This window comes from Myodes glareolus, chromosome 10 (assembly GCF_982192425.1).
Source record: "Myodes glareolus chromosome 10, mMyoGla1.1, whole genome shotgun sequence".
Taxonomy (NCBI): domain Eukaryota; kingdom Metazoa; phylum Chordata; class Mammalia; order Rodentia; family Cricetidae; genus Myodes; species Myodes glareolus.
In genome coordinates, this window is record NC_142035.1 from 66338273 (window position 1) to 66606804 (window position 268532).

Below are 268532 nucleotides of genomic sequence, written 5' to 3' on the forward strand. Positions count from 1 at the left end.
CAATGCACTTCCTGTTTACTTAGGTAAAATCCTTTTGGAGTCTTTAATGGAGTTGAAGACAGATAGTTATAATTACATTTTTTCTTAGTTATGATAAATGATATATTAGATATAAAATTTTAGACTCACAAAGATAGGTTAGATGATAAGAGTATTTTCCTTAATTTGCCAAATAATAAATGGACTAAATACTGTATTTATAATCCTTGCATGATTACTATTTTGTCATATATAATTTTACTATGTTAAATTTAAAACCTTTCTATTTAGAAAGAAAAGGAGATGATATGGGATTCCCCTCTGTACACTATGAATATGTTTTATTACCATGGTTAATAAAGAAGCTGCTTCGGCTTATAGCAGGGCAGAATATAGCTAGGCTGGAAGAGATCTAGAGAGAAAATAGGTGGAGTCAGAGAGACACCATGTAGCTGCTGAAGGAGAAAGACATGAAAATAGAACCTTACCCAGTAAGCCACAGTCTCATGGCAATACACAGATTAATAGAAATGTGTTAAGATGTAATAGTTAATAAGAAGCCTGATCTTACAGGCCAAAATGTGTTGTAATTAATATAGTTTCTCTGTGATTATTTGGGTCTGTGTGGCCAGGAAACGAAAAAGCAGCCTCCTTCTACAGGCAGGTACATTGATAGACTGGCTTTATGTAATTTATACACACACCCCTCTATGAAAGATGACATCAAAAATACAAAGGAGAAGTTGGTTGGAGAGTTCTTACAGAGGATCTGAGTCCAGTTCCCAACAGTCATGTTCATTGGCTCACAACCCTGTAACTCCAGAGGATTTAATGCCCTTCTCCAGCCTCCAAAGGCGTATGTACTCATGTGTACCTTTCACAGACACACACTCCTGCACATATAAACTTTAAAGAAAATATGAAGCAACTTTATAGTTTTCTTGCTATATATAATGTAAAATTTCCCCAAAAGAGCCAAAAATAGCAATTAGGAAAAATATTACTGCCACAATTTAGGAAAAAGTGGGAGAAAAAAAATTAATCAATTTAGAATTTACCAAGTAATTTACTTAGTAGGATTCAAGGTGTGTAGTCCAACAGGCTTACTATCATGTATATTAAACAGGACAATGATTTTTATAGAATATAGAATAAAATTTAAAAGAACCACAAAAGAGGGGGAAACAATTTTTAAAATTTTGTTAGCAATTTCTCTCCTGAAATGGGCAAACAGGTCTTTATTTCAGTATAATTCATAATGGCACAATACTAAAGAACATCGGCACTAGGAAGTTCTGAAATCCTTAGCTCAAACAAGAAAAGATATTCTCGGAATGACGTAATAAAATGTGCAAGAAGTTCTCACCAGGGAACCTTCCTGGAACTCACACTCTGCAAAGATGCAGGGAACAAGTAAGGAGCAAAAAGTACAGAGCCTACTGGAAATCACAGTGGATAATATAATATGTACATTGTATACATCTAGCTCATTTACATATTATGCGGTATTGGGACTTAAATTCAGAGCTTTGCACATGGTTGGTCAAGTGCTTGGCCACTGAGCTATAGCCACAATCCTCTCATATACCATAAAAATGAACAGAATGTCAATGATATATCAAACTTACTATTAAAACAAATTATCACAAACGTTCTGATTACAAAAGGCTTGAGATACCTACTAATAAAAGGGCAAACCACTTCCCTCTTCTAGTTAAAAAAAAAAGCTGAGCTGGATGTGTGGCCCATTACTATAATCCCAGCAGCTGGGATGATGTGGCAAGAAGCTCAAAAATTTGACCCTGCCTACAAAACCCCAAACAAAGAAAAACAAGAAGAAAAAAAATCAAAACAAACCCTGGTTTTAACGCAGTGCACTTCTTTTACATTTGAGTACAAAACTGTTTAGTTTTGAATCTTCACAAGAGTGAAGGTTAAAATGTAAGACTTCCAAAGCACGATTTTAGAACTATACTGCACTTACAACTTTCTGAGGTAGAGAATAATTTACCCTTTGCGCTGCGTGTCAATACACAGCAAGGAATTGGTACCTTATGGCAGCCTCATCTTCATCCAATTGGTACCTGACAACCTGGCAGTTCGATGCCTGTGCTGCATGCCCATGGCACATAGAGAATGCTACTGTACTTTTGACTTAGCTCGAATGTGGGCTCAAAACCATCTTAATTCTCTAATAAAAAGTCTGGGGGGATCTAAAGTATGCCTTTAGAGAACTGAATCAGAATTAATGAAAAAGAAGTTTCTATTAGTTTAACTGGAAAAAAATTCCAGCGTCTACTCAGATTTTGAGACTATATTCTTATACTGAACCTACTGTGAGGTAAACCAAGCATTTCATTGCTATCGCTAGCACTTCTTGCAACAGCTGCATATGGACATTCATAAGCTTAATTCTATAGTCCTCAGACCACTGCTAATAAACATTACTGCAATGGCCCAAGGAAGTTTTCTCTTTCTATGCAGTCAGCTGTGGCTTTATTCTCAGAAGATAGTACAGGAGATTATTTTAAGAGATAGCAAGTATCGACTAGAAACTTAAGCCACACGTGATATGACAAATGGGAGTGCCAGCTGCTGCAAAGGCTCATGGAAACTGTATATTTTATAAATACCCTTTGATTAAAGTATTTGATTTCAAAGATATATTAGTTTGTTGTATCACACTAGACAGCAGCTGCATTAACATTTAAAGGTACCACGTGACATGTCAATCAAAGAGGAAATCTGCAATTCCCTATCAACTTATATCTTCAAAGAGTTACTGAGTTCTTTTCCCTCCCTAGCTCTACCCCCCTTTGCTGAGATCTGGAGGCAAGCACCACCACAGACAGCTTTTATGTAGGTGTTGGTGACCAGAATTTAGGTCCTCAAGCTTGAACAGCAGTTTAATGAGTCATCAACCCAGTCTCTTTTATGTCATTAAAAGACTAACAAATTTGTTTCAATTGCTATACTTACATGCAGAGCTAGTTACTTTTAACGAGTGAATTTTACCTTTAAAAAGCTTTTCATAAAAGACAAAACCAAAAATACAAAGTATTTTAAAAGTATTAAATTTCTGCTGGTGTTTTGTTATTTGTTGGCTTAAGTGTTAAGTCAGAAACCCTGAATCTAGAGGCCAGTGAGACTGCTCAGTAGGCAAAGGGACTTGCTGTCTGATAGTGTAAGCTGGTCCACCTGACTGAGAAAGTGGGAGGAGAGAAACAAATCTAGAGCTGTTCTCTGACTGCCACCTATGTGCCATGACATTCATGCCCATACACATCACAGAGTGAATTTTAAAAAATTAAATCTTTACTAAAAATAATAAAATCACAAATCTACTGGATCTTTCAGTTGGTGTTTACTGAAACAGGGTCTCTGCAACCCAGGCTGGCCTTGAACTTGAGTCTCTCAAAGACACCAGATAGATGTGTGCCAATAATATTGTGCTAAAAAAAAAAAACCTTGAATTTGTACTAGGCTAAGATGATCAGTAACTGTATGAGTAATATGCAGAACTTATGCTAATTCTTTAAAACATTTAAATGTATCTTTTAAAAAAGCAAGCTAATATAAAAAGCGATTTCAGAGTTGACAAAGGCTTAACAATTCTACCTATGTAATAGTATAAACCGTTAATAAGCTAGGAACAACAGTGATAAGTCAAATGCACATCTGTCTATTAAAAAATCCTACTCCTTTGCTTCCATGAGAAGACAAGAACCTTTCTGGCCAGTTGTAGTAACTATGTAAGCACAGGGTAATACTGAGATTTTTGTTGTTGCTGCTATTATCAACAGGACCTCAGTAGTTATCTTTTGTGAACTGAACTTGCTATGAATATTGGGCTTAAACTTCTCACTCTCCTGCCTCAGTTTCCTGAATATGGGGATTTCAGGTATGAGCCACCATGTCTTGTCTACACACACCTCCCCCAAACACATAAATATACATGTTATCTTAGTTCTTATTAACTTACTATCTAGTTCTGATTATTAACTTTTATCTACTTCTAGACCAAAACCAATTTCCCCCAAGACAGAATATAATGATTACTGTTAAACTAAGAATACAGACTCTGTGGACTGGGGTGGGGGGTATGTTACTGTTCATAGGTAGAGTATTTGCCTAGCATGCAAAAGGCCCTATACCTTTTTACCACCAAAAGAACAACATTTAGGCAGCAATTTGTTAACTGTTGTTAGAAGTACTTTATTAAACTCTTGGTAGAAAATATTTTGAGAGTAAAGATATCAGGAATTGATCTTTAGAAAATTGATCTTCAAAATGAACTCTTAATTCTACACTGACCTAATAGTTATAGCATTGTTTCATACTTAAAGAGAATGGGGTACCACCTAGAAAACTGTTTCCTAGCTTAAGGACACCTACCTCACATCTCTGATTGCAGTACTCAGGAGGCCTCGGCAGGGGAATCTAGAGCTCAAGAGGAGTCTGGACTATACAACAAGACACCATCTTAAAAATAAAAGCATGACATGACATGATAAATCACATTTGTTCCCATTTAGTTATTTACCTAGTGTGTGCATGCACATATGCCAAGGTACATGTACGTGGATCAGAAGACAACATGTGAGAGTTGGTTCTCTTCTTCCACGATGTGAATCCCAGGGATGGAACTCAGGTTGTAAGACTTGGCAGCCAAGTGCATTTAACTGCTAAACCGTCTTACTAGCCCTGTACTGTTTCTCATTGTAAGACAACTTTCTGACATTAAAAAAGTTGATTAGCAATGGTCAAAAGAGCAGAATCATATACTAAGACTGCTTTAAAGGTAATTCTCTAGCTGGGCATAGTGACACAGGTTTATAATCCTTGGATTTAGTAGGCTAAAGCAGGATTATGAGTGAAAACCAGTCTGCAAGCACTACGTAGTGAGAAGCTGTCTCAAAACGAACAAACAAAACCCCAAACAAACCCTCACTATTTTTAACCTCTTCCAAAGAAGTTTTTTTTTAAAGATTTATTTATTATGAATACAGTATTCTGTCTGCAGGCCAGAAAAGGGCACCCGAACTCATTACAGATGGTTGTGAGCCGCCATGTGGTTGTTGGAAATTGAACTCAAGATCTCTAGGAAAGCAGTCAGTGCTCTTAACCTCTGACCATCTTTCCAGCCCTCTCTTCCAAAGAAGTTAAGTTACTGCTCAGAACATAAATAGTTCTGATAAACAACCACTAGCACGGTGGCAGGGCATACTTATAACGCCAGGACTTGGGAGACAGAAGCAGAAGAACTGATTTCCTGCTTGCACACCACACTGTGAAATTAAGGCTTGCAATACATAGTGGAGCCCTTTTTTCACCTCAAATTCCTGCAATTAAAGAAAAAAAGCTTTCCAGTTACCTTCAATCTTTTTTAGTAAGGAAAGTAGGAAACCATATACCATATGTCAGCATGTAGAGTACAAATTAACTTAGATTAAAAATATACATTCAGCTGGATGGAGGTAGCAGCACATATGCCTTTAATCCTAGCACTTATTAGGCAAAGGCAGGTGAATTTCCAAGTTCAAGGCCAACCTAATCAACATTTTAAGTTCCAGGACAGCCAGGGTTACACAGAAAAAACCCTTCTCAAAAAATCAAAGATAAGTGCATGCACTCAGCACTTACGTGGTATGGGAAGTTCTGTAGAACCCGGTAAGTCACAGCCACATGGCTGTATGCAGATTAATGGAGATGGGTTAGTTCAGGATATAAGAGTTAGCTAGAAATACACTTAAGCTATTGACCAAGCAGTGATTCAAATAATATAGGTTCTGAGTGGTTGAGTCTGGGCAGCTGGGAAAGAACAAGTGGCCTCCTACTACACATACACACACACGACACACACACACACGAGAGAGAGAGAGAGAGAGAGAGAGAGAGAGAGAGAGAGAGAGAGAAAGAGAGAGAGAGAGAGAGGAGTACATGAATGTACACATACATACTTGAATGCATGCATGTACACACAGGGGAAAATCTGTAAGAAAAGGGCCAGGTAGTTTGCCACGGGACAGATTAATCCATGTTTAATTTGGGGGAAATATTTTGTGACTTTAAAAATAAATTTAAAACCACTCTAATGATTCTCAATTATTTCTAGATAAAAGTGGAAAACCCAGGGGACACTCTTCAATTATGAAAATTTACATATTTCACACATTCTATTAAAATACCCATTTTATTTTATAAGTGGCTCATTTGTATGGATTTGTATGGGATACAGGTAGCATACAGCAGAGAAGACAAGCATCACAACCTTTAACAGCCACACACTTCAGGTGATTTTATTTTGTTGCAGCACAAATATTCATAACCCAATATCCTAAAGCAAAAGGAGAAAATAAGATTATTTTTATCCCAGAACTATTCATTTTATCTGCTATGCTATCAGAAATAACACTGGAATACTAAATTACTTCTTTATACAATTTAGGTCCAAAGACCCTACAATTTTGCTTAATTCTGTAAGAAATAAAAATTCCAATTGCTTCCTGGGTTTTGTGGTAAGAACTACGGGCTGAGTCTCATGGACCTAGCCAGGAACACAGCCAACCACAGAACACTGATAAGTTGGGGTAAGAAAACAGAGCTAATGAGACTGTCTGGTAGAGGTCTGTACTACCCAGAGGCTATAGAGGTTTCCCACAGAACCATGAAGGCCAAGAAAGTGATTAACTGAGTGAATCTGGGGCAGAGTGCAGGAGAACAAAGCATTTTCAGAAGAAGCACAGCATACCCCCAAATTGAACCAAGTGCTTTCTCTCCTTTAGTTCATATGCTTGTCCATTTACTCAACCAAAATACAGTTTCTCTTCTATTCCTCCCCCGAAATGAGAACAATTAATGCAGATGCCAGGAACAAATGGGGCTTTTCAAGAAAATGGTAATGAGCATAGAAGGGATCTTAAGGGTGTGAGCCAGGAACTTGAACAGCAATGTCTAGAGTAAGTCTGGAAGCACACAGCTCTGGTGGTTCAGCATATTCTGGGACTCAATTTTCTTTTCTTTATTTTTTTTTCTTTTGGTTTTTCTCTGTGTAGCTTTGGTGCCTGTCAGCTTGTCATGGAACTTGCTCTGTAGACTAGACTGGCCTCAAACTCACAGAGATTCTCCTGCCACTGCCTCCTGAGTGCTGGGATAAAAGGTGTGCAACACTATCGCTTGGCTCTCACGTTTCTTTCTTATCTGGACAAAGCATTAACTGTTCCTGGAGCTTTGGTGTAAATAAAAAATTTACACCACTCTTCAATGAAAATATAATACTTTATAGGATTAGAGTTGGGCGGTGCGGGCACAAGACTTCAGTCCCAGCACCCAGAAGGCAGAGGCAGGCATATCTTTATGAGTGAGGCCAGGCTGGTCTGATCTACAGTGCAAGTTCCAGAACAGTCAGAACTACACAAAGAAACCCTGTCTAGAAAAAAAAAAAAAGGAGTGTGTGTGTGTGAGAGAGAGAGAGAGAGACAGAGAGAGAACGCTTATGTAGACCTTGGAAATTCTCACCCGAAAAACTGTTTATAAAATAAAAAATTTTGTAATATCAAAACAATAGTTCATGACAGATTTAGAAAAAAATAGTGGTTGTGGTGTTGCTTTTACTAGAACTACAGGTAAAGAGCAATGGTATTATTTTGTTCTGTGATTAATTACCATCTTCAAGGGAGAACATGGTGATCTAATGATCTGTATGTAGTTGTACTTGCTTTTTAATAAAGTTTGGCTTTTAGAAGATATTGCTAGCTTAATGGCTTGACCCAGAGAAAATTATGAAGACAGTATTTCAATATACTGACTTTTAAACTATGTCAAATATAGTATTGGAAAATGTACCCAGCATACTAGACACACAATGTGCAACATTCATGTCTATTGCTATAGTGTTGTTAGTGACTCAATACAGATATATTACAAATTAGAAACATGTGTCGGGTGGTGGTGGCACACACCTTTAATCCCAGCACTCGGGAGGCAGAGACCAGCCTGGTCTACAAGGGCTAGTTCCAGGACAGGCTCCAAAGCAACAAAGTGAAACCTTGTCTCAAAAAACAAAAACAAACAAACAAACAAACAAAAAGAAACATGTAATATTTAGGGATAATTTTTTGTCTACTTTCTTTTTGAAACAGGGTCTCACTCTGAAGCTCTAGCTGGCCTGAACCTGCTATGTAGATCAGGCTGACCGCAAGGAGTCAGAAATGACCTGCCTCTGACTCCCAAGCGATGAGATTATAGGCCTGTGCCACCATGGCAGGCTTAGGTACGAACTTTTTATGGTATGCTCCTGCCACAAAATATAAAAGGGAAAGAGAAGAATATTGAAAATAATTTTTTTTACAATTCTATGCCTAGAAAAATTAAAAAAACACATATATCAGCAACAACCTATCAATACATGACACTCTCTATCTGACAGAACACATATATCAGCAACAACCTATTAATACACAACACTCTCCATCTGAAAGAATCCAGAAAATAACTCTGTGCTAGAAGTCATGTTATAAGTTCACTCTGCATGAGTCAGATTTATGGTTCTTACTCTTCTTCAGTGGACAGCGGCCAACTGACATAACCATCTTAGTAAGCAGGACGATAACTATGAGCACGTGAGGAAATATTAGTTTAAATACTGCTTTTTCAAACACCTTCACTAAGTAACCAAACACTTAAATATGATTTCTATTATTAGTATTTAAGAGCCAAGGATCCTTCCAATTAATTATGGCTAATGTTAATCATATTAATTTCAGAGATCAATTTAATGGCTAGAAATATAGCAGTGGAGCCAGATAAGCACATTGAAGGCTCCGACATGGCACGTATCAAACTTGTTTTGAGTCATTAGCATTTAATTTCTTTTTTTTTTAATATTTATTTATTAATTATGTATACAATGTTCTGTGTGTGTGCCTGAAGGTCAGAAGAGGGCACTAGACCTCATTACAGATGGTTGTGAGCCACCATGTGGTTGCTGGGAATTGAACTCAGGACCTTTGGAAGAGCAGGCAATGCTCTTAACCACTGAGCCATCTCTCCAGCCCATTAGCATTTAATTTCTTAGCAGACCTTAGAGTTTAGTTCTAGGACTATAATGCCTCAGATATTTACATCAAATTCCCACATTTTAGGATTTATACATAAAACTGATACCAATCATTTTTTAAATTGCTGCCAAAAAATATTTTAAAAGCTATTTGCTAATAACTGCTTCCTAATTTTAAGTCTTACTCTGACCATGATCACGTATTACAAAAATCTGTTTATTGTACCAGTAGTGGGTACAAATTATTTGATAATGATCCTCTATCACCTCAATAATCTAGCTGCCCCTAACCCTGGAAAACTGCCAAAGTACAGAAATCTTAAGGCAGAAAAGCTCAAAGGGTAGAGAACTCAGGCAGTTTCTCTTTGGTATTTTATTTAGCAGTACAGACACAAAAAGGCAACTGAATATAGTAACTGTCCTACTTGAACTAGGACAGTACACCAAGTGACCCTACTGTGTTCTTTGGCTCTTTGGTGGAGATAATTCTATCCCAAATAAAATGTAGTATGAAAAGACTTTAGCAGTAATAAAAATGTCGAAAAATACTTATTTCACACACCTGTTGTTCGAGGTCACAACTTAGCTGCTAAGGTGCAAAGGTCAAGAACAGAACTGAAGTGTATGCTATGGAATAACATTTGTAAGATAAGGCTGCTGCTGCTGTTTCTTTTTAAAATTTACTTATGTATACAGTGTATGCCAGTATGCATGCCTGCGTGCCAGAAGAGGGAACCAGATCTAATTATAGATGGTTGTGAGCCACCATGTGGTTGCTGGGAATTGAACTCAGGACATCTGGAAGAGCAGCCAGTGCTCTTAACCACTGAGCCATCTCTCCAGCCTGGAAAGCTGCTTCTTTCATTGTTCAGAGCATACAAAATAGAGCATGCCATCTTACTCAATGTCAGCAAACACATTTAGGGATAAGCATTCTGTTAAAACAATAGCATTGTTTCTTACTAAATTTTTATTGATACTTCATTTAATTGAGCTTTGATTTTTTTTTAAAAAAGACACTATTTAGTCAATAATCTGGTCCATATTATTTAATACTGTGCAACTAAAAATTACAAAGCATGTGAGATCTTATTTTAAATATGTTCTTCTCAAAACTGGAAATCTATACTAACATACAAATCAATCATTCCATTTCTCTCTGAGAAGTAGGCCATGAAAGCAAACTATGCACACCACATCCTCTGTGATCACACATGACATTTATTAGATGGATGCCAAGGGAGAGTGCAATCTGAAGCCATGGGATTATTTCATGCATGTGAAAAGTTAATGAACTTAAAAGGATCAGACTCAAATCCTTAGTCTCATGAGCATCACACGACACCATGTTAACCTGCCCAGATGGTCGATAAGACCATGGAAAGAAAAGCACTAAGAAGAAAGACAGCCTGTATTTCCTGTCTTAAGGTTTCAGAGATGATGCAGGTTATGAAATTCTCACATCCTGAAAAAGGACTTCTTACATACCTCATCTCTTAATCACAAAACTGCAGTCATCTGGAGTGAGGACATAACAATCAATTACTATAAGCAATGTCCATTCTGTGGAGTTCATAGCTATCTGGAATGACAGCTATACAAAACCAGAATTCAGTGAAAAGTAACACTTTAAACATGTTCACAGCAAGAAAAGATGCTGGGGAGGCCTCTTAGTAGTCATTGTTAAGTATTAAAATGTTAAAGACGTACATTGGAATATGAGGAGAAATTTGATTATCTCTTCTGGAAGTTTGCAAGCCTTATTAAAGAAAGATGATGAATGGATCAGGAGTGATATTCAAAAGCAATTCTAAGACAGGTACAATTCAGAACTGTTAAGGTATTCCAGAACTGAGTACACTAATGCTAAAAATGGTTAAAACAAAACAAAATAAAACAAAAACCACTTGCATATAGTTTGCTGGGATTTCATACTAACCATTAGAGGAGGTAGTGATGCAATGTGTTGGAACTTAAAGTACAATGTCAGCATTAATTGTAAACAATTCTGAAACATGTATAGAACTTTTCAGAACACATGTAGTGAAAAAGAATTAGATTTCATATAAAATTAGATTTGAAAAAGCAAAAAATAGAAATATTTAGTAAATTTACTCAAATGAAGTTTAAATGTTACAGAAATGAAAAATATTAGAAATTATACACAATAAAAAGTGAATATAAATTAGCCAACTCCAAGAACATTTCCAGTTAAACATTCATACAAATACATATTCACCTTTTTTTCTTTGTATATGAGTAACACATTCATACAAACATATCATGAAGATTCTGGCAAAAAAAAATTCAGAGATGCTAAAAATTTCTCAAGTTTAAAAAATGGTGTAGGATATATTTCAACAATAACATTCTATGTGAATGTAAACCCCTGATTTAATTCCATGATTTTATCATGCCAGAAGCATGGTTGTTTTTAATTTTTTAAGAGATATTGGTATTATAACACATTGGCTTATCAATAATTAAGGCATTTGTACACAGTATCAGTGTGGACAAAAAATTTTAATATTACTTATTATAATGTTTTAAACTTTTGAAGTCTTTTCAACAGAAGAAATAGCTGCACACATTTAAGTGTTTCTTCATAAAACACAACAAAAATTAATGATTGGTCTTTGTAGTTCCTGGTAAAAGTCCTGTCTTGTTTTGAATACTATAAATGATATTCTTATGCAGGAATGAGTTAAGACCCAGAAGTTCTTGAACAACCCTACCAAACGGCCATAATGGTTCTGTGTGCAGCAGGGCGAACAGTCTTCATAGTGCACTTTCACCTCATTGAAGTTGAAGTTGCTCCTTCCGGATATTTCCACTTCAATGTGAAGTACATTGTTAGGATTTCATTAGTGGCTTTATTATGTGGCTTTTTAAAAGAAAAAAAAATGTTTTTATTTCTTCCACAGTTCACAGTTCTCAGGAGAGACCTACTTTTGGAAATCATATAATCCAGCGCTGTTTGAACAGCCAAATACTCTTTAGAAGATGAAATCTCTCAATGCAACTGCAATAAATAAGCATCTACATCCTTAAAGGATAAAACAAAAACATTCCATTAGTTAATAAAGCAAACATAAGCACACATAACCCTCTTTCTTTTCTGTTTTTGTTTCTTAATTTGCCCTAGATCCCTTTGTAACCTTTAAAAATAAGGAAGAAATCTTATTCAAAAATTTTATCTGCATTTGTTTATTGCAGGGCCTGGCATATAGTGCGTGTTCAAAAATGCTGAGTAAATACTAAGTGAATGTTTGATTCCTGTGCTCAAACAATTCTGCTTCGCAGTTAACATTTGCAGCAATTCTGTAACGGCTATATAAATCAAAACTTGAAGAATATATAGTTTGACAATATCATTTCTCTAATTTTTAAATATGATCTATTTTTATTTCATTTTATTTTTTTTTATTTTTTAGGTTTTTCTAGACAAGGTATCTCTGTGTAGCTCCCTGGAACTCACTCTGTAGACCAGGCTGGCCTTGAACTCAGAGAGATCTGCCTGGGCATGTGCCACCACCACCCTGCTTATTTTTATTTTATGTGTATGAGTGTTTGTTTGCATGCTTGTATGTATGTGCACCATATGTACACATAGTGCCAAAAGAAGCAGAAAAGGTCACTGAATCCCTTGGAACTGAAGTTACAGAAAGCTTTGAGCTGCAATGTGTGTACTAAAAAGAGAACCTATGTCCTCTGTAAAAACAAAATGTATTCCTACTCACTGAGCCAGCCACCTCTCCAGATCCACTCCCCACCCTACAATCATCTGTTCACATTTTTAACCTGAAACAAACCTGAAAAAAAAAAAGACACAGTAAAGCAGTCAAGGACTGCTGTGGTGCTGTGGGAAAGGAGGCCACTGTCATACCCCAGTGGATAGCTCATAACATAAAAACAAAACCAAGGTAAAATAATATAAAAGGACTTAGAAGAGGCAGGGTGATTGGAGGTGGTGGGAGGATACGATTAGTACCAGAATGTACTATACACATGTATGAAACTGTCAAAGAAAACATTTACTTTTAAAATGATATATTAGGAACAGATATTGTAATGAAGACTTGATTATCGATCTCACATTGAAATTAATTACTTAACAATTTTCAGTATTACTATAGTATCTTAAGGCCATGTTTATAAGAAAGTTTTTTGTTTTTTGTTTTTTGTTTTTTAATAAAAAGAGAACTGAAGATAGTCAGGCTTGGTAGCATATTCCTCTGATCCCAGCACATAAGGGCTGCAGCAAGAAGATGGTAATTTCAACATCAGTGTGGGCCTCATAGTGACTTAAGGAGAGCCCCAACTGCACAGACCTTGCCTTAGCAATCATTAACATAAAAAAGTGAAGTTCTAAGGAAACATGTTTTCAGCTCTACTACGGTCTTCAGAGTAATGCATTTTGTATACCTTAAAAACACTAAACAAACAACTTCAGGGAAATAGAGTTCTGTTTATAAGACTTTCATCATTATAGATTCTGAAGGGTACTAGAAAAGATGAATTTGAATAAAGCATGACTATACACAAAACATTAAAGAAAAACACACTGAGTCAATAATCAAGAGGAAAAAGCAGTGAATTAAAGAATTCTAAGGCATGGTGGCACAAGCCTTTAATTCCAGAACTTGAGAGGCTGAGACAGGTAGATCCCTGAGTTTGTGGCCAGTCAGGTCTACAGAGTGAGTTCCAGAATAGCCATGACTATACAGTGAAATCCTGTCTCCAAACAAACAAACAAAAAGCATTCTTGCCAGCCATGGTAATATACATTTTTAATCCCACCACTGGGGAGGCAGAGGCAGGAAGACTTCTGTGAGTTTGAGGCCTGTTTGGTCTACATAGTTTCAGGCCAGCCAGGGCTTCATAGTCAAACACAGTATCAGAGAAACAGACAGAAAGGTGAGGCAGAGGAGGAGCAAATGGATTAGGGAGGAATCTGCTGAGTATAATCACAGAGAGTGACACATTTAATGCTTGGTGTCATTTATTCCTTTTTATATAGGTATCCAAGGAATGTTTCATGAGTCAATGATATAAAGATTTCCTTAATTCATTCAATGCTCTTATTTCCTGGTAAATACCTACTCATAACAGCAAATGCCCAGCAGTAGGTGGAAATATTTTTTACCACTAATTCTTTCTGTAATTATACTATCAATGTCCTCTAGGAGTTTAAACATTAAAATCCAACTAGCAATGTATTGTATCTTTTTCCTGTAAGAGATAAGCATATTAATACATATCAATATTAGATTCATGTCTAGTTTTTAAATTACGAATATAGATTACCTTAGCTATATTACCAGTATATCCTGGAACCAAAGTAAGATGGCTTTCCTGTTCCCATAATCCATTCAATTGTTGCTTTAAAATTTTAATATTTCTAAGAGTAAAAAAAAAGAAAAGAAAAATGAGAAAGCAAATAGTACGTTTTTAATTTATACATCAGTAAAAAAAAATACACTAATTCAAGCAACTTCTTAAAGTTGTACATGCCAGGCATGGAAATTCAAGCATATTTAATTACAAAAGTAGATAAGACAATAAATAAGCAGGTATTTGTAGCATGTGAACAATCTTCTTGGATATGACAGAAAATTCTGTGAGTCTACAAAGATTATAGAATTTAAGAGGTGGTTAGGGAAGAGAAAGTGTGTGTTTTCAAGACTGTCTTTTTGTTTCTTTTAATTGTTCCACTATGCCTAGCTTGAATCCAACTCATCTGTTTACAATCCTCATATTTTTAAGCTAAGACAATACTCAAATCATGATGATTCTAACAATTTTCAGAGAGATCAGGCAGGATACTTCCATTTCCTACTGCACCAAAGGCAACTCCTTCCTTCTCCCTTATTGGTACAGGGCACGTGAAGGTTAAACTACTGCTGGGTTGCTTTCCTTCTTGAGGGAATGGCTGAGGTAGGTATGCTGTCTTACACTCTGCACTAAGGAAGGTGGCTGAAGACTGCTGAGTTTGAAGGCAAGTCTTGGCTACACAATGAAAAGCCACAAAATAAAACAAACAAAAAGATAAAAGACAAGGTTCTGGCAGAAGAGATATAGGGAGTTTAAAGGTTCTGTGTGGTTTTTCATAAATAAAAAGTACCTCAGTTTAATATTCCTCTAAAAATGAAGAGAATAAAATTACACAATGATGATCATGGAATAAACTCACTATGTTATTTAATTAAGATACTTTCCCATAGAAATTTCAGCATGAATTATCTTTAAAGCTATACGTACCCATCACTTATAATTTCTGATTTAGATGAGAGTTCTGACCACCACCTCTTTATTACTGCTTGAAGCCAGTTTAGGCCAACTATTACATATCTGAAATGAAATATTTGGACAGAATTTGTTTTCATATAACAAGCCTTTAGAAAAGATGACACTCTCCCACCTAAAAGTTACCACATATACACATACTTCTCCCTTAAGAAAAACATATTTCAATACTTTTATGATCTTCACAAAACCATAGAACTTACACAGCTGTTCTTAGATGCTTTTGTAACTATCCTTTATTATCTACATTTCTTTCCTAATCGGACTATAAACTCCTTGGAAATAGGAACAACAGGGCTGGAGACCGAGGACTCAGTGGGTGAAAGCACCTGACACAAAACCTAACAGCCCAGTTAATCTCTGCAATTAACATAGTGAAAGAGAATCAACTCCGACAAGTTGTTCTGTCCCCCGTCTGTATATAGCCAGGTTATCATATATGTCCCATGTAGCCCAGTCTCCTTCTATGTATTCACAAAACACAGGATCAAGAATGTTGAAAGAGAAAAAGGGGGATTTAGAGTAGTACTACTTACTCTTCAAATTTGCTTTGAAGTAAAGACTTTACTAAAGGCAGTAAGTCTACACAGCAGCCAAGTGAGATATATTGCTTTTCTTCCTGTAAACTAAAGGAAATTCTAAGTTATAAAATATGAGCTGATTACAATTTTGTTTTTCCTTAAAGTTTACTTTTTTTTCTGAAAAAAAAATACTGTTTTTCTGTTTTTACCTATTGGTTAGAACAGGAAGGCAATCTACCACAACTCCAAGGTCTTCTATCCTGCAAGTACAAGACAAGACACCATTGCTTATATTCATGTACAATTTCCACCCTTCTTTGGAGGCATTCAACATTTAACAAACAACTTCAGAATTCATCGTGAGTCCAGGACTGAGGATATATATATACACACACACACACACACACACAGAGAGAGAGAGAGAGAGAGAGAGAGAGAGAGAGAGAGAAAACGGAGACAGAGCTTGCTTTCCAATGCCTGAGTAGGAGGTGGCAATGGAACAAAGGGACAAACAAGTAAAATACATAGAGCAGGACACTAATGGTAAACACTACAGAGGAGAAGAAAACAGAAAGAGGTGGAAAAGGATGAATTACATCTTTTAAAGAAAGTACTCAATGAGGTATCAGTTAAGTATCAGGAAGGGAGTATTTGAGAGACTTAAATAAAATGAGGAGGTGATGCTTAAAATTCGGAAAGGCTTTGGTTTTTCTTTTCAAACGGTAAGTTTTCTACAATTAGTTTTACAGTTAAGAAAAGAAAAAGTAGCAGCTTTTTTCAATCTGATATGAGATTTCTGTATTCTCATTAAATTTAAATTGGTGATGAATGTAATTTAAACTATATTGACTCTCTGGATGCTAAATACAATGGTTTAAATTTTTAACGAATAAAAACTTTTTAAAAGAGTCACTTTTTATATCTTATTAAAATTATTTATGTTAAATAAAGACCAAAAAAAAAATCACACTCACCTCACTAAATAAGCTACAAGCTCACTTATACTTCTCTTTCTCCAGAAAGTCAAAGCTACATTCAATCTCAAATTCCTGCTGAACAGAACTTGGGCCATTGTCTCGTGGTCCTGAGACACCTGAAAGGCAATCAATCAAGTAATCATCTAATGTGTTAAATCATAATGAAACATGACACAGCCTTTTTTTAAAAAAAAAAAAAAGAAAACAGTCTGGTAGACACAGCTTTAAATTATATAAGGGGAACTCCTTATTCTGGTCCTCAGAAAGAAATATAACAGTTTGCAGGGTTGAAGAGAAAATGAATGACGTGAACAAATTTAGGACTTTTTCTCGCCTCCCCCTTGCAACCAATATTCAAAAATCTGAGTAAGTTATTTCTAGCTGACCCATAAACCCAAGTCTTAATTTTATGCATGTGAATACAGAAAAAGGCAAGGATATAAAAGGGTTATTATCAAATGAGCAGCATGAGAAAGGAAGTACAAACCTGAGTTATGTCTTGTTAGAAAAGTTGGAAATGTACCATGTAAATGAATTTTTAAACAAAGTAATATATGGTATTCAAGACAAAAAAATGAATACTCTACTGGCAAAACTGTGTGACATCATTCTCCAGAAACAATTACAGCTACTAAACTGGAATGTGCCCTCTAAATCATGCTTTAGACAATAAAAAGTACATATATCAAAAGTTAAAAAATTATATTTTTAAAAGCTTTTTCTTTTGACTATACATGAACATATGAAATCTACGAACATTTTCAATGCTAAAATACATATTAGCTTCAGTTAACAAAAAAAAATAATAGCATAGTTTACTCTATTTTTGGGTTTTTTTATTAATACTGTTTCTGTGAATTTCATGATGTGTGTAAATATATGCATCTGTACAATTACTTTCCTAAGAGCTCATCTCACAGCTAGAGGAGATCGTGGCAGGTTTGCTGAATGAGGTCCCCACCAGGCAGTTCTAAGAACCCAGCAAAATGTGACTGGATAACAGCCTTCAGTGATCTACTTTTTAAGACAAAATGTCTTTTCCCCCTTTAAGTTTTTCCTTGCCAACTTGTCATTTTGAGTATTTACAGTAGCCTGTCAGGCATTTGACTTTACTGGGGGTTAATCTGTACAACTGTCTTAGGGATGATTTCAATGGGTGACTGATAAGAGAATAACACAAGGGGGCAAAGAAAGCAAGAACTTCAAACCAAACCAAAGCAACCTAGTATACTGTACATATGAATAAAATTAAGCTATAATGACTTACCTCAGAAAAGAAGCCACTATACTTTGATGACGGGCTTTCTGTCTGTGAAGAACCAGGATCACTGGTGTTAACTACAAATGTTCGACTATCATGGCGTAAATTTTCGGGCAGATGGCCTGCACAAGCCAGTTCATTTTCTTTATTTGCCATGTCACAGCCCCCGCTTTTAGGGGACTGCTTAGCTCTGTAACAAGGATCTGGAAAGGGATGACGAACTAACTTTCTGTGATAGAGCACCTTCCGCAGTCTATCTGGATTTTTCACAGCTTGTCCAACTGTTCTGTAAAAAGAATTTATTTCTTAAATGAAAAAAAGGAAAAGGCACAAAAAAAATTTTAAATGTGAATTTTAATTGTGTACATTTTGCAATTGCAATTCACTAAAATTAGAAGATAATAATCTAAAAAGTCAACTCTTATTTTGAAGAGGAAAATAAAAGTTACAAACTAACTGGACGGCAATGAAAAGAAAGTGCCAAGTTACAGGAAATGAAAACAGAAAAGGGCAAGAGGTGCTGTTTTTAAATTGAAAATTTAAAGACAATTATGGGAACAAGAAAATAAGAACATTTTTGAGACATCTAAGCTTTTTCTAAACAACTGAAATTTATTTTCCAGCAAATAAAAATTATTCACATTTGAATATTTTAAATTTATGTATTTTAAGCTGAATCATGCGTAATTTTGTGTATGAAAGAACACAACAGAGAAAAATCTCAGAGTACAAAAGTTTCCAGATCCTTTGGGATCATTATCATTTTTTCTTCTTTGCTTTCTCTCTCACCATGATAAACTGCCTCATCACAGCCCTGAAGGCAACAAGTCATAGACTGAAGTTCTGAAACCATGAGCCAAAGGTTTCTCACTATGTGGCTTGGGCAAAATCTGCATTCATAAAATCCTGTTGCAAGTAGTAGGAATCAAGGCATACACAACCACAACACCCCCCCACACACACACACAGTTTCTTCCCTATAAAAAGTCACAGTACTGGGAAGTTAACTAAAAAAACACGCTACTATAGAATATTTTACCAAAAGAAACATGCTTTCCAGAACAAACAGAAAAATTATGAAAATAGCCGTTTCACAATTTTATCAATTTCTGATTCTCAGTTTAACAGAAGACTGTTTATTTTCATTTCTGTCTCCATTTGTTCTCTTGTATTTAATTTTATGCTATTTCTGAATAACTCATTCTGTACACTTGTAAAAGAGTAGAAATGGACAGGGTGAACAAGGACTTCAAACACTCCCTGTAAGGGCCTCAGAGAGTCCCAGGTCCTCGGGTCACACCTTGGATACAAGGTGTTTTTGGCAACTCTGGAATGCATGCCATTTTTACTACTTTCTGGCTACACAACCTGAGCAAATCACTTATTTCCTGTGACTATTAGTATTCTCTTCACTGTTTAGGAATAACGGCATCTATAGAAGAGTCTGGCACAGAAAAACTGTCTGACAACAAGTTAACTACAATTATAATAAAAAGAACAGTTATTTATGTCTTTATCTCTAATCACTTTCAAAAATTTCCTCCAAACTTTAAAGAAGCTCTTACCGACTTATGTAAGCAGCCAACTGTTTTGGAGATTTCTTAACCTAAAAATCAAAGCAAATAGTGGTATCACATTCAGTTCTTTAATAGAGTTATGAAAACTTTATGACTGATGTCAATAATGCAACGTAAAATTCAATAGGTTATTTTCAGGTCAATGTTTTCTCTGTCCTAATACCATGGTTTCAACCACAAGGTACACTACTGCATTTTGTATATATGGAAAAGCAACATATCTACCACCCCCTTTTCACAATACTTGTATTGAATTTAAAAGGTGCTAAATGAGTCAGTTCAAATTTAATGTGACTTAAAGCAAATTATTTCAGTGCCATTAAACCTCTCAATGAACAAAATGGATCACTGAATTCCTTGTCACTAAAACATTTATATTACAGCTTATAAAAACAGCAGACTTGGCTAGGTTGTGGTGGTGCAAGTCATTAATCCCAGCACTGAGGAGGCAGAGGAAGGCGGATCTATGTGAGTTCAAGGCCAGCCTGGTCTACAGAGTGAGTTCTAGGACAGACTCCAAAGTTACACAAAGGAACTGTCTCAACAATAAAATAAAATAGCATGCTTGATAAAATCTTCTTATAACTTTAGGAATAATAGTCATGCATCATTAATTCTATTTTATCTAAGAAATTAAACAGATCTGGTAGTTTAAACGTCTTACTTACCTCCTTCATGTTCTTACTAGTGAAATTAGAGATCCTCTTTCTAGGAAGATCAATAGGATGATCCTCAATACTATTAGAAAAGTTCCGTTTTTTAACATGGTGGGTGTCAGATGCCATAATCTCTTAAGTGCCTAGGAAAATAAAAATAATAAATAGAAAATTTAAAAAGCAAAGAACATGATCTTTTGTGCTTTTTGCATGTATGTACATACATCAACAGCACTCGGTGGTGGTGGCGCACGCCTTTAATCCCAGCACCCAGGAGGCAGAGGCAGGTGGATCTCTGTGAGTTCGAGGCCAGCCTGGTCTACAAGAGCTAGTTTCCAGGACAGGCTCCAAAGTGACAGAGAAACCCTGTCTTGAAAAACCAAAAAAGAAAAGAATAGAAAAGAACCAACATGGGCTTTACTGTTTGCTTGCTTCCTTCTGAGAAAAGGCCTTGATTTGTAGCCCAGGCTGGCTTCGTATTCCAGAGCCTCCTGGCATCCTGATTGTTGGGGTTAGTATGTGCCAGGACTACAATTCTATTCTATGAAAAGCATAAACCCAGGTTCTTAGAATAATATCAGGTATAAATGCAGTTGAAAGAACATATTCTAAACAAGAGTCATATAAGAGTTTATATGCTAAATTTTGAAACCTTCTTTCTTTCACTTGGCTCACCACGGCTTGCAATCAAGCTCATTCTCCAAGGAGATCAAAAGATGATTCTTTGGAACACTGACCGGTCCCACAGTAAATCATACATACAAATAAACCTATGAGCACACACATATACATATCCCTTAAAGATACAGATATAATGGTAGTAAAAGTTGCCAAAGAAGTTTCTGTATCTAGTTTACAGTGGTGCTTATCTATCAGAGATAACAAAACCAATCATGAGACCCAGTCTGAAAAAACAAGGCAATGAAATATTGCTAGAAATTTAAAAATAGGATATATTAAGACTAAAACAAATACACAAAGAAAAAGAAAAAACTCAAATATGTAGGGACATAGAGATGGCTCACCAGTTGAGAACACTGGTTACTCTTCCAGATAACCTGGATTCAATTTCCAGCACCCACATGGTAGTTCACAAGGTCTGCAATTCTAGTTACAGGGGATCTGACATCCTCTTCTAGACTCAGTGGGCACTGAATGCATGTGGTGCACAGACATACATGCAGGCAAAGCACCCATACACACTAAAAAATTAAGACAATCCAAAACAAAAACCTTAACAGAAGTTGAAAGAGAAATTTGAAGTTATCTTCTAGAACATATGGACAAATGATAAAAAGAATCAGAAGATAGGCTCAGAGGGCCCATCCAAACAAAAGAAGTACAAGGAAGAATAAAGAGAGACCAATTAGAAATCAATGACAAAATTTAAGAAAACTATACGAAACTAAAGGTCACAAATTTTCAGAGGAAAATGGCTCAAGCCAAGTCACAACAATAATGAATGAAAGCAAACCTAGATGGTACATCTTCAAATTTCACAGAATTAAAAATACAAAAAAGAAACAACAAAAACAAACAACAACAACAACAAACCCTAGAGAAAGTAGTATGACTCTGATTAAAGAAGCTCAATTAAAAAAAATGGCCAGGTGTGGTGGCATACACTTTTAATCCCAGGACCTGGAGACCAGAGGCAGGAGAGCTCTGTGAGTTAAGAGGCCAGCTTGGTCTACACAGTGAATTCCAAGCCAGCAAGCATTATAGAGAGAACCTTTAACAAAACAAAACAAAACAAAACAAAAGCCCCAAATTCAGGCAACAACTTCCTTTAGTCAAATGTGAGGGGCAGCAATCATTCAAAGTTCAAAACAAATTCCTTTCCAGTAGCAAGAATGACAAGATAAAATCTAAAAGGATAAATGAATTCTAAAATGAAGTCTAACACTCTAACAGTGTAGATTTTCTGATCTATACTGGAACAGGTTATAAACCTTAGAAGAGCCAGGTGGTGGCAGCACAAGCCTTTAATCCCAGCATTTGAGAGGCAGAGGCAGACTGATCTCTGTGAGTTCTAGGCCAGCCTGGTCTATAGAGCAAGTTCCAGGACAATCAAAGCTACACAGAAAAACCCATCTCAGGGGGGTGGAGAGATGAAATGAGTTTTAAATAAAAACTGGGCCACACTTGGTGGCACAGAACTTTAATCACAGCACTCTGAAGGCAGAGGCAGGTGGATCTGAGTTCAAGGTCAGCCTGGTCTACAGAATGAGTTCAAGACAGCCAGGGATACACAGAAAAACGCTGTATGAAAAGACATAAACAAACAAACAAACAAATAGACAGACAGACAGACAAACAAACAAAGTGCTGAATACCCATTAAAGGAAAGAGAGAGAAAGAGAATTAGAGCCAGAAGGAAATGGCATACTTTAAAGTGATATAACAAAGAATCCTCCTTGCCAACCCAGACTTCTGTAAGAAACAATATTCATCAGGAATGAAGGGGGAATGATGACATTCTCATATGAAAGAAAATTAAGATAATTCATTACCAGCCTACAAAAATGACAAAAGGGCTGCGGGGGTAGCTCAGTGGTTAAGAACACACACTGCTCTTGGAGAGGACCTGAGTTTGGTTCCCAGCACCCATGTCAGGTTGCTCACAGCCACCTGTAATTTTGGTTCCAAGGAAATTTGATGTTGGCACCCTCAGGCACCTGTACTCATGTGCACAGATACATACACTCACATAATTTTAAAAGAGTCTTTAAAAATGAAATGGACATTTGTTCTTGCGGTTTTTTTTAAAAAAAAACTACTTTCTTTTTTTAATATTTATTTATTTATTATGTATACAACATTCTGTCTGCGTGTATGCCTGATGGCCAGAAGAGGGCACCAGACCTAATTACAGATGGTTGTAAGCCACCATGTGGTTGCCGGGAATTGAACTCAGGACCTTTAGAAGAGCAGGCAATGCTCTTAACCACTGAGCCATCTCTCCAGCCCGTTTTTGCATTTTCAAAATTATTTTTGGTGGTTGAAACATTTTGCAACACTACATAAACATGGTTCAAAATATACACAAAGGGAGAGTATTTACAATAACTGAAAATATTTACAAATATTTACAAAAACTGTAACAGTGGGTAAAAGGAAACTAAGACGTAAGGTTTCTACATAATTTCACTGAAACTCATAAACTGTCAACACCAGTAAAAGGCTATATTAAGAATCATACTTTAAGCCAGGCAGTGGTGGCACACGCCTTAAATCCTAGCATTCAGGAGGCAGAGGCAGGTGGATGGCTGTGAGTCAGAAGTCAGCCTGGCTTACAAGAGCTAGTTCCAGGACAGGCTCCAAAGTTACAGAGGAACTCTGTCTTAAAAAAAACAAAACAAAACAAAACTCTAAAAAATTGTAGCTAAAATAGAATATTCAAGCAATTCATAGAAAAGATAAAATAAATAAAAAAGAACAAAAACCAAAAATGACAGACTTAAGCCTAAAACACAGCAATTTACCTTATATGCATTTAAAAAATTATTATTATTAGTGTGTATAAGTACACACACGTGTGTGTGTGTGTGTGTGTGTGTGTGTGTGTGTGTGTATACCATAGTGTGCTTGCGGGAGGACAACTCTGGAGTTGATTCTCTCTTCTGCCATTACATATGTTCTAAGGATTAAACTCAGGTTCTGTGGTTTGTGTAGCAAGTACTTTCCCTATGGAGTAGTCTGAACAGCTCTTACGTTATTCAGTGGTCTAGACACGCTAGCTAAAACACAGATATTGGCAGAGTAGACTAAGAAACATGACCTAATTATATGCTGTCTATTTTACATTGCTCAGTTTTTCTTTTTGTTTTAGAAAGGGTTCCACCATGTAGCCCTGGCCGTCTTCAAACTCAGAGATCCACCTGCCTCTGCCTCGCGAGTACTGGGATTAAAGGTGTGTTCCACTTTGACCGGTTATATAGCGCTGAGTATCATACATGCTAGTCAAACACTCTCCCAACTGAGCTACATTCCAACCACACACAACATTTTTAAAATGAAAGACATTAATCATTAGAAAAACAGAATCAAAACCACATGAAATACTACTTTATGCCCACTAGATGGCCATGCAATAAAGACAAAAATAAGTGCTGAGAAAGATGTGGAGAACCAACGACCTTCAGGCATCACTATGCAAAGTCTTCTTTACACACTGTCTCCTTCCCTCTGTCAGTACTGGGGATGAACATCTAGAGTGACATGTATATGAGGCAAGTGCTTTCCCAATGAGCTAAAATCCCAACCATGTCAATTTCTTACTATTAAATACAAATTTACAATAAGAATCAGCAATTTCACTCTTTCATATTTACTGAAGGGGAAGGAAAACATGTTTACAAAAAATTTGTATGCAAAAAATGAGCATAGTCAGAAGACAAACATTTTGAATGTTTATCAACTGATTAGCAAATAAAATGTGTCCTATCTATCTATATAGACTAGCAGCAAAAACGAACTAAGTACTCATAAATCTGTGTACGCGTTGAGCAGTATAGTAAGTAAAAGACATGCCATGTGACAGAATTCTATTTATATGAAAAATGTACAGATAGAAAACAGACTGTTGGTTGCTTCAAGCTGGAGTAGGAATGGAAGTAACTGCCCAAGGGCAAGAAGCTTTTCACAATGACAGAAATGCTCTAAACATCTATTAGGAGAATGTTCCATTCTGTACTTAAATTAGTGAATTGTACATTTAAAACAGGTGAGTTTCATGGTATATATACTTTGCATCACAATAAAGATTTATAAGGGGAATTACCAAAATTGTAAGACAAAGACTCTGTAAGCTACACATTCTGTTTTACCCATGCCTCGTGCATTAAACAACACCTTTCTTGAGCAATAACACAGCATTGTCCTTCTTCCCCAAAGGCACTGAGCAATGCTACTACTGGAACTAGTTTCGAGTCCTCTGTGCTTTTGAAGTTCTATTTGATAAAATACAAAAAAAGAGAAGAGTCTGATGAGGGAATGAAGACTCATAAAAACTGGAAAGGATACTTTTTTTTAACAAGCAAAGAACAAAATAAGTAGGACCCTTAAAGAACAAAAGCAAAGAGAAAGAGATGGAAAAGGGAACAATATTCTAATATTATTTTACATCTAAACATCAGATGTATAGCTTGTAGTTTTCTTACAATAAGGCAATGCTTACAATCAGTAGCTTGTTTGAGAAAAACAACAGTGTAAAAATGGAGCTCACAGGATGATTTCTCTTTATATAGTAACTATCTCCTACCAGGAAGATAAAAAGGGATCTATTCATATACTCTACTACAATGGCTGCCTAATCAAGTAATTAAACACTCAAAGTGTTCGGATACTCTCTGTCTCCTCGCAACAAGGAAAGCTCATTACACAGGAATGAAACATGTCTGGACAGTTCAAGACCAAGTTAGCTTTCTCTTTACATAAATACTCTATACTATATTAACTATCTGTATTGTATTTAACTTTGTCATTCCACTAGGCAATTTCTCTACGAAACAAAACACAGCTGTTGATAAACTTTTTAAGTTCATTCTTTTTATTTGTTTTTTTGTTTTTATTGCACCATATGTTTTTCTCTGGTTGCCTCTCTTCTTCCCCCTTCTCCTTCTATCCTCTTCCATGATCCCCATGCTCCCAATTTACTCAGGAGATCTTGTCTTTTTCTATTTCCCATGTAGATTAGATCTATGTATGTCTCTCTTTGTTGTCTAGGTTCTCTGGGGTTGTGAATTGTAGGCTGGTTTTTCTTTGCTTTGTGTCTAAAAGCCACTTGTGAGTGAGATAAAGACATTCTACTTACTATACGAATTTCTTCTATATCTTCTAAGAGTCATAAAGATGAAAACAGTTTTTAGCCACTATTTCTTTCCTTCTACCTTCCCTCCTCCCGCTCTCCTTCCTGGATAAATCTTAGTTGGAGCTTAAAAAAAAATCACTACCTTATAGTAATAAAATGCATAAATAAGCAATAAATTCAGCAGTGCGATGTCTTAACCACTTGGTCACTTTGTCATATAATCCCAGGACTCAGGAGACAGAAGGGTCCATCCTTTGCTATACAGAGAGAGACCCTCTCTCAGGGGGGAAAAACAGACAAAACCAAATCACTTCCGAAGAATGTCCTGAACAGTTAAAGTTTTAAAAATTGGTATTTTAAAGCATAGGGTACTGGAGGGAATAGTGTGCTTGCCAAGTATGCATAGAACCCTGGGTTTGACTCTCTAGACTCACAACACTTAACGACAACAACAACAAAAACCAAACCTATTAAAACGGGATACAAAGCAATGTACTGTATAATCCTGGTGTGATGGTTAATCTTGGTTGTCAAGTTGACTATATCTGTAATCAATTAAAATCCAAGCAGCTGGACATGTTTGTTGAGGGAGTTTCTTGATTGGATCAATACGTGGAGAAGACTCACCCTAAATGTGGGCCATACTTTCAGGTGGCAGCCTATATAAAATGACATAAAGGAAGCTTTCTTCTTTTTGCCTGCTTGTCCTCACTCTATCCTGTTCCTGACACATTCCTTCACTGGTATTGGAACCTACTTCTTAGGAATTCCAAGGGAGACTGAAGACTGACAGACAGCCTCTAGTACTCTAGCAGACTGCGACAGATGATAAACCCAGTCTTGAGGACTAAACAACAACCAGATCCATTGCCTTTCCTTCTGGAGACATCCATAGTTGGATTACTCAGACTACAGCCTATAAACTACTCTAATAAATCCTTTATTGTATTCATTCGATCAGTGCTGTTCTTTTGGAGAACCATGATTAATATATCTGTTTTTAAAGGTCCTATTAATCTTACCAAGGACACAAGGACAAAAAAAGGCAAATAAGATCACATCAAATTAAAAAGCTTCCGTACAAAAGAAACATTAATTAGAAAAAAAACTAAAGAATGGAAAAAATATTTGCAAATTATACAATCTGACAAAGAGCTAATATCCAGAATAATACAGGAGCTCAAAACCTGCGACAGCAAAAAAGAAAGAAAAGAAAAGTAAAGCAGCTCGATTAAAAATGGGCAATGAACCTTATTACAGTGTGGATCTGGAATGTTCCTGAAAGTCTTCTTGTTGAAGGAGGTAAGACCTAGTGTGGAGTCTAGGAGAAGTAGGTCACTGGCAGCATACTTATCTCTTAGCCCCTGGTCCCTCCTCTGCATTCTTTCTCCTTGGTCACAGTGAAATAAACAATTTTGCTCTACAAGACTCTACATATAGTAATTTCCTGTCTTGCCACAGCAATGGGATCAAATGAACTAACCTCTGAAACTGTGAGCAAAAATAAATCTTTGCTCTTCTCAAGTAGTTTTCTCAGGTATTGTCAAATCAATAGTAAGTTAACATAACCTAAATAGACATTTCTCAAAGATAGACAAACCAACAGTCAATGGAAACATAAGTGCTAGCTAGTTAATATCACTATCATCAGAGAAATTCAAATCAAGTCACAATGAATTATTACCATACTCCATGAGGAATGCCTATTATCAGAAAGGACAGAAAATAAGTGCTGGTAAGGATATATAGAAAAGGGAACCCCTTGGGCTGGTGAGATGGCTCAAGTGTCCTCTGATCTATACACGCACACCAGGGCTCACATGTACTCTACCCACACCCCTCCGCAAATCATACATACACACAATAATTAAAAAGTTTACCAACAAAAAGATTCCTACACACCAATGACAGGAATGAATATTAGTATAGTCATTACAAAAAACAGTACAGAAAATTTTCTTCTGTGTTTGCTATAACACTATTCACAATAACCAGGAAATGGAAATAATCTGCTTACTAGTAAATGATGAATAAAGAAACTGTGGTAAATAAATATAAACAACAGAATACTACAAAGGATGAACTCTGTCTGGAAATACAGATTACGTAAGTGAAATAAATCAAGGGCAAAAAGACAACTCATACTCTCCTACATGGAATCTAACACGGCGGAAGTTGAGAACAGAAGAATGACCTAGGTTGGTCAACAGGCTCTAGTTATAGGCAGATATGAGTAAGAAGTTCTGGGATGTTGAAGCACATCAGAGTGACTGCAGGGAACAATTACGTACTGTGTATTTCAAAAGTCCAGCAGGAGGGATTTTTAGAATATTTGAACCCTAAGAGAATGGTTAAGTGTTGGAGGAGATAGACATGTGTAACCTGACATGTAACAACACAAAATGTATACATGCATCAAAATATCACCTGTGCCCTATAGATTTTAATGTCACGAATTTGTTTAGAGGTATAGTTTTTTTGTTATTTTTTTTTCCAAGACAGGGTTTCTCTGTAGCTTTGGAAACTGTCATGAAACTCACCCTGTAGACCAGGCTGGCCTCGAACTCACAGATATCTGCCTGCCACTGCCTCCCAAGTGATGGGATTAAAAGCGTGTGTCACCATCATGCAACTCTTAGAAATTCACTTAATTAATTAAAAACCTAAAAAAGAAACTACCAAACTTAGGTTGGGGATGGGAACTCAATGGTGGAGTGCTTGCCTAGCATGCTTGGGGCCCCAAATTTAATCCCAAGCACTGTAAAACAACAAAGCAAACTTTAATTAATTAAAGTTATCGCTGATGGGATTATAGTCATTTCCTCAATCACGTCCAGGTTTTTCTATTTTCTAAAAATATGAATTATTTTTATTTAAAGAGACCAAAATTGTTTTAACTTTTCTAAAATTAGGACAACCTAATCTAATTTTCTTACTTCAGCCCACTAGCTTCAATGATTTTCTTTTAATTCTTCCCTTAGAACTGATTCCTCTCTGTCTGCTTTCAAGCATGCTCCAGTTTCTCCTATCAACTCCTATACTCTTTCTTGTTTTCCTTTCCTGCCAAATTTCTACAATGAGTGCTTTTTAGCTTCCAATCAGTTCTTAACCCTTTACAATTTTACCTTATTCTGTTCTCTTATGTGAAAAAGTCTACCAATGTTGCTGCCTGTCACTGAAAATTATATGGCAGCCAGGCATGGTGACAGTCTGGGCTGAAGCACCCTGGAGGTTAAAACAAGAGACTGTGAGTTCAAAGCTAGTCTGGACTACATAATGAGACTTTGGCCAAAAAAGGCAAGAAAAAGAGAGAAAGAGAGAGAGAGCGAGAGAGAAGGGGGTAGAGAGGGAGGGAGGAGAGGGAAAGAAAAAGAGAGAGAGAAGAAAAAGGGGAAAAACAAACACCTTTTCTCAGAAAGTTTTTAGTACTTGATGCTCATGGAGAGCAACCAGGCCAATGTTAAACACCGCTCCTTCTTCATCATTAGCCAGCTATTATTTCATCATCTCATGGTCCATCTCGATTTTTGACACAACTCTGCCAACTTTCCTTGTTCGTTTCTCATCTCTGGGTTACTTTAAAAGTAACAAACAACTCTTTTCTCTACATATGAACATTGCGGGTATATGCTGCTACAGCTTCAGCTACTTTTCTAGACCTAGGCTCTCTTCTAACTTTTTCTGTAGTTGGCTTCCACATCCACCACTAGTTTCTAATCAACATGTTTAAAACAAATCTCTTCAATTGTCAGTCCAATAATGGCACTTACTAACTACCACATCTGAATTAATAATACCCAAATTCTCTCAGACTTATTATTATTAGTGGTTATTTTTATTCTTCTTTCCTTCCATCAAGTTATTAACTAGTCTTGAACCTTCCATCAAAATATTTCCTGGCTCCACTCTGACCTTCCCTTTTCTATTGTCAGAAAAAGCCTCATCACTTCGAGCCTAAATTACTGTAAGAATTACTAGGTCTTTTTTCTGTTACAGGTCTTCTCCTGGTCCCTATAAATCATCCTGCATATAGTGTTCACAGAAAAATACTAATACAGAATTTCCCAAGTTATGTTTAAATTACGTAAATCTTAAGGATGCTTTACTCTAGTCAAGTAAGTTTGGCTACACTGCATGTTAAACTACTTATTGGAAATCTATACCTAAAAATGCTGAGACTTCATTCAATTAATGTTATTTAATTCTGTGAGACCCCTTTTTGGGTACCATAGTTTTGGGGATTAATTTATATATGTATATTAAACTATCTAAGCATTGAACAACTCTTGTTATTGGGCACCAAGCTGTTATGGGATTTTCATTTTTAAGAGTGAGAAGTCAGGAACAGTGGTTCAGACCTATAATCCTAGGACTTAAGAGGCAGCAGCAGGAAGATCAGGAGTTCAAGGTCATTTTTTACTATAGAACAAGTTTAAGACTAGCTTAGGTTATAAGATGACCCCCTCAAAAAGAGAGAGAGAGAGAGAGAGAGAGAGAGAGAGAGAGAGAGAGAGAGAGAGAAAGAGAAAGAAAAATGAGAAATCTCAGCTACTTTTTAATGGGGGAGGAGGAGAACTGGGAAGGAAGTGATCCACTTCGATGGATGTCAAATAATAGTAAGTGTATACATAACCTTATTAAAAATCTGTATTTCTTCTCCCTATGCCCACACACTTACACAAAACACATACATTTGTACTTTTAATATAGACGAGAAACAAACTTGACCTAAAATCAACAACAAAAATGCAAACAATGAGGGCTGGATTCTAGGCATTCTCCTGTCTATAATCTTAACCAATGCACTATACTGCTTCCCAATTAACAGGAAATACATTCATAGATAATGCATATTCTTTGGAATAAACAGACCTTCTAGCTAATAATTTTTGGTGGACCTTCTATCATTTTCTCAAATGTAAAATAGAAATATTACTGTGAAGATTAGAGTGAGATTACAAACATTATTGCTATTAACACTCTGTATTTACATAAAACATAAATGCATGATTTAGTGCTTTGGAAAGCAAACTGAACAGCAGAAAGCATATTAAGTATAACCACATCTTGTGCCAAGTTCAGATTGATTAAATAATTTACCATCTAAACCAAGACACTGTTGAAAGTGAGAAGAGGAATTATGAAAAATGATGTCAGGACAAAGGGAATACACTAGGGCTGTGCCACGCGAGCAGGATATAGTATTTGACCTCAGTTCTAATGTTTACTGTCCTACAACTATTTTTTCAGTAATTTCTTTCTATAAAAATTATCAACTACTCACCTATAAAATGAATAAACTAGCCAGGTGGTTGTGGCACACACCTTTAATCCCAGCACTGACCAGCCTGGTCTACAGAGCTAGTTCCAGGACAGCTAAGACTGCTATACAGAGAAGCCCTGTCTTGAAACCCCCCACCTCAAAAAAAAAAAAGAAAAAAAGAAAAAGAAAAATAGAAAAAGAAAGAATAAACTATACATATACAACATGAATAAACTTAACCATATTGTGCTAAGTGAAGGAAGCTAAAAGTAAAAGGATATTTTTAGGACATTCTAAACAGCAAAAATATAAGTGTGGAAAGAAACTTATCAATAAAACCCAGAGACTGCAGGCAGAGAAAAGTTTACTCCACAGAAATAAGGGAACTTTAGAGGTAGAGAGGTGTTATATACTTTAGTATAGTAACGATGTGCCATTATGTGCAAGTGACAACTCATAGAAACAGTGCTCAATACTTCATTTTTAAGGAAATTGGGGAATAAGAGAGGAGTGTAGTTTAGCAGTAGACAATATGCAAGGATTTAGATTCAATCCCCAGAACAAGGGGAAAAGTAGGGAAAAAAGTCTTTTCACCAGGCACTTGCTTGACAGAAGCAAGAAACGATGGGCTCATTCCCATTTTCTTCCCTTTAGGAAACTAATCTATTCTGGAGTCCTCAAAGTTTCAGAAGCATTCCTTAAAACACCTACAATATACATGTGTTCTGACTGGAAATAACCAAAGCCAGCCCAACTGGTTCTAGTACTCAACTGTGTGGGTTGGATCTGACCTTACTGAAGATGCCCTCAGTGCCCTTTTTATGCAAAGGCATGTGGGAGTTTTAAAAGCTGAATTAGCAGAGGCTGCTGGGCTCTTTCCACGCTCTCCCAACACTCTGGGACCCTTAGTGCTCACTGTGCAGTAGTATGTACTACAGCTTACTAAGTAAAAACTCAAGACTCTCTTCAAACTTAAAGATCAGAATAGGTTAAAGATTAGGTTCAAAAGAACCAGCTTTCCCCTTTTAACTACTCATGTAACTCTAGAAACAAACTATTTTAGTTTCTTCATTAATAAAATTAAGATGTTTATTTATGTAATTTGCCTTGACTTACTCCAAAAGAAAGAAAAAAAAACCTTACAAATGACAAAAAAGGGAAAAAAATTTGGAATAAAGAGAAACAAGAGTAAATAAACATTAAGCTACAGAAGTTTAATCTTAAAGAGAAAAATTTTTCTTTAAGACAGAGTCTCACTATTCAGTCACTGACCTGGAACTTGCATTAAGGCTGGCATATGGGTCCTGAGGACAGAATTCAGGTCACTGGGCTTGGTAGTAAGTGCATTTACCCACTGATAGATCTCTTCAGTCACAATTTACTTTAAAATTATTATTGCTCTTGGTGGTGTTGGTGGTAGTGGTGGGGGGGGGTGCGCGCCCATGCGCTGATATGGAGATCAGAGGACAACTCTATGCAGTTGGTTCTCCTCTTCAGACCAAGCTCATATGATTACACTTATGCAGTCAAGTACTCTTACCTACTGAGCAAGCTCAAAGGCTCCCACCCTTAAATTCCTGATCTTCTATTCCTGGCTCCCATTTTTTTGGGGCCACAGATACATACTACCATGTCTGGCTTAAGAAGAGAATATTTTGAGGATTGGTCAAAGCTGATTTCAAAGTATCAAGCAATTTGTAAAAGACTAATTATTAAACACTACAAAAGGAAAAGATGGGTGGTGGTGGTGACATGAGACCAGACACGGGGACAGAACATGGAAAACCCTGAGGACATTAAACCTGTTTTACAAAGGGAAAGGATAGGGACCTCTAACTATTGTAAGCATTCTTGGATACAGAAAGCATAACATTAAGTATCATTTCCCAAGCTTTTGCAATAAACACTGTTTGTCTCTGTTAGTGTTGCCTATTTTGTTGAAACAAATGTTTCTTATCCAGGAACTATTCCCTTCCTCCTTTGTGCTTTATCACAGCCTCTCATATCCTAAGACTGAGTTGGAAATCTCCTTTTCCAAAGCATTTCTTGATTCTGGTCTTGGTTCAAGTCTTCCTATACCACCTCTTGGAATACTCAGCTTAATATTGCACAGTTTAGACCTTTGGCAAATAACAAATACACGAGGGCTTAAACCTAAGAAATGTCTGAGCACTAGCTGATTTTGGTCTGTCTCCTTCTGCCAATCACACTGCAAAATTTTTTAAAACATTAAAAATTTTTCTTAAATTAAAAAAAATTCTTAAATTTTCTGTGTTATGTGCACATGAATGTTACTCTGTGTGTAGAGGTCAAGAGGACAACTTGTCAAAGTTTGCCCTCTCTCTACTATGTAGGTCACAGAGTTGAATTCAGGCTGTCAGGCTTGGCATCTTTACCTAGTGAGCCATCCCCAGACTATAAAACTTCTGACAGGCAAGGTTTGAATACATTAACACATACTACCCAAAATGCAATTTCACAATTACTAGTTAATATACTATACACAGGCATGCGTGTGTGTGTGTGCGCGCACACACACACACACACACACACACACACACACCCCTTTCAGTGAGCAAATATGTATACTCACAAAAACTGGTAATTTTGAGGCTTACTTTTAAGTGATAAAACAACATTTTTTTTTTCTACAATCTTGGTGCCTACAGAGGCCTGCTAGGAAGAGGATTTCTAAAAGGCAAATTATATCTAGAAGGCTGTGGTACAAGGTCACTTTTGTTGACTAGAAGCAAGGTTTCTGGCACAAAGAGAGCACAGAGCTCTTCTTAAAGAGCTGAGGTATTTATGACTGAGATGAGACTGGCTTCTCCTTAAGCAAGAGATATGCTTATACATATAAACAAAGAACACAGTGACTACTGGAAGCAAACCAAACCAAACCAGAGTAATCTAGGGAAAGGTGACTTGGGTCCATGGAAACAGTGACATGGTTCATGCCAAATTCCAAAGCAACCTTCCTGCAAAGGCCACTGGACACAGAATTTGTGTGACGCTGTATCATTCTCAGATTTAAACTCTAAAAAGTAAATAAACAAAAGTAAAAACAGCATATTCCACATTTAATTTACTATCTACTATACTTCAAAATATAAATAAGTCTTAATTTCTAAGAAGAATGACAAAAAAAGTCAATAAAATTAATTATTTAAAAAGGCATGGTCAGTATTGGTTATTAGAAGCCAGAAGCAGTATATCTCTCAGAGCACTAAGTACTTAGGATATATCCCAGGTCACCTTAGACCTGAGTCTTGATGGCAAACAGGAAATTTTTAAGGTGAAATAAAAGGGGGCTAGAGAGATGGTTCAGTGGTTAAGTTCTTCCAGAGGATCCAAGTTCAATTCCCAGCACCCACAACAGGTAACTCACCACCACCTGTAACTCCAACCCACACATCCATATAATTCAAAATAATAAAAAGTAAATTTAAAAATGATATAAAAGATTGTGATCTCTAAGACAATAACAATAAAAGTCTTATGCATTCAAATATCAGAATCTAGGGCTTACTTATTTTCAACCTTCTAAAAAATTAGCTGATCAATTTGAGAATAAATAGAAAATGAAAAGAGTGATAGTGATCTTTACCAGAAAAAGATCAAGTTCACAACATCTGTCCCAGTGACCAACCAGAGCATCACAGAAGACAAAGATGGAGATATGCTTTCTGTGAAACAACAGGAAACGCTTTACAACACTACTAAGTATTTTTGCAACACAATCTAATGATCACTTTCTACCAGTGATGAGTTTAAAAGAAATAATAATACAGGAGGAATTTGTTCCCCCCCCCAGGTATTATCAGTTATTTTTCTCAGTGTTATGACAAAATATCCGACAAAAAGCAAACTTTAAAGTATAGTTCACCATGCTGTGGAAATTATGGTGGCAAAGCTTGAGAAGCTGGTCACACTGCATCTAAAGGGAGAAAGCAGGAAGGAACAAGATCTGCTGCTCACCTTTTGATTCAGTACCAGACCCTAGATCGAAAAACAGTGCCACCCACATTGAGGTTGGATCTTTCTATCTCAGTTAACATAATCTAGATAATCCCTCAATAGGCGTGCCCAAAGACCTGTCTCCTAAGAGATCCTAGATCTTTTCAAGTTGGTAACTAATACTATTATAAGGAGCAACTACAAAAATTTGAAAATGGAAGTATGTGGAGATAGAACTTACTTTTTTGAATAGATACTTTGCAAAGAAAGAAGTCTTATTGCTTTAATTTTTCTAATCAATACCTAATAAAGAAGTGTTTAAGCCATTTGCTCTCAAACAGACTGTGCAACACATTTGTCCTGGGTAAGCTTTCTGTCGCAATGATAAACTCCATGATCAAAAGCAACTTGGGAAGAAAGGATTTACTTCATCTTCCACTTTACAGTCCATCATTATGGGAAGCCAAGGAATGAACTTGAGGCAGAAACCACCAAAGAATATTGTTTACTGGCTCCTTCCCAAGCTCAGTCAGCCACCTTTCTTATAAAGTTCAGGCCCAACTGCCTAAGAACAGTGCTGCCTACAGGCCCATCTGAAGGAGACAATTCCTCAACTGAGGCTCCCACTTCCCAGATGACTAGGTTTGTGTTAACTAAAAGTAGCCAAATAACATTCCAGTAATTTTCATAAAAATAATACCTACTTGTTCATACTGGGAACTGAACCTAAGGCCTTGTATATACCAGGCAATTAAGTGTTCCACCTCTGAACTTTAGTACCAGTTTTCTGGGGTGTTTTTTTTTTCCATTTGAGACAGACCTGCAATCTGTATTCCTCTTGTCATCCCCTCCAGCAAAGCTGGGATTACGGGCCTCTGTGCCTCCCTGTCCTGTTTTATAAACAGCAACTCCTATTTTAAATGATTACATTTACTAAATTCATAACAAAATAAAGTTGGCAAATATGCAGGGATGGACAGTTGTCCCTACGAAGACTATTCTAAATCAGGATCCTGTAGGAAAAGTGCAAACTGACTACTATCTGCATCTTTAATAAAATATAGTATGTGGGGCCCTGCATATTAGGCAAGTGCTCAACGCTGAGCTACACCCCTTTAAAACATGATTCTGTATTAGTAGTCTTTCAATCTTCAAAAACTGACATAAATAAAAAAATTTTAATTTAATCCAAGACTAAGTAGGGGGCAGGCTCAAAGTGCTTGCTGTCAAACCTGACTACTTGAGTAGGAAGAGAACCAACTCTTGCAAGTTGTCCTCTGAACTACAGGTGCATCATGGCATGCACACATGGGCACAAACACACACAAACTGCAAAAAAAAAAAATTAGTGAAGTTATAATTTTCTTGTTATTAAGCTAAAAAGAAAAGGCAATATGGTGCAACAGGGAAATAAAAACTAAGGGCATTTCAGAAAAGTGTAATCTCCACAAAGAGAGGGCTGAGGTTGTAGGAATTTGTTCATAAAACAAAACAAGGAAACAAAAAAACTGCAAAGTCAGAGTTACTGAGTTTGAATTCTATTACAATCTTTGTTGTTGTTGTTATTTTGTTTTTTGGGGACAGTGTTTCTGTGTGTAGCCCTGGCTGTCTGGGAACTCGTTTTGTAGACCAGGTTGGCCTAGAACTCACAGAGATCTGCCTGCCTCTGCCCCCAGCCCCCAGTGCTGGAACTAAAGACATATACTACCACACCCAGTACTAAAGACATTTATTAGGTGTGTGAACTTACTTGTTATTTTCACAGTAGGGACTAAATAAAATCACACACTTGGTCATGGTATTTCTCACAATAAAAAATAAATCATGTGGAGGAATACAAAGTAATTATAAAAAGCTGGGTGAATTGGCACATGTCTTTGATTCTAGTACTTGGGAGGCAGAGGCAGGTGGATCTCTGTGAGTTCGAAGTCAGCCTGGTCTATACAGTGAATTCCGGACAGCCAGAGCTACATAATGAGACCCTGTTTTGTAAAAACAAAACCAATTAAAAAAAGAAAATTATGAAGCCATTGTAGGAAGAATTTTTGGTGTTATATATAGTGTTCCCTTACCTCCTCACAGCAACTAGCAGTTTCTCACCTCATTGCTGGTCATAGCTTTAGTTTCCCAACATTTCGGGTTATGAGATTCTGTCATGCCAAAGTTTATAGCATGAAGAACAGACAAACAAGCAAGTATAATGCACTATGTTAAGTTTGATGCCTATTCTTGGTTGTCAACTTGACTATATCTGAAATGAACTACAATCCAGAAATGGAGAGCACCCTTGTGATCCAGATCTTGAGGCAGGAAGGTACACCTTTAATCTGGGCCACAACTGCTGGAAATGTAAGGACAGGAACTGCTTGTCCTGCCTTCATCTGCTTGCCCTCGCCTTATCAGCACATCCATTCCTTGGCTGGCTTTGGGGCAACTTCTTCATGATCCTGGCACATACAGAAGACTGAGCAACTACTAGATTCTTAAACTTTCCATTCACAGTTAGCCGTTGTTGGACTGCTGCCTGTAAGTCATTTCCATAAATGTGCTTTATATGGAGAGAGGGATATTCATTCTCTAAGTTGTGTGATCCTAGAGAACCTGAATACAGATTTTGGTACCAGAAGTGCAGTATCACTGTGACAGACCTGACCATGTTTTTGGAAGGACTTTGGAATTTTGGACTAAAAGAGTCTTATCCATAAGAATGTTAAGATCAGAACAAAGGATTAAGTCCTGACATGTGAAGTTTCAGAGGGAAGTTTAAAGACACTATCAGGACCATCTGTTATTTTGAATTAAGGTCCTGTGGTTCTGGTCAGCTGGGGCTGAAGAATCAGCTATGAGCTGAGATACTCCATGCTAGTCAGCTGGAACTGACTAGCTAGAATTAGTGGTGATGAAGAAGAGACCAGCAGCACTGAGGTGAAATCTTCTGAGAGGTGTTTCCTAAGAGCACAGAGAAGCTGTGTTCCAGAAGTGGCCAAGCTCAACCTCATGCTTGCAACCAGACTTGGTAATGTGTAAGAGTCACCCAAGTGATACTGGTTTTGAAGGCATGAAGGGGTCATGGAGAGCAGCTGAGGCTTGGCACTGTGAGAAGCCAAGAGAGACCATTGGTGAAGCTGAAGCCTCAGTAATGGGTGAAGGCCCAGGACCGAAGGAGTCATGCAAAGAATTTGAAGCTTAACACCGTAAAGAGAGCCTGTTAAAATATATTAGTGAAAGTGCAGCTCAGTTGCAGCAAAAGACCCCAGTGTTTTGGAGATGCCAGTAACATGGAATGACCACCACGAACAAAGGTAGCAGTGGAGTGGAACCAGCTGGAACCTAGAAGACAAACTGTGTGCTGCAGAGGACAGAGCCAGAGAGGTGACTCAAGCCCATTGGAGGAGTCCAGAAGATCATGAATGAATCCCAGAATGCTGGACATTGAGTTATTTATATTGTTGGAGTTCAGTTTTGCTTGGTTCAGATTTTTAAAGTGCCCTGATTCTTCCCTCTTGAAGAAGGTATTTAATTCTGATCAGCTCACAGATGAAAGACTTGAAATTTTAAAAGAGATTTGATATTTTAAAGACTGGAATTTGAATGTGTTTGAATTTGTAAAGACTGTGGGACTTCTAAAATTACTTGTCAGATCTTAGGGGTAAATACGAAATAAAGGGTTGTGGCTTAATAGTGATGTGTTTGTGGGTCAAGCTGAAAAGGAGTCAACTGTACTGGCTAGTTTTATGTATCAATTTGACACAAGCTAGAATCTTAAGAGAGGAAGGACCCTGTTGAGGCAATGCCTCAATGATATCCAGAAATAGGGCATTTTCTCCATTAGTGATTAATGGCAGGGGGTGCGGGACACGGTAGGTGGCATCATCCCTGGGCTGCTGGCCCTAGGTTTTGTAAGAAAGGTGCCCTGAGCAAGCAATGGGCATCAGTCAGTAAGCAGCACCCCTCCGTGGCCTCTGTACCAGCTTCTGTCTCCAGGACCCTGCTCTGTTTGAATTCCTGTCCTGACTTCCTTCAGTGATGAAGAGCAATGTAAAGTATAAACCAAATAAACCCTTTCCTCCCCAATTTGCTTTCTGGTCATGGTATTTCATCACAGCAGTAGAAACCCTAAGATATTAAGCATGGTGATATTACTGAAGATCTATCCAAAAGCTTGGCAAGAAAAGTGCCTTTTGTGTTTGTTGCTTGTTTTTGTTTTTATTTTATGTGTGTCTTTTTGTTTTTGTTCTTTTAGACAGTGCATCTCTATATAGCCTTGGTTGTTCTGAACTTCCCATGTAGACCAGGCTGGCCTGGAATTCACAGAAATCTGTTTCTGCCTCCTGAATGCAGGGATTAAAGGTGTGACCAACATACATGGATAAAACTGTTCCTTAAATTATGCAACTGAAAATGGGGTTGGAGAGATGGTTTAGTGATTAAGAACACTAGCAGCATTCTTAGAGGACATTGGTTCAATTCCTAGCTCCCATATGACAGCTCACAACCATTTGTAACTCTAGTCCCAGGGAATTCAAAGCCCTCTTCTGTGGCCACCTCTGTGGTCGCCAGCAATACCCATACACATAAAATAAATATCCTGAAATTACTTTTTAAAAAGAAATAGAAAATAAGTTTAAAGCAAGTTACTTACAAGCTTGTCTTTTAAAAACTTTTGAATTAAACTATAATTATACCATTTCCCCCTTCCCTTTCTTTTTTTCCATATCAGTACCTCTCAAATTCCTGGCCTCTTTTTGTTATTGTTTTACATGCACATATACAAGCAAGCACACACATATATAACAACAACCTGCTTAGTCTGATTAGTGTTACTTGTAGTATATGATTTCAAAGTTAACTACTTTTTACCAGATAATCAATTAGGGGACTCACCCCTGGGAACACTATATTTCCTAACTCTCAGTATTCCTTAGTTACTTACAGATCATTTTACAGTTAACACAGCTTCTATCCAACAGGATTTGCACTCTATTTCTCAGTGAGTGTTTCACTAAATTCTAATCACTGTGTAAAGTTTACTTTCATAATTATTAAAGTTTCAAAACAGATCAGACATATGCATACAAGTTCAGGGCAGCAAAATTTATTCTAAAAACAAAAAACTCTCTGTAGTCTAATACTAAGTTAGATCCAAAAGGACTGCACTAGTCTCTAAATTTGACAATCCTTTTTTGGAAATATTTAGTCACACGTCAGTAGGAAGTAGGCTGCTCACAGGGACAGTACACTCATAAAATGACCAGTGATCAGAAAGGAAAGACTAATAATAAAATTCAAAGACATTTGGATATGTAAAATTATGAATGTACAATTATGATAAGCCCTAAACTGTGCCATGTAAAGTTAGTTTTTCTTTCATATAAATGATAGGTTAGCATATTATCCTTTTTTGGAGGGTTGTTTTGGGGGACAGGGTCTCCGGTAGCCCAGAATGGCCACCAAATCACTATGGAGCCAAAGAGGATCTTGTCCTGTCTCCACCTCTCTGGTGCGGGAGAATTATCTGTATTCTGTCAATCATGTATTTTAATAAAACGCTGATTGGTCAGGCAGGAAGTATAGGCAGGTCAACCAGACAGGAAGTAGAGGCGGAGTAATGAGAATAGGATAAGGCTAGGGAGGAGGAAGGTTCCTCAGCCATTCCTGCGCAGACCACCGAAGAGACAGCATGTAACCTGCCCAGCTGAAAAAGGTACGGAGCCATTATGGCTAACATAGATGAGAATAATGGGTTAATATAAGTTATAAGAGTTAACAAGAAGCCTGACCTAATGAGCCAATCAGTTTATAACCTGATGTAGACTCTGTGTGATTTTCCTTGGGACTTGCTGGCTTGTTGGGGTACGGGGCGGGACAGAAACCCCAACAAGCTGGCCCTCATGTTACACCTCTCAAGTGCCAAGTATTACCAGGCATGGGTTTTCTCATCTTGAAGTTAGATATGGTCATGTGGCTCTGAACAATGAAATGTTTTTAAAAGGCTTTTTCTTTTTCTTTTTTCTAAAGACAGTCTCATATCACACATCACGCTAGCACTATAACTCACTCTAGACTAGGCTAGCCTTAAACTCACTCAGTCCTGCTTCAACCTACCAAGTGCTGGGATTACAGAAATCAAATTACCACAGCCCACTTTAAAGAAACAGCTAGTGTGTGATTTCTATCAATTTCACCACTGTCATGAAAGCCAGTCATAGGTAAGAAAATTACAACTCTGCAAACACACATTCCTAAGCAAGGCCACCACAGAACAAAGCCCACAGACAAATGTGCATCCCATATCAAGGAGAAACAAAGCACTGTTGTTTAATGGGAGACGTGGGGACTCTTTGCTACTTAGGGACTGTTTGTTACTGCAAAATAATTTAGTTCTTCCATACTGATAAGCCATACAAGTAAAACTGTGCACAGAGAATGATTTAATCAGTCCCAATAAAAGAGCTGTAAATTGATGCTCCCAAAGAGACATAATTTCCTTCTAAATATTACTTAAGTTTCTAAACAGGTCTGTCAACAAGGTTAAAAAGTATTTATATGTAGTATATCAGTAAACAGATAACTCAATGAACGTCGCCCCATAAAGGTTGAGAAATGGTCTGTCAACCTCTTTTCATCTCAAAGCATACTTTCTTGGTGAGAACCACTCCATTTTCCAAGTCAGCCACTAGGAAATTATTAGGCCTAGAGTACGGATCACATAAAAGATAAATATTTTTTTTTCTTTTTTATAATTTTGATTATTAGCCTAGCCTTTAACGGCTGAGCCACCCTCCAGCCTCTTTTTTTCTTTTTTAAAGAGACAGGGTGTCACTGTGCAGCCTTGGCTGTTCTGGAACTTGCTACATAAACCAGGCTGGCCTCAAACTCACAGAGATCCATTTACCTCTGCCTGAGTGCTAGGGTTGAAGGAGAACTATTCTTCAATACCATTTATTATTTGAGAACCAGGGTGTCTGAAACAAAAGGCCAGGGATATTAGTTTTCAGCTACTATGTCATGAATCCTCCATGGACAAAATGCCAAATTTGGTCAATACATAAGATTTATTCTTACAATAGTATACTCTGTTGATGATGATAGTAAGTGGTGTAGGGAATAGGCAGGGGTACAGGTTTTCTAGTGATGAACAGACAGGAAAGTATTCCAGAGCTCAGAAAGGCAGCCCCAGATTTTTGCTGCTCCACTACCATTGCACAGCACTTCTTCACTGTAGGGCTGTATTCTGTTGGCCTGTACTCTGAATTCTTCCCAGGTACTTGGAAGATGTGAACATTCATACAAACTTGCTTTCCTTGACAATCACCCATTCCTTCATTTCTTCATTCACTAAACAGCAAATATCAAATGCTCATACTGAATTAATGACCACTGTAGAACCTAGGGAAATCCATGTGCTGAGTTAATAATCACTGTTACCCTAGAGTAGACCCCAATCCTATGGGGGTAGGCGGTGGCATATACAGATAACCTCAGAAGAAATCCTTCTAATCAATTCACACTAAGATGTGAAAAATTATTTCTTCTTTCCCTCCTCTCCAAAAGTCTTCCCTTGAAAAAAATCAGAGATCTTACAAATTCAGTTTCTCTAAATTGGAAAGACCCTGGAGACAACTTCAGTTTACAGATGAGATTAAATGACTTGAATCCCAGAAACACTAAATTGATGAGATTAAATGACTCGAATCCCAGAAACACTAAATTGCTAATAGGAGAGCCTGGTTTAGAGCTATGACGTCAACTAAGAACGCCACTAATGAAGTTGCAAACAGAGTCTCAAGAGTAATGAGAGAAGAATCATATGCAGGTCATGGATATCTGGGAAACTAGCTCAAGGCAAAAGAATTTGAGGTAACGAATAACACTTAAAGAGAGGAGTCATGGGAAAGAGAGTCAAACAAGACCTTACAGAACAGTCTTCATCTCTACACTCAAAATGAGCCAAAAGCAAGGATAATAGATTTAACAAAAACATTTCCAAAGAAAATACCTAGATAAGAAACAGTAAATGCAGCATTTGAACCTGCTAAGGAAAATCCAAATTAGATCCTATCCAATCACCAAAGCATGCTCCTAGCTTAAGGTAAGTCTCTAAAATCTGCTTTCGAAGATTTGGTGATGGGTCCACATGATGGTGGGTAAAGTGTGTGTCATGCAAGTCTCAAGAACTGAACTTGATATCCAATACCAACTGGAATATGCTGGAGATGTGGCTTTCCAACTGGAAAGCCCCTGGTCTCAGTGAGAGACCCTATATCAAAAAACAAGGGTGGACGGTTCCTAGGAACTTCCGAGGCTGACTTCTGCCCTCCATATATACATCTGGGATGCTCAAAGATTGTCGTGGTTACAAGCCAGTCTATACCACAAAAATAAAGCCTTATTAATAAAACAAACAGAAACAAGAAAGCAAGCAGTCTTTTAATGGTTTTATATAGAGACTGGGAAATCCAGGCCACATCTAGTGAGGGCGTTCTTCTACAATAACATGGTAGAAGGCAACACCAGGGCAGAGTGTGGGTGGTATGAATGAGAAAGTGGAAAAGGATAAGTAAAAGAGGGTAGAGCACAGTTGGAACAGTCAGATTTACTGATCTGTAAATCAGAACATCAGAATTACTGATGCAATGGCATTAATCTATTCATCAGCATAGAGCATATGACCTAAACGCCTCCCACTAGGCCACAACTCTTACACTGTCAATGGTACCTACATAGCCATGTATTAAAGCCTTGAGCCCGGCTGGTTGTGCTATTTTGGAAGGTGCTGAAAACTTTAGGTGGTGGGCTGAAGCTGGGGGAAGCAGGTCATTCACCAGGGCACTTATCATCTTACACCACATCTTGTCCCCAGCCCCTTCTTGACTTTGTCACTGTGTATGTTTTCTGTCTTCCCCCACTCACTGCCACATTATTTTGCCTTGCCTCAGGCCCAAGCTATGAACGCAGCCAATCTTGAGTAGAAACCTCTGAAATCTAGAACCAAAATAAAACCTTTCTCTTCTTAAATTGTTTTAGGTATTTGTCACAGCTACCAAAGAACAGTTACAATGACAAATTAGTTTGAAGGGGTCATTTACACAACAGCAATCAAGTAACATGATTGGTAAGAAACACTAATATTATTTGGTATATTTTATGACATTCTGTATGGACCATATTTTTTTTTTAGATTTATTTATTATGTATACAGTATTCTGCCTGCATGTGTATACCTGCACCCCAGAAGAGGGCACCAGATTTCATTATAGATGGTTGTGAGCCACCATGTGGTTGCTGGGAATTGAACTCAGAACCTCCGGAAGAAGAGTCAGTGCTCTTAACTGCTGAGCCATCTCTCCAGCCCCTGGACCATATATTTTTAAAGGTAATTTCCCGCTCCCCTGGGGAGAAGTGAGGGGAGAAGTTATAATCAGTTTATAAAATTGTGTAATTGGTACATTAAAAAACAAAAACTTTCTGGGCAGTGGTGGTGCATACCTTAAATCCCAGCATCGGAAGGCAAAGACAGGTAAATATCTGTGAGTTCGAGGCCAGCCTGATCTACAGAGTTCCAGGATAGCCAAGGCCATTACAGAGAAACCCTGTCTCAAAAATCCAAGAGTTAAGCTTTTAAAAACAAAAACTCAACATTATTCCCTTAAACTCTCTGCTTCATGACCGACAGATTTAAGTCTAATCTAGTAACAAAAAACTGAAATCTTTTTGAAAACAGGGTGAAGCAGAAAGCTTGCTCTCTGAAATGTAAACTTAGTATTTAAAAAAAAAAAAACATGATTAATCTTAGGAGTTTGGACAAAGATTAAGATGACAGAGAGTATGGGCCAAGGGCCAACGCATGTGTGTGTATACACTTGTGCATGCGTGCGTGTGCAAAATACCTGAAAATGTGGCGGAATCTTTTTCTACTATGCACAGGGTCCTAAGCTGGATACTCAGCACTGCAAAACAAGAATTATTTGGCTGGGCACTACATAGATAAAACTTTCTGACTTTAACCCCAGCTCTGAGGAGGCAAAGGCAAGTGGCTTTCTGAGTTTAAGACTAGCCTGCTCTACATAGTGAGTTTAGTGAGACCTTGTAAAAAAAAAAAATAATAATAATAAAAATTAAAAATCAGAATTAGTATCTCCAGGGCTTTATGTTTGAGAAGCTAATAACAACAGAAACACTGGAATAAGCTGTATGCTTATAATTTTCATTCAGGAATACGAACTGTAATTCACATAGACAACAAGAGATTTAATGGAGACCCATACTCTCTGTCACCTTAATCTTTGCCCAAATTCCTAAAATTAATCATGCTGCATTCAGAAAAAACAATTCAAAGGAAGAAGCACTGGAACACTAATTCAACACACACACACCACACACATTTTTGTCTGAATGTAATGCAAAATTCCTAATTTCAAAGCAATATATGTGTACATGCAGGCACACATACAAATACTATGAATATGAGAGTATTTTTTAACTTTTAATTTCTTTCAGGTTTACTTTATGTTTATGATTGTTTTGCTTGCAAGCATGTATATGCACCACGTGTGCTGATATCCAGAGAGAATGTTGATACCTGGAACTGAACTCAGGGCCTCTGCAAAAGCAAGTGCTTTTCACTGATCAGCCATCTTTTCAGTCCCCTAGGGAAATTTGTTTAAAGAATAGAAAGATGTGCTAAGCTAAAAACAATAAAACTCAAATGAAGGAAAATGTATAATCTCAGGTTTTTAAAATGTATTTATTTTATTTAAGTGTGTGTGTGAGGTGTCCTGAATGTATCTATGTGTACCATATACATGTATGTGCAGATACCCTCAGAGACCAGAAGAGGACTTCGGATCCCCTGGAACTGGAGTTAGAACATCATAAGGCACCTGATGTTTGTGCTGGAAACTGAACCTGGGTCCTTTGCAAGAGCAGAGTGTTCTTAACTGCTGTATCTCTGGTCCATAATCACAGTTTTATAAAAAGTAGCTATCAGCGCTAAAAGCTTCAAGAGAAGCTAGGAGGCGGTGGTGCACACCCTTAATTCTAGCACTTGGGAAGCAGAAGCAGGGAGATCTCTAAATTCTAGGACAGCCTGGACTACAAAGCAAGTTCTAGGTCAGCCAGGGCCTTACACAGAGAAACCCTGTCTTGAAAAACAAAACAAAACAAAAAGAGCTTTAAAAAAAAAAGCCACACATCCTTTAATTCCAGCATCCCAGCATTCACTGAGGAAGGTAGAGGCAGGCGAGTCTTTGTGAGTTCGAGGCCAGTCTGGTATACAGAGCTAGTTCTAGAACAACAGCCAGGGTTACACACAGAAAACCTGTCCAAAGAAAACAAACAAACAAACAAACAATTAACAGTTGTTCTATTCAGGGCAAGTGTTTATAAGTGATCTATTTAAACTTTAAAAAATTGATTTAAAGTTATTTATTAAATATTTGTGTGCACACATGCAAAAGTATGAACAGAGTATCACTTTAGGGAGTTGCTTTTCTCCTTCTCCCTTGTAGGGGAAGGGTCTCTTGTTTTTGCCATGCTGCAATACTAACAGGCTAGGTGGCCCTCGGGCTTCTGGGGGATTCCATTTCCCATTTCTCCACTGCTTCCCATCTTATGGTAGGAGTGCTTGACTGGGATTATAGAGGTGACACCTCACCTCCTTTTGGGGGCTCATTTTGTTTATTAAATGTGGGTTCCAGGATCAAACTCAGGTTTGCATCCTACACTGACATTTGGAGTAATTGTTTCTTATGGGGGGTCTGTCTGATGGTAGGATGTTTATATGTACTCCAGCCTGTGCTCAGTAGATTGACAGTATCACCCCCTCCTCAAGAATTTCACATCCCTGCCCGGTGGTACTTCAAGGCTAGCCTGGTGAGTTCCAGGACAGTCAGGGCTACACAAAGAAACTGTCTCGGAAAAACAAAACAAAACAACAACAACAAAAAAGTTCCACATCTCCAAATGTCCTATGGAGGGGAAAAATGCAATGTACCCAGTTGAAACTCACCGACACAAATGTTTACAAACTCCCAAACCCTTGTGTGCTCGAGAGCTCTGTGAATGTGTATGTGTGTGCATACCAGACCTCTCTGACACATCTCATTTATAACATTCCCCAGTCTTGCTTCATATAATATTAACCAACAAGAACTTTCAAAAGACCAGGCCTACAGCTCCCAATAAAAGTAATTTTTTTTTCTGGATTCTCAGTCTTTGGAAAATTTCCTCGATCCTCCACTTCCAGTAAATGTCTTATCAGCAGTTAGCTCCACAGCAGCTTTACTCAGTTCCGATTATCACTCAGATAGCCGCCGCACCAGTGAAAAAGAGTATCACATACCGGTTCTGTTACTAAGTTCACACCAAATTAACTTGGTATTTGTTGCCTGTCACATTTCTTGCATATAGCTGACTAGAGTCACAACAGTGCTGAACAGTGAGGCAATCAAACCCCGGTCACCAATGAAAATAAGCATGAACTGCTGACCACTCGTGAAGGGGTTTGCTTTGGGGCTGCATTTCTTTTCGTGGAGTCATTAAGTCCATCCATTTCAAATACAAAACAGGGCACCATAGTTTTAAAGGAACGTATGTTTCCAGCTGTACTCCATGATCCCTAAAAATATGAACCTCAACTATGAATTCTATTTATCTTAGAAACAATTTAGCGGAAGGGGCTCGGGCCCCAAACTCAAGTGTGGTCACCATGAGCAGAGAACTCATTGGTGTGTGGATTGATTTATGAGTACACAAAGGTATACTCACATAAATATCTCCGAGGCTGAAGTAAACAAATAGACAACACTTTGTACATGAGCAAGAGCGAAGCAAAGGTAGCCTCCAAGGGTTCCAACTGTATCAGCTGTGTAAGCTTGACTTCCCGGAGACTGTTTCCTTGTCAGAAAGATGATAATAACACTATACTTACTCCAAAGCAACGCTCTTAACTCAGCACACAGAAAACTAAATAAATATCACTCCTTAAAGTTTATTACAAGGTCAGCTTCTGGCCAGATAAAAGCCTCCGTGCATAAACTTCGCACTCAAAGAAGCTGATTTAAAAGAAGGAAGAAAAATCCTGATTTTTTTACACAAGTAGCAGGTATTAGGGGACTAGTGTCTCAGAGCGCTTTAAAGTACGAAACTGGCGACAATCACAGAACCAATTTCTCTTCCAATTACTTTTTTTCTCCAAATCTGCAAAGAAACTGATACAGATATGTTTTCAAGGAACTTTATAAGCCACTAGACAACAAGTCAACTCTTTGTTATCTCCACACGTAAGCCCAGTTAAGCCCCTAGGTACAATTACAGAATAACTTTACAGAAAGTACAACGAGGTTTTAAAAGCGGCGGTCAACAATTTCTGGGCAGCTATGTCAAATTTCTGTCCTGAGAAACAAAAGCCGATCTGCCTGGGAATCAAAAATTCCTGAGAAAGATGAGGAAATGCCTCAGCCGGGCCTAGGCAGCTCTCGCGAAAACCTGTCCCCTCCTCGCACAGCAAACCCCTCGCGCGTCCCGTCCTTCCCCGTGGGGCGTAGATGTCGACTCCACCCGAGGATAAAGAAGCGATGACAGCAGGTTGGGTCCACGCCTCTCCCGCCAGGACCCCTGAGGCCCGCAGCCCCAACCTCCCTGCCGGGGCCCGCCCGTGGGCTCCGCTGGAGACCGGCGGCCCCACCCGCCTGCGCCCCGCCCCCGCCGCCCTGCCCGGGAAAGGCCGCCGCCGCGGGGCCTGCAGGTGGGCCCGGCCAGTCGCTCGAGCAGCCGGCGCACGAGCGAGCGGCAGCGGGCGTCCCAACTCGGTCCGGCCGTCACTTACCGGCGCCTCATGGTAGCGCAGCGCCTCAGCCCAGCCACCGTGCTGACGAACCGCGCCCGGCAGCTCGGAGCGTCCCTCGGAGCCCCAGCCGGGCCCCACTCACAGCCATTCAAACGCCGCCGCGCGCGGCCCGCCGGGATAGCAACCCCGTGGGCAGCCCGCGGACCCCGCCCAGTGCAGGCTCCGCCCCCTCGGATGCCGGCAGGAGGGGGGAGCAGAGCGCGTGGCAGCGCCGCCCCCTAGTGGCCGCAGCTGCTCACGGATGCTCTGCGGTGCCGGTGCAAAAGAATTGCTGCTCTACGGGACGCAGGCCGCTAGGATAGAAAGACCCCGAGGGATAGGGATAATATGGTAAGGGACCACACCCGGGGCAGACAATCTGCTGTTAAAATACCGTTCAAGGGAAGATGAGCGCTCATTCTCATTCAAACGACCAGGATATAGTGGTTAAAAGCTTAAACTCTGGAACTATGCAACCTTGGACAAATCACATAAAGTGTGTGTGTGTGTGTGTGTGTGTGTGTGTGTGTGTACGTGTTTGGCTTCCTCGTCTGTAAAATGGGAACGATAACAGCGTATCTGCCTCTTAACCTCAAATGGGTTAATACATACAAAATTATTTGGAGAGTACCCGGCTCCTGGTAAGCTCTATATAATTCCTGACTATCTTGTTTTGTTTCCTGTTATGTGTCAGACTTCGAGAATATCTTTAACTATTCTTATAAACTTTATTATTTAAAAATAACTTGCAACTCCCAGCCTCCCAAACCCACAGAATACTGCAAAAAACTTCAGATGATAAGGCCCTCCTCAGGAAGCAGGTTTGGTTTCGTTGGGATGGGAACACTTGACTTTGAGATTACGATTGGTTCTGTCCCTGACATGTTTTTAATTACTGAAGACAATTCTCTCAATCAGAGACTAGTCAGGGCAAGTCTCTGGTCAGGGTTACCAAAACGGAGACAGTAAGTTTGTCTGCTGTGGCTGTCTTCCCCTGGGCAGAAGCAAGCAAGAAGGGCATTTGATGGAAGTCTTTCTCAGTCAGACTACACATCCCGTGGCTCACTCTTTTAAGAACTTTTAGGGACTAAGGAAAGGGTTGCTTAAATTAGGTCCAACATATTTAAAAACTTCCTCTGTGCCTAGGAGGCACATCTCCAGGTGCTGGGGACAACAGGAAGTGCCTGTCGATGACTTGGAAAGTCAGAGAGCGACAGTCCCAATACACCGCACTGAGTGAAGTCATGAAAGGTATATTCTAAATGCTGTGGGCATTCAGAGCACTAATTGGGGCTGAGGGGCCATTAGGTGACTATAATGTAATGTATTTCCTTCTGCAGTATCGGGGCTCCTACTTAATCCAAAAAAAAATGTAATGATGAAAATTTGAAGCAACCAGTTATGGCAATGGGAAAATATTTTTCGCATGCTTTGTGTGAGCAATGTCTTTGAGCGTTTCTCAGATGATGCCAAGCACAAGCAGGCACATGCCTCCGTGTGTGGCCACACCTGTCAGCTCCAGCTGGCTGGGTGAGTGAAAGGAACCGGGGCAAGGCAGGCTGCTTCCTAAGCATGGCTGCTACGAGGTAGGTGGTGGTGGTTTAAAGTTTAACACACCTGAAGTCACTTTCCCTCAAGGTATTTCTTCACCGTCACGAGCACGAATTTCTCGATGGCCCACTATGCAATAAAGAGCTTTGCCGGTCCCTCAGCGGAGGAGACTAAAGAGTTAAGACCTGTTCCTAACCTCAAGAGCGGCTAGGTGGTGTGGCAGCAAATAGCAGAGACCCAAGACCGCTTCATTAACAGAAACATCTCATCAAAAATAAGCAGTCCCGGTGCCTAAAGACCAGAAAAGAACGTCAATGTTCTCATTTACGGAACCTGTTAAAATACAGAGTCTCAAATGGGTTCTTTTTCGAGACCCAGACTCTAAGGTATACACCAGCAATGAGCTGCCCTGGTTTCCCAACTCTCATATTTTAGCACAAAGATGAAAGAAAACTGCGTGGTATTGAAACCTTTGAAATACATATGAATTGTACTATGCTGATCCTGAAAGCACCAATACTTTTCCCATCAATAAAGTTGATCTTTTTTCTTGGTACCCAATAAAGTTTGATTCTTTTAATGAAAGAAGCATAGCATGGGTCCGGGGAAATATCTTGTTGGTGTATAGAGCTTGCCTTGCAAGCGCAGGGACCTGAGTGCAATCCTCAGAATCCATATTTTAAAAGCTAGGAGTGACGGCTCATGATTATAATCCTTGTAATGAGGAGGTGGAGACAGGTAGACAGACACCTGGGCTTGGTAGACTACTCTAAAAATAAGAGGAGGGAGATTGTGGTGTGCAGGGGTACTTGCTTTTAAATTCCCGCACTCAGGGGTATGGAGACCCAGGAAAGAGGCAAGCAGATCTCTGAGGTCTGGAGCCTGGTCTACAGAGTGAGTTTCAGGGCAACCAAGGTTACACAGAGAAACCCTGTTTCAAAAAAACAAAAGGAGGGGGCAGCAAGATGGCTCAGTGGATAAGGGCACTTTGCTGACTTGGGTTTGAGATCCAGCACTAATGGAACCCACATAAAGGTAGATGGAGAGAACCAACTAACTACACACACACACACACACACACACACACACACACACACAACACTCGTGCACCATATTTTTTTTTTAAAAAAGACAGTGCCAGGAGTGTTGATTGTTTTCTGTCCTGCCCAGTCCTTGTTCTGCCCAGTTCCCACAGTCATTTTGTCTGAGACTTCTGACCTGCTTGGTTTCTGTCCTCTCACTAGGTCCCATAGCCATTTAGCCCCAAAGAAATCACACAGAGTTCTATATTGTATAAATTGATTGGTCCATTAACTCAAGCTTCTTATTAACTCTCATAATTTACATTAACCAATTATTCTTATCTATGTTAGCCACATGGCTCAGTACCTTTTTCAGCAAGACAGGTCACATCTTCCTTCTGCTGTGTCTGAGAAGGACTGGGGAAGGAGCTTCCTGATTCCCAGAATTCTGTTCTCATTGACCAGCCTCTACTTCCTGTCTGGTAGTCCTGCCTCTACTTCCTGCCCGGCTACTGGCCAATCAGCGTTTATTTAAAACATAATTGACAGAATTCAGAATTGTCCCACACCACCAGGAGTGGGAAGAGGAGGATCAGAAGTTTGAGGCTAGCCTGGGCTAGACATTTTTCTCTTCCCCTTGGTCAGTATTCAGAAAACCATCTCCAAACACAAACCAACAGAAATACATACCCTGCAAACTTCATTGCCAACACACCACCCTTCCCCCACCCCCTGCAAAATGACCAGGTGTGGTGGCACACTACTTCAATCCCAGGACTTAGGAGGCAGGGGTAGGCAGATATCTGGAAGTTTAAAGTTAGCATAGCTTATGTACTGAGTTCCAGAGCAGCCAAGGCTGTGTAGTAGGAACCTATCTCAAAACAAAGAGACAAACAAAATGTAGACAATGGTGCCTTTAGGAATGACACCTGAGGTTATCCTCTGGAGTCTACATGCACACACATGCACACACACAGACATGTACCTGCAATCACGTGAGCATAAGTAAGAATAACCCATGTATTCTTTTTATACCCCAACATGAATATTTATAAACAAATGGTGGCTAGTTCCAGATGGCAGCGGGCCGGCTGCAAGGGATTCTGCTCCTTATCTTTTCCTTGCAAGCGAACAGGCAGCTGAGTTGGTCTTCCTGCCTCATTTGCAGAGAATTGCAGAAGAGTGTGAGACCACTCGGTGGCAATGTGTCAAGAAACCCATATCCACAGACAACCGTAGGTAATGAAGTCTATGTGAAGATCTCTGTACACCACCTCTTAGTGGAGTTAGGGGTGAGGGGGTGAAAGAGGGTTTGAACTGGGCCTGACATGCTGGTCAGGATTCTGACCGCTCTGCTGTTCTAGAGAGAGAACAGGAAGTAGGCACTAAGTGCAAGGATCGCTGTCTGCCCTATGTGAGCAGAGTGAAGACCGCTTCGGAGACTGGTGGGCATGAAGACCGAAACCTACACAGCAACCCAGAATATTGTAAGCACCTGGGTTTATCAAAGACGGTGGTTGGAGGTGCTTGAGAATTCAGCAGAAACTGCTAAGCAGGGTAGTGATGGTTACTTCATTCTTCTGAGGACTGACCCATCACCAGGGTGCCGAATGACCTGGGAAGGGCAAGGAGGGCTGGCAGCAACCATAGGTATGAAGATTTGGATTGGAGGTTTAGGGAACTGAAGTAATGATGGCCTTGTAGGTGGTGTTCATCCACTTGAACTGACACTAAGATACAGTGCCCACAGCAACAGATCATCTGTTCCACGAGCAGCTTCCACTGCTCTGCTTCAAGCACCTCTGGGAAGTTCCAGCCAGTTAACTTTGGCAAAGTCAATCCCCATCTTCCTGTGCAGGCTGTGGAAGGAAGTAGCAGCAGCGCCAGATAAGGCAGCTTCTGGCTTAGCGGACTCGTGATTGTCTCAAGCATTGTAATGCCAACACCCTGCTTTGTGCTAGTAATAACAGCTTTGTTTGTTTCCGGTGGATAGGCGAGGGAAGAATTAAAGGACTTGGGGGCTCTCTCGAGAGGACAACGTATCTCTGATGCATCTACAACTCTCTTATAGCCAGGAAGCAGTGCATTTTAGAGAAGACATTTGAACCTATCAACAGCTCAAATCCTAAGTGCACGATTCTCTTACAAAATTGTACCCAAGAATGTTCACAACAACGTGTGTGTGTGTGTGTGTGTGTGTGTGTGTGATAGTGAAAGATGGGAACAATCTCAATGTTCATCAGTTGGAGATTGACAAAGTTTGAATGCACCCATGCCACATAGATTTTGCATCCTCAGCACACAATCACCTAGATCTAGATCTGAATAACAGACATGGAAGACATCCAAGCAGATTAAATAAAAAAGAGTAAGCTAATAGAGTTTAGTATGTTCCTATTAATGTAATTAGTAAATCAAATACTCCATCCGTAAATGTATTTTTATTGTCATTTATTTGTGTCTGTAGGTCAGTTTTCTTTTTCCATCATGTGGATCCCAGAGATCAAGCTCAGGCTGTCAGGCGATTTTATTCACTGAGCCTCTCTCCAGCTCCCCATACATGCGTTTTAAGGAATGATTATCTTTTGAAGCATTAAAAGTTACTGAGTTCTGCTTCCCCCTCTGATTAGTTCCTTGGGCTGATCTAGTAAAGTATGAGTGACTTAGATGTCAGAAACTTAAGTTCTTACTATTCTGCAAGCTGGGAAGCTCAAGATCAATGTGTGGGTTAGTTCAGTCCCGAGGTTAGGGCTCTCTTCGTGGTTTGCAGATGGCTGCTTTCTTGCTGAATTCTCACTCGGCAGGGATGGGGAGAAGGCTGTTTTCAGTATTTTCTCTCTTCTTCCAGGGTTACTAATGCAATTATGACAACTCCGCCCTTATGACTTCATTCAATCCTAAATGCTTCTCAAAGCCCTATCTCAAAAAAATATCACACTAGGGATTAGGATTTCAACATAAGACATCTGTGAGAGACCCAGACATTAATTAGTCCATCACAGTCCTTCAGAAATCTAAGGTTGTAAACAGCGCTTTGTATTTGAACTGATTGCTGTTTTAAAAATGGACACAACGGGATTTTTTTCTAAAGGTCTTGGCTTGGTCATTCTGATTTAGACACACTTTAGTCCACGTTCAAGAGGCTTAAATCACTCACTGGGATGAATGGATGCAGCCAGAGTAACGAAACTTGGAGAGACCGGCTAGGCCATCATGTTATATCATTATGACTCATGCTACGGTTGTAGTCATTCTCATCCTTTAATGGGTTCTGTGGGAATGGCAACCCTCCCAGCTTCCTCAGCAAGTGCTGGAGGAAAGCATACTATAATGAGAATTTGTTAAGATGTGAATTGCACAACACCACTCTTGAAATGAAGAAAAGGTAATGGCCAAGAATGGTATGACTAAATCAACATCATTTCAGAACACCGCTCTACCAGTCTGTTTCACCTTGGCAGGAGCATCTCATGTCATTGCAATCATAAACAAGAAAAGGAAACTTCTAAAAATTAGAATCCCTGTAGCTATTAAGTGGCCATCCAAGAGTAATTAGTAAGGTATGGTCTCCCAGCCCCCCAACATGATTTGAAAACCCAAACAGACAAAACGGAGGGTGAAAGTTTCCATTTAAGACCCTATTACTAACAGAAAAAAAAAATGCATCATGAAAGGAGGTCTTTGAGAGTCAATAATGATAACAGAGTCAAAATAGCAAGGATTTGCAAAGACGACCCATTTATTGACACAGCAAAGAGGTTCAGGGGCTGTTAGAGCATGCTGGGCTAACTGGTTGGACAAGAAAGGGTAGTCAAATAGGATTATAGAGATACTGCCAGACACTCCAAAAGAAAACTGATGACGTATCTCTAAAAGATCTCTCTCTAGAGGTATCCTTCCTTGCAAACCTGTCTGATTAAAAAGTTTCCCCATTCAGGTTTTAACCCAAATGCAACTAGCTGGAGACGAATGGCAAGAAACAATTTTTCTGACACCTAGGAGGAATCAAGGATGAACTACAGAAACCAACACAAGAGAGGCTTGAGGGTTTCAGCTCCACAATACAACAACCGTCTAGTGTGTATCAGGCCCTGGGCTTGATCCCCAGCCCTGTAAGATACATACAAACGTGCAAGTATCACACATTATAATAGTCAAACAAAATAACCCACGAGCTACCAAACTGAGTTTTGTGTTTTGTATAATAAAATAATGGTTGCTCAAAAATACAAAGTAAGAGAAATTTGATGTTTATTTTGCAGTTTCAGTATCTCAATTTTCCTGAGTTTCCCAATTCACTTCTGGTCCACTCAGAGGTACACAAAGAGGCTCTCAAAAAAAAAAAAAAGCCTCTCAAAGAGGCTTGAATTCAGTTGTAACAACTAAAACTTTATCATTTTAGAGTAATAAAAGGCTTTTGTTCAGTGATTTTTAAGTCTTTCTGTACAGTACTATCAAAAGAACCACAAGAAATGCTGATGCCCAGAGCCCACCCTTAGAGATGCTCAGAATCTTGGGAAGCAGTGCCCAGGCACAAGTCATTCTCCTGAAGGGTTCCAAGGTAAGTTACTGTTTTCTGTTTCTGGTGTGTCATACTTTATGAATACATGTTTCTTTACTCAGCATCACCTGTGTGTTGACTTTGAAACAATTCTTGGATGAGGAGACCAACTGCCATGATTACTGATCTTGCCCTTTAGGATGACTCTGCCTACAGGGGGCAGGTTCCACTCTATTCCAATTTGAGTTGCTGTATCTGCCCATACCGCAGTACAGACAATGCTCCCAGTCACTGATACAGCACACAGAACTACAGAATTGGAAAATAGAGCGGAGGTGGGACTCTTTGCGTGTATATCACCACACTCTTAGGTGGCCAAGGAGGTTTTTTCAGCCTTATACTCAGCCACACTGTCAGTACACTCCCTTCGTCGAAACAGCAGCCATAACAAATTACTTGCAAATACTATAAATAAAACTAAGTAAAATAAATAAACTACTGTTTTTTTAAACTTAAAAGTGGGCATTTAAAACAACTCTTCTAAAATGTACATTCTCTCCGATCTAACAGTTCCATCCCTAGTACGATAACTGAAGGGAATAGACGTACTAGGTGATCTTCACACTAAAATTCAATTAAAAAAGGAGAGCGCGGAAACAATTTTCCAATAATAGGCCAAATTACAATACAGACAAGCTATCGAATAGACTCCATTTTCCAGGAATGCTAATGAATACTTAATAAAAAAAATGGTCGTAGGTTACAGATCCTATTTAATCCCACAATAGAACTTCAAAGTAGGCGATCTTTCCATTTTTGCACGACGCAGGTGGAACAATGGATTTGGCGGAGTTGAGCTGACACAGCAAGTCTTAAAAGGAGACTTAAAAGGAGACCAGTTAGATCCTGAGCCCACGTATCTTCACGCTCCCAGTGTCAGCCTCATTGGGTTGGTTGGCGAAGGAAGTGGAAAAACAAACAAACAAATAAAAACCCAAATGTGTAGCTCTTGCAACACGTGAACACGTAGTAGCCAGAGGCTGAATAACTCGCTCAAAGTCACACAATTCCGGGTAACCTTAGCTTTAAAACAGGATTTCAGTTGTGTGCTTGTCTTGGCTTCAATTCCGGTCATTTCGGACTTCACTCCGGCTCGGAGACTAAGAAACCGGAGCACGAGCGACAGGTCTACTCGCAGGGAGGTCTCAAGAGCGGGCCTTCTGGAGCGCCTTCCTTTCCGTCTTTCCGGACACTTTAGCGCGAATTTCCGGGGAGCGCGTGACGTACATGTTATGCACCGGAAGTGCGCTGTGGCGTAAGAGAGCCGGTCGGAGTGCCAACGGTCACCATCTCTGATTCCTCGGAGCGGAGTGCAGCAGCGGGAGGGATCCACGCAGCTTTAGCCTGCGGCTGCTGTCATGACGACCCAGGGGGGCCTGGTGGCCAACCGAGGCCGGCGGTTCAAGTGGGCCATTGAGCTGAGCACGTCTGGAGGAGGCAGCAGGTGAGACTCTTGAGCGAAGCTCGGTGTCCCAGCCTTTCTCTAGAAGAGCCCGAAATCCAGCGGACCTGGATTACAAATTTCCCACACGGGTGGATGGCGCGCAAACTTCTGAGACGGTTTTGTGCTGAGGAAGTTATTTTACCGTAAGGATCTTTACCTTAAGGAACGCACGAGAGGGTCTAATTTGGGTAGCGACTCCTGAGGATCTTTGTTTTTGTGATTGATAGAACTGGAAATGCGGGCTTGGAAAGAAGCAGTCTTAGTCTCTTGATTTGGTTTGGTTCTTTAGGGGCCGAAGTGACCGGGGCAGTGGACAGGGAGACTCACTCTATCCTGTCGGTTACTTGGACAAGCAAGTGCCTGATACCAGCGTGCAAGAGACAGACCGGATCCTGGTGGAGAAGGTACAGAGGTATTAGATGTCACTGTAGCATTTGGGCCAGCCCTTTCTCACCTTGCTCTCAGGAGAGGTAAAGATAGCCATTGCCTGAGTGTTTGGGAGCTAAACTGCTTTAGATTCATATTACATTATCTTACATATAAGATCCAAAAGTAGTTAGTTGAAAAAATATGTCTGTGAAATAGGTTGAAAAGGCATTGTAGCAACACCTTCCCCCTGAAGTCATAGTTTTCTACTGTAGTTCACTGAAACCATACTTTCAGTCTGTTAGGATATTGTGTTATTTTTCTAAAAATTAATTTAACTTTATTTTATGTGAATTGGTGTGAAGGTGTCAGATCACCTGGAACTGGAGTTACAGACAGGCGTGAGCTCCCATGTGGGTGCTGGGAATTGAACCCTCTGGAAGAACAGCCGGTGTTATTAACTTCTGAGCCATCTCTCCATCCCAGTGTTACTTACTTGTACTTTTAAAAGCAAAATCCCAGGGGCTGGAGAAATGGCTCAGCGGTTAAGAGCACTGACTGCTCTTCCAGAGGACCCGGGTTCAATTCCCAGCACCCACATGGCAGCTCACAACTGTCTGAAAATCCAGTTCCAGGGGATCTGACACCTTCACACCAGTGCACATAAAATAAAGATAAATAAATCATACAAATTAAAAGAAGAAAAAAGTTGGCCATGGCTAGGAATGGTGGCTAGCCTTAAAAAAAAAACAAAAAAAAAACCCAAAATCCCAATCCTGCTATCATTTCTTACTGCTTATACCGTTACGTCATTCCAACCCTAGCCACCACCTTGCACCTAGATTTTTGCAGTAGACTAATCACCAACTGCCTTTCTGTCCCTCTATTTCTCTCTCTCTCTCTCTCTCTCTCTCTCTCTCTCTCTCTCTCTCTCTCATCTGTCTGTCTCTCTGTCTGTCTGTCTATCTATCTATCTATCTATCTATCTATCTATCTATCTATCTATCTATCTCGAGACAGTTTTTCAGTAGCTTTGGAGCCTTGTCCTGGAACTTGCAGTGTAGATCAGGCTGGTCTGTCTGTCTGTCTGTCTAATCTATCTATCTATCTGTCCGTCTATCTATCTATCTATCTATCTATCTATCTATCTATCTATCTATCTATCTCGAGACAGAGTTTTTCAGTAGCTTTGGAGCCTTGTCCTGGAACTTGCAGTGTAGATCAGGCTGGTCTGTCTGTCTGTCTGTCTGTCTAATCTATCTATCTATCTATCTATCTATCTATCTATCTATCTATCTCGAGACAGAGTATCTATCTATCTATCTATCTATCATCTGTCTGTCTGTCTGTCTGTCTATCTATCTATCTATCTCGAGACAGAGTTTTCCAGTAGCTTTGGAGCCTTATCCTGGAACTCGCAGTGTAGATCAGGCTGGTCTGTCTGTCTGTCTGTCTGTCTATCTATCATCTATCTATCTATCTATCTATCTATCTATCTATCTATCTATCTATCTATCTATCTATCTATATCTATCTCGAGACAGAGTTTCCCAGTAGCTTTAGAGCCTTATCCTGGAACTCGCAGTGTAGGTCAGGCTGGTCTCAAACTCACAGAGATCTGCCTGTCTCTGCTTCTCGAGTGCTGGGAATAAAGGTGTGGGCCACTACTGCCCAGCCCCTCCCTCCATTTATAATAAAGCATGGTTTCTCAACCTCAGCACTATTTTTTTTGGAGGGGCTAAGTACTTTTTTTGTTGTGGGAACTTGTACTGGGTACTGTTTAGTACTCTTGACCTCTACATATTAGGAACCATTATTTCTTTCCATAATTGTGTGAACCAAAGATGTTTTCCAGGAGCCAAATTGTCCTTGCTTGGGACCCTCTAATCTAAAAGGATACAATTTGATGATATACAACTGTGTATACCCTCAATGAAACCATCATCGTTTTGAAAGAGAACCTATATTCAAGTCTCCCCCTTCTCAGATTCCCAGTATCCCTTTCTGTGTAGAGTTCTAACTGGTCTTGCTGCTTCTGCCTTGTCCCCCTGTAGTCTCTAAGCACAACCATCAAAATGATCCCTTTGAAACATGCCAGATCATCCCGTCTCAAAATCAGTCTATAATTCCATGTTCATCCAGCACACAACCCAAAATCTTTTTAGTATTATACATAACTGCATGCACCAGTCAAACTCCTTGTAGCATCTTTAGCTTTATCTCCTATCATTTTTGCATTTGTTTACTCTGGTCATAATGGTTTCCTTGCTGCTTTTTAAGGATTCCAGACAAGTTTCCATTCCCTGCTTTTTGTGTTTGTTCTCTATTCTTAGAATGCATTTCCTCTGGCTTCCTTTATAACTAGCTTGCTTGCTCTTTTCCTTTAGGTTCTCTGAACTGTTACATAGTTTAAGCCTTTCTCTATGGTACTCTGTATCCTTTGTGTTTTTCTCTGTCTTTTATATATGTTAAAAAAATATATCACATGGCAATTGTTATTCATCATCTGTCTTATCCCTCTTGTAAAGCTATATTAGCAGGAATTTTACAATAGAACTGTGTCCCAAGTGTTTAGAGTGGTGCTTGAGATGTTCTTTCGTTCTTATATTTCCCTTACAGCCTTAATATTGCTGAATACATGATTTTTATTTCAAGGAATGCACACATTCAGTTGTTTTTTATATATATATAAAGCTAGACATTTATTACTTAAAAAGGGAGATATAGACAAACAGAAAACAAAGACATACACACACACACACACACACACACACACACACCAGAGAGAGAGAGAGAGAGAGAGAGAGAGCCACATTCAGTTTTTATAATATGAAAATGACAGAGCCATTAATTTTTTATAAGTATTACCTCATAATTTTTCATCTTGGCACATCATAGTATAATATGATTACATTATAGTAAATTATTAAATGACATTTTTAAAAGGCAGATATAAAATACATTTATATCAATTCTGTGTTCTATGAATGGTCTATAGGAAATTATTTACAAATAAGGCTTTATAAATGTGAATAAACAAAATAGTTATTGTTATTTTTATATAGATTTACTTTGCTAATACTGTCAGAATTAAGTTTATTTTTTAGCTTTATTTTATATATATATATATATATATATATATATATGTTAGTGTTTTACCTTCATATACATAATGTGTATTGTGTATGCCTGGTGCTTTCAGAGGTCAGATCCACTACTGGAGTTATAGATACGGGTGCTAGGATCCAAACATCGGTTCCCCTGCAGTAGCAACAAATACTTTTTTTTTAATATTTATTCACTTATTATGTATACAATATTCTTTCTATGTGTATGCCTGCAGGCCAGAAGAGGGCACCAGACTACATTACAGATGGTTGTGAGCCACCATGTGGTTGCCGGGAATTGAACTCAGGACCTTTGGAAGAGCAGGCAATGCTCTTAACCACTGAGCCATTTCTCCATCCCCCAGCAACAAATACTTTTAAACATTGAGCCAATTTCTCCAGTGCCATTGTCAGGATTTTTGCATTTAGATTCATTCATGAGTAAGATTTATTTATTTACACACACATATACACACACTTCTCATAATGGTATTTTAAAGTCTGGGTATTTATGGGTTTTGAGTTGTAGAATTTTTAGTTTTGTTTCCTTCCAAAAGAGTTTAAGACTTGATTTTATTTTTAACTTGTAATGATCAGAATTTGCTAAGAGAAGCCATCTGGGCTTAGTTACAGGGTCAGCTTTGTTAACTGCCGTGGGACTATGTTTGTTTCTTTTTTTCTTATGTCATTTGTATAAGCCATGTTTCTAGGAATTTATCCATTTCCTAAAATTTCAAATAAATAGTCTCTAATGTGGCCAGTGTAACATCTGCAGGATCCCCTTTTCCTTCAGGATATGAAAGAGTTGTCTTCTCTCCTTTCCAGTTACTCACTTACCAGAATTGAATTTATAATCTTTGCAAAAAGCCAACTTTACCTTTGATGATTTTATTCATTAACAAATTTCTCTCATTTTTGTTTTCTTCTCAGACTTCTTTAGTGTGTTCTTTGTCTCCTTTCATGAACTAGATTCTGAAACTTCTCACACATTATTTTTTGCTTTTCTGTTTGTTTGTTTGTTTGGTTGGTTTTTTCGAGATAGGGTTTCTCTGTGAAACAATCCTGGCTGTCCTGGAACTTGCTTTGTAGATCAGGCTTGCCTCAAAGTCAGAGATATGCCTGCCTCTGCCTACTGAGTGCTGTACTTTAAGATTATGAATTTCTAGTTGGATGTGGTGGTGCCTATCTACAATCCTATCAGTTGAGATGATGCAAAACAAACAAACAAACCCAAAAAACCCTCAAGTTGGAGGTCAATCTGGACATAACAAAATGTGGTCTCAAGGAACAAAGATTATAAATTTCTCAAAACGTGCTGGGCAGTGGTGGCACATGCTTTTAATCCCAGCACCTAGGAGGCAGAGGCAGGCAGATTTCTGAATTACAAGAAGCCAGGCCTACACAGAAAACCCATTCTGAAAAACCAAACAAAAAGAACCCCTGGAAAGCTTGTATAGGGAAGAGCGTGGCAGTAGAGGAACTTGTAGTAACCTGAAGTGGTGATGGAGCTGAAAAGCCAGCACAGACAAGCAGAGACCTGAAACTTCTGCTCATTTGACTGAAGCATCAATCATACGGCAAATGTGAGACCAAAGCGTACTGATGAGAGATTTAAACCGTGTGTTTGTTTTAGCGCTGCTGGGACATCGCCCTGGGTCCCCTCAAACAGATTCCTATGAACCTCTTCATAATGTACATGGCAGGCAATACCATCTCCATCTTCCCTACTATGATGGTGTGTATGATGGCCTGGCGACCCATTCAAGCACTGATGGCCATTTCAGCCAGTAAGTATTCATAAAATAACCACCCTTCAATGGGTGCTAAAGATTGAAGGCAAATTCTGTGGTATGTTTTTGACTAGAGGGTACACAGGGTGGTAATGATAGTGGTGGCATGAAAAGGAGATGGTGTGTAGTTTTCTGTTTACTTGGAGTGGTACTATTTACAATCTTGTGTATGTATGTATAAATTCATAGTTGCTTTCATTCATATTGGGAGACAAAAGGTTTTTGACAATATCTATTATCCTAACAGCTTTCAAGATGCTGGAGAGTTCAAGTCAGAAGTTCCTTCAAGGATTGGTCTATCTCATTGGGAACCTGATGGGTTTGGCATTGGCTGTTTACAAGTGCCAGTCCATGGGACTGTTGCCTACACACGCATCAGATTGGCTAGCCTTTATTGAACCTCCTGAGGTAAGGTTAATGTTTCAGGCAAATGGGATGTATGGATCATTTGATGGTAGAATTAGAGTTGGTGTTGAGAGTTCACTTAATTTTTTTTAAAGCTTTATTTTTATATTTACGTGTTTATTTCATGCCTCTGTGTGTTGTGGGGGTTAGAGAACAACTTGCAGGAGTTGGTTTTCTCCTTCTATTAATTGGTTTTGAGAACTGAATTCAGGTTATCAGGCTTGGCAACAAGTGCCTTTACCCTCTGAGCCCTCTAGCTGGCCCAAGAGTTCATTTCTTAAGTAATAAAAAAGCATTAGGAGTTTGTAAGTTAGTGTCGTGTATGGCAGGGCGTGTGATTAAGTAACTGAGTAAGTTATGCATCATTCACCTCTTTGCTGTTTTCTTTTTTTAGAGAATGGAGTTCAGTGGTGGAGGCTTACTTTTGTGAACCAGTAAGGACCTGGTGTCTGTGTATAAGCCTTGTTTGCATGGGCCTCATTTGCACTCTGCTTAAGCTCACAGGTCCTAAGTATGCTCACTTAGAATAACCACACATGTTGAGAAGAACCAAAATGTCTGCAATTCTTCCATGGTGAGAGACAGATTCTACGAGGACAATGTGCAGCGTGTTACAGCAGAAAAGAAACTATAACACAACTTCTGACTGAAAATAATGTAGAAAACTTTATTTATGTTCTCAGCACAGAGAAAAACAAACAAAACCAGACTCTATGTAAACAAAAGAATAGCAGCCGCTGAGTAGCAGCATCTCCTTTCAATAAATTAAACGATTGAGAACAATGCTTTAAGTTTCTCAAGTTCCCTTATATCTGTGTTAATATTTTATTTCTATATCGCATAAGCAGAGACAAAGATTCTATATCAGACATTTTTTGGAAGATGTGAGAAACTTCTCCTGGATTCAAATTTTACATGAGGAAAAGAAAAATAAACCAGAAAAAAGAGCATGTAAATATGCTTACAGTGTAACTTATTTTAATATCCACAATAAGAAGTTTTTTAACATTTGGGGGAATGAGGATTGATGGGATCCTTTGGGCCACAAGAACAGGGTGCGACGGAAGAGGAAGAGCAGTGCCTTCCTCTGCCACGAGGAACTGGCACTTGTCAAGCAGGCCCTGCAGTTCAAACTCCAGCTTTTAAGATAGCTATGAAAGGCTGGGGGCCAGCTCGGGGACAATGAATGTTACAGCCTGCCTGCTAACTCATAGATAAGACACAGAAGCTGGGTCTTCGAAGAAGGCAGGAGAAGGTCTTTCTCTTCCCTCTAGAAACATTTGGCCCCTTCCCCTAAGGTGCATTTTCTCTTAAGTTTTCAGTATTGCTTTATTTGCAGTGATTAAAAGAGATAAAGACACTTTGCAGACAGACAACATAAGCAACACATAGACATGAAATGCTCTAGACAGAGATGAGTATAAATCTGGCCTAATAACCATTTTTCCATGTAACAGTGATCTTATGCTTTAGGGACTGAAGTAATAGCTATATTAATAGCTACTAATTTTCTTACCCTTTAAAAGATTCTTACACAGCTCTAACCACAGCCTTTCTAAAAGTTAACTTTATTGTCTGCCCATATTTGATATCTAAAAAGGTGGTATCACTTTGGTCAGGGGTAGATGTGTTAGGCAGTTCCTGGGCAGGCTGGCTTTTACAGAATGGGTGTTTAATACCTTGGAGCCTAGGGGACTATACTCAACTATACAATCGAGTGTTGGAAAGGGAACTGTTGACATTTTCTACCTCTGCAGGGAGGAGCAGGAAAAATTTTAGATCTTCTCTGCTACGTACGCTGAGTGGGTGGGTGGGGAGGGATTAAGAACAAATGACTCAGCTTCTTAGGCCATATTTGAGGGTCTTTTGTCTCTGGGGTTGAATTTTGGGTGTTCCATGTTCTACAGGGTATGGACTGTGGCAAATTTACCATAAGGGGAATTTAAAAGCAGTCATGTATGTAAGCAGGAAGACAGTCTCTTAACTATCTTGTAAAGAATATGAAGGTTTCACCTACTTGAAATTACTGCTCAGCCACAAAGACTTCCTATGCTGGTAAGCCAGGTGTTCATGATCGATAAATTAGAACAATAAGAAGCTGAGCTTACACGAGTATTTCCTTGGCACATTTAGAGATTTCTGAAAACAAAACTGACAGCAGATCATTGGCTTAGGGAACCACTTGGTTCAGAGCCAAGTTTCTGGAGTCAGAGTGAAGAATAACATTGACGGGGGGGCTAGTTCAGCGTTGGGCATGGAGGCGAGCGCCTCAAGTCTTCACTATGGCTTTGCTGAAGAGGCCACAGATTGATTTCATGTGAAAGAAAAGCTGCTTATGTCAGGCCAATGCGAACCTGTCTGCCACTTTAGACAGGTAATTTTGGCACCGTGTAAAGGGTATGGCTCTCTCATGCCCAGTTCCACTGCTGAACCCCTCTAAAGCCAGGAGCCCTCGGAGGTAACAGTACACAGTCCTATTGTCTCTTGTCTCTTCCTTACAGCTTTTCTTTTTCTTTTTTCTTTTTTTTTAAAAGCCAGTGCCTACTAAAGATAGAAGAAGAGACCCTCCTGGTTAAGCTGCTTAACAACCTCCAAGTCTTAAGATAATACATTGTGTGCTTTGTGTTGCAGAGCTAACCATAGACTCTCTTTCTGCACATTTTAATAGTACTCTCTGGAATCCTGTCTAGCCATTTGAAAACCAGAAAAACATCTTACTTTTCAAAACCCTTTTTCCATAGTAACACTATCTGCATTACAACCACAGCATGGGTTTTAAAAGAAACACCGTTGAAATATACAGTGGCACAGCACAGACAGTAAAACTCAGTCTGGGGGATCTGATTTTTGAATAAGAAGTAGAAGCTGCAGCTATTTTTCAGGTTTTGTATATTAGTATCCTAAATTTTCACTTGGTTTGCCGCAGGCTATCTCCAACAATGGTAATATTTACTTGGCCGCTCATTTTTGCTAAGGTGAGACTGACTGGCTGTCACCTCCCTGGTGTCATCATAAAACCGTGTCTTCTGAGACTCATCCTGGATGTTGGATTTTAACTTGTTTTTTGCTTTTAGTTTAGTTTTTAGCATACGTTTTACTAACTCACTACCTTCAGCAGTGCCAAAAGGTTCCCTGTGGCTTAGCGTGTTAATTTTGGCTTGCCCTCTCCTGCCATAGAAATAGCTTTTAGGACTTGGCCGTTCTGATAGTAAGGGAATGTTTGCCTCTGCTGGACGGCAGATCATCTTGTCCAAGAGCACAGTTGGGGCTCAGCTCCGCAAGAGAGGAGTAGGAGTGGTAGGAAGGAGCTGTCATCTCCACGGGCGATGAGTCTTAGGGAAGGTGAGACCACGCAGAATCTTCACAAGCTGACTATGAGTAAATGGTGATTACTTCACTGCCACCACCCCGGACAAGGAGGACTCGCTCTAATCCCTCGGTGAGTACTTCTAGGAATTCCATGTCTTCAGAAGTTGTCAAGGAAACAGGCAGATGAATAGTACACTTTATAACCTGGCATCAGTAATCTAAGTTTCTTTGATCACAGAGCTGCAAACTCAGCATACTCCTTTCATAATTATATATTCAGGATAGGAAAAGCCTGACCTTTGGACTCAACATCCATCTGTACATTCACCACCCATCGTCTCAGCAGTGCTATGCATGAAAACAGGGGTCTTGTGCATGCTAGGCAAACACCCTATTATGTGCAACTGTTTCACCTGCTCCAATTTTAATTTTTTAAAATTCAGGAAACAGGGTCTTACTAAATTGCCCAGGCCAGTGTTAACTCTTTATGGCACCTGGGCAGACCTCTAGTTTTTCCTTCCTTTTCTAAGTAGCTCAGATTACATGCTTGCGCCACCAAGCCTGGAATTAGATTCAGTTTTAAATTTATGAAATAATCCTGGGATCTAGACCCTTTGCATATTTAATACAAGATATTCTCATTTGTTTCCACTAGGACCTGAACCACGAGTCTCATGCATGTCAGGCAAACGTTCCACCACTGAATAAGCCCCAGCCCTTATTTGGTATCTTCTAAATGTGATTTAAAACTGTGCAAACAGTGAATGGCTCAGCTACTGAAAGAATTTGTACAAGCCTGACATCTTGAGTTCAATTCTTTGTAATGAGTGGGGAGAACACATAAATACTTCGGAGGTAGACTCTCACTGTGTAACACTAGCTGGCCTGAAACGCAGTGATCTGCCTGCCTCTGCCTCCTGAATGCTGGGATTAAGGGTGCATCACAATGCCTGGCATAAATAAAAAGTTTTAAGTGGCTGGAGAGATGTCTCAGTGACATCTAGGTCACTAGCAGATGCTAGGTCACTAGTGCTAGGTCCTAAGCAGAGGACCTAGGTATGAGTTCCCAGCATGCATGTGTTGGCCCATGACCATCTGTAACTCAGTTCCAGGAACTCCAACACCCTCTTCAGAATTCCATGAGCACCAACCAAATATGCATAAGCATACATGCATGCAACAGACACATGAAAAAAAGGACTTAAAGTGGGGGCAGATAAAACTGTAGAAACCTGATTAGCTGAGTCTATGGTGCATGTACATTCATGTGCCTGTACACATGTGTATGTATACACGAACTGAAAACTAGAACTGAAAGTATGTTTTTTTCTTTTGAAAAAAAATGCCAAAATATAAGAAAAGGGCTAAAAATAATACCAGCTCAAAAGATTTCTAGCAAACCCACAGAATTTCTAAGTGGAGCTGCGTGAGTCAGATTTTCATACCATTTTTTTCATTAATAAACCATCCCCCTTTCCTCAATGGTGCTGCTAGGAATGGACCAGTCTCATTGCAGGGCTAGAAGGTTCCCATAAACATAACCCTGGATGAAGAAGCAGCCTTAGGCCTTTTCCTCAGTTAAGAAGTTCTATCTCAAATGCTTCTCCCCTAAATCCATCCAAAAGACGGCTTTGCAGAGGATCCCGAAAGGAGAATGGATGTGGGTTCTGTGTCTAGGTTTATGGCTGAAAATGGTATACATGGGATTCAGAGAGAACACAGTAACTCCCTGCCCTCTCTGCCTGAGAGGAAATCAGTTTATCTCACAACTTTGGAAGCAACCCCACCTATAGCATTTAGCTCTTCCTCAGAGGGAAAGTGGGGACAGACTGACTTTAACCATTGCCTTGTCTCATAGCAAACATAGATTTCTTTCCTGTTGGCACCTTCACAGGAAGGATACAGTTTTCGTCACCTTCAGGGTTCCGGGGTGGTCCTGGCATATTCAGCAAAACCAATTTGGCTTCGTGGGACTTGTTAACTATGACTTCATTAAGCTTCACTGCTGTGTGCATACGTCTCACATTGGACTGGTCCCTGGTGGGAAGAAGTGAGAGAGCTAAGGCAGGAGGAAAGCCAGTTATAAGTGCTCTTTATTTGTGTGTGTGTGTGTGTGTGTGTGTGTGTGTGTGTGTGTGTGTGTAGGAGGGCAGCTTTTTGGGAGTTGGTTTTCCTTCCACCAACTTTTGGGAGATCAGTCCTGGTGCTCACAATCAGGTCCTAAGGTTTGGCAACAAGCCATTTTTTTGCTGGCCTGGTCTTCTCATTCTGCTTTCTTATTTTTAATAATAGACAAATAATACAGAAATGAGCAATGTGGAGGAGAAAAGGATGGTTAGTTTGCACAGGTAAAGTCACATGTACCACTGTATAGAATACGGTATTGTTACAGGATAAGCTTGTGAGTGGAAACACTTACGGACGCATATTAAGTAGGTCCTGGAATCCTTCCACTGACTTGACCTTTTGCCCCCGGGTTGCCATGTACTTATCCTTGGTCCAAGTCATGTGTACCTTCTCCTGGTAAGTTTCTGTCTCTTCATCCTCATCAGAACCAATGCTAGTTAAACGTAGCATTGAGTTTCTATCTTTCACCAGCTGTGCCTAGGGAAGGTCAAACAGTTATTCTCCCTGTTCTTTTCTTCAGCTTTAGCTGTTTTGAAAGGACTATACTGGAATAACTGAAAAAATGAGAAGAAATCATTTCACATCACCGTCAGACCTCACAGACCAGGCCAGGTCAATTCAGCAAGCTCTTTCTTACCTCTCTGTCTCGTTCTGTTTTAGACAGTCGCATGTGCCGGAGCATCTGGGACCTCTGCTCCATCATCAAGGTGCGCTCATATGTATAGGCAGAAATGTCACTGTCATGCTGCCACAGACAGCACACAAAGTAGGCACAAAGAAAAAGAAGGGTTAGCCAATATTTGTATTTCTGCACACTGACCTAATTCAGAAAAACTGTCACCACATCAACCTTTCACTCCGATTTCGTTCAGTCTTGAGTTATAAGGACACGATTTCAGGGATGTAGATTAAATAGTCACTTAGTATTTTCCATGATTTGCTCATATTTGTTGCCTTGAAACAAAATACTGCAGCTTGTATTTTCCGTACAAAGCTAGTGTGATTTTAACATGAATTAAATATTAATAAATATATTAAGCAGCTAAGAGTTTGATATATATACATATGTTATCAAACATTAATATATAACCTATGTATATATGTATGTATGTATGTTTGAGCTGTGTAATAAATAACAAAGAAAAAGCAACCCCAGGGGCAGTAAGATGACTCAGTGGATAAAGACATTTGCTGCCCAGTCTGATGCCATGAATTTGGGTCCGGAGACTCACTTTATAGAAGCAAAGAAGAGAACCCTGTAAGTTGTCCTCTGACTCTGACACACACACACACACACACACACACACACACACAGAGAGAGAGAGAGAGAGAGAGAGAAAGAGAGAGAGAGAGAAATAAAAATATAGATAACTTAAAAATGAAAGCAAATAAAAACTCCCAAACATTTATATATCCTACTTACTTGGGTCAATAAATTAGGGGTTTTTTTGGGGGGGGGGACTAGGGGGTTAAACCACACATTTATAGCTGATTAATATCCCAGACTAGATTCTAGAAGAGAGCTGGAGTTGAGGGAGTGGTGTTCTCTATTTCAAGTTCCACTTCCTCACCATCTCCACCACTTCCACTTCTGCCTCAATGCGCAGATGGTACAGGAAGGTGGCCAGATCTTTCTTCATCTGGATACTGTTGTCTTCGAGTTGGGCCACTGTGAAGATCCTTATGCTGCATTTTCTCCATACCTGATGAAATGCCATGTGTACATGGGAAGTTAGGTGCAAGAAGGGAAAAAAAACGATTCCCTAAAATGAGACATTTGTGCCTAGGATGACCTTGCTGTAGTATCAAGTATTTGTTCCTTGCTTCCTGCTTGATTCATTTTTGTAGTAGTGTAAAATGATGTGAGTTGCCTCTCTGTATGCAGTGAATATGTTTTGTTACTATTGGTTAATAAAGAAGCTGATTTGGTCAATAGCCAGGCAGAATAGAGCCAGGTGAGAAATCCAAGCAAAGATAAAGGGAGAAAGAAGGTGGAGTCAGAGACACACCAGCAGCTCCCGAAGGAGTAAGATGCCAGAGCATTACTGGTAAGCCACGGGGCATGTGGCAATATACAGATTATTAGAAATGGGTTTATTTATATGTAGAGCTAGTCAGTAAGAAGCCTGAGTTGTTAGTCAAACGTTTTATAATTTATATTATATTATATTATATTAATATTATATTAATTATAATAATATTATATTAAGTCTCAGAATGGTTATTCTGGAACTTGTGGGCTGGAGGTTTGACTAAGCAACACATTAAATCCAATCTAAGTTAACACAATAGTTCAGGCTGGCCTTGAACTTTGATCTTCCCACCTTGGCCTCCTGAGTGGTGGGATCTACCAGCATCCTTCACCATTGGTGGTTCTAAGTTCTTAATTCTGTTACAAGAAAAAATTTGCTCATGTAGTATTGTGAAAATGATGTTTGTCCCTGACTCCTGGCATTAATTTGTAAAATCCTTGGAAGGACAGAGCGGCTGACAATGGGCTGACACCAATGGTCAATGGTTTAAGGCAGAAGCAGGGTAGAACAGTACTTGCAGTCTGCATCCGTAGGATGCAGGAAGGCAGTGTGTAAGACTCAATCTGTGGGATAGAATGCGACCTCCAGATAATAAAGTCAGAACTGATTCAGCAACAAGTTGCTGCCTACTGCAGGAACAGCTGCTGGCTTCATATGGGGAGGGTAAAACACATCTACATAGCCCCATCCAAGATACACCAAGAGTGCTTTATTCAGACAGCCTAACAATGACACCATACAAACATATCGTAGGATGAGCATATATGGGTATGGCAGGCACAACATGTACATACTTACCCCTGAAACTGATGTGTTCCTGTTGTTTTTGTTTGTTTGTTTCAAACACTCATATGGAATTTTAGTAAACTTGTTGGATTACACTTAAGGTAGATTGGTAATATACAACAACAACAACAACAACAACAACAACAACAAAATAAAATTAAAAAAAAAACCCTAAACCCACTCTACTTCTAATAATGTTGAAGCTGGGATTATGGGACAGCCCAGAATAAGCCCCATCTCTTCAGATTTTAAGTTCCACCATTACACAGTTAAATAATAATAATGCATGTAGTGAGCTAGGACAGCAAGAGGGAATGCTTGGAAAGAGAGTGTCCAGAGTACCTTGTGCTGTTTCAGTAGGAAGGGCAGCAGCATGAGCATGCCCCCATCATGCACAATCCACCACACATCAATGTTGCCCTCAGAAAATGGCTCCACATTGCTGGGAAAGAAGGAGACATTTTTAGCCACCAGCAGGGCTAGATGGGCAGCAGTTGTCACTCGAACTGTGCCTATGGAGAGAAGAGAGTATTGGGATATACAAACAAGAATCGCTGGACTTTGTTTGCTTCCCACCATCTCAGGACAGGAAGGGAATGCTGACATTTCTTGGAATAATGTGTCCTATTGACACCACACATCAAACTTTACGAAGAGACAGAGGTCACTGAGGGAAGTCTAGAGCACTAGTAATGAATGCAGAAACATGGTTTAGGAAACTAGGGATACTGCATATTTAAAGTAGGAATTTGGGAGAGTCTGATGAAAGACAATCTTTCCAGTTCTTGTGAGGACATCAAAATGAAAATGACAAACAAAATGACAATAGATGAGACTTGACATAGGTAAGTAATTTGTGAACATAAACATAAAGCTGGACAGGGCAGGTAACAGGTTAGTAGGAGTTTTTAAGTGGCCTTCTAACAGCATGTTTCAACACAGCACAGTCTCTACTTTATAAGAGTTAGGGTGACAGATTTAACTTGATCCCCCTCTGGGCCCTCAGGTCAGTACAGGAAACAATTTTGTACCAATGAAAGTCTTCCAAGCGCGAGCATCTTCACTCTGACGCCAGCCATTGGGCCAGCCCATCACCACTGTGTTGTGCTTCATGCCTCCAAGGCCACAGGACTGGATGAGGTGTGAGATACCCTCTTTCAGCTTGGCAGCCACCACCAGCTGGCAGAATCCTTTTACCTTTTCTGCCTCCATTAGGTGCTTAATGGTCTGAAAAAGATACAAAACTTCAACTGTGTTGTCTGATTTCTGTCCTGCACACTGCTTCGCCCTGAACCTTTTAGCTCATCATTCCTTCTCGTTATTGTATTCCCATCTTTCTCTAAATTCAATGAAATACTGTAATATAAGATGTAACAACATAATGTAATATAATAGACAAGTCCAAAGACTTCAATGTGCTTCATTGAAGTGTCATCTTTGTCTTGGTTTTGTTTCGTCTGTTTTACTTTGGAAGTGCTTACTGCCTATTTGTGTACCTGGAGCTGGTGCTCCGTATGTAGCTCCTCTTCCCTTTCCTCTATTCTGCTTGCTTCGTTTTCAGGTGAAGCATTGTGCACAGCACTGCCCAAAAAGTGAATAGTGGACATAGTTTCTTGATTGACAAGGCAAATTCACTAGTGTCAACACCACACTCTTGTTAATCCCAGGCATCCCTTAATCTTTCATGAAACCTAATCTGATGATCCCTGAAGTTCACTTGAGAATTTTCTCAGGTAAGGTTTCCCTTTCCCCTTCTCTTTTTCTTATATTCATTCTGACATTTGAATAGTGACTGAGAACACCTACATTTAATTTATTAGTGCTGCATTTAGTCAAGTTAACATAAAGGTGGTATCACATGCCTATTTATTTTTATCCAACCCCTCTGTTGGAAAGGGAATGGGAATAATGATATATAAAATAGATATGATTTTCTCAAAGACACAAGTTAAATTAGTGGTTATCTAGGGTAAAGATATTGATTTGCAGCCATATGCTTTTTATTTTTTTATATTTATCTATTTACTTTGTATACAATATTCTGTTTGTGTGTATGCTGCAGGCCAGAAGAGGGCACCAGACCTCATTACAGATGGTTGTGAGCCACCATGTGGTTGCCGGAAATTGAACTCAGGACCTTTGGAAGAGCAGGCAATGCTCTTAACCGCTGAGCCATCTCTCCAGCCCAGCCATATGCTTTTTAAAAATTAACTTTTGTCATCTGGGTGAATATTTCCCAGAATTTCTAATTAAAAAAAAGGATTAATTTTAAAAATTAATTGTGTATGTACGTGCTGGGAACCAAACTTAAGTTCTCTGTGAGCGCACTATGTACTCTGAACTATGCTGCCATCAGATTCGGGGACATTATCATAGTTGAACATAAATGCTCACATGATTTCTCTTCCTTTCAGATCAGCGTTTAGAGTCTAACTGGAAATAATGTTTATTATAATCTCACAGGAAATGCTTTAAGTGGGGAGAGTAGACATCTACTCTGGCTCTTTCTGTCTGGGGTTATGGCTGTTCAAAAGGCAGCACTGAGTTGGAAGCCTAGGTCACACAGAAAAAGGTATATCTCAGAAACCTGAGGACTTCCTTCTAATCTGAACTTAGCTTACAGATGTCACAAAAAGTTGATAAGTCTTTTAAAATTATTACTGAACCTTATGTTCAAAGTTGGTCAAACTTATGCAAAAACATTCTTTTAAACTGATTTTTTTTACGTCTGTTATACCATTCAAATGCTTTATGTCCTCCATGATTTCCTCAGCAATCTCTCTCTCTCCCTCTCCCTACCCCCCCTCTCTTTTTACATATAGAAAGGCTTTTGGTTTTGGTTTTATGAAACAGGATCCTGGCACTCACTGTGAAGACCAGGTTGGCCTTGAACTCACGAAGATCCACCTGCCTCTGCATCTTTTTTTTTTTTTTTTTTTATATCCAAAATGTGTTTATTGGGATGGTTCCCACTCATCTCGAATCAGGTGCTTTTCAGTGCTGCTTCCTCCTGAAGGAGCATCCTTCTGTCAGTCTTGCTTTCCCGCCTGTAGGCTGACACAGGACAGTGGAGCAGCCAACACACAAGACTACCGTCTGTGCATGGCTAAAGACCGTGGTGATTTTATAGCATCCTGGGCACTTCACATCCATAAAGTAGGAATTGGGGCTCTGCACCAGGCGCTTTTTCTTGTGTTTCCTCTTTTCCTCCTCTGGAGAGGGATGAAGGAGATCCTTTGCGAGAGGCATGTTCTCGTAGGGAGGTCGTCACCGCCGGAAAGCCTGCCTCTGCATCTTAAGTGCTGGGATTTTAAAGGCATGCACTACCATGCCAGGCTCAGAAACATATTTTTAAATAATTAGGAATAGAAGCATTTCCCAGCTTTATTATATGCTAACATAAAAGGTTTACCATTTGGGGAGAGAACCCCACGCTTCTCTGCAAACAGTGCTGGCCTTCTTGTAGGCCATTAAAGCACAAAGCACTTGAGGAATGTAGGTCAGTGGACTACGTTCCTTACCTGCTCTGCAGCCAGAGCTTCCCCATAGTTCTCCAGGAAGTTCCCCACGATGACAGAGCCCACAATAGTGAGTCCCTTTCCTGCCTTGAGCTGGGAGGCAAAGGTGAGGAGGCGGGGGTGCTTGACGTGTAAGTCTTCATCCAGCTTCAGCAATACAAGCAACTGAGGCCTGTGCAGAGGTGAGGAAGCAGACACTTAGGTGTGGGAAACAGATGGCAACTTCATCCCTTCTTTCAGGAGGTCTTTACAAAACATTGGACTTGAAAGAAGGATGGAATAAGAGGAATGGTAAATGATAGTTCTGAGTTATTTCAAATGTTCTCAGAGTTCTGAGTTATTTGAAATGTTCTCAGTATTGTCTAAAATTGACCAGTCTTCAAAGAATAACAACATACAATAAATGCATACAATAAGTAAGGCAGCCATGTTTTCGGATAGTTCAAAACTTGAAACCAGTTCCTTTGAGCCACATAGTTTCTTAATCTGGTGATCAAGAGAGCACTGTTGTGTGCTTTAGCTATGTGCAAACACCACTAAGCTCTGCTGATTGCTTTACCTCCAGTTCTTAGTGTGAGGAGGTCCTTCCTCTAGGCGGAGCAAAGCAAAGCGAGCGGCACTGAGGGACAGCCCACGGATGCCATCGCCCCATTCTTTTTCAGCCCTGGGGGAGGAGAGGGGAGGAGCAGTCACTTTATACTACAGTGAGAAGAAGTTCAGAGGAATAAAACCCAGGCTTTTCTGAATCTCACAGTAAAATACGTACAAGGTAGAAGACTAAAATTCATGGTTGTGCTTTATCTACTGTCCCTTATCAGCATGAGGAACCCACTGCGAGACTGACCATCTTAAGCCACAGATGGTCCACAACACAGGCTGGCAGGGTCACCCCCCACCATGTATCTATTCAAAAGCAACTATGTGGAATATAAATTCAGATGAAGAAATTACTTGTAATTGTGATTTTGAAAATAATGGAAAGTCCAAAGTAATCTGCTGAGTCAGGATATAATTTATTCCCATGTTTGGCGGTTGTATGGAGTTTTGGTTGCTTGGATGTTATTCAGGATTAATTGCATTTCAGACTATCCCTTGCTTGAAAAGTTTAGCTAAGATGTTTACATTTGTTCTGTACTTTTAACAGTTTATTTATGTGTACACATCTTTGTATAGAAATGCTCATGAATGTTCAGGTGTCTCTGGAGGCCAAATCAGTGTTGAATCCTCTGGGGCTGGACTAGCAGGTAGTTGTGAGCTGCCTGGTGGGTTCTTGAAATCAAACTCTTTTAACCACTGAGCCATCAATATCTCAGGCTCTGCATCACTTTTTTGTTTGTTTTTTTGTTGAGAGAATCTTGATATGTAGCTCAGGTTGGCTTTGAATTTCCAATCTTCCTGCCTCAGCTTCCTGAGTACTGTGACTACAGGTGTGTGCCACCATGCATGGACAAACCAGTCCTTCTTAACCTTCTCAGCAGTCATCAAGGTAAAATTTATACTTACCCTTGGTACTCAATGTACTTGTAGATCATGCCAGCAATTACCATAGCTACAATGGCATAATACCAGGAAGAAATGAACATCAGAGCCAGACAGATACTCATTCCCATGAAAGAGAGGGCCCTAGAGAATGAAAACAAAAATACAGATCAACAAGTATCTTTCTAAGTAGTAAGAAAAGATAACAGGTCTAGGAAATGCTTCCTATACTGTGGTGGGGATTTTTTTAAAATTTCCAGTCAATTATAGACAGAACTTCTGTTAAATACAATGAAAATAATTATTGGGAAAAACCATCATATCCATAGTCTCTTTTCTTCTTTCTGGTGCTGTGACTCAAACCCAATGCCTTGCACATGTAGGCAGGCCATCTATCACTGAGCCTTCACACCCAGCCCATACGGGTGCTTCCTGCTGCTGGACGCTAATAAACATAAAGAGGGGAGCCACAGTGTTATCAGCCACAAGGACAATTAATACATATTTGGAAAAGTGGGGATCGAACACAGTCAAGAATCTGAAACGTGATGTTAAATTTTTCTCATATAAGTACTCCTAACATTTTTTATGGGCATTTAATTCCCCGTAAGTGCAGAGTCCACTGATGAGAAGCTGCTGTTGGCTTTTTATAGAGAGTGGCTGATTTGGGCAGATAAATTATGCAGACAGTGTATCACTGAAGCCCTTTCGTGTGCAGAGTCACATTCTAACCCTGTGATGAATGCTAAAGTGTCAACAGAAGAACAGTTAATTTGGAGATTAAGATATAACACCAAAACTGCTCAGCACAAACTTTTAACTAATGTTAAAGCAAGGAGGATGGGAGGTGCTAAGCCCAGTTGGGATGTGCATTCTTGCTACATAAATGTCACACCACTGGCCATTACTGGTAAGTGAAGCCAGAGGAGTAAGGAAAGTTAGAAAACAGGAACATAGCAACAGGCACATCTGAACATAAAACCCCACATGATCATATGATCACAGGAAAGACATGAAATAGTGGCCAAAGCCCTTGGATGGTTCCTTTAGGACCGGCAAGACTTTACTGTGGTACCACAGCTTTTCACTGAGAGCTATACTGTGTCACAGCACTGCACTTTAGATGCATTACTCCCTGTCATGAATTAGTAAAATGAGATTTCATGAGGCTATATGCGCTCATGCATATTACAGGGCTCAAAAGGATCAAGGTGAACTGAGGACTTGGGTGCCCCAACTATACAGTTCATATTCTTAATTACTAAATGAAATTCTGATAACTGTGAGAATGAAAACTGATGAGAATATAAAAGTAGAGATAAGGGACGAAATCCAGTGCTCAGCTAGAGAAAATAGGAGAGCAGATGTGCAAAGGGAAGTTTTGAACCTTAGAAATGAAGCAGACTGTAAGTAAGAACTTAATAGTTCTGTGGATCTTGTCAGTTATTATAAAGTGATATAGACAGTTATGAAAGAATAGGAAAGAAGAAATTCAAGTGATAACTGAACATTAACATAGTATGGAATGGCTGAAAAATATAAAGATTTTATTGAGAACCCAGAATATCCTAGATTTCTAGAAAGATGAGGAACACGATGAGGACTCACCAGTGATAGTAGCGGAATCGGGGCCTCCAGTTGGGGGTTCGGAGTAATGTTTGCAAGGCACATGCCAAGTTCACAAAGAGGTAACACATGAGAAAAAACCTTGGATAAGAACAGTGAGAAGAACTGTTTTAAAGTGATTTTTTTTTTTAGGATGACTTTAAATAATTGGAGGCCTCTGTGCTACTAAATCCTGTTTACAGAACACCAACCATTTATCAAACAGGAAGTAAAGAAACCTAAAACATTTAGTGGCAAATCTGTTCATCTTCCTATCCTCTCTTTGGGCTGATGACCAAAAATCATTTTTTTTTAAATTAATGTGTATGGTTGTTTTTCTGTATCTATCTCTGTGTACCATGTGTGTGCTTCTAGTATATAGAGGACAAAAGAGGGTGCTAGGTCCCCTGGAACTGGAATTACAGAAAACTGTGAGAAGCCACGTAGGTGCTGGGAATTGAACCCAGGTCCTCTGGAAGAGCAGTCAGTGATCTTAACCAGTGAACCATCTCTCCAGTTTGGTATAACCATTATTTACCCAGATGTTCAGGGGCAAATCCATATTTCTGCTTCCTTATTAATTTTCCCTCCAAATTCACCTATCAAGTTCTAGGATTCTGCCTATTTCAAACTCCCTGAACTTCTTTATTTTCTTTTTTAGTACTTTCACCCTAGTGCAGGATTTCACTTTTTTTTTCCATTTCCAGCTCAACATTATCCTCTTTTAGTCCCCCACACACCACCTTTTATTTTATATTAGTTTTTGAAACAGAGTTTCATTTATGCAACACTGGCTGTCCTAAAACTCACTGTCTAGATATATAGACCAGACTGGCATCAAACTCCCAGAGATCTCTCTGTCTCTGCTTCCTGAGCTGGAATTAAAAGGTGTGTACCATGATACTGAGTAGGGGTTCATTTATTTTTATGGGGATGCTGTCTTTCCTGAGATATGTGCAGCACACTGTGCTTAGTGACTGCAGAGGCCAGAAGAGGGCACTGAATCTCTGTAACTGCAGACTAAGAAAGAGCCGCCTTTGCTTCACAAATAACCAGATAGCCTTCAAGACACAGGAATCCTCTCTGTTCAGGTGCCCTCTTGGCACCCAGCGCTGACCTTTGCATTCTCCATTCATTGCACTATGTGGGGGAATTCTTGTTTTCCTTATCTACCATCAGATCCTTGAACACATTGTTATATTCCCAGTTTATTACAGTGTCAGGCAGACAGCTAGTCATCAGAATGTCACAGGTAAACAAAGAGAAGCCAACAGCAAAATCAACTACTAATGATTCATAAGATAAAGGCAGGGGCTGGATGATGCACTTCATAGAAAGATGTATAGTGTAGAGAGTATGCCTGGTACAAACAAAGCCCTGGGTTCAAAGGCCAACATTTAAAAAAGAAAATAAAAGAAACAAAAGGAAAAGGAGACGGATACAAGTAACTTTAGAAGTTATATAGGTAGGAACACCCCCCCCCCCATTAAATTAACAGTCAATTATAAAAGTTAGCCTTATAAATGAAAGTTCTCAGGAGTATGCTTTCTTTCTTTGCTTTCTCTCTCTCCCTCCCTCCCTTCTTCCCTCTCTCTGTCTGTCTGTCTGTCTTTCCTTTTTTGGGGTGAGGGAGTGGTTTGCGATAGGATTTCTGTGTAGACCAGGCTGTCCTCGAACTCACAGAGACACACCTGCCTCTGCCTCCGAGTGCTGGGATTAAAAGTGTGTGCCATCACTGGCCAACTAATATTCTTTTAAGAATTTAAGTGTGTGTGTGTGTGTACATATGAGTGCCCACAAAGGTCAGAGGTATCAGGTCCCCTAGAGCTAGACTTACAGGAGGTTGTGAACGATCTACATGGGGGCTGGGAACTGAACTTAGGTCTTCTGGAAGACATGGTACGTACTGTTAACCAATTAGCCATTTCTCCAGCCCCATCTCAGGAATAATTTCGGAAGGGAAGTGAAGTCTTGTGTTTCATCAACTCTGTCATTATCACTACTTTTACATGACTAATGGAAATCAAGCTACATATCACTAAACAACCATAGCTGAGGAGAGGAAGTGGCTCTTACATTGAAAGAATTGGGGCAACGAGATCCAGGGAGGCAATGAGAATTCCCAGCTCTGCTATGGCAGCAGTTAGAAGTAAGGCCCAGGTTGGTTCCCCATTGGCTTTGCTGTGACCAAAAACCTGTACAGATGAGGGAAAACATCAGGCACGGGGCAGTGACCCAGTGTGCCAGTTTCAGACATCTGAAAAATAAGAACAACTTCACAGCGATCACATATAAACACATACAAAGGATTCTGAGGACCTCGTACTAAAATTCTAAATCTCTCAACATTTATGATCTCCCACTTGTTAAGCTGAAAACGATAACATTTTTTACAAAACCTGGGAAAAAGGAGGGCACAACAAAGTGTCACTCACCCTAAGGAACGGTATGATGTTATCCTTGGCAATAGCCTGTAGCAGCCTAGGTGCACCTGTGAGGCTCTGAAGTCCAGCCCCACATGTTGAAAAGAAGGAGCCAATAACGATCACCCATGGGGATGGCCAAGATAAGGTGCCAACAACCAAATTGCCTTTCACGGCATCCCCAAATCTGGGAAAGAAATAAACAGTGGAGAAATTCTATCTGAAAACAACTTCAGATTGAAAAAAATGGATGATAATCATGAGTGAATATTTCAGGCTTATAATTTTTATAGACGCAAACTGAGGTAAACATGATACTAGCAAACCCTGTCTAAAAAGAAATTACTGGAAGCTGAGTGGCGGTGGTGCACGCCTTTAATTCCAGCACTCAGGAGACAGAAGCAGGTGGATCTCTGAGTTCAAGGCAAGCCTGGTCTACAAAAGCTAGTTTCCAGGACAGGCTCCAAAGCTACAGAGAAACCTTGTCTTGAAAAAATAAACAAAATGTTACTGGGCTGCGGGTATAGCTATTACAACACATCATTTGCTTGACCTATTTCTGATGCCCTGGGTTCAATGCTTTGCAGCACTGGAGTGGGGGGGGGTAATAATCTGTATTTAAAAAAAAAACAAAAACCCAGTACAGTACAGTAAGAAAACAAGCCAAGTTTCACTTACAGATTTTTTTCTTACTGGCAGTGAATCTGCTTTGGGATGGAAATTGGAAGACTGCAGAAAAACACACCAGGGAGGAGGTCCACAAAAATTTAAAAATATTTATTAATTTTCATTTTGTCTGCATGAATGTTTGTATACCGTGCATGTGCCAGATGCCTGCAGAGGCTAGAAAAGGATGTCAAAAGTCCTGGAACTGGAGTTACAGATAGTTGTGAGTAGCCATGTAGGTGCTGGGAACTGAACTTGGGTCCGGCAGACCACTAAGCCATCTCTACCACCTCAAGAGGTCCATAATCTTAACTTGTTAGTTAGCATTATGCATACTTTGGATATTTCCATCTATTTATAACATTTTTACATTACACTATTGATATTCTATTATATGAAATACTATAATCAATATATCTTTTTTTTTTTTTTTTGGTTTTTCGAGACAGGCTTTGGAGCCTTTCCTGGAACTAGCTCTTGTAGACCAGGCTGGTCTCTAACTCACAGAGATCTGCCTGCCTCTGCCTCCCGAGTGCTGGGATTAAAGGCGAGTGCCACCACCGCCCAGCCCTATAATCAATATCTTTATGAATATATATAAATATTGACACATAATATATTTTTCATAGAAGCAGATTCCTAAGAGCAAGTAACTGCAAAAATTAATATATTAAAATATTTAAGATCACTGATGTGTTTTATTATATAAAACTATACAGAATCTGAGGAGATGTCTCAGGGTAAGTGCATTGAGTTAAAATTCTCAGAGCCCACATAAAAAGCTAGTATAAAATAGATGTGTGTACAGCTGTAACTCCGGAGTTCTGTCACAGTTTTCTGGCTGCCAATTCAGGTCGGGTAAGTGAGGGATCCTGTTTCAAGGAAATAAGGTAGAGAATGAGAGGGCAGGGCACCCAACATTCTCCTTAGGCAGGTGTGCTACAGTTGCGTGGCACACAGACACACACACACAAACATACACACACTTCCCCCCAGAAAAAAAAAGAAATAGGTAAAACAGCATAGTATTAAAACTCATACCAGTGTGTGCTTCAGAGAAATAAAGACTAATATGTGGGAATAGAAATAAATTTATGTATGGCTGGATGAGGTGGCACACACCCTTAATCCCAGCACTTTGGAGGCAGAGGCAAGTGGATTTCAGTGAATAAAAGGCCAGCGTGGTTTACAAAGTGAGTTTCAGGACAGCCAGGACTGTTACACAGAGAAACCCTGTTTCCAAAACAAAAACAAAAGTAAAAAACAAAAGCAAAACAAAGTAAGAAATTTATATATGCTAGTAATATTCTGAGACACATACATACATTTTGTGTTTGATTTCTCAGAACTGCAAAATTTTTGTGTGCTTCATGTACTCCCACAGCTTCATGGCTGACAACTGGATTAATATATAATTTATGCATTCTACTTCTAATGAATATTTGGATTCCTTTTATTTGAACCATTTAAAAATATTACCACTATGATTCTTAATGCATATGCACAAACATTTCTGATGAATATACCCAGAAATGAAACTGCCAAGACAGGTATGAACATATGCAATGTTAGGAGATAGTGGCCAGTAATTCTTCAAACTAAAACTGAGTAATTTCTATATATGTATAAATTCACCACTGTTCCCATTCAATAAAACAGTAGAGTGAAACACTACACCTTGTACACACACACACACACACAAACACACACAATAGTCTGTGCTTGGATTTCTGCCAATCAGGAATCCTAGAGCTCAATCGGGGGAACATAATATGAAAATAGTAATTGCAATTCAGTATGGTAAGAGCAACACCATAGTATGTTCAAATATTGAGGACAGACAAAAGGAGGAGTGGTTCTGTTTTGGGGTGAAGATGGAAAACTACAGGAGAGAAGACCCTTCACTTGGTCTTGAGGTGGGGTGAGTCTTCCCAGTAGGAATAACCAACTGAAGTGAGGAAACAACATAGACAAAGGTATACAGAAGGAGCATCGTGGCGGCATTACGGAAGAAGATGGTAAAACTCAAAGGGAAATTATTATGTGATTATAAAGGGAGAAAAAGACCCTGAAGCCCAGTACTGAGTGATGGAACCACTGAAAGTGAGAAGTGGACAGCATTCACAGGGCTTAAGAAAGACTTGGAGGATGGATGAAAAGGAGGGAAGACTCCTAGGCTAGGACGATATCTAGAGTCCACTGTAACAGAGAGTGGGGTGAGGATGTGAGCCAAGATGTGGACAACACAACATTTATCAAGTTTCAGGGAGAGAACTGACAAACATCTCACAAAACATATCTGAGAGAAAAGAAACAGTAAATACTAAGGCATCTTCACGAAGGAAATCGGTGTCCCACTTCCATTTAGAACGCCAAGTGGGAGTGGACAAAGCCTCCCTATAAAGGGAGGCTGGAGACACCACACAGTTCCGCTCGCCCTGCTGTTATGCTCAGCGTTCTAGCAGTTCTTGGTATACAGGAAAGTACTTAGTATTTAGTCAACACGGCTTTTGGGGGGAAGAGTTATATTAGTAAAATCTTATAAAATAGCATTGGTCCTCATTATTTACTAATTATTTACTGCCTGAGGCAGGTGGACTGCTTAATCCCATAAATTTGAGGTTAGCTTGTGGGAACATTGCAAAAGAAAAAAAAATCACAAAATATTTTTTCATAGGCTAAATTATGCACATATATCTTAATTTCTTTTTTAAACCTTGCTTTTTGTATTGCTGGGATCAAACCTAGAATATTGTTTGTGCTACACAAGCTCAGTGATATATATTCCTCTGTCTGACACACACACATACACACACCCTCCTTTGTATGTCTGTATGTCATATATAGACACAGATATAGATATATCACTTTCATATATACACGAGACATATATATATACATATATACATTTTCTATTTTATTAGTTATGATTCACACCTTGGCCTGGTTTGAGAGTACATCTGTGTTGACACTATGATGAGTGACCAGATGCCATGGAAGACAGACACATGGTTTTATACTTACTTGTCTCTGAGAACAACTCCTTCAATACATGCGCCAAAAAGGACAACATTGCTTAAATCTGTTATGCTGACAGTCAAGGAAATTGTTGTTATCCCTCACCTTTATACAGTAACTACCCTCAGGATGATCCCTTGTCACATACTGAGTTGCTATTCACTAATCCTAGAAAATCCTTCTTTAATGATGCTTATGAAGCAGGGCAACTATCTGGCTAGTGGCAGTAGTCAGAGCATTATTATTATTAGGTAAAAATACTTATCTCAATTCTACTGCATGATCCCACCACGACTCAAAGGATACACACAAAGGATGTGGTCAGGATGGCAAGGATGGTTCCAATGGGAATGGACTTCTGAGCATCTTTCAGATCTCCAGATCTGTTTGACCCAGCCATGATACCTAGTGAGGGGAAACACCAAGTTAGCCTATGGGCGAACTTAGAACACTGAGGATATGTCTATCTCCTATGGCTGATGGCTTCTAAAACCTAACACCACTGCTTACCTGTGACAGAAGGGAAGAAGATCCCCACCAGCAGAGTGAAGGAGGTGGTGATGTCAGCAAGGACGTACTCATGGTTTAAGTTGCCCAAGACGTCAGAGGACTTGGCTGATGGCTTTTCAATGATCTCATCCTTTGGTAAATAATTACTCCAAAGGTTTTCTGCAAAGGTGTGAGAGGTGGGAGTGGGAAAAGAGGAAGAAAGAGGATATAAAGATATAAACAACATGGAAGTAATATAAGTACATGATTTCTTACCCAAGCAACATTCAATCAGAAGCCCCGATAGTTCTTGTTATAAGTACTGTCCTGGAGACTGACCCAAGAGCTTTTTACATGCTAGGCAAGTACTGTACCTACATCCACTCCAGCCCCTTAGGATAGTTTTTAAAGTCATTGTTCTTCAACGTGAACACATGTTAAATACAATTGAATAAAACCAATGCTATTTCTCATTTGTTCTAATATAATTTTATACAAGGCTTTGGTATAATAAATGCAGTTAAATTTCTAATACAAATTTGTGAAAGTTAAACAGACTAAAATTAAATGCCCCCAAAAACCTATTTTTAAATTAGTTATAAAATATAAAGTCTACTTTTAAAAGTTAATATCAAAGAAGTTTTTAACCTCTTAGTATGAACTTGCTTAATGGGCAAAGAAATTGGTGGACAACATTTAAGAGGACGCCATTTAAGGAATAAATTCCAGGAATTTAGCTGAACTAGGAAAACATGTGTGTCTGGTGACATTAAAACAGTTCTATTTTAGCTATCACTGCGGGAAGATCACTGGCAATTTTTCAAGAATACATTGAGTCAGACACGAAGGCAAATCCTTATGGTCCCAGCTTGTCAGGAGCCTGAAGCAGAAAGACTTTTTAAGCCCAGGAGTTAGACATTAGCTTGAAGAACATTGCAAAATAAAAATATTCACAAAATATTTTATCTTACCCTACGCTAAAAAGTCATTTGTCTCCCTCTATTCTCAAAAGAAGGCAAATTGTAGCAGATGCACTCTGTAATGGAGCTCTAAATACAGAAAATTTCCCTGAGAGAAAAGCAGAAATATGCTAGGTATGGTGGTGCATGCCTATAATCTCCCAGTACTCAGGAGGCTGAGGCACAGGGACTAATACACAGGGACCCCTGCCAAGTCCAACAGAAGAGTCTTAGACAGTGGGCTGGGTGCGGCTCAGTGGTACAGCACGTGGAGCTTGTCAAAAATAGTCCCTGGGTTCAGTCCTTACCACTGCAATCATAATCATCACCACTTAGGTCCAGGTCATTGTCCTAGCGGGGAAGCTACTGTCTATGTTTGCTAATAGACATGCTGTGCTTGTCAAATTGCCTTCTAAACTATGTGTAGCTTATATGTTAGTGCTGCTATCAGCTTTGGTCAGGGAATTTTATTTTTACAGTGGGCAATGAATGGTAACTGTGGAGGTTCATTAATAACTGGCGAAAGTGATAAGAATAACTGACTAATGTTTAGTCATAAAAACAGCTGTATCATCCCCTTCAAGGCTCAGGGTACATTGTAGGCAGGGGACTGGAAGAATGGAAAATCCAGAGGAAGGGATGGAATGAACCAGAATGCTGATTCCTTATGTGGCCCTTGCATGCTTGAACTCACAGCTGCTCTGATCACCTGCACAAGATCTTCACAAGGTTGGCTCTATCAATATCCTGTCACATGAGGAAGGGGGCACTCACACTACCCCACCCATCCCTGAGGCTTTATACCCAGCTAATGGTTGACATGGGTGGGAGAGACATTTTCTTCAGTCCTGTAGCCACTGTAAGAGGCCCATGCTGCTATAAACAACACGACACTCATGAATCTATGAGCAATCCTAAACAAATGAGAGAATGGGGGTATGTGTTGGTATGATCAAAATACATAATATACATGTATAAAATAAGATAATAAACTTGTTGTTATGCATAATTAATATAATAAAATTAGGGGCAAAAAACCCTCCTAAGATGGGAAAGCCTATTTCCCTTACTGTCCTTAAAGAAGGAACAACAAGAAACAAAATGAGTCTAATTAAACTCTAACTTACCAGTAATGATACCACTAGCCAGCCCAGGAATGCCTTGGATTGAGGTGACATTATTGTGAACAAAGTACTCATCACAAGTGGCATTAAAAAACTGACTTGAGTTACAGAAGAATCCCCACAGCTTTGATGGCATTGTCATGTTGTTAACATCCTTGGTCTTAGAGCAAACGTCAAGGTGTCTTGATGAAAGGGTGCGGTTGCCCAGCATGCAGACCCTAAAGCAAAACAAACAGGGAAGAGAAAGATCAAGAAGGGGGAAAAAGAACAGAGAAAACTAAGTTTTAAAGAGGAAAAGCAGGTTAGTAAAGGGAAAGAAAAATCTCATTTCTGAGAGATTCTCCTGCCATAGGTAGGAAAGGACAAGGAATAATGATCACAGTGACTTGCATTTTCTGCCAGTATAATCCTCATGGATCTCACAATATTTTAACATTTATCTTCTGTGGTCAGAGGCACTAAGGTTTACAGACATTCAATATTCTGCCCAAGATCAAGGTCATATACAAATGGCAGATGTAGGTGATATTCAAACACAGGAACTGTACAAAGAAACTATACTGAATTATGGTCTAAACGTATTTGGCTATTCATCCATTTTCAGGCCAGAAAGAATCCTGGCGGGGCTAGGATGATGGCTCAGTGGTGTCCAGTGTTTGCTATGGAAGCATGCAGTCCTGAGTTCAGATCTCTAGCACACAGGCAAGCGGCCTGGTGTGCTTACACATGCCAGTGATTTCAGCCCTGGGGATAGGAGCAGGTAAGGACAGACAGAAAGGCTGTGTCCAACCAACTAAACAATGACAACAGTGGTGAGCTTCAAGTTTAGGGAGTCTCAGGGAGTAAGACAGAGAGCAACAGAGGAGGATACCTGATACAGTCTGGTTTCCACACAGGCACACAAGTGATCCTCCCCCCCACCTCCCCCACCCACTCTGCCTTCATCAACAACAGCAAAACCACAGAGGGCTTATGCTGATCTTTTTTTTAAAGTTCCAATGATCACATTTTCATTTGTTTGTTTCCTTTCGAGTCGGGGGTGGGGGGGGTGGGTGGTAAGAAGGAGAGAAAGAAAAAAGGTCTGAAATGAAAGAAGGGGCTTTACACTCCTAAGAGCCTTTGGAACTGCCTGTTCTGCTGAACCTTCTGGCTATTGTTGTAGAACAGCTTGACTAGATTTGAAAAGCACGTCCCTCTATGGCCCAAGAGAAAACTGTTTTTTTGACCTTAAGCCTAGACACAGTAGTAATGGGAAAATTTAAGGACAATACAAATATTAACCGCAGATTCATTTTTTTCTTTTACACAGAGATATAAACAAGGATGGAGTAACAGACCCATAGTAAAATACTCCTGAGGGGAAGAAAACAAGGTTCGGAATCTGCAGAGTGTGTTCATACATGCATAATGAACCGCATTCTATTACTTGACAATCCCAAGCTCTGCCTCATGGATCCTCTAGTTTTGTTTTGTTTTTTAAAACATATTATGCTAGAATTTAAAAAAAAAACAAACAAAATAACATGCACTGTTTCTTTTTCCCCCAACCAAATAGAGGTGGAGAAGCCCCAGAGGGGAACCTGAAACAAAATGGAGTTTCCCAAGTTGAGACACAGCTAAAATGCTGCATCTAAAACTTTTATAACTTTGAAAAGAATCTTTAATTGTTTTATGGCCCCTAAGTAAGCAAAATGAAAGTGTATGATGAATATATAACTGACATCACATAGAAAAAATGCCAAATACCAGTAAGGAAATCACAAAGGTCCTGTTCTTGCCCCACTACTTTCATCTGCACTGGATTTGTGGGTTTTATTCATCGTGAAAAAAATATTTGTTTTTTTTCTGCAACCTGTTTAAATCAACATAGTACCAATAAATTTGATTCCCAGCTGAATTCAAAAGCAACTTCTGTAACAAGATTACAAATAACTGAGTGCCCGGCCTGAAGAGTGCACCAGGCCAGATCCCCTGGAACTATAGCTACAGACAGTGAGCCACCATGTGGGTGCTAGAAATTGAACCCAGATTCTGTGGAAGGTCATCCAGGGCTCTTAGCTACAGAGTCCTCCCTCCAGACTGCTACTGTAGAATTCTTTTGTACTGGTTTTTATTTTAAAAGGCAACTGAACATTGAAATGCCCCATAAAGGTTGCTGGTAATGACTATGACTACAAAGTCCTTCAGAGACAGTTCACATAAACACAATCATTATGGGGTAAAGGGGGCACCAAAATAGATAAACCTAATGATGGCTGCAGTCGCTAGGTCTACACTTCAGAAGTGAGGAAGGGGTCAACAGGACAGTTTGTCAGGAAGCTTCCTGCTGGGAAACTGGGTCACTAGGGAAATCACCCCATGAAATTCTGATGGAAATGCTCACATCACCAGATACGGCACTGACTACCCAACAATGACTCGGTGGAAACATGGGCACGTACGGGAAGTGTGGTGGAGCAAAGGAAGACTTGATGGCACCAGCGTAGATAGCCAAAATGGACACAATCACACAGGCCAGGAAAAGTGAGGCAAACTTATTCACATAGCGTACGCCAATGAACACCACCAAGACCATGAGGATCAAGAAGGCTGTGCCATAGACACGCATGTTATTTAGCATGGCTGCTGATTCCTTGAGTGCATCATCACTGCGGAAGATGGCAGCTCGAGGGACAATATATACCTGTTAGGAGAAAAAAAAGAAGCAGAAAAGAAACGCAGTCATTTAGAAACAATCAAGTAGAGGGACTATAACAGCTTATATTACTTTTACAAAGGAAAAGAAAGCTGAAATAAGAAATTATTAAAAACATTATTCCTTAAAATCCTTTCTTCTTTTTATTCATTTGTTTTTAAACAGGGTCTCAATATGTAGCCCTGTTTGGTCTGGAATGCAAAGAGACCCACTTGTCTCTGTCTCCCAAGTGCTGGAATTAAAGTTATGTACACACTGGGCTGCCAATTAACCAAATTTTTATTTGGCTCTAGAATGTCTATAGAAATGTTATCTCATGGATTATTTTTGTCTTCTCATTGCTGTTTTGAATATCTACATTTGCAAGTGGGAAAAAGAAAAAAAATGATTCTATTTAAAAGGCTTTAGAGAAGATTTATAGTATGAGTAGAGAAATGAAAACTCATTCATTGGGATAAAGTTATCAAAAAGAGAAGCTGGCGATACAGCTCAGTCAGTGATGTGCTTTGTTGCACAAGAATTAGTACTTGAGTTTGATCCCCAGGACTTATGTAAAAAGCCAGGCACAGTGGCATGTGCTTGTGATCTTAGCATTGGGAAGGTAAAGACATGTGGACCCCTAGGGCTGACTGGTAAGCTAGCCAGGTGGTGAGCCTCTGGTCCCAGTGAAAGACCCCACCTCATAAAACAAACTGGATGGTTCTTGAGGAACAACAACAGGGAGGAACCAGGTTGATCTCTGGCCTCTACACACATGTATTCAACACACTAGAACACATACATGTACAATATTAGCAAATGAGATTTATTTTACTTTTCTACACTGGCACAAGTCTTCTAGGTTGCTATGAGCTCCCTGGTTGAGGGAATAGACTTGGGAACAATCGGAGAGCGGTTTCGGAAAGGATGGCAGGTGAAGGACACCTCAACCTTTCTGCCTCAGAGTCACAGTAAGAGCACAGTCACAGCAGCCAACATCTGACTGGCTGCCACACCTGATCTCAGAAACTTTAATATCTAAGAAAACAAACCCACAGAGCTTCTAGATTGTAGACGCAACTAATTCGTTACTTACCAGAAAAATTTCGATGGCACCAAGAATATACATGGCTGCTGCAAATGTGGTGCCCAGATAAAAGCAGAGGCCAACAGCCCCACCAAACTCTGGGCCCAGGGCCCGGGAAATCATGAAGTATGAGCCCCCAGCTACAAGACAAAATAAAAGGAGGCTATCACTAAGAGGATTGTAGGCAAGTCTAAGTAATAATTCAAAAATATGCACAAAAGATGTTTGGGAAACTCTGAATGTAACAGTAGATTTATTAATGGGAGTATGATGTGCACAATACATTTTATTACTATTAGGAAAAATTAGATTATTTCCTACAGGAATATGAGAGTATAGTAAAATGTGTTCTATAAGCTAAGTATGTGACTGAAATTAAAGCACTGTACTCTAGAAATAATGAGATTTCAAAGATAGCATCATTAAGCCAAACAGTATTTGTCCCTGGCTTCTAGAAGGTGACACTGTTACAGTACACTATGAACAACAGAATAAACACAAAAGTTTCTTTGGAGTTCACACTTCCAGCTTTACAGCATAGACACAGTGATTAATCAAGAATAATCCCTGAAATTCAAGCTTGGGCTACTGACCTGGCACCACTCCATTAGTGGCAATGGCACTCATGGAGATGGCAGTCAACATTGTCTGTAGAGAGAGAAAAGAGAATTTAACTACTGGGTAGAGCTAACATTTCAGTACTACTTTCCCACATCAAGACTTCAGAGCATTTACAAATATTTAATTCTATCTACTTTTACAAAGAGTTACTGCGTAGCATATTTTAAAGGACTAGCTAGGGAGACAGCACTGGAAAGTAGGCTAGACTCTAACTACAGACTGGCTACAATGCCAAAAACAATATGTGGCAAGAAAGAGACCACCAGGCCAAATTTAAAACATTATCTAGTAACACAGCAGATAAAGGTCTTCGAAGAGGGAGTAGCTGGAGGCACAGTGACTAGCCAGTAGGCTGCTGTTGTATAAGTGAGAGGTATCATCTACAGTGAGATAGTGGGCATGCATATGAAGTATCTCAGAGAGAACAGACCGCTGTGATGAATGGCAACCAAGGAGTCAAATAGGGCCTTGAAGTTTCAAGCTTGAGAAACTGGGAGTGGACAAAGCAGTGCCATTAAGTTATTAATGACATAGGTTAGGTTTGCTTAACTTGCGTGGTTAGCACTCAGCTGAGCATAATGCATACGGAGGATACAATGGTTACTAAAACAAAGGGGGCACTAGATTGATGGATGGGGATGGGATATATAAAAATGAGCAGTTTAAATGAAAGGAAAACCAGAATGGGCTGAGTAGGAGAGAAGAGCCGGAAACAACTGAGGAATTTCTGGGGAAGGCATACGAGAGGAGACTTCAAAGTGAACCAAACTGAACGCGGATTCACCTCACCCTTCCCAGGCACTGTCAATTTTATTTTTCAGAACATTTAAAAATAGCATATACATCACAACATTAGTGCTTTCAAGTCCAAATTACCCAGATTTTGAATTATTTGAAGACTTGCATTTTGTTTATTTCCAAAAATCTAGGACACCATATACACCATATACTACATAGGAAATAATGGATAATAGGTGCTGAATGAAAATCCTTAACATTTTAAGGTCGAATTCTCTCTCTCCTGTTGGGATCGTGAGTCTCTATGTATTTTCTGTTCCTGCTCCCCAGGAGGTCAAGTGCATAACTGCAACAGGAAATGCTGCAGGTGAGTTCTAGGGGCCGGCGCAGGACTTACACAGCAGCAGCAGATAAGGACAATCGCAAAGGCCTGCAGGACTCCAGCTGTGCCCACTACCCAGGTAAGACGCAGGAAGAGGATCACTCCAAAAATATTTTGTAGACATGGGAGGTAGACACCCATAAAAGTCCCCATTTGGGGGCTCTGGAAATAAAAATATAAGACAGAAAGAAACATATAGTTAGCCATAAAAGATGCTGAGATTTACCACAGATGGAAAGTTTATGCATTATTTTCAACAGCTCTCAGTGAAGTTCATCACTATACTTCCATTATCAGTATACATTTGTAATTTAGATAAGTTCCCATGTTTTTATTATTCCTAAGCAATGGACCACTCAACAATCTAAAAATGTCTATTCTTCAAGGTTGTTAAAGTTTTATTCTCATTTTAAAACAGAACAACTTGTGGAAATTCTTGAGAATTAAGTACAAATTTTAAACAATAGTTGGTAAATGAAACAGTCTGGGAAAGTATGAACTTGAGGGCCACTAGCCCCTTTGCAAAGAGCTGAACTATGTTTAATGGCATAATTTTATTGTAAGAAAAACAGTAGTAGTAGAAAAGTCCAACTACTGGGAATCATTATCATGGTTGATGCCTATGATCCTGGCACCTGGGCGGCTAAGGCAGGAGGACTCTGAGTCCAAGGCTAGCCTGTGTTATATGTGAAACACTATCTCAAAAAGCAAAACCAAAACCAACCAACCAAACAAACAAAAACCATTGTATCAGGCAGATGGCACCAGAGGCTGGGTAGAGATATCCCTCCCCACCGATGTGCTAACACTTCTGCTAACACGCTAACTTCCTTACTAGGACAGTTTCTGTGCAAATCCACCATGTCAGTGGGCTCTCTGACCTACCGAGTTTCTGTGGCTTAGGGACTGGCTTCCCATGAGAAGCTATAGTACTGTACATTCTGTCTGGGCCATGGTGCCAACGATCAGAATGGGTACTGGGTATAGCAAGCATTTAATACAGTTTCTTAGTACAGACTGGTGCCCTGGGCATGCCTTCAGCTCTCATGTATGGGGCTGTTTTTATCTGCCCTGCATCCTGAGGCCTCACCTTGGTAGGCTTCTTCTTCCCTTCAGTGATGTTCTCCGCCTCTTCATGCTCCTTTGCTCCCTGTGTCAGGTTAGTATAGTTGGCCATGCGGTTGAGGAGAGATGACACCTTCGGTCTGGTGTCCATTTCTTCCTATAAAGTCAGAAATAATTTATGAAGGATACTGGAATTCAGCAACAAAATAAACTTCCTGCCAGGAAACAGCAAAATAAATGATAAACTCTTTCCCGGGAAAACACATGAAGAAAATTCTTCAGTGAGCCTTGTCCCTGACATGTGAGAGACGACAGGGAGCTGAGAGTACACGCATGAGGTCCTGGGGCTGATCCCCAGCCCTGAGACGGCAAAAAGGACTACACTTAACTAGGGTAGCAAGTTAAGGTAAGATACAAAGTACTGGGTTTCATTAAGGTTTCTTTCATACAAATATGTAATTATTCTTTTGTTCTAAAGTGTTCCCCTCCCCCTCTGCCTGCCCACATTCCTTCTGACCCTCCTACAGCCCAGATCCTCCTGCCCTCTTTAGTCTCCTCTGCTTTCACATTACAGACATTCTATTACCCTGTCTCCACTTCTCTGCCCCCCTAGCACCTCTCCTCCATTCTCAGTTTGCCTTCTGCACGCGTGCTCTCTCTCTCTCTTTGCCTCTCTCTGTCTCTGTCTGTCTGTCTCTCTCTCTCACACACACAGGAGAAAAATGCACTATTCAGCAATTGTCTTACTTTGCTTAAAATAATAATTTTCATTTTCAAACATTTTTCTGCAAATGTGATGGTTTCATATTTCCTGTATATGCGTGATGAGATTTCCATTTTGTGGGCTGAAGAGAATGCTCAGTGGGTAAGAGCACTTGCTACTTTACCAGAGACCAAAGTTCAGTTCCCAGCATCTATGTTGGGAGGCTCACAACTACCAGGGAAATATGATGCCCTCTTCTACTCCCCCACAGACACATACATAATTAAAATATTACCTCAAAGAGTGCCAGATTTTTATCAAAATACTCGTCTCCTTCTTCATAGTTGGAATTGTTGAGATAAGCATTTCGAGCTTTCTTATGTCCATCATCTGAAAAAGAAAGGCAAAATTTGGGTTTTCATTGGGTTCTGAGCCACCAGCACCTATAACTATGTTGCCTCTGTGGTAACAGAGACCAGTTCAGATTCAGGCTCAGTCTGATTGGTAGACTTCAGTTAGCACTGCTTGGAGAATGTGGTGTTTTTCTAGCAGGAACAAAAGCAAATAGGGAAACCAAGGAAATCAACATGAAGAATTCCCTTTCTTAGTACAGAGATCTCTGGAGACAACTGAGTGCCTAACCTTAAACTTACCCATAAATAAATAAACAAAACACACAGTACTTTTTTCTTGGCGTGTTATACTACTCTGGACATGGGCTACTTTACAAACTGTTGTTGTTGATAATGGGCCTTCTGACATTAAAAATTTATTGTGTGTGTGTGTGTGTGCGTGCGCGTATTATGTACGCATGTGTCATGTGTACATGTAGAGGTCAGATGACAACTTGTACATTTGGTTCTCTCCTCCTACCCTTACTAGGCTTCAAGGCATGAAACTCAGGTTGCCAGGCTTGCATACCAAGTGCCTGCTGAGCTATCTTGCTGACCTCGTCGTTTCTGATGCCATCAATTATAACAGGTGATTAAATCTATGATGATGATTACTTTTCAAAATTCTTGAGAACTGCATACAATGTATTTTGAATATATTCAAGATCCCAATCCCCTCACTTCCGCCTCAACCCTCTCATTGTTTCCAACCGAACTTGGACACTCCTGCTGCTTCTTCTTTTTGTTTTAATTTGACCTTCTTTCCCCATCAGGTCTAGTTTGTGCTGCTCAGCTAGTTTGGGGTTGAGGTCTGCTCTGGTATGTGATCACAATTATCAAGGTCATCATCATTAAACAATGACCTGAATCTTCCTTTCCCAGACATCACTAAATGCTAATAGCTCCTCAGTTGGCGCTGGGATTACATATTCCCAACTATGCATGAATTCTGTTTGGCTGGAGCTTGTGTAAGTCTTGTGCACACTGTCAAAATCACTAAGTTCATATATGCTTCTGTCTGGGAAACATTGCTTTCTTTACCCTTTAGCTCTTACAATCTTTCTGCCCCCTCCTCCAAAAAGATCCCTCAGCCTTGAGATAATATATGATTGTCCAAACTGGAGCTAAGCACTCTACAGTCTTTTGTTTTTTGCACACCAAGCAATTGAAGGTCAGTAGTAGTTTTTGAAAAAATTTCACTATGAGGCCCAGACTGGTCTCAAACTCTTAAATATCCCTCCTTAGCCCCAAATTATTAGATTATAGGTGTGTATCTTCATGGAAGCATCCAATATATTTTTGTATGAACACTTCCATATTATTTTTATGTTGAGAGAGGTACTTAACTGGAATCTGATGAATTAGTTGCAAATCAACAAAGAAACAGACTTTCTGAGATAGCGAAGTTTGTGTTATATGAATACTTCCTAATCTTTAGCTTTTAAAATTGTGCTTAAGTTACATGATTGCCCAGTCTGGCAGGAGAGAAGAGAAAAAAAAATCGTAAATACGATTTAAAACTAAGGTTTCCATTATTGAAGAACATACTAATATAAAAAGGAAAGAACATTAAAGTAACATACATTACTTTAAATATGGAAGATGAGTCTGGCAAAAAAAATCCAGAAAACTACTGAAATGAGCCGGTCATCTGGAAGGCCATGAGTTCTTGATGGTCATGATGGGAAGACAGAACACACGAGATATTCGAAATAATACATGTTTTTGTTTGTTTTTCAAGACAGGGTTTCTCTGTAGCTTTGGAGTTTGTCCTGGAAATTAGCTCTTGTAGACCAGGCTGGTACTGAACTCACAGAGATCCACCTGTCTCTGCCTCCCGTGTGCTGGGATTAAAGGCATGGGCCACTACTGCCCAACTCGAAATAATATTTTTAAAAAGTTAATTATGCAAAGTTTTAAGGAAACAAAATACAACTCTGAAAAATAGTTGAAGAATCAACTGTGCTGCCTGTTTTGAGGACAATTATATAGCTAAACACTATTTTTTTTTTACAGCACATTGTAGTTAATTTGTGATTCGTGGAACAGTACATAGGAAATCCCTGCCAACTTGCAAACCCTGGTGAAAATAACACATCTAGGCAATCTTCACCAAGGGCTGTGAAAGCCATCAATAAAGAACTGAGGCATAACCTTCGAGTGGGCAAATGCAGATGACCATGAGCCTGTTGACTAACAAATATGAAGTTAAGACACTGTTCATCCTATGTATTCTTAGCAAAAGAATGGACGCTCAGTCTAATGAAGCCTCTCAGGATCGCAGACAATACAAAGGAGGAACATGGTAAGCATACACAAAGACACAACCACCAAAGTCAGAATGTGGAATAACTTAATTTCCTCAGCAAATCACAAGCTAAATAAGTAAACTTTCACAGATTAAAATTCAAGCTACGACTGAAATCTAAGATAGGATTTTCGTTAGACTCCTCAAACAAATGTGAAGAGAATTTTTTCTTCAAGTTTTTGAGACAGGGTTTCTCTGTGTACCTTTGGAGCCTGTCCTGAATCTCTGTAGACTAGGTTGGCCTTGATCTCAGAGAGATCAGCCTGCCTTTGCTTCCCAAGTGCTGGGATAAAAGACGCGTGCCACCACAGCCCGGCTGTGAAGAGATATTTCTAGAACAATGAAATGTTGGGCTGGAGATAGCTCAGCTGTTCTTTCAGAAGACCTGGGTTCAAGTTCTAGCACACACACAGCAGCTCACCTACCTGTAACTACAGTGTCAGGGCATCCAACATCCTTTTCTGGCCCATGGGCAGCAGGCACACACGTGGGGCACAGGCACATATGTAGACAAAGTACTCTCATACACATAAAGTACTTTTTTTAAAAATTTAAAAACAGGGAAATGTAAATATATGCTAATTTTAAAATTTGCATTTATTTACCTCAGGCTTCTGCAGGGCCAGAAACCACTGCGGGCCTAGTTCCCTGGGTCTCCTGGGGTTTGAGAGCACTGAACTAGCCTTCAGTCCCAGTGGTCTCACAGGACAGTGGGGGCCTGAGCTTCAGCTTTTAGTGTCTGCTAAGAAACTGGGCTTTGTCTTCAGTGTCTTTAAGATTAGTGGGGGTGTGGGGTTTTGAAGTCTAAGGTTCCTGTGGTCACTGCAGGACCCCGGAGTCTATACTACTGTGGTCCCCCAGAGGTTACTTAAAGTCTACCACTTTAGTCACAGGACATAGACAGCACCCAGACTTTAGTGGGGCTGACATTTGCTATTCTGGTCCCCAGCGGATCCACATGATCCAGGCAATGACTGAGGTTCTGACCCCATCTGCCTGCCTTGTTTCTCCATGCACCATTCCAGCCTTGGTCCTGTTGGCACATAGCTATGATAGGAGTACCTCAGTGACTACACTTAACAACACTAAATTTCTCCAGTCCACATAGCTAAATTTCATGCAGATAACCCTCTAGGGAGAATTACAGAAAACAAAACAGAATATATTCCAAAGATGGGAAAGTCAAAACTGAATGTCAAACACACTCTAAGAGATGCACAAACTACAACCAACACAAAGCATATGACACAGCCACCTTCCATGGCCCATCCCAACCAACCACTCCCTTAGGAAGGAATTGAAACCACTGAGAAAGATGAATGTCTAAGAATTCAGAGTGCTGTGGAATAATCCTTTTGTACACTGTAAAGATTTGTCACTCAAATTGGTCTAATAATATGCTGCCTGACCAACAGCCAGGCAGGAAGAACAGGCGGACAACCAAACTAAGGATGCTGGGACGAAAAAGGGCAGAGTCAGGGAGATGCCAGCAGACGCAGAGAAAACAGGACTTGTAGAAAATAAGGGAGCAAGCCATGAGCCATGTGACGGATAGTAGATAAGAAACATGGGCTAAAGTTTAAGAGTTAGCTAGTAACAAGCCTGAGCTATTGGCAGAGCATTTACAATCAGTTCCTGAGTGGTTATTTGGGCTTGGCTGCCAGAACAGGAAAACTCTGCCCACCTTCAGAGTCTTACTTTTTTGAAAGAATCAGTGGCCATATAGAAGATTCAAACAAACAGATGGACAACAAGACAGTCACAAAAGTGAATCAAACAGTAAATTGGAGGTAAAAGTCCAAAATATCAAGGAAAAATTCAGCAAGAATACTGAAACATTAAAAACAAAACAGAACAAAACACTTGAGGAAAATGAGATGTCAATCAAAAGACAAAAGCAGAAGAACAGATTTTAGGATGGAAGAAAAAGACAATACAATCATGCACACATATATTTCTTGTGGTGGCAGATGCATGAAAATGAGATTGATAATTAAAATGTACAACACTAAGAAGCCCTGGAGTCAGAAAAACTATTCTAACAGCACAGCAGTTTGAGATGTATAGGGTCTGATGGGCATGCTAATATAGCTACAAGATGATTTTGTGTATTTATTATAATAACCTTTTTCTTCTGAGACAGGGTTTCACTGTGTAGCTCTAGCTGTCCTAGAACTCACAATGTAGACAAAGTTGGCCTCAAATTCACAGATCCACCTGCCTCTGCCTTCTGAGTGCTGGTATTAAAAGTGTGTACTACACTTCTGGTCCAATAAAGTAATTTTTAAAATTACAATAATTTACTTTTGTTGGTGTACATTTGGTCACATGTGCCACCTGCCATGTATGTGATGTTCAAAGGACAACTTGTGGGAATTGGTTCTCTCCTTCTACCATGTGAGGCCCTGGGATTGAACTCTGGTCATCAGGCTTGGCAGCAAGCGCCTGTATCCGCTGAGCCCTTGCTAACTAGTGCCAGTTTTGTAAATGGTAAAACAAACAAAAACCCATACGGAATGTGAAAGTTTCTTTAAAATATTCTAGGAAACTATCAAAGAATAATAAATAAATTCTTTCGTTTTTGTTGTTTTTAAATCTGGCATTAGGAGCTGCTCTCTGTTCAGATACCTCAGTCTTAAGTCCCAGGTGAATCACCTTATCAGCCAAATCTAGTTCTGGCTGGTCCTGTGCTAGCTTCTATTGGCTGACTACTTAACTGTTTTGGAAAACAGAACAATTTCCATGGAGACCTGGCATCATAGAAGACAATGATACCTACAAGACCTACTTGTCCTATCTCTCCTGAATCGGGACAATCATGAAAATTAGAGGTTTTCCACAGAGGGAAGAGAGTTCTTGCCGGATTCGGTTATAGAGAAAAACATGAAACTAGAAATAATTTTACCAAAAGGCATCAATTACTTCTCAGCAAGAATATGGTGGCTGGCAACCAGTCACAGTGTGGCCTTTTCTGTAGTCGGGGTTACAGAGGACTGCCACAGACAGTGGAAATTCTAAATTTTCCAAATAAAAATCTTTCTTGGCATGAACTCAGAACAAGCACATATCCCAGGACTCTCGAAGAGTACACAGAATCTGGGCTGGAGAGTTGTCTTGGTGTTAGCAGCACTTATTGCTCTTGCGGAAGAGCTGACTTGGGTTCCCAGTACGCTTATCAGAAAGCTCACTTTTGTCCAGTTCCAGGGGATTGAATGCCCTCTCCTGACCTCCATGGGCATCAGGCACACACATGTGGTACACATAACTCATGCAGACATTCACACATTTATATAAATTATTAAAAAAATCTTTAAAAGTGGATTATACAAAACCAAGAGAAGATAGCTTTGTAAGATAGCCACTGGGCTGCAGTCCTGGCCCTGGCAGTGACCGGATTTCAGCCATGGCATGAAAACGGCATGGCTGTCACGTTTCTTTTCTCTCATTTTACTATCCACACATCATGGATTCTATGAGAAAGCTGCCATTGCTTCATGGTGCAATTAAAGAGAAAACTGACAGAACCACTCTTTCTTCTGAAAAATTTGTTTCTGCTTTTCATGACACATCTATGTCCTTACATAACTTGCTTTGTTGTTCCTTTCAGTGTGTGCTAGGGACTGAACCATGGCTTTGAGCACACCATCAATAAACTATGCTCTCTCCCTTTTCTCTGTAAACAGAAAAAGTGTATAAACTAATATCTCGATGTTGAAAGATCTTTATTGTTTGATTCTATTCTATCTACAGTGTTGAAAATTACCACTTACAGTGTATTTTAGAACCAAGATATATTATAGAAATTGCCCCTTAACGTCCAGCACTTGCCAAATGGTCCTTGCTGGCTCCACCTAGACAGAGATGGAGCATTAAGAATACTTAATTTCCTCTGGCACACATCTGTGTTTGAACCACATCAACAAGAACAGGGAAAAAAATGCCAGGTGGCGGTGGTGGTGGTGCACACCTTTAATCCCAGCACTAGGGAGGCAGAAGCAGGCAGATCTCTGAGTTCGAGACCAGCTTGTTCTACAGAGTGAGTTTCAGGACAGCAAGAGATACACAAAGAAACCCTATCTCAAAAACCAAAGCAAACAAACAAAAACAAGAAGAGTTGTCTCAGTGCTGTTTAAAAAAATCACTTTTTTAAGTGAATGAGAAATGAGAAACGTGAGATTTTCTGACAAGTATGTTGAAGTGGAAGTACGTTAAGTATTCTGAGAAATGCACAGATATAGTTATAAGTAGTGAGAAGGAGAAGGCTGAAGATAGGTCTTTCTACCTTTTTCCTAGAAGGGATGCAAAAGTTCACGGGCTGGTGCGTCTGCAGCCACACTGAGTTACCCACTGCAGCCTTAAGCTCCGCTTCTCATCTATATTGCTTGACTCATCAGTCCGACAGGAGACGCTACGACTGGCCGTTGTATTTCTTCAGCTACACTTTCTTCTCTTCGAGAAATTATGTGGTATGTCCTAGATTTCCTGAGGGATTGGACTTTGATGATGACATGGATGTGATGCTGTGTGACATTCTGTTGACAGCCGAATACACTGAATCACATCACATCTGTTATTCTTAGGGGCGAGAAAAAGCTGCTGCATGATGGCACTGTGGCACTCGACAGCCTCTGGCTACCGTCCTTTCTGAGATATTAACAACTCTACGGCCTCTGGCTACCGTCCTTTCTGAGATATTAACAACTCTACGGCCTCTGGCTACCGTCCTTTCTGAGATATTAACAACTCTACGGCCTCTGGCTACCGTCCTTTCTGAGAGTTAACAACTGTCGATGATTAATGCCTAGGTCCACTGACTTATGAGGGTAAAATGTGATGCTATTTTCATTCTCTTAGTCTTTATTAGTTCAATAACTTCATGCAGGAGACATTCTTTTTAACCTACTACTTGGCTCTCAAGTGGTATGTTAAATATAAAACAGATTATTAACTAATTATTAGTTATTATTAATCTATTATTCCCCTTCATTGAGCAATTAATGAGTAGGCTAACAAGAACATTCCAGTTATGAACAATAAGTTTTTAATATGTTAATATTGGTATGTTTCCTATCAAATGCTTCACTTACCTATATTAAAATGATTATATGTGTCTTTAATACTAACACAGTAAGTACATAAATTTTGTATTTACTTATTTTTGAGGTAGGGGTCAGCCTAGCCTCAAGCTCATGTCCCACATGCCTCATCTTCCTAAGTATTGGGATGACAGGTACGAACCACCAGGTCATGGGTGCAAATTTATTTTTGATACAAAGCCTGTCATGTATTTTTAGCTACCATAATAGTATTTCTTTATTTTTGAGGCTTTGGGGAATGAACCCAAGGTCTTATGCATGGTAGGTAAACATTCTAACATGGACCCTACAGAGATAATCTTTAAACATGCTACATGCAAGAAGACCCGCAGAAGATCAGTCTGGCCAACATTCCAACGAGGAAGAGGGAGAAGCTCACAAGCCCCAACCCCTTGCTGAATAGCTACTGACAGATAATGCTTCTGGGAGAGGGAAGAATACCTCTGAAGGGTGTGGACTCTGGTCGGTCCGTCACACCCCACTGAATGGCTCAGCATCCATGAATGGGCAGCACAAATGGGACTCAGTAGGTTGTAAAAAAAAAAAAGGCAGGAACTTTGGGGGATGTAGATGACCTGGAGAAGGCCAGGAGAGTTGCATTAATGCATAAAATTCTCAAAAAAGTGATAAAAATATTATATTTAAATTAAAATAAAAATACTTCATAATTCAAATTACAGATACTTTGGGTTGGACAATGATTTTTTTCATATTGTCACTGTGAATGTTTGGTATCAAGGCTAAGAATGACTCAGACTGACTTAACAGTGTTTATTTGGTTTTCTATTCTATGAGATTGTACAAGACTGGAATTTTTTTTTAATCTGTGAATGTTTAATAAAATTTGTAAACTTGCCATGACTCACTGATGTTTGCCTTCTTACTTTCAAAATTTTTTGAACTTGAAAGTTATACACATGCACACATAGGGAAAAGTTCATAAATGGTAAAGTCCAGACTTTGATTCATTATCACAAAAGCAGTTTCACCTCCCATACATTACCTCAGTCTGACCCTGAGTTTTGCAAGAGAGCTGATGAGTCAGTGGGAACAGTAAATACATTAAAATCACTGAGGCCTGTTGGCAGCAGCAGTATCAGCAGGTCTGGAAGATGCTGTTTTAAATCCCATTTGGCAGGAATGGTCTGAAAGATGTTATTATAAACTGAATTCAGCAAGCGAGACAATTGAGCCAGTGTTCCCCACAGGTGCCTCTTAGAAACACCGGGGGTGTGTTGGAGGCATTGGGAGTTTGTTTTTTGAGGTGCTGGGATTTGTTTATTGAGGTGCTGGGGTTGAACCCAGGGTATGGTGCTTGGCAAGTTAACACTGTATCACTAAATTACATCCCCAGTCCTGAAAGGTGGGGCAACTGCATTTTTTTTTTTTTTTTTTTTACAAAATACAGTCTTTCTCTGCTTCAATGCAGTTTGAGTTGTGAACGGTTCAAAATCTTACCCGTCCATTTTACTTGTGAAGACCTCCACACCTCTACTGCATATATGTTCCTGCTCAGATAATAAACTAGTCTCAGAGTTCTGAGCTTATCTTGGCAATTTCACAATTCAGGGGAGGAAAATAAATTGAGACAAGGTTATGCAGCCCAGGCTAGCCTTGTAAACTTCCATCTCCTTCCCTCTGTTTATCACATGTTGGGATTACATGAATATGAGAGAGGGAGAGAGAGAGAGAGAGAGAGAGAGAGGAGAGAGAGAGAGAGAGAGAGAGAGAGAGAGAGAGAGAGAGAGAGAACACGAGTGCAGTTTCTTCAATACTCTGGAATTTTTCCTTAAGCAAACAAGTCATATCAAGTTCTTTCCCTACTGTGGACTTCCTGATAACACATTTTCCACAGCTGCTACTGTATATTCTAACAGCTAAAAGCTCAGCAGTGTACAAACCCAGACATGCACACCACCATACAACATAACTCTTAGTATATAGTAACTTTTGATTCTCACCCATAATTAAAGAATACAAACCAGAAATGGCATTCTACCTATTAGTAAATGTAAAAAATACAGACTCATAAAATCAGTTTGGATTGGATAGCTGGTTCACCAAGTAAAGAAAGAATTTGCTGCCAAGCCTGACAACATGAGTTCAATGTCCACGACACAGAGAGGTAGGGAAGAATGGATATCTCAAAGTAATCTTCTGACCTCCAAACACAAGCGATGGCATGCACATCACTTCTCTTATAAAATAAGTAAGTAAATATAACTTTAAAAATAACGTCAGGTTTTGTGACTGAGAGCCAAGCCTTCCTTCGTATCTAGACCAGTGGGAACATTTATGGTGATTTATCTTGTTGAGAATGTACAAACGGTGTGAGGAAGCCTTGCCTACAAATGTGCTGACTGCAAAGATACAAGTACAAGATGCTTATTGCAAAGTAATTTCTTTTTTTAAAAAATGTATATGTATGGGTGTTTTGCTTACATGTGTGTCCATGTGCCCCACGCTTACACACAGTGCTTACACCGGCCTGAAGAGGGCGCTGGATTCCCTAGAGCAGCAGTTATAGATAGCTACATGCTACAATGCGGATGCTTGGAATTGAACCCACGTCCTCTGGAAGAGCAGTCAGTGCTGTTAACTGCTGAGCCATCTCTCTATGCCCTCCTACATAATTTCTTTAACAGTGTTTTAGAAATAACCTCAATGCTCATGAAGCGGGGAACTGGCGGAGTAAAATTGCGGTGAACAACACAATCCTACTGCATTCTAAACAGGAATGAGGTAGAGCTTCACTCATGGATATGCGATACCCAGACAAAATGTTAGCTGACAAAAGGCCATTGAATAATACAATGTCACTGACATAAAAAGGAAGAAAATAGTCAGATGTAGTATGACCATTTATAAAAGTCAAAAATAAGTAGTTGGGGAGGCAGAGTTAAGGTGGTGGGAGATGAGACCTTGGAAGGACTAGCTTTCTTTATGCTGATCTGTGCTGCTCGGATTCCCCATTGCAGTGTTTGTAGGAAGGAGTCCAAGCTGCAAGTGTATGTTTAGAAAATCTGCAAGTTTTCTGAGAACTTATCGAATTCTTGCCAAATTACAGCTTTCCTACAATAAACAATACCTAGAGAAAATTGATGCACTTCTATAACTTGTTTCATAGGTAAGAAACTGGAATACCCATTTTATAGGTTATTAAAGTCCATATTGTCTATGAAGACTTTTGGTAAATACATTTTTATTAATTTTATTCATCTGTTTGCATGTGTGGTGATGGTGTGTGGGTGCACACACGCCATAGTATGCTGTGAAGGAATAAGGTCTTTCCTTCTTCCAGGTGGGTCCCAGGACTCAGCCTCAGGCTGTCAGGAAAGGGCTTTACCTGGTGAACACCTTACAACTGAATGGCTTCCAGCAATGAAAATGTGTTCAAGATATTATATTATCTTATTTATTATTGTAAAGGGTGTGTGTGTTCATGTGCCACATTGTAAGAGTGGAAGTCAGCAACACTTGGTGGAGTTAGTGCTCTCCTTCTCCTTCCCCTGTACATGGATCCTGGGAACCAAACTCAGGTCACTAGACTTGCATAGCAAGCACCTTTGCTTGATGATCCATTTTAATCTAACTTTGTAAATAACTGTGTGTGGACATGATGTATGTGGGGGTAAACCTGCCACAGCACATGTGTAGGAGATACTTTTTTTCAATACAATCCTAGAAAAAGAAGTTCTAAGATTCTTTTAACTACAGACTATGCAAAATCACTTTTAAAATGTAATGAAGCTGAGTTTTAGTAACTAATTACAAAGACAGCTTCCTATAGCTTATCAAGTTAGAAATAAACAGAGAAGACTTGAGAAGTGAAAAGTAAAGTGAAGAATCCAAAGCAGCAACAGATCTGGGAGTAAGTAAGTCCGTTAGTAAAACAAGCTCGGGAGACTTAAGAGAGTCACTTCCCAGAGCAATACTATACCTAACAGCTGGCTGTGCTCCCCTGTGATGGAGTTCTGACTCGGGTCTAAAAAACAAACAATTGAAAAGGATAAAAAAAATGAATGACCAAAATAAACAACTATTTAAAACTCAAACAACTAAAGTCAAACAAGGTATTAAGCAAAAACTTAAAAAAAAAAAACCCAACCCAAAACGATAAAGAAAGGGTTAAAAAAAGAAAGAAAAAAATTCAACCAGAATGAACTACTAGGAAATAATTATCACATTCTTTAATACATTAAACACTGAATTACTACATGAAACAATCTCACGTGTATCCCCCGAAACACCTGAAAGTGAGGATTCAGATACATATATTATCAAGTATCCGGTGGCATTATTCACAAGAGTCAAAGACAAAAACAGTCCAAGTTGTACTTCAGCAGATGAGTACCTGAAATGTGGTACCCAAATGGGACGGAGTATTATGTGGCTATGAAAAGAATGGGATTCTGATCCATGCTCTGTTAAAACATAGATGAAACTTTAAAACACTATGCTAATGGGGGGCAGACACAAAGGATATGTGTTATATGATTACATTTATATGACATACTGTCACAAGCAAATTTATAGGGACAAAAAAATAAGTGGTCAATGGGATTGGCTGAATGAAGAATGAATATTATTGCTAAATGATCAGAGGTGCTGTTTGGGGGTGATGTGAAATTTGGAAACTTAGGAGTAAGGGCAGGGAAGCACTGGAGATAACAACTGCTGAGAAATACACACACAAAACTGACTAAAAAGGTAAACCGTGGGTTGCAAATGTATTAAACAATAAAAAGTAACTAAAAGTCATCACACAGATCTTATCAGGCAATGGCAGTTCATAAAGGTGTAACCTGTCAGGACCTGTGACACAGTCACGTTCTCTGTGACAACTCAAAGGCAAGGCATGACCACAGTGTTCATTACTAACAGAATACTCCAATGTGAACTGAAGATGAAGTGACTAAGTAATCTGATTGTGGGGACAATAATCCAGATTCCTAATGCAGGAGAGATTGACAGTCACTACTTAACCATCAACCACTTGCTTATTTTAAGGTCTTGAAAAGCATTAAGAGCTAAATATGGAAACGGCCCTAAGCTCCACTTTCCTCATAGGCTAAGTCTCCTGAGATGCTGAAAATTGCATCTGGTTTCTTGCAAGGATCTGAAGAATAAAAATAAATTTAGAACATGGTTCTGTGAACAATGAGAAAAAATTACATCTTTAATTTTACTACTTTCTAAGTGAGGATTTTATTTTCTCCAATTATTGTGTCAGCAATAAGCGCTACAGAAGCAGCAGTGGGTTCTGACCATAAGAATCCCATTTTAAAAATATCGTATTGTTAATATTTTTACACAAAATTCAAGTAATATTCTCCAAGCTTCATAAACATGCCATATATAATTAAATATAACACTTTAAAGTAAAGATCCCAGGGGTAGGGACATAGCTAGTGGTAGAGAGTGGGTTGGCTCTCCAGTACTACAGTAAGCAATAATAAAAAACATCTCCAAGGAGTTCTGGGCTCTCATCTACACTACAATATCCCTATACGCTGTCATCAAGAAAGACAAAGTAGGCACCTTATTTCTACAATTAAAGTTTTAAATGCTAAATGGTCATTTTTATTTTAGCTACATTTTCAGAGAATTTTCTTCCTTAATTTGATTTTGGAAAAGAGAAATTTCAGGTTTGCCAGTTCAATGACAAATGGGCCAACCCATCAGCAAGTCAATCTTTAGTGTTTCAAAAATGGATCTTCTCATCTAAATAAAACATGCACAAGACCTGTACAAATTTCACTCAGACAGAATTACAGCAATGAGAAGGGGAGGTGGGACCTACAACTGACACATGCTGGGAGAGGAAAAATCAGTGTCCTCCAATGGAGTGACACTAGGTAGAGCAACGAAACTCCCGGGCAGGCCTCATGCTCAGCAGTAGCCCACCAACACTAATCAGACTCCATATTTTGTTTTGTGTGTCGATGCATACATATGTGGTTTTTGGTTTTGCATGTTTTGTCTTTTGGGGGTTTTCTTTTTTTTGAGAGAAGAAGGGATGGAGAGGAGGGAGAAAAAACATAAATAGGTACAGAAGATCTGGAAGGACTTGGAAAAGAAAATATGATCAAAATATATTATATAAAAGTATAAAAAAGAAATCTAAAAAGATGAGAATTTAATCTGTCATGCACCGTTAACAGCAGAGAGAAAAATGCCCATGGGCAGTACTCATTTCTACAGTTTTTTCCTTCTGAGGAGACCTTACTACTTTATTATTACCATGCAATTATTATTTTTTAATTTTCTGTCAAGAATTTCTTTACTACCAGTTATAAGCTGAGAACAGAATGATCATGGCTGGTTCCAGACCACAGTAATAAAGTAAGTCATATAATTTTTATTTTTGGTTCCCTAGTGTCTATGAAACCTGTGTTTATAACACACTGTAGATTCTATGAAATGTGCAGTTGCATTATATTCTTCCTTAAACAATATACATGCTTGAATTACAAAATACTCTATTGCTAAAGAACACTAATGATCATCTGAGCCTTTCAGGAGCTACAATCTCTCACTGGTGGAAGACCTTGCCAGTGTTGATGGCTGCCATTTTTCAGGGTGCCACAGGCAGGGTGGAGTGTGATGGCAGCTGTCAAAAGCAAGACACAAGCAATCTGTGATGACTTATCCTTCACAAAAGGCCTCTGGAGCATGTGATGCTTTTTGGGGAAACAAAGTCTCACTTGGTAGCCAACAGAGGTCTCAAACTCAGAATACTTCCTCATTCTCATATTCCAAAGTGCTGCTAATATAACTATGCTACCACAGATGGTGATTATTTGCTAGCATTTAATTTGTAGAACTTTCCAAATTGGAGTCAATACTCTCAAAGACCGTCAGTGCCTTATTTTTCAATCTTTTCAGTAGTGTTTATTATTTATAGAAAATATGTTTTCTCACGTGTGTGGTATTTATTTGGTCACATTCTCCCATGATCAAACTCATACATGTGTACGGTATTTATTTGATCACATTCTCCCATGATCAATGTTCTTCCTTCACCCCTGCCCCCCATTGGCTCTTTAATTACTGGTCCCAGTAATCCACTTCCTACTTCATGTCTTAAAAAAAAAAATCTAGATCCCATGCGGTGATATTTTATTTGTATTCCAACAAATAAAGCTTGCCTAAAGATCAGAGAGAGGGTGGAGCTAACTACTAGTTAACCATAGAGGCCAGGCAGTGGAGGCACAAACTCAATCCCAGCACTTGGAAGGTGGAAGCAGGAAGATCAGGAGTTCAAGGTCACACTGGGCTATAGGACATTTAATCAGTTTAAATTACAAAACAGAGTTTACACCTTTAATCCCAGCACTAAAAGGTGGAGGTAAGAAGTGTTGTGGGAGCTCCTTCCATTCCTTCAGTCAATAGCCTTTAAGATCCAAGCCCACTTGGGCGTGGTCTCTTATATTATAAATGCAGCTGTAAAGCCTGCACTTGCTCTCTTGCTTCCAGCTCTCACTGACAACTGCAGACTGACTGGTTTTTCTTCCCCAAATTCTCATTTCCCCACCTCTACTTCCTGCCTGGTTGCCCCATCTATACTTCCTGCCTGGCTACTGGCCAATCAGGGTTTATTTAAAATATAAATGACAGGGTAAAGACTATTTTCGTGGACAACTGCATCCACATAAAACCTAAGAGAGCTTGGGAAGAGATACTAGACATAAAATAATAGAGTTAAGCACAGCTTCCTGATAGCAGTGCTTTCTTGGTTAGGCTCTGCTTGCTAGAGGCAAGTGCCCTCATTCAAGAGAGGCTTCCTGACTCAGCTTCAGCTGCAAAACTTTGCAACTCTTTTAAGTGATCTTGCCATAAAACACTTAAATGGTGTTGATGAAAAGCTGACCACATGCCTTTTGGTGGTGGCAGGGACCTTGAAATGCCATAGAGTTGTGGCAATAAACATGGCTCCAGCCAGTACCTCTGTCATGAGGCTAGACTCTCAGAAAAAAGCTAAGGAATGGGCTGGCCATCAAAGTCATGTCTTTAATCGTAGCCATATGGCTTAACAAATTAAAGACTCATGTGGTCAGAGAGAGAGATATAGTAAAGATAGCTTCAGACAAAAAAGCCTCTAAACAATTTACAGTATGTTTAAAAATATATGTAGAAAAGAAAAATAATAAAGTCCTCAAAGAAAGAAAGAAAGAAAGAAAGAGAAAGGAAGGAAGGAGTAGGGTGTGGTGGTACACACCTTTAATCCCAACACTTGGCAGACAGAGGCAGGTGTATCTCTATGAGTTCAAGGACAACCTAGTCTACAGAGTGAATTCCAGGACAGCCAAATATACACAGAGAGACTCAAAAAGCCAAAAATTAAAAATAAAAAAAAGCCACATAAAAATGAAAAATACACAGAGAGTCTGGATACTGTATGTCATTGTGTTGTTGTTAAATTGATGCCTGAGGAAGAAGCAAAAGCTGCTAAAAAAATTTGATTATAAATGTTGCTGGATATATATATATATATATATATATATATATACATATATAATGCTTTGACTTTAAAATTTAAGTCAAAAATATGTTGCTTTGGAGAAGAGGTTTTGTTTTTGTTTCCATAGGAACTGAGAGGCTGTGGATTCATTCTGGGCTAAGAAAAATCAGGTTTGATCAAGAAAGACCCCCTGAAGAATCTCTGGTAGGAGCAAATGGTCCAGATGTCTGAGTTCTACACTCAGAAGAGATTCAAGACTGCTGCCTGAGATGATCAAGCCTCAAAGAATACTCCAGTCAGGATTTGATCATAATTCTAAATTTTCTTTAGGTCCTCATAAGATTATCAGCACCACCAATCAGCAGATAGTATCCTGGAAAACTACGCCCACATTCCCAAAAAATGGATTATGGATGTTTGCCATTGTTTAGAATGTTAGTTACAAGTTGTTATGGATAATGGTCAGGAGAAAATCTAAACAAAGGAGATTTGATTCAGAGTTGTTGTTTGTTTTTTAAGATTTATTTGTTTATTATGTATACAGTATTCTGCCTACATATATCCTATAGGCCAGTAGAGGGCATCAGATCTCATTACAGATGGTTGTGAGCCATCATGTGGTTGTTGGGAATTGAACTCAGGACCTTTGGAAGAGCAGTCAGTGCTCTTAACCTCTGAGCCACCTCTTCAGCCTCCAGAGTTCTTGTTTTTGTTCTTGTTTTTGTTTTTAAAAAAGGGAGGGAGGGGGAGTGCTGTGGACTGTGGGACAATGGTCTGTACCCTGTCACTTGTATTTTAAATAAATGCTGATTGGTCAGCAGCCAGGCAGGAAGTATAGGTGGGGTGACCTGGAAGGAAGTAGAGGCAGGGCAACAGGAATTTAGGGAAGAAGAATCAGTCTGCAGTTGTCAGTGAGAGCTGGAATCAAGACAGCGAGCAAGTGCAGGCTTTACAGCTACATTTATAATATAAGAGACCACACCCAAGTAGGCTGGTATCTTAAAGGCTATTGGCTGAAGGAACGGAAGAAGCTCCCACAGCAAGAAAGTGATATGGCTGGGCGGGGAGAAGACAGGAGCTCAGCCCTTTTCGCTCTGAGGATTTCATAGAGGTAAAAACTTAAGTGGATGGCTGCTCTGCTTCTTTGATCTTTCAGCTTTCAGGCCCTAATACTTGATTCCATGTTTTTGTTATTAAGGCCAATCTGAATTCATGCTACAGTCCTACATACGGGAGAGAAACTGTACTATTTGTCTAAGTCTGGCTTATTCAGATTAACAAGATGATCTCCAGTTATACCCATTTTCTGCAAATGGTATAATCTAGTTCTTCACTGTGGCTGAATAAAAGTCCATTGTGTGTCATATATACCACATTTTCCTTATTCTCATTTGCTGACAGGTATGTAGGCTGACTCTAGAGCTTGGCCACTGTGACCAATGCTACAATAACACAGATGCCTTACCACTGCTCTGCTATATTTGTGGTATATTTATCTGTCATTATTTGAACAGTGTTCAAATTATGAGTGGGTATTATTTCAAGAAACCACTCTTGCTTACCCGTAAGAAAGCAATCCATTATTCATTAACGTTTTATCAAACAGACATGTTCTCTGACTCTACTTCTAATCCTTACTTTCTTTCTGTTTCCATAACTGACTTAGGTTTCAAACCTCAAACATGAGGGCAAGAACCAACAACTACTTTCAACTCTCCTGTTAGTGATGATAGATTGATCCCCCATGGACCATAAATATTCTGAAAAGGGTTTCTATTTACCTTGCTCAGAAGTCTCACAAAAATCACTCTGCACAATCATTATCATGGTAAGAAATGTATTTCTTAAGAAGACTCGAAAGTCAGTTATTCTTTGATCTATAAGCGGCAAAATGGATATTGTATTAAGTAGGTATGAAACCTATTTTAATCTTGACCATCTCCTTCAGCGTTCTTAGGTGTACAGTAACATAACAGCTTCTTTCTGTAAAATACACCAATGACTTCTTCTGTACCTTCCTTTCCTCTTTTAGTTAAGGTAGGGCCTTTTTGAAAAAACAATCTATGCTGACAAGTAAAACCTTGCCCTATCAACAACAAGGTTATTTTCTTTTATTATCATTTATGTCACAAGAGTTCATTTCCTGTAAGAAATTCTCTTTTAAATTTGCCACTTGCCTAAATGGTGCAAAAGGCCTACCTCCCAAAAAAATAAAAAGTTCCTGTCCTCATGCACATATGTGGAGAGAAATAAAAGAAAATTAATAATTTAGATACTTTCAGTTCAATCCTCAGCACTGAAAAAGAAAGTTTATAATTTTAGCGTGTAAGTGTTATGTAAAGAAGGGTAACTAGAGAGGCTATGCTGAGTTAACTGGGCAAGCCTTTCTGAGGATGTAACCATTAAGGTAAGACCTGGCACAGGGGGCAAAAGGGAATTATGAAACAGGAAGGGAAGAAAGTAGAGGATAGGAGAGAGGAGGTTAGAAGAGGGAGTAGGGAAAGGATATACAACACTAAGGACCTTTCAAAAAAGTCATACGGAAACCTACTACAGTAGAAACTTCCTAAAATATATCTAGACACATATATAAAATGAGTTAAAAATTGAGTTACCCTGTAACTGGACAACAATGCCACACAAATAAAAGTCCAGTCTCAGGAAGTTACTTCCTTTGGAGTTACTTCCTTTGGAGTTTCTGACTAGTAGAGTGCCATAAATCCCCCAACAGAGCCCGGAGAGACGGCTCAGGGGGCAGAGCACCTGACCGCTCCGCCAAAGGACCTGAGCTCGATTCCCGGTCCAGCACCGCAAGTAGTTCCGTTACCGTCTGTCAGCGCCCCCCCCGCCCCCCCCCCCCCCCCCCCCCGCGGACCTGCAGAACAACCCACAATCTTCCACCGTCCACTGTAAATCCCCCAACAGTACAGGCTATTTATATTTACTCTGTTTTTGGTTACCCTCCAGAACTTGAGTCAGACAGTATTACTGAATATATTGCCATATTTGAGTCATAGAACATGGGGAAATCAAAATCAAGCTGGTAGAAACTTCATCCCTCTGGCTAGTTCTCATAGTGCCAGGAGGTACCATGCATGCTACCAGGGAAGAAAGGTAATCATCGATCATAACCCAGTGTGAATCCTGGCTGTTAAAATAAGGACAGGTCTGGCAGGAAATGTCCACTGATACAATAGTGGCGTGAGCATCATGGGGTTAACCAACCCCATTCTGACTAGTTCTAAGGCAGCTCTCCAAGATGAATCCTACACCTGACACCATTATTGAACCAAGAACCCATGTCTAGACAGGTCATAGACCACAGAAGTTACTATTATTATTTTGTTAAATGGACACAGCATTAAACCAGCTCCTAATGACTTAAGATTATAACCATAGATCCATGCATTTCTCAGCTCTTAACTGAGAAACTTCTATCTGCAGTAGATCATCAGTGACTAGCAAAGGGTGACTAACTAGGCAAGGTTTATACAATAAGATACATAATTAAAATAATAAAACTAAAATCTTTAAAAATGATTGTTTGAAATAGAGGAATGGCTGCAGAAAGGCCTTATAAGATGGGAATAAGCAGCAGGGCAGCGATGGCACACGCCTTTAATCCCAGCACCCGAGGGGCAGAGACAGGCCGATTTCTGTCAGTTTGAGGCCAGCCTGGTCTACAAGAGCTAGTTCCAGGACAGGCTCCAAAGCTACAGAGAAACCCTGTCTCAATAAACAAACAACAACAACAAAAAAAGAGATGGGAATATGCTTGATACCTATGGGAACTTGTAATGTGCTAAGTGTAGTGAGCGGCATAGTGTTAAAAAAAAAAAAAAAGGTCAGAAAATTCAGAGGCAGCCATACCCAAGTTCAAGAAGACCATGATGATGCTACTTTTATTCTAAACACGATCTGGAGAAACTGGAAGGTTTTAAGAGGTCTCACAACATGCACGATTGGCAGTTGGATTGTAAAGGGAATAAGGACAGAAATAGAGGGTTGGAGAGATGTCTCAGATGTTAAGGGTGCTTGCTGCTCTTACAAAGGACCTGGGTTCAGATCTTAGCATCCATAATGGTAGGCTCACAACTGCCTATCACTCTGGTTCCAGGGGATCTGACATCATCTTCTAGCAAAAAGAAAAGAAAGAAAATACTACAGATAGAGAGAATGCTTAGAACAAAGGTGTGAGCTGTCCTGTTCAGTGAACAAGTAAATCAGGTTATCAGCAGAATAGGCAGGGAGTGACAGCGTGGTAGAAGAGACGAGTGTAGGCAGTGAAGAAAGAGCATGGCCCACATGAGGTCTTCTAGGACACAGTCAGGACTTCTGGGTTACTTTGAGTACGACAGGAAGCCACTGGAAGGCTTATTGTCTCCACAGGATGCTATCGAAAACAGACTGAATCATAAGTATGGAGGCATAGGAAGTAATGGTTAGAAGGCTATGATGAACCAAGAAAAGAAAATGGCACCCTGAATCAGGTCAGAAAGTAGTGAGGATGATGAGTATCACACCATCATCAGAGCCGGATATGAGGACCACAGAAGACCAGAAAAGGGCAAGTGACCTAGCTCAAGAGGCCAGTCTTCAGTCATTTCCCAGGGCAGCGAGGTAGGGGAGTCTATGCAATGAAAGGTTAGTGGCATGGATCTCTTGTTAGGTGTGAGCTAAAAAAAAATACTTTTAAAAACTAAAAAATAGTTTAAAAAATAGTTTTAGCGACTACTAAAACATTAAGAATTCATTTAATGAGAAGCAATTCAAATGTCCATTGCTGAATGTATAAACTAAATGTATTATATATGTACAATTAAATATTTGGTCTTGAAACAGAAGGTAATGTGGATACAAACTTGTTGAATATTCCATTACACTGTGAGCCCCAAGTTTTCGCTTGTGTTAATTAAATAAAACTAATCTTCAGTCAGGAGGTCGAGTTAACAACTAGTAATCATAGTACCTCAGAGGGCATCCAGGAGAGACAGAGTCACAGGAAATAATAGGGCGGGGTTTGGAGTGGCGCAGCCTTTTCTGGTTTGGTGAAGCAAAAGCACAGGTCTTCCATAGAGGCCAGCAAGGAGAAGAGTTAGGTAGTTGCTCCTCAGCCTCTCTGAGCTCAGAGGTTCTCACCCCAGCCTTTGAATCTTAAGTCTTATTCATAGTTAGAATGACAGAGATTTAAAGCTACCTTTAGTGGCAGCAACAGGGCCGGTGCCTGCGGAATCAGAATTCTCTCCAGGCTGTGGTCTAAGTGGACAGGCTGCTGCTAAAGAAACAGGTCTGTAACCTCAGAGTCGCAATTGGCTGACTGAGACAGCAGTAGATTAAGGTGCAGCCACTGTGCTGAAGTTAACACGAACTACAGAATAGATGAATCTTACAATGTGCTAAATGGAATACGTCCGTCACGTGAACACAAAAGGCAAGCGCTGTATGAGTCCACTTGTCTCAAGATCTGAAGCACTCACTCAGAAACAGGAATGATGGTTACTCAGGGCTGAGGGAAGGAGAGTGGAAAGTGTACAGTGACTCATACAATGCAAGCATTTCTAAGCTCTTTTGTAGAAAAATGCAAATACACTTAATACAATTGAACTGTACATTTAAAAACCGAGCTGGGCGTGGCAGACTATATGCCTATAATTCTAGAATCTGAGGAAGGAGAATCTCAAGACTGAAGAAGCTTGGGCTACACATGATGAGAGTCTGCATCAGAAAGACAAAAATAAATAAATGTAAAAGTGGAATAAGATTCTATGTTACACGTTATCACAATTCAAAAAGTAATAGATGATGGTGACAATTTTTGTTTGGGGTGTTCTTTGGTGATAGTGGGGATTGGTGCGACAGGATAGAGACAGACACTCACTATGAAGCCCAGGCTTGCCTTACAGTCTCCTGCATCAGCCTCCTGAGTGGTAGGATCACCTTAGAGTTTGATAAACAGATTGTGGTCTTCATTCACAGCATTCACAAGTCTAAAATAAGGGCTCAGTTTTGTTATATTTTGTAATATTTTCTGTGTTCATGAGTCTTTCAGCAGCCCTGTTCCCCAGTCACCAGACAGTATGAGCTCACAACACACTTCAGAGATGACGGCTCATGCAGTTTAAATAGAAAGCCACCAAAGCAGCTACAGACATTGCTAATGCTATTCCAGTGTTTCTGGAAAAAAGCTGAAGGACCAAACTTGAAAACTACCCAATGTAAGACTTTGATTAACTTGGAGAATTCTGGCATATGGTTTTAAGGAGAGTTTCTGTTTTAAGGTAAAACCTTAAAAACTGTGAAAAAAATAAGACTTCCATCCATTTCTATCAGGACTGATATTTAAGTTAAGAAGCTGTGAAAGCCGAGACTGTAAAAAACTATTTACAGGGCTGGTGAGATGATCCAGTGGGTTAAGGTAATTGCTGTCAAGCATGAAGACCTAAGTTTATTCCTGGAACCCACATAGAGGTGGTTGTCCTCTGACTTCCCCAATTACAGCATGTGCTTGTACACAAACAGTTCGAGTGTATAAACTTACAAATGTTTACTATTCATCAATCATTTGACAGAAGCCATACAACTTTGCTGATTGAATTTACTATCATTTTTTCTTACCTGAATCATAACTATTAGGCAGGCATATGCCTATCATTTCCAATTTTCATTGATGGCACCAGTGGAACAATATTTGTATCCTTTTAAAACTTCATAACATTACCCCTCTCTGTCATAGATCTCTCATTTACTGTTAATCTAAATAAATTTTTGCTGACTTGTCTAAGTAATTCATGTTAGCTTTCAGAGAGATGTGATATTATCTCCTTAGGTACCATATCAATTTGTGTAATGTCTAATCAGCCTATTCACTTATGATATAAATATATATGTCACGGCAGTTTTGGAATAAAATACAACAAACTTTTGAAGAGAAATAACAGCAACGGTTACCCTTAGCAATTATTAGAATATGTATATGATAAGACAGCAAAACTCAGCATAAGAAACTGAAAACAGTGGTAGTGTTTTATATTAAATAATAACATTCACTTGAAAACTGTTTTCATATATTTTCTTTGGTTCTCATAATGATCCTGTCATATCAGTAGGGAATACATAAAGAAGCCAAAGCTAAGCTGGGTTCAGTGGTCTGGCTAACACGTACAGAACATAAAACTTCAAAAACTAGTTTGATAACAGAACAAGAAAGAAACAATACTAATCACAACAGCCTTTAAAAATATCCTGGAATAAATCTAACCAAGAAAGAAAAAGATTTGAATAATGAAAACATTGAAGACACTGAAAAAAGAAACTGACACTACCAGAAGACGGCAAGACCTCCCATCTCCATGGATTTGATGGAGATTGTGAACATGGCCATCCTTTCAAAAGCAATCTTTTGATTGCAATCCCCACCAAAAATGCAGTGCAATCCCCACCAAAAATTCCAATACAATTCTCTACAGAAATTGAAAAAGCATTCTTTTTTGGGGGGGGGGTGGAGTTGAGACAGGGTTTCTCTGTAGCTTTGGAACCTGTCCTGAAACTAGCTCTTGTAGACCAGGCTGGCCTCGAACTCACTATCGAGTGCTGGGATTAAGGGTGTGTGCCACCACTGCCTGGCTTGAAAATGCATCCTTAAATTTCATATAGAAATAAAAAAGGACAGCCAAAACAACAGCAACGGACTAATGGAGGTGTCACCATCCCAGATTCCAAGTGGATTACAGAGCTGTAGAAAAATAGCATGGTAGTGGTATAACAACAGCCATTTGACCAATGAGACAGAACTGAGAACCCACATATAAGCCCACATGCCTACAGCTACCTACTTTTTTTTGGTTTTGGTTTTTTTTTTTTTTTTTAACAAGGAAGTCAACAGTACACACTGGAAAGAGAAAAGCATCTTCAACAAATGGTGCTTCTCAAACTGGTTTGCTCATCCTGCAAAGAACTCAATTCCAAATGGATCAAGGACCTCAACATAAGACCTGATACCCTGAATCTGATAGACAGAAAAACAGGAAATACTTTATGACTGATTGAGGTAGGAAAGGACTTTCTGAACATCTCAATATTGCAGCCAGTAAGACCAACAATTAATGCATGGGACTTCATGAAGCTAAAACGTTCCTGTACAGCAAAGGACACCATCATCTGAGAGAAAAGGAAGCCTACAGTGTAGTATGAGGGGGCCGGCTTATTGGGGTTTCCGTCCCACCTGGTACCCCACAACCGGCATACCCCAAGGAAAAATCACACACAGGACTCCATAAGATTATAAACTGATTGGCCCATTAGGTTAGGCTTCTTGTTAACTCTTATAACTTATGTTACCCCATTATCCTTATCTACATTAGCCACACAACTCACTACCTTTCTCAGCTGGGCAGTTTACATCTTGCCTCTTCGGTGGTCTGCGCAGGAATGGCAGAGGGACCTTCCTCCTTCATAGCCTTATTCTATTCTCATTGTCCCACCTCTACTTCCTGTCTGGTTGACCCGCCTATACTGCTTGCCTGGCCAATCAGCGTTTTATTAAAATATGATTGATAGAATACAGACAATTCTCCCACATCATTTCCCTCTTTTTTTTTTTTAAACAAAGGAAAATACCCATAGTCCATTTGTTGGGAATGTGGGCGTAGTATTTCAGGCTACTTCCTGCTGGTTAGGGGCACTGATAATCTTATGGGGACCTAAAGAAAATTTAGAATTATCATCAAGTCCTGACTGGAGTATCCTGTGAGTCTTGATCATCTCAGGCAGCAGTCTTGAATCTGTTCTGGATGTAGAATTCAGACATCCAGGCCATCTGTTCCTACCGGAGATTGCTCAGGTGGTCTCCCTTAATCAAAGATGATTTTTCTTAACTGAATAAATCCAGAGCCTCTCATTTTCTGTGGAAAAAAAAGCAAAATCTCTTCTCCAAAGTAGCATACCTTTTGACTTCAGTTTTGAAGTCAAGGTATTTTCAAAATACCTATCTTGAGTTAGTTCAGCAGTATTTATAAACAACAGTCCTTTAGCAGCTGTTGCTCCTTCCTCAGCATTCAATCAAAAAGAGCATAATAGCATACAGTATCAAGATTCTCTGTATAAAAAAAAGATTCTCTGTATATTTTCCATCTTTATGCGGCTTTATTTCAACATCTATTTCTTTTATTTTTACTTTTACTTTTCGAGACAGGTTCTCTGTATATCTTTGTCCTGGAATAACTCTGTAGACCAGGCTGTCCTTGAACTCACAGAGATTCCTCTGTCTCTGCCTCCCCAGTGTTGGGATTAAAGGTGTGTGCTACCACACCTTGAACTCACAGAGATCTGTCTGTCTCTGTCTCCCAGGCATTGGGATTAAAGGCGTGTGCTACCACACCTTGAAGTCACAGAGGTCAATCTCTACCTCTGTCCTTTGAAGTCACAGAGGTCAATATGCCTCTGCCTCCCAGGCATTGGGATTAAAGGTGTGTACCACCACACCCTATATCTCCCTTTCTTTTTTATTTTTATTAACTTTAATCTTTTAGCCTGCATATATTTTTAACACACTGTAAACCATTTAGAGGTTTTCTTCGTCTTTGAATCTCTCTTTACTGTATATCTCTCTTTTTCTGACCACATGAGTCTTTAAGGAGAGGACTAAACTGTGGCTTTTACGGCTGGAATTAGCCCATTCCTTAGCTTTCCAGCTTCATGGCTGAGGTACTGACTGCAGCCATTTTTATTGCCACAACTCTATGGCGTTTCAAGGTCCCTGCCAGCAAGCAAGCTGCAGCATTCTACTCACAGACCACACTCAGTTGGACTGCCTGCCTGAAAGAGTCAGAGATTGCCCTGGCAAGACAGCCCAGGAAGCCGGCATTTTAAAACAGCGCAGCTTTTTTTCCTGCTATGGCTGAAAACCAAAAAGCATGCATTCAGTTTTTCATCAGCACAGTTTAAGTGTTTCGTGGCAGGACCTCTTAAAAGAGCTGCAAGGTTTTGCAGCTAAAGTTGAGTCGGGAAGCTTCACTTAGATGAGGGCATTTGCTTGCCTCTAACAAGCAGAGCAGACCTGAGAAATTGCTGCTACCAAGAAAACATGCTTTACTCTACTCTTTCCCAAGCTTTCTCAGGCTTTCTGTGGATTCAGTTATCCACGTCTGGGTGCTGCGGGAGTATCTTCCGCTGCTTCAGCCAATAGTCGCTGAAGCACGAGCCCACGGTGCTGTGGGAGCGCCTTCTGCTCCGTCAGCCAATAGCCGCTGAAATACCAGCCCATTGGGGCATGGTATGTTTCTCTTTTAAAAAGAGCCACAGAGCTCAGCTCGGCCCTCTTGGTTCCGGCGCTTGGTCCCGGCTCCTGCTCCCGGCTCCTGCTCCAGCGACTAGGCTCCCTTCCTGATGGTTTATGGTGTATGTAAGTTTTACCCCCCAAAATAAATAACCCCTTAAAACATAACTGGTGTGAGATTGATTCGCCGTTACTACAGGATGCAGAAAAGGTCTTTAATAGCTATACATAAAACAGAGGGTTAGTATCTAGAATGTATTTCAAGAACTCAAAAATTAAACAACACAATTAAAATTGGGGTGTGGTACTAAACAGAAAATTCTCAAAAGAGGAAAAATAAGTGACTAACGTGTTTTAAAATTTAAAAAAGATGATGACAAATGCTACTATGGATATGGGGAAAGGGAACTTACTCACTGAGAGGAGTGAAAACTAGCGAAGGAACTATGGAAGTCAAGCTGGAGGTTCCTCAAAAGAACTGAATCTAGATCTACCACATGACCCTGGCACACCACTCTTGGGCACATACCGAAAGGATTCTATCTACGGCAGAGACACTTGCTCACTCACAATGGTCAGGGAATAGAAATAGTCCAGACCAACTAATGGATAATGAAAATGTGGCATACATATACAGTAGAATATTTACATCTATTAACAAAAATGACATTATGAAATTCACAGATAATTAGATGGAGCTAAAAGAAATTATTCTGAAAGAGGTACCCCAGGTACAGAAAGACAAATGTCACGTATTTTCTCTCATTTGTGGATATTAACTTTGAACCGTCAGATATGTGTGTTTCATTTTGAAAACACCCAGAAAGGTCAGGAAATTACTAACAGAGAGAGATTTTCAAGAGAGAGAGGAGAGAGAATGCATTGGTACAAAGGGTTATAAGGGAATTATGGAACAAAAAGGAATAAATTGGTGGAGGAAAAAGGATACTGGGAGGGAGAAATAACACCAAAGACTTTTCAAAAGAGTTGTAATGAAACCTACCACTGTATCTTAAAATATATCTAGACACATAAAAAGAGTTAGCCATAAAATAGAACAGTATTCTTACTACATACCAGAGACTAACAAATAAAAAGTACTGTCTCAGGAGTGGATTGCTTCTTTTGGAGTTGCTGGTCATTGAAATCCCACCCTCATATATAACAGGATATTGCTCATGTTCTTGGTTATCCTCACGAGTTTGGCGGTAAGACACTATTGCCAAAGACATCACATGTATGAGTCATACAGAATATAGAGAGATCAAGCTAGTACTGACTTGGAAGTTTCATCACTGTAATGGTCTGTCCTGTCTCTTTAAGAGACAAGCCACGCCCACTCCCTCCCCTGTCCACTGAGGCAGGCAGATCTTCCTTCCTGCTAGCAGCCTGAGTCTCTTCCTTTTCCGTCTCCCTTCTGAAGAGGCAGCTTCCATCATCTCTCCCTTCTCTCTTCCTCCCTACCTTTCTCCCTCCTTCCCTCCCTCCCTCTCTCTCTTTCTCTGCCTCTCTGCTCTTCTCCCTTCCCCCTCCATAACCCACTAAATAAATGTCCAATCTCACTCTGTATGGCGTGCCTATCTATCTGTCTCTTGCCTGCCACTGCCACGTCGCTTGCTGCCAGGGACCAGCCGCCTTCAAAGACCTGCTTGGCGTGGTCTCGTGTGCTGTCCCTGCCTAGGGCTGGTTGCTCTCAGGACCCGCTGCCCCCTGCCTGCCACCACATGGCCCGCTGCCTGCTGCAGCTAGGGGACCTGCAGGGTATCTGCCACTGCAGTTACTCAGGGATCTGCACCATTTTTTATTAATCCATTTCAATCACTACCAGCTAGTTCACAGTGCCAGGAGGTGCCATGCATGCTACCAGAAGAGAAAAGCAATCATCACTCATACCCAGATATGAACCCTGTCAGTTACAAGTATGACTGGCCTGGCAAGAAATGCCCACTGGTACAATAGTGGCATGAATGTCATAGGAGTAACTAACCACTTTCTGACTAGATCTAAGACCATTCCACAACATGAAGCCTACCCCTGACACTATTATTTGACCAAGAATCTGTGGCTAGACAGACCATAGATCATAGAAGCTACCATTATTCTGCTAAATGGACACAGTATTAAACCAGCTTAAGATTATACCTATATCAACGTATTTCTCAACCCTCATCTCAGAAGCTTCTATTTTCAGTAGATGGTGACTAACAGAGAGACCCACAATTGGCCAAGGTGCAGAGAATAAGAGATTGTATAATGTTCAGCCCTAAATAGAACAGACATACTGCACGCTCCTCTCCAAAAGCTCAGGGATAATTTTGGAGTTGGGAAGAATGTGAGAACCAGAGGCTGTAGATGACAAGAAAACAGTGTCTTCTGGCCACAGCAGGGCAGCTGATCTTATGGACTCACAGTGTTAGGGCAGGATGCACACGATCTGCACAAGCCCAAACCAGTATGGAGAGAGGAGGTGGGCACATAGCAGAGTAGGAATGGGCTGGGAGAGGAAGTTTTCTCTAATAGTGCAGTCCCTGGTTAGTTGACCTTACCCTAGTAGAAGAACACACATCCAAGACTATTAGGGCAGCACAAAATGAGCTTGACAGGGAAGAAAAGAGATATAAAGTTGGGTGGGAAGGGAAGAGGAGTCGGATCTGGGAAGAGTTGGAAGAGGGTGGTTGAATCAAAACATGTGAAATTCTCAAACAACTAATAAAATATTTTCAAATAGCCATATTATAAAATAATAACAATATTATCAGCCCCTGGATTATGACTTTCCTATTACATTATGCTAGTTATAAATTTTGATATAGGAATGAATTATTATTAAAAGTAACTTCCATTACTAAAAGATGAAATAACTAAGGGTAAAGGATGTCATATGAAGCAGTGATAAATAATATTACATGTCATAAAAGAAGCTACCTAATGTGGTATGGGAAGACCATATGGTACCCACTGTAACCACGTTCAGACACACTTTGTACTCAGATAAGAGGGCCTCAGCCCCTATCCAAAGAGCATGGCCAAACATGGGAAGCGAAAACTCCCAGTCACAGAATCCAATCCAGATCCAGGAGGATAGAGAAATTAGGAAGACACACACAAATGCATAGAGGAAAACGATCCTGTGCACTCTCCAAGCTATTTTACCTGTGTTAATACTTCTGATTACTAACACAAAGTTCACAAATATTTACTAATGTAAATATGAAGAAACAGTTAAAATATTTGATATTATTTATTAAGTTCATTTTTATATTAGACATCATGATAATTTTTAACTGTAATTTTTTAAGCTTCAGGATGTGATTCTACCTTCTTGCCCCCATCTTGACATTTATAGTAGTATATTATTTATTTTAATAAATAAAGTTTGCCTGAAGAGCAGAGGGCAAAGCAGTCATACCAGTCAGCCATACAGGCCAGGGAGTGGTGGCACACACCTTTAATCCCAGAACTCAGAAGACAGAGGCAGACTCTGTGAGTTCAAGGCTACCCTGGGCTCTGAATCTGTCTAAAGGAGGAATAGAGTTCACACAAAGGTGATCCCGGCCCTTGGAATCATAGGCCTTTAATACCAGCACTAGGTAGGTGGAGACAGGAACAATATAGCTGGGTGGAGAGAGAAAGATAAAGGGGAAAGAGACAGGAGCTCAGAGCGTGGAGTCTGAAGATTCATGGAGACAGGATCGCATCCTTTCAGTCTGAAGATTTGGTAGAGGTAAAAGGTCTCTCTAGTGGTTGGCTGCTTTGCTCTTTTCTGATCTTCAGGTTGAGTCCCAATATGTGTCTCTGAGTTTTTATTATTTGTGCTACAGATATTATTGTGATCAATACACTCAGAGTTGAAATACTATATCAAACATAATTTTAATGGGTTGAAATTATCTTTAAATATCTTTTAGAACTCGCTAGTCCTTTCTTAGAGCCTATGGTTGGCAACCGTATCTAACAAGATCAGTAATACTTGTACTGTATCTGCTTTTAATTTTTACTGTACTCATGGCACACAAGCTGATACTTAACTTCATGACAAATCTTCTTTGTTAAAAGTGACTCAAAGTAAAAATAAATAAAATGTGAAGATGATTCATAAAGTTAGGATCATAAATGAATAAACGTCTCTAAATGACTGAATCTAGGGAAATTTTTTTACTATCATCATATCAAATCAGCACAACACTCCCATGAGGAAAAATTATTGCCATGTTCCTAAGAAGCTAGTTCTGAGATAGATAAACGAATATGATCAGGGTGGTGCAGCCAATGAAGCTAAGACAACAGTGCAGGGTCAGGCCTCAGCCATGGACTTTCCACCACCTCTTCTGTGGCCAGGGTTTGTGCAAAGGTCCAGGTAAAGAAGGATGGGCTGAGGCAATGTCAACTGTAGATAGAATTTTTTTTAAAAAACCTTTTTGTTTGTTTGTTTTTTATTTTTTGAGACAGGGCTTCTCTGTAGCTTTGGAGCCTGTCCTGGAACTAGCTCTTGTAGGTCAGACTGGCCTCACAGAGATCTGCCTGCCTCTGCCTCCCGAGCGCTGGGATTAAAGTCGTGCGCCACCACCCCGGCTGATTTTTTTTAAAATCTTGAAAACAATTAGGGATTCAAAACCAGAGAGAAAAAAGCAAGCATGACACGTCCAGGCAGTTTGGGAAGTTTGGATAACATTAGGAAACATCTTCACACAAAGAGAAAATGAGAAACAACTGAAAAATTCTAAGTAAAGCTGGAAAAATGAAAGCAGATTTTTACGGAACAAATAAAATATGAAAAGTAGATGAACACTAGATTTATTAGAGACAGGCAGGATCATCACACTTCTTTTGGGTCCTTGTAATTTGTCCATGCTAACAACAGCATCTCTGTTGGGTGGTGGTGGCACATGCCAGGAACAAGCAAACAACAACAGACCCAGCATCTCTAAGGTATTCTCCAGGACAGCAGTAAGAGTTATTGTGAGACTAGGTTTTACTGTGCTGCCCAGGCTGGTATTAAACTCTTGAACACAACTGATAATACCACCTCACCCTGCATAGTGGCATAGATTACCCAGAACACAGATACTACTGACTCAACAAGCAGCTGGGAACACAGAGGTGTCTTAGTTAGGGTTTCTGTTGCTGTGATAAACACCACAACAGTCCATCATCCTAGAAGTCAGAGCAGGGAGGGGTACTCATAACTGGTTTGCTTCTTATGGCTTGCTCCACTTGCTTTCTTATATACTCCAGGACCATCTGCCAAGGGATGGCACCACCTACAAAGGGCTGGGCCCTCTCAAATTGATTACTAATTAAGAAAATAACCTACAGGCTAATTTTTTTCTTTTTTTAAAAAAGATTTATTTATGTATTTATTGTATAGGAGTGTATAGGAGTGCTCTAACTGCATGTATACCTGCACACCAGAATAGGGAATTAGATTCCACTACAGAGAATTGTGAGCCACCATGTGATTGCTGGGAATTGAACTCAGAACTTCTGGAAGAGCAGCCTGTGCTCTGAAACTCTGAGCCATCTCTTCAGCCTCTTTAGGCCAATCTTAAGGAGGCCTTTTCTCATTAAGGGTCCCCCTTCCCAGACAGATATGTTTAGGCTTGTGTTAAGTTGACAAAACCAATGTCATATCCATAATCTCATCTACCTGGGAAGATGTGGTAGGAGGATTGTGAAATTGAGACCAGTATGGGCACATAATGAGACTCCATTGGTATGGTTTTTAAGAGGTGACTTTAGAGGCCAGGTAGTGATGACGCAGGCCTTTAGGCAGATCTCTGTGAGTTCGAGGCCAGTCTGGTCTACATTGTGAGTTTCAGGCCAGCCAGTGCTACACAGAGAAACCCTGTCTTGAAAAACCAAAACAAGGGGTGGAGGTTGGGGTGGGAAAGAAGGTAAGGTACTATATGGGCTATTTCTGCACTTGTGTGGCTGAATACCTGACAAGCAATGTAAGGGAGGAAGGTCTGCTTTGGTACAGTTTCAGCTTTAGCCCATCATGGTAGGAAAGCAGAAATGTGTTGATGTGGGATTCCTCTCTGTATTCTGTGAATGTTTTATTGCCACTGGTTAATAAAGAAGCTGCTTTTGGCCAATGGCTTAACAGAGTAGAGCCAGAAGGAAGATCCAGGTAGAGATGTAGGGAGCCAGTAGGCGGAGCCAAGGGAGATGCCACGTAGCCCTCCAGAGGAGAAAGACATGGGCTGGCAGCCTGAACCCTGCTGGTAAACCACAAGCCCCATGGTAATACACAAAATAATAAAAAATGGGTTAATTTAAGATGTAAGAGCTAGCTGAAAGTACGCTTAAGCTATTGGCCAAACAATGTTACAAATAATATAGTTTCTGTATGATTATTTCGGGTCTGGGTGGCCGGAAACCAACAAGCAGCTCCGCCAACAATATGTGGCTGGAGCACCTTGCAACTTGTCAGACCAAAAGACAGAGAATTTGTGCCAGAAGCAGGGTTGGGCTATAATCCCTAAGGGCTCCCCCTCCCCAGTGACCACCTCTACTATCAATGCACCCCAAACAGAGGGACCACAATCTTTCAAAACAGCACTACCCACTCAGGACCACATATTCAAATATATAGGCCTGGGTGTGTCATTTCACACTCAAATTATAACTTTATGTCTCATGGCCATCTCGTAAGACAAAATGCACTTAGTCATAGTTCCAAAGTCCCCATAACAGTAGCAGTCCCCACACTGTTCCAAAGTTCAAAGTCTCTTCTAAGGGCCTGAGGATCTCCATGCTCAACATTCCCGGCACATGGTAGCATCATTTGGGCATCTGAGTAGCATCACCTCTTTAGCCCTTCACCTGCAGCCATGTGGGCTTTCTTGTGATAACTCTACTCTATTCATGCAGGTTTTCTTGGCACATGTTCCATGGCCCTGACATGTCCAGTACCCTATAGTTTCCATGGCAGCTTACTTCTTATGTTGACCATGCAGGGTCTTCCTGTAGGTACTTTAGCCATACAACATATTGCCTAGCCTCATCAACATTTTTCAGGATCTCCAGTGAAAGTGTTCACAACCCACGCCTACAAAACTAGCACCACACTGATGACACAAGGTTTGACTGCCTGTTGTGGTGATAGCTGGGTCCCCTGCAGCACAGCAACAGTGGCCTCGGAGACCCTGCACAGCTGAACAAGGGAAAACATGCCCTTCAGTGGTCCCAGTAAATAAAGGAAACCCCAGGTGTTATGCAGCCTCTGTTCAGACACTTTCCCCACTCCTCTCAAATGAAAAATTTTCAAAAAGGTTTGCATTTTGACTCCCAAGCCCAAAGCCTTGTCCCTAAAGCCACTTTCTTACAATGGCACTAATCTGAACAAATATAGCTTCTTTGTCTGCACCAACCTTCTCTAAGGCTGTTAATGTGTTCATTTTTCCTTTCAAACTACAATTTTTCACATCTTGTTCCACTTTTTATTTTGAATTTCCACTGTAGTTTTACTATAGGCAGCCAGTAACAATCTTGCCCCAGCCTCAATGTTATTCAGTCTTGAAAATTCCCTCCACCAAATTAATTAGCCCATGACTTTTAAGTTCAGGTTCATTCAAATTTATTGGACACATATAACAAAACAAAGCAGATTCTTTGCCATGATACAACAACAATGGCTTCTTGTTGAGAGATATTTGTACACTGTGTGAAGATGTATTGCTGTGATCGGTGTAATAAAAAGCTAAACGGCCAATAGCTTAGGCAGGAGGTATATAGGTGGGACTTCCAGGGAGAGAAAGAACTCTGGGAAGATGAAAGGCAGGGTCACCAGCCAGATGGAGAGGAAGCAGGAGGTGCAAGACAGAAGAAAGGTAATGCCACATGACAGAACATAGATTAATATAAATGGGTTAATTTGTTGTAATAACTAGTTGAAACAAACCCAAGCTTTCATAATCAATAATAAGTCTCCATGTCATTTATTGTGAATTGGGGATCCTGAAGAGAAAGTACTACTATAACGTCTATCCCAATTTCCCTTCAAAAACTCGTGAACAACATTTTTACTGGCCGCATTTTTCTCCCCATTTTGTTCTTCTGACCCTTGATCACAATCACCCCAGTAAACCTTGCTTACAGCATTCAAAGGCTTTCATATTGCACCACTCCACACTCTTCCACATTCTTTCTGCTACAGTTCTAAAAATTCTACAAACTACACGGCAAGGTTTATCAAGGCAACGGCTCCACTTTCCAGCATCAGCTTTCTGTAGTAGAGACTTCTGCATCACTGTGACCCAAACACTGAAGACAAAGGTTGGTTTTGTCTCACAGTTTCAGTCTTAGTTCATGATGACAGGAAAGGCATGGTCAACTCATGGTGGTGGCAGTGTGTGCTGGGGCTCCTCACATCATGGTGGACCAGAAAACAGAGAGCTCAAGCAAAAGCTATAACCTTCAAAGGCTCATTCCCAGAGACCCAATTCTAGCAACCGTAATTCCCACCCCATAGGTTCCATAACCTTCTAAATTAATGCCACCAACTAGGAACCACATGTTTAAATGCCTGACCTGTTGGGAGCATTTCACATTTAAACATCTAACAGGAGTTACAGTCATTAAAGACAATAGTGTGAACATTTTTGATATTTTAAGAACATTGATTCCATGCCACAGACGAAAGACAATTAGGACAAAAATTCCTGCACCCACCTTTGTTTTCTTGAGACTGCCAGCACTTGTCATCCTCCAGCAAATGAACTTAAGCTCTTTTGAAGTGACAAAGAAAAAAAGCAAACTATCTCGGGAAACCAGGCAGTTAGCAACAGAAAATCTATTTAGAATTAACAGTCGATTGGATGAGCTAAATAGAGATTCTGCAGCAGTCTCTTGAGCCTAAAAATAATAATGTGATCACAATGGTGCACGCCTTTAGTTGCACCAGTTAATTGCTGGGCCAGTGAGAACTGATGGCTGGTAATGAAAATTCTGTGAAAACTTCCAGAGTAGAGATAGTAAGCCTTACAGAGGAAGTACATATTTTTCTCTAGCTAAACTGCCTGAGAATAAGTAAGAGATGAATGTTCAGCCCTAAACAAGACTTTTATACCATTCTCTGTAAGGCCCATGGAACCTTGTGGAAACAGGAGTAGAATCTAAAGAGCTGGAACAAAGAGAGAAGGGCTGTAATATGCCGCTTTTTGGGAAAGACACAGTCACCACAACCTCAAACTCAAAGCAGCTGTGGATTCCTACACGGAGTGTGCAAAAGAACAGGCCTGTGAACAGTCAGGATGGATGGAGGAAGGGCTCAGGCGACCACACCCCTCACTGAAGAACTACTTGTTGTTGATAGGCTCAGGTAGAGAGCGGTGAGGGAGGGAAGAGAGTCTGTGTCAGTCAGTCATTGCCTTCAGTTGTGTTATCCACTGGTGATTCCACCAGGTTCTAAGAAATAGTTTCCAAGACAACACTCACACAGATGGCTCTGGTTAATTTTGGCAGGACACAAAACCAACCAAAAGTCAAGAATCTGAGAAATGGACTAGCAGGGATGAGAGTGTGTCAGGGATCGAGGGAAGGGGCGGTAATAGAGAGCAGAGAGAGTAATCACAAGACATTATATACATGCATGGTCTGGCTATGTTGCCCAGGTTGGCGTCTAACTTCTGGGTTCAAATGATTCTCCTGCCTCAGATTTCTAAGCTGTTGGGACTGCTGGCTGGCATCAACATATCCTTCTAATTAAACACTTAAAGATTCTCTGTGAAGTCCATAGATTTATAGACTGTCTTGTTTTCAGCTACTCCCTTGAATGTTAAGTTCCAGAAAAAAACAACAGAAGAAATGAATATATTACAGAGTTGGACTCAAAGGGTATTGACAAGAATGTATAAATACCAAAGTAAGTATGCTGTACAAAAGAAGATAATATTCTATTATTCTACTCATATAAGATTCTCACAAATACAAACTAGTGGATAGTGACACAAAAAACAAAAACAGAAGCAGAAACAGAAAAAATAGCTTCTGTTCTTGAACCAGGCAACTGAGCTGCAAAGGGCACAGAGAAACTTCTGTGAGTAATGAAAATATTCGTTACCTTGATGGTGGTGACTGTTTCACAAGTGTATGTGTGTGTGTGTAAAAACTCATTATTATACATACATGCAGGCAATTTTATGTCAACTACATCACAAAGAAACATTAAAAGAAATAATGATTATGGAAAACAGTTTCAACATTTCTAAGAGGGGTTGGCATTTATAAATACAAAGAACATCTAAAAAAAGAAAAAGAAAAACAAGAGGGAAAAGATACAGACGAAAATTTGCTGGAATTTTTGGAGTTTAAAATTTCCTGCAATAAAAAATACTTTTCCAAAAATATTAAAAGTCTATTCTTCATCCTTTTAGAATTGACAATACACCTGAAGTAAAAATATAATTACAAAATCAAGTATGCTGGTGTACTCCAACAACTTCAGCATCTGGGAGGCTGAAGTAGGAGGACCTCAAGTTCAAAACCAGCTCTTTGCACAACAATCAATCAAATAAAATATACAAATTTAACCAAAAGCAACTGCAAGTTGAGACACAGTGTTGGGTATGTCTGCCTTCCAACAGATAAACGGAATAGTCAACATCAAGGACAACCAGGAATGGCATCCAGGGGATCAGGCCTCGAGGTAATGGACTTCAGTTTGCTTGTGTGTAATTTTTTATGGTGTGCAGAGAATAAAAACAGAAGTTCAGATAAAAGGCAGAGCCAGGGGGTGATGGGCAAATACCTTTAATCCCAGCACTCAGGAGGCAGAGACAGGTGGATCTCTGTGAATTCGAGGCCAGTCTGGTCTACAGAGTGAGTTCCAGGACAGCCAGGGTGGTTGCATAGAGAAACCATCTCAGAGAATGAGAGAGAGAAAGAGAGAGAACCCCAACAAAAAAAGCAAACCAGAGTAAAAGCAAAGAGGTGTGAGAAAGATGGTGATGGCTTTTTAGACTCTTGCTCTAGAGCTGACATTTCTAGCACTAACATTAGAATCTTCTGCTACAAAAGGTTCTGCTGCAGTGGGAAGAACACAGGAGGGGAAATGAAGGGACCTAGCTTATTATATGGGGTTTACTGGATTAAAATCGCTCATATTTTTATGTATTTATGTGCCCACATTCAATTTCCACCATGTCTGTATTATACCTATATGAGGATTATTTTAGCGAAATAAAAATACCTAGCATAATTTCAGTAGTACATGTAGTTGTTTCCTGCTTTTTGTCTCTCTTTTTTTTAAACACGTCACACACGCTCTGGCTCTATCTCAGGCTGGCTCTGAACCCAGCTTCCATTGTTTTAAAGTCATGCTAAAAGTCAGGTATTTTACATTGTCCTATCCTCCCACTAGCCCTTAGTCTTTGAGTCTCCATCTCACTGGTGTGTGTCTTCCTACAAATGCAAGGAATAGAAAGATATTCTGGGACAGTCAGATTAAGTCAAGTTTCTTGCTTGCTCAGCTTTCTCAATTTTTGGCATCATTTAGAAGAATACAGTATATTTGGAAATAATCCATACCAAGGAAAAGAGCAATGCAACCTATGCAAATGTTGAAGGAATATACTTTCATTTAATTTTGAGGAATTCATGACTATAAAAGAAATAGAGACTCAGAATGTAACTAAGAGAATACATCAGCCTAGTAGCAGAAAAGAGTTTAAATAGTGGTTGATTATGATTGCATATACATAGATGTACATATATAAACACACACAAACATGTGGGAATGAAGGCAGGGGACCTGGGAAGGTTTGGAGAGAAGAAAAGGAAGGGACAAATGATCTAATTGTATCTAATTAATATATATTAAGTTTTAAAATTTACAAAGTATGTTTAGCTGAGGGAGTAACAAACAGTGCATCGTTGGGAGGGAGGGAGGAAGGCTTTGCCACTGTACAGGCCGAAGTCTGAGTGCTGCACCTGTTATTTATGTAGCCCTGATTTCTCAGCACCTCACTTTCCTATTCTGACGTGGTGCAATGGTTGCCTGCATTGGTTGTTGTCGGAATTAAGTGAGTCAGTATTGTTAGGTGCCTGGTTTAACACTGGCTCATCTACCCACCTGACTTGGCAATGGCAACTGTTATTATGACCCTAATGCCGATAACATTTAATAAGTAATATTTCTTTCTTTTTTGAACTGTCAAAATCAAGAAATATTAGTTTCTTTAGAGTTTACCAGCTGATAATCTCCTTTCTCTGTATTTCTGAATTTGGACTGAAATTTGAAAATCTTTCAAGTTTGAAATTTCATGATGAATTTAGACATATTTGGTCAAAAGTTTTAAAAAGTGGTATAATACGCTAAAATTATACATAATATATTCTTCACTCCCAATTAATATTGATTATAGAATACAAAAATAATAAAACAACATTTAAAATCAAATGAGTATATTTGGGGAGTTTTAATTTTGGATACAGGGTTTCACTATGTAGGTTCTTACCTCAGCCTCTAACAGACTGTGATTTCAGGCATGCAGAACCACACCTACTTGTATATGTATTGTTATAGAGGTTTTATCTTTATAGAGTTCAATCTGTTTCAATCTGGTATGCCTCTCGTGGGGCCAAAGTAGCAAACAGTGTATGAGGGTTGGGAGACTAAGCAAGAAGATCTAGGAGAAAGAACTTCTAACAAAGCAGTGGTTACATAGTGTAGAAATGGAGACAGGCAATGTTCAGGACTGAGAATGTAGTGTTTGAAAGTGTAGAGAGCTGTAGGGAAATACATTCAGATTTGTAGTCCTTCACCTTTTCCCATGTTCTGTGTATGTGTGGTATGTGCATGTGTGTGGACAAGCATGTGGATGCCTAAGATTGCAAGGTTGCTGAGCCAAACCCAGACCTCACCAAAGCATCTAGTCCTGCTAGCCATACAGTATGCTCTGGAAATCCCAGCTCTACTTTCTGACACTGGAATGACAGGCAGGCCACCAAGCCCAGGAGGCACGAGAACTCTCAACTTCTTTATTAAACTTGCAGAGCAAACATTTCAGCCATTGAGTCATTCCAAAATCTCCAGCTCCAAAGTCTGAATTTGTGTTCCTAGGTACAACAAAATCAGGACAAAATAATTGCAGAGATATCTGAGGGACATGTGAAGTCCTTCTGACAATTCTGGAATACTGGAGTGTAGTATGGGAAGCAGAAAAACATGTCCCACCCAGCCAGTCCCATTTTAAAACATGCAGATCTATGTTTCTGTTCTTGGGGTTGGTAAAAATCCCATGTAAATAGTTTTTAAAAAAAAAAGAAGAAGAAGAAGAAGAAGAAGAAGAAGAAAAATAAAGCTTTAAAAAATTTCTTTGAGACAGGGTCTTATGAAGTCCAGGCTGGTCTGGAACTTGTTATGTAGACCAAGATTGCCTTGAACTCAGAGATCCCTCTGATTCTGCCTCTGCCTCCTGAGTGCTCAGACAGAGGTCTATGCTACGCAACGCAGGCTGGGGATGCACGTGTACACTCACTGCAAATCTTTACTCCAGAAAACAATCTACATAGACCAATCTGGAGTTGTCTAGTTCTACCTATTTTAATTTTAGTTAGTAAGGAGTAGTTAAAAGCCACATTTAAAAGGGTATTTCATAGGTAATGTACAACTAATATTTAGCTAACAGTTATATCTTGTGAGTTCCTAAGATTGAATCTTCACTTAATGGAACTCTCACAGTATGACCTTCTATCATGTGTATTCCTACTGTGTTCCGTGTTTGGAGCTGCTGTCTGTAACAAGAGAGGGTGTTTTCTCTACTGTGATAGGTCCATATCTGAGGCTTTCCTTAGAGTTCTATTTACATCCCAGAACTCCAACAATATGCTATCTGTGTCTAGCGAGGTACACTTGGCAGTTCGTATTTGCCTAATCCACAGCTGCTATGAGCTGATCTGAGGAGCAAGGAGATTTACAGCAATTATTTAATGACAATATTTATATGAACCTAATATTTAAATCAAGAACTGAATGTAGCATACCTACCAGATTAAGAAAACACAATAAAGAATCAAAATCTGTACAGTCCTATAGAATATTTATTTATTTATTTATTGGAGATACCGCCTCACTGTATAGCCTAGTCTGGCCTCAAACTCATTATCCTCCTGCCTAAGCCTGGGATTACAGGCTTGTGCCATTATACCTACAGAAAAAAATAATAAATGCTTAATAATCCTGTCAAACTCTGTGGACCATGTGCACTAGGATGCGATGGGGAGCACAGGCAACTGGATACCACCTCCAGCAAGATCCCGTGTCCACGGCAAGTACTGTCACTGGCCTGGAGGAGGTACCCTGTAGAGGGAGAAGATGGAATTGATAGCATTTGATAACCAACCTCCATGTATCGTCCTTCCTTGTCTCTTCTTATCAACTGCCCTCAAATTTCATTTCTCACAGTGCTCAACTCTCCTCTCATACCTTCGAATTGTTCCTATTGCTTGTGATCTTCTCTAGATTTCCTCTTAAGGATCTGTTGGGTCCCCTTCTCAGATTCCTATTTAGGATGCCCTCCAGGCAACCTATTATTTTTCCAACTCAGTTATCCAAACCTGTTTCTTTTTCTCACTGAACCACTAATCACACTGTAAGAAACAGGAATTCTTATTTGTAGTGCGTTGCCACACCTGTATGTGCGAATTGTCTACCCCATGCAGTCCTCCCAGCCACCCTGTAAAGTAGGTATTGCTATTCCTTTGGTTTTACCAGTGAAGAGAGAAGTTAAACGACAGACCAAAGACACTCAGGTACTAATTATTACAAATTGTCACTATTACTAATTAGCAGTAATTAGTAGGTCTGGGATTCATAGCCAGGTCCCTGACTCTAAAGCCATTTTACTGCCTGTGGTGGGGAACTTAAATTGTTCATCTTTTGAACTTAAGTGAAAAGTCCAACAGCTGGTCTGAAGGTTGGTGAACTGAAAGGGCAGAGAGCACGCTAAGTTGCTTGGACCCTGAAATACACATGACCTGACAAAGTCTCCATCCTCAGGATGCTTACCTTCAGACTGGTGGGGGACAGAGACACACTTGTGGCAACACCACTTTCATAGGCATGCTGCCGAGCAAACAGAGTTCAGGGGAAGAAAGGAAGAAGTTACAGAAATCAGCTTCTGAGTTCCTTCTGAAGCTCAAGCAGGGCCTACTACACTGACCTCTAGTACTGCATGTAGCAAGAACTACTACTTATTTTATTAATGGTTTTATGAAAGTGTTCTTATGTAACCCAACAGCATGTACAATATATTCACAATAAAGATAATAAAATATGTTAAAATTACTATACTTAAAAATTAGTTTGGATTACCTCTATTAACTATTTTTAAAGTTCAAATAAATATATTAATTATATATTTTTAAAAATTATCTAAGTTTGTTTGGTTATATGATACTACCTATTTTCCTTGCTACACAGATGCAGAGGGGAAAAAGAAAGGGCGGGTGGGGAGGGGGACTTATATAAACAACAAACTAGCTACATATTCTTCACTAGTACATATTCACTGTACAAAACAGTAGGTTTCACTGAGTTTCTTCTTTCTTCTACATTTTTAACTTGGGAGAGCAAGGGGCTAAATTTCAAGCACATATGTCAGGTTGGGGGAGAAATCAACTTTCAATAATAAGAAAAGATTTCCCTTCTCTTCTTCCAGCTTAACCCTACAGTAAACACAGTCTAGATAGATAATACATTTCCAGTAGTGTTCACTTGTCAAATATTAGCTTATTCAAGTGGATGCTTTCTGAGATACTATGGAAAACATCAAGTTAAAGAATCTTATTAAATTTGAGTTAGCTTATTTCTGTTGTTTCTTTCCTTTTTCAAAGCAATTTTACGGAAGAAAAGATATTAAGCATAATAATGTGACATTACTAATAAAGCTTGATTCTATCAAATTTTTCTGGCTGTCTAGGTAGCTGTGAATACTGGGTGACTTTATTACTCTGTTCTAAATCCTCCTTCCAAACAGCAAAAATTCTCCAAACAATGACACTAGTTAATGAAACAATCGAATAAAGGTAGAGAAGAGAAATTTAGGGCAAAAAAGTGAGAGGTGAGACACTTCACTTGCATTTTATGACATTATTGAAGACAACAGAAAAAAAACACTGAAAGAACTGAAAATATCAGCAAATGAGAAAGGGCAACTTCAAATACACCTACACCTGAGAGTTCAGCTCCTCTAAGCTGAAGCCATAGAGAAAGAATCAGGTTCAAGGTCAAGGAAGCTAAAACTTGCTTTCACAGCTGGGTGCTATATAGCAAAACAAAAATGACCTAGTGGGCAAAGAATTTACCTCTTCCTTACTGTCTTCTGATAAATCCTCTCACTAGAAGGATGGAAATAAATGAAACGCTTCTCTCTAGCTCAAGTTCCCTAACACTTGAGACAGCCACTGGCAGCTGCTTGTCACAAGGAAGAACTACAGAGAACTGAGTTCAGCTTTGCTTACATACAGATCATTGCTGACGATTTACGAGTTATTTTTTTTAAAAAAGATTCCAAGTGTAACTATATTTAATACAACAGCATTAACTAAGACTTTAATTGCAGGTTAAAATCCCAAACCACAATTCGCCGGGGAAAGTTTAACTGTCACCATTCAGTGGCCACAACAGAGATAAGCATATTCATCAAATAATTTTATTAAACCCGATGCTATGTTGATCACCACAATGAACATTCGACTTTTTTCTTTCGTTAAAGAGTTATTAGAGCGTTCGTTACTGATTTACTGTGTACCTGGTAAACTGAAGCAAAATTCTGAATAAACGCAAGTTTGCAAGTAAAAAGTTCACAGAACAAAACTACTGACCCATGCTCCCTCTGTATATATTATATAAACTGCTAAGATTAAAGGGCCTCTTGTCCGTCCAGCTCGAAGTCTTCTCTAGATGAATCTAAGCTGTCTGAGCGAAAACTGAATTCTAAATTCTACATAAATGACTTTTATTGTCTTTCTTTTTGCTTGAAAACTCTTTTCATACATTGCCATCGATTCAATTTCACCTGTTGGTAATGGACACAGAAAACTCTTTGTGGGGGAAAAAGCAAACCACTTCGTGGGGAAAAAAAAAAGAAAGAGAGAAGTTATCAGATATACGGGGAGTAAAACAACTAAAAAACACGCTTTCTTTCCATCCGCACCGTGAGCAACAGTTCTAAGACTGATGGCCAAGTTACTAGCTCCCTCACGAAAACTAGTCAGTGGGTCCCCAAAGCTACAAGCGCGGGACTCACCTGGCTCTTGGGGATCCTGAATCCGGGCTTTTACTTCTGCTGAGCTGGGCTCGGGGAAGACCGAGCCTGCTGCCCCCTCCTCTGGGTCCTCCACCTTGGTCACGGTGAAGTGCGGCATTGTTCTAACCGACCCTTGCAGTCCCTGCTCTTTCTGCGTTTAAATTTCCTTCCCGTGTTTCCCTGTCTCCCTCCACACTCAGATCACACAGCCTAGGGAGACAGTGGCTGGGAATCGGGAAGTACTGAGCCCACGTGATCGCAACCCCAAGGGAGTGGGGCGCTGGAAGACACGCCTTCCGCCGTGTTTATCATTCTCTTAAAAGGCTTAAGCACTCCACCCCTTGCTTATTGTTATTAACCTGTAGAACCCAACTATCTGGGCTGTTTCTATGGGCAGGCGGCAGAACGCTGAAGCCCTGGCACAGCTTATCAGGGGCTGTCCACCCTGTGTCTCCCACCTGTTTCCTTTACTTACTGTATTGTCACCCTCCTACTTCACATGAGAAAGATGAGAGAGTAATTTCTTCCGCAAACTACCGTCTTTAATGAAGACTGGCACTCTGTCAACTCAGAAAACAAAAGGTAGGCTGTTGGGTGTCCGTTGTTGCTTAAGTTCAAAGCATATGGTAAAAGCTCTTAAGAGTCAGTGAAAGGCTTTTCTCCTCCTTCAGGTGAAAAAGCATCTATTTAGCCAATATTTAATGACACATATTTTATAAGCAACACTGCTTTAGATGCTCAGGTGCATGTAGTGACATTCAAGAAGAGAAACTAATTTTGCTAAAAACACAACTTTGTTTTTAGAGGACCAACCCAGGCGGCAGACCTACTTTGTACTCTGCATTGAACTACAAACTCTACATCACAGTCTCATTAATTCTCTACAGAAATAGATACAAAAGATGCCTAAAGCCATGGTGCTTGTAACAGGTGAAGACAAACTTTAAAACGCCCAAAGCCCTGTGGTAGACTATATTTAAAAGGAATTTCACACATACTTAACCAAATTTTACTTCATGTGTTTCTAATAGTCCTGGTTTGCATGCTTGGCTGCACACTGTAACTGCCTGGGGACCTTTTAAAATACTGAAACCTGGGTTCCATCCTAGATATTCCTATTTAACTGCTTTGGAATAGAACCTGGACCATAAGACTTTTAAAAGTTCCTTCACACAGTCCTAACGTGCTAAGGTGCAACCAAGGTGTAAATATAAGATTGCTATAGAGGTTAAGTTTATAACCTGTGAAGACTATGTATGTTTCTTTAAAAAAAAAATATTTTCTATTTTCTCTCTCTCTCTCTCTTTCTCTCTCTCTCTCTCTCTCATGTGTTTGTCTGTCTGTATGTATGTATCTGTCTTTTGAGACAGGAACTCACTATGTATCACTGGATACCCAAGAACCCAAAGATCCACCTGTCGGTCTGTTTCTCCAGTATGGGGAATCAAGGTGTGCACCACCCCACCTGGCTTATTTATATCTATTTCTATCTTTGAGATAATTGTCAGGTGTTTTGTCTATATTTATAACTCAGCTGGTTTTATTTGAAGGAACTTAGAGCACCATCAGACTGTCAAAGATTTCACTATTCATTCAAAGTTCAACGTTCAGGAATACTTTTAGTACTGATACGTTTTCCAATTGGGCCCCACCTTTCACATTCATTTTTATGAACTGTGGCTAGTTTTTTATAGTCAATGAACAGAAACAGTGTTTACAAATATCTGTATAGTTTCTGTGCATAAGACTAGATCCCAGGGTTGGAGAGATGGCTTAGCAATTGCATTCAGCTCTTGTAGAGGACTCCCTTGAATCCCAGCATCTACATAAGGCAGCTCACAACTGTCTTTAACTCCAGCTCTAGGGAATCTGATGCCTCCAGTCTCATATACATACACCTGCATGCATGAGTATGTAGACGGGACAAACATGCACACTCAAAAATAAACCTTAAAAAAAGACTAGATCTAAATGTCATTCTCTCCACCTCTTCCTCTCAAAAACAAACAAAAAGCAAAAACGCCAAACTAAACAAGTAGGAATGTGACAAATTCCTGACAGTTTATGATAGGAGTAATTTATTTACCAACGCAATGCTTTGGGCTAAAGTACTAAACAACTTTACAGTTCTCTTCTAGGATGAACTGTAGAAAAAACTGCAGGCCATAGAAAACTGAAGGCAAAGTAATGCTTACTACATGAATGATGTGAACAGAGAGTAATACATAGAGGTGGGATGTCATAGACACCTAAAGTGAAATATACGGTCACATGAAATACTATTATAGTTCCACTGAGCCTGCTAAAAATTAGTAAGGCCAAATGTGGCAAGAATGTGGAACGACAGGACTTTCATACATTGCTACTGAGGCTGTTAATAGGATAACTATGGGAAAGAGCATGGCACTTGACCCATCACTCAGAAACTCTGCTCTCAAGCAGAACTCCTAACAACCAAGCGTGCCCCCACAAAATGTTCATATTCCTAACATCCTCAAAGTGACAGTATCTCAGACACGCATTCACAAGAGAAAAAGTATAGAGTCAAAGTATACTTACAATACAAGAATTTAAAAATGAATAACTGATAAAGACAACACAAATGAATCTCAACACAAGTTAAAATGCTTTAACTCAAACAGTACAGAAGTGAACGCATTGTTACAAGATTTTAAAACAGACAAACTAGTCTATGGTACAAATACCAGATGAAGTCAGCCTAGGTTTTTAACAACGGATGAATGCACATAGAAAACATGGGTTTCAGGAAAATGGGTGCAACCAGAAACCATCACATTAAGCAAAGTAAACTGTGCTCGGAATGACAAACATTACATAGCTTGTATGTGAGATCTAGACCTAAAGAGGAAGAGGCGGGGTACCAGTGGGAGGAGAAGAAAGCCAGGAGGGCAGTGAGGAGAGACAAACAGGATCCAAGAACATAGTATATGTGAATGAAAATGTCAGAATACAACCTATTGTGTATGGTGAATTCATGCTAGTGACTTTTCCAATGAGTACAATAGTTGCCTCTGGAAGGGTGGAGTGGAGATTAACGGGGTTCCCACATGGCAAAACTTCCTGGAATGATGATAATAGTGATCTTGTGAGGGAGTAGGTAAGTGCACTTGCCAAATTCAGCCAATTTACTTGGAATGTCTGTTTGCATTTCATTGTATAAGAAGTTTATTTCAGGCGGGGCGATGGTGGCGCACGCCTTTAATCCCAGTACTCGGGAGGCAGAAGCAGGCAGATCTCTGTGAGTTTGAAACCAGCCTGGTCTACAAGAGCTAGTTCCAGGACAGGCTCCAAAGCTACAGAGAAACCCTGTCTCGAAACAAACAAACAAACAAAAAAAGTTTATTTCAAAAGAAAAAAGAGCCTTGAGCAAATTCGAAGCTCTAATTAATAATAGGCATTTTTCAAATTTGGGGAGAAGTGAACTGATATTTCAATTTACCATGAAATGTAAGACTTTGGATATAAAGTGCACATAGATTTCTTAAACTCAATAACGAAAGACAAGGCTTATGACTGAAACAACTGACGATGTGTGGTGGCAGCACTCAGGAGGCAGAGGCACACTGATCTCTGTGTGTTCAAGGCCAGCCTGATCTACATAACAGTTCCAGGACAGCCAGGGCTAACAGAGAAATCCTGTCTTGAAAAGAAAATTGGCAAAAGGAAGATAAACAAATGGCTAAGAAACATCTGAAAAAGTGCTCAGTGCCAGGGATTGTTGGGGAGATCCAGGTGAAAATGAAAAAGACTGTGGGAAAAACTGGGGAGCAGATATAAATACCTTGGGAGAAATTCTGGAAGCTTTTTATTAATCTAAAACATACTTTTGCCATATGACCTTGCAAATCCACTTGGTATTTTTAACCAGGTATACTAAAACATACCTTTACAAAAAACAAAAATCAAGCATGTATATAGCAGTTTTATTTATAATAACTCAGACAGGAAACAGCCCAGGTATCTATCAGACACCAGAATAAACGTGATTTGATTCAGACAGTGGACTGTTACTCAATAATCAACAGGAATAAACTGGTAATCTCAACACCACAGCATTAGGTGTTACGCGGTACAGATAACACAAATGATACACATATTAATGTGGTGAGAAGTGAAGCATTTTGATTCCTACAACTTTAAAATGTTTAAAAAATAGATTAATGAAGGGGAAAGGTGTGGTAATATACAGAATGAAAATTATGAGTATGAATTGCCTAAGTCCTTCAAGTGTGGTGGTATCTTGTTTGTACCTAACAAATAAAGTTTGCCTGAAGATCAGAGGGCGGGTGGTGTAGGAGGTCCTTCTGTTTATGTGTTGCTTTCATTGGTTAATCAATAAAGAAACTGCTTGGCCTGATAGGGCAGAACTTAGGTAGGCAGAGAAGACAACTGAATTCTGGGAGGAAGAAAGCAGAGTCAGGGAGATGTCATGAAAACTTTTCTTATAGGGCACGACCTCGTAGTAATACAGATTGATAGAAATTGATTAACTAATATGTAAGAGTTAGTCAATAAGATGTTAGAGCTAATGGCCAAGCAGTGTTTTAATGAATACAATTTCTGTGCGGTTATTTCGGGGTGTAAGCTAGCCAGGCAGCCGGGACAAACAAAGGGCCACCCTCCTCACGCAACAGGTGGGGCTAGTCACTAGTTAACCATAGAGGTCTGGAGGTCTGTACAGAAAGTAATATGGCTAGCTGGAGAGAAGAATATAAGGCAAGAGGAGACAGGAGCTTGGCTCCTTTTTCACTGAGAAGTTAGCAAGGTAAGAGTTGGCTGTGCTTGTTCCTTTGTCTCTCTGATCTTTTAGCATTTATCCGATATCTGCCTACAGGTTTTTATTATTAAGACCAATTACAACTTGTGCAACAATTGGTGCCCAACTTCACAGCATAAATTAATGAAAAAGCTGCCTGTGCCTTTGTAGCCACGAGCACACACTAGAGCTGCATGTTGGGCCTCCCACCAGAGTTACCACCTGCCGGCTAGATTTCCTTTTCTTTTTGTCCCCAAGCCTCTAAGCAAATTTAAGATTTTCCTATTGTAGCCTCTCTACATAGTCTCCAGCTGCCACCAAAACTCTAGAAGCACCTGGGCTTCAAACACCACAGAATTTACCCGCTCTAGACCAGCTGGCTCTGCCTTCAGGCAGCTTCCCTCACACAAGCTGCTTCTGCATACACAGTTCTGTGTGCATTTTTCAGACAGCTAGCTCCCTCTCCCTTGTGGGCTTCCCCTGAACCCTCTCCTTGACTACTGCCACACTAGGTAGCTGCCTTACCATCTGCTCAGGCTTCTACTGTTATTGCAACCGCCATGCACTCTCAGCTCATGCTACATGCTAACAGTTGTAGCTGCCCTCAGCCAGACTGTGCTCCCCCGTGTTCTCTGCTCAGATGTCTTCGCATTCACTGTCATTGTCGGTAGATTTCGTGGGACAACTGAGAATTCGTAAAGGGAGGAATTAGTTAAGAGAGAGAGTTTTTTCCCACATTAAAAAATGGGGAAATTATAATGGAAGTAGGTAGATCTCCACATGATTACAAAATTATCCAAAATTGGAGCTCCACGTAATTTAAAATATGAACTGTGACAAATGCCATATGTGTACTCATGAGAACATTCTGCAGATATGTTAAACATTTTGTAAGTTTTTGAATTTAAATAGAACTCACTTTTAAAATAAAATATAAAATTGTTTAATCAAATATTCAGGTGTATAATCTTAAAATACTGGACACGGGCTGGAGAGATGGCTCAGCTGTGAAGAGCATGGTTGAACCTGGGTTTGATTCCTAGTGCCAACATGGAAGCTCACCACCATTTCTAACCCAGTCCAAGGGGCTGCACTGCCCTCTTCTGGCCTCCATGGGTATCAGGCATGTACGTGGTACAACAACATAATACATCCATACACATAAATAATAATAAAAGCATTTTAAAAACCGAACACAGAACAGACTAGATTTTGTGAGCCTATCATTGTGAAGTCGGGCAGTCTTTATCTGTATACCGCTGTTCACAGAAATCTCTCATTAACATACACACATACAGCCACACACTTCACAGGGCAAGGATTTATGAAACTACCATGCTCACTGGGAATGCTGAGCTAAGAACAATGAAACAGATTCAAACCATCTGAACCTCTCCTAAACTCCAGCAGTTCTAAGACACCATTCATAGCGCCTTCCCTACTACCACGACTAAATGCCTGAGGCTGATGGCTGCGCACCTACAGCAGCACTTCATCCCAAAGGACACTTTCATGACATTGCCAAGAAACCAGAAAATGCTTGCAAGAAGTTCCAGCATAGGACTGTTTTGAAAATATCTATGGCAGTAGGCTTTTCATTTTTTGTTTTTTTTTTTTTTTGAGACAGGTCTTTCCATGTAGTTCCAAGTAGTCTGAAGCTCAATAAATAGTCCAGGCTGGCCTGGACTCAGAGATTCGTCTGTTGCTGCCTCCCTAGTGCTGGGATTAAAGGCCTGCACAACCCACCTGGTCTTAATTTAGAGAGTCTTAATGAATCATTGCAAATATTAGTCAGAGACCAAATAAATTAAAAATTATTTTCATTTTTTGATGAAATTTATTGAACACTCCGAGAACAAATTTATTCTTAGTTGTAACCTGTGCTCTATTTTATAATCTGTGCAATCATAATAAACAATATTTATCTTCCTGTAGAGATGGGGTGAGGAGAAATGTGAGTGAGGACACATGCAGCTACACTGGGCCTTTAAGTAGGTGTCAGAATTTGAACTCAGATCCTCATGCTTAAACAGCAAGCACTCTCATCCACTAGGTCATCTTCCCAGCCCTAGAGCAGTGGTTCTTAAGCAGAAGCACCATTGCATGAAAGCCCAGAGAAGCCAAATAACAAGGTGAACTCAAAGAAAAACATATATAGATCCTCCTGGAAATTGGAAGCAAACTAGATTGCTGGGCAAAAATTGTGAGCATGGGTGTGGGGTTGGGAGTGGGGTCAGGGGTGGGAGTGAGGTTGAGGGAAGGGGAGAGGGGGAGAGGGGGAGAGGGAAGGGAGAAGGGAAAGACTGGAGGGAGCTTGGGGGAGTGGGAGGGTGGAGATGGAGGAAGGGTGGATATAGGGCCAGAGAAGAAGATACCTACATTAAGGGATCCATTTTAGGGTTGGCAAGAGACTTGGCTCTAGAGGGGATTCCAGGTGTCCACGGGGATGTCCCCAGCTAGGTCCTTGGACAGCAGAGTAGAGGGTGCCTGAACTGTCCTTGCCCCACTATGACACTGATGATTATCTCGAATATCACCATAGAATCTTCGTCTGGCGATGGAAGGAGATAGAGACAGAGACCCTCATCAGAGCAATGGACTGAGCTCCCAAGGTCCAGTTGAAAGGTAGAAAAAGGGAGAAGATGAGCAAGAAAGTCAGGACCGTAAGGGGTTGGTCCACCCACTGAGACAGTGTGCCTGTTCTAATGGGAGCTCACCAAACCCAACTGGACCGGGTCTGAATGAGCATGTGATCAAACTGGACTCTCTGATTGTGGCTGACAATGGGGGCTGACTGAGAAGCCATTGATAAAGGCACTGGGACTTGTTTTTACAGCATGTTCTGGCTTTTTGGGACCCTAGTCTATATGGATGCACAGCACCCTAGGCCTGGATGTAGGGGAGAGGGCCTTGGACTTCCCACAGGGCAGGGTTCCCTGTTCTCTCTCAAGCAGGGAGGGAGAGGGAGGACGGGGTGTGGGGGAGCAGAAGGGGATTGGGAGGAGGGAAGGAAGTGTAAATATTTGAATGGAAAAATAAAAAATAAAAATGCAAAAAAAGAAAGACAAGGTTATACCAGACTCCTATCCAGAAACAATGGTAGAGAAAAACTACTCAATTCCTCAATGACTATGGCATCATTTGGAGGATCAGGCACACGTATGAAAGATGATTAGCCACTGTTTTAGAACAGTGTTCTGTAAATTATTGCTGGTGAAGGCTATCTCTTTTTCTGTTCAATGAGACGGGGTCTCATATAGCCCAGCCCAGCCTCAAGCTCACTATGTAGCTGATGAAGACAGGCCTTAGAGCTCTGATCCTCCTGCCTCCACTTTCCCAGGAATGTGTCACCATGCCAAGCCGAATTTGTTACATTTCCAATTCATTAGATGCTAATAATTTTGTGAAGAAATAAAGTGAACTAATAGGAATATGAAATGAATTTACATCAAATACAATTTCCAAGTTTATAAATCATGAAATTCAACAGCTGTAAGATTCCTCTATCAAGCTTCTAAAATTTCAGTTTCTTACCTTACTTCTTCAGACAGGCAACAAACAGCTCATGACCCAGCAATGTCTGCATCCTGCATTCTGAATGGCTGTTTTACAGAATGCTGTAAACATCTTACAGAAGATAATGAGCACTTTACTACTTAAATTTAGAGTTCCTTCTATTGCTGGGGCCTGTTAAGTACACTCTCATTCTCCAGTAAAAGATGAATCCACACTTTCCCTATTTATCATATTCAGCAAACCCTTTTATCTATTTGTTACTCAGAGACCAAATAATAGTTTAAATATCAAAATGATGGGCTAGAATGATGGCTCAGTGGTTAAGAGCACTTTCAACTTGCAAGAGTTGGTCTTGCAGAGGAATTCCATTTAATTTCAGCATCCACATGGTGGCTCACAATCATTTGTAACTCGAGTCTCAGGTGATCCATTGCCCTCTTCTGACCTCTGAAGCTCCACATAATGCACATACATACATGCAGACGAAACACTTATACACAAAATTAAATCAATCAAAAGTTTTTAATATAGATGATCAAAAACTTTTAAGTTTTATCGCACTTAGCATACATGTACAGAAAGGGTGAGTGAATTACTTTGGTGAAAACCAGGTACCATAGAAAGCAAGGACTTACTTTTTAAAAACAACAAAAACAAATTTTTATGAAATGTTAGTAGTGGTTAATATTTAATAAATTTTAGCACCGAAAGTCTGAAAGATAATAGATGAAAGACATTACTTCTTGGTGGATCCATACTACTGTAGAGAAAAGAAGGCAGAGAGTCTTCTGGTTGAAGTCTCAAGACTCTCAAAGAACCATGCCTTTATTCTATATTACTGGAATGCTCACTACATACCAGAAATGGGAATGAAACACAAGACACTGTCCCTGTCCTGCAGGAGCTTGTAGTCTTCTTATCTAGTTAACGTAACTCTCAATACAATGCACAAGCAAAGAACGAGCCAGGCGAGCACTACACCCCACCACTCTGCTTACACACTTCCTTAGGAGCCGAAAGCTGTGAGTGCTCGCTGGATGTGAGGGCTAGCGAATTCCAGAGCAACCTCACCCATTTCTGGCAGCTGTGTCCAAACATTAAAGGGGGTGTTACTGAATGGCTCTGGGAACTAAGTGCTCAGTCCTTAAAGTTGTCTCTTTAATCCTTATTGTAACTTTCTGAACAGGGCTGTTGTCCCCTTGATCTAAAGTCATTATAGCCCAGGTATAAGTGGATCCAAGTATCAACAACCAAAGACATAGCACTGGCAGCTAAGAACACAGAAAAGTCAGTTTCTCACTCAGGTTTGATACCCGATATAGGACACTTCATTTTTCTAATATTAAATATTTATTAGATTAAAAATGTGTTTCTGCTTATTATGAAATGTCTATAGAACGTAAACATGACACTAAACAACATACTGTCAAAACATAAATGTAGCCTTAAAACTTAAGTGAAGAACAATAAAAATGCAATCCCAAACAAGATGTCCTTGTTAACTAAACTGTCAATCAACCAACCAATTGTTGTTCTGTGGTGCCAGCTGTCGACCCCAGGGCCTTGCCTATGCTGTTGGTAGTCTATCCACTGAGCAGCTTTCCCAGTTCAGAACCATCCTTGTTAATTTACTTCCTACTTCAAAGAGCTTTTATGAATCACTACTTTCTTAACTGTTCCCAACCCTCAAAAGTCCATTTACAAAGAGATGTACTGAGCCAGGCATAGTGGCATTGAATAACTGTAATCCAGGAACTCCAAGGGTTGAAGGAGGAGAATCCCATATTCAAGGCCAACCTGGACTAAACAGGAAGACTGCCTCAAAAATAAAAACAAAATTAAAAATAATTATAAAGAAAAAAGATAAAAATAACTAAGACTTGGAATGAAATATGCATTAACTTTACTGATGGCCCAATGTAAAGTATCCATTAGCTCAGCAGTACTACACGAGCACATCATTTGTATAAGTAACAATGAAATAAACATTTCTAGGCTAAATCACCTTTAGGAAACATGGACTCTAGCCTTTGGTTTGCAGTTTTCTCTTGAATGTCAAGCAAAATAATGTTCCAGCAAATAAAAAGTATATCTAATACCTCGACTACATTACTACACAACTATGGTTTAATAGACTCTGGTAGGGCAGTCTGTGTAAAGACAAAAACATGAGCGCTGGAATCACAGCTCCTAGGCTCAGGTCTCTGCTTTTTAATGATCCGCATGACCTTGGCCAGCTGCTTGTCTGATGCCTCAGTTCTTACAGACAAGACAAAGTTAGTCTTAGCACAGGAACAAACAAAAACAAAAAAAAACCTTGTGGAAAGAAAATGTCAAAACGTTTTTACAGGAAAGGAAAGAATTAACCTTAACTAATACAGAAGAGCATTAATCCTAATTCCCATTTGTGTTTTGTATTGTCAGTGGAATATAGCATACTGCTAAACTATAAAAAAAATCAATCATAAGTCTTTTGCATGAATGTTGGGCTGTAACTGGCCACTTATGAAAATAAATCAATCATAAGTCTTTTGCATGAATGTTGGGCTGTAACTGGCCACTTATGAAAATAAGTATTATTCATATGCTTAAATAAGGTAATAAATACAAATAATCTTAAAGCAAAATAAATTCTAATTGGATTAGTTTTTCATAACACCTTCAGGTGAAAATGTCTATGTGTATGCATAAGTTTTTACTTAGCAGCGTTTTTCTTTAACTTGCAATATGAAAAATGAACAGTTTTTCATCAAAGTGAAAGCAAACCTAACTAGTAAGATGGAAGACATTCAAATGCCATTTAGCCAAAATCTCAATCTACCAAACGATTATGAGAGCAAACAGATAAATGCTATCAACTGGCTTTTACATACGGACTTCTCAAGGTTACCAGAAACATAACATGGATTATCAAATGTAGCAATAAAAGCACAAACCAAAAGCTGCCACTGATTAATTAGGTGAGGAAACTGGAGGCTGGAATGGAGATCTTAAAGAGAAAGGTCTAAAATTAGGAGTAAAAAGTAAACATAAGGGATCAGTGAGGTGGCAAAGAAGATTAAAGGTATTCGTCTCAAAGTCTGACTACAGGGCTCAGTCCCCAGGACCTTCATGGTGCAAGAAGAGAACCTCCTCACCAAGGTTGTCCTCCACTTCCACACATGCCCCATCCACAAAAAAAAAAAAAAAGAAAAGTAAACTAAATGTAAAAAAGCAAAACAAAAAGAAATATCTGCCACTTTTCAATAATCTAATACAGCTTTTTTTTATTTGTTTTGTGCTTTTTAACTTTAAAATTTTTCTGAGGGATTTACTTTTGATGGGAGTGTGTGCAAGTGAAGACCAGTGCCCCGAGGTCCACATCATCAGACCCTCTGACACCAGAGATACAGGCTCTTGAGAGATGACTGACGTTGAGTGCTGAGGATCGAGCCTGGGTCTCCTGTAGAAAGTGTGTGCTGTAACTGCTGAGCAGGCACTCACTCCAACCCTAAAACCTGCGAATTTGAAAACTTTAACCTTTTTAGTTACTCTATGAAAAAATGTCAACATTTTAGATTTTGCATATTCTCAGATTTAATTTTTTATTACATATTTGGTGTGTGTGTGTGTGTGTGTGTGTGTATGTGTGTGTGCATGTGTGTATGCAGGCAAACCTGTGTGCATATAATGGTGGAAGGCAGAGGATAACATCCTTCCATCAGGCGGGTCCTGGGACTGAACTCAGGTCATCAGGTATGGTGGCAGGCATTTTACCCACTGAACCACCTCGCCAGTCATGAGATTAATTTGTTTATTCTGACTCGATTATGAAATCTTGTTAAATAAGTTTCACTACTGACTTAACAGGAGCTTAAAAATTGGAACCACAGCTAGATGCTGGTGGTGCACACCTTTAATCCTAGCACGCAGGAGGGAGACACAGACAGATCTCCGAGTTTGAGGTCTACAGAGTGAGTTCCAGGACAGCCAGAACAGCCAGGATGGTTACATGAAGAAACTCTGTCTTGAAAAACAAAAGAAAACAGAAAATTGGAAGGACAGCTCAGAAGGTAAAGGACCTGCTGGCAAACAGGGGGACTGAATGTGATTCCCAGCACCCAGGCAGCAAGCTGACTGTGACTGTGCATGCTTGCACTGGGAAACAGAGGCAAGCTGATCCTGAAGCACACTGGCTGGCCAGCCCTTGGGTAGCAGAGGTAAGATATTAATGAATTTGAGACCAACTGAAGCTACAGAGTTGCCCAGACCAATCTTTGCTATGTACAAAGATCCTGTCTCAACAACAACACAACTTAAATGCATGGGTGGAGACATGCTCAGTGGCAGAGCATGATATACCATATAGCCAGCAGGGAACCAGGCTCTGCGGTCAGTCCCTAACTACACAGGTTCACATGTATGGGCATACACACACACACACACACTCTCTCTCTCTCTCTCTCTCTCTCTCTCTCTCTCTCTCTCATGGGGCAGCAGAAATAAAATGTTCTGAAAACAAGAAATGTTAAAATATGACAAATATATACTTTAGAAGTAAGCAAAATGTTTGTTTGTTTTGTTTTTTATTTTTTGAGCAGGGTGTCCCTATATAACAGTCCTGGCTGTCCTGGAACTCATGCTGTAGACCAGGCTGGCCTCAAACCCACAGAGATCTGTCTGCCTCTGCTTCCCAGGTGCTGGGATTAAAGGCATGTGCCATCACTGCCCGGCGCAAAGTATTTCGTATTAACCAACCACTGAACTACTGTTCAGGCAAAGTGTTCCATCTATGTGCCTACATGTTACATATTATGTGGTTTTGCGTTCATGCCTTCATATATAATTAAAGATTCTATACAATACACTGAGGCACTAATTAGAGAGCATTAATAGAAATACTTTGTTTTCCTATTCACCTGTACAACTTATAAACCCTATTAAAATCATATTTTAACATTTAATAAAATGGATTTTGTAATTCCAGCAATGAGCACTTCAAATTTTCATATCTACTGTGAAGAGAGATGTACTGCCAAAAACCTAAAATGCATATAATTTGGTTTATTCTGTTAAGAACCCTATTATGTGCAGATGTGCATAAGGGCATCAGGTCTAAAGAGTCAAGGGTAGTGAGGACTAAATGACAGCTTGCTCTTCTCCAGTGAAGCCATAAGCCTACAGCCATAATGGCTCAGAGCATAAAAGTGGGGGTACCATGTTAGAATTTGTGTAAAGTTCTTGGTAGTACAGAAATGTTTACTGGTCACCAGAAGCAAAAGAGAAAACAGTCATGATCCAAAAGCACACAGGCTAATATTGTCCTGACAGGTCATTGTAGGTTGCCTTAAATAACAGCATTGGAATGTCCTGGTAAGTTATTACAGGTTGCCTTAAATAGCACTCCCCTTACACTAACAGTTTTCAAACAGAAAGCATGACTTTTGTAAGACTCCAGACCTCCAACCTCCAGTAGGATCCTCCCCTCTTGTGCTTTTCCATTAGTAGTAGTAGGCCACCCGATCCTTCTACCTCACTGTACTGAGTACTGGGACTACAGATGCACACTATCATTCTCAGTGCCTATTATCTCAAAAGTGTCTTTTTTATCGTTGTTCTGGTCAGTCGGAGTCAACCCAAACCTACATAATGCATCTGATTGACACGGCTCTTTTTAATCTATAAAAAGTTTCCCTCTTTATCACTTTTCTTCTACTCTGCCATTTATGTTCTGAAAAATCTAGTTATTAAATAAAATTTCCCATGTTCTGGATATGGCTGATCGCTTTTGTGGTCCAGGGTAGTATTAGCGTATTTTCAAGTTTTAAAATAAGTACCAAATCTAACTACTTCTTCAGTTGGCTCATCGATTACAGTCCACACATAGCACTCCTGTGAGCTATCCTGAGAATTCTATGAGCTTTAGGGACAAAGGTACCTAACAAAGTATTCCATAAGCATGAAGGAGGCAGAATACTATAAAGTTTAACGTTAATATGGGGTAGGAAGAGAAGGAGGAAAACAGTTGTTGGGAAGGCCAGGGAGATGGATCAGTCACAAAGTGCTCGCCCAGCACACACAAACACCGGAGCTTAGATCCCCCAATGCTCAAAAAAAGCTGGGTACAGCATCGTGTGTCTATACCAGTTCTGTGGAAACAGAAACAGGATGATTCTTGGGGCTTGCTGGCCAGTCAGCCTGGCTGAACAAGCTCCAGGTACAGCAAGAGACCCTGTTTTAGAAAGTGTAGAAGACACTCAATGTGACCTTTGACCTCTACGTTTGCACATATGTATATACATAAACCCATGCAAATGTTTTGAATATATGATAACAAAATGTCTTTTTTAAAAAAATCTATCAGAGAATGCTACCAAGCAAGCTAAAAGGGTACCAAATCAATATTTTCATAAACTATCCATTTTACTTCCTTACATAATGTCACAAAAGGAGTCAAAGTAATACATGGGAGGTAGTTGGTAAGCATTAATAGGACGTCTAAGAAGAGCACATACAATGAAATTCATTTGTTTTGGCTTGGGGGGGGGACACAGACGATGTTTATTTGAAAAGTATTTTCTTCAAGTGCTTTGTGAAGCTAGGAATGGTGGCGCACCTTTTAATACCAGCACTCAGGAGGCAAAGTCAGACTACTCTGTGAGTTCAAGGCTAGCATGGTCTACACAGCCAGTTCTAGGTCAGCTAGCGTTACATAGTGAGACCTTATTAGAAAAATAATCAAAAAAGTGCTTGGCATTTTAAAACCACAGGCCTATGAAAAGGAAAACACACCACCTTTCAAGTTTCCCACTCTGCTTTAGCCCTCACATTAGGGATTGGATGAGACCTATTCATACACAGCACAGAACTGGGAGATCAAATGGGGAGGGTAACTACTCAGCCACTGCACTCCATATGCAATGCAGTGATTGCAAGTACTGATTAATATTCTTTACTATTCTTCAACAATTAAGAGAAAGCTAGATGTGACTTGGTGCCCTTTGGTTCACCTTTCAAATGCCAACTCAGATATGAAAGTGTTTTCCACGTGTGTGGTATTAGTCAATTCTTCCCCTTTGAGCTATGGTCAGCACTGGCTTCATAACTGAACCAGCTGAAGAGGTTTTTGGTTTTTTTAAAATTGATTTAACTTCATTTTATGTGCATTGGTGTGAAAGTATCAGATTCCCTGGAACTGCGGTTACAGACAGTTGTGAGCTGCCATGTGGATGCTGAGAATTGAACCTGGGTCTTCTGGAAGAGAAACCAGTGCTTTTAACTGCTGAGCCATCTCTCTAGCTCTAGTTTTTGTTGTTTTTTGATATTAACATAAAACAATCTATAGGAATGGGACTAGGGCAGAAACATTTAAAACAATTCTCAAGTTCAGTGGTTCTCAAATTTCCTAATGCCTAGATTCTTTAATTAACAGTTCCTCAAGTCTGGTGACTCCCCAATCATTTGTTACTGTTTGAATTGTAAATATCTGTGTTTTCTGACAGTCTTAGGCAACCCCTGTAAAAGGTTGTTTGACATCCCCCAGGGGTCATGACCCACAGGTTGAGAAGCACAGCTCTAGATAGTTCCACTACACATCAGAAGACATTTCTCTGGGTCAAAAGTTGTCTTTCATCTCCTTTTATCACCTTATCTTATTAGCTTCTATTGAATCTGTCTCTTTGGCTATGTCTGGAGGTTCAACTCATTATTGAGAATCACATATTACACTAGGTGAAGAAACTGTCCTCAAGAACTTTCCAGTTTGACTGGGAAAGATAAAGTGATGGAGGTACTGTAGTCATGGTCTAGAGCAGGGATATAAGGATGAAAGATCTGATTTCACTGACTAGGATGCAGGACTGAATCAGAAAAGGTATCAGAATTCCTGGAAGGGACTTATCTAGACTGCAGTTTTGAACTGGCATTTTAAACATTTTAAATATAGTGTGATGGATTAAAGACTAAAACTATAATTTGGAAGTATTTGGTATAGGCTGGGAGTGCAGCTCAGCTGAGAGAATGCACGAGAGGCCTTGAGTTCCATCCACAGCATCACACACACCCTCACACATGGGTGTGGTTGAGAAGGCCTTTAATCTCAGCACTTGGGAGGTGGGGCCCGGAGACCAGGGGTTCAGGCCCATCCTTGACCACATGGAAAGTTTAAGGCCAGGCTGAGCTACATGAGATCCTGTCACAAAATAAAAAATAAGCAAACAAACAAAAAAATTGTCATAGGAGGAAATTATTACCTTTTATTCCAACTTTTAACTTTAACATAGTGTAAGGTTCAGCAAGTAGTGGAAAGTCAGAAATTAACACATAAAACTGCCATGAAAGACAAAAGGCCTAGTGAAGGACTAGCGAATGCTAGAACTGTAAGCTTTACCAAGGAGATCTTGTCTCAAGATTTTAAAAACAAACAAAACTGAGGAACTAAAACTGTTCTGGCTTCCGGAACACTTAAGGTCAGGAGGAGCAGTATTTCCTGAGGCCGGAAATGGCAAGTCACTCTCGCTTTCACAAGTCGGTGGCCAAGGCCATGTTTTCAACTAGAGTAGAACAGGAGTCTTCAGAATTCTTAAGGGAATTTAAAAAAAAAAAAAACTAGAAAAATCACACTGGTCAGGATGTGGCATAAAACGAAGTGGCAGTTCTCGAACTTCATTCTTGAGTCTGGAAAGGATACCTAACCTCCTTTGCATCACCCCTTCCCATGAAACCCAGTGAAAACTTCTAACATAAGCCAGCCTGGGAAGTTCAAGGTCAAGTCTGGGAAGCAGTCTATACGAGCAGAAGTGGTTCCTTTATGTCCTGACTACGAAAGCCCAGTAAAATACACAGAAGAGTTTGTCTAAGGCTCAGCAGTGAAGTGATGGAATCAGGCACCAAATGCCTCTTTGCCAAGTTCCACTCAACAGAATAGCATCTCCTGGAGTGAACTTGGCTACTTTAAACACTCTATAAAAACACAAATTTAAAACTATGGCGCACAGCTAAGTGTCTGGAAGAAGCCACTAAGACATAAGCAGTTAGACCTTGCAACCTGACTTAAAAGCTGACTGAAAGAGTCAAAGTCTCAAAGCTGTCTAAAAAGCACATTAAATGGTACAGTTTAGGATTCTCTGTATTGTAAGCTATTTAATTGTTATTTGTCTTCAACCAAAACTAGTCACTGTAGTTATAAGACAGAAATGAGGAAATCAAAATATGCATTTCCTTGCCTTCTTGTCAGACACCTTCCCAAACGCCAAATGACTACTGCAGTGACCTGCTCTGGTCACTATTATTCCCAGGCTCCTAAGCATCACAGAGAAGAGGGCCTTAATTCCTGGTGATTATTATGAAACGGAGCAGGTAGTTACCCTGCATGAACAACCCAGGGGTGAAACACGCTGTCGTCCGGGTTCTTACCTTCAGTAACATCCTGGGGGTTGGAAATCCGGTCACTGGAAGGATCTAGGGCCACAGTTGCCAGAGAAGTAGTGGCGCCAGACAGTTCACTCATAGGCTCACTACGGCTTGTTTCTGGCACACTTTCTCGGGAGCTAAATCTTACTCGGGAACTAGATCGCGAGCTGAGGTCCGGGCTGGTATCTGACAAACCTGGAATGTCATCAATCTTTGTCGGTGTCACCATGAACCGAACTGAAGATATCTTGGCGGTGGCTTCTGGTGGATGCATTTTCCCCCCCTTTCGACAAAGAAAAAACAAAAAGCTCACAAAAACTCTTCCTCCTACACTAGCTACTTTTGATTGCAAAAATAGAAAACTTGAAAGAAAAAAAAACCTTAATTACCTTGATTTACATCCCACAAAGGCCCAATTAAGAATCCTTCCACTTAGAATTCAAGCCAACTGTTTTATAAAGTGCACAACCAGTAACTGAAAAATAATTTTTGGAAAACAAAATGAGAACAAAACGATGCTAATCTTGTGTAACTTGGTTCCTTCAGGATCCTAGCTATCTCCCCTGGTCCAGGGCTGAGGGCTCCACGCCACGATTTCACAGCAGCTGGTTTCGGCCTCCCTCTGCTCAACCCCCGGGTCCTGATGAGGTAGTTAGTCCTTTATCTGCTGAGTATCCCACGGTTCTAGCTGAGGAAAGAGCATGCAGGCCCACCCTTATCAGGAGACTATAGATAGCGTGGGTCAGATTGCAAAAAGATGTGCACCGGCCACCTGTTGTGTATCAGGTGAATAGCCCACAGGTCTGGCTGGGAGGAGGTGTGTGTTGAGCCACTCGATGTTTTTGAGGTCGACAATCCACTTGGGTCTGGTGGGAGAGATGCACATGCATAACGGGAAAAATACACCCCACACTATAGGACGGAGAGAAAGAGGACAGCAACGAGAGGATACCGGGGCAGAGTGAATTTCTGTCTTCCAGAGATTTCGTCCTCCTGACAGAGATGCTGGAGGTGGTGGCTAGCGGTTCAGGGCAGCTCCGACGGCAGCTCCGGGTCGTGGCAGGTCGTCGCGAGTCCCTCGAGCCCACGACCACTCGCCGCGTTTGCGCGGCGTCTGACACAGGACGCGTTTTCCCCCGGGCTGGTGCGGGTGGCCTCTCGCCGGTTTTCCTTGGGTCTCAGCCGAGAAGACGGTCACGCAGGCTGGTCCCGGCGAGGAAGGAGGAGGTCGGTCGCAGGTGCGGGATCCCGCGCCAGCTGATGCGGGTGCGCGCGCAGCTGTTGTTTACTAGCCGTTAACTGTCTCGGAGCCGCGGCGCGCAGGAGGCCCCCTCCCAGGCAGACGCCCAAGGCCGTTACGTGATCTCGCCGCCCCCAGCCCCGAGCGCCGCGGGCTGTGCCCGCGCCGCCGCAGCCCTCCCCTTCCCGCCCCGCTCGTTCCTCATTCGAGGTTAACCGTCCGGAGATGTATAGAGAGCAGCAGGAGGGCGGCGCCGTCCCGCGGGCACCACAGCCCCGCCCGGAGTCTGCAGAGCCAAGGCAGCGTGCAGCGCGCCTTCGCCGGCCCGCAGCTCTCACGTAGAGCACGACGGGAACTGTAGTTCGCTTACCCCCCCCCCCCCCCCCCCCGGGCCTGAACGTGTGTGGTGGGATGCTTTTTTTCACCTATGCTGCAGGGAATCTGGATGCAGTTCAGAGGCAGTCAGTACCCATTTATCCCGGGACCGCAAAGGTCATCTTTATTTAGAATGTCTCTGGAATCCTTAACTTTTTGGCACCAAATCCCCCACTACCAGTTAGATGGGACCCTCAGTTTAAAATTTCAGATTATCTTTTCTGAAACACCTGTATCTTCATCTTCAGTGTTGTAGGCTACTTTCCCGCTTCTTGCTCCTGTCCCTTTGAAAATCACAAGCCAGGCTTGAACTTCCATTAAGGAGAACTATATAGAGATGGGGAAGACATTTAGGTATCTGTTCTACTCCATTTCTAGTGTCTGACCTACTTTACTGTCAACCAGATGTTTAGTGTTTAGTGCATTGAGGTATTTTTTTTTAATCAATATGCAGAAACTAGCTAGAGCCTTGCCCGGGTCCTTGATTCCTGTTAGGTGCAAATAATTAAATCGGCATGTTTAATAATGGATCAGGGGTTAGAGAGACCACTCAGCCGTTAAGAGCATTTACTACTCTTGCAGAAGACCCTGGTTCGGCTCCCAGTTCTCACATGATGTGGCTCATAACTGCCTGTAACTCTAGTTCCAAGGAATCTGACTTCTGAAGACAAGACAAAGAAGTGGTGCACTTAGACACGTATAAAAGATTTTATATTAAAAGAAATAAAATCATGGATCAGAACCGTTTTAATTCTTCAGTCTAGAAAACCCCCTTAATCAAATAACAATTCCCGGTCTAGCCAGGTGGTGGAGTCACACACCTTTAATCAAAGCACTTGGGAGTCATGAGGCAGGAAAACCTCCTCTGTGAGTTTGAGGTCAGCCTGGTCTACAAAACAAGTTCCAGGGCAGGCTCCACAGAAAAACTGTCTTGAAAAACCAAACCAAACCAAAGGCCTGCTAATAAAATGAAATTACCATTAAAATATAAAACTGTATTAGCTTTATAAAATTTGGCATATCCAAAGTCCTAGAATTCTATCTTCATCAGTGGGGGCTAGAGGTAGGGTTAAAAACTTTTAATTTTTTTTTAAAAAAACACACTTATTTTGGGGGGCATACATACATATGTACGTGAGTTCTTCTACATATGGCCCAGGGACTGAACCCAGATCTACAGGCGTGGCACGATGCACCTTTATTTACCAAAGCTCTTTTTATCTTTGGAGACAGTGTGAGACCAGGGTTCATGTAGCACTGGCTACACGTAGGCTGTTCTCAAACTCTCTATATAGCACCTCCCAAGTGCTGGAATTATCACCACACCTGATCTTCTGTATGTCTTTGTGAATGTTAGAAAACCACTCTACCTAATGTTACATACAACCTGTTTCCTGATAAAAGGATCAGCTGTATAGCCCAAGCTTGTGTGGAACTCACAGGGATCCTCAAACCTCTATGCTAGTACAAGCCTGAGCCAGCACACCCAACTTGGAATTCTTTACATAGCCTATAGCTCTTGATTCAAACTTACAGTGGTTTTTGAAGAAAAGAAATCCATCTCCTCAGGGATCTACTTTCTTTTTAAATTTAAGCTCATTGGTGTTTTACCAGCATGTAGGTTTGTGTCAGCATGTCAGAAGCCTTGGAGCCATTTCTCCAGACCCCTGGGGAGCTACTTTCTAAGGCAGGCTTGCTATTCAAACTTCACAGGCCTTACAAAGGCATGCTGGCATTTCTGCTCTGTCCTAAGCAGTCTTTTTTGCATCTCCTTATATATGCACCACTCACACTTGCAGCTCTTCTTCCTGCAAACACTGATACTCGAGCTCCCTAAATGTACATCTCAGATGTTAATATCCAGGGGATCTTTTCAGTCCTTGCTAGATTCATGACAGTTTCCTTTTCTCTTATAGTTTAGTCTTTTACTATGGTCTGCACAGCGGGTGGCATAGAATGCTAACAATGCTTATCTCCCATACTTCCCCCAAGGACAGACGTGTGTCCAATACTGGAAAAAACATAACAAAACAGGAAGACACACCTCCTACCAGATTTCACAGACTTGGTGGTTAAAAAACTTCCAGGGGCTGGGCATGGTGGGGCAGGCCAGTAAGGCACAGCTTAGAAGGCAGAGGCAGGCAGAGAGGCATGTGTGAGTTCAAGGCCAGCCTTGTCTACAAACTGCAATCCAGGGCAGCCAGTGCCACACAAAGAACAAAAACAAGAAGGAAGAAAAAGGAAGGAAAGGAAGGAGGGAAAAAACTTCCAGGGTTGGGCACAGGATTGATTAGAGTCCTGGCCTAGCATACAAATTTTGGGTTCATAATACACACCTGTTATCTCAGAACTCAAAATGCAGTGGTGGAGGCTGGAGACAGGGGTTCTTCCAGAAGACCTGAGTTCTATCCCAGCAGCCACATAAAGCCTATCACTGTCTAACTCTAGTTCCAGGGAATCTGACACCCTCTTCTGGCTTGGTGGGTACCAACACATACATGCATAGACACATACACGTAAAATACTCATATACTCATACACACACATATAGATTTAAAATATATTATATATATATTTTTAAACCTAAACAGCAAATTTAGGTAACTTTTGGGTCTAGAGCACTTGATGTTCTTGCGGAGGATCCAGGTTCAAGTTCAGGCACCTACATGGTGGCTCACAAACATCCCATGACTCCAGTTCTAGGGGTTCTCTTTTGTTCTCTGAAGGTCCCAGGTATGTATGTGGTGTACATACACACACAAAGGAAAACAACCCACTGTGAGGATCAAAAGTTGTAAGTCATCCTGAACTGCAGGATCTTTTTTGAGACTCACTCAGAATAAAAAGACTGTCTCAAAAACAAAATCTAATACAATAAGCAAACCCAAAACAAAACATTCCATAACTGTTCATTCTCCCAGCCGTTTGCAGAGTTTTTAAAAAATATTTATTTATTTATTATGTATACAATATTCTGTCCCTGTGTATGCCTGCTGGCCAGAAGAGGGCACCAGACCTCATTACAGATGGTTGTGAGCCACCATGTGGTTGCTGGGAATTGAACTCAGGACCTTTGGAAGAGCAGGCAATGCTCTTAACTGCTGAGCCATCTTTCCAGTCCGCATTTGCAGAGATGTTAACATTTATCTTTAGTAGGATATGAGTCCTTCTTTAAAATGTCTCAATAGTAAAAACTGTGTTCATGAATAAGCTAAGAAATAAAATTACTTTAAAGAAAAAAGAAAAACAACTACACACACACACAAATATATATATTTGGTTTTAGCAGACCTATTCGTTACTTGAAAGTTACCTGTCTGCTGTTAAGGTAGATACATCAAATAACTTTTTTTTTCTTTCAACACCAACAGTCAAGAGCAATCCTGAACTTTTCTACCTATGTGACTACTCAGCAAGAATGCAGAATAGTCTCCCGAAAGTTTAAAAACTGGCACTGGGGCTGGAGAGATTGCTAAGCAGAGGACCCAGGTTCTGTTCTCAGCACCCACATGGCCACTGACAACCATCCCTAACTCCACTTTCTGGGGATCCATTGCCCTGTCTCTGTGGGAACCAGAAACAAATGTGGCACACATACACACACACAGGTAAAACACATGGATTGGGTCCTGTAGACCTCCAATCCAATCCAATGAAACTTAACCCTACTGACAATCAGGACATGACTGTCACATGAGGATATAACTTATACAGTTGGACTTTTCCTTGCTTATCATGGTGGAACTGATGTTTTAGGTTAATTTCTAGTTGAGACTGCTGACAATCTTTTACCCCAATAGTCATAAAAAAATTAGTGGCAGTAAGCATAAATCCATTCAGATCCAATGTCACAATCCAGGAAGGAGAGGCCGGTAGCTGGTTAACTTAACAAGAAAAAGAAGAAGCCAATTAGCATTTCTTAAATGCCTGAATATAATATTTTACTCCACCATCATTCTAATACAAAATAATATAATTAATAATCACAAGCCAGGTGGGGTGGTGGTGGCACACGCCTTTAATCCCAGCACTCGGGGACAGAGGCAGGCAGATCTCTGTGAGTTCAGGGCCAGCCTGGTCTACAGAGCAAGTTCCGGGACAGGCTCCAAAGCTTCACAGAGAAACCCTGTCTCGAAAAACAAAAACAAAACAAAACCCACTTAGGTTAGCCAATTGTGGTGTCATTAAGTCTTTGATCTCAATACTAAGGAGGCAGAAGCAGGTGGATTCGGGTCAGCCTAGACTACAGAGCAACTTGCAGGACAGTCAAAGCTACACAGAGAAACACAGTCTTGAAAAAACAAAATCAGCTGGGCGGTGGTGGGGCATGCCTTCAAACCCAGCCCTCAGGAGGCAGAGGCACGCAGATCTGGTTCACAAGATCTAGTTCCAGGACAGGCTCTAAAACTACAGTGAAACCCTGTCTCAAAAAACCAAAAAAAAAAAAAAAAATCAAACCAAAACAATAAAAATCACTTAGGTTGCTGGTATAGTGACACATAACTTTAATCCCAGCACTTGGGAGACAGAAGCAAGCCGATCTCTCTGAGTTCAAGGCTATCTATGAACTGGGAGGGGGTGGTACACACAATAAATAAATAAATAAATAAATAATGCTGTTTCCATGGCAGTGGCTGGAGTCCTAAAACTCTATTCCATACACACACAACACGAGATTAAAAAAACAACAAAAATCTTTTCTTGAAGCTCTCATACCTCTTCAAAATTAAGATCTGTGGGGGCACTGCACATAGCTTCTGGCTGCCAAAGAGAATATAAAATGTAGGAGTATTATATGAAAGTTAACTAGAGACAAAAAGAGTGTGGGTATATTTCCAGGATAGTCCACTTATGACAGCTGAACAAACACTGTATAATTAAGAAGCTTCACCTTCACACTCTTAAAAATGAGAAAAACGGAGGACTAAACACCATGAGTGCCTTTACTCTTTACAGAACGAAGGGGAAACGGTAACAGTTCCCTAGCTTCACAAGTCAGTCTTTTGGTCTTGGAGGAATTCAGACATTAAAGAGGCCACAATTTACTTCAGGGACTAGAGCTATGCTTTCAGTGAATGCTGACCCTTGTAGGTGTCTCTCTCACTCTTTCATGGCGAAGCACTACTATTTAAGATGTTTCTCAAGTGGTCCTGTACTGCCAACGGTACGACCCTCCCCCCATGTTTTCCTCTAACCACACACAAAGTGAACTTTCAAGTCATTCTATCTTTAATAACCTGGCATTAGTTCAAAGCATAAAAAACAAAGTTAAGATTGTTCCTTTTACGGGAGATGCCCATGACGATAGACTCAATCTCGTGGTGAGATAGGACTCCAAACAGTACGGGAAGGCGTCCCTGCTCACGGATTGATGCATTTGGTTGCTGATAATTGGCCCGGGGGTGGGCAGCAGATGAAATTAACGAACTCTCAGAGAACAGGACGCGGTTGCTGGGTCATGAGCACCTTGAAGCGTTTCTTGATGGTGATTCGGTGTCTTGAGTATTTGTCGTCAGGGGAGAACCGAGCAGGATGGGCAGAGCAAGTCTGTTGTCCCATAGGGTCAAATTTCTGCTCAAGGAAAAGAGAAAATGATCTCGATATACGAGTGGTGTGATATCAAAGGGACAACGAGAAAATGGGAAACATGAAGGGAGGAGACGCGATGTTCAGATCAAGAAGCCGTGCACAGCCCGAATCTACCACGTTTCGGCCCCGACGTGGCTCCAAGCACCGGGATGCGGAGGCCGGTTCCACCGCTCCTCCCACCTAAACTTCTCTTCCTCCCACTTTAGCGCTGTTTCCTCCCCTTACCTTTAACGTATAGACGCGATCTCCCTGTTCGTTGAGGTAATACTGGAGAAACATGATTGCACTTCAGCCAGCAGGAAGACGCCAAACCGTCTGGAGTCAGTCGCCTTTGCCAGGAGTGCGGCTCCTCAAACGTGCTTGCCAACTTCCTTCTAGTTTCGCCGGATGTCTCTATAAGGCATGCCGGGAAATGTAGTCCATTTCTTCACTCATATAGAGGCGACCAGAAGGGGGCATAGGAGAGCAGGATTTGGCCTTGAACTCCAGCTAGCTACAATCTTGCAAAGTTATTAAGATCCGTGGAAGTGTCCACTGTGTGCCAGACACGGCCAGACGTTAGGAGGTGGGGATGAGTGTGGGTTAAATGTTGATGCATCCAGTCCTATCTTTAATATCAAATCGCACACTCATTTCAAAGGTACTACTTTTGTAGTTTTTGGAGAAACAAGGGCTCCAGGATTCTCTACCTTCTATATCCTAGGAAAGAAGTAAGATCTTTTTCCAAGCCCCACTTTTACATCCGGTTTCCCGCCCTATTTCAAAGTATTGGCGGTAAAGAGTGCATGATGGGTATGCGATATTATGCAAAGTGAAAAGAACGTAAAGGTTTTCTTATGAAATCGGCGAATTTTGTTTTAGAGATCGAACCAAGATTCAAACTCAGGATTTGACCACAAATTCAGCTCTTTCTTATATAGTGAGTAGCGAATAATAGCACAATTAGGTATCCTTGGAGTATTTCCAGTTTTTTAAAAGGATGAAAAGCCTTAGGTGGGTGGTGGCAGCGCACGCCTTTAATCCCAGAGCTCGGGAGGCAGAGACAGGCGGACCTTCATGTCTTCAAAGTGAGTTCCAGGAAAGGCTTCAAGCCCCATCTCCAAAAAACCAAAAGATAAAAGAAAAAAAGATAAAATAGTGCAAAGTCTAGTAAGAGTCTAGTTTTAAAAAAAAAATAAAACCAAGATATTGCAAATGATCTTTTTTTTTAAAGTGAAAGTGATTTTATTTATTTATTTATTTATTTATTTTTTAAAGATGGTTGTGAACCACCATGTGGCTGCTGGGAATTGAACTCACGAACTTTGGAAGAGCAGGCAGTGCTCTTAACCACTGAGCCATCTCTCCTGCCCCTGCAAATGATCTTTATAGCACTATTTATAGTAACAGAAATATTGTAACATTAAATTTTTTTCCAGAAAAACCTTACATTTTTTTTAAAAGTAATGGATATAATTGGTTTGCTTTCTGTTGCATAAGATAAATTTAAAAAGCCAGGGAGTTTAACACGTTCTTATAATCCTAGAAGTTTAGAGGCTTAGGCAGAAGGACCTCCACAACCAGTAGGTTCAAAGCCTACCTTTGCAATTTTCTGAGCAGCTTTAAACTGAGAAACAAAAAACCAAAGTGTGTGTGTGTGTGTGTGTGTGTGTGTGTGTGTACACATGTATGCTCACATGAGACTTTGCCAGGTATATTGTGTGTTGTGTGTGTGTGTACATGTGTAGTCTCACATGCGAGTTTGCCAGGGGCAGGAATGTACTAGAAACAATATTGGCCTCTTCTGGCTTGGAGAACTTAGTTGCCGGGAAATAAGTAGGAAGAGTGATTGCTGCTATATATTTTATTTTATATAGCCTGGACCTTTTGCTTGTTTTGTGTGGTTTTTGTTGTTGTCAACCATTACACACACACTGAATTTTAGTTGTTTTCACCCTCCTGTACCTATTTTTTATCCCCATTTCTTTTCCTCTCCAAACTTTTATTAGTGTGACTTTTTAGTGTAGATGGATATTTCTTTCCTACCCGGACCCTCAACTGTTCAATCCCAAAGAAACACACAGAGGCTTATATTAATTATAAACTATTTGGCCTATTAGCTCAGGATGATTATTAACTAGCTCTTAGAACTTAAATTAACCCATAATTCTTGTCTATGTTTAGGCAGGTGTCTTGGTACCTTTTCTCAGTAAGGCATTCTAATCTTGCTTCCTCTGTGTCTGGCTGGTGACTGACTCTGCATTTTATCTTCCCAGAATTCACTTAGTCTGGTTGCCTTACCTATACTTCCTACCTTGCTACATATTTTAGCCATGCTAATATATTAATTTAATAACTTTTTAAAGTTTATTCATTTTATTTCATTTGTGTTGGTATTTTGCCTACATGCATGTGTCTGTGTGAGGATGCCAGATCTTGGAGTTAACACTTGTGAGCTGCCATGTAGGTGCTGGGAATTGAACCTGAGTCCTCTGGAAGAGCAGTCAGTGCTTTTAACCACTGAGCCATCTCCCCAGCCCTTTAATTTAATAACTTTAAAAGGTAATTTAATGAAAAAACTTTGTGGTAATTTTAAGACAGGGATTGTGGCACTCAACAGGCCAAGGCAAGACGATCTAAGGTTTGAGTTTAGGCTACACAGCCAGACTCTGTCTCAAAAAACTGAAAAGGGATTAGAGAGATGACTCGGTGGCTAAGACTGCTTGAGGACCCGTTCTTGCAGAGGACCCAGATTCGGGTCTCAGTACCCACATGACAACTCACAACTGACTGCAACTCTCCAGTTCCAGAGGTTCTGACTCCCTCTTCTGGATTCTGGCAGCACCAGGCATGCACTTAGCTGCAAGTCATACATCCAGACAAATATCATACACATAAAATAAAACTACACAAGCCCTTTTAAAACTATTAAAGGTTATATCTTTTTTTTCTTAAAGGGACAGGTTTTTAATCTCAGTACTCAGGAGGTAGAGGCAGGCAGATCTCTGTTGAGTTCCTAGCCATCTAGGGTTACCTAGCTTACCCAGTCTGGAAAATAAATGAATAAATAAATAGATAGATGATAGATAGATAGATCAAATAATAAATATTTTTTTTTAATTTAGGAAGGTTTTTCAGCAAATGAAAAAGTCTGTGGCTTCCATGAATTGCAGAGCTGTTGGGACTGGACTGTTTGGGGATTATAGCGAGAACGTCTTCTTCATATAGTTAGTTCCACTTGTAGTCCAAACTCTTCTCAACCTCCTGCCTCAGCCTCCCGAGTCCTAGGATTACAAGTGTGTGGCAGCTTTTCAAGAAGGCAGCCCTCACGCCGGTTGAACACCCTGGGTTAGGAGACACTTCAATTTCAAACATTTACTTTTCTTGATCCTCAACTATACAAACCGTGTGCTCCAAATTAGGCTCAGAAAATAGAGTCATCATTGTAAGAAGCCAAAGGTCTACCACTAAGCTGTTATTGGTAGGTACAGAACTGGAGGAACGGAAGGGCATAGGATTAGATGTATTGTTGAAGAATAGAAGAATAAAAACCAAAATTGAAAACTACAGTGTAATGTTGGGAATCTGAGAAAACAGTGTACAAATTGTCCTAAAAAGCACCCAACAACTGTGCTATCAAATTCATTTAGAGGGATTTTTCTAGTTTTTACTTACTTACTAGAACCCACTGAGGAATACCTCCCTAGTCACACCACACAATACTCCCCCTCCCCCACCATAGAATGCCTGCATCCGAGGTTCTAATTCTGTTTTGACCCATCCTATCTTTCTTGGATATCATCTGTTAGAGCTGGGTTACTGCCTGGCTCCTGGACCCAACTGTTTCATTCTAGAGGCTTCCAGACAGGCACTGTTGGTGTACCTAAACCTTAGAAGATGGCGTCAGACAGAAGTAAGACTGGGAGTGGAGGAGACTGTAGGCTATCTGCCACCTGCTCACATGCCTGGGCTGTCAGATTTGTCCCTTTACCTAGGAACAAATTATTTAGGCTGACCTAAAGGGATGTGAGGCATTCGACCCCACACAGGCATTCGGGAGTCTGGGAAGGTAGATTTTTACCTTTGGAACGGGGGAGGGCCTCCTTGGAAACCATAGTATCTCGGAAGTAACACACTGAATATATGGAGTGGATAGAAATTACCGATTTGATTCTCCAGAAGAGGGAGCACTTCAGCATGCTTGGGGTGGAAGCAGAGGTTTCGGTATAGTCGAGCAGCCTAGTCAGGGCTTCAGCGAAGATTCAAGACCTGTGTCTTTGGCCAACAAGTGCCTGCTCCAGGACTTTGCCATGAGAAGGCAGCACTGGGTCTCTTTTGATCTTTCGAGGGAAAGTAGGCTGAAGGATGGAGAAGTGGGATCGGGCCAGGGGGACAACTAAAACTCTTCAGTGGGGTTATTCACTTAAGAGCCAGTGAACAGGACTAGAGAGTTTATAAAACTGCTTGTGCCCAGACCTAACGACTCCTACCAGCCACAGACGTCGCTTCTTTTCAGTCCAGGCAGCGGACTTTTCTTTCTTCTTTTTTTTTCTTTTATAGTAATGTATTATACATATATCTATCTGGAAGTTGGGAACTCTAAGACTAAGGTTCCATCTAATTACTGTTCCGGGAAGAGTGCTTTTCTTGCCCCATAGACAATTTCTGTGTGCATGTGCACGCTCGTGCATCTGTGTCTGTGTAAATTGTTTGTTTATTGAAATTGCACCCAGGGCCTTGCAAATGCTGGGCAAGCATTCTACGAGCCACGTCTGCGGCCCTCATTGCACTTTTTAGTTTGAGGCAGGGCTTCACTAAGTTGCTCAGGCTGCCCACGAGCTCCCTCTGTAAACCAGGCTGTCCTTGAACTTGTGATCTTCCTGCCTCACCCTCAAGAGCAGGTGTAGTTACAAACCTCTACAAAGCTTTTAAGTATGTTTTTGTTGGGGACAGTCTTTCTTGACTTTCAGGATGGAGGAGATAGGTCATCTTAGCCACAGTTTTCTTACCCATTGTGGAGCTAAGACCTTAGGAACAATTCACTGTGGGCAGAACTTGGTGGTGATAACCTGGCCCTCTGTTGTGTGGTTCAGATGAATATGAACATGAGTTTGTTCCGATTTCATGCCTTCTATGTGTTCAGGGATCTGAGCGGAGCTAATTGGTCGGTGAAATAATTTTTTTTAAAAAGAGAGAGAAGAATAGCATAAAATTAGGCCGACTGGATTCCCCTCTTATCCTTAAAAGTCATGTGGCTGTCCCTGTGGATATCATGTAGAAATAGGCCCTGTTTAATGAAGCGCACATTTGTGTGCCCATCCCCTGTGCTGCCTGACCAGTAGCTCGTCCCCAGCAGGAACTGTGTTCTACATTTCCTTCTTCCTCCACTCCAGCTCAATGCTTTATTCGCGAGCTCTAAACTTGTAACATTTAAAAAGCAGGACCACAGCTAAGATTTCCACACTGCCAAATTTCAACTTGTCCAGCCGTTACTGTGGCCCTGGAACTCTCTCTGCCTCCATGCCCTCCCCTCGCCATTTCCTGGTCCTTATCTAATCCTTCCCAGCTATTCCAGGCTGTTGTGTAATGAAGCCTCTGGGAAGCAAGAATCCAGGCTCCCCTACCCTGTCCTGGGCACTGGGCTTCAGTGGATGTGCACATGCCCATCAGAACAGCTGGAGCAGGTGGTTTCTGTCTCGTGGGCGTAGGTGGGGTTAGGAGAGGTCCATGTATGTTGGTGGCATTATTTTTAGAGAAATGAGCTTCTCAAGCCCTAGAGTCATTGTGCCTATTCATAAACTGCAACTTCTTTTGTTTGAGGTGAGGAGATTATTAGGAACAAGAGGAATAGGAAAAGGAGGAGAAGATGGACCAATGTCTGTGAAACAGCCTCCCCCTCAAGGGCCCCATGGGTGCTTTTCAGGAGTCTGGAACTTTCCCTACGCTCAGCCTTCCTGCAGACAGTTTTCCTGCAGGACAGGTGTCCGTCCTATTTCACTTCTTGATCGACCGTGGAGCTGGCAGGGGAGGGCTACAGGAGATCTTTGAGAAAAGCTCTTAGAGGTAATGACAGCTTGAGCTTGCTCTTCTTGGGAGATGCAGGCCTATGTGTCTCATTGAGAGGGAGCAGCTTCTCTCTCCTGGTAACTCAAGGGTGAAGGACTGTTTGGGAGACATTTACAAATATACCCGTCCATGCCCTCTCCTTCATGTGTTAAGAGTCATAGCGCTGACCCCATAGGGACTAAAAGGAAGCCATGTGGCCTAACTTCTGGTCTCCTTCCTTCCCCCTTGTCTTCTTTGTCTCAACAGCCTCTCCATTACCAGGACCAGATATGGCCATGAAACCTGGTGCTGGCCTGCCCCCTTTCCCTGTGCTTCCCTTTGCCCCCGCTACTCCCGTTCCACCAGACCAACCCCTCTGGGAGCCATCACCACAGCCCCCCATACCTTCCGCATTCTCTCCGGGCAATCCTCTACTCCTGTCTGCTTTTCCCAGTCCATTGCTGATGACAGGCGAAGGCAGCTCTGGCCCCAGTGTGGCCGGAACTGGCCAGGTCATTGTCAAAGTCAAGACAGAAGTGGGGCCAGCTGAGCCCTCTCAAACTCCAAACCTCATAGTTACTCAGACAGCCCTAAACTGGATTACCACAGGTACTCCCTGTGGGGGCCAGGAGGGTCCTCCTCCTCGGTACGTGTCAGCCTCTAACGTGAAGACCATTCTGCCTGCTGTGGCTGTTAGAGTGAGCCAGGAGGGCCCCGCAGGACTCCCTCTGCAGGCTCTACCATCAGCTGCCCAATTGGCTCCCATTGTGCCCCTGGAAAAGTCTTGGCCGGGAACACAAGCTGCAACCATGGAAGGAGGTCCAGTGGCTACCCGGAAGCCCTCTCAAGGTGACCTTGCCTATGCTTCCAAGGGTGTTTATGAGAACTATCGTCGCTGGCAACGCTACAAAGTCTTGGCTCGGACTCACCTATCCCAGAGTCCTGATGCAGAAGCTCTTTCCTGCTTTCTTATGTAAGTGGGGGTGGGTACCCAAAACTGATGCACCTAGGGCTTTGAGAGAGGACCCTGGGATAGACACAGGGGTATCGATCACTCCAGAAGTCTTGAAGGCAGTTATAAGGGTGAGAAGATGCAGTTAAGAGAGAATTACAAGCAGAGCTTAGAAGAAACGTTCAGGTACTTTTCAAGGAACACCTACAACCCTGTGACGTCAGACACACATTTTAGGGAAGTCGTCATTTACAGACGAGAAGATGGAGTCTTCCGGCCATAAAGCAGAAAGCAGAGATTGTTCTGTAGATCCTGACACCAAATGTCAGGGCCCACCCTGCCCTCTGGCATGGATGACCTAGGATGAGGTGGGCTGGGCCCCACTCATTCCTGTGGGATAGGGAAGATGGCACTGGGCCAGACCAAGACCTTAGCGTGTGTGAACCTTATCTTACTCAGGAGTCAAAGTGAGCTAGGGAGGGTATGGAGAACTGTTGGCTCCACACACACACGGTTTGTGAGCTGGAGCAGGGACATTTAACACCTTTGCCCTCAATTTCCTCATCAGAAAAGGGGTAATTGTCCCTATCTCCAAAGGTTGATCAGATTAAAGATCCTTGGCAAAGTGCCTGGCATACAAAATGAATCATTTAGATGGTAGCGCTTTGATTATCACTGTAAAAGGGCAATCTAAATGAGGAAGGGAGCCCACACAAGGCCAAAATATCCCTCCTTTTGAGTGTTTGTATGTTTAGCCAAGAAGTCAGGAGTTACAGGCTGTCTTTTTTGTTTATACATCAACCATTAGTCCTCTGGGAGATTTTTCTCTACTTCCCAAGCAGACCAGGTATCCTCAGCTGCAGAATTTGAAGGAAAAAAAAAAAAAAAAGCAAGTTCCTCTCTAGAGGAAGAACTCCTTCAACCGGACTTTGGAACAAGTGATCAAACGACCACTCCCAAAGTCCTCAATAAACACCACTACGGAGTTCTTGGTTTCTTAAGATAGCTCTGAGTTCTCTCTTGGGACCTGGTGGAGGATTTCTAATTCTAGAACCAGCATGAGCTCTCGAGGTTTGGTTAGGCCCCATCCCCTTTGGTTTCTGGCCAACTCCTGTTCCCCATGCTTCAGTCTGATGGGTAGGATCTTATGCCAGGCATGCTTCAGACCCAGTCAGATGGGAAGCTGATTAGATGCTCCAACCTGGGATGCTGTCACTCTACAATCCACCATTAAAACTAGCTTCCACAGATGAATCTGATACTCCATAATGTTTAAGGACTTAAAGAGAAACCAGAAAGGCAAAAATGAAGTTCTTATTTTAGTCTGCATTCTTGATTTCCTCTGGAGCGTTCCAGAAGTAACGGTCCAATATTCTATTTGAAGATCTATGATGACATTCCAGAGACAAAAAGAAAAAAAAATCTAATACAGACAAGCTATCAAATAGACTCCATTTTCCACGAATGCTAATGAATACTTAATAAAAAAAATGGTCGTAGGTTACAGATCCTATTTAATCCCACAATAGAACTTCAAAGTAGGCGATCTTTCCATTTTTGCACGACACAGGTGGAACAATGGATTTGGCGGAGTTGAGCTGACACAGCAAGTCTTAAAAGGAGACTTAAAAGGAGACCAGTTAGATCCTGAGCCCACGTATCTATCTTCACGCTCCCAGTGTCAGCCTCATTGGGTTAGTTAGCGAATGAAGTGGAAAAACAAACAAACAAATAAAAACCCAAATGCGTAGCTCTTGCAACACGTGGACACGTAGTAGCCAGAGGCTGAATAACTCGCTCAAAGTCACACAATTCCGGGTAACCTTAGCTTTAAAACAGGATTTCAGTTGTGTGCTCGTCTTGGCTCCAATTCCGGTCATTTCGGACTTCACTCCGGCTCGGAGACTAAGAAACCGGAGCACGAGCGAGAGGTCTATTCGCAGGGAGATCTCAAGAGCGGGCCTTCTGGATCGCCTTGCTTTCCGTCTTTCCGGACACTTTAGCGCGGTTTTCCGGGGAGCGCGTGACGTACATGTTACGCACCGGAAGTGCGCTGTGGCGTAAGAGAGCCGGTTGGAGTGCCAACGGTCACCATCTCTAATTCCTCCGAGCGGAGTGCAGCGGCGGGAGGGGTCCACGCAGCTTTAGCCTGCGGCTGCTGTCATGACGACCCATGGGAGCCTGGTGGCCAACCGAGGCCGGCGGTTCAAGTGGGCCATTGAGCTGAGCGCGCCTGGAGCAGGCAGCAGGTGAGGCTCTTGAGCGAAGCTCGGTGTCCCAGCCTTTCTCTGGAAGAGCCCGAAATCCAGCGGACCTGGGTTACAGATTTCCCACACGGGTGGATGGCGCGCAAACTTCTGAGACGGTTTTGTGCTGAGGAAGTTATTTTACCGCAAGGATCTTTATTTCAGTCTGGAACGCACGAGAGGGTCTGATTTGGGTAGCGACTACTGAGGATCTTTGTTTTTGTGATTGATAGAACTGGAAGTGCGGGCTTGGAAAGAAGCAGTCTTAGTCTCTTGATTTGGTTTGGTTCTTTAGGGGCCGAAGTGACCGGGGCAGTGGACAGGGAGACTCACTCTATCCTGTCGGTTACTTGGACAAGCAAGTGCCTGATACCAGCGTGCAAGAGACAGACCGGATCCTGGTGGAGAAGGTACAGAGATATTAGATGTCACTGTAGCATTTGGGCCAGCCCTTTCTCACCTTGCTCTCAGGAGAGGTAAAGATAGCCATTGCCTGAGTGTTTGGGAGCTAAACTGCTTTAGATTCATATTACATTATCTTACATATAAGATCCAAAAGTAGTTAGTTGAAAAAATACGTCTGTGAAATAGGTTGAAAAGGCATTGTAGCAACACCTTCCCCCTGAAGTCATAATTTTCTACTGTAGTTCACTGAAACCATACTTTCAGTCTGTTAGGATATTGTGTTATTTTTCTAAAAAATAATTTAACTTTATTTTATGTGAATTGGTGTGAAGGTGTCAGATCACCTGGAACTGGAGTTACAGACAGGCGTGAGCTCCCATGTGGGTGCTGGGAATTGAACCCTCTGGAAGAACAGCCGGTGTTATTAACTTCTGAGCCATCTCTCCATCCCAGTGTTACTTACTTGTACTTTTAAAAACAAAATCCCAGGCATCTTTAGCTTTATCTCCTATCATTTTTGCATTTGTTTACTCTGGTCATAATGGTTTCCTTGCTGCTTTTTAAGGATTCCAGACAAGTTTCCATTCCCTGCTTTTTGTGTTTGTTCTCTATTCTTAGAATGCATTTCCTCTGGCTTCCTTTATAACTAGCTTGCTTGCTCTTTTCCTTTAGGTTCTCTGAACTGTTACATAGTTTAAGCCTTTCTCTATGGCACTCTGTATCCTTTGTGTTTTTCTCTGTCTTTTATATATGTTAAAAAAATATATCACATGGCAATTGTTATTCATCATCTGTCTTACCCCTCTTGTAAAGCTATATTAGCAGGAATTTTACAATAGAACTCTGTCCCAAGTGTTTAGAGTGGTGCTTGAGATGTTTTTCGTTCTTATATTTCCCTCACAGCCTTAATATTGCTGAATACATGATTTTTATTTCAAGGAATGCACACATTCAGTTTTTATAATAGGAAAATGACAGCCATTAATTTTTTATAAGTATTACCTTATAATTTTTCATCTTGGCACATCAAAGTATAATATGATTACATTATAGTAAATTATTAAATGACATTTTTAAAAGGCAGATTATAAAATACATTTATATCAATTCTGTGTTCTATGAATGGTCTACAGGAAATTATTTACAAATAAGGCTTTATAAATGTGAATAAACAAAATAGTTATTGTTATTTTTATTTATTTATTTATTTATTTATTATGTATACAATATTCTGTCTGTGTTATGCCTGCAGGCCAGAAGAGGTCACCAGACCCTATTACAGATGGTTGTGAGCCACCATGTGGTTGCTGGGAATTGAACTCAGGACCTTTGGAAGAGCAGGCAATGCTCTTAACCTCTGAGCCATCTCTCCAGCCCCCAGTTATTGTTATTTTTATATAGATTTACTTTGCTAATACTGTCAGAATTAAGTTTATTTTTTAGGTTTTATATATATATATATATATATATATATATATATATATATATATATTAGTGTTTTACCTTCATATACATAATGTGTATTGTGTATGCCTGGTGCTTTCAGAGGTCAGATCCACTACTGGAGTTATAGATACGGGTGCTAGGATCCAAACATCGGTTCCCCTGCTGAAGCAACAAACACTTTTTTTAAAAAATATTTATTTATTTATTATGTATACAATATTCTTTCTGTGTGTATGCCTGCAGGCCAGAAGAGGGCACCAGACCTCATTACAGATGGTTGTGAGCCACCATGTGGTTGCCGGGAATTGAACTCAGGACCTTTGGAAGAGCAGGCAATGCTCTTAACCACTGAGCCATTTCTCCATCCCCCAGCAACAAATACTTTTAAACATTGAGCCAATTTCTACAGTGCCATTGTCAGGATTTTTGCATTTAGATTCATTCATGAGTAAGATTTATTTATTTACACACACACATATACACACACTTCTCATAATGGTATTTTAAAGTCTGGGTATTTATGGGTTTTGAGTTGTAGAATTTATCGTTTAGTTTTGTTTCCTTCCAAAAGAGTTTAAGACTTGATTTTATTTTTAACTTGTAATGATCAGAATTTGCTAAGAGAAGCCATCTGGGCTTAGTTACAGGGTCAGCTTTGTTAACTGCCGTGGGACTATGTTTGTTTCTTTTTTTCTTATGTCATTTGTATAAGCCATGTTTCTAGGAATTTATCCATTTCCTAAAATTTCAAATAAATAGTCTCTAATGTGGCCAGTGTAACATCTGCAGGATCCCCTTTTCCTTCAGGATATGAAAGAGTTGTCTTCTCTCCTTTCCAGTTACTCACTTACCAGAATTGAATTTATAATCTTTGCAAAAAGCCAACTTTACCTTTGATGATTTTATTCATTAACAAATTTCTCTCATTTTTGTTTTCTTCTCAGACTTCTTTAGTGTGTTCTTTGTCTCCTTTCATGAACTAGATTCTGAAACTTCTCACACATTATTTTTTGCTTTTCTGTTTGTTTGTTTGTTTGGTTGGTTTTTTCGAGATAGGGTTTCTCTGTGAAACAATCCTGGCTGTCCTGGAACTTGCTTTGTAGATCAGGCTTGCCTCAAAGTCAGAGATATGCCTGCCTCTGCCTACTGAGTGCTGTACTTTAAGATTATGAATTTCTAGTTGGATGTGGTGGTGCCTATCTACAATCCTATCAGTTGAGATGATGCAAAACAAACAAACAAACCCAAAAAACCCTCAAGTTGGAGGTCAATCTGGACATAACAAAATGTGGTCTCAAGGAACAAAGATTATAAATTTCTCAAAACGTGCTGGGCAGTGGTGGCACATGCTTTTAATCCCAGCACCTAGGAGGCAGAGGCAGGCAGATTTCTGAATTACAAGAAGCCAGGCCTACACAGAAAACCCATTCTGAAAAACCAAACAAAAAGAACCCCTGGAAAGCTTGTATAGGGAAGAGCGTGGCAGTAGAGGAACTTGTAGTAACCTGAAGTGGTGATGGAGCTGAAAAGCCAGCACAGACAAGCAGAGACCTGAAACTTCTGCTCATTTGACTGAAGCATCAATCATACGGCAAATGTGAGACCAAAGCGTACTGATGAGAGATTTAAACCGTGTGTTTGTTTTAGCGCTGCTGGGACATCGCCCTGGGTCCCCTCAAACAGATTCCTATGAACCTCTTCATAATGTACATGGCAGGCAATACCATCTCCATCTTCCCTACTATGATGGTGTGTATGATGGCCTGGCGACCCATTCAAGCACTGATGGCCATTTCAGCCAGTAAGTATTCATAAAATAACCACCCTTCAATGGGTGCTAAAGATTGAAGGCAAATTCTGTGGTATGTTTTTGACTAGAGGGTACACAGGGTGGTAATGATAGTGGTGGCATGAAAAGGAGATGGTGTGTAGTTTTCTGTTTACTTGGAGTGGTACTATTTACAATCTTGTGTATGTATGTATAAATTCATAGTTGCTTTCATTCATATTGGGAGACAAAAGGTTTTTGACAATATCTATTATCCTAACAGCTTTCAAGATGCTGGAGAGTTCAAGTCAGAAGTTCCTTCAAGGATTGGTCTATCTCATTGGGAACCTGATGGGTTTGGCATTGGCTGTTTACAAGTGCCAGTCCATGGGACTGTTGCCTACACACGCATCAGATTGGCTAGCCTTTATTGAGCCTCCTGAGGTAAGGTTAATGTTTCAGGCAAATGGGATGTATGGATCATTTGATGGTAGAATTAGAGTTGGTGTTGAGAGTTCACTTAATTTTTTTTAAAGCTTTATTTTTATATTTACGTGTTTATTTCATGCCTCTGTGTGTTGTGGGGGTTAGAGAACAACTTGCAGGAGTTGGTTTTCTCCTTCTATTAATTGGTTTTGAGAACTGAATTCAGGTTATCAGGCTTGGCAACAAGTGCCTTTACCCTCTGAGCCCTCTAGCTGGCCCAAGAGTTCATTTCTTAAGTAATAAAAAAGCATTAGGAGTTTGTAAGTTAGTGTCGTGTATGGCAGGGCGTGTGATTAAGTAACTGAGTAAGTTATGCATCATTCACCTCTTTGCTGTTTTCTTTTTTTAGAGAATGGAGTTCAGTGGTGGAGGCTTACTTTTGTGAACCAGTAAGGACCTGGTGTCTGTGTATAAGCCTTGTTTGCATGGGCCTCATTTGCACTCTGCTTAAGCTCACAGGTCCTAAGTATGCTCACTTAGAATAACCACACATGTTGAGAAGAACCAAAATGTCTGCAATTCTTCCATGGTGAGAGACAGATTCTACGAGGACAATGTGCAGCGTGTTACAGCAGAAAAGAAACTATAACACAACTTCTGACTGAAAATAATGTAGAAAACTTTATTTATGTTCTCAGCACAGAGAAAAACAAACAAAACCAGACTCTATGTAAACAAAAGAATAGCAGCCGCTGAGTAGCAGCATCTCCTTTCAATAAATTAAACGATTGAGAACAATGCTTTAAGTTTCTCAAGTTCCCTTATATCTGTGTTAATATTTTATTTCTATATCGCATAAGCAGAGACAAAGATTCTATATCAGACATTTTTTGGAAGATGTGAGAAACTTCTCCTGGATTCAAATTTTACATGAGGAAAAGAAAAATAAACCAGAAAAAAGAGCATGTAAATATGCTTACAGTGTAACTTATTTTAATATCCACAATAAGAAGTTTTTTAACATTTGGGGGAATGAGGATTGATGGGATCCTTTGGGCCACAAGAACAGGGTGCGACGGAAGAGGAAGAGCAGTGCCTTCCTCTGCCACGAGGAACTGGCACTTGTCAAGCAGGCCCTGCAGTTCAAACTCCAGCTTTTAAGATAGCTATGAAAGGCTGGGGGCCAGCTCGGGGACAATGAATGTTACAGCCTGCCTGCTAACTCATAGATAAGACACAGAAGCTGGGTCTTCGAAGAAGGCAGGAGAAGGTCTTTCTCTTCCCTCTAGAAACATTTGGCCCCTTCCCCTAAGGTGCATTTTCTCTTAAGTTTTCAGTATTGCTTTATTTGCAGTGATTAAAAGAGATAAAGACACTTTGCAGACAGACAACATAAGCAACACATAGACATGAAATGCTCTAGACAGAGATGAGTATAAATCTGGCCTAATAACCATTTTTCCATGTAACAGTGATCTTATGCTTTAGGGACTGAAGTAATAGCTATATTAATAGCTACTAATTTTCTTACCCTTTAAAAGATTCTTACACAGCTCTAACCACAGCCTTTCTAAAAGTTAACTTTATTGTCTGCCCATATTTGATATCTAAAAAGGTGGTATCACTTTGGTCAGGGGTAGATGTGTTAGGCAGTTCCTGGGCAGGCTGGCTTTTACAGAATGGGTGTTTAATACCTTGGAGCCTAGGGGACTATACTCAACTATACAATCGAGTGTTGGAAAGGGAACTGTTGACATTTTCTACCTCTGCAGGGAGGAGCAGGAAAAATTTTAGATCTTCTCTGCTACGTACGCTGAGTGGGTGGGTGGGGAGGGATTAAGAACAAATGACTCAGCTTCTTAGGCCATATTTGAGGGTCTTTTGTCTCTGGGGTTGAATTTTGGGTGTTCCATGTTCTACAGGGTATGGACTGTGGCAAATTTACCATAAGGGGAATTTAAAAGCAGTCATGTATGTAAGCAGGAAGACAGTCTCTTAACTATCTTGTAAAGAATATGAAGGTTTCACCTACTTGAAATTACTGCTCAGCCACAAAGACTTCCTATGCTGGTAAGCCAGGTGTTCATGATCGATAAATTAGAACAATAAGAAGCTGAGCTTACACGAGTATTTCCTTGGCACATTTAGAGATTTCTGAAAACAAAACTGACAGCAGATCATTGGCTTAGGGAACCACTTGGTTCAGAGCCAAGTTTCTGGAGTCAGAGTGAAGAATAACATTGACGGGGGGGCTAGTTCAGCGTTGGGCATGGAGGCGAGCGCCTCAAGTCTTCACTATGGCTTTGCTGAAGAGGCCACAGATTGATTTCATGTGAAAGAAAAGCTGCTTATGTCAGGCCAATGCGAACCTGTCTGCCACTTTAGACAGGTAATTTTGGCACCGTGTAAAGGGTATGGCTCTCTCATGCCCAGTTCCACTGCTGAACCCCTCTAAAGCCAGGAGCCCTCGGAGGTAACAGTACACAGTCCTATTGTCTCTTGTCTCTTCCTTACAGCTTTTCTTTTTCTTTTTTCTTTTTTTTTAAAAGCCAGTGCCTACTAAAGATAGAAGAAGAGACCCTCCTGGTTAAGCTGCTTAACAACCTCCAAGTCTTAAGATAATACATTGTGTGCTTTGTGTTGCAGAGCTAACCATAGACTCTCTTTCTGCACATTTTAATAGTACTCTCTGGAATCCTGTCTAGCCATTTGAAAACCAGAAAAACATCTTACTTTTCAAAACCCTTTTTCCATAGTAACACTATCTGCATTACAACCACAGCATGGGTTTTAAAAGAAACACCGTTGAAATATACAGTGGCACAGCACAGACAGTAAAACTCAGTCTGGGGGATCTGATTTTTGAATAAGAAGTAGAAGCTGCAGCTATTTTTCAGGTTTTGTATATTAGTATCCTAAATTTTCACTTGGTTTGCCGCAGGCTATCTCCAACAATGGTAATATTTACTTGGCCGCTCATTTTTGCTAAGGTGAGACTGACTGGCTGTCACCTCCCTGGTGTCATCATAAAACCGTGTCTTCTGAGACTCATCCTGGATGTTGGATTTTAACTTGTTTTTTGCTTTTAGTTTAGTTTTTAGCATACGTTTTACTAACTCACTACCTTCAGCAGTGCCAAAAGGTTCCCTGTGGCTTAGCGTGTTAATTTTGGCTTGCCCTCTCCTGCCATAGAAATAGCTTTTAGGACTTGGCCGTTCTGATAGTAAGGGAATGTTTGCCTCTGCTGGACGGCAGATCATCTTGTCCAAGAGCACAGTTGGGGCTCAGCTCCGCAAGAGAGGAGTAGGAGTGGTAGGAAGGAGCTGTCATCTCCACGGGCGATGAGTCTTAGGGAAGGTGAGACCACGCAGAATCTTCACAAGCTGACTATGAGTAAATGGTGATTACTTCACTGCCACCACCCCGGACAAGGAGGACTCGCTCTAATCCCTCGGTGAGTACTTCTAGGAATTCCATGTCTTCAGAAGTTGTCAAGGAAACAGGCAGATGAATGGTACACTTTATAACCTGGCATCAGTAATCTAAGTTTCTTTGATCACAGAGCTGCAAACTCAGCATACTCCTTTCATAATTATATATTCAGGATAGGAAAAGCCTGACCTTCGGACTCAACATCCATCTGTACATTCACCACCCATCGTCTCAGCAGTGCTATGCATGAAAACGGGTCTTGTGCATGCTAGGCAAACACCCTATTATGTGCAACTGTTTCACCTGCTCCGATTTTAATTTTTTAAAATTCAGGAAACAGGGTCTTACTAAATTGCCCAGGCCAGTGTTAACTCTTTATGGCACCTGGGCAGACCTCTAGTTTTTCCTTCCTTTTCTAAGTAGCTCAGATTACATGCTTGCGCCACCAAGCCTGGAATTAGATTCAGTTTTAAATTTATGAAATAATCCTGGGATCTAGACCCTTTGCATATTTAATACAAGATATTCTCATTTGTTTCCACTAGGACCTGAACCACGAGTCTCATGCATGTCAGGCAAACGTTCCACCACTGAATAAGCCCCAGCCCTTATTTGGTATCTTCTAAATGTGATTTAAAACTGTGCAAACAGTGAATGGCTCAGCTACTGAAAGAATTTGTACAAGCCTGACATCTTGAGTTCAATTCTTTGTAATGAGTGGGGAGAACACATAAATACTTCGGAGGTAGACTCTCACTGTGTAACACTAGCTGGCCTGAAACGCAGTGATCTGCCTGCCTCTGCCTCCTGAATGCTGGGATTAAGGGTGCATCACAATGCCTGGCATAAATAAAAAGTTTTAAGTGGCTGGAGAGATGTCTCAGTGACATCTAGGTCACTAGCAGATGCTAGGTCACTAGTGCTAGGTCCTAAGCAGAGGACCTAGGTATGAGTTCCCAGCATGCATGTGTTGGCCCATGACCATCTGTAACTCAGTTCCAGGAACTCCAACACCCTCTTCAGACTTCCATGAGCACCAACCAAATATGCATAAGCATACATGCATGCAACAGACACATGAAAAAAAGGATTTAAAGTGGGGGCAGGTAAAACTGTACAAACCTGATTAGCTGAGTCTATGGTGCATGTACATTCATGTGCCTGTACACATGTGTATGTATACACGAACTGAAAACTAGAACTGAAAGTATGTTTTTTTTTTGAAAAAAAAAAGCCAAAATATAAGAAAAGGGCTAAAAATAATACCAGCTCAAAAGATTTCTAGCGAACCCACAGAATTTCTAAGTGGAACTGCGTGAGTCAGATTTTCATATCATTTTTTTCATTAATAAACCATCCCCCCTTTCCTCAGTGGTGCTGCTAGGAATGGACCAGTCTCATTGCAGGGCTAGAAGGTTCCCATAAACATAACCCTGGATGAAGAAGCAGCCTTAGGCCTTTTCCTCAGTTAAGAAGTTCTATCTCAACTGCTTCTCCCCTAAATCCATCCAAAAGACGGCTTTGCAGAGGATCCCGAAAGGAGAATGAATGTGGGTTCTGTGTCTAGGTTTATGGCTGAAAATAGTATACATGGGATTCAGAGAGAACACTGTAACTCCCTGCCCTCTCTGCCTGAGAGGAAATCAGTTAATCTCACAACTTTGGAAGCATTCCCACCTATAGCATTTAGCTCTTCCTCAGAGGGAAAGTGGGGACAGACTGACTTTATCCATTGCCTTGTCTCATAGCAAACATAGATTTCTTTCCTGTTGGCACCTTCACAGGAAGGATACAGTTTTCGTCACCATCAGGGTTCTGGGGTGGTCCTGGCATATTCAGCAAAATTAATTTGGCTTCGTGGGACTTGCTAACTATTACTTCAATGAGCTTTACTGCTGTGTGCATACGTCTCACATTGGACTGGTGCCTGGTGGGAAGAAGGGAGAGAGCTAAGGCAGGAGGAAAGCCAGTTATAAGTGATCTTTGTGTGTGTGTGTGTGTGTGTGTGTGTGTGTGTGTGTGTGTGTAGGAGGGCAGCTTTTTGGGAGTTGGTTTTCCTTCCACCAACTTTTGGGAGATCAGTCCTGGTGCTCACAATCAGGTCCTAAGGTTTGGCAACAAGCCATTTTTTTGCTGGCCTGGTCTTCTCATTCTGCTTTCTTATTTTTAATAATAGACAAATAATACAGAAATGAGCAATGTGGAGGAGAAAAGGATGGTTAGTTTGCACAGGTAAAGTCACATGTACCACTGTATAGAATACGGTATTGTTACAGGATAAGCTTGTGAGTGGAAACACTTACGGACGCATATTAAGTAGGTCCTGGAATCCTTCCACTGACTTGACCTTTTGCCCCCGGGTTGCCATGTACTTATCCTTGGTCCAAGTCATGTGTACCTTCTCCTGGTAAGTTTCTGTCTCTTCATCCTCATCAGAACCAATGCTAGTTAAACGTAGCATTGAGTTTCTATCTTTCACCAGCTGTGCCTAGGGAAGGTCAAACAGTTATTCTCCCTGTTCTTTTCTTCAGCTTTAGCTGTTTTGAAAGGACTATACTGGAATAACTGAAAAAATGAGAAGAAATCATTTCACATCACCGTCAGACCTCACAGACCAGGCCAGGTCAATTCAGCAAGCTCTTTCTTACCTCTCTGTCTCGTTCTGTTTTAGACAGTCGCATGTGCCGGAGCATCTGGGACCTCTGCTCCATCATCAAGGTGCGCTCATATGTATAGGCAGAAATGTCACTGTCATGCTGCCACAGACAGCACACAAAGTAGGCACAAAGAAAAAGAAGGGTTAGCCAATATTTGTATTTCTGCACACTGACCTAATTCAGAAAAACTGTCACCACATCAACCTTTCACTCCGATTTTGTTCAGTCTTGAGTTATAAGGACACGATTTCAGGGACATCGATTAAATACAGTCACTGAGTATTTTCCATGATTTGCTCATATTTGTTGCCTTGAAAGAAAATACTGCAACTTGTATTTTCTGTACAAAGCTAGTGTGATTTTAACATGAATTAAATATTAATAAATATATTAAGCAGCTAAGAGTTTGATATATATACATATATGATCAAACATCAATATATAACGTATGTATGTATGTATGTATGTATGTATGTATGTTTGAGCTGTGTAATAAATAACAAAGCAAAGAAAAAGCAACCCCAGGGGCGGGAAGATGACTCAGTGGGTAAAGATATTTGCTGCCCAGTGTGATGCCATGAATTTGGGTCCGGAGACTCACATTACAGAACCAAAGAAGTGAACCCTGTAAGTTGTCCTCTGACTCTGACACACACACACACACACACACACACACACACACACACACACACAGAGAGAGAGAGAGAGAGAGAGAGAGTAATAAAAATATAGATAATTTAAAAATGAAAGCAAATAAAAACTCCCAAACATTTATATATCCTACTTACTTGGGTCAATAAATTAGGGGTTTTTTTGGGGGGGACTAGGGGGTTAAACCACACGTTTATAGCTGATTAATATCCCAGACTAGATTCTAGAAGAGAGCTGGAGTTGAGGGAGTGGTGTTCTCTATTTCAAGTTCCACTTCCTCACCATCTCCACCACTTCCACTTCTGCCTCAATGCGCAGATGGTACAGGAAGGTGGCCAGATCTTTCTTCATCTGGATACTGTTGTCTTCGAGTTGGGCCACTGTGAAGATCCTTATGCTGCATTTTCTCCATACCTGATGAAATGCCATGTGTACATGGGAAGTTAGGTGCAAGAAGGGAAAAAAAACGATTCCCTAAAATGAGACATTTGTGCCTAGGATGACCTTGCTGTAGTATCAAGTATTTGTTCCTTGCTTCCTGCTTGATTCATTTTTGTAGTAGTGTAAAATGATGTGAGTTGCCTCTCTGTATGCAGTGAAAATGTTTTGTTACTATTGGCTAATAAAGAAGCTGATTTGGCCAGTAGCCAGGCAGAATAGAGCCAGGTGAGAAATCCAAGCAAAGATAAAGGGAAAAAGAAGGTGGAGTCAGAGACACACCAGCAGCTCCCGAAGGAGTAAGATGCCAGAGCATTACTGGTAAGCCACGGGGCATGTGGCAATATACAGATTATTAGAAATGGGTTTATTTATATGTAGAGCTAGTCAGTAAGAAGCCTGAGTTGTTAGTCAAACGTTTTATAATTAATATTATATTATATTAATTATAATAATATTATATTAAGTCTCAGAATGGTTATTCTGGAACTTGTGGGCTGGAGGTTTGACTAAGCAACACATTAAATCCAATCTAAGTTAACACAATAGTTCAGGCTGGCCTTGAACTTTGATCTTCCCACCTTGGCCTCCTGAGTGGTGGGATCTACCAGCATCCTTCACCATTGGTGGTTCTAAGTTCTTAATTCTGTTACACGAAAAGATTTGCTCATGTAGTATTATGAAATTGATGTTTGTCCCTGACTCCTGGCACTAATTTGTAAAATCCTTGGAAGGACAGAGCGGCTGACAATGGGCTGACACCAATGGTGAATGGTTTAAGGCAGAAGCAGGGTAGAACAGTACTTGCAATCTGCATCCCTAGGATGCAGGAAGGCAGTGTGTAAGACTCAATCTGTGGGATAGAATGCGACCTCCAGATAATAAAGTCAGAACTGATTCAGCAACAAGTTGCTGCCTACTGCAGGAACAGCTGCTGGCTTCATATGGGAAACACATCTACATAGCTCCATCCAAGATACACCGAGAGTGCTCTATTCAGACAGCCTAACAATGACACCATACAAACATATCGTAGGATGAGCATATATGAGTATGGCAGGCACAAAATGTACTTACTTACCCCTGAAACTGATGTGTTCCTGTTGTTTTTGTTTGTTTGTTTCAAACACTCATATGGAATTTTAGTAAACTTGTTGGATTACACTTAAGGTAGATTGGTAATATACAACAACAACAACAAAATAAAATTAAAAAAAAACCCTAAACCCACTCTACTTCTAATAATGTTAAAGCTGGGATTATGGGACAGCCCAGAATAAGCCCCATCTCTTCAGATTTTAAGTTCCACCACTAAACAGTTAAATAATAATAATGCATGTAGTGAGCCAGGACAGCAAGAGGGAATGCTTGGAAAGAGAGTGTCCAGAGTACCTTGTGCTGTTTCAGTAGGAAGGGCAGCAGCATGAGCATGCCCCCATCATGCACAGTCCACCACACATCAATGTTGCCCTCAGAAAATGGCTCCACATTGCTGGGAAAGAAGGAGACATTTTTAGCCACCAGCAGGGCTAGATGGGCAGCAGTTGTCACTCGAACTGTGCCTATGGAGAGAAGAGAGGATTGGGATATACAAACAAGAATCGCTGGACTTTGTTTGCTTCCCACCATCTCAGGACAGATAGAAAGGGTCATCGATAACACCCAAGACTGGGCGTGAGTAAGGGAGGACCAGACACTGAGTGCCAGAAACAGTGTTTCTCCAAGTCCTAGAAAAACCACAGAACTGGAGGGTGTGGGGAACACCGCGGTTCCCCGTGGAGGCACAGATGCCCCCGCGGTCCTAGAAAAGAAAGCTTCCTGCAGTTTGCCAGGGTCACTGACAGTCAGTGGCCCAGCCTTGAGGTCCAAAGAACATCGAGAGCTGAGCTCTGAGATCATACCTGATCTCAGTGACCTGTGGGCTGAAGGTTGCTCCCCACTGCTGGAAACATTTGACACCTCCACACTGGGGGCTTCCAAAAACACCCTGATACCCACATGCCAAGACAATCTCCTTATTCTTGGGACCCAGGATACTTCTTTCCCCCAGGCTAGCGCAGAGGCAGAGAGCAGAGATAATCTATTGTTTCCTCTGTTGGAAAACATAGAACATGTTAACATATTAGATGTTAGAAGTGACAGCGGCCCCCAACCAGAGATCAGCAGGGATTGCTGCCCATCAAGTTTTAACTCTTGTAACCTCCAAGGAGAGGGCAGGGAAGATACTGTTTCCTCCAAACCTGCTGCCCTTGTTCCCTTACAAGGTAGTCAAGAATCTTATCCACTCGAGACCACCAAATTAACATCTCACCAGGGTCTGAGAAGTACTTCCCCTAGAGGGGGAACCAGGGATGCTTTAGTTCTGAGAGACAGCTCTATTAGAGAGACAGGCAGCTCAACAGATAGGGCCCAAGGAAGTGAGAAAGAGGAGGAGGAAGATGAAGAACTCTCTAACTTTGCCTATCTTTTGGCTTCAAAACTTAGCCTCTCTTCAGGAGGGCTTCCCCTTAGTACTGGTCACGTCTCTGGAAGTCAGGGAGCCCCAAAGATATCCTACACATCTGCCAGAGTAGATGACCTTGACCAGCCTTCACCCTCTTCCCACACACCAGGGAAGGAAACCCTAGACGGGAGTCCAGCCACTGCTGTAGAGAGACCCCAGCCTGGTAGTTCTGGACAGAAACCCCTTGCTTTGGGAATAGTGCAGCTCTCACAGACCCGTAAAAGGCGGCGTGACAGTTCTGTCACGAGCAAAAGGAAGAAACGACGTCGCAGCCAGTAGGAAGCTGAGGGCCATCCTGCTCCACCTAGCAGCACCCAAAGGTGGGCGCCCCAGAGTATGTTTCACCGCTGCTGCTCCCTCGTGGGGAAGTAGCCCTGGCTCAATGTTTTGTTCTTGTGCAAGAAGCTGAAAAACCTTCAAAGGGCAAAAAGACCAAGACTGCTGGGTTGTAGGAGCCCCCTTCAGTGGGAGATAAAAGAAAGGGCTTTGGGAAGTTATATGGAAAAGCGTTTGTTTTTGTTTGGAAATTGTTCTCTGTGCGTTCTTCTGCGTGAGCACCTCGGCTGTTACACAGAACAAAGTTTTACAATAAAGGTAGATTCTGCGGATTCCCTGAAGTGTTTTTGCTAAGAATCACTTTGATGACCAGGTATATTCCAAAGCAGTAGACATCTCTCCTCTTGCCAAGCCTGAACTTGGTGGTGGCAGGTCTTGTCTGGACATCCTATTACTGTAGGCGGAGGTGGGGGGACCTTTTTCCCTTTAAGGGGCTGGACAGGAGGGATGTATACGTCCGCGGCTCAAGTAGGGAAGCACTGTGTGGTTGCTGGGACCTGGAGAAGACTTTACTGACACAGGTCTCCAAGTATGTGCGATGGGATAAACTCTCAGTGGGACTGTTAAATATGGGATGGCAGCAAGCAATATTTCCATCTTTAATGAGGACAGAGCAGGAGGGAATGGGATGAAAAAATGTTCACGAAGAAGTCAATTAAAACGTGCACATTCAGTAGGGGGCTAACAGCGTGGGAAGGATACAAAATCACTGTGTGCTTTTCATGAAAGACCCCAGTCCGCTTGTGAGTGAGACAATTCAGGGGTGCCCAAGATCAATCTGCATTTGTTTTTTGTGTTTTGTTTTTTAAATTCAATGGAAATCTGGCAGCTGATCATGCCATTCACAACTAATGACTGCATTCCTGGGACCGAGCTTCATTTTTTTTAATAGATATATATTTATATTTATATATAAAATAGTCTTTTACAAAAAACCCCACCAAACAAAAAATAAACTTAAAAAAAAACAATGATAACAACAACAAAAAAAAATCAGGAGCAGAGATGGGGTTGAGGCAGAGGCGAGGCCTCTGGCGCTGTCCTGAGAGCAGGGCTGGATTCGAGCTGAGGAAAGAGTGGGGGGCTGAGGTGCTCATTCATCCTTCTGCTTGGGGGCTTGCACAGTCCCGTTGGCCAGGGCAGTGGGGCTGTTTGCGGATGAGGCATTTGGTATTTGGGAGGTGCTTCGAGGCTTGTGCGGGGGGCGTAGGTAGGTACTGAAAAGCTTTCCGTACAGAGGGTCGCGGAGGGAGAAGTTCTGGAACTGACCTGGACAGGAAGAGTAGGAAACGGAAAAGCAAAACCACCTAAGCATGTGACCAGGACCCCTCTCCCTTCTCTTTCCTCAGAACCAGTAGACCCCGCCCCGCTGATCTGTTTGTCTTCTCAAATCCAGCTTCACATCGTTTTTTTCTCCCTTGCCTGTTTCCCACCCGTTTTGCCTCTCAGAGGGTCTGCTTCCTAAGATCACTAGCCCTTTCTCTGTCAGCTCAGTGCTCAGAGCATATCCTGGTCCTGGTGCTGATGGTACCCCTGGCGCCTGTGCAGGGTGGACGCAGTGACTCACAGAGGGAGAGGCCTTGGCTGCCTCCAGGCTGGCACAGCTCAGCATGCAAAGTCGTGGCAGCAGGGCGGGGCGAACCCAGCAACAGGTGCAGGATGGTGCTGAAGCCGTCTCTGTATAGCAGGCGGCCAGGTCCTTCTGGCTCTTCTTCAGCAAAGAGCTTGGGACAGAACTGTCAAGTTCTCTCCTCCGGGCACTACCTCATGCCGCCTGGAAAGCCTGCCTGACGAGCTCTTCTCCCAAGAGTGCTGCATGTAAGCCCTCTTGTAGTGCCCTTTCTTTCAGGGTAACTGTAAAACGCGCCTAGCTTCTGCCTTCTGTCCGGCTAGGCCTCAGTAGGAGATACCGCAAGATAGGCAGCTTTAGGTAGTGTGGCACTCCCGGGCACTGACCATGACTGTCTAAAAGCCAATGAGAACAGCACAGTATACCACCCTCCTGGGATGAACTGTGGGGCAAAGGGTGACAGTTGTCCCCACAGCCCCTCAAAGGTACCTCAAAGGCCAGGCGAATCAGCTCCTCCAGGCTCCTGCCTCCATCCAGGGCTGCTAGTGCAAGGGCCACATTTCGGAAGTCCACCAAACCCATGGCATCCTGGAGGGTGAAGAACCAGAGCAACACGGGGACCATGCATTTTCCTCCCTGCCCTCTGGACTTTGGTTTCTCTTCACCAGGCTTAGAAATGAGGACTGTGGTCACTCTGCTCAGAACTGACTCCTCAGGACCCCTGAAGTTCTCAGGCTACATGCTTCCTTTTGGAAGCTATACACCAATCCACCAAGCCACGAGATGACAAAGCCCTCCCACAGAGGTCTAGGGGATGGCAGGGAATCCCCAGGAATTGACAGACCACAGAAGAGCCACCCTGGTTTCCAAGCCAGACAAACTGGTTTTCCTCTGACTCCACCTACCTGGGAGAACTGGTCCAATGATGGAAAGGGGGCCACAGGCATAACTTTTTTTAACCAAAAATCAAAGCAGATGCTATGCCAGGGATATGGTGGACATGCTGTGTATCAGGTGAATAGCCCACAGGTCTGGCTGGGAGGAGGTGTGTGTTGAGCCACTCGATGTTTTTGAGGTCGACAATCCACTTGGGTCTGGTGGGAGAGATGCACATGCATAACGGGAAAAATACCCCCCACACTACATGACGGAGAGAAAGAGGACAGCAACGAGAGGATACCGGGGCAGAGTGAATTTCTGTCTTCCAGAGATTTCGTCCTCCTGGCAGAGATGCTGGAGGTGGTGGCTAGCGGATCAGGGCAGCTCCGACGGCAGCTCCGGGTCGTGGCAGGTCGTCGCGAGTCCCTCGAGCCCACGACCACTCGCCGCGTTTGCGCAGCGTCTGACACAGGACGCGTTTTCCCCCGGGCTGGTGCGGGTGGCCTCTCGCCGGTTTTCCTTGGGTCTCAGCCGAGAAGACGGTCACGCAGGCTGGTCCCGGCGAAAAGGAGGAGGTCGGTCGCAGGTGCGGGATCTCGGGCCAGCTGATGCGGGTGCGCGCAGCTGTTGTTTACTAGCCGTTAACTGTCTCGGAGCCGCGGCGCGCAGGAGGCCCCCTCCCCGGCAGACGCCCGAGGCCGTTACGTGATCTCGCCGCCCCCAGCCCCGAGCGTTGCGGGCTGTGCCCGCGCCGCCGCAGCCCTCCCCTTCCCGCCCCGCTCGTTCCTCATTCGAGGTTAACCGTCCGGAGATGTATATGGAGCCGCAGGAGGGCGGCGCCGTCCCGCGGGCACCAGCAGCCCCGCAGAGCCTGCAGAGCGGAGGCAGCTTGCAGCGCGCCTTCGCGGGCCGGCGACTCTCACGTGGAGCACGACGGGAACTGTAGTTTGCCCCCCGGGCCCGAACGTGTGTGGTGGGATGCTTTTTTCACCTATGCTGCACGGAATCTGGATGCAGTTCAGAGGCAGTCAGTACCCATTTATTCCGGGATCGCAAAGGTCATCTTTATTTAGAATGTCTCTGGAATCCTTAACTTTTTGGCACCAGATCCCCCACTACCAGTTAGATGGGACCCTCAGTTTAAAATTTCAGATTATCTTTTCTGAAACACCTGTATCTTCATCTTCAGTGTTGTAGGCTACTTTCCCGCTTCTTGCTCCTGTCCCTTTGAAAATCACAAGCCAGGCTTGAACTTCCATTAAGGAGAACTATATAGAGATGGGGAAGACATTTAGGTATCTGTTCTACTCCATCTCTAAGTGTCTGACCTACTTTACTGTCAACCAGATGTTTAGTGTTTAGTGCATTGAGGTATTTTTTTTTTTTATCAATATGCAGAAACTAGCTAGAGCCTTGCCCGGGTCCTTGATTCCTGTTAGGTACGAATAATTAAATCGGCATGTTTAATAATGGATCAGGGGTTAGAGAGACCACTCAGGCATTAAGAGCATTTACTACTCTTGCAGAAGACCCTGGTTCGGCTCCCAGTTCTCACATGATGTGGCTCATAACTGCCTGTAACTCTAGTTCCAAGGAATCTGACTTCTGAAGAGAAGACAAAGAAGTGGTGCACTTAGACACATATAAAAGATTTTATATTAAAAGAAGTAGGGCTGGAGGTATGGCTTGAGTTTAAGAGCACTGACTGCTCTTCCAGAGGTCCTGAGTTCAAATCCCAGCAACCACATGGTGGCTCACAACCATCTGTAATGAGGTCTGGTGCCCTCTTCTGGCCAGCAGGCATACACGGAGGCTGAATATGGTGTTCATAATAAATAAATAAATCTTTAAAAAAAAAAAAGAAATAAAGTCATGGATCAGAACCGTCTTAATTCTTCAGTCTAGAAATCCCCCTTGATCAAATAACAATTCCCGGTCTAGCCAGGTGGTGGAGTCACACGCCTTTAATCAAAGCACTTGGGAGTCAAGAGGCAGGAAAACCTCCTGTGTGAGTTTGAGGTCAGCCTGGTCTACAAAACAAGTTCCAGGGCAGACTCCACAGAAAAACTGTCTTGAAAAACCAAACCAAACCAAAGGTCTGCTAATAAAATGAAATTACCATTAAAATATAAAACTGTATTAGCTTTATAAAATTTGGCATATCCAAAGTCCTAGAATTCTATCTTCATCAGTGGAGGCTAGAGGTAGGGTTAAAAACTTTTAATTTTTTTTTTAAAAAAACACACTTCTTTTGGGGGGCATACATATATATGTACGTGAGTTCTTCTACATATGGCCCAGGGACTGAACCCAGATCTACAGGCGTGGCACGATGCACCTTTATTTACCAAAGCTCTTTTTATCTTTGGAGACAGTGTGAGACCAGGGTTCATGTAGCACTGGCTACACGTAGGCTGTTCTCAAACTCTCTATATAGCACCTCCCAAGTGCTGGAATTATCACCACACCTGATCTTCTGTATGTCTTTGTGAATGTTAGAAAACCACTCTACCTAATGTTACATACAACCTGTTTCCTGATAAAAGGATCAGCTGTATAGCCCAAGCTTGTGTGGAACTCACAGGGATCCTCAAACCTCTATGCTAGTACAAGCCTGAGCCAGCACACCCAACTTGGAATTCTTTATATAGCCGATAGCTCTTGATTCAAACTTACAGTGGTTTTTGAAGAAAAGAAATCCATCTCCTCAGGGATGTACTTTCTTTTTAAATTTAAGCTCATTGGTGTTTTACCAGCATGTAGGTTTGTGTCAGCATGTCAGAAGCCTTGGAGCCATTTCTCCAGACCCCTGGGGAGCTACTTTCTAAGGCAGGCTTGCTATTCAAACTTCACAGGCCTTACAAAGGCATGCTGGCATTTCTGCTCTGTCCTAAGCAGTCTTTTTTGCATCTCCTTATATATGCACCACTCACTCTTGCAGCTCTTCTTTCTTCCTGCAAACACTGATACTCGAGCTCCCTAAATGTACATCTCAGATGTTAATATCCAGGGGATCTTTTCAGTCCTTGCTAGATTCATGACAGTTTCCTTTTCTCTTATAGTTTAGTCTTTTACTATGGTCTGCACAGCGGGTGGCATAGAATGCTAACAATGCTTATCTCCCATACTTTCCCCAAGGACAGACGTGTGTCCAATACTGGAAAAAACATAACAAAACAGGAAGACACACCTCCTACCAGATTTCACAGACTTGGTGGTTAAAAAACTTCCAGGGGCTGGGCATGGTGGGGCAGGCCAGTAAGGCACAGCTTAGAAGGCAGAGGCAGGCAGAGAGGCATGTGTGAGTTCAAGGCCAGCCTTGTCTACAAACTGCAATCCAGGGCAGCCAGTGCTACACAAAGAACAAAAACAAGAAGGAAGAAAAAGGAAGGAAAGGAAGGAGGGAAAAAACTTCCAGGGTTGGGCACAGGATTGATTAGAGTCCTGGCCTAGCATACAAATTTTGGGTTCATAATACACACCTGTTATCTCAGAACTCAAAATGCAGTGGTGGAGGCTGGAGACAGGGGTTCTTCCAGAAGACCTGAGTTCTCTCCCAGCAGCCACATAAAGCCTATCACTGTCTAACTCTACTTCCAGGGAATCTGACACCCTCTTCTGGCTTGGTGGGTACCAACACATACATGCATAGACACATACACGTAAAATACTCATATACTCATACACACACATATAGATTTAAAATATATTATGTATATATTTTTAAACCTAAACAGCAAATTTAGGTAACTTTTGGGTCTAGAGCACTTGATGCTCTTGCGGAGGATCCAGGTTCAAGTTCAGGCACCTACATGGTGGCTCACAAACATCCCATGACTCCAGTTCTAGGGGTTCTCTTTTGTTCTCTGAAGGTCCCAGGTATGTATGTGGTGTACATACACACACAAAGGAAAACAACCCACTGTGAGGATCAAAAGTTGTAAGTCATCCTGAACTGCAGGATTTTTTTTGAGACTCACTCAGAATAAAAAGACTGTCTCAAAAACAAAATCAAACTAATACAATAAGCAAACCCAAAACAAAACAGAATATTCCATAACTGTTCATTTTCCCAGCCGTTTGCAGAGTTTTTAAAAAATATTTATTTATTTATTTATTATGTATACAATATTCTGTCCATGTGTGTGTCTGCTGGCCAGAAGAGGGCACCAGACCTCATTACAGATGGTTGTGAGCCACCATGTGGTTGCTGGGAATTGAACTCAGGACCTTTGGAAGAGCAGGCAATGCTCTTAACCGCTGAGCCATCTCTCCAGTCCCCATTTGCAGAGATGTTAACATTTATCTTTAGTAGGATATGATTCCTTCTTTAAAACGTCTCAATAGTAAAAACTGTGTTCATGAATAAGCTAAGAAATAAAATTACTTTAAAGAAAAAAGAAAAACAACTACACACACACAAATATATATATTTGTTTTTAGCAGAACTATTACTTACTTGAAAGTTACCTGTCTGCTGTTAAGGTAGATACATCAAATAACTTTTTTTTTCTTTCAACACCAACAGTCAAGAGCAATCCTGAACTTTTCTACCCATGTGACTACTCAGCAAGAATGCAGAATAGTCTCCCGAAAGTTTAAAAACTGGCACTGGGGCTGGAGAGATTGCTAAGCAGAGGACTCAGGTTCTGTTCTCAGCACCCACATGGCCACTGACAACCATCCCTAACTCCACTTTCTGGGGATCCAATGCCCTGTCTCTGTGGGAACCAGAAACAAATGTGGCACACATACATACATGCAGGAAAAACACATGGACAGAGTCCTGTAGACCTCCAATCCAATCCAATGAAACTTAACCCTACTGACAATCAGGACATGACTGTCACATGAGGATATAACTTATACAGTTGGACTTTTCCTTGCTTATCATGGTGGAACTGATGTTTTAGGTTAATTTCCAGTTGAGACTGCTGACAATCTTTTACCCCAACAGTCATAAATACCTCTTTAAAAAAATTCGTGGCAGTAAGCATAAATCCATTCAGATCCAATGTCACAATCCAGGAAGGAGAGACCGGTAGCTGGTTAACTTAACAAGGAAAAGAAGAGGCCAATTAGCATTTCTTGAATGCCTGAATATAATATTTTACTCCACCATCATTCTAATACAAAATAATATAATTAAAAATCACAAGCCAGGTGGGGTGGTGGTGGCACACGCCTTTAATCCTAGCACTCGGGGACAGAGGCAGGCAGATCTCTGTGAGTTCAGGGCCAGCCTGGTCTACAGAGCAAGTTCCGGGACAGGCTCCAAAGCTTCACAGAGAAACCCTGTCTCGAAAAACAAAAACAAAACAAAACCCACTTAGGTTAGCCAATTGTGGTGTCATTAAGTCTTTGATCTCAATACTAAGGAGGCAGAAGCAGGTGGATTCGGGTCAGCCTAGACTACAGAGCAAATTCCAGGAGAGCCAAAGCTACACAGAGAAACACAGTCTTGACAAAACAAAATCAGCCGGGCGGTGGTGGGGCATGCCTTCAAACCCAGTCCTCAGGAGGCAGAGGGAGGCAGATCTGGTTCACAAGATTTAGTTCCAGGACAGGCTCTAAAACTACAGTGAAACCCTGTCTCAAAAAACCAAAAAAAAAAAAAAAAAAAAAAAAAGAAAAAAAGAAAGAAAGAAAGAAAGAACATCAAACCAAAACAATAAAAATCACTTAGGTTGCTGGTATAGTGACACATAACTTTAATCTCAGCACTTGGGAGACAGAAGCAAGCCGATCTCTCTGAGATCAAGGCTATCTATGAACTGGGAGGGGGTGGTACACACAACAAACAAACAAACAAACAAACAAACAAATAATGCTGTTTACATGGCAGTGGCTGGAGTCCTAAAACTCTATTCCATACACACACACAACACGAGATTAAAAAAACAACAAAAATCTTTTCTTGAAGCTCTCATACCACTTCAAAATTAAGATCTGTGGGGGCATTGCACATAGCTTCTGGCTGCCAAAGAGAATATAAAATGTAGGAGTATTATATGAAAGTTAACTAGAGACAAAAAGAGTGTGGGTATATTTCCAGGATAGTAAGCTTGGTCAATGGCATGACCACTTATGACAGCTGAACAAACACTGTATAATTAAGAAGCTTCACCTTCACACTCTTAAAAATGAGAAAAACGGAGGACTAAACACCATGAGTGCCTTTACTCTTTACAGAACGAAGGGGAAACGGTAACAGTTCCCTAGCTTCACAAGTCAGTCTTTTGGCCTTGGAGGAATTCAGACATTAAAGAGGCCACAATTTACTTCAGGGACTAGAGCTATGCTTTCAGTGAATGCTGATCCTTGTAGGAGTCTTTCTCACTCTTTCATGGCGAAGCTCTACTATTTAAGATGTTTCTTAAGAGGTCCTGTACTGCCAACGGTACGACCCTCCCCCCATGTTTTCCTCTAACCACACACAAAGTGAACTTTCTAGTCATTCTATCTTTAATAACCTGGCATTAGTTCAAAGCATAAAAAACAAAGTTAAGATTGTTCCTTTTACGGGAGATGCCCGTGACGATAGACTCAATCTCGTGGTGAGATAGGACTCCAAACAGTACGGGAAGGCGTCCCTGCTCACGGATTGATGCATTTGGTTGCTGATAATTGGCCCGGGAGTGGGCAACAGATGAAATTAACGAACTCTCAGAGAACAGGACGCGGTTGCTGGGTCATGAGCACCTTGAAGCGTTTCTTGATGGTGATTCGGTGTCTTGAGTATTTGTCGTCAGGGGAGAACCGAGCAGGATGGGCAGAGCAAGTCTGTTGTCCCATAGGGTCAAATTTCTGCTCAAGGAAAAGAGAAAATGATCTCGATATACGAGTGGTGTGATATCAAAGGGACAACGAGAAAATGGGAAACATGAAGGGGGGAGACGCGATGGTCAGATCAAGAAGCCGTGCACTGCCCAAATCTACCACGTTTCGGCCCCGACGTGGCTCCAAGCACCGGGATGCGGAGGCCGGTTCCACCGCTCCTCCCACCTAAATTTCTCTTCCTCCCACTTTAGCGCTGTTTCCTCCCCTTACCTTTAACGTATAGACGCGATCTCCCTGTTCGTTGAGGTAATACTGGAGAAACATGATTGCACTTCAGCCAGCAGGAAGACGCCAAACCGTCTGGAGTCAGTCGCCTTTGCCAGGAGTGTGGCTCCTCAAACGTGCTTGCCAACTTCCTTCTACTCTCGTCGGATGTCTCTATAAGGCATGCCGGGAAATGTAGTCCATTTCTTCACTCATATAGAGGAGACCAGAAGGGGGCATAGTAGAGCAGGACTTGGCCTTGGACTCCAGCTAGCTACAATCTTGCAAAGTTATTAAGATCCGTGGAAGTGTCCACTGTGTGCCAGACACGGCCAGACGTTAGGAGGTGGGGATGAGTGTGGGTTAAATGTTGATGCATCCAGTCCTATCTTTAATATCAAATCGCATACTCATTTCAAAGGTACTAGTTTTGTAGTTTCTGGAGAAACAAGGGCTCCATGGATTCTCTACCTTCTATATCCTAGGAAAGAAGTAAGATCTTTTTCCAAGCCCCACTTTTACATCCGGTTTCCCGCCCTATTTCAAAGTATTGGCGGTAAAGAGTGCATGATGGGTATGCGATATTATGCAAAGTGAAAAGAACGTAAAGGTTTTCTTATGAAATCGGCGAATTTTGTTTTAGAGATCGAACCAAGATTCAAACTCAGGATTTGACCACAAATTCAGCTCGTTCTTATATGGTGAGTAGCGAATAATAGCACAATTAGGTATCCTTGGAGTATTCCCAGTTTTTTAAAAGGATGAAAAGCCTTAGGCGGGTGGTGGTGGCGCACGCCTTTAATCCCAGCGCTCGGGAGGCAGAGACAGGCGGACCTCCATGTCTTCAAAGTGAGTTCCAGGAAAGGCTTCAAAGCCCCATCTCCAAAAAACCAAAAGAAAAGGAAAAAAAAAGATAAAATAGTGCAAAGTCTTGTAAGAGTCTAGTTTAAAAAAAATAAAACCAAGATATTGCAAATGATCTTTATAGCACTATTTATAGTAACAGAAATATTGTAACATTAAATTTTTTTCCAGAAAAACCTTACTTTTTTTTTTTTAAGTAATGGATATAGTTGGTTTGCTTTCTGTTGCATAAGATAAATTTAAAAAGCCAGGGAGTTTAACACGTGCTTGTAATCCTAGCAGTTTAGAGGCTTAGGCAAAAGGACCTCCACAACCAGTAGGTTCAAAGCCTACCTTTGCAATTTTCTGAGCAGCTTTAAACTGAGAAACAAAAAACCAAAGTGTGTGTGTGTGTGTGTGTGTGTGTGTGTACACATGTATGCTCACATGAGACTTTGCCAGGTATATTGTGTGTTGTGTGTGTGTGTACATGTGTAGTCTCACTTGCGAGTTTGCCAGGGGCAGGAATGTACTAGAAACAATATTGGCCTCTTCTAGCTTGGAGAACTTAGTTGCTGGGAAATAAGTAGGAAGAGTGATTGCTGCTATATATTTTATTTTATATAGCCTGGCCCTTTTGCTTGTTTTGTGTGGTTTTTGTTGTTGTCAACCATTACACACACACTGAATTTTAGTTGTTTTCACCCTCCTGTACCTGTTTTTTATCCCCATTTCTTTTCCTCTCCAAACTTTTATTAGTGTGACTTTTTAGTGTAGATGGATACTTCTTTCCCACCCGGACCCTCAACTGTTCAATCCCAAAGAAACACACAGAGGCTTATATTAATTATAAACTATTTGGCCTATTAGCTCAGGATGATTATTAACTAGCTCTTAGAACTTAAATTAACCCATAATTCTTGTCTATGTTTAGGCAGGTGTCTTGGTACCTTTTCTCAGTAAGGCATTCTAATCTTGCTTCCTCTGTGTCTGGCTGGTGACTGACTCTGCATTTTATCTTCCCAGAATTCACTTAGTCTGGTTGCCTTACCTATACTTCCTACCTTGCTACATATTTTAGCCATGCTAATACATTAATTTAATAACTTTTTAAAGTTTATTTATTTTATTTCATTTGTGTTGGTATTTTGCCTACATGCATGTGTCTGTGTGAGGATGCCAGATCTTGGAGTTAACACTTGTGAGCTGCCATGTAGGTGCTGGGAATTGAACCTGAGTCCTCTGGAAGAGCAGTCAGTGCTTTTAACCACTGAACCATCTCCCCAGCCCTTTAATTTAATAACTTTAAAAGGTAATTTAATGAAAAAGCTTTGTGGTAATTTTAAGACAGGGATTGTGGCACTCAAGAGGCCAAGGCAAGAAGATCTAAGGTTTGAGTTTAGGCTACACAGCCAGACTCTGTCTCAAAAAACTGAAAAGGGATTAGAGAGATGACTCGGTGGCTACGACTGCTTGAGGACCCGTTCTTGCAGAGGACCCAGATTCGGGTCTCAGCACCCACATGCCAACTCACAACTGACTGCAACTCTCCAGTTCCAGAGGTTCTGACTCCCTCTTCTGGATTCTGGCAGCACCAGGCATGCACTTAGCTGCAAGTCATACATCCAGACAAATATCATACACATAAAATAAAACTACACAAGCCCTTTCAAAACTATTAAAGGTTATATCTTTTTTTTCTTAAAGGTACAGGTTTTTAATCTCAGTACTCAGGAGGTAGAGGCAGGCAGATCTCTGTTGAGTTCCTAGCCATCTAGGGCTACCTAGCTTACCCAGTCTGGAAAATAAATGGATAAACAAATAGATAGATGATAGATAGATAGATCAAATAATAAATATTTTTTTTAATTTAGGAAGGTTTTTCAGCAAACGAAAAAGTCTGTGGCTTCCATGAATTGCAAAGCTGTTGGGACTGGACTGTTTGGGGATTATAGCGAGAACGTCTTCTTCATATAGTTAGTTCCACTTGTAGTCCAAACTCTTCTCAACCTCCTGCCTCAGCCTCCCGAGTCCTAGGATTGCAAGTGTGTGGCAGCTTTTCAAGAAGGCAGCCCTCACGCCGGTTGAACACCCTGGGTTAGGAGACACTTCAATTTCAAACATTTACTTTTCTTGATCCTCAACTATACAAACCGTGTGCTCCAAATTAGGCTCAGAAAATAGAGTCATCATTGTAAGAAGCCAAAGGTCTACCACTAAGCTGTTATTGGTAGGTACAGAACTGGAGGAACGGAAGGGCATAGGATTAGATGTATTGTTGAAGAATAGAAGAATAAAAATCAAAATTGAAAACTACAGTGTAATGTTGGGAATCTGAGAAAACAGTGTACAAATTGTCCTAAAAAGCACCCAACAACTGTGCTATCAAATTCATTTAGAGGGATTTTTCTAGTTTTTGCTTACTTACTAGAACCCACTGAGGAATACCTCCCTAGTCACACCACACAATACTCCCCCTCCCCCACCATAGAATGCCTGCATCCGAGGTTCTAATTCTGTTTTGACCCATCCTATCTTTCTTGGATATCATCTGTTAGAGCTGGGTTACTGCCTGGCTCCTGGACCCAACTGTTTCATTCTAGAGGCTTCCAGACAGGCACTGTTGGTGTACCTAAACCTTAGAAGATGGCGTCAGACAGAAGTAAGACTGGGAGTGGAGGAGACTGTAGGCTATCTGCCACCTGCTCACGTGCCTGGGCTGTCAGATTTGTCCCTTTACCTAGGAACAAATTATTTAGGCTGACCTAAAGGGATGTGAGGCATTCGACCCCACACAGGCATTCGGGAGTCCGGGAAGGTAGATTTTTACCTTTGGAACGGGGGAGGGCCTCCTTGGAAACCATAGTATCTCGGAAGTAACACACTGAATATATGGAGTGGATAGAAATTACCGATTTGATTCTCCAGAAGAGGGAGCACTTCAGCATGCTTGGGGTGGAAGCAGAGGTTTCGGTATAGTCGAGCAGCCTAGTCAGGGCTTCAGCGAAGATTCAAGACCTGTGTCTTCAGCCAACAAGTGCCTTCTCCAGGACTTTGCCATGAGAAGGCAGCACTGGGTCTCATTTGATCTTTTGAGGGAAAGTAGGCTGAAGGATGGAGAAGTGGGATCGGGCCGGGCGGACAACTAAAACTCTTCAGTGGGGTTATTCACTTAAGAGCCAGTGAACAGGACTAGAGAGTTTATAAAACTGCTTGTGCCCAGACCTGACTCCTACCAGCTCCTACCAGCCACAGACGTCGCTTCTTTTCAGTCCAGGCAGCGGACTTTTCTTTCTTCTTTTTTTTCTTTTATAGTAATGTATTATACATATATCTATCTGGAAGTTGGGAACTATAAGACTAAGGTTCCATCTAATTACTGTTCCGGGAAGGGTACTTTTCTTGCCCCATAGACAATTTCTGTGTGCATGTGCACGCTCGTGCATCTGTGTCTGTGTAAATTGTTTGTTTATTGAAATTGCACCCAGGGCCTTGCAAATGCTGGGCAAGCATTCTACGAGCCACGTCTGCGGCCCTCATTGCACTTTTTAGTTTGAGGCAGGGGTTCACTAAGTTGCTCAGGCTGCCCACGAGCTCCCTCTGTAAACCAGGCTGTCCTTGAACTTGTGATCTTCCTGCCTCACCCTCCAGAGCGGTTTGTAGTGAATGGCCGCGGGCAGGCCTGCTTTTCATCCTGCCCAGCTCCTGCACGGCTAGCTTAGCCCCAGAAATAATAACACATAAGTTGTATTCATTTAAATACTGCCTGGCCCATTATCTCTAGAGAGTTAGTTACTGGCTAACTCTCACATCTTCATTAACCCATTTCTAATAATCTGTATAGCACCACAAGGTGTGGATTACCGGGAAAGATTCAGCATGTCTGACCTGGTGGCTGGCTCCATGCTTTCTGCCTCATAACCCTCTTCCCAGCATTCTGTTCTGTTTACTCCGCCTACCTAATTTTCTGTACTATTAAGGGGCCAAGGCAGTCTCTTTATTGACCAATGAAAATAACACAATAGACAGATAACCCTCCTCCATCAGCAGTTGTAGTTACAAACCTCTACATAGCTTTTAAGTATGTTTTTGTTGGGGACAGTCTTTCTTGACTTTCAGGATGGAGGAGATAGGTCATCTTAGCCACAGTTTTCTTACCCATTGTGGAGCTAAGACCTTAGGAACAATTCACTGTGGGCAGAACTTGGTGGTGATAACCTGGCCCTCTGTTGTGTGGTTCAGATGAATATGAACATGAGTTTGTTCCGATTTCATACCTCCTTTGTGTTCAGGGATCTGGGCAGAGCTAGTTGGTCGGTGAAATAATTTTTTTTAAAAAGAGAGAGAAGAATAACATAAAATTAGGCCGACTGGATTCCCCTTTTATCCTTAAAAGTCATGTGGCTGTCCCTGTGGATATCATGTAGAAATAGGCCCTGTTTAATGAAGTGCACATTTGTGTGCCCATCCCCTGTGCTGCCTGGCCAGTAGCTCGTCCCCAGCAGGAACTGTGTTCTACATTTCCTTCTTCCTCCACTCCAGCTCAATGCTTTATTCGCGAGCTCTAAACTTGTAACATTTAAAAAGCAGGACCACAGCTAAGATTTCCATACTGCCATATTTCAACTTGTCCAGCCGTTACTGTGGCCCTGGAACTCTCCCTGCCTCCATGCCTTCCCCTCGCCATTTCCTGGTCCTTATCTAATCCTTCCCAGCTATTCCAGGCTGTTGTGTAATGAAGCCTCTGGGAAGCAAGAATCCAGGCTCCCCTACCCTGTCCTGGGCACTGGGCTTCGGTGGATGCGCACATGCCCATCAGAACAGCTGGAGCAGGTGGTTTCTGTCTCGTGGGCGTAGGTGGGGTTAGGAGAGGTCCATGTATGTTGGTGGCATTATTTTTAGAGAAATGAGCTTCTCAAGCCCTAGAGTCATTGTGCCTATTCATAAACTGCAACTTCTTTTGTTTGAGGTGAGGAGATTATTAGGAACAAGAGGAATAGGAAAAGGAGGAGAAGATGGACCAATGTCTGTGAAACAGCCTCCCCCTCAAGGGCCCCATGGGTGCTTTTCAGGAGTCTGGAACTTTCCCTACGCTCAGCCTTCCTGCAGACAGTTTTCCTGCAGGACAGGTGTCCGTCCTATTTCACTTCTTGATCGACCGTGGAGCTGGCAGGGGAGGGCTACAGGAGGACTTTGAGAAAAGCTCTTAGAGGCAATGACAGCTTGAGCTTGCTCTTCTTGGGAGATGCAGGCCTATGTGTCTCATTGAGAGGGAGCAGCTTCTCTATCCTGGTAACTCAAGGGTGAAGGACTGTTTGGGAGACATTTACAAATATACCCGTCCATGCCCTCTCCTTCATGTGTTAAGAGTCATAGCGCTGACCCCATAGGGACTAAAAGGAAGCCATGTGGCCTAACTTCTGGTCTCCTTCCTTCCCCCTTGTCTTCTTTGTCTCAACAGCCTCTCCATTACCAGGACCAGATATGGCCATGAAACCTGGTGCTGGCCTGCCCCCTTTCCCTGTGCTTCCCTTTGCCCCCGCTACTCCCGTTCCACCAGACCAACCCCTCTGGGAGCCATCACCACAGCCCCCCATACCTTCCGCATTCTCTCCGGGCAATCCTCTACTCCTGTCTGCTTTTCCCAGTCCATTGCTGATGACAGGCGAAGGCAGCTCTGGCCCCAGTGTGGCCGGAACTGGCCAGGTCATTGTCAAAGTCAAGACAGAAGTGGGGCCAGCTGAGCCCTCTCAAACTCCAAACCTTATAGTTACTCAGACAGCCCTAAACTGGATTACCTCAGGTACTCCCTGTGGGGGCCAGGAGGGTCCTCCTCCTCGGTATGTGTCAGCCTCTAACGTGAAGACCATTCTGCCTGCTGTGGCTGTTAGAGTGAGTCAGGAGGGCCCCGCAGGACTCCCTCTGCAGGCTCTACCATCAGCTGCCCAATTGGCTCCCATTGTGCCCCTGGAAAAGTCTTGGCCGGGAACACAAGCTGCAACCATGGAAGGAGGTCCAGTGGCTACCCGGAAGCCCTCTCAAGGTGACCTTGCCTATGCTTCCAAGGGTGTTTATGAGAACTATCGTCGCTGGCAACGCTACAAAGTCTTGGCTCGGACTCACCTATCCCAGAGTCCTGATGCAGAAGCTCTTTCCTGTTTTCTTATGTAAGTGGGGTAGAAACTGATGCACCTAGGGCTTTGAGAGAGGACCCTGGGATAGACACAGGGGTATCGATCACTCCAGAAGTCTTGAAGGCAGTTATAAGGGTGAGAAGATGCAATTAAGAGAGAATTACAAGCAGTGTTTAGAAGAAACGTTCAGTACCTTTCAAAGAACACCTACAACTCTGTGACGTCAGACACACATTTTAGGGAAGTCGTCATTTACAGACGAGAAGATGGAGTCTTCCGGCCATAAAGCAGAAAGCAGAGATTGTTCTGTAGATCCTGACACCAAATGTCAGGGCCCACCCTGCCCTCTGGCACGGATGACCTAGGATGAGGTGGGCTGGGCCCCACTCATTCCTGTGGGATAGGGAAGATGGCACTGGGCCAGAGCAAGACCTTAGCGTGTGTGAACCTTATCTTACTCAGGAGTCAAAGGGAGGGTATGGAGAACTGTTGGCTCCACACACACACGGTTTGTGAGCTGGAGCAGGGACATTTAACACCTTTGCCCTCAATTTCCTCATCAGAAAAGGGGTAATTGTCCCTATCTCCAAAGGTCGATCAGATTAAAGGTGCTTGGCAAAGTGCCTGGCATACAAAATGAATCATTTAAATGGTAGCTCTGTTATTATTACTGTAAAAAGTCAATCTTAATGAGGAAGGGAGCCCACATAAGGCCAAAATATCCCTCCTTTTGAGTGTATGTATGTTTAGCCAAGAAGTCAGGAGTTACAGACTGTCTTTTTTGTTTATACATCAACCATTAGTCCTCTGGGAGATTTTTCTCTACTTCCCAAGCAGACCGGGTTTCCTCAGCTGCAGAATTTGAAGGAAAACAAACAAACAAACAAACAAAAAAAACCAAAAAGCACGTTCCTCTCTAGTGGAAGAACTCCTTCAACCGGACTTTGGAACAAGTGATCAAAAGACCACTCCCAAAGTCCTCAATAAACACCACTACGGAGTTCTTGGTTTCTTAAGATAGCTCTGAGTTCTCTCTTGGGACCTGGTGGAGGATTTCTAATTCTAGAACCAGCATGAGCTCTCGAGGTTTGGTTAGGCCCCATGCCCTTTGGTTTCTGGCCAACTCCTGTTCCCCATGCTTCAGTCTGATGGGTAGGATCTTATGCCAGGCATGCTTCAGACCCAGTCAGATGGGAAGCTGATTAGATGCTCCAACCTGGGATGCTGTCATTCTACAATCCACCATTACAACTAGTTTCCCCAGATGAATCTGATACTCCATAATGTTTAAGGACTTAAAGAGAAACCAGAAAGGCAAAAATGAAGTTCTTATTTTAGTCTGCATTCTTGATTTCCTCTGGAGCGTTCCAGAAGTAATGGTCCAATATTCTATTTGAAGATCTATGATGACATTCCAGAGACAAAAAGAAAAAAAAAATCTAATCCCTAAACCAAAACTCCAAAACTACTACACATGCTTTAATTAGAGGCTCATGTTGGGTTAGTGAAATAAGTCTGATAATTCAAGAGGCTCCAGACAGGGCTAAATCCACTTTACAATTAATAGCGTTCATTTACAAGCCCCAGTGTTTCCTCTTAGTGTCCAGTTAGGGCTAGCACCGTGAGAGTTCAAGGTGGAAGCCCTGGTTGATTTCAGAAGGGCAGGAGGAGAATCATTTGATTCTGTGTGATTTGCAGATCTCGGTGGGAAGGGCAGCAAGAATGGCAGACAACTGGCGGGGAGGCTGTGGAACATTTCATTAAACTGGAACATGACAGGGCCCGAGGGGCAGGCAAGAGTTGGTGAAGTAAGGGGGATTTGGACTGAGGTGGGCATCAGAAGAGGTGCAGGGCACACTTTGGCAACGTGTCTGACTTAATGGGGGTTTTAGCCCAGTGCTTCGTTCCTTGGCCCGCCTGAAGCCTACTATGACCCTGGAGGAGGGACTGCCGAGGGCTCTGCAGGAGTGGGAGCGTACCAGCAACTTTGACCGGATGATCTTTTATGAGATGGCAGAGAAGTGAGTCTGATGAACTCTCTTTCACCCTGCAGGGGCGGGGGAGTGGGCGAGTGGTAGGGCCGCAGGGACAGGCCTGTGTGTGTCAGGGTGGGTTGTCAGGAGGGTCAGCAAGGTGGCTCATCTTGCAAAGGTGTCCCACCGCCAAGCCTGACAACCTGAGTTTGAGCCTCAGAACCTACATGAAGGATGGAGAGAAGTGGGTCTCAAAAGCTGTCCTCTTCGGTTCGCACGCGCATACTATACACACACACACACACACACACACACACACACACACACACAAATGAATTTTAAAATGAAGAAGGGAGTGTCACAGGAGGGCTGCAGGCTACACGAGGGTCTCCTGGATCCTCGCTGCTTCTTCTACCTGAGCTCTGGGGTTATTCTGTCCTGTCTGCTCGTGACAGTTCTGTCGCCTCCGGATCTTGGATCACTATGGGGGTTTCATACTGAAGATGTTAGGGAAAGATTGGGCCCAGTGGCCCCCCCCCCAAATTCCCATGCTGAAGAACCCTCACCATGAAGGTTCTTTAACTCAGCAGATCGCAAGTGGCTGTCCATGTACAGCTTCAGAATCCCTTTTCCTTTTATGCTTTTTGTTTGTTTTTGGAAACAACACAGAAAAGCCTCCCCCCCACCCCATCCCAGAGAGGGACTAACTCTCTGCAAGAGGTTGGTCAGAAGAAATCAGGGTACTGGGCACCCAGGTGGTCTCCTGACTCTATCCTATTTCTACAGGATAGTCAGGGCTAAAAAATAACTTTGGCTGGCTGTGCTGTGTGAGCCAGCACACATGACCCCGAGTCTGAGCTGAGAGTATCCTGCCATCCCAGGAGCTCAAGGCCAGCCTGGGCAACACAGTGAGCACTTCTGTCACAACAACAGCGGGGGAAAGAATCGTTTCTTCTAAGTGTACCCTTTAGTTTTTCCCTGAGTCTGAACCTTTGAGTTCCTAGGTTTGCCCCTCAGGGCCTGTTCCAGCCTTTGCACTCTGGTGGGCTCTGCTTCCCGAATTCTGCCAGACGAGGCTATAAAGAGCGACCCTTTAGAGTGTACCTCTAGACCCTTGCACATGCCAGACTGAGTTCATCGAGCTTCTATTAAGTAGTGATGACTCCAAGGCACTGGGTGAGGTAGAGATGATGCAGAAGTGTCTATCACCCCTCTGTCCTGGAGAATTGTCCAAGCTCTGGACCACCAGTTTCCTTAACCAGCTTCTCGAGTGACTGTCGAAGGTGAAGGGACAATACAATGTTATCCCCCAGCATTGTCATTAGGCTACCTGTGAGCAACTTCCCCTGACTGGCCCAACGTCAACAGTATTTAGCCAAAATGAGGATGACTGTGGATGCCGCCTGGTGTCTGGGTTGCGGTTGTCTCCTGCTCAGTATAACCTGTGCCTTCTTTACCCTCTGCAGGTTCATGGAGTTTGAGGCCGAGGAAGAGATGCAGATACAGAATGCACAGCTGATGAATAGGTCCCAGGGGCTGGCCCCTGTAACCCCTTTGAAACTTGATTCAGGGCCCCTGGTCCCTGAGGCCTGCCAGCAGCCAGGTAAGGCTACTCACAAACCAGAGGAGGGTTAGGAAAGGCATTGTTTTTGCTTCTGAAACTTTCTTTCCCAGAAGTGACATTTTATGAGCCAAATAGAATGCCCCTTAAGAAGCTGGGGTCTTGGTCCCCTTTGTCTTGAATATTAGCTATTGATTTTGGCCAAGTAAACTAACTACTCTCTCATTTAGATTGCGCATGAGCTCTATACTTTATCAACCTAAGCAATGGGGGTGGGGTCAGGCAATTTCTCAGAATGTCAAGGTGTGTGGAAAGGTTTCTAACTGACCCTCCAGCTTTTCCATTTTCTCCCCCAAAGCTTGATCCTATTCCGGAAACATTTCTGGTACCCAGATTTCTTCCCTTGCAAACTTTACTGAAAGTAGATACCAACGCTTTCACCCGCCCCATCTCTTCCCTCAGTGTACATCCCCAAGAAGGCAGCCTCGAAGTCACGGGCTCCCCGCCGGCGGCAGCGCAAAACCCAAAGGCCTCCGCTTCCTGAGGCACCCAAAGAGGTCCCGCCAGAAGCTGTACAAGAATATATTGACATCATGGAAGGGCTAATGGGGAGCCACTTGGATACTGGGAAGGCACAGGATGAAGAGGGGCATCTGGAGGATGCAGGGATGTATCCAGATCTAAGTCTTCTGAACTATATTGATGAACTATGTTCTCAGGAAGCCTTTGTCTCCAAGGTGAGCAGAGTCTACATGGCTAATTTCTTCTTCTTCTTCTTCTTCTTCTTCTTCTTCTTCTTCTTCTTCTTCTTCTTCTTCTTCTTCTTCTTCTTCTTCTTCTCCTTCTCCTTCTCCTCCTCCTCCTCCTCCTCCTCCTCCTCCTTCTCCTTCTCTTCCTCCTCCTCCTCCTCCTCCTCCTCCTCCTCCCCCTTTTTCTTCTTTTTGAGACAGAGTTTCTCTGTGTGTAGCCCTAGCTGTCTTGGAACTTGCTCTGTAGACCAGGCTGGCTCCGAAATCACAAAAGTCCACCTGCCTTTAATGTTGGAATTAAAGCTGTGTGTTACTACACATGCCCAGCTGCATGGCTAATTTCTAATAGATATTTGGGGGTTGGGCACTATGGGGCACCAGCCATCTGGGATTCTGCCTACGGCAGGAGGCTCCATTCTATAGTTTGAAAATGAGTATACGTATATGCACATGTACCACAGTCTACTACAAACTCCAGGGTGGAAGTGGGGGTATGGGCCTCATAGCTTTGTCTCTAGAGCAACTGGGCGCACAGGTCACTTCATATCAAGGTTCACACCACTCTTCTTTCTGTTTCCCAGGTGGAGGCGGTCATTCACCCGCAATTTCTGGCAGATCTGCTGTCCCCAGAGGAGCAGAGAGATCCTTTGGCTTTAATTGAGGAGCTAGAGCAAGAAGAAGGACTTTCTCTTGTCCAGGTAAACTTGGGAGGCATAAACATCAGGAAAAGGAACCTGCCTGATTTTGTATAACCCGTTTGATATCCTAATTCTGTTTTAGAGGATTTAGGGTTGGGTTCTGAGTCTAGAACAAGTAGGGAGGGGATCGTGTGAACGAAGTATACAGAAAAGGAAAGACTCTCATCAGGGGAATAAAACTCCAGAGTAGTACCCATCTTTTTTTTTTTCTTTTTTTTAAACATTTATTTATTTATTATGTATACAATATTCTGTCTGTGTGTCTGCCTGCAGGCCAGAAGAGGGCATCAGATCTCATTTCAGATGGTTGTGAGCCACCATGTGGTTGCTGGGAATTGAACTCAGGACCTTTGGAAGAGCAGGCAATGCTCTTAACCGCTGAGCTATCTCTCCAGCCCTACAATACCCATCTTTGATACCATCATTTAAGCACTGCCTTTCCTTCCCCACATTGTCTATCTGTCATCTCCTTTCACCCACTCAGCCACCTCTTTTCCTAACCATGTATAGAACCGGCATTTGTCTATTCCCTTACAGCTGGTCCAGAAACGACTCTCGGCCTTGGAGGAGGAAGATGCACAGGGCCTTCCAAGTTGCAGCGGCGCTCAGTCTGACTCAAGTCCTTCTGTTTCTGATGAAGATGAAGATGGGGGTCGGAGGCTTCGGCCCTCACCTGGCCTTCAGGGGCCTGCGGGCACTGTTCACATTGGAAAATCTGCTTCTCCAGGCAAGCAGGCAAGAGAAATGCATGGTGGGCAGGACCAAGCCCTAGGTGGTCCAAGGGGTATTCACGAAGATGGAAATGCTCTGCTGCCCTCCAGCAGCTTGGACCTGCAGCTAGAACTCACAGCTTCACCGGGAATGCAAGTACCCTTGGGAGTGGGGAGAAAAGGATCTGGGAAGGTTATAAAACAGTTCTCTGAACATCACGAAGGTCACCTGGGAGGTCCTGGGTCCTCTGGGAACTACCCAGTAGCAGATAGGAATCCAGATTCTTTACCTTTTGGCTGGCAAGAAGGTCCCCAGCCCGTGAGAGCCTCCAATTTGGATGTTGGACTTACAGAGCCAGCTCCTCTGCAAGGACTTGAGTTAGAAAGTCAGGCCTTGGGGTTGCAGATAGGACAACAGATTGGGGGAGTTGGGGTACTTACTCAAGGGAGAGACCCTCCAGCAATGTCCCAGGCAGGCTCTTCAAGGGCCATGTGGGGAGGCGACAGAGGCCCTGCCATGGTTCAGACTTATGATCAGAACCATTGCCCTGGAGCAGCCGGCAACCTGGATAGCATTTCTCTCAGCCCGGGACTGTGGGTGAGCAGCGACACGGATGCCGTACACTTAGAGTTCCCCTTACAGATAGAAAGGGTCATCGATAACACCCAAGACTGGGCGTGCGTAAGGGAGGACCAGACACTGAGTTCCAGAAACAGTGTTTCTCCAAGTCCTAGAAAAACCACAGTGCTGGAGGGTGTGGGGAACACCGCGGTTCCCGGTGGAGGCACAGATGCCCCCGCGGTCCTAGAAAAGAAAGCTTCCTGCAGTTTGCCAGGGTCCCTGACAGTCAGTGGCCCAGCCTTGAGGTCCAAAGAACATCGAGAGCTGAGCTCTGAGATCATACCTGATCTCAGTGACCTGTGGGCTGAAGGTTGTTCCCCACTGCTGGAAACATTTGACACCTCCACACTGGGGGCTTCCAAAAACACCCTGATACCCACATGCCAAGACAATCTCCTTATTCTTGGGACCCAGGATACTTCTTTCCCCCAGGCTAGCGCAGAGGCAGAAAGCAGAGATAATCTACTGTTTCCTCTGTTGGAAAACATAGAACATGTTAACATATTAGATGTTAGAAGTGACAGCGGCCCCCAACCAGGGATCAGCAGGGATTGCTGCCCATCAAGTTTTAACTCTTGTAATCTCCAAGGAGAGGGCAGGGAAGATACTGTTTCCTCCAAACCTGCTGCCCTTGTTCCCTTACAAGGTAGTCAAGAATCTTATCCACTCGAGACCACCAAACTAACATCTCACCAGGGTCTGGGAAGTACTTCCCCTAGAGGGGGACCCAGGGATGCTTTAGTTCTGAGAGACAGCTCTATTAGAGAGACAGGCAGCTCAGCAGATAGGGCCCAAGGAAGTGAGAAAGAGGAGGAGGAAGATGAAGAACTCTCTAACTTTGCCTATCTTTTGGCTTCAAAACTTAGCCTCTCTTCAGGAGGGCTTCCCCTTAGTACTTGTCACGTCTCTGGAAGTCAGGGAGCCCCAAAGATATCCTACACATCTGCCAGAGTAGATGACCTTGACCAGCCTTCACCCTCTTCCCACACACCAGGGAAGGAAACCCTAGACAGGAGTCCAGCCACTGCTGTAGAGAGACCCCAGCCTGGTAGTTCTGGACAGAAACCCCTTGCTTTGGGAATAGTGCAGCTCTCACAGACCCGTAAAAGGCGGCGTGACAGTTCTGTCACGAGCAAAAGGAAGAAACGACGTCGCAGCCAGTAGGAAGCTGAGGGCCATCCTGCTCCACCTAGCAGCACCCAAAGGTGGGCGCCCCAGAGTATATTTCACCGCTGCCGCTCCCTCGTGGGGAAGCAGCCCTGGCTCAATGTTTTGTTCTTGTGCAAGAAGCTGAAAACCCTAGGGCAAAAAGACCAAGATTGCTGGGTTGTAGGAGTCCCCTTCAGTGGGAGATAAAAGAAAGGGCTTTGGGAAGTTATATGGAAAAGCGTTTGTTTTTGTTTGGAAATTGTTCTCTGTGCGTTCTTCTGCGTGAGCACCTTGGCTGTTACACAGAACAAAGTTTTACAATAAAGGTAGATTCTGCGGATTCCCTGAAGTGTTTTTGCTAAGAATCACTTTGATGACCAGGTATATTCCAAAGCAGTAGACCTCTCTCCTCTTGCCAAGCCTGAACTTGGTGGTGGCAGGTCTTGTCTGGACATCCTATTACTGTAGGCGGAGGTGGGGGGACCTTTTTCCCTTTAAGGGGCTGGACAGGAGGCATGTATACGTCCGTGGCTCAAGTAGGGAAGCACTGTGTGGTTGCTGGGACCTGGAGACGACTTTACTGACACAGGTCTCCAAGTATGTGCGATGGGATAAACTCTCAGTGGGACTGTTAAATATGGGATGGCAGCAAGCAATATTTCCATCTTTAATGAGGACAGAGCAGGAGGGAATGGGATGAAAAAATGTTCACGAAGAAGTCAATTAAAACGTGCACATTCAGTAGGGGGCTAACAGCGTGGGAAGGATACAAAATCACCGTGTGCTTTTCATGAAAGAAATACCCCAGTCTGCTTGTGAGTGAGACAATTCAGGGGTGCCCAAGATCAATCTGCATTTGTTTTTTTTTTTTGTTTTTTTTTTAAATCCAATGGAAATCTGGCAGATGATCATGCCATTCACAACTAATGACTGCATTCCTGGGACCGAGCTTCATTTTTTTTTAATAGATATATATTTATATTTATATATAAAATAGTCTTTTACAAAAAACCCCACCAAACAAAAAATAAACTTAAAAAAAAACAACAATGATAACAACAACAAAAAAAATCAGGAGCAGAGATGGGGTTGAGGCAGAGGCGAGGCCTCTGGCGCTGTCCTGAGAGCAGGGCTGGATTCGAGCTGAGGAAAGAGTGGGGGGCTGAGGTGCTCATTCATCCTTCTGCTTGGGAGCTTGCACAGTCCCGTTGGCCAGGGCAGTGGGGCTGTTTGCGGATGAGGCATTTGGTATTTGGGAGGTGCTTCGAGGCTTGTGCGGGGGGCGTAGGTAGGTACTGAAAAGCTTTCCATACAGGGGGTCGCGGAGGGAGAAGTTCTGGAACTGACCTGGACAGGAAGAGTAGGAAACGGAGAAGCAAAACCACCTAAGCATGTGACCAGGACCCCTCTCCCTTCTCTTTCCTCAGAACCAGTAAACCCCAGCCCGCTGATCTGTTTGTCTTCTCAAATCCAGCTTTACATCGTTTTTTCTCCCTTGCCTGTTTCCCACCCGTTTTGCCTCTCAGAGGGTCTGCTTCCTAAGATCACTAGCCCTTTCTCTGTCAGCTCAGTGCTCAGAGCATATCCTGGTCCTGGTGCTGATGGTACCCCTGGCGCCTGTGCAGGGTGGACACAGTGACTCACAGAGGGAGAGGCCTTGGCTGCCTCCAGGCTGGCACAGCTCAGCATGCAAAGTCGTGGCAGCAGGGCGGGGCGAACCCAGCAACAGGTGCAGGATGGTGCTGAAGCCGTCTCTGTATAGCAGGCGGCCAGGTCCTTCTGGCTCTTCTTCAGCAAAGAGCTTGGGACAGAAAGAGACGCCTGTCAAGTTCTCTCCTCCGGGCACTGCCTCGTGCCGCCTGGAAAGCCTGCCTGACGAGCTCTTCTCCCAAGGGTGCTGCATGTAAGCCCTCTTGTAGTGCCCTTTCTTTCAGGGTAACTGTAAAACGCGCCTAGCTTCTGCCTTCTGTCCGGCTAGGCCTCAGTAGGAGATACCGCAAGATAGGCAGCTTTAGGTAGTGTGGCACTCCCGGGCACTGACCATGATTGTCTAAAAGCCAATGAGAACAGCACAGTATACCACCCTCCTGGGATGAACTGTGGGGCAAAGGGTGACAGTTGTCCCCACAGCCCCTCAAAGGTACCTCAAAGGCCAGGCGAATCAGCTCCTCCAGGCTCCTGCCTCCATCCAGGGCTGCTAGTGCAAGGGCCACATTTCGGAAGTCCACCAAACCCATGGCGTCCTGGAGGGTGAAGAACCAGAGCAACACGGGGACCATGCATTTTCCTCCCTGCCCTCTGGACTTTGGTTTCTCTTCACCAGGCTTAGAAATGAGGACTGTGGTCACTCTGCTCAGAACTGACTCCCCAGGACCCCTGAAGTTCTCAGGCTACATGCTTCCTTTTGGAAGCTATACACCAATCCACCAAGCCACGAGATGACAAAGCCCTCCCACAGAGGTCTAGGGGATGGCAGGGAATCCCCAGGAATTGACAGACCACAGAAGAGCAACCCTGGTTTCCAAGCCAGACAAACTGGTTTTCCTCTGACTCCACCTACCTGGGAGAACTGGTCCAATGATGGAAAGGGGGCCACAGGCATAACTTTTTTTAACCAAAAATCAAAGCAGATGCTATGCCAGGGATATGGGGGACATGTTGGCTGAGATGGGGACAGTTTTCCCCAATCTAAGAATCCACATATGCTCAATACTTAAAATTTTTAATTATTGTTATTTTTAAATTGAGACAGTGCCTGTCTATATCACCTAGGCTGGCTTTAAATGTTTGATCCTTTTGCCTCTGTCTCCTGAGTGTTGAGGATGTTGAGACCCATAGGCTGTGTCTTAGCACAAACAAAGCCCTTTGAGAGGCTAGGGGTGTAGCTAAGGTCTAAAGAGCACCCGCCTAGCAGAAAAATCTGAGTCTATTCTTAGCACTTAAAAAGAAAATACAAGCTGGGCAGTGGTGATGCATGCCTTTAATCCCAGCACTTGGGAGGCAGGGGCAGGCGGATCTCCAAATTTGAGGTCAGCCTGGTCTACAGAGCTAGTTCCAGGGCAGCCAGGGCTACACAGAGAAATCCTGTCTCGAAAATATCAAGAACAAACAAACAAACTCGAATATAAATTTGTCAGGATACTTGGTTAGATTTCTGGAAATACATTTTGCCAAAATTCTCGAGTTAGTTCAGGAATTCTCTGCGAAGACCACAGGATATCGGAAAAGAACTGGCCTCTGTACTGCAGCAATTGTGGGTCCAAATTCTTAACTGTTTAACCTAATCAGTTTCTTCTTAACCTTCTCCCTTCACCTAACCTTCACGACCCTTCAGTGAAGGTCTTCACCCGTGTCCCGCAGGGCCATGATTCCCCACCTTTGCCAATCTCTAAAAAAAAAAAAAAAAAAAAAAAGTATGTTCCAGTTCATCTTGTAGCCAGCCATCTATGAGGGGTCTTAGACTTTGCAGAACAGACTTGCGATTGAGCAAACAAACTAGAATTACGATTTGATGGGATACTTGGTTATACTTCTGGAAATACAGTTTGTCAAAACTGCCCTGCTCACCAGAACATCCTAAAACCTGAAGCTTGTTGGCTCTGAGGGCAAGCCATCCATTGTGCTCTGGGTTCTAGCCCCATTACCTGCTGGAAGTAGCTGAAGGCACCAGCCACTGTCTGAGGATCAGACAGCTGTAGCTGCTGGGCAAACGCCTCTTGGCTTATCATTCGACTCCGGCCTGGCTCTGCCCCCGTGTCCACACAACCAGGGGACAGCCTACGATGGAATTGTTGACAGCAGTGAGCTGACTCAGCCTTTCTGGATACGTCATGCACAATCTTGTCCCCAGTACCAGGCTCCTAGCGTGGGCTCAGCTGCGGTGGTCTCCCCTACGCCCCTCCCCCGCCTTGCACTGAGGATCAAATCCAGCATGGCACTTCCTCTTTTCCTTATTTTCCCTTTCTAATTTTCTCTATCTGGGCCACTGCTCACACCCTCATCTTCAAGGTAACTTACCCAGCCTTCTGTAGCACCTTTCCGAGTTCCCAGAGCCGTGGCTCCAACGCTACCTTCAGCTGGCCCACCACAATCACAGGTAAGCTCCCCACAAACTCACATTCAGTGGCTGGAATGCCCAGGGCCCTGTAGGACAGAGAGATGGAGATCAAGGGGAAGGCATGAGAAGACAGTCCTGAGGTTTCATTACACTCTGTCTGATGAAACGGTCAGTGTCCGTCATCTTTCCCCTCCCGAGTCTCAACTGTCACACAGCCCTTCCCCACTATCCCTTATCCCGGCTGCAAAACCTCCTGCCCCTTCTGTGGTTCTTACGCTCTGCGTAATTGCTCCAGGAAATACTTTGTGGAGCACCAGGAAATACTTGCAATACTCACTGTGCCATGACTCTCTGCACATTGTTGGCATAAAGGGTGGGGTCCTTACTCTCCTCAGGGCTGGGCTGATACACTGGCAAGAACTGAAACACAGACACGGCTCTCATCAGGACCTGGAAATGAGGCACCGCCGCTACTGCTCTCTTTTCCCCACCCCACTGGGGGGAGGGAGTGGGGCATACCTCTACTTCCACGATGCTGCAGGGCTGAGAGGCTGTGAGCCAGAGAACTTTGAGTCTAAGAGAAGAGAGATGGGTATTTAGCACTCTTTAACTACCCTCATACGAGGCTGTGATTAAAAAAGACACCCCTAGCTCCAGTTAACTAGGAGGCTGAGGAGGGCCAGAAAGATGATGGGGAGAGAGAAAAGCTGCAGGAACACACCAGGGGAAAAGCGGCAGGCAAGGGGAAATCTGGGTCTCAAGGAAAAGGGGAAGAGGCAAGCCTAGTGGTGTGGGTGCTCCAGAAGAGACCATCCCCCTCTCCAGCAAGAAACAAACACAGGACAGTAAATAAGAAGGAACTGTAATCGCAGCAGGAGTGACTTAGGTGGGAAGGCTAGAAGGACTGCCAAGTTACATAGGGAGGTCAGAGGGCAGGCAATCTCCTCTAGAGCTCTCTCAGTCCTACGAGGGTGGTCACTCCAGAGATTAGACCAGGGATGCTCTGGTGGACCCGACTCCCCACCCTTACCCCCACAACACTAGAACTCACACGCCAGGACCCCTCCATGCCCAGCTGGTGGTGTCCTATGGGCAAAGCAGAGGGAGGGGCAGGTTACTTTTTCTTCTGGAAATCACCTTTAGCAGAGACCCCGAGCTGACCTCACGTTCCGCCCCCGGATGCATATCTTAACACGCCACCAGCAGTTTTCACTGACTTCTCTTTAAGGAGGGATTCAGGCTCCCCGTCTCCCCCCTCTTCTACCGAAACTCACCAGACTGTTGGGGTATCGGATGAGGACAGGCTGCACAGGCACCCCTGCGATGAAGGCTCCTAAACCCCGTTTCCACCCCCCACCCCCAAGGCAGAAGTTAGTACACAGAGGTAGCAATATGGCAAGAGGGTCTGGGACAAATCCCAAATGATGTGTGGCTTTGCTTTACCAAGGATTTTCTCCCTGACTCACCTTGCCAGTATTAGATAAGAGGTTTCTTGTCACGGTCGTCCCTTCCTCCTCCCCTCTACTTTTTAGTTACTCCTCCCCCAACCGAAGCTGGAGCTCCTTTCCCCTCCACAACCTTACCGCCCACCATCATTTTACTCACCGGGTTTGAACTTCAGCAAAGCCTTCTTGTTAGAACAGGTGCCTTCGGGAAAGAATAGTACCTGGGTGGAAAACAAAGCAAGACAAGAACCCCAAAGCACAGAGTGAGGTGGGGAGGGGCGAGCAGCCAATTGGCACACAAAGGCATAGAGAGGGTCATGAGGCCCTTACCCACCTGAGGCCACTTGCCTCCCGAGGTAGCCCGCCTTCGGACCTCCTCAACCACTCGGCGGCGAGAGGCTGGATCATGCCGGGATACTAGGATGGCTTGATTGAATCGCAGAAGGGCTGGGTCGGGAAGGTTAAGGAGGAGTCACTTGGTTCTCACCCTGAGGCACTGACATCTGGCAGCCTCTATTTCCTCAACAGTATAAGATATTTCAACTATTCGTTTATTGCTACCATCTACTGGTCGTAGGCTGTCTTTCTAGTACCTTGCCTCTGGCCCCAGCCTTGAAGTCTGAGATCAGCTGACACAATCAGCTTGTATTTCATCTGCCAACAGTCAGTATCCCTCCTAACTTTTCTCTCTGCACTTGAAGCCAGTCCTCACTAGTGTTTCCATTTCTGACTCTCTTTGGCCCAGACAAACACACACACACACACACACACACACACACACACACACACCTCTGCCCCATACTTCTTGAATTCTCTCACCTCCGATGACAGGCACAGAAAGATTCTCAGCTCGAGACACAACCTTGGGCAGGTCACAGGGGAGAAGCACAATTGGGTCAAAGAAAGTTGAGTGGGGGGCAGCGACCAGGACAGGGGCTTCCAGGCGAGAGGCCCTCTGTCCCCGAACACGGATCCGGAGGAAGCCAAGCAAGAAGAAGAGCAGGCGGCTCAGACCAAGAACCCCGTTGTGGCATACAGTCCTGCCAGGGCAAGGCAGGGGATCAGTGGAAGAAGGAGTTCTGGCCCTTAATCAAGCCTGTCGCTCACCCAGGCACCTGGGACAGTAGGATACCCCCTCCATTCCCCCTTACAACATGTTGGCCATAGACCTGAAATATTTGGGACATATCACTTAGAGGTGAGGTTCTAAGGACCAGATCTGGGCTTGGCTGAATTTGGAGCCACCGGAGGGTGGGCAGAGCCTTCAACAGGGTGAGAAATAGGGTCTTAGGAGTTGAGTCCCACTTACTTCCTCCATCCAGTAATTGGTTCCTGAAGCTGCTCTTCAGTGAGACCTGCTACTTGAAGCCAGGCGAAGGGCCAGAGGAGAAAGAGGACGATAAAAGCTAGAAGCACTCGGATTGGGGCCAGCAGAACCCCCAGGAGACAGAACTGCAGAAGGGCAGGAGAAAAATCTCCCTTAGGACCGGGGAAGGCTCATTCCACAGCATCCTTCTCGTACAAGGACTGAGCCAGGGGCAGAGTTAAGACCTTGGAGGTGATAGGGTAGCGGCTCAGGGATCCAAGTGGGATGAAGAAGACACTAGTGAGGCCACGAAGATAAAAGACGAATACCACGAGGTGCCTTATTTTCTCTCAGTTGACTCCCACCCCATCTATAAAGGTTAACGTCATAAAAATGCATCAAGTACTTGGAATGGTTGTTAGGATTTAATGAGAGAATGCAGTGAAGGTGTCCAGCACTGTGTTTGATGTAGGTTAGAGGCAGGTTTTCTTCCCCAACATCCCATTCCATAAGTAGCTCCTATGCCAAACAAACCCGGTGCAGGGCTCTTTCCACACTTTGGGCCCGAGGAGAAGATGGTTGGAAACAGAGACCCACTTTTCAAGCCTCCGGTCAATCAATCCCTAGGACTGCAGAAAAGCAATCCTTAGGTAACACTAAGCTCTATTCCGCAAGGTAAGGGTTGCCAAGAGCCAGGGTGACTCCAGAGGCTTCTCCTCAGGATTGAGCAGGTAAATAAACTTAGTCCCCTCGGGGAAGGGGGGTCGGCCTCAGGAGAGGTGATCACAACAGAAACCTTGGACACTTCCTTCCCACACCACCTCCTGGCTACCCTAGGGTGGTGCGTCCCTCTACTTCCTGTAGCCAACCCCTCTCCCAGCCTCCCTGCCCCCACCAGTAGGTGCTGCAGTGAGGGTGTGTGTGTGTGTGTGTGTGTGTGTGTGTCGGGGGGGGGGGTGGTAGCGGAAAGAGGAGGTGTTGGAAGGGCACAAGGACGCGCAGTCTCTGGGTCCAAATCGTTTAAGTCGAAGCACGGAGAATTGCCGAGCACGCCCCTTCCCCCACCCCGGCCTTTCCGTAGCCTCCTGCTCCATCCTAGCCCGTCAACCTCCGAGGGATGTAATCCGCATTCCCCAGTGTCCTCCATCTCTCCTATCCCTGGGTCCTCTTCGGTCCTCCCTCTTCACCCACTCGTTTCTTCCATACTTCTGAGCCTAAGCTCGCGTCCTCACCAGGGCTCCTCACCCACCTCCGGCCGCCCCCACGTGCGCACCCCCGGACTCCCTCTCCAAAAGCTTCTCAGCCGCCTCCACTCTCATCCCCATGCCCACCTCAACCTCGGCTCCTCAACACCCCCCCATCTCAACCAGTCCTCCGCACGCCCCCTGCCCACACCTTACCTTAACCCTCTGGAGGCCGGAGAGGTGTAACTCATGCACGAACGGGTTTGGGGGCGCCGAGGGCCCGGAGGTGGGATCGAGGGGGGCCCAGGCCCCAGGACTTCCTTGGCTCATGATGGGAGAAGGTGGAGCGAGGGCCGCGGCCCCCCCTCCACCCCCGGCCCGGGCCCCGCTCCGGGTCCCGCTCTGCAAAGCAGCTCTGCTCGTGCGGCGGCGGCAGCGGCGGCGCTCTGGTCCCAGCCCCGCCTGGTGCCGGCCGAGGGGCGGGGAGCCGCGGCGCCGCCCGGGCCGCTCGCGTTGTCAGGGCGCCGGCCGCGGGGCGGGGCTTGCGGCGCCCGGGCGTCCCCGCTCCTCCGCGTTCTCGGCAGCCCCTCGTGCCATCGGAGCGCGGCGCCCCGAGGACCTGGCCGTCCCTTTCGAGGGTCTCGGGCTGGAAGCTGGAGGCGAGGTGGGCGCGCAGTCGAGCGCCCCGGTCACCTTCCGGACGCCGCGGCCACCCTGAGAGCGCAGACAGGGTGGAGCCCTTGTCCAGGCAGGGTGCCGACGCCACGGCTGCAGAAGGAGCCTGGGCCCCCCTCTCTCCGCCGCTCCTCGGTCCCAGCTTCCCCATCTCCCAGGCGGACCACCTTTTTCCTTCCCTGCGGGCGAGCCGCCATAGTGGAACTCGCGCCCTCTTGCGACCGAACTGCGCGTCGCTGCACTCGGCGTTCGCGCGTGCCAGACTGCGTGGGCCACCGTCACCCGCGCGCCTGTATCCCTCGATGCTTAGCGGGTGTACGTCCCCCAAGCCCTACTGGAGACACATCGCTTTCTCGGCTTCTATATTTGTCTCCCTCTGGAATATGGAAGACACCTAAATTCCTGTCACCTGCAAACCCCTAAAGCCCTCCTAAAACGCATTGTACAGCAGCCTAGCAGTTGAAGCACCAGGAGACTGAGTGGACTTTGAAACCCATAGCTGCAAACGCTTATCAAATATATAGTGCACAGGGGAGAAGGAGGCTTTGCTTATGAAAATAAGCCGGGTTCAGTTTACCTTGTCTTCCATCTGCCCACTGAAAGGTAAAAACTGAATGGTGTTGAAGCAAGAAAATGGGGGAGGGGTAACTTCAGAACTAAGGATGCCCCAATGCCTACTTGAGTTCTGAGTTAACTCCAGCATATATTCTGAGGCCAGGATGAGAGTGATGAGAACTCACAAGTTCTGTTGGTAACAAAGAAAATAAAGCATGGAATTCTCAGCAAAAATCCACAGATAATCCTTGAACCTCAATAAAAGCAAAATGGGTGATTCTTGTTTCCTACTTTCTCACCAGAAAAGAGAAAGCACTTTACTAATTTCCCTTGCCTTGGTTTCAGAACGCCAGCGTTCGTGTGTGCATGCGTGTGTGCTTGTGTGCATGTGTGTATGTGTATGGTCGTAGGACAACTTGCAGGAACCTTTATATCCAGTTTTTGGGTCTTAGTAATCAAATTCAGATTATTGGACTTGGCGGCAGCGGCAAACAACTTTACCGAATGAATTATCTTAGAAACCTCCTTTGGGAATTTTAAGAAATAAAGCTCAGGAAATAGGAGAAAGGGAAAGAGGACATTGAAGGGGTCCTAGGTAGGAGCCAGAAGTTGCTCCTGTCTAGATTCTATCTCAATCCCCTATAACTTTGTCACTTATACCACTGACTGTATCCACAAGAAAAGGAACAGCCGACCGTGTCTGGGAGATAAAAGTGATTCATCCTAGCTAGGATTTGCTCCTGCCGTATCTGAAAGTTTATGTGTGCTTCCCCCACTGCTCCTTCATATGTCAGAGTCCTAGTCCCCAGGTGGTGGTTATTTGGAGGTTAGACCTTTGGGAAACGAGTCTCCCTGTTGTGGCAGAATACCTAACAGAAGCAGCTTAAGAAAGGAAGTATTGTTGTGACTCACAGTGAGGGTTACAGTCCATCACGTCAGGGAAGACAAGGAGAGGGAGTGTAGGGCGACCGGTCACATTGCACCTGCAGGTTTAATGAAGCAGAGAGGCCCAAATGCTATTGCTCAGCTCATTTTAAATCCCTTTTAATCCAGGGACCCCAGCCTATGGGATGCTGCGACTTACATTCTGGGTGTGTCATATGGAACCTTTCTTCAGTTAAACCTTTCTGGAAACACCCTTAGAGACATGCCCAGAGCTGTGTCTCTATGATGATTCCAAATCCTGTCAAGTTGACTGAGAGGCCTAACCATCACCCAGCAAGACCCTTGTGATCGCAGAAGTACCATTGTAAGAAGAGGAAGAGAGAGAAATTGTGCCTGATGAAAGTTCCTGGGCAGAAAAACTTATATGAGCTCCACCGGGTCCCCTAGTCTACAAGCCAGGAAGCTGACCCTGCCGCACAGCAAATCTATGGCACTTTCATCTTGGAAAATCTGAGGCTCGGGAACCGTGAGAGTTGCTTGCTGTTTAAGCCACTTAGTCCATTACACTCTGTTGCAGCAGTCTACGAAGACTAAGACTTTTTTTTTTTTTTTCTGAGAGAGAGAGAGAGAGAGAGAGAGAGAGAGAGAGAGAGAATGAGAATGTCTGTTTGTGGAACTTAAGATCCTTCTGTTTCAACTCTTAAGTCCTGGGATTTCAGCTGTGTGCCATCACATCTAGCCTAAAATAGGGTTTTAAAGTTAATCGTAGGGAAGATTCTCTTGTTCTCTTTTATGCAATACTTAAAAGAAGGCAGGTTTTATATAGCTCTTGTGTTTCAAAGTAGTTCCACTATTTCTATAATCTCACATTTCGTTTTAAGGGAATTCATCAATGCATAAACATTATTTGGTTTTATGCCCTTAGTATTTATTCTTATTGTTGTGTCTTAAAAATTTTACTTTATGTGTATGAGTTTTTGCCTGCGTGTAAGTGTGTGTACCACATTCTTGCCTGGTGCTGGTGCCTGAGGAGGTTAAAGAAGGCATCCGATTCCTTGGAACTATATTTATGGATGGTTGAGAATCACCATGGTAACTGAACCCAGATCTTCTATAAGAACAACAAGTGATTTTAACCACTGATCCATTTCTGCAGCCTTCTGCCCTGATCTTTTACACATAAACTCGCCCGTTCAGGAAGCTTTATTAAATTTAGGATCCCTAAAGAGAACTTATAATAATATTCAAATGACTCTAAAATTACTCTAATAACTACTACATACAACTAACTTTCAATTATATACAGTTTGGCTATGTCTCCATTTATAAACAAAATAATACAAACAAGCAAACAAGTAACAGAAGTATATTCTCCCCAGGGTCCATGATTACCCACAGCCATAGGTTTCTGAGTAGATTTTCAATACCAGGTATGTATTACCTAACAGAGTGACCTGCAAATCCAATCGGAAAGCAGTTGGTTATCCCTCAATCATGCTACTATTGCATCAGTGAGTGTATCTTGTCTGACAAATCAATATTGTTGTACACAGAGTCCATGACTGGGTAAGATCACTGATTCTTTTTCTTCCCTCAGCAGCCTGTTTCGCACCTTCTAGCACTATGAACACTGGCCAGCAGGTAGGTTATTTCCAGTTCAGTTTAGTGTGGTTTCTTGGTGCCTTGTAATCCAAGTGTGTGTGGTGTCTTCCATAATAGTGTCTTGTGACTTCTGGGAATAGCATTATTCACCCATTCATGGTGCTTCTGTTCCAACTCTTTCTCTTTCTCTTTCTTTCCCTTTGCTTTTTCTTCTTCCTCCTCCTCCTTCCTCCTCCTTCTTCCTTTTTTAGAACAGGGTTTCTCTGTGTGGCTCTGACTGTCCGGGAACTAGCTCTGTAGACCAGGCTGACCTCGAACTCATAGAGATCTCCCTACTTCTGTCTCCCTAGTTCTGGGATTAAAGGCGTGCACCACCACCCTTTTCCTTAAACTTTGTTTTTTAGTTAGCTTATAAAGTAGTAGTTTTCTATATGGTTTCTTTCATACATCCTTAGTTTTGGTTAGTCCTTCCCTTCCTGCAATCTTTCCCCCACCTCTTGTCCCCATTCCTATTTAATCTTACTGAAAGTTCAGTGAGAAGAAAAGAAAGACGAACAGGAGAACGGGCATGTTAAGACAGTACTGCCCTTTATTTTGGGGAATCCCTTCACTGAAGAGTGGGAGTCCCTGTAAGAATCAAAGCCTGCTGTCAACTTCCAAGCTGTCCCACAGTTGGCCACTGCTAGAAGTAACCAGTTAGTGAAGAGTTAGGTGGCTGATCTTTACCTTTCCTGACTGGCTATTACTTAGGGTCCATGCAGCAGGGCAGTAAAGAATCCAGACAAACAGTCTAGTTTAACTCTCAAAACCAAATAGCTGTAGATGCTGGAATTGACACAGTTCAACCAAAATGGAGGAGTTTACGAAATGGCGTGGCCCTTGCTAACACTTTTCATGCCTTGTGGCTCTAACCCTCTACTTTCAAACCATATGTTTCTTACTGTTCTCCTTCAGATTCTTTTCTCATGGCTTCTCTCTTGTTTTCTAGTCTCTATAATTTTTTAAATGTTAAACGGTGACCTCTTCATTATCTTGCATGAAACTTCTTATCAAGCAAAGACTGGAGATTTATTATTATTATTTTTTACTTCAAGAAGCTATTACAGCATTAAAAATCTGAATAAAGAAAGTACTTTTTTAATGCAGAAATAAAAGCTGAAATATATATGTGTGCCTATCTTTCTACCTATGAATGTTTTTCATCTTTAGTGTTGTGATACTTTAAAATAAAAGAATACATTAAAACAGAAACAGAAGTGCTGGAGTTTTAGCTCAGTGTTAGAACACTTGGCTAGTATGTTGGGATGAGGAAGGGAAAGATGAAGAAGAAGAAGATGCAAACAACATTATTTAACATGGTGTCTTAGCAAGGGTTTCTATTTCTGTGATAAAACACCATGACCGAAAGAAAGTTGGGGAGGAAAGGATTTATTTCAACTTACAGTTTCAATCACGTTCCATCACAGAGGGAACTCAAGCAGGGCATGAACTTGGAGGCAGGAACTGAAGCAGAAGCCACGGAGGACTACTGCTTACAGACTTACATCTCATGGCTTACTCGGCCTGTTCTCTTATAGCATGCAGGATCACCAGCCCAGGGTGGTGCTGCCCACAGTGATCCGGACAGTCCCACAGGAATCATCAATCCAGAAAATGCATCACAGGCTTGCCCACAGGCCAATCTGGTGGCAGCATTTTCTCAAGTGAAGTTCCCTCTTCCCAAACGACTCCAGCTTGTGTCAGGTTGACATAAAACCACAGCATGGACTCATGTAATGAAATTTTGAGTAAAGAAGAGAGATTCAGGTTCAAAGGTTAACACAAGCAGGAAGAGTGGACATCTGTAACGAAAAAGTTATGTAGAAGAGGATGGTGGATAGGGAATTACAGAGAGGAAACATCAGGCTAAGAGGACGTCAAGCTAAAAATCCGATTGTGCTAGATGTTTTACGTCAACTTGACACAAGCTAAAATCATCTGAGAGGAGGTTAGTTCAGTTAGGAAAATGCATTCCTAAGACCAGGCTGCAAGCAAACCTGTAGGGCAGTGGGTCTCAGCCTTCCTAGTGATGTAACTCGTTAATAAAGTTCTTCACGTTGTGGTGACCCCAACCATAAAATTATTTTCACTGCTACTTTATACCTAATTTTGCTGCTGTTATGAATTGTAATGAAAATGTTTGTGTTTTTCAATGGCCTTAGGTGACCCCTGCCAAAGGAAAGGGTCATTCAATGCCCACAGGGGTTGCAACCTACAGGCTGAGAACCGCTACTGTAGGATATTTTCTTAATTAGTTCTTTATAGTGAAGGGCACAGGCCATTGTGGGTGGTACCATCCTTGGACTGGTGGTCCTGGGGTTTATAAGTAAGCAGGCTGAGCAAGCCATGAGGAGCAAACTAGTAAGCATCACACTTCCATGGCTTCTGCGTCAGTTCCTTCTCCAGGTTTCTGCCCTGATGTGGGATTCCCCTCTGTATGCTATGAATATATTTTATTACCATTGGTTAATAAAGAAGCTGCTTGGGCCCATGACGGGGCAGAATAGAGAAAGGCAGGAATTCCAAGCAGAGATAGAGGAGAAAAGAAGGCGGAGTCGAGGGGACACTGTAGTTGCTGAAGGAGACAGATGCTGAAACTTTAACTGGTAAGCCACAGCCTTGTGGTGATTCACAGATTAATAGAAATGGGTTAATTTAAGATGTGCGAGTTAGCTAGAGATATGCATAAATATTGGCCAAACAGTGTTGTAATTGATATAGTTTCCGAGTTATTATTTGGGTCTGGGTGGCTGGGAAATAAATGAGCAGCCTCTGCCTATACTGTCCTGCTTGAATTCCTATCCTGACTTCCTTTGATGATGAATTGTGATGTGGAAGTGTAAGCCAAATAAACTCTTTCCTCCCCAAGTTGATTTTGTTTTATCACAGCAGTAGTAACCCTGACTAAGGTACTTATCGAAAGGATTTTCACTGAAGGCAGGCCATAGTCGAGAGAAGTATATTTGATCAGATTTTAAGGGTGGGGGAATACTGCTTTTCCTAAAGTAGTGAAGACCCACAGGCTTCTTTTAACTAATTGCAAAGCTGAAGACAAGCCAATGGCAGGAACTTTATACTGCCCATAAAACTAAGAGGTAAGCTGAAGACAACAGATAGAATTGACTCTGCTTTCCTGTCCCAAGAATAACCAAACCAAAGGTAAGATGACGATAGGATAGCCACTTCTGCTCCTTCCTACCTGATCCAATCTCATATCTCTAGTCACACAGAGCAACTCTTGAGCTAACCACAATGCAAACCAAGTAATATTGAGGTTAAATACTTACTCCTTGATTGGATTGAAGAGATGGAATACTCTTGTGCCGAAGGTCTATGTCACCCTAGAGTGAGGGCAATTTTGTATCTCTTCAGTGAAAACTGCTTAATGTGTGATCTGAGGGTTAATATTAGCAATTAGATTGAAGTAAAGGAATCAATATTTGCCAATGGTCAGTTGTCAAAATAAATCAGGATTACTTGGCCAGTTGCTGCCAATGAAATTGACATAGTTTGTGAATTTATTTATCTTAGTTACTTTTCTCTTGCTGTGATTAGACACAATGACCAAGGCAAGAAAAAAAAAAGAGAGAGAGAGAGAGTTTATTTGGGGCTTACATTTTCAGAGGGTTAGAGTCTGTTGTGAGCTGAATGAAAATGACATTCATAGATTCACAGGAAGTGCATTATTGGAGATGTGGTCTTGTTGGAGGAAGGGTATCATTGGTGATGGTCTTTGAGGCTTCAGTAGCTGAAGCCAGGCTTAGTGGCTCACTGTCCCTTCCTGCTGTCTGTGGGTCCTGAGGTAGAACTTTCAGCCTCTTTTCCATCACCGTGTCTCCCTGCATGCTACCATGAGAGTAATGGGCTAAACTTCTGAGCTGTAAGCCAGCTCAAATTAAATGTTTTCCTTGATAAGAGTTGCTGTGATCATGGTGTCTCTTCACAACGATAGAACCCTCACTAAGACAGAGTTCACGAGCATCATGGCGCAAAGCGTGGCTGCAGGCAGGTGGTATGTCATTACAACAGAAGCCGAGAGCTCGTATTCTGAGGCAGAGAGCGCTAACTGGGAATGGCGTGGGCTTTTTGAAACCTCAAAGCCCACCCGTAGCAGCAAACCTCCTCCAACAAGGCCACATCTCCCAATCTTCCCAAATAATTCCACCGACTGGGGAACTACATATTCAACTACACAAGCCTATGAGAGCCATTCTAATTCAAACTACCACGCTATTGTTACCCAATAAATTCTGACCGTGGAAGGCACAAACATGGCTGTCTGTGTTTCTGACAGAGTGCACTCACGAAACCTGTGTTGTTTCTTTAGTTTCTGATTCCAATAACTTGTCTTCCAATTCCTGCCTGCATCTATTTCTATGTTCTTTCATCTATTAGACCAGGAACTTTCAACTAAAGCTCGGTGCCTCCAGTGGCAGAAGGAGTCTCTGCCACGATCTTGAGACAGAGATTCGATTCGGTGCAAAAATCCCCCACCACATTAGCTTTCTCCCATTGTGTAATAAATTGTCATACAATTGGTGACTCAGAATTGTTAAGTCTCAAAGAGACTCACAAGTCTCACTTGGTACCTATGGTTCCTCCAGCATTGGCCACCCCGCCCCTACCCTAAATGGCTCCCCTGGGCGCTGGGCTTCTGTTTCCCTTTCCCCAGCTTCAGATACATAACTCAGCCATTTTGGCTACACTGGTTTCTAGGCCTAGGGAGCAAGGGTTCATCTCTCCTCTTATGGTCTGGTTTAGTCTGCCAGCCATGTTCAGCCTAGACTCTTTCCTCTGCCTGCTTTCTACCTTAAATCTACAATAAAAATCTTCTTCAAACTTTAGGAGTAGTCTTGTTCTCCTTTTACCACATGTTTTTCAAAAATATTTTAAAAGTAAACTTTTTATTTTTTATTTTATGTGTGAGAGTGTTTTGCCTGCCTTCCTGAATGTGTACCACTTGTGTGTATTGCCTGAAGAGGCCACAAGAGGGCATCAGATCTCTTGGAATTGGAGTTAGAGCCACCATGTAGTTGATGGGAACAGAACCTGGTACTCTTAATTGTTAGGCAATCATCTCTCTAGCCTCATCAAAATGATACCCTTTTATTGTTACAGTTTTTGCAGGATAGAAGTTACACATCTTTAGTTAGGTCCTCTGTTCAGATTGAATCAAGGTGTTAGCCAAACCATGTTTCCATACGGTGGTTTGACTAGGTGCCAATGTACTTTCTAACCCCTTAGTTACTGACAGATTTCATCTCCTTTAGGCTACAGAATTTTTGTTTGTTTTGGTTTTTGTTTTTCGAGGCAGGGTTTCTCTGTGCAGTAGCCCTGACGGTCCTGGACCAGGCTGGCCTTGAACTTACAGAGATCCACACGTCTCTGCCTCCTGAGTGCTGGGATTAAAAGGTGTGTGCACCACTACACCCATCGAGCAGTTTGTTGTCCCTGGATGCTTCACCTCTAATTCCATTTTAAGGATTATGTCAGGCTAATCCAGTACAATATTCCTTTCTATTAAATGTAAGGTCAACTAACCTATGGGCCTTATTAACATTTGTGAAACCTACAGGTGGGGAACTGTTGATGCCACTGAGCCAGAATAAGATCACTACTGCAATTTTTGAGCCACATTTGAAGCGAGCTTTAATTAAATACTGGCCAGGTCGATGGACTCTGGCCAGGTCCATCACTGGGTCCCTAGAAAATGGCCACGAGTCACACTTTGCAGAGGCTTCAAAAGGCAACCCCACAAAGCCACCTCATTTCCCATCAGGTCCAATCAGGGGCAAGCATACTTCTTGATATATTTCCTACCCACACCCCCACCCCCACCTACATTCAATCAGGGGTGAGTATAATCCTGCAGTATTTCCTGCCCGCATGTGATCAGGCACATCTGGTGCCTGTGCAGATGGACCAATCAAACTTGTTTAGGGAAGTGAGAGCATAAATAGCCCCCAGCATTTCACGTTGGTTTCCACACAAGCACATCCTGTGTTGTTGGGGCAGACAAACTTGCTTACAGAAGTAAAAACACGCGACTTGTTTTCTTACATGAACGAAGGCCCCCAACATTCTAGGAAGGTGTCCATCTGTGGGTGAGGGTCAGCTCTACTGGCTGCCCAGACAAGGTGCAGGGCCTACTTTCCTGAACACTGAAGGGGTCAGCGGGGAGGGTCAGCTCCTCATCTGCCAAAGGTAGCGAGGGTCAAGAGGTAAGGAGGGGGCATCTTTCCCTTGCCCATACAGACTCGTGACAGAGGACTAGTGGGGCCACTTTTCCCATGCTCACTACTTCAGGGCTGGCTCACCCATGCCACCACCAACAGGGTTGGCTCTACTGTGCTACCCAGGAGAGGTGTAGGGCCTGCTTTCCCAAGTGCAGTGGCTGGCGAGGGGCCCGGGATAGCTGCTCTTATGACTTCCAACAGCAAGTGGGAGAGGGATGGCATCTCTCCCTTGCTCAAGCCACCATATGGCAGATGAGGGGTTGGAGAAAGATCTCCCATGCTCACATTCTTGCCTCATCCTTGCCCCTGTCAACAGGGTCATCTGCATTGTGTTGCTTAGATGGACTGCAGCTGGGAAAGGGGAAAGTCAGCTCCCTCACCAGTTGCGGGTGGTAGGGGTGAGGGGAAGGGCAGGAGAAGGGAGTGGTACCAGCCACCCCACTCGCATGCCCTCAGGTCTGACTCACTTACATCCCTGTCCACATGGTCAGCTCTATTGTGCTGCCCAGGTGAGGTGTAGGCCGCTCTCTCCTGAGTACTTCAGCTGGTGAGGGGCAGGACCTTAGTGTTGTAGCCGGTGAGGGGCAGCGCCAGTTTTGCACAGCCCTATCCTCTTGGCCTTCAGCACCCCAGAAATCAGCAAAGACCTGGCTGCATCAGGGCCACGAACCCAGACATGGGTTGTGGCAGCAGCCCAGGCCCAAACATCACCATGGCCATGAATGACCATCAAGCCACCCACCTTAGTCCACTTCTCACTGCTTTCACCTTGTCAGATCTGCCCCTGTCCACAGGATATGAACCAGTCTGACTCTCTCTCTCTCTCCCACACACCACACGCTTGCCCACCATAGTAGTGCCTGACTGCCCAGTGCCACAAGGTGGCATATGGTCGGCCTATATTTTTTCCTCAGAGCCCATGGTGGACCTCCCCAGGCATGTGTCTGGGTCTCCTGGTGTGGGGCAATATTATACAGGCCACATATTTCTGCATCGTATTGGCGGCCAGGCTCTCAAGCCACCATTGGCACCTGAGGTGGTCACCTAGCACTTCCAGACTGGCTGTGGCCTGGGTCAGGATGTGCTAATGTTGTTCTGCTCCCTTTGGAATTATGGAGACCGCCTGGGAAGAGGTGTTAATCCAAGCTAGGGACAGAAGAGCCATAGCTGCAGATGTGACTTTTGTCCTGCTACCCCGGAAACAGAATGCTAATGAACTTCCTTCTCAGTTTACCTTTGGATGTAGAAGCTGTTTTGAGAATAAACGCGGGTGATCTCCAGGATTTGAATGAACCCTGAGACTCCCTTCTGATATTACTGTGTGAACTGTGTCTCAGTTATTCCGGCGCCTCCACATTGGTCCAGAAAGATAGTTTATGTTGGGGTTGGACTCCGACATCCTTGTGCCCACTCAATCCAACACGGTTCTGGCAGAACCATGCATTGTCCTGGGGTGGACTGCCTATAGATTTCTTTTTTTTTGAAAAAAAATTTTTTTTATTTTAAAATTTTTATTCATTTTACATGCCAAACACAGTCCCCTCCCCCAGTTACTCCTCTGAAATTGAGGCAGGATCAAGCCTTGTCGTGTGTCGTGTCCCCGCCCCCCCTCCCCACATCAAGGCTGAGCAAGGCATTCCACCACAGGGAATGGCCTCCAAAAAGTCAGCTCATGCACCAGGGATAGATCCTGGTCCCACTGTCAGAGGCCAAACAGAAAAAGCTACACAAATGTTGCCCACATGCAGAGGGCCTAGTTTGGTCCCATGCAGGCCCCCAGCTGTTGGTCTAGAGTTTGTGAGTTCCCATGAATTTGGTTCAGCTGTCTCTGTGGATTTCTCCATCATGATCTTGATCCTGTTGCTCATATGATCCCTCCTCCCTCTCGTTGACTGTACTCCCAGAACTCGGCCTTGTGCTTGGCTGTGGATCTCTGCATCTGCTTCCATCAGTTACCGGATGAAGGCTCTATTGTTAGTATTCAGGCATCTGTACTGGCCTGCCCTTAGGGTCCTGACAGGGTATGTCTTCAGCTGTAGTCACTAAGCACATCCTGTGCACATTTGTTTCATTTCCTTTTTAAAGGTGGGTCTTGCCCATCTCCTATCTCTCTCTCTTTCTCTTTCGTTACTCTTGTTCTCAGGGATCGGTCTCTACCCCTTCTCTCTCTTCTTCCAACAAACTTCCCGTGTGAGCCCTTGGTATGGTGTTACTTCTCTTTGTGGTGTTTTTAAATAAATTACAACATTGGTTCCCTGACTGGGAAGGCTCTCCTGACACTTCCTTCTGCCTACCGGCATTCTGAAGCACACTAGGACCCTGGAACCCAATCCACATAGGACAGCCTCACTTGTACAACTAATGGACCACTGGGCCCCTCCATCCAACACTGGTATGATTGGTGAGCCCCTTCTTCTTCACCTCTGGCCATTTCCCACGATTGAGGACTCATCTCTCGAGTGTGGTTTCTCACCTTTTGACTTCCTTAAACCTTGGTTACCAGGCAACAATGTCTCTCTTGGACTCGGAGCCCTTGGCTCCTGTTCTGTGTTTGATGAATCCACTGAGCAGCCCGTGTCTTCTTGAAATCGACCCTCTCTGAATTCCTGGGATGCTAGGAATTACAGACCCTTGGGTCTCATTTGCCTCACTCGTTGGAACTTTGGCATCATCTATACCTCCAACTTTTGTACCCAGTGCCCTATTTAAGGGCTTCTAAGCTTGTCTGCCTTTGCAGTCAGATCTGGCTCAAATACCCCTTAGATACCGCTTTCTGATCCGCTCTCTTCCACCTGCAGCAAATTTGCTTTCTCGTTCACTGGCAGCTTTGCTTTACATTCAATGCTGGCAACTGGGTCTCTGGCAGGGCAACCCACCCCTGACCGTTCCCCTGGACGTGAGGCTTCCTTCTCAAACACAGTCCTCTCCTCACCTTATGGCTTTTCTTTAAGTACTGGTACCGGTGATTGTGTTTCTCCCGGGCTCAGAGCCCTTGGCCCCTGCCCTTGCGTGAGGATGCATGGGACAACCTGTGTCTACTTAATTTGATCCTCTCTGAATTCCTGGGACTCTAGAAATTGCAGACCTTTGGTCTTACTTCTCTGCTCACTCATGGGAACTGTGTCATTGTCTATACATCCTCGCTCCCATTGGGATGTCTTTTTGAGACCGCTGACCACTCATTTCAAACCAAGTCTGGCCTCAGCATTCCTTGGATTAGGCGGTCTTGAAACAGAGAGAATCCTCCACTGTCTTTCTCTTTCGTTGCTCCAAAACCCGTTTGTGTTTATCTGCTCACCTTAAGTGTCCTGTTTGCTACAACATGCGTGTCTCATGGGGAAGCCAGTTTTCTCTTGCTCAGCACACACTGGTTCTCCCTCTCTTTTTATTTAAACAGCAACCACGTGTCTCTTCCCCATCTTGGCTGGTGACCTTATCATGTACAAGCAGCTATGTGGCTGGCAGCCATCTTTTACTAAGGTTAGAGTACACTTCTTAGTCCTAGTGAGCTCTCTGTTCATTTTATCTCCTTTTAGACTAAGAAAGCAAAAAACATCAAATATTTTGGATTGGTAACTTTGGTTTATAACTCCTAAGTACTTGTGACTTTGCCAAGTGTTCAACACCAAGCTTCTAGAGAATTTAAATCAGCGGCGAAGCTACCAGTCTAGCTCTGGCCGAGCACTGAATGCTATACTCTACCACTATAGTATCGTAGCCACAAGATCAGAATTTTCAATTCTCTTTTGTCACTTTCTATTGTGTCTAAAACTTACCTTTTTCGTAAACTCAAAGTTCTTGTGAGCTCCAGGGAGTCGATCTACCTCCATCCACCTCAGATCCACCCTGAACAGCAATTTGCCAGGTCCAAGTGGTACCTGATGGTTCCACGGAGCCTAGAGAGTGAAGTGAAACAGCCAGATACTCCAGGACGTGGTCAGCACCCCAGTTTTCTCAGGTTCCCCAAAGAAGATTGGTGCCCCCCAGGTCTGCAGGAAGCAGTCTTGAGAACACGGCGTCCCCATCGCCACCTCATCTGCTACCCCTTTCTAACTCCTCATTTTTTTATGATAAGAAAAAGGGAGGAAAGTTAGTATTCAGGCATCTGCACTAGCCTGCCCTTAGGGTACTGACAGGATACGTCTGATGTGGGAAGTCCTTCTGTATATGTGTTGCTTTTATTGGTTAGTGAATAAAGCTGCTTTAGTCTATAGCAGGGAGGAGTATAGCCAGACTGAAAGAGATATATAGACAGAGTAGACGGAGTCAGAGAGAGACGCCATGTAGCCACCAAAGGAGAAAGATGCCCACTGTAGTCTGCCGGAACCTTGCTGGTAGGCCCTGACCTCATGGTGATGCACAGATTAATAGAGATAGGTTAAGTTAAGCTATAAGAGCTAGGTATAAATATGCATAAACTAATAGGACATGCAGTGTTTTAATTAATACAGTTTCTGTGTGATTATTTCAGTTCTGAGCAGCGGGCATGAACAAGCAGTCTCTGCCAACATACATCCTCAGCTGTAGCCATTAAGAACACTTACTATACACATTCGCTTAGTTCCATTTTAAAAGGTGGACCTTGCCCACCTCCTGTCTTTTTCTCGCTTTCTCTTTTGCTACTCTAGTCCTCAGGAACTGATCTGTGTCCCTTCTCTGCCCCCTTTTCTCTTCCTTCTCGCTCTTCTTCCAATAAACCTCCCATGTGAGCCCTGTTGTATGGCGTGACTTCTCTTTGTGGTGTTCTTAAATAGATTACAACATCTATGATGACAGGGTATTCGCCATAGACGCTTTACGTTGGCCTCGGACTCACAGAGATCTGCCTGCCTCTGGTTCCCAACTGTGTACCACCACCGCCCGGTTTACAGTAGATTTCTTAAACACAGTAATTTAAACTTATACCTTTAGCCCTCACAGAATGTGGTTCAGTAATAAAGTGCTGACCTAGTATGTGGAGGGCTCCGGGTTTGATCATTGATACTGTCAACACTTGCCTCACAACACCCTGCCCTCCCGCTAACGGCTAACGCACCGCGAACAATACCTCTGTGAAATGTTCTCATTGCAGCACAACCAGGGAAGGTATGTCCCAGCATGCTTGCCGTGTTTGTATTAGCATTAGGTAGCTAGCCAGATAGCAGCAGTCTTGAAGGTCACTGGAGATGCCCGCCTCCCTCCTGACTGAACGCTTACAGAGCTCGGAACTGGTGGAGCTTTGCCAATGCCCAGGCCATCACAAGGATCCTAGAGCCGAGAGTAGACCAGAGTGAGATCCCCAGAATGTTAGCACTAAGCCCCGTCTTCACTAAGCCCTGGCTTCTGTCTGTACTCATCAGGAAGAATTTATTTAAGGATACTGTCTAGCAGGAGACAGGAATTACTGTGTTACCAAAGGGTGGGCCCACTGCGTTCTGAATCAGTGTAATTTGGAGTCCGAGATGACTGCTGTTCTCCCCATGTGGAAAAAGATGTTTGTTTCTCCCGAGTAAAAGTAAAAACGGCTCTCTTGTTCTTTGGAAAAGAACATCTCAAGCTCCTGATTATATGAGTTATACAAAATGCTTAAAGCACACTAACAAAGGGAACAATTAAATTGGTCACGATGACTCATGGTGAACCTCCCCGAAGAGAATCATTTAAATTTGATCTTACCCGATGAATACAACTTTGTAAACAAGCCGGAGGAGTTGGGGGTGGACTATAGTCAAAGACAGGAGAAAGCAAGTGACGGGATGAACTAACACATGCGGCCATGTTGTTGGGAGACTAATATTTAATAAATAACTAATATTTAGTTTACTACCCCACCCCTGCCTCTGGAGTAGTGGGACTAAAGGTTTTTTTTGAGATAGGGTTTATTCAGTGTAATAGCCCTGGCTGTCCTGGAGCTCACTCTGTAGACCAGGCTGGCACGGATGTCACAGAGATCTGCCTGCCTCTGTCTCCTGCGTGCTGGGATTAAAATAGCGCACCACTACTGCCTGGTTTTCCTTTTTTTTTTTTTTTTTTTTTGGACAGAGTTTCATTATGTAACTCTAGTTCTGTTTGAACTTACTATATGGACCAGGCTTACCTCGAATTCACAGAAATCCGCCTACCTATGTCTCTGGAGTGTTGGTCTTAATGATATGTGCCACGCTGCCTGGCTAGTTTATTAACTTTTTTTTCTTTCTTCTCCTTCTTCTTCTTTTTTTTTTTTTTTTGGCTTTTTGAGACAGGGTTTCTCTGTAGCTTTGGAGCCTGCCCTGGAACTAACTCTTGTAGACCAGGCTGGCCTCGAACTCACAGAGATCAACCTGCTTCTGCCTCCCGAGTTCTAAGATTAAAGGCATGTGCCACCACCGGCTTAGTTTATTAATTTTAAATGGCTGATATAGATGTTCTTTGACTTATAATTAGATTATATCTCAAAGAATCCATTGTAAGTAGAGAAAAATTAAATTGAAAATGGATTTTGAAGTAGATCTAAAAGTATCTGGCCGATTGAACATTATACATGGCTCAGCAGCATAGACCACAGTAGAGTATTACTGCTCCCTTACCCCTGTGATCAAGTGGTTTGCTGGGAGTGTTTCTCATGATCACTGCCAGAATCGTGTGAGAATGGTCATACCACACATCACTAGTTTAGGAAAAGAGCAAGGTTGAAAAGCGAAGGACCTAGAGAGATGCTCAGTCAATAAAGTGCTTGGCACACGCGCATGAGGACCTGAGTTTGGATCCACCGCACCCTTACAGAAGTTGGGTATGTAACTGGACTCAGTTAAAAATAAACAATAAATAAAAAACTATAAAAGGATGACATGAAGTTGGGAGGGAGCTGAGGAGGGGAAGCCGGGATGAGTATGACCAAGATTTATATATGAAGTTTTCAAAGAGTAAAAACCGAAACAAAACAAACAAAGGCAGGTGTGCTGGTGTGTAGGTATAACCCCAGCTCTATGGTAGAGCAGAAAAAGGCAGATTCCTGGAGCTCACGGGCCAGCCAGTCTAGCAGGATTAGTGAGCTCCAGGTATAGAGAGACCGTGCCTCAAAAATGAAGAGCAACCAAGGAAGTTATGTGAGGCCGCCCTCTGGCCTTCACACGCACACACACACACACACACACACACACACACACACACACACACACACACAATCACAGCCACATGCGTGTATACTTACACAAAGTTCAAAAGTCAGCGTCTGAGCCTTGCTGTGTGCCTATTGCTATTGCGCTTCTGTGAAAAAAAAAAAAACAAGGAACAATCAGGGGCTGGAGAGAAGGCTCAGAGGTTAAGAATACTGACTACCCTTCTGGAGGTTCAGAGGTCCTGAGTTCAATTCCAACCACATGGTGGCTCACAAACACCTGTAATGAGATCTGATACCCTCTTCTGGCCTGCAGGCATACATGGAGGCTGAACACTGTGCACATAATAATAAAATAAATCTTAAAAAAGTACTAAAATATAAAAGGAACAATCAAGTCGGACCATTGCAAACCGGGTACTGCTGAACCAGGTACTGCTGACAGAAGAGGGCAGGGGGGCAACTGCATTAGTTTCCTGGGGCTGTCATAACAAACTCCCATGAACTGAGTTGCTTAAAGCAGCAGAAATGTACACCTGACCGGTGATCCCACTGCTGCCGATATCACCATCTCCATTCCATGTTGACCACCACTACCCACTCCCATGCAGCTGCTACCACCACGACCACCACCACTGCCACCTTGGCTGCCTATATCCCTGTACTTTCTGGCTATTAAATGCCCATCAGTCTCCAATTATTTCTCAGTTCTGTGGTCTCAATCACTGGAACCAACATCTGATGGGAGAGAGGTCTGTTTTAGCTTGGTGTTTTATAGGGCATGTTTAGTTCATTGGGGTCCATGACAGCCTGGTGCTGGAAGTTGGCCAGGACACAGAGGTGCACTGTGGCCACTTCTTTTTACATCTTGGCAGCTTAGAAGAGAGAGCTCAGGTTGGAGCTACAGGTGGATATAACCTTTAAGGTGGTCGCTCTGCTAGCCAGGCTGTAAGGTGCAAAGGCCTCAGTGCTTCCTAAGCAGTGCCATCTAGCTGGAGACTGAGTTCAAGCACAGAAGCCTGTGTGTCAGAGCATTTCACATTTAATCCATAGCACTCTTGCTTTTTAAGAGCTTCTGAAGGGCAGTAACTACTGCCAGGCACAGCATGGTTTCTACACATAAAAGTGAAGTGTGGAAATTCTAGACTCCATCTAGAAGCTCCCATCGCATTTTACAAGGGTTCCAACCCTTGACCTGGGCAGGGTAAACTTAAGGGAAAGCTTTCTTTTTTGGGGGAGTAGGAGGGGAAGACAAGGGAAAGAAGAAGAAGGAGGGTAAATATAAGAAAAGTATGATGATTCATATATATGAAAATATCATAAAGAACCCCCTTTGTGGGAGTAGGGGAGGAATGGGGAAAGCTCGGTGGCCTGGGAGGGGGAGAGTGAGGAAGGATGAATACGGGATCAGGGAAGAATATATTTCAAATAAGGGAGTCATTTTAGGGTTTACAGGACACTTGATTATATATGGGATCCCAGGTCCAAGGAGAGATCCCCAGATTGTTCTCTGGACAGAGGAGAGGGTGCCTGAACCGGCCGTGGCCCATAACCATACTGATGTATATTTTGCTTATCACCATAGATCCTTCATCTGGCGAAGGACGGCGATACAGACGGAGACCCACATTGGAGCACCGGACTGAGCCCCTCAAGGTCCAAATGAGGAGCAGAAGGAGGAAGAACATGAAAAAGAAAATCAGGACTGCGAGGGATGCTATCACCCACTGATACAAGGGAACGGATCTAATGAGAGTTTACCAAGGCCAGTTGGACTGGGACTGAACGAGGACGTGATCTAACCAGATTCTCGGAATTTGGCCGGATTCTCTGAATGTGGCTGGCCCGAAGTCTTTCTGAAAAGCCATTGACTATGATACTGGGACTTGTTTCCTCTGCATATACTGGATTTGGGGGATCCAGTCTGTTTGGATACTCACCTTCCTGGACCTGGAGGGAGGGGGGAGGAACTTGAACTTCCCACAGGGCAGGAAACCCTGACTGCCCTAAGGGATGAAGAGGGAGGAGGAGAGGGAGTGGGGGGAGTGGGAGGGTGTTGGGAGGAGGGGCAGAAATGGAAACTTTTATAATTTAATAAAATTTACTCTCAAAAAAAAAAGAACCCCCTTTGTGTACTCTCACAGACAAAAGTTAATAACAAAATATAATCTCAAGTTCGGGGACAGAGAACACTAGTTTGGAGAAGTGTGTGTGTTAGGTGGATTGGAGACAGAAGTATGTATCGCATATACTTTTGGGATCATATGCATTTTCTGTTTATTTCAGAAGTAAGTTATAACAAGAAACAAAACTCTCCCGAGGAGTTGTTTTGTTAATTTTAAAATTTAGTGAAGACTATGAAGCGAATCACACGCAATAGACACCATTCTAGGAATAAACACAAAAGATAGATGGCCTCAGCCGGAATTTGGAATGTGGCCTTCTCATCCCATGTCATTTTTAATATATTTATGTTGAACTATTTCGAAATCTTGATAATGGAAGCCACTCACTTAATAACAGTCTTGATTCTTTTTTAGGGGATGAAATGGTTGGAGTTTTCTTTGTGGAGTTAAATGTTAATTCTAGCACACCTTTTTCTACTTTCTAGGTCTCTTAGAGTATCCTTGGAGGAGCTTGAGTTTGGAAACAAATATTTGTTAAATTTCACTCTCAACAGCTTAAAATATTTAATATGAACTTGGGATGAGAATTGAAGCTTTGGTTTGGTTTTTCAACACAAGGTTTCTCTGTGCAACAGCTCTGGCTCGGTTGGAACGTTATTTGTGGACGAGTCTGGCCACGAACTCATGGGGATCCACCTGCCTCTGCCTCTTGAATACTGGTGTTAAAGGATAGCATCATCACTGTCTGGTTGGGAGTTGAAGTTTTAAAGAGGGAGCATCTACACAAGGGGACACAAGAACTGGAGAAGGAGAATCCATCTCTGTGGCTCTAAGTGTGTTGTATGATGGTTACATCAGTTTCATCTTCTGGTGTTTGAGAAACTCAGGCTAAAGCAAGCAAGCAAACAAACAAACGAAAAAGAACAAACAACCCCCCTCAAGACAGTAACTGTTGTGAACTCTTGATCATCCTTTGTCCCTGCAGGAGTCACCTCAAACCAGAGTCCTGGAGTAATGGTCACTGATCACGGCCCTTGAGTGACTACTAAGTTTTCCGTTTGCAGTGAACTTTGAAAAATAGGAGAACAGTAAAGAACAAAGGGTCTTGGACTAGAGAGATGGCTCAGAGGTTAAGAGCACTGGCTACTCTTGAGTTCAATTCCCAGCAACCACATGGCTGCTTTCAACCTTGTATAATGAGATCTGGTGCCCTCTTCTGGCAGGCAGGCTCAAATGCAGGCAGAACACTGTTTACAAAATAAACTTTTTTTTTCCTTTTTAAATAAAGCAAAGGGTCTTTCCTATTTAAGAAGTACTGCCGTTGTCTGGCGGCGTTCTTTTGGAGTGCACTAACATTTCCTGGGAATACTGATATGAATTTGTGTGGCTATAGTGAAGGACGGTAGTTCAAAATAAACGGCTTTGAATTTGGTACTACAACCCTGTTCATGGGAGCGTTGTTCAGCAACTTCTTTGCTGAACACACACCCACCTTGCTCACAACCCAGTCTAATTTCTGCTGCCTGGAAGCCATTACCTCCTACTACTTCTTAGTCGTTAGGGTTTCTGTTTTCTGGTGGCTAAAGAGCTCTGCTTCGTGTCCTCTTCCTTCTATTTCAGACATTGCTATTTGTGTTTTGGTAAAAGAGCCAAGAACAAGCACCAGAGCACAGGGAAGAACTAGATTTAGGACTGTGTGTGTGGAAATGGGGATTGGAGGTGTTGATACAGGGTGCAGGAAGGGTCAATGGAGAGACCTGTTAGGACCTTAATCATGTTCATAGAGCCTAGTGCAGCACTTGGCATCAAGTAACTGCTTCACAACTATTTGTTGAAAGCTAAGTCATAGTTATTGATTTTCATGCCCTGTTTTGCAAAAAATATTTGTTTGCTCGCAATCAGCACAAAGAGAATATGAGATGCAAAAACCAGAACCAGGGACAATATAGCTGGAGGATGAATAAATAAGTTAAGAGATGAATTAAAAAAAATCCCAGGTTATTCTAAAAATCAACTTTGCTGAGGCATAGTCTACTCTGAGGTTAAGAGTGTTTACCGCTATCACCAAGACTCTGAGTTCATTCTGCCAGCATTCAGGTTTTGGTAACTATAAATAAAACCATGGTGCTCGTATATAGGCTTTTATATGGAGGAACTCACAGCTGATGCTTTTGGTTTCTGCACTACCAGCACTTACGTGCACATGCACCGACAGACACACAAACACACTTAAAAACAATACATCTTAGCTTTTCTATTACACGCCTTTATTTATTCTGTGAGTGTGCCCACAGAATGCATATAGAGGCCAGAGGACCGCTTGTGAGAGTTCATTCTCTTCTCCCATGTGGGTTCCAGGAGGTCTTCTTGTCAGACCATAGCCTGTCACTTTCAAATTTACCGTTTCACAAAACGTTCACAGTAAATTTCAACCCTTCAAAGAGCTCTGTGTATCCTTCTCCGTTCCTCTAAGGACTACATCTTTCACGGCTACAATGTCATAATGAAATCAGGAAACCAGCCTTGTTGGAATATGTGTATGGTTCTTTCTTATTTTATCTTTTTGTGGGTTTGGGAGACAGGGAATTGAACTTGGGTCACCTGCAGTATCAGTGTACACTCTTAATATTGGGCCATCTTCCTAGCCCCATAATAATAAAGACTTTTTAATGAAAGAGTTGACTCTGCACCAGTAAAGTCAACCAGGAATTTCAAATTGGGTCACCTGCAGTATCAGTGTACACTCTTAATTACTGGGCCATCTTTCTAACCTCATAATAACAAAAACCTTTTTAATGAAAGAGTCGACTCTGCATCAGTAAAGTTAGTTTTTAGAACAAGTCAGTGTCTTAAAATCAACCTCAACTTATTTCCTTGTAACTTTTTTTTTTAAAATAATTCATTTTTATTTTATGTGGTGTTTTCCTGCATGTATGTCTGTGTGAGGATGTCAGAATCCCTTGAACTGGATTTACAGACAGATGTAAGCTGCCATGTGGGTACTGAGAATTGAACCCAGGTCCTCTGGAAGAGCAGTCAGTGCTCTTAACAGCTGAGCCATCTCTCCAGCCCTATTTCCTTGTCCTTATCTATACTTTACTGGTCCCACACCCAGCCAGGGTGCAGATCTGTCTGTCTCCCCAAGGATCTCTTTGTACTTCCTCTCTGTAGTCACAGCTGTCCTCCTCTCCCACCACCCCACATCCGGGCAGCCACTAGCTGGATTAGTCTGTTTTCCATCCCTGAAATTTGTCATATTAAGAATGTTGTATGAATAGATCACACAGATAGGATTATGTTTAAGCCTCTTGGCTTGTTTTTCACTTAGTGTAATGCTCTTCAGAGCTGTGTTCTTCAGTACTAAATTTATTTTTTTATTACCATTTAGTATTCCACAAAATAGAATTTATCACAGTTTATTCAAGTATGCACAGAATAATGAACTTGTGGTTGTTGCCAGGTTTTGATAACTATAAATAAAGCCATAGTGTCTGTATGGAAGTAATTTCACTTCTCTAGTATTTTTACCCAGGGATATAATTGCTGGCTTGTGTAGTATATATATATATATATATATATATATATATATATATATATATATATATATATATATATTTGTGCTACTTTGAGACAGGCTCTGTGTATGTAGTACAGGTAAAACTCAAGTTTACTGTCAGATCAGGCTGACCTTGAATTTGTGATCCTCCCTGCCCAGGCTCCCAAGTAATTTGAATTGGTAAGTTTTGTTTTATAAGAAATTGTCCAACTATGGTCATTCTTTTATGTTCCTTTCCCCAACAATCCAGTTGTTCTATATCTTTGGCAGTCTTTGGTATTGCGTTTCTTTTCTTCCTTCCCTTTTTTTTTTTTTGACACAGGATTTCTCTGTGTTGCCTTGCTTGTCCTGAAACTCACTCTGTAGACCATGCTGGTCTCAAACTCATAGAGTTCCACCTGCCCGTTGGGGAAGGCTGCTTGTTCGTTCCAGGCTGCCCAGATCCAAAATAAACACACAGAAACTATATTATTAGCAATACTGATACTGTTTGGCCAATAGCTGAAGCATATTTTTAGCTCGTTCTTATATGTTAAATGAATCCATTTCCATTAATTTGTGTATTGCCACGTGGCTGTGTCTTACGGGCAAGGTTCTGGCGTATCGGTCTCCAGCAGCAGCTACGTAGCTTCTCTCCAATTTAGCCTACCTTCTCCCAGCATTCAGTTTAGTTTTCTTGCCTAGCTTTATTCTGCCCTATCACAGGCCAAAACAGTTTCTTTATTCATTGACCAATAAAGCAACACATTTACAAAAGAACCCCCCCCCCCCGACATCACTTGCCTCTACCTCCTGAGTGCTGGGATTAAAGTTGTGTGCCATCACTGCCTGGTTGCATTTATTTCTTCATTTTTCCTTCCTTCCCCTCTTCTCCCATCCCGTCCCTTCCCTCCCTCCCTCTCCCATCTTTTTTTCTTTCCTCTCTCCCTTCCTTCCTTCCTTCTTTCCTTCCTTCTTTCCTTCCTTCCTTCCCTCCCTCCCTCTCTCCCTCCCTCTCTCCCTTCCTCTCTCCCTCCCTCCCTCCCTCCCTCTCTCTCTTTCTTTCTTCCTTTCTTCCTTTCCTTCTTTCTTTCTGTGTATGAGTATGTGCTTCTGTGCATGTACAGGCCAGAGGTGGACCTCGAGATTCTTCCCCTATAACCCTCCATCTCATCTTTTGAGAAAGGGTCCCTTTACTGAACCTGCATTGTACCATTTCTTGGCTAGACTTACTTGTCCATGAACTCTTTTTTTTCCTTTCTCCAGCATCTCACACCAACAGTAGCCAGAAGAAGGAGGACATGTGGTCAGGAAGAAACCCTCCTACCTCCAGGTCTCTGTCCTTTCTTGTAGGAGACATGGAGGTCTTTGTAGTCATAATCTTAGGGGAAATAGGAATGTTCACATGCAGGGCTATCTCTTCAAAGGGAAAGATGTCTGACCTGCTTTCTGTCCAGAAGACTGGGAATAGTCTAGTGACCTTTGCACTATCTGTATGACCCAGACCATACCAGATTCTTCCCCGGCCCCATAAGATGTCACATGTACCTATAGAACCCATCTTTATGAAAGATGTCACGTGTACTTTACAAAGAGTTTTGGTGGAGTCATCCCTTAAGCTTTATTGTGCACATGGGACTGAGTTAATTATCACCAGAAAACTTTTTCCAAATTGTGCTGTACTTAAATATGCCTAAAATAAACTTCCGGGTGTCAGACTCTGAACTAACACTGGCTAATGAGTCATGTTGAACCAGACTTCTTTCTTTCCTCACTTGGCTAGACGCTCTGTTGGCTATGGTGGTCACGGGGATCACCTCCATGCTTTCTGAAGCTTCCTCCCCCATTCCACATCTCTGTCTTTTCTGAAGCCCTCCTTCCCCAGTTCTCTGTCCTTTCTGGTTTCCTCACCTTTAGACACAAAGGGTGTTGTTGTTTAAGACATCCTGGGTCTCATCAAGATAAGTGGTGATAGCATCAGGATTTCAAGTTCTCTTCCTGCAGCAAACATGGATGCTTCAGTTTCCTGGAGTCATGAAGATAAGAGATCCAAAGGTATCCTGTTTCCTTACTGCCTGGGGTCCTTGGCGGAGAAGTAAGGTAGACCAACTATTCAAACGGTTTTCATATTTTTTCTTTTCCAGTAATATTTTTTCATTTGTGAGTTTTGACTTTTGTTGGAGATTTTTGTTTAATCTGAGTTGTTAGTTTTTGAGGCAGGGTCTTAGTTTAGGCTGCCTTCCTACTTATTCCGTAACTCAGGCTGCCTTTAAATTCCTAATCCTCCTTGCTCTGCCTCTCAAATTCTAGGATCATAGGCATGTGCTGGCCAGTGCGGTTAGTTGGTAACATTTTCAAATATGTACACAACGGCACCTTGATCAGGTCCACCCCATTCTCTGCTGTCTTCTTTTGCCTCCTCCTTTCCCTTCCCCTCTTCTTCCCCCTCTTTATGTTATATACGTTTAATTCTAAACTCACATAATGATGCAAGGCTTGCAGCTTTTTGAGCTCTGACTCTTCTGTAACTGATGTTATCTTTTTCTTCTTGCACCAAAGGTCACACAGAAGAGCCTCAAAAGCAGCCACCACAAAGACCAGGCATAGACTCCAACTCTTCCCACAAGTCTGCTCCTCTCACTGTGGTCCGCATGGCAACTGAAGCAGCTCATTTTTATGAGAACTCCAGTGGTCACCTGCTGTGGGACAATGGTTTTACCTTGTAAAGATTTGTTTCTTGTACTTGTTTAATAAAATGCTGATTGGCTAGTAGCCAGGCAGGAAGTAGAGACCAGGCAATGAGAATAGGAGAATTCTGGGAAGAGGAAAGATTCATTCTGCTCTCGTCACTTAGATGCAGAGGGAGCAAGATGAGAAGGCCTCACTAATAAAAGGTACCAAGCCACGTGGCTAACACAGACAAAACGTATGGGCTAATATAAGTTATAAGAGTTAATAAGAAAAGCCTGAGCTACTAGGCCAGCCAGTTTATAATTAATGCAAACCTCTGTGTAGTTCTTTGGTATGAATGGCTATGAGACAAGGCAGGACAGAAACCTCGGTCAACAGAATGGCGCCAATGTGGACAACTGCATTCACAGAAAACCTGAGAGTTTGGGAAGCAATTCTAGACACAAAAGAACAGAGTTAAGCATGGCTTCTTGATAGTAGCATTTTCTCAGGTGGGCTCCCCTTGCTAGAGGCAAATGGGTCTCATTTAAGAGAGGCTTTCTGACTCAGCTTTAGCTGCAAAAGCTTGAGCTCTTTTAAGAGGCCCCATCACAAAACACTTAAATGGTGTTGAGGAATAGCCATCCGCATGCTTTTTGGTGATGGCAGGGACCTTGAAACTTCTTAGAGTGGCAATAAATATGACTCTGGCTAGTACTTCTGCCATGAGGCTAGACTCTCAGAAAGCTAGGGAATGGGCTGGAACCAGCCATCAAAACCACGGCTTTAATCCTAGTCATATCGCTTAGCAAATTAAAGACACATGTGGTCAGAAAAAGAGAGATATACAGTAAAGAGAGATTCAGATGAAGAAAACTTCTAAATGGTACACAGTGTGTTTAAAAATATATGTAGGCTTGGGAGAGAAAAGAAAAAGGATAAAGTCCTTAAAATAATAAAGAAAGAGAGTAGTTGGATGTGGTGGCACACACCTTTAATTCCAGCACTTGGGAGGCAGAAGCGGGCAGATCTCTGTGAGTTCAAGGATAGCCTGGTCTACAGAGTGAATTCCAGGACAACCAAAGATACACAGAGAAACCCTGTCTCAAAAAGTCAAAAATTAAAAATAAAAGAAATGGAGTTTAAAATAAAGCCACATAAAGATGAAAAATACACAGAGACTCTGGATACTGAATGTTATTGTGTTGTCTTTAAATTGTTCGATGGATGAGGAAGCAGCAAAAGCTGCTAAAAGATATTTGATTATAAACGCTGCTGAATTAATCCAACATATATATTTTGAAAATGCCTTGACTTCAAAATTTAAGTCAAAAGATATGTTACTTTGGAAAAGAGGTTTTGCTTTTGTTTTGAAAGGAGAGGCTGTGGATTCATTCTGGGCTAAGAAAAATCATGTTTGATCAAGGAAGACCTCCTAAGAATCTCCAATAGGAGCAGATGGTCCAATCCAACATTTCAGAGGACCTCTGTTGGAGTTTCCTCTGAGTTCTGCATCCAGAACAGTTTCAAGACTGCTGGCTGAGATGATCAAGCCTCAGAGAATATTCCATTCAGGACTTGATCACAATTCAAAATTTTCTTTAGGTCCCCATAAGATTATCAGTGTCCTCAACCAGCAGGAAGTAGCCTGGAAAACTCTGTCCGTTTTCCCAAAACATGGATTATGGATGTTTTTCTTTGTTTAGAGGATTTGTTACAAGTTGTATGGATAATGGTCAGGAAGAAAACTAAACAAGATTAAATTCGATTCAGAGTTTTTGTTTCGGAAAAAAAAGCGGGGGGTGGGTATGAAGTGCTGTGGGACAATGGTTTTACCCTGTAAAGATTTGGTTTTTGTACTTGTTTAATAAAATGCTGATTGGTCAGTAGCCAGGCAGGAAGTATATGATGGGCAACCAGGCAGAAAGTAGGGGTGGGGCAACAAGAACAGGAGAATTCTGGGAAGAGAAAAGATTCAGTCTGCTGAGCTACTAGGCCAACTAGTTTATAATTAATGTAGGCTTCTGTGTATTTCTTTGGGACTAAATGGTGGCAGGACAGAAACCTCTGTCAACAGTCACCAAACCCTTGTATATCCCATTCTAACAGGGCATCACACTCTCAGGCTGGATGTCCATGCTAAGGGGTTCCCACATAGGGTACAGGTCAGAGAGAGAATCACAGAAGAAAAGTTGGGGGCCCAAACACGTGATGTTGATGATGCCTTTCCAGGCTGTACTGTAGGTCATATCCACTGCTGGGGACTCTGTTACATTCTTGAAGCTATCTCAGGAAGTCAAGTATCTCTAAATCTTCCACACAGTTGTCTTTGACATGAGTCTGTTGGGATTTCCTTCAAATGATATCTGTATCCCACCCTTTCTGGACTCTCACAGTCAAGGTTTGAGCTGTAGATAGAGCACCATCCAGATGTGGGCTATGTGGTCATCAGAAAGGATGGAAGTAGGAGAGGACAGACTTCCCATCACGTGGAAAGCCAGAATTTTCTGATGTATTTTCTATCTTGAGTCTTACTGCTCAAATTTTCTGGAGGGAATGGGGCTCCCACTCATCAATGACTTATCTGCCCCTTTGTACATCTTCCTCCCAGTCTTGCACTGAGAAACTTCAGCCCAGAGCTGACTGCTCCTGGCTCCCCTCCATGCCTTCATGCCTACTGAGCCACAATACACTTTTGGCTGGGTTCTGCGGACCCTTCCTTAGCCCCACCATGTTGAGAACAGTAAGAAGGGCCCGACCTCCACCCACTGTCCCAGGAAAACTCTCACATCCCTTTTCTCCACCCACACTCACCTCTTTTGTGCTCCCCCAGGGCATGCCCATCTGCCAGTGCTGCTCAGAGGTTCTCTTCATTCTCTGCCAACTCTTGGGTCTCTGTGTCCCAGGCGTCAGGCCCAGGTACATTTCTGTTCATGGCCCCTGAGGCCCTACTCTACTGTTTTCTGTGTCAAAATGAAGAATGGGTTGACTATCCAAGCAATGTCCAGGGAAGAACTGCACAGATCCATCTTGAGACCTCCGCGTGAGGTTGTTAGAAGAGGTAGGGCCCAGTGGCCATATCCAGTGGTGCAGAAAAGCTGGTCTATCCAGGAATAGCAGGAAATGGGAAAGTCACACAGCAGCCAGTACCATTTCTCCCATCAGCAGGGTGCAGTAGGGAAGCTGACCCCCAACTTCAGAGTTGCATTTCCTATCTTGCTAGTAGCCACAATCCGTCTAAGGGTTGGAGGTAGTTTGATGAAGACAGCACAGATGAATCATGGTTTGCGTTGCTCTTTAAAAGGCTCAAACTGTCGGGGAAAGGGTCAAAATGGGAATGTGTTGTCTTTTATTTTTATTATTTGTAAATAAAATTTTAGTTAATTAAAAAGTAAAGCTTATTATTTGAAAGTTTGATACAACATGTTTTGATAATATTCACCTTCCCACACATCCTTCAAGATTATTTATCTTTGTTTCTGTGTGTGTATGTACATGATATATGTGCACATGTTTACAGGTATGTGCAGCCATGCAAACTTTGGAGGCTGGAAGAGGATGTCTGGTGTCCTGATCTATCACTGAACATGTTACTGAACATGGAACTAGGCTAGCAGCCAGAAAGTCCCAGAGAGCTCCTGTCTCAGCCTTTTACCCTTACCTGAGGGGTCACAGGTGTGTGCACAGCCAGGTCTTCCTGTATGAGCAGTAAGTGCTCTTATCAGCTGAGCTCCTTAAGTGCTTTACATATGCTAACTAATTTAACTCCCGTAAGAAAATTTACATTATCTATTCTCAACAACTTATAATTTGCAGGTGCTTTTAAGGCATGGCTGTGATGAGGAAGGGGAGGATTTCTCATCCACCCCATGGCACATCCCCTTCCTGAGGATGAACATCCATTCTCCCTACACTGGGTGGGATGGTGAAGTACCCCTTGGATGCATAAGTTTGGAAGGAGAAAATTGGTTTTTCTTCAGGTGCACAGGCTCTTGTCTGTGTCTCCAGGCACTAAACTGTAGAGGACTTGGCTCACATTGGAAAGTCTGTTAAAGCCGAGCACTGCTTGTGCCTGGTGCGTCTTATTCATGTCTGTGTTGGAAACTTATGCTGCTCTCCCACCTCCGAGCAGCATCCTCCGACCCCAGCTTTGCCAGCTGTTGCCAGGACAACCGTACTTTGTTCATGGTCTCTGTCATCAATGGCTGGAAGGAAAGAAGGAAGGACTGAAGGAAGGAAGGAAGGAGGAAGGAAGGAAGGGAGGGGTGGGATTTTTAGAGAATCTCAGCACCGTCACTGCTCTTCATCTCAAAAATTCGAGGGGGCTTACTTCAAGCTTTTCTTAAAAAAAAAAAAGTCGTCATCTTCCTTCCTCTGAGTAGCTGTTTCTTTCTCTGAGACCTGTGACTCGGCCCTGCTGATAGCAAGATGTCTTTAGGAAATGCAAAAATTGGGCATCCTGCCCCCAACTTCAAAGCCACAGCTGTTATGCCAGATGGACAGTTCAAAGATATCAGCCTAAGTGATTACAAAGGAAAATATGTCGTATTCTTCTTTTACCCTCTGGATTTTACTTTTGTGTGCCCAACTGAGATCATTGCTTTCAGTGATAGGGCGGAAGAATTTAAAAAACTGAACTGCCAAGTGATTGGAGCTTCTGTGGATTCTCACTTCTGTCATCTGGCATGGGTTAATACACCCAAGAAACAAGGAGGATTGGGACCTATGAACATTCCTTTGGTATCAGATCCCAAGCGCAGTATTGCTCAGGATTATGGAGTCTTAAAGTCTGATGAAGGTATCTCTTTCAGGGGCCTCTTTATTATTGATGATAAGGGTATCCTTCAACAGATCACTGTAAATGATCTTCCTGTTGATCGCTCTGTGGATGAGACTCTGAGACTAGTCCAGGCCTTCCAGTTCACTGACAAACATGATGAAGTATGCCCAGCTGGCTGGAAACCTGGCAGTGATACCATCAAGCCTGATGTCCAAAAGAGCAAAGAATATTTCTCTAAGCAGAAGTGAGCACTGGACCATTTTTCTGCCAGGCTGCATTGGGCAGCCAGAAGAAAATCTCCTGTACTCTATTTGTGCTTAAAAACAAAACTTGGTGTTATCCAAGACATGCCTTTCCTACAGTGCTAGGGGGTGGGGGTTGGCCTGAGCTGTGTTGTGGGTAGACTCTATGATACACCTGTTGCAGAAATCAGCCTGTTCTTTTTGTAGTATCTATTAAACTTGAAAATGTGAGAAAAAAAAAAGTACCTCATCGACTGGTCATTCACAAGAATTACACTAGGTGGCAGTCACACTCTGCCACAAACAATTCCACACTTTACTGTGGAGTAAGTTATTAAGAAGGCCCCCTGAAACCAGATCTATGAGGTAAGGAGTTCTCTTTCCTACTTTCTATGATGTTGCACAGTGCTGCGGTCAGAAGTCATGCTGTTTAGATCATTCTGTATACGTTGATCTCCTCCACTGTAGTAGGAAGGTCGGCAATACTGAAGCAACGTATCGGGAGGAGCAGCTCCATGAGAAAACTATGCAGAATTATCATCTCCAGTTTTCAGACAAAGAGTCTGTACTGGAGGTGTTTAGGGGAGGACCTGAAATTCACCTGCTACGAAGTAGAAATTTCTCAAACACACGCTCTGTCTGAGTTGCTGCAGGAAATCGTGCAACCGAGCACTAATTTTTCTAAGAAGAGAGACTGGAAGGATGAAAGGAGGTCTCCCCCCTTCACCCTCTCTAGGGAGATGTGGTGATGTACGTAAGTGTTAGAAGGACTGCCTCTTATGCAGATGTCAGTGGTGTAGCTGCTGGACCCCGAGCCAGTGGGCAAGCTGTAGACGCCCACCATCAGCAGAGTGAGAGCAGGGTTGATTCTCCAGCATCTAGAACAGAAGGGGAATGGAGCAGTTGATGGAACAGAGATTGTCTGTGCTTGGAAAGTCTCTCTCAATGGCTTGGTTATACTCTTATTATGACAGCGGCAGCAGCCCCAATTGCAGCAGTTGGAGCCTGACAACGGCAGCAGCCCCAATTGCAGCAGTTGGAGCCACAGCTGCAGCAGCAGCCCACCACCCACCACCGCCGTCAAAGCATCACCATTATTCCCAGCAGCAGCAACATACATGATGCTATCTGGGACTGCCACTTGCCAGCCTGTGTTTGGAACAGGGTTGCTAGGTGGTACTGCTGTGACAGTCTTGGCACCAAGACTGCAACTTGGTTGCACATACTAGTAATGTGGCCTGGGCCAAATGACTGAACGTGAGTGATTTTGGTTTCCCATCTCGACATGGGGATAGTTACAGCATCTAGTTCATGGGGTCGTTGGATATTCATGAGTGGGTCTATGTGGTCTACAGCAAGTGCTAAGTGAGAACACCAATTAAAATGAGGAAACAAGGCATGCAGAACATGTATGTAACTTGCTCAAAATCTGGAAAGTAGTGATAAGGTTAGGGCTTAACCCTAGGCAGCAAGTTATCTATAGAGTTCATATTCCTAATCACTAATCAGGGCCCACTAGACAACTGAGATCCAGTTTTTAGTAGAGAAGGAAGAAGGTATGGCAATAGGAAGAAGCAGCTCATTCATTCATTCATTCATTCATTTCATTCATTCAGTTTCTGAGCTCAGTTGCTCTTCCTTATAGTTTGTAAAATTGACTCAGTTTTGTTAAGCCAATTGTCCCAATTTAATGCTGAGGTAAAATTCTGTTAAACAATGTTGTAGTCAGTTCATTGTTTTCTTGATATTATTGAAATTATTCCACTTTATTTCAAATACAAGAGTCATATTTATGCACATGGCCTCACCATGTGAAGAACATGATAAGGTGAAAGTGACCATCTTTACATTTTGTTCATTATTGGTTACCAAAGAGTCACCTGAAAGACCAAATACTAAAACTTTCTCAACCCTTCCTTTTCTGTTTTTGAGGCAGAGTCTTGCCGTACAGCCCAGAGTAGCCTTGAGTTTACGATTCCCACCCAGCCTCCTGAGTGTTGGGGTTAGTGGTCTGCTTTGTTAACTGTTTAATAGTCTATTCAATGAAAGAACAGTCATGACTTTTTTTTAAACCACAAATGGAAATTGTTCTTGTTGATATAAGTATCTGGTTCTCTACAGACTCTAGAACCTTCAGTGTTTTTCTAGTTGAAAATTTACTTCTGAGTGGCAATTTGTAGGTGAAAGTGAAGTATGTATTGTAAAAGGGCATTGTGCACAGTGTAAGTTTCAATCCCCTCTTCTTCTCCTGTTTTTCTTCCTTATCTTCTTTTTGAAACAAAATCTCATTATGTAGCCTTGACTGGCCTGAAACTCAATCTGTAGACCAGGCTGACCTCAAACTCATACAGATCTGCCTGCCTTTGCCTCCCAAGTGAAGGCATTAAAGTCATGTACAACCACTGCAGACAAGTCTCAGTTCCCCACTTAAGACTCCTTGAAACAAACAGGAAGTTTAATAAACTTACTTAGGAGCCTAGTGGTCTCCTGGGACATGCAGACCATTATTAGTTGGAGTTACAGACCGAGAAAATGTGACCCAGTAGGTAGACTTGTTGAAGCAAAGAAGGCTTGGGGATTTTCTTTCCTAGACCTTTTCTGTTTGTCTGAGGTCAACATGAGTTCACTGTAATTTACAGAAGCTGCAGCATCAGTCCTTCTAAACAAGCGTTTTGGACATGCTTTCCTGACAGGTCCTTCCTGTTTTCTCTCCAACACCAAAGGATTTGCTGTGCTTGCTCCACTACCAGCTGAAGGAAAAAGACAAAGCGATTGTATAGCATCATTACCTAGGTAAAACGGTGAGTATGACAGGCCAGCCTGTTGGGGTACCTGTTCCCGCCCGGTACCCCACAACCACAAGTCCCAGAGAAAATCAGTTACACAGAGATCTCTATAAGTTATAAAGCTGATTGGCCCATTAGGTCAGAGTACTTATTAGCTCTTATAACTTACGTTACCCCATTATCCTTATCTACGTTAGCACATGGCTCAGTACCTTTTCCAGCGGGGCAGCTTACATCTTTCCTCTCCGGTGGTCTGGGCAGAACTGCGGAGGGAGCTTCCTGCTTTCTAGAACACTCCCAGTCTCTTTGCTCCACCTCTACTTCCTGTCTGGCTTTCCTGCCTATACTGCCTGCCTGGCCAATCAGCGTTTTATTAAAATATGATTGACAGAATACAGACAATTCTCCCACACCAAAATGGTGGCTATTTTGTGTTCTCAAAAGAAAGTAGTGTTGTTTATATTCCAGCTAATTAACAGTTCATCATCTCGAATTGAAGTTCATCTGGTCATTAGTGTTCTGGGTAATTTCAAAATATGGTTAAACTCTGATATTTCCTTGACACATTTTTCACCAAAATATGAAAATGTTGAACAGAGTCTTCTGTCTTCTCATGGCGGGTGGTAGGGACCTGGACTTGGCAGGATGGTGACTGAACCGCAAGCTGATGGGAGTGCTGTGAGCCGTGTTGCCTATATTGCATATCGCATGGGTGCTGAGCCTGTCTTGTCCTTAATGATGGTGAAGTATTTCCTGAACCTGTTCCGGCCCTGGATGAATCAGAGAAGTGGAGGGAGGGAAGGCTGCTATCAGGATATATTGTATGAGAGAAGAATAAATAAAAAGAAAAGAGAAAAGAAAAGGAAAATAAAGATTTAGAGTTAAGATCCACAAGTATGAGCAAGTATGAGGTGTTGATCTTTGGGTCTGGGTTCCTTCACTTAGTTTAACATTTTCCTCTATGGTCTGTGTACCTATAAATTTTATGGTTTAATTTTTTTTACATATGACTAGAATTCTCTTGTGTTTATGACCTGTGTTTTTATTGTCCACTTATCAGTTCAATGACATTTAGGATATTTTCATTTCTTAGCTATAGTAATAATGAACAAGGTTGAGCAATTACCTGTGGATTAGGATGTCCAGTCTTAAAATTTTAAATCCAGAAAATTGAAATATTTCTGTGTAGTTTATCTTACTATAGTGCAATAAAACTGAAAATGAATCTCAAGTAATTATATAAACTAATGAGGATTAAATAACATGTTACTGAATGAGAGAAATCAAGAAATCAAGAATCAGGAAAGAAATAAAAAATTCCTGGAATTAAATGAAAGTGAGAACAGAACATAACAAAACTCCTGGGGACACAATAAAGCAACCACTTATGAGTAAGTACATACTTGTTTGTCTTTTTGGGTCTGGGGTACCTCACTAAAGACATTTTGTTTTTTCCATTTGCCTGCAATTTTCAATATACAGGTTTTTTTTTAAACCACTGAATAATACTCCATTGTGTAAATGTACCACATTCTCTTTATCTATTCTTTGATTGATGGGCACCTAGGTTGTTTCCAGGTTCTGGCTATTATGAATAATGCTGCTATGAACATAGTTGAGCAAATGTCTTTGTGGTAAGATTGTGCATCCTTTGGGTATATGCCCAGGAGTGATATTGCCGGGTCTTGAGGTAGATCGATTCCCAATTTTCTGAGAAGCTGCCAGCCTGATTTCCAAAGCAGCTGTACCAGTTTGCATTCCCACCAGCAATGGAGACTATTCTTGCTCCACATCCTTTCCAGAGCAAACTGTCATCAGTGTGTTTTTTTCATCTTAGCCATTCTGACAAGTATAAGATGGTGTGAGACCCCCACCCCTTATTCTCAAAGGGGCGAGAAAAAAAGTTTCCTAGCAGAATGTTTTAAAAATAGAAACCCAGACTAGCTTGTTCCCAGGAAGATAGTGGCCTTCCCCCCTCCCACCCGAGAAATTATACCTGGCCACCTGGTACAGGCTGATAAAGATGGCCTGACTCAGAAACAGGGTGGCCGTGGAGTGCTCAGTTCGGTGTTCCAATATGAGGAACAGAAAGATGAAGAAAATTAAAAAAGTAATCAGGACTGCGAGGGATGCGAACATCCACTGATACAAGGGAACTGATATAATGAGAGTTCACCAAGGCCTGTTGGACTGGGACTAAATGAGGACGTGATCCAACCAGATTCTCTGAATGTGGCTGGCCCAGAGCCTTTTTGAAAAGCCATTGACAATGACACTGGGACTTGCTTCCTCTGCATATACTGGATTTTGGCGCTCCAGTCTGTTTGGATACTCACCTTTCCTGGACCTGGAGGGAGGGGGGAGGAACTTGAACTTCCCACAGGGCAGGAAACCCTGACTGCTCTAGGGGATGGAGAGGGAGGAGGAGAGGGAGTGGGGGGAGTGGGAGGGTGTTGGGAGGAGGGGCTGAAATGGAAACTTTTATAATTTAATAATAAAAAAAAAAGAAACAGGGTGGCCTTGCTCTAAGAACAAAGAACAAGCTGGGAGAGAAAGCAAAGACCTTCAAAAAGTTGCACCCATGCCAAACCCCCCTAACCGCCCTGAAGGGCTGCTTGTGTTTCTTCTGCCTTTGAGAGCTAGCCCCACGGAGGAGCTTTAACTCATCTCTACCGCACTGCAAAGAGGTTTTGGAGACAGACGAGTTCTGAACTAGTTCATATTACGCTGGCAATAAAACCTTGATAATTGCAGTCTGGTCTCTCTGGTTTTTGGTGGTCTTCCTCGGGTTGGCAATCTGGGCACAACAATAGTATCTCAGAGTTGTTTTGATTTACGGTTTTTTTGATGGCTAAGGGTGTTGAGCAATTCCTTAAATGTCTTTTGGTCATTTGAGATTCTTCTGTTGAGGATTCTCTGTTTCGATTTGTACCCCATTTTAAAATTAGATTATTTGATATTTTGATGTCTAATTTCTTGAGTTCTTTATATATTTTGGAGATAAGCCCCCTGTCAGATGTGGGGTCGGTGATTTTTTTTTTCCCCATTCTGTAGACTACCATTTTGTCTTATTGACTGTGTCCTTTGCCTTACAGAAGTTTTTCAGTTTTAGGAGATCCCATTTATTGTTTGCTCTCAGTATATTTAGGAAGTGGTCTTCTGTGCCCATGCATTCAAGACTACTTCCCACTTTCTCTTCTATCAGGTTCAGTGTAACTGGACTTATGTTGAGGTCTTTGATCCATTTGGACTTGAGTTTTGTGCATGGGGATAGATACAGATCTATTTATTACACCATTTGTTGAAGATGATTTCTTTTTTTTCATTGTAACAATTTTGGCTTCTTTGTCAAAAATCAGGCATTCATAGGTGTGTGGATTAGTATCAGGATCTTCGATTTGATTCCATTGAGCCACGTGTCTGTTTTTATGCCAATACCAAGCTGTTTTTATTACTATAGCTCTGTAGTAGAGCTTGAAGGTAGGGATGGTGATGCCTCTGAAAGTCCCTTTATTGTACAGGATTGTTTCAGCTATTCTATGTGAAAACTTTGAAAACAACACTTTTAGGAAATAAGGTGAGACACAAAATTAACAGTAGCCTTTACATACAACAATAACAGACACACAGAGCAAGAGATCATTGAAATACTCCCATTCACCTTTGCCATTCACATAACTTTCAGAAAGCAAAATATTTAGGAATAAACCTAATCAAGGAGGTGAAAGACCTCTGCAGTGAAAGAAATTAAACCTGTGAAGAAAGAAATGGAGGTGTAGGAAAGGACTTTCTAAAGAGGACCTATTTACCTAGGAAGCAAGACCAACAAATGACCTGTGACCTCTTAAAACTAAAAAGATTCTGCATGGTTAAGGAAACAATTAATTGAATGAAGAGAAACTGGGAGACAAAGTTTGTCAATTACACATATAATAAAGGATTAATATTCACAATATATGAATAATTAAGAAAACCAAAGAATCATAGCAAATGACCTAATTTAAAATTGGGGTACAAAACCACTTATCTATAGAGCTTGGGGAAGGCAATGTCTCTGTTTGGCTACGATGGATAAGCTTTGCCAGCAGGTAAATGCTAGTCCTTCAACTCGGACGAAGGAGACCTTATCAAGCTGAGGGAGAAAATGTTCTCTTTATTCACTTTTCCTGCAGACTTGCTTGGAAGAGTACAAGATGAAATACCCTGATTCTTTGGTCAACACTGATGAGTTCTCAAGGAAATGCTCTGAGAGATGCAAGACCAGTTTTGCAAAGGAAAAGGTGAATCTTGATGATATGGCCAACTGTTATGATAGGGAGAAGAATTATGTTCCTCTCAGAGGTGATAAGCAAAGAAAGAAAAAAGAGCTCAGTGTTTCCCTCAAACTACAGTCAATCTTGTTTCCATTTTGCTCTAAACATCATTCAAAGATAAAAACTGAACATTCAGGTCTGTTGGAGGAGGGTCACAAGGATCTCCCACACCACAGGTCTGTCCAATGAAGAGACTGAAAAAAGATTGACTGAGATGTAGTCTGAATAGTCAGCCAAAGAAAATCAGCCTCAGGAGCAGAAGGCAACTGAACTAAAAAAGTATGGAGAGAGTATTTTGTATACCATGCTAAGGGTGAAAGTAAAGCAGGGAAGGAGGGGCTGGTAGGTCAGCAGGCTCAAAGAAGAAGAATGGACCAGTAGACGAGGAAGAAGATGAGGATGATAAGGATGAAGAATTAGTGGCTGTTCTGTAATGTTTGTGTGCAGACAATTGTTTTGCTAAGAATGTGAAATTGTAGCTCAACATTAGCTTCAGTATAAAAAAAACTGCACAGAAAGCTTGTCTTCAGCAAGGAGGCTGTGAGGTCATTTCCAACTCAGGGGCTTCTGGGCCCTGTGTCTGAAGTGCATGGTGTTTTCAGCAGTGTGCACTTACCTTCCACTTCCGGGAGAAACCAAGGGTAATGGCGACAGCCTGTAATGCTTGGGAGTCTCTTGGACAATCCTGACCAACAACTCAAAAGAGGGCTTCTCATGCCTGGTCTTGGGATTTTTATTAAATGGTCTTTGACTCTTTAAAGGGACACTGTTAGTGCAGATGGGAAAATTTTGTTAAAACTACACATGGATATTTTTATACAGTCTTATGTGTATTATAGGTATTTTTGGTAGATAGTTAGTAATAAGTTTCCTTACGTTTTATAGGTATCCTTATTGTTATTTTACCTTCCTTTGTCTTCTGTATTTATGTCCCTCCCCCTCCTTAATTAGAGCCTCCTCCATTCTCTTAATTTTCCTCATCAGATCATTTGTACATTGATATTCTTCTCTCTGTTTCTCCCCCAAACTCTCACCCTGGCAATGGTTCCTTTTTACTTTCCTGGTTTCTGCATTTACTTTGGGATATGTCCTCACATCTGGAGGTTCAGAGCCAGGGACCTCCAGTGAGAGAGAACACGTAATATTTGTCTTCCTGGGTCTGGGTTGCCTCATGCGATATGATCCTTTCCAGTTTCATTCACTTCCCTGCGAAGTTCACTGTTTTATTTTTCTTTACAGATGAAAAGTTTTACAGTTTTCCATAGTGTACCTGTATCACATTTTCATTATCCACTGGTCAGTTGAAGGACAAATAGGATGTATCTATATCTTAAATTAGGGTTTCTGTTGCTGCGAGGAGATATCATGATCATGACAACTCTTATAAAGGAAAGCATTTAATTGAGGTGGTGGCTTTCAGTTTCAGAAGTTTAGTCCATTATCATCACTGCGGGCAGCAAGGCATCATGCAGGCAGACATGGTGCTGGAAAAGGAGCTGCTGCATGTTGATATGCAGGTAACAGGAAGAACCTGGGACACTCGGTGTGTCTTGAGCATATATGAGACCATCCAAGAGTGGGAAACAGGGGGCCTAAAAACCCCAATGCAGCCCCAGTAGCTTCTGCTCCCCAGTCCGCTGCACCACACATTAGTCCTCTGAAGCTCTAGATAGATCTCTTTCCTGGTCCCAGCTGGCTGACTAGTTCCCAATGGCCAAAGAAACACATCAAATGGCCTCGGAGCCTCCAGGCATCAGTACCATCTAAGTAGTTCAAGTTCCCTTCAACCAAGTCAGTGTCCTCACCAGCTCAAGACGCCTGTTCCTCTTTTGTTAAAACACTCCCCCCTCATAAAACATTGTCTCATCTCTTCTGAAACATTCCCCATTTTCAGAGCTCCAGATAAAGCCTCATGAAGCCTGCTCAATTCTATCTAGAAAAATAATTTTAATTTCCCTCCCCTTCCCCTTTCCTCCCCCTCCCCCTTCTCACAGTTCTTTTTGGTTGTCTTTCATCTATGACATGCGGAGTTGGTTGTGTGCAGAGTATATTCTCTATTTCCAAGCTCTAGAAAACAACTTTCCTGCGTTGGTCATCTGTGCCTTCATCCTCAGATCAAAGGACATATGGCTGGATATAACTATCAGTTCTGGGCAGTAGATAGGTATTTGATAAATTAATTCAAATTCATTCCTTTGCCATACTGAATGGTTGTTCCAAATCAAATCATTTTTGGGTGATGACGATAAAGGAAACATAAGAAAAAATAGGTAGAAAATGCAAGACAGAGGATGTAACTCAGGTGGGAGAATGCTTGCCTAGCACTCACAAGGCTCTGGGTTTGAACCCTAGTATTCACTAAACTGACTATGGTGGCATATACCTGTAAACCTAGCAGTTGAAGGCAAAGGCAGTAAATTTAGAAATCCAAGGTCATCATTGGCTATATAGAGTTCAAGGGTCTGGGCTACTTGAAGTCCTGTCTTTAAAAGAGGGGGATAAAAGCTAAAAAGGAGAGCAAAGGTGGGGCAAAAGTGTAAAACTCATTTGTTCATAAGGAATCAGACAAAAAAAAAACCCATCCTGAGTGAGATAACCCAGACCCAGAAAGACAAACATGGTATGTACCCGTTTATAAGAGGATTTTAGCTGTAAAGAATAACCATGCTACAATCCACAACCCTAGAGAGGCTAGGCAATAAGAAGGGACTTGGGGCAGGGATGGGGGGAGTGGGGGCGTAGGGATGGGGGACACACATACATTTCCCTGGGAAAAGAAAGTAGATTTCGTGGGTGAACTGGGGGCAGGTGGGGTTAGGAACATGTGGTGGGGATGGGAGAGTACTGAAGGAGTCAACTAGAAACGGGGACATTTCAGGCTCAAGTAGAAACTTGGTGCAAGGGATGATCCCAGCTAAGACTTCTCGGAAAAGAGGATATGTAGTCCGAACTGGCCACCTCCTGTGACCAGGCAAGACTACCCTTGGAGGGATCAGGATGCCAGCCCAACCACATAATTTTCAACCTACAGTCTGTCTGATCAAGGGGATGTGCTGGGGTAAGGCTGACATATTGATTGTGGGTGTGGTTGACAAATAACTGGTACCGTTTTCTTAGCAAGACATCTGTAAAAATCCACCCTTTGCCATGCTAGTGTACTGTTTTCTGACCACCACACCAGTTCATATCCACCCGTCATTATTGCTAGTGTACTGATTTCTGACCCCCACAGCAGTTCACATTCACCCATTACTACGCAAGTGTACTGTTTTCTGACCACAAGAGTTCAAATCCCTCCGTTCTATGTTAGTTTACTGTGTTCTGACCACTACACCAGATCAAATTCACCCGTTTCTATGCTGGTTTAAAGTTTTCTGATCCCCACACCAGTTCAAATCCACCCGTTACTATGCCAGTGTCTTGTTTTCTGACCAGCTCAACAGTTCAAATCCACCCTTTGGTGTGCTAATGTACTGTTTTCTGACCACCACAACAGTTAAAATCCACCCGTACTGTACGGTGTTAGGTATTGTTTCTGACTACAAGAGCCTTTCAAATCCACTTGTTACTATGCTTGTGTACCATTTTCCGACCACCACACCATTTCAAATCCACCTGTTGCTATGCTAGTTTACTGTTTTCTGACCACCACAGTTCAAATACCCATTGCTATGCTAATATACTTTTTTTTGTGACTGCCACACCAGTTCAAATCCATGTGTTAATATGCTAGTGGACTGTTTTGTGACCATCAGAACAGTTCAAATCTCATTAATATGCTAATGGACTGTTTTGTGACCAACAAACAGTTCAAACCCACCTGTTAATATGCTAAATTACTGTTTTCTGACTCCCTCACCAGTTCAAATCTACCCATCCCATGCTATGTACGATTTTCTGATCATCACAATCATTCAAATCCACCTGTTGCTACGCTAGCGTACTCTTTTCTGACCACAACAGTTCAAATTCATATTGCTATGCTAGAATACAGTTTTCTGGACCCCACAGCAGTTCAAAGTCACCGTTACTATGGTAGTGCACTCTTTTCTCACCCAACACCAGCTTAGATGCACCTGTCGCTATGCTAGTATATTGTATTCTAACCATACTAGTTCAAATCCACCTGTTGCTATGTTAGTGTACTGTTTTCTGAGCCCCACAACAGTTCAAACCCACCCGTTGTTATCCTAGTATACTGTTTTTTTGATCACCACATCAGTTCAAATCTACCCGTTACTACGCTAGCATACTGTTTTCTAACCACAATAGTTCAAAGACCCGTTGCTTGATAGTATACTGTTTTGTGACCACCATACCAGTTCAAACCCACCTGTTACTATACTAGTGTGCTGTTTTCTGACAAGTTCAACAGTTCAAATCCACCATTACTATGGTAGTGTACTGTTTTATCACCCCCACACCAGTTCAAATCCACCATTACTATGGTAGTGTACTATTTTCTGACCAAACCTGTTCAAATCCACCTGTTTTTATGCTAGTATACTGTTTCCTGAGTACCATACCAGTTCAAATTCACCAGTTGCTATGCTAGTTTACTGTTTTCTGACCACACCAGTTCAAATCCACATGTTTCTATGCTGGTGTACTGAATTCTGACCATTACACACAGGTTCACATTCATTCTTTGGGATGCTATGTACTGTACCTGCCACCACACCAGTTAAAACCCACCTGTTATTATGCTGTGTACTGCTTTCTGACCGCAACAATACAAATACCTGTTACTATGGTAATATACTGTTTTTTGACCACCACACTAGTTCAAATCCACCTGTCACTATGCTAGTGCACAGTTTCCTGACAACAACAGTTCAAATACTTTTTCCTATGCTAGATTACTGTTTTCTGATCCCATACCAGTTCAAAGCCACCGTTAACATGGTAGTGTACAGTTTTCTCACCCCCACAACAGCTCATATCCACCTGTCACTATGCTAGTGTACTATTTTCTGACCTGTGCAACAGTTCAAATCCACTCGTTACAATTCTAGTGTACTGTTTTTTGACCACCAGACAGTTCAAATAGACCCATTGCTATGTTAATGTACTCTTTTCTGAGTACCACACCTGTTCATATTCAACTATTTGCATGCTAGTTTACTGTGTTCTGAATACAACAGTTCAAATCCACTCTTTTCAATGCTAGGATACTGTTTCCTGACCACCACAACCATTCAAATATACCCGCTGCTGTCCTAATGTACTGTTTTTCTGACCACCACAACAGTTCAAATACACTTGTTGCTATGTTAGTGGTTTGTTTTCTCACCCCCACACTAGTTCAAATCCACCCGCACTATGCTATGTACTGTTTACTGACCACCACAGAAGTTCAAATCCACCTGTTATTTTGCTACTGTACTGTTTTCTGGGCACAACAGTTCAAATACCTGTTGTGATGCTAGTGTACTCTTTTCTGACCCCCACAGCAGTTCAAACCCACCATTACTATGGTAGTGTAGTGTTTTCTCACCACCACTCCAGTTCTAATCCACCTGTTACTATGCTATGTACTGTTTCCTGACACGCACACCAATTCAAACCCACTCTTTGCTATGCTAGTGTATTGTTTTCTTACCATAACAGTTCAAATCCAGCCATTGCTATGCTATATAGTGTTTTCTGACCACCTCACCAGTTCAAACCCACCTGTTACTATGCTAGTGACCCAGCATAGTGCAACAAAGTTATATGTACCACTCTAAGTAGCTTTTTATGTAGATTTCTTTCTTCTCTATAGATTTTGATGAAAATTTGAAATTAAGTTTACTTTTCTTGCGTTTACTGTGATTTCATTCACTTGTCATTTTCCAGATCTTTATAACAAATTGTCTGCATCTCATATTGCTTCCTATTCTGGCCCCAACAAAATGCTTACATCTCCTTTCTATTTAGTTGCCAAAAACTTTTGGAAAGAATGTTTCAGCAATTTTGTCTTTCATTTTGTTTGTGGTTGTATAGCATCAATAGATTTGTGTGTGTGTGTGTATGTGTGTGTGTGTGTGTGTGTGTGTGGTGTATGTGTGTGTGTGTATGTGTGTGTGTGTGTATGTGTGTGTGTATGTATGTGTGTGTATGTGTGTGTGTGTGTGTATGTGTGTGTGTGTGTGTGTGTTAAAGCCCATTGGTGGGATTGAATTTATGGCCTGGGGCACAGTAGCCAAATGCTCTTCCACTGAGCTATGCTTTCAGGAACCAATAGACAAGCTTTCTGAACAATCACCTTTGCTTGATTTTAGATATTCCAAGTTCCTCTCTCATTCACCTACGTTTTAAATACTTGCTGAAGACCTACAGTTTGCTAGCTGTGCTCCAGCCACTAAAATTATTTAGGTGGAGAGTTCCTCCGAGGTCCTTGTTCTTCCAGCAACTGCATTCTTCTCAATGACCCCGCTAATACAAATTCAGCTCGTATTCTTTCTTACTTCACTGAGAATGCTACTCTCCACTTTCGCGAAACAATCTCAGATCTTGAGTTCTGGAACTCGGAGCTCTCCCGTTATTTCATGCTATTTTCCTGCCTCTGTCTCTCCTCCTGTTTCCTCTTCCAGACTTTTGGTCGTGAACATATCTGTCTTTTCTCTAGATATATCATTTCCGGTGGTTCCAGTAACCACACTTTTACACATGAGATCCATGTTCTCCCTTTATCTTAACTTCCTCCTAAAATTCTGTATTGCTAAGGTAAAGACCTCTCCCTCACCTGATTTAAAAACTCCAAGTAAGCTGAGCGTGGAGGCACACACCTTTATTCTTAGGACTCAGGTGGGTAGATCTCTGAGTTCCAGAGCAGGATGGTTTACATAGTAAGTTCTAGGCTAGCTAAGTCTATACAGTAAGACTCTGATCTTCAAAGACAAAACAAAGTGAAACAAAACCCACTCACCCACCCACCTACCTATCCAACCAAGCAAACGAATCTCCAGATAACTTCTCCACTTTGAGGAATTTCATTTCTTTTCTTTTTTTTTTTTTTAGGAATTTCATTTCTTTTAGTACTGCTTTGGCAGGTCTCTGAAGTCATTTACATTTTTATGTCTTGTGTTCTTCCTACACAAACTTACAGTGGAACCCAGAGAGTACTTTTACTTCAGAGCTACTTACTCTTTCTTCTATATGTTTCTCTTCTCTCGAATGTCCATGCCTATTTTTTCTTCTTTTTACTGTTATTTAAAAATTTGTGATGTATATTCTATATTAAAAGAACATTAAAAAAAAGCCCCTTTTCATGTTAAGGACAATCAAATGAGGGTTTGAGAGATGGCTCAGTAGTTAAGAGCACATGCTGCTCTTCTAGAGGATTCAGGTTTGATTCCAAGAAGCTCACAACTGCCTGAAACTCTAATTCCAGACCAGCTAATGCCCTCTTCTGGTCTCCATGGGTACTGCATGCATGTGGTGTACTTACATACATGCAGGCAAAACACACATACACATAAGATAAAAATAAAAGCATCTAAGAAAAAAGACAATAAAATGTAACTCTCATTGCATTCACCAACTCAGTTAAAAGAGTGTTTTCAGAACCCTAAAGAACTTCCATACTTTTGTATTTTTATTCTTCTCTGTTCTAGGGTTAATAATATTATGTTAGTAATCTCTTGTGTTTTCTTCTCTTTATGATAGAAATATGAAAAGAGGGAAAAGCAAAACAAAGCAATTAAGGATGCATACATTGGTCCTTGCATGTCCATTTTCCCACTCAGTTACATTATTATTGTTATTATTATAATTATTATTTTCTTTATAGAACTGAGGACCAAACCCAGGACCTTGTGCTTTCTAGGCAAGCATGCCATCACTGAGCTAAATCCCTAGCCCTTATGTCTGAATGAAAACATCTTCTCTCATTCTCCCTGCTACCCAAATTTCCCTTCCTTCAAAATAGGAGGTGCTGCTTCATGGAGGACCTAAGCAGGCAGTTTCCAGACGGCCACCCCTTTGGTTCTGCTTTGGCAGCAGTGAGCCCTAAGTTCTTATCCTTCCTGGTGTGATGCTTAAAATATGGATGGCTGAGTGAAAACGGGGTGATGGTGGAATAAACGGCCAAACAGTTTCCAACTCAGGTGGAATCAGCTGATGGAGAAAACGCACTACAAATCTCCCTCTGCTGGAGGCTTGCTTTGGCCTGTATCACAGTTAGAGGTCTGCTTTTTTTCCACCCTCCTTTGAGAAATACCGGTCTGTGGAAACACGTCTTATGTCCCAAACTCATTAGAAACGTGTATTTGGAAATCAAAAGGGCTGTTTCATATTTCCATCCTCTTGTCAGTATGGTTTTTGTTAAATTTTCATTTATTTTCACAGATACATTACACCTTCTTTGTTTCTCCCTATTAAAACTTAACACAAAAATTATATAGTCTCATAAAATCAGACGGGGAGGGGAATATCTTCTTTTTTTCTGTACAACTTTATACAAATTTCGTTAGTTATCTGTTTCTTGACTCTTTGCTAGATCATGCCGTTGGAACTGCAGCTGTTTTTGGGGGATAATTCTTACACTCAGTTGAAAGGCCAAGCAGTGACTGAGTTGTAAAATGACTGATTTTTCAAATACAGCTGTGAGATTATGTAGCTTCCTATTTCATCAGCAGTCATATAAGCAAGATCAGCATAGGTGGCCAAGAGTTACTGATACATCCTGTTACTGACACAGGACTCCAAAGGCAGAGGCAGAAGGATAGTGAGTTTGAGGCCAGCCTGGGCTACACAGTAAGACTGAGACCTTGTCTCAAAACAAGGGACAACAGGGACAAGCTAAAAAAAAAAGAGAAAACAGAACATTGAAATGAACTAGCGTCACAAATTTATAACAAAGGGACTAACGAAGACGTGGCAGTTTAATAAAGTAAGGTCAGGATTGTTGGAATTATGATGGAGCTGTCAGGCACTTCACAGTTACGCTGGCCTAGTAAAGTGACAGTAGTGGGTTCTTCTCAAGATCTACGACCTCACTGGCCTTGCTTAGCTGGCTAGTGTAGCTACCAAAGTTTCTTCCCTTCTCTCCTGGCGATTTGTAGGGCCGTGTGACCTCTGGCTCCCTGGAGACTCTGCACTAGCTCTGGCTTGAGGGGATAACTTAGCGAGAACCTGGTTCTCTTTGTTATGGTGATTCCACTTGTATTCAAGGTCTTAGCAGTGGGCCAATAGCCTGCCTCCCCTAGCTAACCCTGCCCAAGGCACCGGGAAGCTTTAATCTTCTCCTCCTGCTTCTGGTTGAGAGGAGGCCTTGCATTTTTGATCCTTCTAGCCCACTGGTATAAATACCTGACTTGAGTTTAATAAAGTTGCCATTTACTCTGGTGAATGAGCAAAGGTCTCTTTTGTGTGTGTGTCTCTTTTTTCAACCCTCAGGACAATTGTCCATTCTCGTGGGCTCGAGTTCGGGAAAGCGCGCAGCCTAAACCGGGTGCGGGTATCCATTGGGAAGTGCAGACTCTTACAGGCTAGGATTATATAATGTACTTGACATGAGTTTCCTCCTCCTGAACAGGCTTTTGGTACACCTAGACAGCTGTTGGTTACTGCCAGAGTATGAGAGCCACCGCTGCACCTTTAGGGATGTCTTGACATGCTGATCAGTGTTATGGTCAATGGGCATCACACGTGGTTAGGACTACTGTTCGCTTTCCTCCTTTGGCAGCTTTGCCTAGCACCTTCCGGTACTGTGGAAGCTAGGGCGCAGGAAGGAGGCTGTCACGTTAGATCCAGCTCTAATCTGAGTCCTGTGTCAGAAATGTAGGACACCTTCAATAGTAGAGACTTACCTGTGACCCCCAAGGGCAACCCAGGGCAATAGCAACAGCATACCCAACTGTGCTTAGAAGATCCATATTTCTTCTTCTCCTTCTTTTTGATTTTTTGAGATAGGGTTTTTCTGTGTAACAGTCCTGGCTGACCTGGAACTGATTTTATAGACCAGATTGTCCTGGAGCTCATAGAGGTCCACTTGTCTCCTTCTCCCTGAGTGCTGGGATTAAAGGCGTGTGTCACCATAGCCAGCTCCCTTGTTCCTTCTTACTATTGAACTGAACATTAGAAACAATTTTCTAAATTTCCTGGAAAAAAAAGTAGAATATAATATGTATTCAATGTATTTTTATCAACTAAATTTCTATTCATATTTTTTGCAAGCTAACCATTTTGATAATTTCTTCTAGCATCTTAAGCTTATCACTTTGGTATTTTCTTCTAGCATTTTAAAACACACCATTGAAGAGCCACATGTGATGGTTCATGCCTATAATGTCAGCACTTGGGAGAGGGAGGCTTTAAGGAACTGTCGTGTGTCTAGGTCAGTGGTTCTCAGCCTTCCTAATGCTGTGGTCTTTGATACAGTTCCTCTTGTTGTGATGACCCACAACCATAAAATTACTTTTGTTGCTTCTTCGTTACTGTAATTTTGATACTGTTTTGAGCTTTAATACAGATATTTTTGGAGATAGAGGTTTGTGATCCACAGGTTGAGAACCACTGGTCTAGGTCAAAAGGGAGTTCCAGACATTTTAACCCCTCCTTCATACAGGATGCTAGATTTTATGCAAGAAGAGGTCAAGTAGCTTAAATTAGTGGAAGGAAAAGTAAGACTAGAGGTCATGAACTGTGTCTCATGTATGCATGTCACTAAATGAAAATAGATTCTACCTGAGAGATCATTGCCGGTGTCGCTGTTAGAGTTTATGGCATTTCTTTCAGATACTTTTCCTTATTCACTTACTTTAAAAATTTATTACAGGAATCGGGATTGGATTTAACAGTCAGGGGTGCAAAATTAGACCTCTCATTTGATGTCTTAAAGTCTTTTACTAATTTTATTTTAAAATAAATTTATGTCATTTATTTGACATATGTGAGTGTATGTAAATGTGCAGGTGCCATGGTGGATGTTGATAGTCGGAGGAAAACTTTTGGGGTCAGGTGTCTACTTCTATCACGTGGGACCCAGCGATTGAATTCATGCAGGACCTCCTGTTTTTCAGTTTGGTGTCAAGTTCCCGAACCTCTGGTCATCTCTCTGGCTTTTGAGTAATTGAAAAAATTCTGTGAAACATATATCACTTTTTCTTAGACTATTTTTCAACAAGAGAGATGGAATATTTTTTTTACAGTCTATAAGCAATTAGGAATAATAATAATTTGAGTTCTAGCATCCTCTACTAAAGAAACTCTTGATAGAGAAGATTGGAAATATTTTGAGGTAGCTGAGCTATAGAGCACTTGCTTATTGTGTGTGAGGTCTGGCTTGATCTCCAGCACTGCAGAGGCAAAGGAAAACAAATTACACCAATAGGAATCAGAGCAGAAGCACTCCTAGTTCTAAAGCCCTTGAAGAAGTTGTCTTACACATGGTGATGTGAGACACCAGAAAGACTCAGATGAGTTTTTAACTTGTAGAGCTAATCGCCTAATGCTGGGCTGTGTAGGAACTGGGTTTGAAGAAAGACCCAGCAAATCTGAGGCTAGAAGGTTAGATTAAGCACACACAGAAAGGGATGAGATGGACAACACAATGGGAAAACCAGGAGGGTAGGTTCACATGACACAGTAAATAAAGCCAGGAGCATTTCCAGAAAGATAAAAACAATCTAATGGTTTGTTTCCAGTGGGACACAGAGGCAGAGGGTAGAGAAACAACTCCTAATGATCTCATTGTAATTGGTGCTGAGGAGCAGTGGGGAGGAAATGGATGGTATTGGTGAGAAAAATAGTTCATATATTTTTTAAAAATGTATCATTATGAATGGGATAGTAGCCAGAAAAAGAAAGAAAAGTGTAGTAGAAGTTTGATGCTATTAGGATTGCAATGTAGTTAATACTATATGAAACCAGCAATTATTCAAAATAAAAACTCTTCTTTTGTTAATGATATAACTATAAAACTCAGCAACCCTAAATGTTTCTCCACCGAAGAATGGATTAATATAGGTGGGTCTTCTATCTATCTGTTGTTTCATTGGTTAATTAATAAAGAAAACTGCTTGGCCCGATAGGTCAGAACATAGGCAGATGGGGAAGACAGAACAGAATGCTGGGAAGAAGGGAAGTGAGTTAGTCGCTATAGCTCTCCTCTCCGAGACAGGCGCAGGTTAGGATCTTTCCCGGTGTGGTGCTACACAGATTACTAAATATGGGTTAAAGCAAGATGTGAGAATTAGCCAATAAGAGGCTGAAACTAAAGGGCCAGGCAGTGTTCAAATGAATACAGTTTGTGTGTTGTTATTTCTGTGTGTAAAGCTAGCCATGTGGGAGCCATGTGGGAACGCAGCCCGCTGCTCCTTTTACAATGGATAAGGAAAATTTGGCACATTTACACAACGGGGTACTACACAGCAGTCAAAAATAATGACACCTTGAAATTTTCAGGCAAATGAATGGATCTAGAAAAAAAAACATATTGAGTGAGGTAACCCAGACCCAGAAAGACAAATCTAATATGCACTCACTCATAAGTGACTTTTAGACATAAAGCTAAGAAAAACCAGTCTATAGTTCACAACCCCAAAGAAACTAGAAAATGAAGAGAACCATAAGAGAGACATACAGAGATCTAAATAGGAAGGAGAAAAAGACAAGATCTTCTGGGTAAATTTGGAGTGTGGGAGTTATCAGAAGGGGTAGAAGAGGAGGGGGGAAGGAGGGAGTGGAGAAAAATGTATAGCACAATAAAAACAATAAAATAAATAAATAAAACTCAGCATGCTGCGGGAGTACCTTCCGCTCCTTCAGCCAATAGTCGCTGAAGCACAAGCCCACAATGCTGCGGGAGTGCCTTCCGCTCCTTCAGCCAATAGCCGCTGAAATACCAGCCCACTGGGGTGTGGTATATTTCTCTCTTAAAAAGAGCCGCAAGTCTCGGCTT

General features: G+C 41.9%; 11 protein-coding genes and 1 pseudogene across 24 annotated transcripts; 5 read left to right on the forward strand and 7 right to left on the reverse strand.

Moving 5' to 3' along the window:
- Positions 1 to 10071: 10071 nt before the first annotated feature.
- On the reverse strand, positions 10072 to 49336 carry Katnbl1 (katanin regulatory subunit B1 like 1). 3 transcript variants are annotated; one of them, XM_087911312.1, is made up of 10 exons: positions 49196 to 49336; positions 20348 to 20478; positions 19668 to 19708; positions 18109 to 18388; positions 16839 to 16957; positions 16074 to 16124; positions 15880 to 15969; positions 15299 to 15388; positions 14345 to 14438; positions 10072 to 12083 (listed from the first exon to the last, which is right to left on the reverse strand). In XM_087911312.1, exons 2-10 carry the CDS (start codon positions 20462 to 20464, stop codon positions 12051 to 12053), a joined length of 915 nt encoding a protein of 304 aa, XP_087767438.1. In that variant the 5' UTR covers positions 20465 to 20478; positions 49196 to 49336; the 3' UTR covers positions 10072 to 12050. The 3 variants fall into 3 exon arrangements, with proteins under 3 accessions (XP_087767438.1, XP_087767437.1, XP_087767436.1); XM_087911311.1 differs by lacking the exons at positions 10072 to 12083; positions 49196 to 49336 and adding an exon at positions 48136 to 48332 and having other exon boundaries at positions 12092 to 14438; XM_087911310.1 differs by lacking the exon at positions 10072 to 12083 and having other exon boundaries at positions 12093 to 14438.
- Positions 49337 to 57560: 8224 nt separating this feature from the next.
- On the forward strand, positions 57561 to 64224 carry Emc4 (ER membrane protein complex subunit 4). Of its 4 annotated transcripts, none has more exons than XM_085696506.2 (4): positions 57561 to 57773; positions 58063 to 58185; positions 62950 to 63033; positions 63284 to 63456. In XM_085696506.2, exons 1-4 carry the CDS (start codon positions 57688 to 57690, stop codon positions 63432 to 63434), a joined length of 444 nt encoding a protein of 147 aa, XP_085552632.2. In that variant the 5' UTR covers positions 57561 to 57687; the 3' UTR covers positions 63435 to 63456. The 4 variants fall into 4 exon arrangements, with proteins under 4 accessions (XP_085552632.2, XP_087767445.1, XP_087767446.1 ...); XM_087911319.1 differs by having other exon boundaries at positions 57573 to 57773; positions 58063 to 58177; positions 62880 to 63033; positions 63284 to 64224; XM_087911320.1 differs by lacking the exon at positions 57561 to 57773 and adding an exon at positions 57786 to 57916 and having other exon boundaries at positions 58063 to 58177; positions 62880 to 63033; positions 63284 to 64224.
- Slc12a6 (solute carrier family 12 member 6) lies at positions 64082 to 157078 on the reverse strand. 6 transcript variants are annotated; one of them, XM_087911315.1, is made up of 27 exons: positions 156668 to 157078; positions 156105 to 156190; positions 155719 to 155998; positions 105984 to 106028; positions 94543 to 94637; positions 93570 to 93701; positions 92495 to 92641; positions 91332 to 91386; positions 90748 to 90878; positions 89419 to 89660; positions 86981 to 87195; positions 84916 to 85074; positions 84712 to 84810; positions 84412 to 84469; positions 80734 to 80908; positions 80375 to 80493; positions 78302 to 78400; positions 76718 to 76837; positions 75774 to 75878; positions 75218 to 75386; positions 72728 to 72923; positions 72039 to 72208; positions 70449 to 70580; positions 69515 to 69622; positions 69170 to 69354; positions 68654 to 68787; positions 64082 to 66905 (listed from the first exon to the last, which is right to left on the reverse strand). In XM_087911315.1, the coding sequence occupies exons 3-27, from the start codon at positions 155987 to 155989 to the stop codon at positions 66814 to 66816; spliced, it is 3453 nt and encodes a 1150-aa protein (XP_087767441.1). In that variant the 5' UTR covers positions 155990 to 155998; positions 156105 to 156190; positions 156668 to 157078; the 3' UTR covers positions 64082 to 66813. The 6 variants fall into 6 exon arrangements, with proteins under 6 accessions (XP_087767441.1, XP_087767440.1, XP_087767439.1 ...); XM_087911314.1 differs by adding an exon at positions 156488 to 156581 and having other exon boundaries at positions 155719 to 156190; XM_087911313.1 differs by having other exon boundaries at positions 156488 to 157078.
- Positions 74614 to 74994, reverse strand: LOC148120666 (small ribosomal subunit protein eS27). Its single transcript, XM_087911322.1, has one exon. It carries the CDS (start codon positions 74943 to 74945, stop codon positions 74691 to 74693), a length of 255 nt encoding a protein of 84 aa, XP_087767448.1. The 5' UTR covers positions 74946 to 74994; the 3' UTR covers positions 74614 to 74690.
- A 5463-nt stretch (positions 157079 to 162541) lies between the features above and the next one.
- Positions 162542 to 163304, reverse strand: Nop10 (NOP10 ribonucleoprotein). The gene is made up of 2 exons (XM_087911323.1): positions 163145 to 163304; positions 162542 to 162901 (listed from the first exon to the last, which is right to left on the reverse strand). The coding sequence occupies exons 1-2, from the start codon at positions 163196 to 163198 to the stop codon at positions 162761 to 162763; spliced, it is 195 nt and encodes a 64-aa protein (XP_087767449.1). The 5' UTR covers positions 163199 to 163304; the 3' UTR covers positions 162542 to 162760.
- Positions 163305 to 166636: 3332 nt separating this feature from the next.
- Positions 166637 to 186280, forward strand: Nutm1 (NUT midline carcinoma family member 1). The gene is made up of 5 exons (XM_087910877.1): positions 166637 to 166811; positions 169211 to 169916; positions 171466 to 171589; positions 171735 to 171955; positions 185048 to 186280. Exons 1-5 carry the CDS (start codon positions 166796 to 166798, stop codon positions 186144 to 186146), a joined length of 2166 nt encoding a protein of 721 aa, XP_087767003.1. The 5' UTR covers positions 166637 to 166795; the 3' UTR covers positions 186147 to 186280.
- Positions 171957 to 176984, forward strand: LOC148120668 (ER membrane protein complex subunit 4). The gene is made up of 5 exons (XM_087911330.1): positions 171957 to 172144; positions 172437 to 172551; positions 175640 to 175793; positions 176044 to 176204; positions 176596 to 176984. Exons 1-5 carry the CDS (start codon positions 172059 to 172061, stop codon positions 176629 to 176631), a joined length of 552 nt encoding a protein of 183 aa, XP_087767456.1. The 5' UTR covers positions 171957 to 172058; the 3' UTR covers positions 176632 to 176984.
- On the reverse strand, positions 181603 to 183763 carry LOC148120669 (solute carrier family 12 member 6-like). Its single transcript, XM_087911331.1, has 3 exons — positions 183209 to 183763; positions 182267 to 182374; positions 181603 to 182106 (listed from the first exon to the last, which is right to left on the reverse strand). Exons 1-3 carry the CDS (start codon positions 183353 to 183355, stop codon positions 181918 to 181920), a joined length of 444 nt encoding a protein of 147 aa, XP_087767457.1. The 5' UTR covers positions 183356 to 183763; the 3' UTR covers positions 181603 to 181917.
- A 491-nt stretch (positions 186281 to 186771) lies between the features above and the next one.
- On the reverse strand, positions 186772 to 218584 carry Lpcat4 (lysophosphatidylcholine acyltransferase 4). Of its 4 annotated transcripts, none has more exons than XM_087911329.1 (14): positions 218344 to 218582; positions 216947 to 217089; positions 216457 to 216677; positions 215972 to 216084; positions 215798 to 215858; positions 215467 to 215525; positions 215244 to 215278; positions 214712 to 214766; positions 214530 to 214612; positions 214153 to 214278; positions 213780 to 213912; positions 188263 to 188361; positions 187771 to 187927; positions 186772 to 187472 (listed from the first exon to the last, which is right to left on the reverse strand). In XM_087911329.1, exons 1-14 carry the CDS (start codon positions 218455 to 218457, stop codon positions 187297 to 187299), a joined length of 1575 nt encoding a protein of 524 aa, XP_087767455.1. In that variant the 5' UTR covers positions 218458 to 218582; the 3' UTR covers positions 186772 to 187296. The 4 variants fall into 4 exon arrangements, with proteins under 4 accessions (XP_087767455.1, XP_087767453.1, XP_087767454.1 ...); XM_087911326.1 differs by lacking the exons at positions 186772 to 187472; positions 187771 to 187927; positions 188263 to 188361 and adding exons at positions 210772 to 211482; positions 211780 to 211936; positions 212280 to 212378 and having other exon boundaries at positions 218344 to 218584; XM_087911327.1 differs by lacking the exon at positions 187771 to 187927 and having other exon boundaries at positions 218344 to 218584.
- Positions 195100 to 195866, reverse strand: LOC148120670 (H/ACA ribonucleoprotein complex subunit 3). Its single transcript, XM_087911332.1, has 2 exons — positions 195703 to 195866; positions 195100 to 195459 (listed from the first exon to the last, which is right to left on the reverse strand). Exons 1-2 carry the CDS (start codon positions 195754 to 195756, stop codon positions 195319 to 195321), a joined length of 195 nt encoding a protein of 64 aa, XP_087767458.1. The 5' UTR covers positions 195757 to 195866; the 3' UTR covers positions 195100 to 195318.
- On the forward strand, positions 199073 to 210475 carry LOC146892617 (NUT family member 1-like). Its single transcript, XM_087911325.1, has 7 exons — positions 199073 to 199201; positions 202001 to 202706; positions 204566 to 204694; positions 206113 to 206249; positions 206670 to 206944; positions 207538 to 207654; positions 208192 to 210475. Exons 1-7 carry the CDS (start codon positions 199186 to 199188, stop codon positions 210148 to 210150), a joined length of 3339 nt encoding a protein of 1112 aa, XP_087767451.1. The 5' UTR covers positions 199073 to 199185; the 3' UTR covers positions 210151 to 210475.
- Positions 218585 to 247889: 29305 nt separating the features above from the next.
- LOC148120671 (peroxiredoxin-1 pseudogene) lies at positions 247890 to 248789 on the forward strand (annotated as a pseudogene).
- Positions 248790 to 268532: the final 19743 nt, after the last annotated feature.

Excerpts from the sequence above, each read along its gene's own strand:
- LOC148120669 (XM_087911331.1), bottom strand. The coding sequence starts at position 183,355 with ATGGCATTTCATCAGGTATGGAGAAAATGCAGCATAAGGATCTTCACA. Across the intron at positions 182,375-183,208 it reads AAGTGGAAGTGGTGGAGATG|CATGACAGTGACATTTCTGC; the intron begins GTGAGGAAGTGG and ends TGTCTGTGGCAG. Across the intron at positions 182,107-182,266 it reads AAACAGAACGAGACAGAGAG|GCACAGCTGGTGAAAGATAG; the intron begins GTAAGAAAGAGC and ends GACCTTCCCTAG.
- Nutm1 (XM_087910877.1), top strand. Across the intron at positions 169,917-171,465 it reads GCTCTTTCCTGCTTTCTTAT|GTGGAACAATGGATTTGGCG; the intron begins GTAAGTGGGGGT and ends TGCACGACACAG. Across the intron at positions 171,956-185,047 it reads CACCGGAAGTGCGCTGTGGC|GGAGGACCAGACACTGAGTG; the intron begins GTAAGAGAGCCG and ends GGCGTGAGTAAG.
- LOC148120668 (XM_087911330.1), top strand. The coding sequence starts at position 172,059 with ATGACGACCCATGGGAGCCTGGTGGCCAACCGAGGCCGGCGGTTCAAG. Across the intron at positions 175,794-176,043 it reads ACTGATGGCCATTTCAGCCA|CTTTCAAGATGCTGGAGAGT; the intron begins GTAAGTATTCAT and ends TTATCCTAACAG. Across the intron at positions 176,205-176,595 it reads CCTTTATTGAGCCTCCTGAG|AGAATGGAGTTCAGTGGTGG; the intron begins GTAAGGTTAATG and ends TTCTTTTTTTAG.
- LOC148120670 (XM_087911332.1), bottom strand. The coding sequence starts at position 195,756 with ATGTTTCTCCAGTATTACCTCAACGAACAGGGAGATCGCGTCTATACG. Across the intron at positions 195,460-195,702 it reads ATCGCGTCTATACGTTAAAG|AAATTTGACCCTATGGGACA; the intron begins GTAAGGGGAGGA and ends TTCCTTGAGCAG.
- Emc4 (XM_087911319.1), top strand. The coding sequence starts at position 57,688 with ATGACGACCCAGGGGGGCCTGGTGGCCAACCGAGGCCGGCGGTTCAAG. Across the intron at positions 57,774-58,062 it reads ACGTCTGGAGGAGGCAGCAG|GGGCCGAAGTGACCGGGGCA; the intron begins GTGAGACTCTTG and ends TTGGTTCTTTAG. Across the intron at positions 58,178-62,879 it reads ACCGGATCCTGGTGGAGAAG|CGCTGCTGGGACATCGCCCT; the intron begins GTACAGAGGTAT and ends TGTTTGTTTTAG.
- Nop10 (XM_087911323.1), bottom strand. The coding sequence starts at position 163,198 with ATGTTTCTCCAGTATTACCTCAACGAACAGGGAGATCGCGTCTATACG. Across the intron at positions 162,902-163,144 it reads ATCGCGTCTATACGTTAAAG|AAATTTGACCCTATGGGACA; the intron begins GTAAGGGGAGGA and ends TTCCTTGAGCAG.
- Lpcat4 (XM_087911329.1), bottom strand. The coding sequence starts at position 218,457 with ATGAGCCAAGGAAGTCCTGGGGCCTGGGCCCCCCTCGATCCCACCTCC. Across the intron at positions 216,085-216,456 it reads TTCTGTGCCTGTCATCGGAG|CCCTTCTGCGATTCAATCAA; the intron begins GTGAGAGAATTC and ends TTCCCGACCCAG. Across the intron at positions 214,279-214,529 it reads GTGCAGAGAGTCATGGCACA|GGCCCTGGGCATTCCAGCCA; the intron begins GTGAGTATTGCA and ends TCTGTCCTACAG.
- LOC148120666 (XM_087911322.1), bottom strand. The coding sequence starts at position 74,945 with ATGCCTCTCGCAAAGGATCTCCTTCATCCCTCTCCAGAGGAGGAAAAG.
- Slc12a6 (XM_087911315.1), bottom strand. The coding sequence starts at position 155,989 with ATGCATCCACCAGAAGCCACCGCCAAGATATCTTCAGTTCGGTTCATG. Across the intron at positions 80,909-84,411 it reads GGAGTTGTTCTCAGAGACAA|ATTTGGGGATGCCGTGAAAG; the intron begins GTAAGTATAAAA and ends TTTCTTTCCCAG. Across the intron at positions 72,924-75,217 it reads AAGCTCTGGCTGCAGAGCAG|ACCATTAAGCACCTAATGGA; the intron begins GTAAGGAACGTA and ends TATCTTTTTCAG.
- Katnbl1 (XM_087911311.1), bottom strand. The coding sequence starts at position 20,464 with ATGGCATCTGACACCCACCATGTTAAAAAACGGAACTTTTCTAATAGT. Across the intron at positions 19,709-20,347 it reads CTAGTAAGAACATGAAGGAG|GTTAAGAAATCTCCAAAACA; the intron begins GTAAGTAAGACG and ends TTTGATTTTTAG. Across the intron at positions 16,125-16,838 it reads CTTGTAGCTTATTTAGTGAG|GATAGAAGACCTTGGAGTTG; the intron begins GTGAGTGTGATT and ends TTGTACTTGCAG.
- LOC146892617 (XM_087911325.1), top strand. Across the intron at positions 202,707-204,565 it reads GCTCTTTCCTGTTTTCTTAT|CCCAGTGCTTCGTTCCTTGG; the intron begins GTAAGTGGGGTA and ends TGGGGGTTTTAG. Across the intron at positions 206,945-207,537 it reads AGGAAGCCTTTGTCTCCAAG|GTGGAGGCGGTCATTCACCC; the intron begins GTGAGCAGAGTC and ends TCTGTTTCCCAG.